The 248,461-nt window shown below is 44.7% G+C and overlaps 4 protein-coding genes across 4 annotated transcripts; 2 read left to right on the top strand and 2 right to left on the bottom strand.

Moving 5' to 3' along the window:
• Positions 1-21,217: 21,217 nt before the first annotated feature.
• Positions 21,218-47,372, top strand: Gpnmb (glycoprotein nmb). The gene is made up of 11 exons (XM_052173690.1): positions 21,218-21,509; positions 28,151-28,303; positions 28,924-29,067; positions 31,254-31,427; positions 33,564-33,722; positions 33,999-34,484; positions 40,230-40,328; positions 40,904-41,006; positions 42,122-42,330; positions 44,429-44,522; positions 44,962-47,372. Exons 1-11 carry the CDS (start codon positions 21,281-21,283, stop codon positions 45,113-45,115), a joined length of 2,004 nt encoding a protein of 667 aa, XP_052029650.1. The 5' UTR covers positions 21,218-21,280; the 3' UTR covers positions 45,116-47,372.
• A 4,762-nt stretch (positions 47,373-52,134) lies between these two features.
• Positions 52,135-61,376, top strand: Malsu1 (mitochondrial assembly of ribosomal large subunit 1). Its single transcript, XM_052173692.1, has 4 exons — positions 52,135-52,422; positions 53,388-53,566; positions 59,700-59,781; positions 61,169-61,376. Exons 1-4 carry the CDS (start codon positions 52,185-52,187, stop codon positions 61,354-61,356), a joined length of 687 nt encoding a protein of 228 aa, XP_052029652.1. The 5' UTR covers positions 52,135-52,184; the 3' UTR covers positions 61,357-61,376.
• A 624-nt stretch (positions 61,377-62,000) lies between these two features.
• Positions 62,001-184,284, bottom strand: Igf2bp3 (insulin like growth factor 2 mRNA binding protein 3). Its single transcript, XM_052173691.1, has 15 exons — positions 183,763-184,284; positions 182,714-182,774; positions 139,796-139,844; positions 111,416-111,467; positions 111,264-111,327; positions 92,070-92,351; positions 86,854-86,988; positions 85,351-85,473; positions 83,421-83,556; positions 81,704-81,829; positions 70,737-70,853; positions 66,394-66,468; positions 65,373-65,504; positions 64,524-64,637; positions 62,001-64,192 (listed from the first exon to the last, which is right to left on the bottom strand). Exons 1-15 carry the CDS (start codon positions 183,935-183,937, stop codon positions 64,094-64,096), a joined length of 1,740 nt encoding a protein of 579 aa, XP_052029651.1. The 5' UTR covers positions 183,938-184,284; the 3' UTR covers positions 62,001-64,093.
• Positions 184,285-207,779: 23,495 nt separating this feature from the next.
• Tra2a (transformer 2 alpha homolog) lies at positions 207,780-226,814 on the bottom strand. The gene is made up of 8 exons (XM_052173693.1): positions 226,604-226,814; positions 215,973-216,106; positions 214,339-214,498; positions 212,581-212,769; positions 210,953-211,068; positions 209,341-209,475; positions 208,727-208,794; positions 207,780-208,577 (listed from the first exon to the last, which is right to left on the bottom strand). The coding sequence occupies exons 1-8, from the start codon at positions 226,637-226,639 to the stop codon at positions 208,567-208,569; spliced, it is 849 nt and encodes a 282-aa protein (XP_052029653.1). The 5' UTR covers positions 226,640-226,814; the 3' UTR covers positions 207,780-208,566.
• Between the last annotated feature and the right edge of the window lie 21,647 nt (positions 226,815-248,461).

A 248,461-nucleotide genomic window follows, 5' to 3' on the forward strand; every position in this document is an offset into this window, starting at 1 on the left:
ACACACTATTCTGGATATGATAGTAAATGGGATAGGACTCAACAGGGACCATGGGACTTCTTAAAGTCAAGGGAGAATTGGAACGAGAGTGTCATTTTGTGTTTGAGATGATTCTTGTACATCTAATGGGGTTCTTCATCCATGTGTGGAAAAGCAGCCATTAGTCAGTTCCTCAGACCTGAGGGGCAAGCTGCCTCGAAATGAACCATAGGCCTGCACAGACCCAAATACAGAGTTAAAATTGCTGTTACAATTCCTAGGACAAAATATAGGTAAAAAATCTTTCTGACTTGATAAAAGGAAATATTTCCAATAGCAATAAATAAATAAATACATAAATAAAATAAAAAATAAAATAAAAAATAAAAAAGCCATGAAGTTTTTGTAGTAAAGTGATAATAAGTTTTACTTCATCAGCATTTAAAACTTCTTTTCTTTGAAAGATATAAAAAATTATAAAAAGTCAAATCAGAAAGTGAAAGAAAATAGTCCCAACACATAAAATACCCTTGCAAGTCAACAATAAGCGAAATAACCTAATTTTTAAAAGATTAAATTTAAGCATGTGTGTGGATGTGCATTGTGTGTGGATGTGCACATGTGTGTATGTGTGTGCATTGTGTGGATGTGCACATGTGTGTTTGTGTGTGCATATGTGTGTGCACATGTGTGTATGCTCTAGCCTTTGCACATGCCACAACACATGTGGAGGCTGGAGACAGCTTTGCAGAGCTGGCTCTCTCCTTCCATGGATGCCAGGATCAAATTCATGTCTCCAGGCTTTTAAGACAAACAAACACCTCACTCTCTGAGCCATCTCAGGAGCCCCCAACTTACCCAGTTTTAAAAATAGGCCAAGGCTGGGGGCGTAAAGTGTTTTAGATGGCCTGCTCAGCATGCACAAGGTTCTGAGTCAGTCCTCAGCACCAAATAAAAGCAGAGTTGGTGGATAGAACTGTGATCCCTGTACTCAGGAAAGGTAAGTCAGACACTCAAAGTCCTCTTCTACTACACAAAGTTCAAGACCAGTCTTGGATACATAAGACCTTCTCTCAAGAGCAAAAGAAAATCAGTGATGCTGATACATCATAACTATAAAGGATGCTAATACCATACATAATTCATTTTCTCCTCACAATTAACTGCATAAGACAAACTGTTCTAAATAGACACAAAAGGATATATAAAAATCTCCAGTAAATACATGAAAATATTCCAATATCACTTGGCTATCAGGAAATGAAACATAAAACCAGTGTGATATCACACCTATATGCGTTTGAATGGTTAAAATTTTAAACCTGACATAACTAAGTGTCCACAAAGATGCGAAATCAATGAAAGTGCTTGCACTGCTTTCAGAAATGCAAATGTTCTGTAAAACAACTTGCTGCTTCCTTAAAACATGGCACTTAACATAAGAACCAACGGTGGTGGCGCACGTCTGTAATCCCAGCACTTGGGAGGCAGAGGCAGGCGGATTTCTGAGTTTGAGGCCAGCCTGGTCTACAGAGTGAGTTCCAGGACAGCCAGGGCTACACAGAGAAACCCTATCTTGTAAAAACCAAATCCAAAAAACAACAACAACAAAAAAAACAAAACAAAACCATAAGAACCAACTCCTGTGTGTTAAGAGAAACAGAAGGCCATGAGTGTCCCTTCAGAGTTATCTGCAAATGTTTACGACAGCTTTGACTTGTATTAGCCAAAGTTGGGAAAACAGCGTATGAATAAAGATTCCATTGGTGCCCTCAACATGGAAGAACAAACTAGTAATGCATACAGCAAGTGTCATTCTGAATGAAAGAAGCCAGACACAGTATGAGTTCATTGCAGATGCCACTGAGTTCATGGACAGTGAGATTGTTTGTACAAATGTGAACTAATATAAAGACACAAAGAGATCGGTGGTCCTGGGGTTCAATGTCAGAGAAGGACATGCTGCCAAGGGACATGGGAATTTTTCTGAGGTCAGAAATATTCTCTGTTATGATTATAGTTTGGTGTGTACACAATGATCAGATGTGTCCACTTGGGTTGCAATATAAATTATAAATGTAATATGATAGAGTATAAGATATATTGGTAAATTGTTGTAAGCCATTTGTGCTTATTCAGAATGGATTCTGGAACCAAGGATCTTGTTGGTTGTCTTGCTGGCTGATGGGTTGCTCTTGTGTCAGACTATAGAACGTATATTTCAAGTGTGCCTCCAGACACCTCATCCTGTGGTAGGCTGGCCCCATCTATAAGAGAGAAGGAAAAACAGTATCAAAAACAGTGCACCTTTGAGAACAGCTGGAAGGCAAAACACTTCCAACAGAGGTCAGTGTTTTTATCCTAGGCTGTGAGAGCCTGTGGTGGGGATGAGAAGGCAGAAGATCTTCATAGAGTCTGCCGTGGGTTCTATTTTTTTGTTTGTTTGTTTTGTTTTTTGGATTTGTTTTTTTCGGAACAGGGTTTCTCTGTATATCCCTGGCTGTTCTGGAACTCACACTGTAGACCAGGCTGGCCTCAAACTCAGAAATCTGCCTGCCTCTGCCTCCCAGAGTGCTGGGATTACAGGCATGTGCCACCACTGCCCGGCTCTGCCATGGGTTCTTTTGATCAATAACTCCAGCGGGACTGTGCCAGCGGGACTGTGCCAGCAGGACTGTGCCAGCGGGACCTCCCTGGTCCTTTCTGCCAGAGATGTGAACTGGCAACCTGCAGTTTCCTGCTTGTTCTTTTGCGTTTGTGTGTTATCTCCACCAGGCTACTCCAGCTGCTCCTACTGGCTGCTGTAAGGGATCTGAGCTCTCTGCTATTGCTATTTCTTTTTGTACTCTTGCTTACATTAAATTCATAATAACTTACCCATTTGAAACCAAAAGTACAGCAATCACAGATCATTCTCAGTACATAACAGGGGTCGTTCATTAGAAGAATATGAAAATTTGGTCTCCAAAAGGAGAGACACCCCAAGACAAAGGCAGGGACTAGAGCCTCCAAGTCAGAAACACTGAAGGTCGCCAGGAGCCTCTGGGAGCTGAAAGAGACAATGAACAGTTATTCCCATAGCCCCGGGACTGAGATAGGGTGAGAGGTTACATGCCTCTATTGTTTAACCTGTTGGGTGAAACAAGGAAAAAGCTGAGAATGGTCTGTAAGTTCAAAACCATGGAGGTCACAGTGGCCTTGACAAGAGCTATCAAATGAAATGGTGAGCCAGGCAGTGGTGGCACATGCCTTTAATCCTAGCACTTAGGAGGCAGAGGCAGGCAGATTTCTGAGTTCGAGGCCAGCCTGGACTACAGTGTGAGTTCCAGGTTACAGCCAGGGTTACACAGAGAGACCCTGTCTCAGAAAACCAAAAAATAAAATAAATAAAAATAAAATGGAATGGCGAAACAGAAACCATCATTAGAATTTCACCTCACACCAGTCAGAATTGCTAACATCAAACATTCAGGCGAAAGCAGGTGCTGTCAAAGATGTGGAGAAAGAGGAACACTCCTCCACTGCTAGTGGGATTGTAAGCTGGTACAACCACTCTGGAAATCAGTTTGGAGGTTCCTCAGAAAATTAGACCTAGTACTACCTGAGGACCCAGCTATCCCACTCCTGGGCATATACCCAGAAGATTCTCCAACATGTAATAAAGACACATGTTCCACTATGTGTTTTTATAGCATAGCAGCTATATTTATAATATATATAAATATATATATATATATTTATATATAGCAGCCTTATTTATAATAATCAGAAGCTGGAAAGAACCCAGATGTCCCTCAACAGAGGAATGGATACAGAAAATGTGATATATTTGCACAATAGAATACTACTCAGCTATTAAAAACAATGAATTCATGAAATTCTTAGGCAAATGGATGGAAGTAGAAAATATCATCCTGAGTGAGGTAACCCAATCACAGAAGAACACACATGGTATGCACTCACTGATAAGTGGATATTGGCCCAGAAGCTAGGAATACCCAAGATACAATTCACAGACCATATGAAGCTCAAGCAGAGGATGGCCTTGTTGGTCATGAAAGGGAGGAGAGGCCCTTGGTCCTGAGAAGGCTGGATGCCCCAGTATAGCAGAATGCCAGGACAGGGTAGAGGGAGTGGGTGGGTTGGAGAATAGGGGGAGGGAGATGGAATAGGGTGGTTTTCGAAGGGAAACCAGGAAAGGGGATAATATTTGAAATGTAAATAAAGAAAATATCTAATAAAAAAAAGAAAAATTCACAAGAAAAAATGCTTTCTGGGAGCTGGAGAGATGGCTCAGTGGTTAAGGGTACTCATTGACTGCTCTTCCAAAAGTCCTGAGTTCAAATCTCAGCAACCACATGGTGGCTCACAACCATCTGTAATAAGATCTGATGCCCTCTTCTGGGGTGTCTGAAGACAGCTACAGTGTACTTACATATAATAATAAATAAATCTGTTTTAAAAAATGCTTTCCCAGGCAAACAGGAACGAGGGTGCAGAGACTAAAAGCTTACATGCCGTGGGCCTGGGGCTGCGGAGAGCAGCAGACCACTGCCTAATGAGGAGTTGCAAACAAAGCAGAGGTTTATTCAACGTGGCCGTGACAGGAAGAAAGACAAAGAGATCCAGTAAACACTCAAGTCCAAATCCGGTCCTCAAGGGAAATCAAAATGGAACTAGAGAGTCCAGGATTTCCACAGCAGAGCTTAGTCCTGGTGCAGTCAGGCCCACCATTAAGGTGGTCTGACAAGTTATTAGAACTATGTGAAATCTTTTTCTGAGAGACAAGCTAGCATACATGTACACACATGTACACACACACACACACACACAAATGCATGTATGCACCCACTGGCTGGTACAGTTTTCTTCTTCCAGTCAAGATTCCTGGAAAAGCTCCCCCTGTCTTTGGGGGTTGGTTCATTGTTTCAATAATCTGATAGGTCCAGAGATGCAAAGGTCTCTTTAGAATATCTCCATTGAGATGTAAGATTCAAGTGGTCATTGATGGCAACAATGTCTACTTTGTCAGAATTGAAAGTATCTTGGGTGACAAATTATCCAGTATGTTCACACCTGCTCCCTCTGACCTTCACAATCAAGGCTCGTCTGGCACTCCATGAGAAAATGCAGTGTCTTAGAATAAAGAGAAGCAGAGAGATGTTAGTAATTATTAAAGTGTGTGTGTGTGTGTGTGTGAGAGAGAGAGAGAGAGAGAGAGAGAGAAAGAAAGAAAGAAAGAGAGAGAGAGAGACTGTGTCTGTGTGTCTGTGTGACTGTACAACTGTATCTGTGTCTGTGTGCCTGTGTGTGTGTGTGTCTGTGTCAGTGTGTGACTGTGTGTGACTATATGTGTGTTTCTGTGTGTGACTGTGTTGATTGTATGTGTGTGTATGTATGTGTGTGTCTCTCTGTGTGTGCCTGTATGTGTATGAGTGTGTATGTGTGTCTGTGACTAATGTGTATTTGTGTGTATCTGTGTGTGAGTGTGTATGCATGTGTATGTCTATGTGTCTTACACACACACACATATATGTGTGTGTGTTTGTGTCTATGTCTGTCTGGCTCTGTGTATGTATCTGTGTGTCTGTGTGTGTGTCTGTGTATTTCTGCGTGTCTGTAACTGTGTATGTCTGTGTGTGTATGTGTGTATGTGTATCTGTGTGTATGTATGTGTGTGTATGTGTGTGTATCTGTGTGTATGTCTGTGTGTGCATGTGTGTGTGTGTGTCTGTGTCTATCTGTCTGTCTGTGTGTAGGGATAGCCAGGAAGAGAGAACTCAAAGTCTTAAAACCTGTCTCCTTTTCACATCCTCTATGTTGCTTCCTGGTTGTCACTTCATCTTCTCTACAAGTGTCTCTTTCGACCAAAGGACATGCTGCTAAAGCATATTTTATAATCTCTTATGAGTTGGAGTAAGCCTTTGAGTGGCAGGTCTGCATGTCAAATAATGGGTGCAACATGACAGAACAGCAGTGTCCTCTCGGGAGGCCCTGCTGAGCCCCCGGGTGAGGGGTGGCATGCTGTGCACAATGGCCCTCATTCGAGCAGGAGTGCCTTTCAGGTGCCTGCTGCGCCCTCCTGGTGCCAGGCCCAGCTGGCACTGTACCACTCCAGCCCTCCCTTGCCACATCGGTCTGCTCTTAATTCCTTCCCGGGAACTCTGCCCCTTTGGCGCACACCACGTGTTCAGCCAGGCCCCATCTGACAGCTGGGGCCCCTGGCCCAACCCCACAGACGCCCAGTGTTCCTTTCACAGGCTCCGGTGAGCCAAGTCTACTTCCTTTACACCCCTTTCAGACCCTCCCATTCTGGGGCCTTGTGTGTCATGCCAATGGCTTACACACTTGATGAAAGGACTCAGGGGCTGAGAACTTGGATCAATGAGGTCTTTATTTTTGAACATCAGTAAACAGCACAAATCAGTTGAATGGGTGCAGCCCTGTTCCTGATTCCAATGCTTGCTGTGGTTCCCAGCCAGCATCAGACACAGTGAGAATGTGCTCGTTACCGCTAGCTAATGAAGAATGTGGCTCTTTTTCCCTAACTTGAACACACTCCAAATCGCTGGCCTGGAAGATCAGTGTGACACTGGAGAGGGTGAATGGGAAAATCTTTAACCTCCCTTTTGAAACAGCCCATTGACGTGGTTCTAACCATTTTCTCTCCTCTTCCTTTCGGTCTGTTCTCTGGCATCGATGGACCAGCTTGATGTAAAATACAATCTTTTTTAAGACTCAGAAAATGGCGCCAGGGTCATTTCCACTAACTGAACTACAAATCGTGTAATTAGAGATGAAAAGTCCCAGGAACCTTTCACTCGTGCCTGGGCCTTTGTGGGAATGGACCCCCGTCACCGTGTTTTGGGGTCGTTCTTGTCACTCTTGCTGTTTGTTTGTGGAGCCACTCACAGCTCATTCAGTGCCACCAGCAAGCGACATGGCCTCCTTGTTTCGTCTAAAAATAGTCACTGGTGTGGTTAAAACCACAGGGAAAATAATCCTTAAAAAGATTTAAGATCTGGAGTTGTAGCTCTAGTCGTAGCTAGCCTTGCCTAGTATGCTTGAGACCACGCTGGAATAAAAGAATTTTAGACCAAAAAAAAAAAAAAAAACCTACATATTTTCCCCAGTAAACTGAATATTTAACAACAACAAAAATTGACCTTTTGTTCCTATTTAAAATACAAAAGTAAAGGAGGCAGCAGAGCTTCACAAACACTGCTCACACCTCCACACAGCCTCTGTATGAGAGGAGAGATCAAGAGCAAATTCTGGAGGCAGACAGCAGGGGTTCAAATCCCTGTCCCAGCACTGAGCACGGCACTGGGCAAATTACTCTCTGTGACTGAGTCTCCTCTTCTGTAAGCTCAGCTGCACAATGTAAGTCAGACCAATACATGCATGTCATTAATAAAGAACCCTTCATCACATGTCCTTTCACATGCTTGCTTCAGCAGAATGTGCTTCCCCTGTGTCTGCTTCAGCTAAATCTTCCTTCACGAGTCTGCCTTAGCCTTTCACCTGTGTCCACTTCAGGAAACACGCCTTCACATGTTTGCCCCAGTAAAACACCATCCAACACAACTTTCCAAAGAACCCTTAGGTTTCCACTTCAGAACGGAGCTGGCTTTCACGGTGTTCTTTGCCTTTTGTCACTGGCACATTACTTTCGTCGGATTCCTCAGTGTCAGGTATGTATTCCCCCTCTCCCCATGAGTCCTCTTCCTTGCACCACATTCTTCTTACCCTTCATTCTCTTGCCGGTCTTCTGCACCCTCCCACCCGCCATTCTGGTTCCGAGTGTCTATGTGAAACAGCTGCTGCGGAATGCAGTAAGTTACCTAAGGGACGTGTGAGCCAGGCGGTGGTGGCGCACGCCTGTAATCCCAGCACTCAGGAGGCAGAGGCAGGCGGATTTCTGAGTTCAAGACCAGCCTGGTCTACAGAGTGAGTTCCAGGACAGCCAGGGCTACACAGAGAAACCCTGTCTCAAAAAACCAAAAGAAAAAAAAGTTACCTAAGGGCTGTGTGGGGCCGTCTGGGCTCTACAGACACTGCTGCAGGGGCATCTATCTTTTTTAAGTATTCATTTTAGATACATTTTTAATAATCCGTCTTGTGTGGACTGTGTTGTGATCACTTCCACCATTGCTCCCTCCCCCTCCCATTCTTTGGTTCCCTTCTTCCCAACTCTCCCCGTTCCTGCCCCCTCCTACCCCTCTCCCGTACCTCCATGGGTTTTGTTGGTGTTGTTCAGGCAGCCACAGCCACTGTGAGCCTGCTTTTGGGAGGGTCGTGCCAGTGTTTCGCAGCACCCTCCCAGCCTCTGGCTCTTACAATCTTCCTGCTCTTCTCTGTAGTGTGGCCTGGGCCTTGCAGGGGGTGCATAGCTGCCCTGCAAACGGCTAAGGACTGAACTTATTCTCAGCACTTTGACCGTTATGAGAGTCTACACTAACTCTCGCCCTCTGCAGAAAGCTGCACTCGTCCACAGATAGAAACAGGGATGTTTAGAAATTAGCATGTTCAATTAGCAAACCATCAGTGGCACCTTCTCCCTTCTCTGTGACCTCCCTAGCCATAGGCTTTTTAGCCAGGTTGACAGCATCGGGATATATTCCCTCAAATTCAATTTGGATGCAATCGGTTAACCCTCAAATGTTCTCAATCGATTGTGCCACTCGGTCCATCTTGCCTGGTTTTCATAGGAAGCCATTGATGACTTTTTCCCCTCCAGGAACCAGCATAGCACCTTCAGCGATCCAATATGGAAGACACATCCACATCAATTTCGGCCTGGTTTTCCCCGCCAGGAGCCGTGTGGTGTGCAGTCTTAGGTTTCATGATGCCTTTATCCCTGTGATGGACACACCCTCACATAAAACAGAACACTCAACCAATGCTACAGACTAAGTGAAGTCTAGGTCAATTGAAGACCAAGCTGAGGGTGGTGCTAATACTGCCTTCCTGGCATCTCAGACTTGGCACGTGGAAGCAGAAGTCAGGGGTTCAAGGGTTCAAGGCCAGCCTCAGCTACTGAGTGACCTGGGGAGAAGTTCTTAAGCAGAACTTGAGAGGCATGGCATTCCCTCCACTCACGTTTCTTCCACTGGAATTGGTTCCCAGGCTGCCCCCACCCCCCTCCACTCAGCCCCTCAGCTGCCACAACAGCTGCTTACAACACCAAGTGAAAGACAAACCTTTCAAACCTGCCTTTTCTCTGCTTCCTTTCCCCTTCCTGAACGTGCCAGAGGGAGTTTGGTTTGGTTTGGTTTGGTTTGGTTTGGTTTGGTTTGGTTTGGTTTGGTTTGGTTTGGTTTGGTTTGGTTTGGTTTGGTTTGGTTTGGTTTGGTTTGGTTTGGTTTTCTAGGCATCTCCTTAGCCCAAAACAAGTCAGCAGCTATGGCCCTGAGCCAGACCCAGACAGCTGCATGTTTAGCAGAGCCTGCAAAGAAAGGCTTTCGCTTAATTAACTGGTTGAGAAATAGTTTATTTAAACAATTAAAAATCCTGTGTGACACAGGGACGTTATATAGAGTACAACTTCAGTGTCTGTACATGCAGTGTCGTCACTGGACCCAGGCACGCCCACTCATTTCCATGCCGACGGTGGCTGCTTGGCCACAGCAGCAGAGCAGTGGAGTAATTATGATGGAGACCACACTGGCCACAAGGCCAAGATATTTACTAAGTGGCTTGTGCAAGAAGAAAAATCTCCACAACCCCTGAGCTAATCTGCATGCCGCTCAATGGCGCAGTTACCTGTACTGTACATAATCAGTGCTGTTCATACTACTCATGCCTACTCTGGGTCTCAAGGACTAGAACATCCATGCAGAGAATTTCAAATTGTCACAAGACAGGCTGTGCACTGATTTTAGCTCAGTAATGTCAGAGAAGGTCCCGCTTACTCACTACCTTTCTTTCCTTTCCTTTCCTGTTCTTTCTTTTTCTTTCCTTTTCTTTCAGTACAGGGGATTGAGCCCAGGGAGTCAAGCATTCTAGGCAAGTGTTCTACCATTGACTGCAAACCCCAGCCCTACGTGTGCCCTCGTGGCGTCAAGATGGGTGCTACAACTCCTTAAATCATTTCCTGATGTGAGCATCTTCAAAGTCAAAAAGCTGTCCGCAACATGGGAAAGACCTTGACATAGTACACAGTCGTGGGCTGTTTAGTGACGTTTGGGCCAATGGCGAACTGCACCTATAAGGTTCCCCCATGGTTGTTGGAGCTGGGACAAGGGTATAGCCAAGTGGATGAACTAGCACATGCAAGGCCCTGACACAGTTTGATCCCCAGAACAATAATAAAAAATGTTTCGATACTGTTGTGACATCACAATGGCGCACACCATCTGACTCTGGTGTGGGCATGCCAACTGTACTGCACACGGTATGCATGCACACGACACATAATAGTTAATAATAGATGGCCATTTACCAGTTCACACATTTATAATACTGTACGGTTTATTGCTTGCCGTGTCCTGCAGGGCTGGGCTCTGGAAACCTGGCTGGACCAATGCAAGATTGAAGAGGAAAACAGACACTAGAGAGTCAATAGACACACAGAAAGTCTGGGGTTGGGTGGTCTGTGCTGGCTCTGGTAGAGGGCACCAAAAAGCCCAGCAACACATTAGGTATAGAACAAGATGCTGGCCAGTCTCAGTAGGAGGCCTCTGGAGGGAAGAGAGGAGGAAGCTGTGGTTGATAGTTTCACGTACACTGGTTTTAGCTAAAGGACCATCCATCCACGTCACATCCACAGACCAGAGGAAGGTGTCCCATCTTCCTGAGCCTCACCCAGGGAAAGCTTTGCCACTCCCTAGGGCTGAGGCATTGAAGTCCTAGACATGGCCCTGCCCGGGTCAGCAGCACAACTTCTCAAGGACTTCATTGGATCCCCACATTTTTGTTGTTGTTTTTGCTGCTGCTGTTGCTGATGTTGCGGAGTCTTACTATTAGCCCTGGCTAACCTGGAACTCACCATTTAGACCAAGATTGATTTTAGAAAACAACCTTTGAGGCAGGTCTCGTGCCTATAGTCCTGACACTTAGGAGTTAAGTCATGTGGCTTGCAGTCTGGGCTACAGTGTAAGACCCTGTCTCAAGAGAGAGAGAGAGAGAGAGAGAGAGAGAGAGAGAGAGAGAGAGAGAGACAGAGACAGAGACAGAGACAGAGACAGAGACAGAGGAGAAGAAAGAGAGAGCGGGGACGGGAAAGGGAAAGGAAAGATAAAAGAGAAAAAGCATCACTGATCTTTGCCCAATGGTGTAATTCCAATTCCAAGAGGCAGGTGGATTGTCACAAGTTCAAGTCCAGCCTGGACCTCATAATTAGTTCCAGACACACAGCAAGATCCTGCCTTTAAAAACACAAAGCAGCCAGGTGGTGGTGGCGCACACCTTTGATCCCAGCACTTGGGAGGCAGAGGCAGGTGGATTTCTGGGTTCGAGGCCAGCCTGGTCTACAGAGTGAATTCCAGGACAGCCGGAGCTACACAGGAAAACCCTGTCTTAAAAAAAAAAAAAAAAAAAAAAAAAAAAAAAAAAGCAATTATAGACAAAATAAATGCAGCAGCTTGAACTGCTTTTGGAATCAATAGATGAATTCCAACTTTTCCTATGTTAAAATAGAATAAAATAATTTTTTCAAATAATTTCAGGTGATTTTCAAACCCTGAGGCATACGAGAAAGCTCGGGGGCTTCTATAACACCTGCTTGGCCTCTGCTGGTGACATCTGGTGTTCCGTGGTCAGAACTCCAGATGGACAGACGTCCATGGCACAAGGTCATAGTCGGACAGCATTGCATGGACCTTGCATGGTCAAAGCTCTTCCAAGCTTAGGCTTGTCAAGATCACCAGAGTTCCACAAGCAATCACAGCGGAGGAGAGCAATGATTTATGGCCAAAGTACACAGAGAGCAATAGAGAAAGCTGGGGTGTGTGCGCACAGGTTCCAGCGAGTCCCAGAGCCAGAGCTGGGCATGTGACCCTAGCCCTCATGAGTCAGAGCCCATGAGATGCACCAACAGACAGCTCCTTTGATTCTCTTCACTCACATGCTCCATGGCCTATTTATGAACCTGTGTAGACCAGCCTCTCTGCAAATACGGACTACCAAGGGAAGCCGTGAGATCGGGAAAACTAAAAATCTTGGAATCCCAGCTTCCTAAGGACAGAGTTTTGATCTAATGTGTTTTATACATGGCTCAAAAGTCTGCTGCTGGGCTGTAGAGAAGTCTATTTCTACCCGTGACTTTGGTAGACGATGTCCCCATGGCACCCCCTCCCCCACTGACACCTTTGAGACCCAGATATGACTACTCAACCCATACAGTCCCCCTGCACAGGAACCTGGATGCATTGGGGACCATCAGGAGAAGTGACAAACATTCAGAGAGCAAAGAAAACATTCGTTTTTGAAAAGGCAGTCATCTTGATCAGTCAAATGTATAGCCTGACTCTGTGCCCTCTGATCAGACGGTCGTGAACAGAATAAGTACAAATGGTTGAAATTTAAGCTTTGGCTCCTGCCATTAACTCTTAGTTTATACAAACTTCTCCCAAAGATTCAAGTGTTGGGATGGGCACACTGTTTCAGTCGGGCGGTGAACTTTCGGCCAGCGGTATAGGCAGCATTGATTCTAGAAAGGTGTGAATAAAGCACACAAAGACAGACACATGATGTGGTGAGTGCGGGGCCAGCCCAGCCCTGTCTGCTGTCACCAGCCAGGGATGGTTGTCCCTGTTAGCCATTCACAAAGGTTTCTCTTCAAAGAAATAAACCAGCACACAGAAGACATGCCTGCTGGCGATGTGCTAAATCTCATATTTGGTAAATGATAACAGAAGGGACCTACAGGAATCTACAGCTGCAGGGTTCATGTGTATCAGACATCTTTCACTTTATCAAGAGCCAGTTTCCAAAATCTGCTACATAGAATGTTAGAGGCAATAGGAATCGCTTTAAAAATAATCACAGGAGCTGCTTTGACAACATGGCCTTTCTGGTCAAAGACTAGCTGGATTTTATTTTATTTTCAGATGAACTCGTTTCGTTAGTGGGATAAAACTGGAACATATTGTATACAGGGATGCGTGCACAGCCCATCTCACAGGTGAGAAAGCTGAGGCACAGAAGTTTCTCCCTTGCCCAAGATCATAGTGTCAGTGAGAAACAGAAGCATGACTCGGGCCAAAGCTGTCCTCTTGCAGAGTAGGAGATCATCTATCACTGTGCACTTGATGGAGATGCTTGCTAAGGGGCATAGCTATGTTCTAAAATGATCAACAAATAGAAAGATAAGGTTCAGCATCCCTGGCTGGTGAGGACGGAGCTGATATAAGTTGATATAAGCTCGGTAAGCAAATCCTATGCTGACTTCCAGACGTATCTGAGTTACCGACATAAGATATGCTCTGGCTCTGAGCATACAAACAGGCTCATAGCATTTTTGGAAGGAATGTCAAGGGTTCAAAACCAAGGGGCTAATAGCCAGGTAGGCAGCATGTGTGGTAGCTCTCGGTGTTGGCCACAGTCTACCCCTGTTCCAGCCGGCTGACCACAGTGTCTTGTCCACAGTCTCAGGCTGACAGCCGAGGCTGTTTGAGGCAGCGCTGTGCAAACTTTAGAGGCGTCTGTACTAACTGGCCTCAGCTCAATCTAGAAGCTCATTGCCAGGGCTTTCAAATTGTTCCCTTTTACTCTTGAGTAATTTGTTTTTTGATTGATAAATCCTTCATTTTGTTGTAAACCATGTTTGCATCATATTAGACCCTGATCAAATCTTAAAACGTTAAAAAGAAATGTATTACCATTTTAAAGAATATACTAAACGTTAAGTATAAGAGCTGTCACAGGAAGCCCTTCTAAAGCTCTGGGATGTTAATAAAAGTTTTCTGTTTGCTTCTTCTCCATGAACCAATGGGTCCACCTTTAAGAACTTAGCTGTGGGTGAGTTGTGATCACTACACAGTTGATAGTTCTCGCAGTGAGTCTGCAGTAGCAGAGAAGAAACAAGAGGCCCTGGAAACCAGGGTTCCTGCTGCTAGCAATCCCTCCTCTCTCCTCCATCAAGAAGTTAGAGGTTGTTCTCAAACCTCACTCCAGAAGGGCATCTCTTAGAATGCTGGTGAACCTGTCAGGGAAAAAGATTACACACAGACACACACACACACACACACACGTACATGTACACATGGACATAAACTCTTACACATGCACATACATTCACACACATAGCCACTCACATGCATGCAAACATATATTCATGTATGCACATACTTACCCTCACATGCAATCACATGTACGTGAACATATGAACACATGCACTCTGTATGTGTGTGTATGCACATACACACACACACACACATGGATCAGACAAGAATTTCCATCTATGGAGAAGGGATGGAAAGGAAAAGAAGTGAGGTATCCTGGATGGTTTCCAGACGAAATCTGACAGGATGCAAGGTGCAGCGGCAATGCAGGGCCCCAGTTCCCACTCTGTTCACAAGATCCGAGGTGCAAGGCAATAACAGGCCCCAGTTCCCGCTCTGCTCAGAAGTCTTTGCTCTGCAGCACAGCCTGGATTCAGTCCACAGCCATGCACACCCCAGCCACGTGGATTTCTTTGCCCTCCATGTCCATATTTAGCCCAAACCTGGAAGCCTTTAGCAAAGCGCAGTCTATTCCCGACCTGTGACGGATCACTGGGAAGACGTCAGGTAGCTCTAGAGATCTGCAGCTTGATGTGCACAAATCATTAAAAAGAAGTGAACACATGTGAAATGTCGTTACTGTCCCAGCCTAGTCAACTAAAGCATGTGGGAAGTGGAGGGCAAGGCAGAAGACACCACAGTGTGGCCTTTGAGAGAAACTGACCTGCTATAAGAAGACAGGGTGTGTCATTCTGTATGGGAACTACAGTATACTCCGTTACCCTTTGTAAGCATCACTTCAGACATTTTTCAGAGCCCTATATATACTGGAATCAGGGCAATCTTGCTAATTTTTTGGTCACAAAAGGTGAATCGATTGTATAGAATGATTTAGAATGGCCCTCCTCCTTGGTGACACAGTCTCCCAGAGGTAATCAGGCAACAGTGATGTCCCAGGTTCTAGGTCGTGCCTTTCATCATATACATATACTTTTATTTTTCAGAGTGCGTGCCTAGCTTACAGGAAGTCCTGGGTATAATCTTCAGCACTGGATGAAGGCTGGCAAAGGTATCGAACACTTCACTACTAGCTACATGGTGAGTTCAAGACCAGCCTAGGATACATGAGACCCTGTGTTAAATGAGTAAATAAATCCTATCAACTCTAATTTATTGAGTTAATAAAAGAATACAACGGCTGTTAAGATATATGATAACAACAAAGGAAGTAAAATCACACGTGCGGTATTCCTGTCCCAAATGTACCTAAATATTAAAATCATGCCATTCGAAGTGAGAAGCACTCTACAAAAGCTAGTCTTTGCCTATGGTAGTGTCATGAAACACAATAGGCTCAGTAATAATATTCCAAATTAATGGGGTAAACATGACATTAAATACAATCATGACCCTGGACAGGATCCTGACTGGGTTAAGGGTAGGGGGAAATTGCTCAATCTGTGATTGAAATGATTGGCAATACCAGATCACTGTATTGATATTACAGTTCCCAGTTTTACCAATTGCACTGTGCTAACTTGAAGAGCATCCATTTCAGAAACAGCAGCTGAAGATAAGGGCAAAAGAGAATACCGTCTGCAACTCATAGTTCATTAAAAAGTGTTGTATGTGTGGGTATGTGCATGCGTGTTTGAGCATGTAAGTTAGATGTGCAAATATGATGAGATATTAAAATTGGTTGCATCTGAGTAAAGGGCACATGAGTTCTTGGACTCTTCTGTGTGTTTGAAGTTATTTCGTAACAAACTATGAAACTGTTGAAGTTGTAGACATGGGCTCGGCACCTACAGAGCCCCTTGCCTGAGAGACTGTTACCAGCTGACATTGAAACATTATCTTGAGCAAGACACTAATGACTAGTTAGGATCAAAAGCTTTAGGACTGAGTTTTGCAAGATTCATTTCCACTTTGAAGAGTGCCGGAGACAGGCAGTCCAGAGTGGGAGTGGCCATTAAACTAATTGTGTGTGATGGGAACTTGGCCCCGGCTGCCTCTTTTTGAATATCCACTCCTGAGAAATCAGAGAGGGAAAGGCACCAGATGTGCCTGAAAGCATCTGTTGGTGACACTCCTTCCAAAATCACCAAGCTGGCTTCTCTTGTGAGTGGGTCACACTCAAGACAGGGCTCTGCTCTCCCCTGTGCTTACCACCTCTCTCCCACAGTCCTTGGCAATCACCAACGTACTTTCTGTTTCTGTGGAGCTGTCTGTCCTGGGCATTTTTATAAATGGAATTCTGAGTTTGTCCCATAATTTTCTCTCACTTACCACAATGCGTTTTGAGATTTGTTACACTGTAACATGTTAGTAATATTCTTTCACATTATTTGTCTTGGGACTGGCATGGAGTTCAGTTGGCACAGTGCTTACCTAGGGTACAGGAAGTCCTAAGTTCAATCCCTCGGCACCAGAGAAAACTGGATATGGCAGCACAAGCCTATAATCCCAGTATTTGGAAAACAGAAAAAGAGGGATCAGAAGTTCACGAATGATCATTCTCAACTACATGTCAGGCCCCAGACCAGCCTCGTCTTCCTGAGACCCTGACTCCGGAGAACAAAGTCTCGCTTCCGTTCAAACAGCTCCTCCAGCCTGGATGCTCTCTTCCCATGTATGTTTGGGCTTTAGCCAGTTCAAGGCAGGATTTGAGAACCAGCTCATCCTTTGTCTAGAAACCCATCTGACTTTCTTCCAGCTTCTCAAACTCCTATCATCTATCTACGTGGATTCATTTAAATCCACACAGTGATGATGGCTAGGACTGACTTAACAAGAATCTAGTAGGGAGCTGTGTGGGGAAAGGGTGTCAATAAAAGAAGAGAGAACATGTCCTCCTCCCATACCTGGTCTCCATGACAACAGTCCTGTCACCTGGGTATGCTGTGCACCTGGAATCTAGGGAATTGGCAGCTAAAGCGAAAAGTCTGGGAGCTTCAGGTCAGCCTAGGCTACATGGAGGAAACCCTATCAAGGAAAGAAGGAATGAAGGGAGAGAAATAGTGCTCTCAAAAAAGGGCACAGGTTCCTAACAGTCCAGCAGGTAAAGATGTGTGCCACCAAGCTGCCAACCTGAATCAGTCCCTGAAACTTACAAGATAGAAGGAAAGAATCAACCACTGCACACACACTGTGACACACACTGACCAACACACATGCACACACACATGCACACTCAATGTACACACGCACACACATGCATACACACACGTGCATGCATGCACACATACACCTTATAAGTAAAATATAATAATGAGCAGACAAGCCAGCAGTGGAGGGAACCTCGTGAAAGGACATGTTTACTGTTAGTTCTTTTTCTCCTTTTCTGAAGATACAGGAGAAGTATGTTTGGAGAGAGAGGGCTCTAAGTTCAATGATCCTTAGAAACCAGGGCTGTAATTATTCATTCATGCAGAGAGCCGCTGGGCAGGAGAAAGCCGAGAACTGGGCATAACCGCCGTCTCTTAGTCATTTGCTAGAGCTTAAATCTGAAAATCCTGACTGCTCATGACACATGCAAAACCCACACTAGGGCCCTGGGGTCATGTGGGCTGCCTCGCTCTTGGAGCTGATCCCCTTACCTAGAGTTTGTTCTTACCTTCCTCCTCTGCCACAAGTCAAAGCTTTGTTTCAGTAAGTCTACTTTGGGAGGAGGATTTTTCAAAATATTCCCATTGTCCATCTTTATGATTTTTTCCAAGCCCTCTGTTGGATAACTGTGGTGCAGGGTAATGGTCCCCAGAGATGTTTGATCTTAACGCACAGGACCGACAAGTCTGTGACACAGCAAACACCCAAAGAGGGGAAGGAAGGTCGCATCAAAAGTGGCTGGTCTCAAGTCCAAGTGGATCAAGGACCTCCACATAAAACCAGATATACTGAGTCTACCAGAAAAGAAAGTGGGGAAGAACCTGGAGCACATGGGCACGGGAAAATTTCCTGAACAGAACACCAATAGCTTATGCGCTAAGATCAAAAATTGACAAATGGGACCTCATAAAATTGCAAAGCTTCTGTAAGAAAAAGGACACTGTCAATAGAACGAAACAGAAACCAAGAGACTGGGAAAAGACCTTTATCAATCCTACATCCAATAGAGAACTAACATCTGATATATACAAAGAACTCAAGAAGATAGACTCCAGAGAACCAAATAACCCTATTAAAAAATGGTGTACAGAGCTAAACAAAGAATTCTCAACTGAGGAATACTGAATGATTGAGAAGCACCTAAAGAAATGTTCAACATCCTTAGTCATTGGGGAAATGCAAATCAAAACAACCCTGAAATTTCACCTCATACCAGTTAGAATAGCTAAGATCAAAAACTCAGGGGACAGCAGATGCTGAAGAGGATGTGGAGGAAGAGGAACACTCCTCCATTGCTGGTAGAATTGCAAGCTGGTAAAACTACTCTGGAAATCAGTTTGGCAGTTCCTCAGAAAATTGGACATAATACTCTCTGAGGACCCAGCTATACCACTCCTGGGCATATACCCAGAAGATGCTCCAACATGTAATAAGGACACATGCTCCACTATGTTCATAGCAGCCTTATTTATAATAGCCAGAAGCTAGAAAGAACCCAGCTGTCCTTCAATGGAGGAATGGATAGAGAAAATGTGGTACAGTTACACAATGGAGTACTACTCAGCTATTAAAAACAATGAATTCATGAAATTAATAGGCAAATGGATGGAACTAGAAAATATCCTGATGAGGTAACCCAATCACAAAAGAACACACACAGTATACACTTGCTGGTAAGTGAATATTAGAAATTTTTATAAAATTTTTATTAGATATTTGCTTTATTTACATTTCAAATGGTATCCCCTTTCCTCATTACCCCCTCCAAAAGCTCAGAATACCCAAGATACAACTCACAGAAAACATGAAGCTCAAGAAGACAGAAGACCAAAGTGTGGATACTTTGATCCTTCTTAGAAGGGAGAACAAAATACCCATGGCTCACAGCCAACCAATGGACTGAGCATAGGGTCCCCAATGGAGGAGGGAGAGAAAGGACCCAAGGAGCTGAAGAGGTTTGCAGCTCCATAGGAGGAACAATAGTGCGTATTAACCAGTATTCCCCTGACCTCCCAGGGACTAAACCACCAACCAAAGAGTACACATGGAGCGACCCATGGCTCCAGCTGCATATGTAGCAGAGGATGGCCTTTTCAGACCTCAGTGAGAGGAGAGGCCATTGGTCCTGGGAAGGCTCGATGCCCCAGTGTAGGGGAATGCCAGGTCAGGAAAGTGGGGGGAGGGTTGGTAAGTAGGGGGATGAGGGATGGGATAGTGAGTTTTTGGAGGGGTATTGAGGAAAGGGGATACCATTTGAAATGTAAATAAAGCAAATATCTAATAAAAATTTTTATAAAAATTTTTAAAGTGGCTGGTCACTGACCTTGCGACAGGAAATGGTTCTGGGCCATCCAGGTGGGCCCCATGAGACAGCAAAGGGCCTGGAGGTCACACGGGGGGGGGGGGGGGGGGACAAGGGCAATCAATGCCAGAGGACTGAGTAATTTCTAAAATTACACATAACATGTTAACTGAGGAATCTCTTGAGACGCAGCTGAGGAGGCAGCTCGTAAAGCCCTCGGTTAGCTCTCCAGCACCACACAGTGTGGCAGCACACTTACTATCTCAGCAGTTAGGATCGGAAGTTGGAAACCATCTTCAGCTGAAGGGTGATGATGATGATGATGATGATGATGACGACGATGATGACGATGTTGCTGTTGATAAGGGCGCACACATGGCGAGCTCTTGTGTGAAGACTGGAGGACGACCTGCAGGAGTTAGTTTCCTCCTTCAACCACACAGGTTCAGAGGCTGAGCTTAGACCGTCCAGTGCTAACCTTCACCTGCTCAGCAATCTCCCACACAAACGCTTGCTTTTTCTGATTTTTCTCTCTTTTGTTTTGATTTTGAGTCAGGGACTCAGTCTGTAACCTTAACTTCCCTAGAACTTGCTATACAGGACCAGGCTGGGCTTGAACTTTGAGAAATCCAGATGCCCTGCCTCCCTTCTACTGGGACTGAAGGAGTTCACCTCCATGTTTATTTATTTTACTTATGAGTACACTGTCGCTGTCTTCGGACACACCAGAAGAGGGCGTCAGATCCCACAGGCGGCCACCAAGTGGTTGCTGGGAGTTGAGCTCAGGACCTCAGGAACCCCTAAGCCATCTTTCCAGCCCTTTAGCCTTCATTTTTAATTGAAAGGTACTATGTGTCTAAAAAGCAGACCAGGCTCTCTATATTATTTAAGTTACACAAAAGCAGTTCTCGCTGTCTTCCACTCTCTCCTCTGCATGGGAGACTTTTCCTTCTCTGTGGTGTACAGAAGCCTCCAGCTCTGCCCCATGTGGTTCCCCCACACACACACCCGAGCTCTAGTCCCTGAATTGCAATGGACTGTGTGCCACTGTGTGCCACAACCAAGACTTCTCCTGCCCAGAAAACAGTCATAGAGGTATGCCCTGACAGTGAGAGGGTTACAGGGCCACATTTCCACAGTCCACAACCAGAAATGACTTAATTGTAGGACATCTATGTTCCAGAGCCGGGTGGTTTTACACCTAATGCTTGCTATTTGGCAAAACGAAGTGTGCTTTCCACAAGTTGCCTGACGTTGCTTTGAGCTTACTCTTAAAGACGTTATCAAAAAATGATGCGGAGCCAAATCAATATGTCATAAACTTTAACTTTGGGATACATTTCTCCTCTGCTTGAAGCCTGTGGGCTGTCCCGAACTTGCGATTTCTGACATAACACGCAAAGTTGGTATGCATGTACGCATGGCACGGTGGCATTGACTGAAATGACACCTCGGATCTGTCCGTTCTGGGGGGAGAGAAGGCTAGCTGAGGTGCCGCTGTCCAGATTCTGGAAAGATGCTGCAGTGGGAGCCCGAAGCGACCTAAAAGAGGAACCACAAAGTCCACCAACGACCAGGTTTCATTTGGTGAAGAACGTCAAAACAGGATGTTAGAAAGTTCCCTTTAAGCTAGGAAAGATGGGGGAGGGGGGAGCAAGCGTGGGATCCCAAAATGAAAACACGGTGCATCCGAAGTCAATAAAGAGATGCCAGAGGCAAGTGAGTCATGAGCACGAGTTTTAAGAGGTGGAATTCGGGAGATCAAGCCACGCTGCTTAAACCGTCACATGATCTTCCTCTGGCCCTGTGCTTCATAAAACAGAGCGGATCGCAGCAGGCCGGCACTGTGACTCCTGGTGGATGGGGCTGGGGAGTCAGGGTCAACATGGAAAGTCTCTGCGGGGTCCTGGGATTTCTGCTGCTGACTGCAGGACTGCCTCTCCAGGCGGCCAAGCGTGAGTCCCGTCCTCTCTGGGCGCTTACACTCGTTAATCCAAATGATGAACCGGGCCCCTCGACTGGAGTTGGGGGGTCCGACTGGAGTTGGGGGTCGGCAGACAGGCTCTGTTCCAAATGCTAGGACTGTGTTCTTTGCTTAGGACTCATGGAGAGCTAAAGCCACGAGGCCACTGGAAACTTTTTCCGCTCTGGCCAGATTGTGGCTGGAAGGGGAAGACAGCCTGTACCCCAAGAATAAAGCAAGTCTCCCAAACAACGCTCACAGGGCGGAGCTCTTAAATGAGGCTCTGGCTGACTCTGCGGAACTCCCCCACCCCACCCTCTGCACACTGCAGGGCGGACTGCCGCTGGTGGAGATACTGAGGACGAGCTGGCTCCACCCTGGGAGGGCTCTGGAGCCGGGTCCCTACTAACAAAGCTTCCTAGTGAGCGGCAGCTGGCGGCGTCTTCCAGAGTTGGGCGCACTAGTCCAGCATCCCTGTGCGCAGCCGGGGTGGAGTCGCGCTCCAGCACGCCCACTTGTCCCTGCCAGGGTGTAACTGTCTTGTACTTAGCAGAGCTAGTGAGCAGGGGCAAGAGAAGAGTTACTCCACCTCACTTCCAGGGGCCGGAGACAGGCTGGGACCAGAACCTTCCCTGACCCCGAATGTGGCCGCCTGGCTGGCTGCCGGGTAGTTCCAGAAGAGAGGAGTGTCTCATCTCTCTGCCTCCTTTTATGCCAGGCAGTTCCTCTCTTAGGTCGTCCTGGCTGGGGTGGTGCCCAGGATTGCCAGGCAAAGGGCACCCAAGCCCTATCACAACCGTGCCCCGAGCCAGGGACGCTCAAAGCCGGTGATGCCCCAGACTTGGGGCGCCCACCAGAGACCCCACCTCTAGGTTTGGACTTTAAACCCAGAGACAGCAGCCAGCGGGGTGACAGCTGGAGTGGCCCACCTTGTGACTAGGTATGGTACCTTCACAGAGCGAAGGGATTCTGACCTTGGAATTGTCCGATTTTCCCAGATGAGAAACCCAGCCACAGAAAGGGCCAGGAATTCGCCCAGGTCACACAGAGAGCAGGCAGAAGGGGAAGCAAGCCTCTCTCCCTGTTCTTCCTGTCAGGGTTTGGGATAGGAAAGAATTGAGTTCGTGCCAGCTGCTAGGCTGGGCCATGAGTGAGTTTGCTTCAATAAATTTCCTTTTCCTCGTTTGCAAAAGTGGGCTACAGAGTCTTGGGAGATCAGCTAGCAAGGGTTTGTGGCCAGAACACACAGCAGATGGCATTTTTTACTGGATGTTTTCTTTATTTACTTTTCAAATGTTATCCCCTTTCCTCGTTTCCCCTCTGAAAACCCCCATCCCAACCTCCCCTCCTCCCCCTGCTCACCCCCACTGCCCTGTCCTGGCTGGCATCCCCTACACAGGGGCAACGAGCTTTCACAGGACCAAGGGCCTCTCCTCTCATTGACGTACCACAAGGCCATCCTCTGCTGCATATGCAGCTGGAGCCGTGGGTCCCTCCATGTGTACTCTTTGGTTGGTGTTTTAGTCCCTGGGAGTTCTGGGGGTACTGGTTGGTTCACAATGGTGTTCCTCCTATGGGGCTGCAAACCCCTTCAGCTCCTTGGGTCCTTTCTCTAGCTCCTCCATTGGGGACCCTGTGCTCAGTCCAGTGGTTGGCTGAGAGCACCCACCTCTGTATTTGTCAGGTACTGACAGAGCCTCTCAGGAGACAGCTCTATCAGGCTCCTGTCAGCAAGAGCTTGTTGGCATCCACAATAGTGTCTGGGTTTGGTAACTGTCGATGGGGGGTGGATCCCAGGTGGGACAGTCTCTGGATGGCCTTTCCTTCAGCCTCTGCTCCAAACTTTGTCTCCGTATCTCCTCCCATGGGTATTTTGTTCCCACTTCTAAGAAGGACCAAAGTATCCACACTTTCCTCTTCCTTCTTGAGCTTCATGTGGTCTGTGAATTGTATCTTGGGTATTCTGAGCTTCAGGGCTAAATATTCACTCATCAGTGAGTGCACACCATGTGTGTTCTTTTGTGATGGGTTTTTAAGGACAGGGCTACACACGTCTGCTCCCCTCGCACCCCATCCCACTCCACACCCCCTGCAAACAAAGTATACTAACCTAGAGGAAGAAGAATGGGGAAAGCCAGCAAAGCTTCTCACCCATGGTCTGAGGCTCCGTAAAACGGTAGCCAGAGCTAGGATACATGGCTCCTCTTCAATCCCAACGCTCTCAGGAGGCAGAGGCAGGTGGATCTCTGTGAGTCCGAGGCCAGCCTCGTCTACATAGTGAGTTCCGGGACAGTTTGAGCTACATAGAGAGACCCTGGCTTGACAAAAACTAACCAACCACCCCCTCCAAAGGGGGGGGGAGAACAACACAACCGGCAGCCAGAAATTGAAGGGGGCGGACTTTTAATCGAAGTCTCAAAGCCCCAGGCATTCTTGAGCTGTTAAACATTCCAGACACAAGGAGCAAGCCCTGAAGGGGGTACAATCCTGACAGGAGTGCAATGGGGAGGCAGGAAAAACACTGGCAGGGCAGGTAGTGAGCAGCCCGGGCGAGCATCAGGGAGGGGTGAAGAGATGGCAACGGGCTGCAGGGTTACCTCCACTCTGCCCCGCGCCCCGTTTTCCTGTTGCCCTTTGCTTGTTACCGGGCTTGTCTGGTGCTAAGTTGAACGTCTGTGTTTTAGGCTAATGGTGCACTCATGTGAAACTGAAAGAAATAATTCAAACAGATTCCAATACAACCTTTACCCACGCCCTTTTATAGCCAAATACTCTCCTCTACCCAACTCCAATCCCTGGCCCCCAGGAGTCTGTCCATTTAAATAATCTTCTTATTTCCAGAATGTCTAACAATGGAATCTTGCAGTATGAACTTTAGACAGTGGCTTGGGTATGATTCCCTGGAGACTCACTGACATTGCTGTACCCAAAAGGCTGTTCCTTTTTCTTTCTGAGTAGTAGTCCATGGTCACAAAGTACCACTTTACCGGGTCACCCACAGAAGGACATCAGAGTTATTCCATGTTAAGATACTATCTATGGCTTCTTGGGTCCATTTCCCTGGGATTCGTTCTAAAGAGTACAATTTGGACAAGTTATATAGTGCTTAGCTGTATGTCGAGTCTTTGTAGAATTTAGCAGAGTGGCTGTGCCTTCTCAGGTTCCTGTTAGCAGTGTGTGGTGGCCCAGTTGGTGGTAGTGGCCAGATAGGTCTGCAGGAGGGTCCGTCAGTGGTCCTCTAGTGTTCAACGTCTATACATCCCCTGAAGTGTTTTCTCGTGTCTTTCCACATTTTAAAATTGGAATTTTAATATCGGTGGAAGTGCGGTGTTCCCCACTCTCTTTTATTTCTTTCTATTGGATGCCTCAGGGCAGAAGTTTACTTGAGTAAGGTCTCACACATCAGTTTTTTTTTCTTTTATGAATTATGCTTTTGATGTTAATCTAAGAAGTTTTGCCTAGTCCTAAATCCTGATTTTTTTTTCATCTCTGCTTGCTGCTTTTTAAAAATGTGTTTTTTCTTTATTGGGTTATTTTTCTTTTTTAAAACCTTTAAAAAGACCTATTTTATTGTGGGGGCGGTACCTGCGGTGGCCGCAAGAGGGCGCGAGATCTCCTGGAGCGGGAGCGTTTGCGAGCTCCCTGCCGTGGCTGCTAAAATTCAAACTAGAGTACTCTGTGAGTGCTTTTGTCACTCTTACCCACTGAGTCATCTCTCCAGCTCCTCTCTTGAGTTTGTATTTCGTGTGAACTCTGCCAGGGCAGACTGAACGGCTCTGCTCTTGGCTTCCCTGTTCGTCTGTCCTCGTCCCTGTCCCTGTTCCGGTCGCCCCACTCCACCCCCTCCCTGGTGCTCCCTGTATTTTTCTTTGACTTCTGAACTTAAGGAGCAGATGAGAAATCTGTGCGGTTTTGTCGCTGTTGTTTCTGGTTTTCTGGTGGTGCTGAAGTTCAAACCCAGGGCCCTTGCTTGCCAGGCAAGCTCTGTACCACTGCGCCACGCCCCAGCCTGATCCTCGCTCTGCATCTGCCTCAGAATCTGTGGGCAAAGACTCTGAAACAGTGAAAAGAGATTGTTCTGGGCATGAAGGGAGCTGAATCCACTTTTGCACTGGATTGAAGGTGATCCTGGCGAATCCCATCTCTCTAGACCTAAATGCGTTCATCTCTAAAGTTAGTTTGAATGGAAGCAGCCAAATTCTTCCCACATGCCTCCAAAGTGAACTTCCAGTTACAAGCATCTGTTGATAAACCTTGTGCCCATTCCACAACTAATGTCTGTTCTAGGCGGGAACAGTCAATCCTGAGACTGATCTGGGGTTTGTCTGATTTGAAGGCCTGAGATCACACAGCCTGTTTGTGGTGGAGACCGTGCACCATGACTCCTAGTTCAATCGTATTTCCTACTTTATCCGCCTCTCTGTTGAGAAAGAACAGGAAGATGAGCGGGTGGTCAATGTGCGCATTGCCTGCCTGGTGGGCATGAGTCTGAGTTCTGTGTGCAGCACCTACAATATATATATATATACACGTGTGTGTGTGTGTGTGTGTGTGTGTGTGTGTGTGTGTGTGTGTGTGTGTCAGGGCATACACAAAAGCAGGACATCCACTGTCTCAGTGCAGAGAAGGTAGAGTAGATGAGATGGATAGGAAATCCATCATCATGGAGAGATGAGGGGCGGGGAAAGGTGAGAAAATCAAGACGGTTGGCTCAAATGCAGAGTGTCTATCATTACATCATACGCACATTACCTCAGTACTTCAATAAAAGTTAGAGATTTTCAGATTTGATTTATAGATACATACCAATTATGAGCTGCCTACAAAAAAAACAAAAACAAAACAAAAAAAAAAAAACACCCCTCACATTAACTAAGAATATTCAGGCTAGAAGTAAGAGGATGGGAGAATAGGGTCAGAGAGATGGTTCAACTCCCCACACCCACACGGCAGCTCACAACTGTCTGAACTCCAGCTCCAGGGGACCCCGTGCCCTCTTCTGGAATCCAGAACACAGCCATGCCATGAACATAGCTCGCTGACACAGATGTAAGCAAGGTACCGACACAGAGAATAAGAGTAAAGAAGTCTGTTTTGAAAAAAGGAAAACCATTGAAGAAGTTTTTATATATACACATATATGCATATGTACATATCATATATAATATATTAAACACTAGCAAAGTATTCTTCAGAACAAGGAACATAAAAGAGAAAAAAAGAACAAGGAATATTATTAAGAACAAAGAGTTAATTACTAATAAAATAGCCAATTAAATCAATAAATCAATAATTCTAAATGCAGTTATACCTAACAGTAGAGCTTCACATGCACTTTTAAAGACTTGGAACTAGAAAAAGAAATAGCTACAACACTACCCCAAATAACATGGGTTTTTTGTTTGGTTGGTTCTTGTTCTCTGAGACAGAAAGCAGCTCTGGCTGTCCTGGGACTCACTCTGTAGACCGGGCTGGTTTCAAGTTCTCAGAGTTCCACCTGCCTCTGCCTCCCAAGTGCTAAGAATAAAGGCACGCCCCACCCTGTCCGGCCTCAAATAACATCTCTCCAAACCTCTCTATTTAACAAATATAGACTATACAAGGGCTTTATTTGAGTCAGGGGTGTTTGGTTTTGAGACAAAGTCTTTCTGTAGCTCAGATGAGCCTCAAAGTCATGGCAATCCTCCTGTGTCCGCTTCCTGGGTACAGGTATGATGCAAACGTATGTGGAGTATTCACCGCAATGTACGCAGAGCTTTCCCATGGACTCTCAGTGCTAGCATGCTTGTCTTTTGGCATCCCTGGAGCATCCCCGGGCTAGCATCCTGTAGACAAGAGGGTAAAGGCCTGGGAGGAAAACGCCGTCCAAGTTTCCCTCTTGAGACTATTACGGAGCCCAAACACTTGGAGACTGTGTTAAGTAAAGTTTAGAAAAGGTGGCTACCAAAATTTTCTCTTTAAGGCTGGGCTTTGGGCTCATGCCTTTAATCCCAGCCACTCGGGAAGCAGAGGAAGGTGTATCTGTGCTGGTTTGCAGCCAGAGTGCTCTACATAGTGAGTCCCAGAACAGCCAGGGCCGTGTGCTGAGATGCTATATGAAAAAATAAATGTTTTGGGTTTTTTTGTAATTCTCTAAAAACACTTTCAGCAGACGTAGTTTATTTGTATATTTACTTATTTGTGCTGGGCAGGGAAGCGGGCACAGACGTGTGGAGGCCAATGGACCCGGCTGTGAATCACTGCTTTCCTTCTGCCATATGGGTTCCAGGGAAGGAACGCAGGTTGTCCGTCTCTGCCGCAAGGAACCTCACCGGCTAGGACTGCTCGCCAGCCTCAGTACTCACTTGGGGTGGGGTCTCCTTACATAGTCTGGCTGGCCTGAAAATCACTACGTAGGCATACCAGGCTAGCCTCCTCCTCACAGCTATCTGCCTGCCCCTGCCACCTATGAGCTGAGACTCACATGAGCTGACACACCCATCCAGACTTATTTTTAAGCACCTTTCTTTACTTGGCCTATTGGCTAGATTAAGCATGTGCTTCCCAGTGATCGAAATGAAAAGCTCCTTCGACCATTCTCACAGAAGTGCTGAGTAGTGGAATTGACAAAATCTGTTTTTCAAACACTAACAGGATTTCGTGATGTGCTGGGCCATGAACAGTATCCCGGTCACATGAGGGAGCGCAACCAATTACGTGGCTGGTCTTCCGATGAAAATGAATGGGATGAAAACCTGTATCCAGTGTGGAGGAGGGGAGAAGGCAAGTGGAAGGACTCCTGGGAAGGTGAGTGGGAAGCCCCGCCCCAGTGGGAAGCCCCGCCCTCATTGAGAAGCCCCTCCCTCAGTGGGAAGCTCCTCCCCCGCAGCCTCAGCCGCACTACACCCTCAAGAAGGCAGCCTTGGATGCCAGGGCTCAGGCGCTGGTGAGAGACCCTGTGCTAGGAGCAAAGTGAGCGGCCCCTGGGCCTAGCGAGCGTCCCTCCTCCCTCAGCATCTTCACTTTCTGAAGGGTCACAAAAGCGCTTGGACTTTAGACATGTCCGAGGTCTTTGAATATTTTAGAGAACGGCCAGATTCGCCCTCCAGCCTATTGACTACGGTAGCCTAGGCACCCTCAGAAAAGCTGGGGCATGACCTGATCATCCAGAGATCCAGAGGTGGGGCTTACCGGAAAGTGACTCAGCCACACCACACGGCCAGAAGCCGAGTCCTCCAGTCATCTGCTTTTAAGACTAAAGTCTACAGACTTCCACCATGCGCCTCTTCAGTCCAAAAGGGTCTTTTTTTAACGTGTGTGTATTGGTGCTTTGTCTGTGTGGATGGTCCTCGCCTATAGATAGAACTCTCTTAAACACTTGGTGGAGAGCCTTCCAGGGACCTGAGCTCAGTTCTTTCCTGCCCTAGGAGGCCGTGTGCAGGCGGTCCTGACCAGTGACTCACCGGCCCTTGTGGGTTCCAATATCACCTTTGCGGTGAACCTGGTGTTCCCCAGGGGCCAGAGGGAAGATGCCAACAGCGGTGTCGTCTATGAGAGGAACTGCAGAAGTGGTAAGGAGGCTCAGCTCTGCTCCCAGAGCTCCGCCTACAATCCTAATGCTCGCAGAGCATCGCAGCCCCTCCCTAGGCAGCCTCCTCTTCAGGGCCACATCCTTTTTAATTCGCCTGTATTCACCATACAAAATACTTCTGCTGCACATCACCGGCTCGGATCACATCCACTTCTAAGCCCCCATCCTGTCTCTCCCCATCCCTGGTTCTAGCTCTTCCCAGGTAACCCCTGGGGGAGGGATGAACGCAGTATTCAAACACTTGCCTGGAGTGTGTCAGGTTCCATCCCCAGCACCACACACTCTCGAAAACCCAACCTATGTCACCTCCATTGCCACACCGAGCTTGGCCTTTGTGCCTGCTGCACAAAGAATGTATGTATGTCCACGCTCAGGGTCTCCTATTACCTGAAACTATTTAGGCCAAAAACAAACAAACTCAAAAAGGAACAAACAAAAACTCACCCAGGGCTCATCGGAAAGAGTACGCTGATTGGTTCAGAGTGTTTTAAGTAACCGGTGTTGTGTTGGCGCTGATACTGCACGTGTAGCTCTGATTCTCCTCTGCTCTTAAAGAGGTACGTTTTAAATCCGTGTTAACAGAGCATGAATTCACCAAGGGACATTGTGTTATGAGAATTGTACACTCTCAAGAACTCACGTGATCACTGAGATTTCTCCGACACTGGCACAGCTACCCCTCCATGGTGAGCCGCCTACACTGTTCAGGCTTTTGTAAAGCTGTTGATATGTTCATTCCTCCATAATTTTTTTTATCTCCCTTTGAGGAAAACACTAAATTCTGTATGGTCTGGGGTTGATAGTAATCTAGTATTTAATATTCTCTCCACCCACCCACCCCCCATCTTCCTGTAGCTTGTTTGAGGATTACCTGGTGTTCAGGCTAGCCCCAAACCCATGCTCCTCCTGCCTCAGTCTCCACACAGAGGTGTGTTACTGTGCCCAACTTCTTACTTAAAAAAAAAAGATTCTGACCAGAGTGGTAACGTGTTGGTAATTCCAATACTTATGAGGTTGACAAAGGAAAATCTCAAGTTTGGTCTACATTGCAAATACCAAATAAATCTGAAACACTTTGGGGGGATGTGGGTGTTGAGAGAGTTTCTCTCTGTTGTCCTGGCTGTTCTGGAACTTACTTTGTTGACCAGTCTGGCCTTGAAATCAGAGATCTGCCAGTCTCTGTCTCCTGGCGCTGGGATTAAAAGTATGTTCCATCACATCTAAAATGTAACAAAAAATGAGAAAGAGCCCAAAGGCCTATGGAGTTGTGTCAAAAGGATACAAGAGTCAGCTCAAAGGTCCCCTGGCCATATTTGGGAAATTTTGAGAATAAAAAGGAATACTGAATAGTAGCTAAATAAAAGAGCTCAGGACCCAGGCCAAGGGAGTGCTGTGGATGACAGACAATGAAGCAGAAAATGCCGCACATCCGGAGAGGTTGGTGCTGCCCCTAGATTCCGAACTATGCGTTTGTCTACGTCTGTTTCTCTTGAGTTTTCACTGTATCTGTCTAGGTCTGATAAACTATGCATAGAAGGAGATCCTCCTTTTAGGATTTATTTTTACTCTTATGTGTAAATGCGTCTGTTTGTGTGTAGGTGCCCTCAGTGGCCAGCAGAGGGCGACAGAGTCCTGGGAGGTGAAGAGCAGCTGTAGGACTGGAGACTCTTTTTATCTGAATCGTTCCTTGGCAGAGACAGATTGCCAGTGTTGGAGAGCCAAACGTGTGGGCAGTCCTTGCTGGGGTGGGCGTGGAGCTGTGGCCACGGGAGGGAATACCCTCCTGAGGGCAGTCCTCTGCTGAAGGAGAACACGACTTAGGACTTGGCTGTGATACCAGTGAGTGAGGGACAGAAGTTGAGGACAGAGTGCCGCACTAGATGTCATGTCCTATAGGTTGGTCTGAATAGCACTGAGATTCAGAGACTCAAAAGAAGGCACATGTGTTAAGTAAAAGCTCCAGATGGACGTTCCTGGAAATTGATATAATATTTTATTGATGTACAGCAAATACACGGGAACCTGTATGCAACGAACAGATCTGAGCATTAAGATGTTAGCCCTGAGGCAGCGTTTAAGGAAGTTCTGGGAAACTGAAGTGTTCGGGCACTGGGCATCGGGCATTTGGAGGCCAGAAAACTAACTTGACCTATCGTTCCTGGTTAGATTTGGGGCTGACTTCTGACCTGAATGTCTACAACTGGACTGCAGGGGCAGATGAAGGTGACTGGGAAGACGGCACCAGTCAAAGCCAGCACCTCAGGTTCCCCGACAGGAAGCCCTTTCCTCGCCCCCACGGATGGAAGAAATGGAGCTTCGTCTACATCTTTCACACACTTGGTTTGGCTTTTACAAACTCTTGGCTTTCACATTTTGACCTCGTCCTTTCTTAGTCCCTAACTGAAATCATAACACCTGTGCTTCTCCTTTCTCAGTGAACAGTGGGGGGAAATGAAATCCTGGCTAACCTCACCATGTCTGCGGGACACCACAGCATAAGATGAGAATGAAAAGGGGAAAGCCGGCCGGTGGTGGCACACGCCTGTAATCCCAGCACTTGGGAGGCAGAGGGAGGTGGATCTCTGAGTTCGAGGCCAGCCTGGTCTACAGAGTGAGCTCCAGGACAGCCAGGACTATACAGAGAAACCCTGTCTTGAAAAACCAAATCCAAAAAAACTTAAAAGAGAGAGAGAGAGAGAGAGAGAGAGAGAGAGAGAGAATGAAAAGGGAGAGAGTTTAGCTCTCTTCAATGACAGACAAAGACTAGTCTAACAGAGTCCTATGAAAAAATTTAGTTGAACGGCACATGGCTGTTTATTCATTAATTTGTTACTGTTCTTAAGTGACTTAGAGTTAAAGAAGCATATTCTCTGGGAAATTTGGAAACATAGAAGAGCTCAAAGAACATCAGACACGATTGCTATTGAATGATGGTGTTTTCAGTATTAATAGTTCTTGTTTATGATAATGGATAGACATTTGTATTTTGTTTGTTTGTTGTTTGTTTGTTGTTTGTTTTTTGAGACAGGGTTTCTCTGTGTATCCCTAGCTGTCCTGGAACTCACTCTGTAGACCAGGCTGACCTTGAACTCAGAAATCTGCCTGCCTCTGCCTCCCAAGTGCTGGGATTAAAGGTGTGCACCACCACTGCATGTGTATTTTGTTATCATAGCATTTGTCTATACTATTTAAAATTCCTTACATTGTCTTAATGAGTGTATAATACAGCAATGTGTGGATCTAGAACAATACAGACACTGTCTTCTCTGCCATGGTCTGCCCTCTATTTTCCAAAAACCACAAAAGGTTTCACTTTGCTGTATTATTAGTGAAGCATTATTTTAAGAGAAACAAAATTAGGTCATTATTTACAAGGCTACTGAATTCTTAGTACATTACCAGAGGGCCACATGTATGGACCAGCAGAATACATGCCCAGCATGTACACAGTCAGAAAAACTTACATACATCCCACATATAAGCACACACACACATAATATACACACACACTAAAGTCATACACGCACCACACATACACACATAACACAAGTATATACATACCACACACACCACAGATACCACACATACCATACCACACATACACCACATACACACATCACACACACATACAAACACACACACACACACACCACTACCACCACCAGGACACCAGGAGCCAACTGAGGCTAAATTTTCAGAATCTGCTCCAATCTACTCCTGGACCTCTAAAGGTTGTGTCCTTTCTTGGAGAGCGTCCGTTTACTTCAGCATTAACAGCGCATGCTCACTGAACAAAGCACAGACGAGGTGGGAATCATGAGTCTGAGGCTGGCTTTCCTGGTGCCACGGTGGCTCTGCTGGTCAGTGCTCCGAGCGTATCACTCACCTGTGGGTTTCAGGGACAGCTGCAGAGGGAAGCAGAATGACTCAGGTGTGCTCCTGTGGGCAGTCCAGTCCCTTCTTACCTATGATCCAGTGATGCTCTCGTGTCTTGCTGGGGTTTGGTACAAATCCTTCTAGGAAGTAGAATTCCAGTCTCCCAGAAAATCCTAACCAGAGCCACGACCATCTACTTACGTCAATTGCTTTTAATCTGTTACAAAACTAAGGCACATTTGTGACTATAGAACCTAGTAAAACTCTTGCAGATACCTTGCCAGGACATTAAATGAGTCCTAAGGGAAGAATATGCATTTCATGTGCAAACTCTTTCAACCTAACAGTGTTCATCGATAAATTAGGAACTGGTTGGATTGTTCCTCTATAGAGCTCTATCACTTTAACCAGCTGTGTGCAGTTGTTACCTGTGTGCAGCCTTAAAGTTGCTTCATCTGGTGTTGTACAGAGGCGGCCACCACCTCTCTTTCCGGAGCTTCCAGCCTATTCTGTGGCAACTGTTAACTAATCTTTCAGAAACAACTTTGCCTGAAGGTCATGTGATATTACCAATAACTTGAAATGTCCATCCTCCTACAGGTCAGTATTTCCAAAAACTGGGTCGGTGTTCAGCACGAGTTTCTATAAACACAGTCAACCTGACAGCTGGCCCTCAGGTCATGGAAGTGGCTGTCTTTCGAAGATATGGCCGGGCATACATTCCCATCTCGAAGGTGAAAGACGTGTATGTGATAACAGGTGCGTGGTGTGAAATGCACAGCAGCGGAGGAGGACAGGGCAGTTAGCAGCGTAGGAAAGAGTCCGCACCCAGCGTTCTGGGTTAGGGTCAGGCTCATCTGGACTCCAGCAGAGCTTAGCTGTTCAATTCTGAGCTGCCCACCTGTTGCCAGCGGGGTGTCTCTAAAGCTTACAAATGAGAAAGTCTAGTTTCTGTCTTCAGGCAGGAAGCATCCCTGCAGCGCTCCCCTCACAGGCAAGCCCTGTGTTTTCTTTGCTTCTTGTGTTGTACCTTAGATCAGATCCCTATATTCGTGACCATGTCCCAGAAGAATGACCGGAACTCGTCTGATGAAACCTTCCTCAGAAACCTCCCCATTGTCTTCGATGTCCTCGTTCATGATCCTAGCCACTTCCTCAACGACTCTGCCATTTTCTACAAGTGGAACTTTGGGGACAACACTGGCCTGATTGTCTCCAACAATCACACTTTGAATCACACGTATGTACTCAATGGAACCTTCAACCTTAACCTCACTGTGCAAACTGCAGTGCCCGGGCCATGCCCTACTCCTTCGCCATCGCCGTCACCGTCACCATCGCCGTCGCCATCACCGTCGCCATCACCTTCGCCCACGCCGGCGCCCACCCCGCTGCCCTCACCATCGTCCTCGCCTTCACCCACACCTTCGCCCATGCCTTCGCCCACACCCTCGCCCTCGCCCTCGCCTTCGCCCTCACCTTCGCCTTCGCCCACATTTTCAACACCTAGCCCCTCTTTAAGTGAGTATTTCTTGAGCAGTGTGATGGTGGTGGTGGCCTTGGTGGTGGTGTGCTGGTCTTCATTAGTTACTTAGTGGTTCAGTAACTTAGTCAATCGGCTTGAGATACTATGTTGCCCCGCTGACTTTGAACGTGATCTGTAAGCTAGGGTAGCCTCAAACCTGTACTGATTTCCTTGCTCCTGTTAGGTTTACATTATCCAAATTTATTCCTTTATAGAATGTTTTAAATTGTAAAGTCATAAATTCACATTTCTTACTAAAACTTGGAACTAGCCACAAAGAATCCTAGCATAGAAGGAAAAGTCCCCATGTGTCCTTTTCTCAGGTCATCCTGACATTGTTGCCTGTTTCTGTCGGGATCATTTTCTATGCTTTCGAACATCCTAGGTGTCTTGTCGTTTTGGATTTTATGTAAATGGGTTCACATCATCCTTTGTTCTTTGCCCCTCTTTGCTAAATAACCAAAGAGAGCTTTCGGTTACTGTGCATGGGAATCTATCACACCGTGCCTGGATCACAAAACTCACTTCTTTTTTTTTTTTTTTTTTTTTTTTTTTTTTTTGTCTTTTTTTTTTATTTGATATAATTTATTTACATTTCAAATGATTTCCCCTTTTCTAGCCCCCCCCCACTCCCCGAAAGTCCCGTAAGCCCCCTTCTCTTCCCCTGTCCTCCCTCCCACCCCTTCCCAGTTCCCCGTTCTGGTTTTGCCAAATACTGTTTCACTGAGTCTTTCCAGAACCAGGGACCACTCCTGCTTTCTTCTTGTATCTCATTTGATGTGTGGATTATGTTTTGGGTATTCCAGTTTTCTAGGTTAATAACCACTTATTAGTGAGTGCATACCATGATTCACCTTTTGAGTCTGGGTTACCTCACTTAGTATGATGTTCTCTAGCTCCATCCATTTGCCTAAGAATTTCATGAATTCATTGTTTCTAATGGCTGAATAGTACTCCATTGTGTAGATATACCACATTTTTTGTATCCACTCTTCTGTTGAGGGATACCTGGGTTCTTTCCAGCATCTGGCAATTATAAATAGGGCTGCTATGAACATAGTAGAGCATGTATCCTTATTACATGGTGGGGAATCCTCTGGGTATATGCCCAGGAGTGGTATAGCAGGATCTTCTGGAAGTGAGGTGCCCAGTTTTCGGAGGAACCGCCAGACTGCTTTCCAGAGTGGTTGTACCAATTTGCAACCCCACCAGCAGTGGAGGAGTGTTCCTCTTTCTCCGCACCCTCTCCAACACCTGCTGTCTCCTGAATTTTTAATCTTAGCCATTCTGACTGGTGTAAAATGAAATCTTAGGGTTGTTTTGATTTGCATTTCCCTAATGACTAATGAAGTGGAGCATTTTTTAAGATGCTTCTCCGCCATCCGAAGTTCTTCAGGTGAGAATTCTTTGTTTAACTCTGTACCCCATTTTTCACTTCTTTACCCACTGATCCATCTCGCTGGCTCAGTTGGTATTATTGAACATTATTGTTTGACAAGGTAGTAGGTGCCCTCTCTTCTGGCAAGTAGCTTCAGGATATGGCTCAGCTAAACTCAGAAGTCAGGGATGCCAGCAAGGCGGCTGAGAAGCGGAGTACGGGCCTGGGGCTGAGAAGCGGAGTGCAGGCCTGGGTTCCATTCTTGGCACCGCAGTAAGTCAGTAAGCAGCAGCTTGAAGCCCGGGCTCAAAAACCAAACAAATAGCCAAGTGTGGCTACAGGCCCGAAAAACCACAGTCAAGATCAAGAGGGCATGGGGCAGCCAACTGAGTCCCGAGACTCGGACGTGTGTCCTGCTTTTCCATTAGAGGTTTTTTCCTTTATCTGGTCACACTCTGACTTTTGTGAACAAACCTGAGAAACAGAACAGCCTTTGTAAGACAGGCACTGACCAGTGTGACATCTTTTGTATGATATTAAACATCATCACAGACACAGACACACACACACACACACACACACACACACGAAGCAGCACACACACCCACATGAACCAACACACACACACACACACATACACACACACACACACACACACACACACACACGAACCAGCACACACCCCCACATGAACCAGCACGCACACACACACACACACACCCTATCATGTCATGTGGTCTCATTCTGTGTAGAACTTCCCTGCATTCATAGTGAACACCCCTCACACCATTCTTTGGGGAACAGGGAATTAAGTGCTGAGTTCATCTCACCTGCACGTTAAGGTCTTTATTTCTGTCTATTGATCCTTTGACAAATCTTGACGTTACAGATTTGACATCCACAAAATCTCATCCGCATCTGTATACTATTCCACCTAAGGCAGGGCGGCTGACTCTCATTATCCTCTTCCTAAAGAAGTGTTACTTTAAAACACAGCAGAGTTGTAGCTCTACACTCAGGCTGACAGCTAAAGTCTGCTCCTCCAGAACTGTAAGTGAAGGAACCCGACAGCTCTCAGGGAAACACTGGGACTCTTAGTGGCTTTGCACAAGCCAGCCTCGTGCTGCAGGAAAGACTGAGTAGATTCTGCAGTCACCTCCACAGGGCCCTGGGAAAGTCAAGGCTGTTCCCAGCATGCCTTGCTGATGAACAACCGCATGAGAATCTAGCACAGCGTTGGGGCCTCTCTGGGCTCCGGGCTTCGGGGAACAGCATTTCCCAGAATGCCCTCATTCTGAGAATCCCACCAGGCATGGGCATGTCACCCTCAGGAAGCTTCAAGAAACCAGAGAGAGCTCCCAGCAGGTTTCATCCTTCCATGTCAGGAACTCAAACACAGATCCTTTCGTTCCCTTCTCCCCCTCCTTCTGTCCCTTCCTCGTGTCTGCCTCCTCCTCTCTCTCTTTCTTCTGTTTTGAGAAAGGATCTTATTATATAGCCCCAGGAACTTACAATCCCTCTGCCTCAGCCTCTGAATTACAAATATGCACCACCGTACCTACTCTTTACTTAGCCTTTAAACTTTTTTTTAACTAATCTACTTACTTTATACCTATGGTTGCTTTGCCTGTATACCACATACATCCCTGATTCCCAAGCAGACTAGAAGAGAGCATCAGATCCTTTGGGACTGGAATTATACACAGTGTGAACCACCATATGGGTGCGGGAAATGAACCCAGGACCTCTGAAAGAGCAGCCAGAACTCTTAGCCACTGACTGCCTCTTCAGCTCTATTTTTTTTAAAGATGAGGATCTTTTTTAAACTTTGACTCCTAAACTGGACCATAGGTGCACCCTCAGTCTCAGCACTCAGGAGGCAGAGGCAGGCAGATCACTATGAGCTCCAGGTCAGCCTGGGCTACAGAGAGAGTTCCAGGACAGCCAGGGCTATGCTCGGAAAAAAATCTTTGACTCCCTCCCTCCGTTTCAGTGCCTGGTGGAATTAAAGAGAAGATAAAGATGAGCATTATCATGTTTTCCTTTAAGACTTCAACTCCTATAGCTACACCAACGTGTTTTAAATTATAACGGATGAGACATTAGATTCTTTGCTCATTATAGTCACTTCCTTGGGCACATCTTTATGTGTGCACAGAGCAGAGCAGCCAGGGCTCAGTGACAGGGGTCTTCCTCAGTTGTCTGCCACCTTAGTAGGAGACAGGGTTTCTCACTGAACCTACGGCTTTCCGATTCAGCTAGACTTGCCAGAGCTCCGTGTTTAATTGATTTGTAATATTTTATGGTTGTTATTTGTTGGTTGGTTGGTGTTATGGTTACTTTTTCCATGACCAAGGCAACTTATAGAAGAGTTTATCTGGGGGTGACAGGTCCAGAGGGGCAGGAGCCGTCACTATTGGGATGAGAAGCGCGGTGGCAGCTGGTGCGCCAGTGAAGGCCAGTTGGGAGCTCACTTCCCAACCACAAACAGGAAGCAGAGAGTACTCTGGGAATAACAGGAAGCCTTGGAAATCTCAAGCCCTCCTTCAACGACTCACCTCCTCCAACCTGGCCACACTTACTAATTCTTCCCAAACAACTAAGAATTTAAAAAAAAAAAAACAAAAAAAAACAAAAACAAGATCTCACATGGTAACCCGATTTACTCTATAGCTCAGGTCAGTCTCAAACTCACAGCAATCCCTCTGCTTCAGCCTCCAGGGTATTGTGATCCCAGGCATGAATACCACACCTGGCAGAGAAGTGGGCTGTGTATGTCTTATCGCACTTTGGTTTAAATGATTCAACCTGGAAGGACAGGGATAGTAATTGTATTTTGTTGATGAGCTAATAGAGGCAAAGAACAGTTTAAGGATGTGTGGGCAAACAGGCGGTGCTAGCGTTAAGGCCAGAACAGCTGCACCCCGACGAAAAGGGATTTCTCTACTGCGGCCTCTTTATATATTCCAATAGGGTTTCCACTTCATTTACATCCTGAGTTTTAAAGCCATCTGGGGTTGTGCTTTGAGGTCGGGTGTGACTCAGCTGTGAAATGTTTGCCTGGTGGACAGTAGGCCTGGTTTCCATCACCAGCTCCACCTGAAAGGGAAAGGTTATTTACTGCTGACTCCTTCTCAGCCTCCAGGGACTTGACCTGACTAGATGTAGAGAGAAGGAAGAAAAGACCAAAAGAGGCAGACTCAGACAGAAAGCTGGGATCTGGGATCTGGGATCTGGGATCTGGGTTCTCGGGTGAAGATGTCTTAGCACCACCACCCCGCAGAAGCACATGTCTAGTACATAGAGATGATGGAGAGGGAGGCAGGGTCTATGGTCTACAGCTGATCAAGGAGGCTGATTTAGCTGATCTCAGGAGGGGCTGTCTCTGCAGGGGAGCGGTCTTCAGGCTGTAAACATCTGTGGGGAGAAAGCCATAGGGACAGTTTCTGCATGAACCATCAGCACTAGAACTTGGTAATCTGAGGAAGGCTTTGACATGTCTCCCAGTCTCTCCCCGGGGATGGCTTTGCATTTGTCATCAACCTGAGGCTTTGAGGTCCTTCATATGACCTAAGCCTGTGTCAACAGCACATATTCTCTCAGGACTTCACTCATTCGAGGCTTTGTCTGCTCCCTACAGTTTATTTATAGAATTAAATGGCCACAGTGACTACATAACGCTCTTACATCTATAAGAATCTACACATTTACATTACACAAATTCTGCCTTAATTGAAAAGCTCTAGAATTCTTGATGTTTAGCTGGGGTTGGGTTGGGTTGGGTTGGGTTGGATTGGGGTTGGGTTTGGGTTGGGTTGGGTTGGGTTGGATTGGGTTTGGGTTGGGTTGGGTTGGGGTTGGGTTGGGTTGGATTGGGTTTGGGTTGGGTTGGGTTGGGTTGGGGTTGGGTTGGGTTAGGTTGGGTTTGGGTTTTGGATTTTTAGTCCTGACTATTCTGGAACTTGGGTTGTACATCAGACTGGCCTCAGACTCACAGGGTCCTCTTACCCCTGGCTCTGGGATCAAAGGCACAAGCCACCACACCTGGCTTCTTGATACTTTCTAAAGAGACACTGGAGCTGGGAACAGACGGTGTCTTGGTACACATCAACAATCTCAGGACTTGGGAACCAGGGGTAATAAGACCCAGAGTTAGGGCCAGCCTGGGCTATATAGTACGTTTAAACCAGCCTGGGCTACATGAGTCCTTGTCTAGGTAAAGATAAAACAAACACCAAAACCTACCAAAACAAAAATAATAAAGAATGATGGATAAGTGTCTTTGTTTTTTGTTGTATTGTGTTAACTCCATTACAGTCTTCATCCCTGATTATTTTAAACTTTTATTACTCAAACTTTCTAGTGTCTACTGGTTACGAATCCATGGAGCTGAGTGGCATTTCCAATGAAAACTGCCGAATAAACAGATATGGCTACTTCAGAGCCACCATCACAATTGTAGGTAAGGTAGAAGACCAGAGGTTGCCAGAATCTGCAAAGCACCCACTTAGCTAATACTAGGAGGGTGGAGACAAAGGAGTGGGGTCCTTTGTCCTGTCCTATCTAAAGTTATGCAAGAAGGTGTGCACGGTTGGCAAGAAGGTGTCTCTATTCTTTTCCCTTCTCCTTTCTTAAGGGATATTCTATAGTTAGTTAAGAAGTTACAGAATTAACAGGGTTTGTAGGCTCAGGGACCTACAACTGGGGTTCATAGTTTGCTGTCCTAAAGCATGAATATCCAATCTGGTGTCTGAAAAGGACATGTCTTCCTGGTTCATGAAAGGCCACCCCCTTGCAGTGTTCTCACATGGCAGAAGAGGCAAGGGGGCTCCCTGAGGTCTCTCCATCAGGGCACTGACCACATCCCCAACAGAGGTTTTTACCCCCTCACACCATAACTTAGTTGGGATTTCAACCCAACAAGCCATCTATGGCAGAATGGTGTCCTTTGGTTTCGGTTGCCTTTGGACATTTCTCTGTAGTGGCTGTCTTGCCAGAGGGGATCCTATAATTTCTCTATGGTGGCTGTCTTGCCAGAGGGGATCCTCGAGGTCAACATCGTCCAGATAGCAGATGTCCCAATGGCCTCACCACAGCCTGACAACTCAGTGATGGACTTTACTGTGACCTGCAAAGGCGCGTAAGTACAGGCTCATACCAGAGGAAGAAGGGCTAACTGAGGACCCCAAGTCTGAATAAAGGGCTTGACCCCTACTCATCCTTTTGAAGGTGATTTAAAAGCCTACATATTAGAAACGTCAGATGAGCTGTGTGTAGGAGACGGGTGCGTGTCTGTAATCCCCGTAGTCACAAGGGGCTAAGTAAGGCAGGAGACCATGGCTGTGTAGTGAGCCTTTCTCTCAAAAAATAAAAAAGTAGAGGGGGGTGGGGCAGGGTGGAGGGCATCTTAGCATAGGAGAGGCCCTGTGTTGGCTCCCCATCACTACCAAAAGCAGGACACAGACTGCATGCCTGCAAGCCCAGCACCTGAAGACAGAGACAGGACATCAGGGACTTAAGGCCATCTTTAACTACATGGTGCGTCTGAAGCCAGCCTGACTACATGAGACCCTGTCTTTAAGAGAGAGAGAGAGAGAGAGAGAGAGAGAGAGAGAGAGAGGGAGGGAGCTGGGCATGGTGGTGCACGCCTGTAATCCCAGCACTTGGGAGGCAGAGGCAGGCGGATTTCTGAGTTCGAGGCCAGCCTGGTCTACAGAGTTAGTTCCAGGACAGCCAGGGCTACACAGAGAAACCCTGTCTCGAAAAAACAGAGAGAGAGAGAGAGAGAGAGAGAGAGAGAGAGAGAGAGAGAGAGAGAGAGAGAAAGGGAAGGGAAGGGAAGGGAAGGGAAGGGAAGGGAAGGGAAGGGAAGGGAAGGGAAGGAAAGGAAAGGAAAGGAAAGGAAAGGAAAGGAAAGGAAAGGAAAGGAAAGGAAAGGAAAGGCAAGGCAAGGCAAGGCAAGGCAAGGCAAGGCAAGGCAAAGCCCTGTTTAAAGCAGTTATTGCATAGGGTCCTGTGCCCCCAGGATGATCACCATAGGTTCCAGGCCAACAGTGTGAAACCCTGTTTCAAAAACAGCACCCTGGCCGGGTGGTAGTGGCACATGCCTATAATCCCAGCACTCTGGGAGGCAGAGGCAGGCGGATTTCTGAGTTCGAGGCCAGCCTGGTCTACAGAGTGAGCACACACACCCCAACTTTGCATGCATTCTTCTCTCATGGTATCCGTGTGCCCTCACCCTCCCTCGCGTCACAGCACTCCCAAGGAAGCCTGCACGATCATCTCTGACCCCACCTGCCAGATCACCCAGAGCCAGGTCTGCAGCCCGGTGGCTGTGGGCGAGCCGTGCCTGCTGTCTGTGAGAAGAGCCTTCAATGGGTCCGGCATGTACTGTGTGAATTTCACTCTGGGAGACGATGCGAGCCAGGCCCTCACCAGCGCCCTGATCTCTGTCCCTGGCAAAGGTGAGGCTTAGTTTGTAACTTTATGAACATTTCCTACGGCAGAAGTATACAGCCAATAGTAAAGCCCTCGTAGGCGTCACTTCAGTGTTCTCTCATGGCCGGGTTCTTTGAACCATTGTGTGTGCACGCACAAAGAGTGGTAAAAGTCAGAAGAAGCAAAAAACAAACAAACAAAAAAAGCAACAACAACAAAACCTGTAATCCAGTGATGAGTCTTCTAACTTAACTCAAATTTCAAAATCAGAATTTCAGAAATAGTGATAGTTCAACCGAAAACTCACCGATGTTTAGTTGAAGTTCTTTTTATTGGTTGATGGTCATTAAGCTGTCCACTTCATGCCCAGCCCAGCCCTCTCCACAGGACAGAAGTCGCTGACTAAGGAACAAAACAAGGAGGACCCCTGCTTCCCTGAGCAGCAACAGATGTTATAGGAAAACCTTCAGACCAATTCAATTTCACAGTTTGTTTGTTCACCAAACTGAGCGGCACTGGAGTTGGAGGAGGCCCAGGCCAGCTCCCACTGACCCCACCCCAAATTGGCTGTCAGGACCTGGGGCAGCCATTGCTGACTGCTTCTGTAATTGAGGCCTGGAGTCAGTCAATTAAGCTGCTTATGATTGACTGAAACTTAATTGTTTTAAAGGATTTGTGGTAGGGTGTGCATGTATGTGTGTGTGCGCACGTGTGCATGCTCTCATGATCGTGTGCACATGTATGTGCATACAGGTGCCCACGGAGGCCAGAGGAGGATGGAGGCCCTGGATCTGCTTTTACAGTTGCTCGTGAACTTCCAGACATGATTGGTCAGAGAACTCAGATGCTCTGCGAAGGCAGCCGTGCCCTCGGCTGCTGAGCCCGCCTCCCACTTCCTCAGCTCTTGGTTTTTGATGTTGCCTGGGGTTTTTGTTTGCTCATCTTTTCAGATATTTTAATTTTTATTTTATATGTGTGTGTATTTTGCCTGCATAGACATCTGTGTGCCACACTGGTACAGTTCCTGCAGAGTCCAGAGAGGGCATCAGGTCCCCTTGAAACCAGGTTATTGTGCTGCCTTGTGGGTGCTGGGAATTGACCCCAAGTCCTCTGGAAGAGCAGGTAGTGCTCTTAAGCACTGAGCCATCTCTCCAGCCCCTTGTTTTTTATTTCGTGTGTGTGTGTGTGTGTGTGTGTTTTATTGTTGTTGTTGTTGTTGCTTAAGTATGAATTTGTCAGTTAGGTCCCAACTCAAAACATCTAATCAGACTTATTTTAATCCAAACAATAAATAAATTGTTTTTTGAGGAGGAAAATAAAACAGGTCAGAGGAAGGAGAAGGTGAGCTTGGAATGGGAGGTGGACAGGGGTGGGGGCAAGTCTTGCTGTTCAATGGTATCATCTTGGTAAATGACCTCCTGGGAACTAAGACCTAAATCTAAACAGTGAAATCACATGGAGGCCACTGTTAGGGTCTTTGACATTTCATTCTGTAAGCAAGGGTGAGGCATTCATGGGGGGAGATCTTGTTGTTGGGGGGAGAAGATCTCACAGGCACAGGATGGAGAGACAATTGTAAGCATAGACTCAATAAAGAGGACCTCCTAGGAGGGGTCTGGAGGACAGGATGGTGACAGCAGCAGAGCAGAGAGAGGCAGCTCAGATGGCCACATCTGCTTTGGGATGGAGACAGAACTGGCTGGTTTGCTGGTTAGAGGAGAAAGAAGACAAAGTCTCTGCCTTCCTGGCCCTTGGCACAGATGAGATGAGGGAAGGAATGTGGACACAGTGGGACCCAGGCCTAGGAAGAGGTAGGCAGGGTCGTGACAGAGAAGAGAGGTGCCCTCCAACATGCTGGGAAGGCACTGGGCAATTGAGGAAACCTGAGATGAGCCAGGGAAGGTTGATGCCAACTGGGGCCATGAACCATCCACAGAATTCCAGGGGGTTAAGCCCAGGGGCAGGCACAGAGCCTGAGAAGAGGCCAGAGGCCACACAGTGGAGTGAGAGCCTTTTAGCCCCTTGGTGCTGAAAGCAGTTGAAAGCATTTATTCAATAGCATCACAAGCAGATGTCCTGCAGTGGAATGGAGGTAACTCATGTGGTTTTCCTTCTGCTTTAAAGACCCCGGCTCCCCTCTGAGAACAGTGAATGGGGTCCTGATCTCCATCAGCTGCCTGGCCACAGTTGTCACCATGGTTACCATCTTACTGTACAAGTAAGTTTCTGATTTTAACACATTACATCTCTATAGCAGACAGCCAAAAGCAAATAGCTTTGGTCTATAGGAATGTGCCATTTTTCTTTCTTCCTTTTAAATATTATGTGTATGAGAAGAAACGCAACCATCAAACCACAAACACCAAACTGGGACCTATTAATTTTACTGTGGTTTGGGATTTGTTTGTTTTAATCCTGAAAGTGCTACCAGATGTCAGTAACTTGACAAAATTGGTTGTTGTAACATTTGACAGAATCTCAAAGTGAGCTCTCCTTGCCTGAAGAGAAAAGAGCTATACTCTCCTAAGTTGCTGGTGTGTTGCAAGCGACAAACTGGGTTGAATGGAATTAGCTCTTTTGCACCTGTCATGAGAAAGGAAAGGAATTTAGTTTGGCTAAACATATTTTTAAAGTCCTGTCCAACACATTGTTTTCAGGAAACACAAGGCGTACAAGCCGATAGGAAACTGCCCCAGGAACATGGTCAAGGGCAAAGCCACAAGTGTTTTCCTCAGCCACGCAAAAGCCCCGTTCTTCCGAAGAGACCCGGAGAAGGATCCACTGCTCCAGGGCAAGCCAGAGACGCTCTAAGCCTTACTTCTGACCAGGAGCCCACTCTTCTGTGCATTTATGTGAGCTGTGCAGAAGTACGGGACTGGGAACTATTGTTTTCTAAGGATTATTGAAAAATGTATATCATGCTTTAGGGATCATAGTTAAATGGCATTTTAGAGAAGGCATGAGAAGTCTTAGTGTGTCTTCCTATCTGTATTGTGGTTTTTATACTGTTAGTAGGGTGGGCACACTGTGTCTGAAGCGGGAGGGGGAGGTCACTGCTACTTAAGGTCCTAGGGTAACTGGGGGAGGGTACCACAGGCTCCTTTCTACGTAACATGTATATGAACCCAGCCAGTCCTAACCTGAAGGCTATTCTTCTCCAACTGTATCACAACTCATTGAACATGCCTGAGCTCCTGACAGAATTATAATGGGCCCAAGCTTTTTATATGGTGTGTGTGTGTGTGTGTGTGTGTGTGTGTGTGTGTGTGTGTGTGTGTATTATACTCATTAAAAAGACAATCTAATAAGCTAGTGTGATTATTATATTGTGGTGAAAACTTTCCCTATGTAGTTGAATGAAGTATTCATCCGTCCACTTATCCATGGACACGTATAAAGCATGTTTGACCTATGAGACCTTAATAGCCACCACGTGAGATCTGAGCGTCCAGACTGTGTCTACCTTGACGAAGGTGGAGAAGGAGCTTAAAAAGGAGAGAATTGGGGGTCAAGGGAGTGTGGCATGGCGGTGTGGGGGAAGGGGGTGCCCAGGCAGGCCCTTGTCTGGGTACCTCTGCCCTGAGGGACCATACACACACAGGCATGGTATAGAATAGAGTTTATTCAGAGTAGGGGATGGGAGTTAGTGGTAGAGAAAGGCAGAGAGAGAGACAGAGAGAGAGAGTAGAGAAGTAGAGTGGAAGCCAGCCATGACCACGTGGGGGTGGGGGGGAGGAGAGCCCAAGGGACAGAGAGGTGAGAATATGTGGGAGAGTGGAGAGAGCAAAAAGGGAGAGGAGGGGCAAGCAGCCCCTTTTATAGTGGGCCGGGTCTATGAAGTGGGGCATAACTGGCTATTGCCAGGTAGGTGTGGGGTGGAGCTTAGACAGAATACCAACGAGTGGGACAACTAGATAAATCTGATTACACCTCCCGAAGACCAGATGGTTTTATAGAATGACTATTCATTCTGAGGCATCGTGGGGGACCAACACTCAGTCTGGTACGTTGACCCCTAGGTGGCCTAGAAGCAAGAAGAAGCGCTTTGTTTGGAAATTGCCTCCAAAGAATGAAAACAATTGCTGGCTACTTAGGGCAGGGACTCTCAGCCTGGAGTGTATGGCAATGTTTGGAGAGATTTGTGGTTGTCAAAACTAAGGTGTGGTGCTACTGGCCTCTAGTGGGGAGAGCTCAGGGCTGCTGGACACCCTGTACCTGCAGGGCAGCCCCACAGCCAAGGAACCCAGAGCAACTGAAGGGATCCTGAGCCTGGGTGTCTGAACAGAAGCCTTGTGTCTGAGCTCAGCCCTGACATTTAAAGCCTTGTTACTTAGTGACGACATGTTAGGAGTCTTTTCTGCCTCTGTCTCAGCTGTCGAAGGGGTATGTGGTCCCTCTCTGACTCACTTCACAGGACTGCTCCAGCTCCAGCTGCAAGAAGGAATGCAGATGTGGCCTAGTGTTGTATTCTGAGCCTGGGGACAGAAGCTCTGTGAAGAAGCTTGCTTGCTTGCTTCCTTGCTTGCTTGCTTGCTTGCTTGATTAATTGATTGATTGATTGAGTTATACTAAGAAACCAGTTCACCGGTACCCGAAACAGGACGTCGATTTCAGGTTGCTGCAGTATCCACAGACTGCTTAGCCACACCCCCATGATTCCCAGCGAAGTCTTGTTGGAGGTGGGACCCCATAATTTGGATTTCAAGAAAATCAACAAGCCGGGCAGTGGTGGCGCATGCCTTTAATCCCAGCACTTGGGAGGCAGAGGCAGGCAGATTTCTGAGTTCAAGGCCAGCCTGGTCCACAGAGTGAGTTCCAGGACAGCCAGGGCTACACAGAGAAACCCTGTCTCAAAAAACCAAAAAAAGAAAAAAAGAAAGAAAGAAAAAAGAACGAAAAAGGAAAAAAGAAAACCAACAGAGAACCCTTCTGCTCCTGCTGGCTCCAGGACATGAATGAACGGGGTTGGGGCTTGGGATCCACTTCCTCGCTCACATCAGCAGGGGGCAGCAGAGAACAGCAGATGGACACCGGTCTCCAGGTGGCAGGTCCATGACTTGTTTATCTAGCTAGCTTCATCTAAACAAATTTTAATCTAGTAGCAGGGAAGAGGTCTGAAATAGTAAATTGTGTCAATTTATATTTTCCAAGTGATCCTGACAAGAAGTCATTCAACTTCTTCTAAGGGAACTGTTTGCAGAATGGAGCAAACAGCCTAAGAGACAGGAATAGCTTGATTGACTGAGAATTAAAACTTCTCACAAAAAGCGTGTGTGTATGTAGCAGATTATTCCAGGAACTGCCCATTCCTAGAGCTTTTATAAATGCCTGCAGCCTACGCATCTCTGAATCAGTCACAAATATTGGTTTCCCTGGGTTGAAATTTCCATAATGTGAAAGTCTGAAGGTGACACATTCAGAGTACCCGTCACACACAGAACACCAAGACTCTTAAGCTCAGTGACACAAAGAGCAGATGAGAAGACAGTCGTCCAGAGGATGGGGAACCTTGTGGGGGGAAGAGTTGTCGTCCAGAGGAGGGGGACCCTTGTGGGGGAGAGTTTTTTGAAGGTGTTTTATCATTATTTGTTTATTTGTTCTTTGTTCTTTGTTCATTTGTTGATGTTAGTTTGTTTTTGTTTGTTGTTTGTTTGTTGTTATTCATTTGTTTGTTGAAGAATGCTTCCAATGCTGCTGGAATAGATACCATAAAAATTCAAAAGTCTGCTTCCAGGGATCAACACTTGCAGACTGATTTTGATCATTTAGACGTCTTTTATTGACTATCAGGGTGGTTCTGGGTCTAGAAGAGAACAGAGAGATAATAAGAGACACAGGACTGAGTTTGTGAAGCTGAGATTCCAGACCAGCACAGTATGTCACTGCTCGTGTGGTCACTGCTGTGACTTCACTGACCTGGCCGCCCACTGGCCTCCTCCTCCTCCTCTTTTTCTTCCTCTCTCCCTCTTCCCCTCCCTCCCTCTTCCTCCCCGCCCCCCTCAGAGGATGATCAGAAGCCAGAGAGCAGCATATCCCCCTAGACCTGTTCCATCTGTCTGAATGACACTAAGCTGTGTTGTGGAGAAAAAGCTAGAGTGCATTGCTGGTGAATTGTTGTGTAGGGGTGTCTTCAAGAAGAAACAGCACCTAAGAATCCTATCAGGAGAAATCTAAAGGAGTCACCACCTTTCAACACTTGATTGAGCTTCCAGGGAACTAAAGAAGAGTCTTTCATGACCCCATCCCCAAAGACAATAGGAGAAAATCAGCAGCAAGCCAGAGTTTTCTCAAGAGGGGCAAATGAACAGACAATCTGGGGGCCCTTAAAATGTGAGTGTCAAGACTCAGTCTTTGGGACTGGAGAAATGGCACAGTGGTTAAGAGCACTGGCTGCTCTTCCAGTTCAAGGAACTGGGTTACACGCACACACATACAGTCAGCCTTTGGGGCAGAAGATCAGCAAATGAGGAAGCAGGGACAGAATGGAAGAAGCCCCAGGTGCCCGGCACTGTCAGGATGACTCTCCTGCATAAAACCAGGATCCTGGGACAGAACAGAGACAACCCACACAGAGGCAGCAGAGAGACACACTTGAAGAGGGACACGTGCTGGGGCCTGGAGTGAACTGAATCCCAGCCAGGAGCATCTGTGCCTGTGAGCTCAAAGCAAGGATTTGCAGGGACTGGAGAGGTGGTTCTGCTGTTCAAGAGCATCAACTGTTCCTCCAGGGACCCAAGTTCAGTTCCCTTATCAGGCAGTTCACAGCTACCCCCTGTAACTCCAGCTCCAAGGGACAGGGCATCCTGCTGTGGACTCTGAGGTCACCCACAGGCATGTGGTGAACATTTATACAAACATGTAAACACAAATAAGTTTTTAAAACGAACATAAGCTAGCACAAAAAAGAAGAGCTAAACATCATGTTTAAAGTAGTTCTGGATGCATCTGTCTGCCTGCCTGGCAGCAGCCATGTGAACTCTCTCTGCAGGAATGCCAAGCCACAGATAAAACCTCAAGAGCATGAGCTCACAATTAAAAGCAACTCAGTGAACACATGTACAACTAATCCTTTATGAGTGGGCCAAGAGAAGCAGCCTGGCAACTCTGGCAGACATTGGGCACCGAGTGTGTCTCATCTGGGCACCGTGGTGCAGACCCAGCCCAAGAGACCAAGGGAGGGGGTTCAAGGCCAGCCTGGGAATTAGATAGAGCAAGTCATAGAATTTGAAAATAAAGTTGAGCCCACATCACACATTTAGGAAGAGGAAGTTGAAAGAAACTGACAGACTGCTAACATAATGAGAGGAGCATCAAGGCATGGGGGCTTACCCCTAAGAAGTTTTAGAGACAAAAATCATAATGCTAAAAGTTAAAAACAGTAACCAGTTGCCTGTTTTGGTTTTATTTTAATTTGTGGGGTTTTTTAGAGTGGAAATTTTCAAATACAAACAAAATCCATAATTAAATTCAAATCATTATTCAATTTATGGCTAACCCTATCTAATTGATCTCTTTAGTCATTTTAATTTATTTTATCAAATCTATTGATTAGCCATGTGTGTGTTTGTGTGTGTATGTGTATATATTTGTATGTGTGTTTGTGTATGTATTTGTGTGTGTGTGTGTGTGTGTGTGTTTGTACATGTGGAGGTCAGAAGATAACATTATGGAATTAATTCTCTCTTCCCACCTTTACTTCCGGGGATCGACCCAGGTCACAGAGCTCTGGTGGCCCTATTCACTTTAATTTCTAAAGAAAATTCCAGAAGTTATATCATTTTATCTGAAAATATTTCAGTTTATTTTTCTATAAAACTAAGATCTTTTAAGAAAATATACAATTATCTCATCATATATAAAGTAATTAGCAGTCATTTTGTTCTAATAAAACATCCAGTTAGTGCTCAGATTTTCTTGTGTAGTAATTATCTTTTGCATAATTTATTTAGTATTTCAAAATATTAGTAAAAATACAGTAGAAACTAGAAATCAGATTTTGAATTTTGATTCCCCCCCCCCAGGGTAGATTTTGTGGTATTTAATATTTTCCCCAATTCTGGGTAGTGGCCAGAATTTCCCAAACAATCATAAGGAAAAACACTAGCTCTCTGAGGTACATGTGTTTAGCTAGGATGTTGGGTAGATAAGGTGTATGAAACCTATCCCATTTTTTATTTACTGTATGTTTAATTTACAATTTGAGAATTTTATTTAAATTTAGTTTATTTGGGCTATGTTCCATCATAAACCAAGGCGCAGCAGACAAAGACAACTGCTGTGATCTGAATTATGTGTCTCAAAACATCCAAAGATTTAAATGTTGAAGTGTTGAGGTTAATTAAGATTATGTGAAGTCTCATAAGGACAGAATCTGCAATGGCTGATGTCCTTCCAAGAAGAGGAAAGCACCCAGTGGGAACATGGTCAAAGGGTAGCCATCTACAAGTGACGGAGAGAGGCACCACCAGAAGTCAACCTGACAACCTGGACCTTAGATTTCTAACCTCAACTGGGAGCACATTAGTTCTGTCCTACAGGCCATCAAGTCTATAGTACTCTATTACAACGACCCTAGAAGGCTAAGATACAGTACACACAGGGAGCAATTCTCAGCCAGTGTTGTGCTCTACACCTGAAACCTCAGCACTTGGGAGACAGAGGCAGGAGGATCAGGATTAGTAGAAGAGAGTCATGCTCTACTACATAGGGAGTTGAAGGTCAGCCTTGATTAGGTGAAACTTTGTCAGAAAGAGAAAGAAGGAGGGGAGGGAAAGAGGGAACAGAAGGAAAGAAGGAAGGAAGGGAGAGAGAGGGAGGAAGGGAAGGAAGGAAGCAAAGGAAGGAAGGAAGGAAGGGAGAAAGAGGGAGTGAGGGAGGGAAGGAAAGAAGGGAGGGAGGAGAAGACTATCATAAATCATGCCTTAGGAATAACAACTGGAAACTGTGGAACAGCTGCTTCCAGATGTTGGACAGTGGGTAGTATGGGCTACACTTGCTAAGAAAAGTGAGCAGGGCAGCCTAGAGAGGAGAGAGGAAGCCTTTACAGAACTAGCTACCTCCTGGGGACAGGGAGATAATTGGCAGCGTGGCCTAGCATAAAAAGGGAATCTCAGTGTTCTAGAGATGGTCACAGCATCTCGTCATTGCTTCAGCTCTTATCTGTACTCTACAGGTGAAAGCCCTTGTCAATAAAAGTTTGCTGACTGTTCCTTCCCTGTGCATAATGAAGGTGTAGTTTTATCCTCAGAACTAGACTGATTCACACACACACACACACCGCCAGGTACCCAGTTGTTTTTGCCCTTGGCATGAAATAGTAAAGTTCTTGCTACCGAGCCTTAATGAACAGCCAGTGTAACTTCTTGAAATATTGCCTGTGGGCAGGTAGAGATCTGACTCAGGGCAAATGACCCTGAAGCTCAGGGAATGCTGTGCCCAAGGCGAGTGTGGGGAATGGGGCTTGCACTTTGGTTTAAGAAATCACCATGTGGTTGCTGGGAATCAATTCTCAGGACCTCTGGAAGATCAAAGATTATTTGAACTCATTTTTTCCCCTCTTTTTTCCTTCCTTTCTTTTCTTTCTTTCTTTTTTTTTTTTTAAAGAGAGACAGGGTTTTTCTGTGTAGTCCCGGGTGGCCTGGAACTCACTTTGTAGACTAGGCTGGCCTCGAATTCAGAGATCTTCTGCCTCTGCCTCCCGAGTGCGGGAAATAAAAGCGGAAGCCTCCACTGTCAACATCTTCCATGTCATTCCTCAATGAACTACTCCCCAGCCAATCTGTCTAAATCTGTTTCCGGTTACAGCCCCATCCACTTCGTGACGTAGAATCCTGGAGCCGCCTGGAAGCTCCGCCCCCCCGGAGAAGTCGCCGCGACAGCTATGGGTCCGGGCTGGTGCCCCGCGCTGCGTTTGTGGCCGCTGCTGTGGCGCAGGGCGGCCTCCCAGAGAGCGGGCCCCTCAGTGGCGTCGGTTCCCTGGCTTCCACGGCTGGCAGAGCGATGGCTTCCCGCGGGGCCCGCGACCTGCCTGACCCCGAGCCTGACGCGCGGCCTGCACCATGGGCCTCAGCCCGAGGAGCGGACCGGTGGCGACGCTCGCCTGCAGCCCGGAGCCGCAGGTACGCGGGCAGGGCAGCTGGTGGCCGGGCTTGACCCAGGCGGCCCTGGCGGGGGCAAGAGAAATAGCCATTCGTGCAGATGCACAACTGGAAGGGATTTGTGAGGCTGGTTGGCACCAACTTTCCTTTGCGTAGCGAAGTATCTGGGAGGCCAGGTGGCTGGCGTGTTGTCTTCAAAATCCCAGTCATATGTAACTGGCCACATCCGGCCCTTGGCATCACAGTCCAGGGTCCACACCCCGCCTCAGGATCTACCTAGGGTCGTAGCAGATTGGTCTTAGTAGCACTAGCTCTAGCAGCCACGTTTCTTCATATCCGTTGAAGGCTGTGGAAACCGCCTACCTCACGATATAGTTAAGTAACCTTTTAAAGCTGTGATTCGATTTAACGTGTCCCATGTCCTAGGATATTGTCGTCTCCCTCAAATCATGCCGCTGATCGTTGTGTAGCATCTCTGCATTTGCCATGTGTTGTTCATTTTAGTACTAATAAATAGAACTGTGCTGCTTCCATATGGTAATCCGCAGTATTCAGTGTCTGTAATCTGAGTAATTCTGCCTAGAGAGGCTGAGCAGTGCTTTAGGAAACTGTTGTCTAGGTCCAATTTTAAGCTGAGTTCTGGTTGGTTGGTTGGTTTGTTTTGTCTTGGGTGGAGATGGTATTAGGGATTGGACTCAGGGCCAACATGCTGTCACTGAAGGACACCTTTCCTCTTTTAGTTTAAAAAAAAAAACAAATAAACAAAAAAACCTCAATCTTTAGACATTGTCTTCCTGAGTTGCTCAACCTAGCATTGAACCTGAGATCCTCCTGCCTGGTGTTCACCAAAGCATTTTGGATATAAATGCACTCTTACAAGAGCAGTTCCTTCGTCTCCAGGAGACTTCGTGTCAGCCTGCTTCTGTCGATAAATGTAGGTCTGTATTTTCCTCAGCCATCTGACACAAGCATTTCTGCATTTTCAGATCACATTGGTGCCAAGTTTGACATCGATATGCTGGTTTCACTTCTGAGGCAAGAAAATGCAAGAGACATTTGTGTGATCAAGGTTCCTCCAGAAATGAGATACACGGACTATTTTGTAATTGGTAGTGGGACATCCACCCGGCACTTACACGCTATGGTCCACTACATTGTGAAGATGGTAGGATGTACGCCTTTGTTTTGAACCTTTATCTAGAGAGTGACTTGGTAACACTCAGAGGCTACAGAGGAAGCCCGCTTGCCAGAATTCCCAAGAGTGATTTTTGTATGGTTTCTTAGAATGAACGGTTTGGGAACAAGTACTTAGCGCTGTTAAGTCTATATAATTTGTGTCTAATTATTTCTAATTCATGTCTTTTGTGACAAGGAAAATTAGTAATCTGAAACAAGCCAGAAGACTGTATGAGTCTGTTTTAGAGTGGCACCTGTCTCATAGCCTTTAGCTATTGAAGATTTTAAAAATTATTTAAAAGACTTAGAGGCTTCTTTTTATTTTATATTTCTTGTGTATGTCTGTGCCCATGAACATCAGAGGAAAGCTCTGTCCTCCCAGAGCTGGAATTAAAGGACGTTGTGAGCTGCCGTGTAGTTGTTGGGAACTGAGCCATGCTGTTAACTGCGGTCTCAGCAGAAAGAAGAAGGGTCATTTTCTAGTTGGATTGAATGTGATTCAGAACAGGAAAAAAAAAGTGTGTGTGTACCCAGCAGCTCCCAGGAGATCGTGGCACTGTTCTACAGCTGAGTAGACGCCCTTGGTTAACAGTTGGTCAAGAACAGCTAGGGATGCCTAGACAAGGCGGGTTGAAAGCAAACCTAGTGCAGAATGGTAGAGTGGAGGAAGTGGGTTGTTTTTTGTTTGTTTGTTTTTACCGAGGCAGAGTTTCTCCGTGTAGCCATGGCTCTTCTGGAACTCACTTCATAGACTAGGCTGGTCTTGAACTCAGAGGTCCTCCAGATTAAAGATATATGCCACTACCATCAGATCAGTCAAGTGAGGACACAGGAAGACCAAGAAGGATGGACAGAGTTGTAAGGCAAAATCTCTCAGTTGCAACTGGGGGTGGATGAAAAGTTACCGTTGCCAAGGTGTAAGGCTTTTGAGTATTTAAAAAAAAAGTTTTTCAGAGAAGTTGCACAAGAGTAAAGAAGTACAAATTACTTTTACAAAATGTTTATATGGGAAGGGCAAGAAAGAATTTGACTTTTAGTATCTTACAAATAGAATCATATAGCATTCAGTCTTTTGTGACTCAAATTGTGTTACCAAGATTTTCCTGTGTTGTAGCATGTGCCGGATTTTGTTTGGTTGTTTTGTTTTTCCTTGTTCAGTGGTGGGGATTGAGCCCAGGGCCTGTGAGTACTAGTGCTGTACCTAGAGCTACACCCCAGCCCAGTACACCCTGCTGGATGCATAGACCTTCTTATTCATCCATTTCCCCATCGATGCACACTTGTGTTGTGCCCAGCTCTCGGTTCTTGTGACCACCATTCTAAATATGGCCGTAGAGCTGTCTGTTGCTTTTAACTTTGGGTACGCTACTAGAGGTGGAATATTTGGATCATATAGTCATTCTGTTTTTAACTTGTTAAATTAAAATTTATTATAAAGAACCTGTGAATAATAATCATCACACTGTGAAATTAACCAGACTAGAAGCCTTTATTTCCAAGTAGCCCCATCTGTTGATCCTTGGGGATAGTTCCTGTAAGTTTCAGTGTTTAATGTTTTTTTAAATTAAAGGCTGTGGATTCATGAGTTGTTTTTTTTTTTTTTTAAATAAGGTGAAAGATATTAATCCAATCTAGTTTTTCTGTGGTAGATGTCCAGTTTTACCAGCACCATTTGCTGAATCTTTCATTTCCCCAATACCTGTTTTTCTCTTGTTTAAAATTAAGTGGGCACAGCATAGTTTTAGTTCTGGGTTTTCTACTATCCCATTGGTCTACATATAATTTAATTATTATTATTTAGATTTTTAAATTGTATGTATATGAGTGTTCTGCTTGCATGTATGTGTATGTGCACCACTTGTGTGCCTGGTGCCTTTGGAAGTCAGAAGGTGGTGTTTGGTGCCCTGGCACTGGAGTTACTGATGGTTGTGGGCCACCACGTGGGTGCAGGGAACGATCCAGGCCCTTCAAAAGGAATACATGCTCTTAAGGACAGGGCCAGCTGGAGAGCCCCTGCTTGGCGATGTTTATAGCCTTATAGCCATCTGTGCCAGGCTGCCTTTGGCGATGTTCACCATACACTCCGCTGGGTAACTCAAGGTCAGCAGCGCTCTTGCTCCTTAGGATTGCTCATCTGTTCACAGTCTTGTTCCACTACATTTTTTTCTAAGCCTGTGAAGTATGAAGTACAGCACTGGATTTTGATAGATATTGCATTAAATCAATAAATTAATTCTGGTAGTAAAGTCACTTTCACACTGTCTGCCGATCCAAGAGCAGAGAAAGTCTGTCCTTTTGATTGTCTTCTGTGATTTTCATTTTCAGTGTCTTGAAGTTTCCATTGTAGAGATCCTTCTCTTCTCCAACTTCATAGATCCGTCTTAGGGTTTTACTGCTGTGAACAGATACCATGGCCAAGGCATCTCTTATAAGGACAACATTTAACTGGGGCTGGCTTACAGGTTCAGAGGTTCAGCCCATTATAAAGGCAGGAGCTTGGCAGCATCCAGGCAGGCATGGTGCAGGAGGAACTGAGAGTTCTACATTTTCATCTGAAAGCTGCTAGCAGAATACTCACTTCCAGGCAGCTAGGAGGAGGGTCTTATAGCCCACACCCACAGTGACACACTTTCTCCAACAGGGCCACACCTTCTAATAGTGCCACTCTCTGGGCCAAGCATATACAAACCACCACAATCCCTAAATATCTAATTTTTTGAAGGTTTTTTTTTTAATATTTTATTTACATTTGAAATGTTATCCCCTTTCCCAGTTCCCTCTCCTGTAACCCTTCTATCCCATCCCCCCCTTTTATGAGGGTGTTCCTCCACCCACCCACCCATCTCTCCACCCTAAATTCCCCTACACTGGGGCGTCTATGTAGCCTTCATAGGAACAAGGACCTCTCCTCCCATTGATACCTGACAAGGCCATCCTTCACTACGTATGCAGCCAGAGCCATGTGTACTCCTTGGTTGGTGGCTTAGACCCTGGAAGCTATGGAGAGTCTGGTTGGTTGGTTTTGTTGTTCTTCCTAAGAGGTTGCAAACCCCTTCAGCTCCTTCACTCCTTTCTCTAACTCCTCCATTGGGGACCCTGTGCTCAGTCCAATGGCTCGCTGTGAGCATCTGCCTCTATATTGGTAAGGCTCTGGCAGGGACTCTCAGAAGACAGCTATCAGGTTCCTTTCAGCAAGCATTTGTTGGCATCTACAATAGTGTCAGGGTTTGGTGACTGTATATGGAATAAATCCCCAAGTGGGACAGTCACTGGATTGTCTTTCCTTCAGTCTCTGCTCTACACTTTGTCTCCATTATTTGCTCCTGTGAGTATTTTGTTCCCCTTTCTAAGAAGGACCGAAGCACCCACACTGTGGTTCTCTTGAGCTTCATGTGGTCTGTGTATCTTGGGTATTCAGAGCTTCTGGGCTAATATCCACTTATCAGTGAGTGCATACCATGTGTGTTCTTTTGTGATTGGGTTACCTCACTCAGGATATTTTCTAGTTCCATCCATTTGCATAAGAATTTCATGAATTCGTCATTTTTAATAGCTGAGTAGTATTCCATTGTGTAAATGTGAAGTTATTTTTAATATGTTTTCCCATTTTTTGTACACACACACACACACATAACTAAAACACAGATTGACTTTGTATTCTGCACCTTAAAGTTTTTATTAGGCTTTAGTAAAAGTTTTTTAGTAGGCTTTTGGGTCTTTATTTCAGGTGGAGGCTGGTTTGCTATTTATTTATTTACTTATTTAATTATAGACAAGGTCTCTGCTGTGCAGCACTGGCTGGCTTGGAGCTCACAGACATCCATCCACTTCTGTCTCTTGAGTGCAGGGATTAAAGGTGCACACCATCATACCCACTTTATTTGCAAATTGAGATAGTTTGACTTTTTGGGTTTTCAAGACAGGGTTTCTATGTGTAGCCCTGGCAGTTCTGGAACTTTGTAGCCTCTCAGACATATCTGCCAGTCTCTGCCCAGCCTCCAGCTGCAGACAAAGGAGTGAGCCACCATGCCTGGCCTAGCTTGACTTCTTTCCTGCTCTATCTCTTCTATATCTTTCTCTTATCTAATCTCTGTAGCTAACACTTACAGTACTGTATTACATAAGTTGTAGAGTCCTGATGTTAGAGGAAAATTTGTTCAACCTAATGTTGGCTACCAGTTTATTGTTATATGTAGCAAACCTTGATTATTTCAGGAATATTCCATCTATTCGTACTCTAGAACTTTTATCACAAAGACATGCTGAACCTTTTGGCATCAATTGAAATGATTATGTGGTTTCTTTCCTTAAGCTTATATATTTATTGATTTTTATATGTTGAACTAATCTTACCATTTAGTCTCAAGGGTATTGTTCTCTTGCATAGCCTTGTCTGATAATGATATCGTGTGTTTTTCATTTGATTAACCATCTCCTTCATTTCAAGTTCCCTTCCTTTATTTCCCTTTTGATGGCTTTTCAATGTTTCAGTCTCCTTGTTAATTTTTTCCTCCACATTTTCGAGTTTCACCTTCACTTTAGTATCTGTTAAACTCACTTTGGAGACTGCCTTATGAAATGCTTGCATAGATTTTCTTATTTTGTTGCAATTCTTTGTTTGAATTTTCAATATCATTCTTAAAAAAAAAAAAAACCACTCAGAATTCTTTCTCGCATTTCAGCTATCTCTAGTTTGGGATTCTCTTATGGGAGTTTAGAGGGTTGGTAGAGGTGGTGACCTTGTGTTTCCTTGTGGGTTTGCTGTGATTTACATATCTGTTGGTATAAGTTTGTCCTGACTTCCCCTTCCTCTGAGCCTGCTGGATACTTTGTTTTCCTTCCGAAACTTCCTAGAGCAGAGGTTTTCTACCTGTGGGTTGTGGCCCCTTTGGGAGTGTCCAATGACCCTTTCACAGGGGTCACCCCAAGGCCATTGGAAATCAGATACTTACATTATGACTCATAACAGTAGCAAAATGTTATGAAGTTTATTGGTAGTTATGAAGTGCCAATGAAAATTATTTTATGGTTGGGGTCACCACAAGAGGAACTGTATTAAAAGGTCACAGCATTAAGAGAAATGTCTGCCTGAAATTTAGCTATGTATTAGTAAAACTTGGTATTGATTGCTGAAATGGAGTTGCTGAAGTAATCCGGTCTTGGGTATGTGTTAGCAGGACCAAGGGTGGCGCTGCCCACGAAGCTATAAGGCACCAGGTGGCGTCTGAACTGCTAAAGGATGCCAAACTTCAAACCCAGGGAAATCTGCCATCTGGGGTGGGAGATAGGATGATAGCCTCAGGCCCAAGGTAACCTCTGGGAGCATAGCAGGATCCTGCAGTGATCCCTGGAATCTTACAAGTCAGAACTCCACACCCACACTGACCTTAGAAACCAGTGGAACCAAAGCCCCAATCTGCCAGGGGACCTGTGGCAGTTGGGAGTCAAGTTCCTGCACTGACCTCTAAGGCTGGTTACTTAGCGATTTCTGGTTCCTCAGAAGCTAGAGGCCTAGACAGCTGGCATTCTCTGGACCACAGGAAGCCAGAAAGGCCTGGTCCCTTGGTGCTGTCTGGTCTGGCTGGAGCCAAAGGCCTGAATCTCCAGGGTGCAGTTTTTAACTTTTTAAGGAACTGCTATGTACAACTGACTACACTACAATTTCTGTTCTCACTAGAAGTGTCCATTTTTTCTACATTCTGAGAACTCCCACTTCGCTTTTCTAATAGTAGGCATCCATATGGATGTGAAATATCATGCCATAGGTTAGACTCGCATTAGTAGTAATCAGTACTAGTTTTTGTTGGCTGTAGTATAAATTCTTTTGGAGAATGTCTGTTCATCTATTCATTGCATGTTTTGTTGTTAAGAGTTGTGTTTTCTGCATATGAATTCCTTGTCTGATTTGTGACCTGTAAACGCTGTCATTCTGTGGGTGGTCATTTGAAATGCAGCCAAGGAGGTTAGGGCAGGAGATTGTTTCCTTTAAATTATGAATCATGTGGCAGTCGATGGATGTGTGAAATGATTTAATCCTTAAGTTCAGTCTAAGGAAACTGTCCCTAGACCCTAAGTAGGAGCAGAGACTCTCCCCTCCTCTAAACGCACGGCCTGTTTTTCAGTATAAACACCTGAAATGTAGAAGCGATCCGTACGTCAAGATCGAGGGGAAAGACACTGACGACTGGCTGTGTGTGGACTTCGGTAAGTTACTAGTGTGCAGGTTACAAATGAATACCCATTATTTAATCTGTTTCCAGCTGCAAAAAGGTAGAAATAAAATTAGTAAGTACATATCAATGTAAACATTTTTGAATTTTGTTTCTTGTAGTAAACGTTTGATTTGATTATATCAGGTTCTCACAAGTGATTATGTCACATGTGAAAGTTGTGCCTACCCAGAGAACTCTGGACAGTACACTCTTGGTAGAACACACACTGTATGCCTTGTATGTAAGGACCACACAGGTGAGTGATGGTGTATTAATAAGTCATAGTTTCAGAACTCTGACCAGACAGATAAACTACTAAGGGAAAATAGTAGCTGCATGCCTACTCTGGGCCAGGTGGCAGTCAGCTGAGATTTAGCCTATTTGCAAGCTTTCATAGTTAGGGTTATGAATGTTGTGGTGAAACACCATGAGCATAAAGTAACTTGGGGAGAGAAGGCTTTGTCTCATTCACACTTCCATATAACAGTTCATCATTGGAAGGAGTTAGGGCAAGAAGGTACCTGAAGGCAAGATCTGATGAAGTGGCCATGGAGGGGTGCTGCTTACCGGCCTGCTCAGCCTGCTATCTTATAACCCAAGACCACTGGGCACTAATTAAGAAAATGCCCTGTTGGCTTGCCTTACAGCCCAGTCTTCTGGAGGCATTTTCTCAGTAGAGGATTTCTCCTTTCAGTTGACACGAAACTTGCCAGGTTACAAGTTGTCACTCCAATTTCATGAAGACGACCATTTTGGAAAAGCACAGTGTTCCTTGCCGCAGTGGCAGTCACCAGTACCATAAACTGCTGGCTCAGAGCTCAGAGCCCGTGAGGTTGCCCGCAGGTCAGATGGCTCACGAGGAGGCCCACTGGTGTGCTCTGCTGTGAGACAGCAAGGCTGTAAGCAGGGCTTCTCAGCTTTGTCAGTCATAGTTCTGCTGTATGCTTGGAGAACAGCTTGTATAGTGCAGAACAGGATGCTTATTAGGAGTATCCACTCTCCTCTCTCCAGTTAAAACAAAGATGTCTGTGGGCATGGAGGCAGTGCTGTGAGCATAGCTGCCTTGGAGGCAAGTCCTATCTGGTAGGACTATTGACTTTGAAAACTTTGTTCACAAGATGTACAGAAAAGTGAAACCTGGGAGACAGCTGTTGCAGGGTAGGACCAGAGGAACTTGACAGACCCAGCTTGCATTCCCATGGATTAATGTTAACAGCCATCATTGCTGCTAAGTGGCAGGTGCTCTAACAAAGCCACAGCATCGCTCTGCAGGAAGGGGTCTACCATTTGCCCCTAAGAAGTTGAAGGTGAGGAATGTGCATTGATAAAAACATAAGCAGTGGATTTTCTTCTTTGTAATTTTTATCTGTTCCTGATAGGCAGTATGGTGATCCACTTGATGCTTCCAGAAACCAGAGAAACCTACGAATTAGAGAAATTATGGACTCTACGTTCTTTTGATGACCAGTTAGCTCAGATAGCAGCTGAGACGTTACCTGAAGACTTCATTCTTGGACTAGAAGATAACACTTCATCCCTGACTCCAGTGGAGTTCAAATGTAAATAAATCAAAGTTAATGCCATTCATTCCTTTGAGCCATCTGTAAATACAGGTCCTAGCCTTGTCTGCTTGGTTCCTACAAGTTCTTATCTACCTCTGGAGCACTCATGCTTGTGGCTGCAGAGACTAGGTAAGTCAGCCCACACACCAAGAGCCAGCAATCCATCCCAGGTTTGCAGCAATCTGTCTTTACTCTTGAGATTCCACCACGATGCTCTGGTAGCACCATGATTGACTCAAGTTCTCTGTTCAGAGTATTCATTTTGTTTAAGCATAAATCTTCTTTGCCATGGAATGGCCAAACTTGGGGGAGGTACAAAACCCCACCCACATCAGCCTTCCTCCCTTCCCCAGTTTCCAGAGATGTCTGGAGGCAGTAGTAAGCAGCAGGGTGCTTGGTACGAGGATAGCATTCCTATAACCCTTCCAGAGTGCTCTCAAGTGGCACAAGTACAATACTTATATTTAGAATATTAGGAAAAGCCATGTAAATCTGTAGATCTTAGTTTCTATTACATAGGACAACCAAGGGTCACACATTCTTGTACCAGGGGCTGAAAAAATAACTTGGTAGGTTACTGCTTACTCTAAGATACCACAGAAAATAACTCAAGAATACTCATCTGAAATCATACTACAGAAGCTGTGGCTTATGATGAAAACTTTATTCTGCATCAGGGTACCTGGAAAATGAAGCTGCATTTGGGGCACACTACAGATGAGAAATGATCTGTATATGGTGAACACAAAACACAATTACAGAATTACTCAGTACCAGGTACTCCAGACCACCAGTGCTCAAGTGAAAGTAAAACATGATTGGCCACTCTAAAAGGTTAGACATGAAATATGGCAGAATTGAAACCAACAGAAATGTAGCACCTGTCAGTTTGTTAAAAAAAAAACAAACACTGGAAAACTCAAATACCGAGGAAGAGCTCTGGCCTGAAGCAGATCTCCCCTGAGATCCAAGCAGGAGAGCAGGTCACAGTTTTTTTTAAGCAGTTTAATTTTTTTTAAGCAGTTATGAAAATGCTAGATGAATTCAGTTGTAAAAAGGGGGGGACTTTTTGGCTAAAACTACAAAATAGACTGGTTTTATGAAAATGTTTAGGAATTCATTTTCACAATGTCTAAATGATATGCTGATGTTCAGAAAAACTTAAAAGCATGTAGAAGTTAATTCTGAAACACGGATGAGGCAGAGTGATTTTCTGAAGGGTTACATAATACCCTCAAGGTCAGTGTAATATGACTGTAACCACCTTATGAACAAAGCAACAAGACAAGTTCAGAGAGCAGCGCGGCCTCGAGGACTACCCACACCCACGTGTATCCACACAGGGCTTTACCACTAAGTTGAGGAAGGGCAAAGGGAAGTCAGATATTTCTACAGTCTGAATTCCCAAAACCGTCTGCTGGATCCTCTACCTTGACTCCCTGTCAGGTAACTGCAGGGTAGACAGAAACTCTGCTACATTTCATGGAAGATTTCTGGTGGACTTAATTCTTCCACTGTTTAAAAAATCTTCAGAATAGGTTAGGCTAGTGACAGTGCCAGGCCCAAGGAGACAGCTTTTTTGCTTTTCGGCCCTGTCCTATCACCTGACTCCCCTGGTCTTCACAGCAGTCCTATCTGTGTCTGCTCAGAGTGTGGTCTGAGCTCCAGTGTGGTGGCAAGCTGAGCATCCTGTCAAACAAACTCAGGCTGATTTTGTTTAAGTTCTGCATTTCTTCACTGACATGCTTCCTTTTCGTGGCGACAGTCAAAGCACAAAGTATTTGCGAATCCCCGCACATAGCTAAACACAACGCCCAGGTCTTCCGGAGCCCTTTCCACCAGTCATCCCCGACCCAGCCACCACTCTGCTCTGTCAGAGCCATCAACAACCATTGCAGACGTGAACAAAGGAATACATGGTCTCGCTGCTCTCAGAGTCAGCACTGCTCCTTATCTTTGAACATTTAGTGGACTTTCAACTACTGTCAAAAGGCTCAAAAGATGGAAAATTATTTTTCCAACTTTACTGTCACCGGCCAGACGTAAAATTACTTTTTCAATTACTTGCCTATCAGCTGATAACTGTTAAATTTTATTTTTTTTTAAAAAAACGGTTGGAGATTTTATAAAGTATATAAAATTTTCAAAAAAAGGAATTAATTTTGCTTTTAACTGTATTACTGAATACCTGAGGTAGTTGAGTAAAAATGCACGTTTGATACCCCGCCAACAGCGAGTGGTTGGCACTTCCCTTAGGTTATCCACGTTAGTGTTAGAGAAACAGGAAACAACAGCTCTTCTATTCTAATGGCTTACTGTTGTGTTCCTCTGACAATTCTACTTTGATCCAATTTCAACAATTGGACTTATGAACAATCTAGTTTTAAATTTATTTGATAAATTTAGTGAATGTACCATTTATGCCAATTTCTGGCATTATGGAGGAATATTAAGAAAAATTAGCACGTTTGTTATACTTTGATATCACAAGGGAAGTGCAGAGTTCTCTTTCCCTACCCCCACTTTTTTTTTTCTTTTTTTAAAGCTGGGTGTCATATGTTTCAGAGAGCATAAAGTATACATTCTCACAGAGACAGGAGTTCGAGCTGCCTGGTCCTCAGAAACAACCAGCTAGGTAAAAACTCGTGCACGTGATTCTGGATGGGTCAGCACCCGTCTGTTGGTTAAGCAAATCTGTCTTTGGTTTGGCATCTGCCTCTGTGGTGGCTGTCTCCTGAGCCTTTACTTTCGCCTTGACTGAGGTGGTCCACTCTGCAGAGCTTTCTGCTGTTGGTGCTGCTTTACCTGAGTCAGAATTTCCTGAATTTTCCTCTGGGCAACCTATAAAAGGACAGAACTTCATAGAATCTGCACAGTTCAAAGTTACTAAGTTACTCTACTGCAACAGCATCAAGTTGAAATCCTTGTGCCCGGTACTTAACAGTGTGCTGGCTGAAAGGAAAACTAGACACAGCCAGGCACAGTGGTGCATAAGGACAGAAGCTGAACTCCTGGAGCCTAGGAGTTCAAATATAGCCCGGGGGAACCGCAGACAGAGGTTCAGTGCCCCACCCAACATTATGACCCATGAGCTTCTAAAGGTTCAGTTATACATATGGAATGGTAGCACTATGATAGAGCTTAAGAGCTTGTCATTTTAGAAGCCACTTACCTGGCAAGCATAGAAGTGGCCAGTTATTTTGACAACTACTTGATCATTCTCATCAGGTGTCTGGTCACGGGGGACAACAACTTCAGCACTTGATAAATTCTGGAGTTCATTAACCTGAAATAGATAAAATCATATCACTAAGCATTAAAAAGTTTATCTCCCAAGCACTTCCTGTAAGCCAGACTCAGCTCTGGCTTTACAGAGCTCATTTTATCCACTAACAGTTCGCTGAGCTGTTCCCATTTTAACATGACTAAAACAAAGGTCTGGACAAAGAAACCCATTACAGAAGTAAACAGCAAAACCAGACTCAGGACTTCAAGTTCTGCTCAGGGTGGGCTCTGTGTGAATCTAAAGTTAAAAGAACTGGAAATGACTTAGTTGAAAAAGATTGCGAACTGCTGGGCGGTGGTGGCGCATGCCTTTAATCCCAGCACTTGGGAGGCAGAGACAGGTGGATTTCTGAGTTCAAGGCCAGCCTGGTCTACAGAGTGAGTTCCAGGACAGCCAGGGCTACACAGAGAAACCCTGTCTCAAAAAAAAGAAAGAAAAAGAAAGAAAGACTGCGAACTATTTTTTGCAATTTGAAGGTATTTTAAAACTTCACTTCCTGTCCTTTAAGAAGTGAAGTTTATAGAATAAAAAGTTCAAGTTATACGTGTGAAGGAATGTGGCATGCCCCTTTCAAGTTCCAGGTCAGTACCCTGGTCTGAAATATGCAGCAGTCTTACTGGCAGGTTACAGAAAGAAGGAAACCTCCAAACCTTGGTCGAGATGATCCCATTTTTCCCGGGGGAGCCGGCTCCCTGCAGTGCCCCTCCAGCAGGGCAGGGCTGCTAGGGTACTTGCCGTTTTGCCTCCTTTCCCAATAACTCTGCCAGCAGCAAAGGACGGCACTCTGATGTGAGCTTCAAGTTTCACCTCTTCTTTAGGACTAACAAAGTTTTCTTCTTTAATTTTTCCATAAATTCTTCCCTGAGCCTACAGATGACAATATATCCTATCAGTATCATTCATCCTTGAAACAAAAGGTCAGTTAACTTTGAAGACAGCTTGGATCAGCCTGGAATATCCATTGTAGTAGCACATCAACATCTGAATGAAGACTGTCGACCTAAGAGGCAGTAGTCAGGAGCCTCTGAGAGGGTTGAGGATAACTTTCTAGGCAAGACAACTAAATTACTGATAAGAGAGAGTATGGGCCAAATGCAGCAATGCATCTGTAACACCTGAAGAGTAAGCAGTATGCTGGAAATAAAGGCATTAGGGAGGAGGTCTAATTAAGAATGATTTTAGGGGCTAGTGACCATTCACGCTCTAGTCTTGAATAAAGCCTCTCCTACTCTCAAAATAAGAAAGAGATTGCATTGGTCTTGAGCAAAAGAAACTAGGGAAGAACTTCGTAGTCAGGGACACCAGGCTCACAAGGAGCTGAGCCCATGTCAAAATAGGACAGACACCGGCCAACAGGACCACAGATAGCCATCAGTGTTGAGTGGTTAAAGCCAGGTCCCATGCCATCACAGCGCTCTCTCGCCTTCTAACTACGATCCAAGGACATGCTAGTGAAGGTAAGAAGAAGGGGCCACTGTACTCAAGAGTAGACCACCTCCAAGACAGAATGGGACGCTGAAAAACAGATTTACAAGGTTCATTACCAGGCAGGTGTGCCTGTGCCAGTGTTAAGGTCCCAACTATCTCGATGGTGACAGTAAACCAACATTACAGAAGTCAAAACTAAAGGCTCATGGGTGTGAAATAATTCTGGTGTGGCTCCACTCTGATCTTTGGAATTTCCACTGATACAGGGGCTGGAAAAGGCAACATCATCTTGCTCCCTCTTGTTACCTGTGCCCTCCACAATACATACCTTGAACTGAGCCTCTGGCGGTCCAGTGATAATCACCATCCTCACCTTAGCATCTGGTGCTTCTGCTGGAGCGATCTGTAATAGACCCATCACCAACCAGTTATGATACTTTCGGGTGTCACTGACAAACTTTAGGCAAACCAGCGTGACATCTGCATATGATTGACTGAGCTGAAGAATTAAATGCCTTCTAGAAAGCAATTATGGAGAGGCTATGATTAATAAGGGCCAGTCAGGTATAGCCCACTATTTACTGAGTATTAAAATGGTGCCTGACTCTTGTGTAAAACTGCATGTACAGCCACTGAGCCAACCCGTACTACACCTAGCTAAAGAACAATCACTTTACAATGGGAGCACAGAAGGCTGGGGACATTAAAGGACCCTATCCACGATTACGTAGTTAAAAGACTTGAGAGCTTGGTGTCCCCTGCCTGTGCTCTCAGTTGTAACTCCAGTGGTCCATGATGTGTGGTAACACATTAGAAGTTCTGGGCTCCTCAGTTGTGAAGCTAACACACCCATGTCGAGGCAGCTGTGCTTCTTACAGTTAAATGAAGGGAAATTTTTCTCTGGATTGCTTAAACTATTTTTATATTTTTTGTTGCTAAGACTACTGGGTAAATTGCTCCCAAATCTACTCATTAGAAGGACATAGGCCATTAAACAATATTAACTGAGCAGGAGACAGGTAAACTGAGACAGTTTTCATGGAGTATATGAAATCAAAAGTTCTGGCTGGGGAAACAGTGCAGAAATGTAGAGAGAGGAGCTAGCATGCCCAGAGTCACAAGAAAGGGTTTTGTAACCCAATTCGGGAATGATTTTAAGGGCATTTGGGCAAAGGGGATGGCTCAGAAAGAAGTCTGCTGTGAATGGCAAGGACTAGAGTGTAGCTGCTCACTTGTACAATCCCAGCATAAAGAGATAAAATGGGTTCCTCAGATCAATCAGGCAGCCAAACAGTCTTATTGATGAGCTCTCGGTTCAACTGAGAGACACTGACACTTGCTATGCAAATAAAACCTAATCATTACATTACATTATAAAACCGTGTAAGAACAACAACAAAAATACAAGTCACTCTGATCACTGAAGATCATCACTGCTAATTACTTGATGTTTTCTAGAAGAAGACTTCAGGATAAATCAAGTCTAGCTTTCAGCTCTCTTCAAAATAAAGCTGCCATTCTGTCACTTAGAGTCAGTCTGAAACCTAGAACCTACTCTGTGCAGGGCACTGACTTGTTTTGAGTCTGAAAAACAAGCAAACAGTTCCTTGCATTTAGTCCAGATTCCTGGGGTTGTGTTGACAGGTAATAGCATTCCAGCTGGTTTTTGGTTTTTTTTTTTTTTTATGTTCTTTGTTTTGTTTTAAATCCTTTCAATGACAAAACCGAGGCTAAAGAAATGCACACATTGACAGTATATATGGCTTCTACAGCCTTCATTTTTTTCAAGATAGGTTTTTTTGTTTTTCCCTGTGTAGCCTTGGCTGTTCTGAAACTCGATCTGTAGAACAAGCTAACCTCAAAGAAACCTGCCTGCCTCTGCCTCCTAAATGCTGGGATTAAAGGTAGGTATGTGCACCCACCACCAGCCTGGCTACCATTTCTTTTTTTTCTTTTTTTTAATATTTATTTATTTATTATATGTAAGTACACTGTAGTTGTCTTCAGACGCCAGAAGAGGGTGTCAGATCTCTTTACGGATGGTTGTGAGCCACCATGTGGATGCTGGGATTTGAACTCATGACCTTTGGAAGAGCAGTCGGTGCTCTTACCAGCTGAGCCATCTCTCTAGCCCCTGGCTACCATTTCTTAAAGGATGGAAAAGGGTTCCTCCTATCCTTTGACAACCAAGTCTATTCATATAAGCTTCTGTTAAAGAAACAAGGTTGTGTTATTTTATTTACTGTGGATACATTAAGAGTAACTTCAATGTCAAAAAATAAGTGAGCACATTAAATGGTGATTTGGTAGTACAGGATATCTGCCTCAGGGTGCAGGAGATGGTAGGTGAGCACAAGGGCTAGAGTGTGACTCCCCAGCACCCAAAGAGGAAGCCAGGCCCAGATGCCAGTGTCTGGCCCCTCAGTGTTAGAGGCAGAGACAGGGAGATCACCAAAACACAGTGGCTGGCCGGGCACCCTGCCCGTTCAGTGAGAGACCCTGTCCCAAGGCAACAAATACGGCAGGCAGAGAGCAATGGAGGGAGACCATGAGGTCCACAGGGGTACCTATGTAATAAAAATGCACAAAAAGATAACCATATCTAATCCTGTATCACATACAAAAGAGGCAGCCAATCGGGATCACTTTCCGGCCTTCTGAGCACACACTTCCCCAGTCCAGTTAGAGGACCTAAGAAAGGCAGGAAGAAGGGAGCACACTTCATTGTGTATGTGAGCATGTGCTACATTAATTTTGTAAAATATTTTAATAAGAAGTGTACGTAAGTGTGTTGGCGATGGAGTATATACCTCAGTACAGGTGCCCACAGAGGCCAGAGAGTGGGCTGGATCCTGACACTTAAGTTAAAGACACTGAACTGAGGTCCTCAACAACAGCAGTATGTGTTCCTAACTGCTGAGCCATCTCACCACCTGTCAAACACTGGTTTTCAAAAATTTAAGAATAAGGCAGTAAAGACTTCACATTTCACTGTTCCCATGCCCGTTCCTTAACCACTTGCTGATAGTAACTGGATTTCCTGTCCCTCGATTTTGCTGTCTCTTCTACAAGAAAGTAATGTAAGGGCTGTTTCTGTGTTTTGAATTTTAATTTGATTTACATAAAGCAAATTTTACCTTTAGTTGTTCAGTTCTATGGGGTGACAAGTATGTACTCAGGTTAGCCACCCCCACAGTGAAGTCACACAACAGTCCTCTCCCCAGCCCCACGAAGCAATCACACAACTGTCCTCACTCTCCCAGCCCCTCAAGCAGTGTCTCTGTGCCTCTCCCATGTCAGTGTCTAGCCACCAGATGCCCTTGCTGTCCCTGTAGCTTGCCTTTTCCAGAATTATTCCATAAATGGACCATATAGTGTGAGGGCTTCCTTTCCAACTTCTATCACCACAATACATGAAATTTCCCCCACACTGTTAACCTCCAGTGGATACCTCAGTGACTCAGTGGCATCTACTGGGCAGACTCACTGCATGGAGGATTACAGTTTATCAGCACATGAAGGGCACTTGGGATAGTCACCAAAAAAATGCTATTAACATTCTAGTGTTCGTTGGGGGAGGGGAGCCGGTGCTAAGCTTCATCTCTCATGGATAGATTTCCAGAAGTGGAATGTATATGTTGTACAGAAATTGTATTACATCAATCTCAATCTCTCTCTCTCTCTCTCTCTCTCTCTCTCTCTCTCTCTCTCTCTCTCTCACACACACACACACACACACACAAAAGGAGCTTTAAAAGCTCCCACTTATGGTTTCCAGGAGAAAGCTGTGAACTTATCAAACCTGGATTGTTTTAAAGCAAGATCCAAGAATGGGAGTGTGGTTCGGTTGATAGCCCGTTTAGATCCCAGCATCTATATAAACAGACCAGAGCTGGAAAGGGCAGACACACGAGTCCTGAAACTCAGTGGCTAGGCAGCCCACTGAGTCAGTAAGCTGGTCAGTAACACACTATCTCAGAATACAAGTGCATGTGACTGAGGAAACAGCAGACATTAACCTCCATATGTACACATAATGCTCAGGCACCCTCTCATAGGTGCGCATGCACACAAACACCTTTAATAATGAATTGCATCAACACATCAAAATACAGATCCTGCAGAGAGACAACAATCTCTTTTGACAAATACTAGTGGTTCCACATTTACACAATAAATGTTTAGCTGACAACATAAAACTTCATTTCCCTACTGCCTCTCATATCCCATAGCAGTGAACTTATGGGAAAGACTTCACTACATCCCCATCCTCATCGGCTGGGTAACAACAGACGTGGCTCTTTTTGTTGTTGTTTGTTTGTTTGTTTGGGCTTTTTGATTTTTGTTTTATTTTCAAGACAAGGTTTTTCTGTGTAGACTAGACTGGCCTCAAACTCAGAGATCCGCCTGCCTGCTGAGTGGTAGGATTAACAGAGTGCACACCGTTGCCAGGCTCAGACAGTACTCTTAAGAGCATGCATGGAAAGTGGAGGTGAGCTAGAAGGAAGTTGTAAGTCAGGATCTCAGAGGCACCAAGATGGTGTCCAGTTGGCTTTTCCACTGACCAATTTTCCTGAGAGAGATGTTAATTGAGGACAATTAAGCCACAGCTGTAAGGTTCCTGTCATACTCCTAATTCAGCCCACCAAGCCGCGGTATGCAGAACAGTACCTTAATCGAAGCTCCTGCAAAACGAGAGAGCTGTTTGATGTGTTGGCCCTGCTTGCCAATGATGGCGCCAACAGACAAGGCGGGGATAAACAGGTGCACGGTCTCCGTTTCTGATTGCTGTAAGAAAAGAAAGCCAGACAAGAATGCTTATTTGCTGCAGATAAATCCCTGGCACCTTCACCTTTGGCATAGGCACATTCTCTTACAGTAGGAGTACTAGGAGGGTCATGGGAAAGCGTAATGAATTAACCAGAGCTTACCTATTCAGCCAAAGTTGGTCCTGAAAAGACCAGTCATTAAAATCTCACCTTTGTCTACACAGTTTTCCTAAACTTCAAAATCTCATTGAATTGTAGAGACTTTGCCTCCTTTTTATTAATATTTAAAACATATAGACGATATCCAAGGTGGCTTTCAGATTACATCACAAACGACACAGAAGTGAAGGATACGGAAGTCCAGAGTTTAGCCGCCCCCTTCGCTTTCTCTCTCTCTCCTCTTCCTTCTTCTCCCCGCTCCCCCCCAGAGCCAAGGAAACACTCGCAAGCACTCTTCTACTGATCTAAATCCTCAGCCTAGGCTTTTAATTCTTAAACACAAAGAGTAAACGGCTCCTATATCATGGCAGAACACATCATTCTACACTTAGCACACATAAGACAGAATTAAAAGAAAAACCATTTACTTTAGTAACAACCCTAGAAGACACTTCCCTCCCGTGCACTCCCTTGGCATCTTCTTTTTTTTTTTTGGTTTTTCGAGACAGGGTTCCTCTGTGTAGCCCTGGCTGTCCTGGAACTCACTCTGTAGACCAGGCTGGCCTCGAACTCAGAAATCCGCCTGCCTCTGCCTCCCAAGTGCTGGGATTACAGGCGTGCGCCACCACCGCCCGGCTCCTTGGCATCTTATATACAAATAGAAACCATTTTGAAAGCTAAGTCCTGAAAGGTTATACACAGATGGACTCACGCATCCCTGCTTCACACTGGTCACACGTGCCCTCTCCAGGCTCCTGTCACATAGCCTTTACAGCAGGGCTAAAGGACACAGTCACTAATGGACAGAGACAGCTCAGTGACCAAATTCCTTGCAAGCCGTCCCAAGGTGCAGTGCCAGCAGTGGGGTGAGCATTCTCACGGAGAACTCGCTGCTCACACAGCTGTTCTCACCTCTAACAACTGGAGGCCTGCCGCTCCGGAAGCTTTAACATTAGCAGTGGTAGGGTTGGAATGAAAATGGTTCCCACAGGCTCTGGGGTGGGCACTGCTGGGAGCTGTGGCCTTGTTGGAGGAAGTGTGTTATGGGAAGGATGACTTTCAGGTTTCAGAAGCTCAAGCGCAGTGGCGCTCTTTTCCTGACGCCTGCCAATCCAGGTGCAGAACTCTCAGCTCCCTGTCCAGCACTATGCCTGCTTCCCACCATAATAATGGACTAATCCTCTGAAACTGTAATCCAGCCCCAATTAAATGTTGTCCTTTATAAGTGTTGCAGAGGTCATGATGTCTCTTCACAGCAATAAAACCCTAAGACAGCCACCAAAGGGTCTGGGGGAGGGTCCACAGGCGTCATGTTGGGCCACGAAGATGTCAGAAAAGAGTTGAAGAAGCTGAGATGGGGAAGGAAGATAGGACCTCAGGGAGCTACCCCTTGTGGCTGAGATAACCCGACCTGTTTCTATTCCTATTTAAACATTTTTGTCAACTATGGTTAGGATAAATTACTTTTCTGGAGCTTGTTGCACATAAGTTTGTTTGTGAAAAACATATATACTGTAGGATAGAGCCACATCTCAGCTGTTAAGAGCACTGGCTGCTCTTCCAGAGAACTCAGATTCAACTCCCAGCACCACATGGCTAACAGTCATCTGTAATTCCAGTTCCAAGAGACCTACCCTCTCCTTCGACCTCTGTGCACTGCATATGTGCTGCAGACATGCATGCAAGCAAACCACCCATACACATAAACACCACCAACTGAAATAAAAATACAGTGGTGGGAAAAAGGAAAGTCACATTTGTGCTTTAAAGAAAATGTTCCCATGTTTACATCTCTAGAAATGGAAGATGCTATTTGCAGTAAGAAATGTAAAGATCAGGGCCGTGGACCTCTGAGTTCAAGGACAACTTAGTGTACAGAGCCAGTTCCAGCACAGCTAGGGCTTCATAGAGAATCCCTGTTTCAAAGAAGAAAGGGGTATGTGGGTGGCTGAATTTTAAAAATGAATGACCTGGTGAGGATTTTAGAACTGTCTTATGAAGTATCCCCACCCCACCTCTGGAAAAGGAACAGCTGAAATGACCATAATACAATGTCACAACAGCAGCAGAGTGCAGTGTGAGGAGTCTGCTTCCTGAACGTGCTGTGATGTGCAGTCTGAGGAGTCTGCAGCCTGAACGTGCTGTGATGTGCAGTGTGAGGAGTCTGCTTCCTGAATGTGCTGTGATGTGCAGTGTGAGGAGTCTGCAGCCTGAACGTGCTGTGATGTGCAGTGTGAGGAGTCTGCAGCCTGAACGTGCTGTGATGTGCAGTGTGAGGAGTCTGCAGCCTGAACGTGTTGCGATGTGCAGTGTGAGGAGTCTGCAGCCTGAACGTGCTGTGATGTGCAGTGTGAGGAGTCTGCAGCCTGAACGTGCTGCGATGTGCAGTGTGAGGAGTCTGCAGCCTGAACGTGCTGTGATGTGCAGTGTGAGGAGTCTGCAGCCTGAACGTGCTGTGATGTGCAGTGTGAGGAGTCTGCAGCCTGAACGTGCTGTGATGTGCAGTGTGAGGAGTCTGCAGCCTGAACGTGCTGTGATGTGCAGTGTGAGGAGTCTGCAGCCTGAACGTGCTGTGATGTGCAGTGTGAGGAGTCTGCAGCCTGAACGTGCTGTGATGTGCAGTGTGAGGAGTCTGCAGCCTGAACGTGCTGTGATGTGCAGTGTGAGGAGTCTGCAGCCTGAACGTGCTGTGATGTGCTGCTGGAAGCTGCTGCTTTGAAAGCATGAGAACCTGCCCAACAGAACAGCCACGTCTGCAGCAACTGTGCTGTCCATACCGGCAACGGTGCCCCAGACCAACAGGAGGGAAGCCGTGTGCACTGTTGGCAACACATCTCAAGTGACTCATTGGCCGTCTGAAGCTAGAAGATAGCGTTTCTGAACATCACCCATCTCCCCGGCTCTAGTTCCATTCCCCAGCCATCTCGCCGAACATAAATTATTTCACAAGGGAATTTTCCTCTGAGGCACGGGCAGCTTGTGGAAACATCCATCCACTTGACTGTCTGTACAGTGTGTTCTCACATGGAATCCAGCATGAGAAGCCATGTTTTCAGGCTCTACCCCAGATAAGCACAGCATTTCATTTTGACTGGCAAACCTAAGGGGGCAGATGAAAAGCCTCTCAGCACCATCATCCCCCTGACACACTCCTTGGGTACAGGTTCACTGCCCTGAGCAAGCACACAGGAGAGCTGTTCCTGCATATACTCTTTGAGGTGACAGTCACAGGACGCAACCTGCTTCGCAGTGGATTGCTGCCAGATGCCTGTGGCAAAGCTTCCTTCGGACTCTTGGCAAGCACTGTGCTGTGTCTTGAAATAACGCGAATAGAGCTGTGTGGCTGAACGTTTGAGTAACTGGTGAAGTCTGCCAGTGAATAATTCCTAATCACCCACTATCGAGAAGATACAAGCAATAGCAAACAGTGAGGTTAAGTGTATTTACTTTGCAGGGAACAAAATCACAGGCATCACAAAAGCATGGAGACGTGCCTGGCAGCCAAGAGATCAGCCTCCAGGAACCTGGCAGGGTGCCAGTGTTTTCCTTTGGACTGTAAGATAGGTACTTGGGGGAGGAGTTGTTTTTAACTAGATTTGGGTCTGGAACTAAAACGAAGTTTACTCAACTCTATGACCCGAACAAAATACTAAAGCTTAGAAAATGAAAAAAAGAAAAGAAAGAAAAAGGAAGTTTTCCCCATAACCAAGTAAATCAAGGCTTCATATGATGCAGTGATTTACTTGCTTAGAAATGTATTACTGCACCCACAATGAAAAAATCTTAAGGACTACAAGATACTACCTGGCCGTAGACGGAGACAGCAACTCCTTGTAAGGAGTTTGTTCTTAGAGTGCCTCTGGTGCCCTACAGAGGATGCGTGCTCATGTTTCTTGCCCCTGTCAGAGCAGAATACTTGCCACTTCAAGGTCAAACTACTATCTTGGAGCCTTCAGAGAAGGGTGCAAAGAAGCTATCAGAGTTGTGGAGACAAGCACACAGGTTTCTTCCTGCCAACCCAACTGCAAGCTGCCCACACGGCCAGCTATGCACTGCCAGCTCCAGCTCTCGCTCCCTACTGTTTGGGCATTTCTGAAAGGAGCAGTTCCTGTCATTTATAAACGAGGGTCTTGCCAGTTAAGTACTGACTGAACCAGCTTCCAGGCAGGAACTAGAGAATTTCCAAAATCTTGTGAAAGATGTATCACTTTGGCTGTTTAGGGAAACCAACCTCAGAAGTTGTGGGAGAGAGAATAGTCTGGAAGGATGAGAGGTTAGAGACCTGGAATGGAGCAGGGCAATAGGTTTACCCACAGGCAGTAGACTCCTCCTCCTCTCACAGGGCAGACATGAAATCTACATAAAGAAGACAGACAATTCTAAAAGTCCACACAAGTGTTGGTACTGGGGGGTGGTTTACACACCAAAATCTACTTCTCAGGGACAGGGAGATGTGTTAGTAAATTAAAACCCAGCACTCAGGAGAAGCCAGGCACGGTGGGATGCAACTGTACACCTGAGTGTAACCCCACAGGTAACTCTGGAGCGTACTGGCTGGCAGCAGAGCAGATCAGTGAGCACCAGACACAATGAAAGAACTTGACTCCAAAAAATAAGATGGAGGGCCACAGCGATGCCTCAGTGGTTCAAAGTATTTGTCACAAGCATGAGGATCTGAGGCAGGCAGTTGCCTCACACAAAGTGGAAGTATAAGACTGCCCCCCTCTTCTGACTTCCACACCTGAGCTGCAGTGCATGTATATCCATACACATGTGCATGCCTACATGTATACATACACCATATAAAGAAACACAAAACACATACCATACAGACTCACGAACACACAGAAACACACAATATAAAAAATAAAGCAGAAAGCAAGATGATGCACAAAGCCAGTGCCTGACCTCTACATTCACACTGATGCATGCGCACCTTACAAATACACACATGCACACTCACATATATGTGCACAATGCATACTCACACATAGGTGCACACATAGTCAAACTCCTTTTTTTCGTTAACGATTTATTTATTTATTACATGTAAGTATACTGTAGCTGCCTTCAGACACTCCAGAAGAGGGCGTCAGATCTTGTTACTGATGGTTATGAGCCACCATGTCATTGCTGGAATTTGAACTCAGGACCTTTGTAAGAGCAATCAGTGCTCTTAACTGCTGAGCCATCTCTCTAGCCCCAAACTCCTCTTAATAAGCAATATGCATTTATAATAAAAGCAGAGATTCACTTTTACCCCCACACAACATCAAAGATGAAAATGGTTTTAATAAGTATTCTAAACTCTCTGAGATAAGTACCAATAGCAAGGTCTTTCTTTTGGGACTGAGTATCAATCAAACCCAGAGCTTTGCACAGTAAAGAGCTCTACCACTGAGCTACCTTCCTAACCACAAACAAGGAAAGAACGGGAAGAAAGAAAGCTTCTTATCACAAGAACGGTCACCTCAGGTACCCAGGGTACTCAGCGTACCAGGGTAAGCTCCTGGGAGCCCTTAGCTCATACCCAGGGCCCACAATACTACATTCTTCAATGAGATAATAACAAAAGGAGCAGACAAGAGATGCTGAGGGTTGGAGATATAGCTCAGCAGTTGTGCATAGCCCCAAGTCCCGAGCCCAATCCCCACTCAATAGAAAACTAAGAAGGGTAGTGCACACCTATAATCCTAGCACTTCAGAGAAAGAAAGACCAGAAATTCAGGATCATTCTTGGCTACACAGTGAATATGAGGCCAACCTAGATTATATGAGACTTCATCTAAAAACAGAACAAAACAAAACTGGTAAATTTAACCGTTGCTCTTAAAAAAAAATTATAGTTTCTAGGTTGGAGAGATGGCTTAGCAGTTGAGAGAGTACTTGCTGCTTCTCTAGAAGACCTGGGTTCAATTCCCAGAATTCACATGTTGTCTTACAATCTTTCGAAACTACAGTTCCAGGGGATCCAAAACCCTCCTCTGGTCTTCTCAGGTGTGTTACACAGACATACACAGGCCAATTATTTTATATACATATAAAATAATTTTTAAAATGTATTTCCCGGGCCGGGCAATGGTGGCACACTTTAATCCCAGAACTTGGGAGGCAGAGGCAGGTGGATTTCTGAGTTTGAGGCCAGCCTGGTCTACAGAGTGAGTTCCAGGACAGCCAAGGCTATACAGAGAAACCCGGTCTTGAAAAAACAAAAAACAAACAAACAAACAAATGCAGTTCCCAAAGTGGTTCCACTTACAAATAGGTAAGTACAGTTATATATACTACTTTGTGCCTTCAAGACCCCTAGTGGATTCCTTCAAAGCCCTACACACACTGTTTTTTCTATAGCCCGTTCTGAGATAAGCTAGAGAGGAATATGCTAGAACAATAACAAAACAGAAAAAAAAAGCTGTACAAATGAGCTCTCTCTGTCTCCTCAATGAATATTTAGCAATGGTCAACTGTGGGTTAACTCAAACTGGGGGACTAACAACTAACATATCAGTGATTTGAATTTACAAACAAAGCTGAGAGTCACAGACATCTGTATGGAAGAGGAATGTGTATCAGTTGGTATCCACAAACACAAGGTAATTCTCAGAACAGCTGTTTATGCTCTGCATGTCTTAGAGTCTTCCTTCCTTTGTCTCTGAAAGAACCCACAGGCTCTGGAGTTCCCTTTAAGAGGTGAAAAGGCCAAGTCCACTAGACTGACGGGAATGGCTGCTCTAACATTGATTTTCCTACCCAAGTGTAACAGACACACTGCTCCACCTAGAGCAACTGCTTCCCAGTTTTCTTGCAGCTAGGCAAAGCTGGGTGTCTACCAAGGGTTAAATATCAATGCAGGCTTCAGACACCGCCCTTACAGGCATTGACATTATTTTTTGTTTCTTTGCTGGACTGAAAACCACTGGCTAGAGTCTGAGTCATCACTTTGGGCTGAAGAATGGTGTTAAATGGTCCTGGGAGGAGCAGTAGGCTCACCACAAGCCTTGGGCCATCTACCGTTGGCCCTAGGACAACTTTTAAGCTAGCCCTCTGCTCCCATACCACACAGACAAGCACATTCTCCCTCTACACAGCATACCACAGTAGATTCAGAAGACTGAGAACAGACGCATGGCGGCATCCCACAGACATGTTTTGGCTTGATGGATGCCTAGAGTTTGAATGACAGGTGCTCTCAAGATAAACCGGTGAAGGGATTTGGTGTGTGTGTGTGTGTTGGGGGGTGTTAAACTAGTCTCTGAAATAAAACAGAACAGGATAAAAAGAGGAACACATTAGCGGGATGTTTATGCTCTCCTCAAATCTTTTCTTACATGCACAGATGTGAGAAGAAAATATGCTTTCCTCCAGCCACCATGGCTCCTCTCCAGCCTAGCACAGTCTGTGGAGCAGTTCTTGACAGCAGGAAACCTCCTCAACAGTTACAAGGCCACACTCGAGCTCTGCCCTATCCCACTGAGATCAGATTCAGGAAAGTGGGCTGAGGGGGTGGCTGCTGCTGCCGGTCTTACTACAAATGAAATTACCTGGGAGCTTTCAAAGGAAGCTGGGCAGGGCCCTTCCCAGGGGATTCTAATCAGCCGGCCTGGGCCTGGGGGAAATCGGCCCTGAAGTGCTAGCTCCCCCAGGCAGGGAGATAGGAATGCTGAGCTGCACAAAGACTGCAGGGGTGGATGACAACTGCACCAGGGAGGGAAGAGGCAAGCAGAGAAAAGGAAGGGTGGGAAAACAAGGGATCGTAAGGCAAGAGAGCCCTCACCCTAAGACCCAGTTTAAATTTCCTGCTAACTTCCACAGGACTGATAAAAACCAATGTTTGCTTGCTTCTTCTTCTTCTTCTTATTATTATTATTATTATTATTATTGTGTGTGTGTGTGTGTGTGTGTGTGCACGTGCCTGGTACCTGTGGAGGCCAGATGTTATGTTTCCTAAGACTGAAGTTTCAGGCAGTCATGACCTGGGAATTGAACCTGAATCCTTTGGAAGAGCAGCCAGTGCCCTTATCCACTGAACCATCTCTCCAGTCCCCTAAAACCACTGTTTCTTAAAGACCTCACCATCAGAATATAAAAGCAAAATCTAAGCTATACTTCTTTCCTATAGTGTTTGTGGCCTTCATTTTGCCTGTTTTAACATTCTCCGCTACCTCTCAACCTAAATATACCTCATGAAAATACCTTATTGTCAATTCTAAGGGAAATTCTTTAAGAAAATAAGTAAATTACACATGTTTTTATGTAGTTTTAAACTCTGCTTTCTGGGGGAACATAGAGATTGAATCTGTACTTGGCTCTGACTCTCCTAGAACTCACTACATAGACCTGACTGGCCTTGAACTCAGAGGTCCACCTGCCTTTGTTTCCTAAGAAACACAGGTCTCTATCCCCTTTACTTGCTTTCAAGTTGAGATCTTACTCTGTAGCCCAGGCTTGCCTAGTCCCACCAAGTAGCCCAACCTGACCTAGAACTCACAGCAATATTCATGCCCCAGCCACTAGAGGCTGAGATTATAGGTTTTCATTGTGAAAACAAACCCAGGGCAACGAGGAGCCTGCCCATCAGCAGCACAAGTTCACAGCACAGCTAGGTCACACTGTTGCCACTCCAATCTTCTTTCCCCAAGACTATCAGGCACAAACCTGCCAGCTACTTCACAGTCCCCAGATCTGAGCTGAAGGCTTCACATGATGTATGTATACTCAATCTATTCATACTTGATATTCAGTTGACAATCTGTGTGCACTATACTAGTGACACAGGCTCTCCAGGTTGCCCAGGGTGATGTGAACTTGTCAGCTCAAGCAGTTCTCCCTTCTTTAGTCTGCTCCACCCCACCAAGTAGCTGAAGATACAGGTGCATAAGTACTATCACTTCCAGGTGCTTATTGAGTTACCATTGTGAAAGCCAACCTCAGTTTGTTACATAGTTTCCAAGCTTAGACAACTAGATGTGGCAGGTGAGTGGCAGAGAAAGATACAAGATTCAAGGCAGAAACCTAGAGGCAGGGACCGAAGCAGAGACCATGGAGGAACACTGTTGACTGGCTTGCTCCCCATGGCTTTGCTCATGTAAAAGCACAAACGTAACACCAGGTTCAGGAACAGAAAAGGAAATTCTTACTTTTGAAATGGTACAGTGCTGACGGGCTAGTAACCTAGTGCTCCTAAGGAATACCAACATCAACTTACTTTACTCTAGGTAGTGGCACAGTTAAATTCTCAAATTGTAGCACTTGAACATCTCTTAGGGTGCATGGTAGCTGTATTAACAGAGTCAAACAAATGGAGGAAGAAACCCATCACGGATGACCCAAGAATGCTGAAGACCAATGATGCAAACTCAATGAGGCTGTACTTTCCCGGATAAGTGTCTTTTCCATTACAGACCTATTCTCAAAAACTGGATATCAAAATAAGATTTTCAAAAAGCATGATGGCTCACAACACAGAAAAGCCAGGTAGAAAGACGAGTATGAGGTCAGCCTGAGCTACATAGAAAGACTGTCTAGGGCTGGAGAGATGGCTCAGTGGGTAAGAGCACTGACTGCTCTTCCAGAGGTCCTGAGTTCAAATCCCAGCAACCACATGGTGGCTCACAACCATCTGTAACGAGATCTGACGCCCTCTTCTGGAGTGTCTGAAGACAGCTACAGTGTACTCACATATAATAAATAAATACATCTAGAAAGGAAGGAAGGAGGAAGGAAGGAAGGAAGGAAAGAAAAAAAGAAAAAGAAGAAAGAAAGAAAGAAAGAAAGAAAGAAAGAAAGAAGGAAAGAAAGAAAGAAGGAAAGAAAGAAAGAAAGAAAGAAAGAAAGAAAGAAAGAAAGAAAGAAAGAAAGAAAGAAAGAAAGAAAGAAAGAAAGAAAGACTGTCTAAACTTCCTGTGCCAGTGTTAAAAGCAATTGTTCCTACTATGGACCTGGGTTCAATTCCCGGCACCCACATGGCCATTCATAACTACAGCTCCAGTACCCCTTCTTCTGACATCGGTCAGTACCAGGCACATGTGGTACAGATATACATACATGCGAGCAAATACTCATGCACATAAAAAATTTTTTACAAAAAGTCCTGTCTCAATAATAAATGCATTTATTATATAATCTCTACAGAATACAAGCTATTCCATGGTCTATACACGAACACAGGAGAACTGTGAGATACACTCCCTTGGTTCACTGACCAGGAACATACGACACTCAATGGAAATCAAGCCCAGTCTATCCAGGCCTTCTAAAGCAGTTAACCTCTAGGTGGTAAAAATGAAAGAAAAAATTTTCTTTGAGACAAAGTCTTGCTGTGGAAGCCAGATTACCTCAACCTGGCAATCCTATCTCAGCAGGAGTGCTAAACTTACAAGTGTGCACACTGGGTCTAGCATGGAAATCTAAAAACCTCTTTGCTTCAACACTAAAACTATCAGCCTTGACTCTGGAGTACTGAACCAAAAGACAAACCAACAAAACAAATCAATCAAAACTATTCTTTATTGAAATGACATATTTGCATAATTCTACCACCCCAAATACTTCAAAACAACTCACGCTTATTACTTGGGGATCTAATTAAAAGTTTCCATTGACAAGTTACAGATCACATGACACAGAGTTGGCGTGGACATTTTACCACTTAGCTCAGACTGTAGCGTTACTGTGGCACTTAAGTGTGGCAGCAAAGGCCAAAGAACTTACCTCAAACTGTGGGTAGGGAGGAGTCATGGTTGAAGGGGGCCCTGAGGTGGGAGGCGGCATCCCTGAAGTGGGCGGGAACAGACCCAAGGCATTCAGATTTAATCCAGGAATTAAATGTGCTTGAAGCTGCAATGGTAAAGAGGACCTTAAATTTTCTACCAAGACTCAAGGGAGTGAGTATTTGTAAATGTCAGAATTCAGATTGTGACCTTTTATACAATAAAGGAAAAAAAATACTACACTAAGACTTGATTTTTAACATAGTAGGTATTCATATAGGATTATTGGAGTGTTGCACCTCTCAGTACTGTTAAATTTGAGGGCTGGTTTGCACTGCACTGAGGCGTCTCCAAGGCAGGCACGGGAAGTATGGTCCCTCCCTTCTTCTCTAGCTCAGAGCACAGAAGGGTGCTCTGCACACTGCTGGTCTTCCATCAACAGCCTCGGTCTGCAGTACCGAAGGGGAACTGAGTGAGCTGCACCTTCTGAAAGCTCACCAGGTTCTCAGAACAAGTGCTGGGGAGAGATGTTCAGTCCTTGCCTCTAGCCGAATTCTTAAAAAATCAGGTCCAGCCAGGCGGTGGTGGCGCACACCTGTAATTCCAGCACTCTGGGAGGCAGAGGCAGGCAGATTTCTGAGTTCGAGGCCAGCCTGGTCTACAGAGTGAGTTCCAGGACAGCCAGGGCTACACAGAGAAACCCTGTCTCAAAAAAAAAACAAAACCAAAAAAAAAAAGAAGCCCAGTCTTCACACTAAGCACACCTTTGGGAGGACACAGGAACCATGGAGGGAATACTAAGTTGGCGTGTTTATTTTTTAAATATTTGTGTATAGGTACTGTGGCTGCTTGTATAGCGGCACCCTTTTCAGGAAGCATGTTAAATCAAGCACCTCCTTCTCCTCACCTCCCCGTTAAGGAGTGAGGTCCTTTTAGACAGCAGGGAGAGGGCTTTTGAGCTGTTCCACTGCCTGCACCATTCCGCCCTTTAAATAGTGGCAGGAGTTTGCTTTCAAAGCCTCAGTTACATTGGCCATATGAAATTCTCAGTCTCCCATGTTTCTATGGGTAACACAGTAATATTCAAACCTGTGTTTCTGCTTTGTTACTCTGCAGGGTAGGGGCTGAGGCATGCAAGGCAAACACGCTCGCCCAGAAGCTACACTAGCCCCTAAATCTACATACCTACTATGTTCAAGACATGGACCTTCTGAAGTCTCAGGATGGACCTGACCTTGCAATCCGCCCACCGCAGCCTGCCAGGTGGCTGCCTCTCTGCACACCGGTGGCCTTGGCACTTAAGCCTGCCTGTGCTTTTCTCTGAGTAAGTTCACATGCGTGGTACGGATGTACTCTTAAAAAGCACATAAAACAGGAGACACCAGCTATCCCGCACAGAGAAGAAAGCTGTGGCTCACAAACCTAATTCACCTGCCCCTAATGCTCACATCCTCAAATTAACACAGGAAAGGAGGTAAACAGCCTTTGGTAGGCAGGTATTAATCATTCCTTGTGTACCAAGGAGCCAAGGCTCGAAAGCTACCGATTTGTTAGTGATCACCAACAGCTATATAAGCTTGTATGCCATCTCAGGGACTTGGACGGTCCTGACAACTCACTCAGGACACTTGAAGCACTGGAGCCACTGAAAGAGTTCCTAGCAAAAGACAGTTTTTAACCCGCCATCAGAACAATGACATGCCCACACTAGAACTAACATTCATGGAAGCAATATCGTTCTCGTACGACTCCCTGATCTTCTTCATTATTTCCTCCTCGGCCTTGGCACACGTCTCGACGCTGCCTTTCACTGTAATGGTGCGCTCCGGATTGTATAGAGTCAGTTCCTGCAATCTGTGGGCAGGACAGGAAGAACAAGGATGTCGGCAGGAGACGGGTGACAATCAGCCCCACGTGGCAACTGAAACCCAAAGGCTGGTCCAGCATCATGAGAAAGAGTGGGATCAAGACCCAAAGACCCGAACCCCATCTTGTAATGACATCCCTCCCGCCCCACCCCCCGCAGCGGCGGCCTCGCACATGGTTTCCTTATGTCCATGTTTTGAACACAGGATACTTCTGAGCCTCTCATTCCACCCTGACCGCGAACTGAGGAGGAAGCACCCAGGCTTTACTGGTCAATCCGAGTCAGAATAGAGTCAGGTGACAAGAGTGTTTTCTGAAACAAGCAGGTGAATGCACTAAAGCGCTCGCTCCCCAAGGGCAGATCAGCATCTCAATTTTCTCCAATATTTTCAGAATATAAAGTTAGCTAAAGGAAGTAACATAAATCAAGCCATCTTGACTAAATTTTTAAATAGTCTATATTGACCCTACTTAAACCCCTAAATAGACATCAACATTAAGAAATTCTTTGCTTAGCTCAGGTCCTACTGAAGCTTCAAAAGCCATGAAAAGTTAGATCTGTGCACACCTAAGCCTACAGTAGTCAACTTTTAACCACGGGTAGGGGACTTTACCTAGACTCAAAGGATGGGGGCACAGGTGACTGTCTTTTATGTTCTCAGAGTTAAACACCCATTTTCACTGCTAGGAACGTGGTGGAGGAGAATACCCTTGCATCAGATGGATGGGCTACTATTCCTTTTCTTCATATGTGTTTAATATGTAAATCATATAATGAGAGCATGAGTTCAATGTAACGGAGTCTAAGTGTCCGTAGGCTGAGTAAGCACGTAGCTCAAGCCTGCACTCTCAAGCCATCCTGTCAAGCATTGTATTGTAACTTCGCCATCCATTTACAGATGATATGCCATTTCCTACCTTCTGGGGTCCTATGATAGAAAACATGGATTATTACCCCAGAAAAAGAGAAACTTTTCCTTATTATCACAGTAGGCATGTACCCAGGTGTGATAGCACACCTTGAAAATTATGCCCCCCAGAAAGAAATCTGCAGTCCCTTCATACATGGAAAAGGGCTGACTTGTGTAGACTGTACGATGAGTTCTGAGCTTTCATCGTAGGATGTTGCAGCTTCCAGGACCTTCTCTCCCTTGGCTCGCTCCCTCTGCTGCTCAAGAGCAGCCCTGTGGGCAGGCCCCATGCTGAGGTCCTGAGTCGCCGGCCTACGGAAATGAGCCATGCAATACAAGTTGACTGGGCCTGGAGAGATGGCTCAGTGGTTAGGAGCACTGACTGCTCCTCCAGAGGTCCTGAGTTCAAATCCCAGCAACCACATGGTGGCTCACAGCCATCTGTAATGGGCATCTGATGCCCTCTTCTGGTGTGTCTAAGACAGCGACAGTGTACTGGCATACATAAAATAATTCTTTTAAAAAAAAGGTTGATTATTGTCTTAAATTGTCAAATGGTGGAATAATTTGTAATACAGCAAAAAAAAATAAATTAGGTTAAAATTCCAACTTGGGAAATAAATACCAACAATACCATGAAGACTCTGGCTGGAAAATATGAATGTTGACTATTCAGATGCCTGCCGCCCCTGTGAGAACACACGATACTTCCACGATGGTTAGAAACAGGGCAGGCAGCAGGCTGAGAAGCGGGCTCTCAGCAGAGCAGCAGAGCAGAAACAGCTGTGAGCAGGGAGCTGTGAACCAAACACGAGGCTTCAAAACAGGATATGAATGAAAGTCTCTGATTCACAAACAAGACGGCACTTACGGAGATATGGTGATTTTAGTGTCCGTGTCTTGCTCAATTTTTTTAAGGTTTCTTCCTTCTTTACCAATGAGACGGCCTACAAAGTTATTGTGCGCTAAGATCTTCAAGGGGATCTCCTCTGTGCTGTAAATAGAAAAACGGTCATAAAGTCAGGGAAAGTAAACCACTGGACCAAAAGACCAACATTCCCTCCCTGCCTGCAGAACAGACCCTCACACAGGCTCCAGTGCAAAGTGGGCAGGCAGTTAACCTGCCCTCCAGAACTCGCATGTCGGAGGGGGGAGGGCAGGTAACAGCAGGCTGTTTACATAGGAATTCATCTTTAAGACAGTCTTTCTTTTAGTCACATCAGGTAATACTACACTGAGTGATAGATTCTCTTAGTCAAAGTAGAACACAATGTATAAATCAAAACACTGTACAAAATATAACACATTGCTCAAAAGTGCAATGGCAGGCTAGCCCTGCAACCATACACCCAGAGATGAGCAAGCACTTGACATGCAGTAGTGGTCCCAGCGGGGAGACCGGGGAGAAATGGAGCCAGCTCTCCGTGCTCTGGGCCTCTGGGGAGCCCTGCTCTCCTTCTCTCTCCCATTTAGGTGGTGTGAGTGTGGTTACACATGCACGCAGGTGTCCGCATCCATGAGTGCGTATGTGTTGGCCAGAAGTGTCATGTATCTGCCTCTACAGCTCACCACCTTGTGACTGGCTAGACATGCTGGCCAGAGAACGCCCAGGACCTGCTGTCTCTGCTTCCCCAGAGCTAGAGACACACAAATGCCACAGCACAGCCAGCGCTGCTGGGCCCAGGACCCGGTTCAGGTCCTCAGGCTCACTCAGCAGACACCTTACCCACCGGACTTCTTCCCCAACGCACCTGTCAAAATGTCCACATTACATATGCTGCTCTTAAACTGCCAGAGGGGACTCCATGACAGTGGGCTTTGTCTTTGTTTTCTCTACACTGAAAGCACTATTGTGCCCACACAAACACCTGCCACTAAAGCATACACACAGTGGGCCTACAAAGTGAATAAGGCGAAGGCCCCAGGCTACCTCCCTGAGCCTTCCTTGCTCTGTTCAGTGCATCAAAGTGGCACAGAACCCAACCTAATTTTCTGATGGCAAAGACACTCAGCTCTAGACTGATCCCCCAGACCAGTCGCCAGCAATCTCCAGGCCCTGCCACACCTCTATGCCCTACTAAGCATGGTGGGGCGGGGCCGTCTGGGGTGAAGCCCTTGATTGGCCATATGCCCCAGCTGCCTTTTAGGTGCATGTCTCCGCCCCGTTAAGGTTGCTTGTTCTATATCCAAGTATGAATGAAGATGGAGTATTTCAGTTTCTAAAGACTTCATGTTTCACACTAAGTCAATAGTAGCAAACACTATCTCATCAGGATAGCATCCCCTCTGCTGCTTAGCAATTCCCAAGAACCGGGTCAGAGAAATCTGCAACAAAGCAAAGAAGCCTCCTTGCAGGCTAGACCTCGTTACTCACAATTTTATATCTTGCGCTTCCTTATGCATAATCTCCAGAATAGACTTACAAGCTGCAGAGGTGCCTTCAGGGGTAGAGAGGATAGTAATGGACTTCTCCGCGGCCCCTGTATTCTCCTTACGATGGACATCGATTCTGAGAGCAGGCATGAGGAGAGGAAAATGAGAACAGTCAGTGTGTGTTCACCAAGAGGAGTCTTCAGTTACAAACTGCAAGTCCCAGGAATAGGGGAGCAAAGGACGGCCGTGATCAGCTGTCAGCACCAGTACATTACAGATGGGTGGGGGTGTTTTAAGACAAGGTCCAATGTATCCAGGCTAGTCTTAAACTCCCTACCAAGTGGGAAAGGACTTTGACTTCCAGTTCTCCTGCCTCTGCCAGCAGAGTGCTAAGACCACAGGCACTCACCACCACGCCCAGTTCGTGCAAACCTGGTAAGTTTCATGCATTCTTGTTATGACGGGTAATACTGTCATCTTGATGGGGCTTACAGTCACCATGGTAACAAATTTCCAGGCATGTTTGAGTTTATAGATTGGAGAAAGCACACTATAAATGGAAGCAACGCCATTTCACAGTCTGGGATCCTGGACTGTATTAAAAGGAGGTAGCAATAGGAACAGGAGTCTTCCTTCCTGCCTGCTACCTGTGCTACAATGTGACAAAATGCATCCTGCTCTACCCCATCACTACACGATGGCTGTCTTCCCTAGAACCTGAGTCAATGACAGCCTTTCCTGCCTTAAGCTGGTTTTATCCAGCAGCTAGACACGTAACTGAGACACTCAACTTCAGCCTCGGCCCACAGACAAGTTTCACTGATGAAAGGTCCCTCTTGTTTCTGCCGTGTTTTGTTCTCCAAGCTGGCCTGCAGTTTTCTGGAGTCCTCTGTCCCCACTCCCCATCTCCCAGCAGGAGTGCTGGGGACCTGCCTGTGCCACCTGCATGGATTCATAGGTCACACTCTGGTTAGGCTCCCTCTGCAAACCTGTTCCTCTGCTGAGCCACCTCGTGTCCTCACCATTTCTGACCTAACAGTCCAAAGAGTGGATTGACTGAGAGCGGAGTTCTCGCCCTCAGCACTCATACATTTTATGCCAAGTTCATTCTTTCTGTGGGTCTAGCAGCAGCTGTTGCCTCTGCCTATTAGATAGATGGCAGTAGTACCCTCCACTCAGATGTGACAATCAAAAACTTCTCTAGAAAGTGCCAAATGTTCATGCAGATAACCACCTCTAGTCAGAAAGCGCTGGTGTGGTGAAGTTACCACTATGGTGTGGTGATATAATACTATTTCCACTAAGAAAAAAAAAAAAAGAAACCTTGGTATTACTACTCTGCTAGCTGGAACGAGATGGTTAAGTCGCTGTCTGTCTGTATAACTCATACAGCTGGTTTCCTGTGTGATACAGAGATGGTGCCCAGGACATTGGGAGCAGGGAACAAGAACCACTAAGCTACATCTGCAGCTACTTGTTACAGACCATGGTAATATAGTAAGAACTCCTTGATCTTAAGTGACAACACCATGTATCATCTTTAAAGTTACAAGTTGACAGATGCACCTAAGTGATACTACATAAAGATACAAAGCCCAAAATTTAACGACTGGGGTGACAAGGATCTAATTCATTAATTCATTCTTTTTAAAAATTTGTGCATTTGTTCAATTTTAATTAGCCATGAATTAAGCTTGCTTGTTGTAAGAACATTAACTACCTCTAAGCGTGTGTTTTAGGGACATCTACGCAGCTGCTGGCTGGTCCTTTGAGTTTCTTCCTCTCTTAAGGACTCACCACCATGAGAACAGTCATTTCAACAAGCCAATAAAACTAAGTTTGCCTTTCATTTTATTGGAATTTGCCTCAGAATTAAAATCTGTAACTTAATATAGAAATTAAGTAAGTACTCTGAACATATAATAAAGTATGTCAAGATAGCAGCTCCAATCCCATCTTCCTAACCAGTTCTACAAGCTAGTCACTACCAGCCATGTGGTTGTCCTCTAACATGCTCACACCCTGCCTGTGCTGTAGATTTCCACCCTTTTATTGGGCCGAGGGCTACCAAACTCTGTCCTGAGAAGGCAATGTTGCTCTGGTGATCAGCACCCTCCCTTGGAACTATTCCAGAAACATGGGTTCTGGTAATGATTAGTTACAACGGCGAGAATTAATTAAATCCACCAGCACAGCTCAGCGACCGATCATCAGATATGACAAAACCCACTCCCTTCTGCTTTGCCCATCTGCCTGCCTCACGTCCAACTTAGGCTCCTTCACAGGCAGAGCTCATCAGCAGTCTGCGAAGGAGCGAGAGCTGCTGCACCGAGAAGCACCTGTCCTAGGTCCCCAAAGGTACGCAAGGAAGGCAGCACGGCAGTCTGCACGGTAGATGAAAGCCAGGTAACCCATCGATCTGGGCCTGGCTTCTTAAACTGCGGTCACAGCTTCACTCGGGCCCCATTACTAAATGTGAGGCTATGAACATGTCTGTAATAGAAAAGATGTCTGAACAGGAGGTAACCAACATTCATTTCCCACTCTCAGGTGGGCTGAGCCCGATGTGTTTCTGGAAGCACTCGGACATGGCTCATGTAGCTTTGCTGCAGCCTTGTCCTGCAGACAACACGCCTGCTTTGAACTGCACACCGGAGTGTTTCCTGTACACCAGGAGCACGGCCTTCAGCCACTCAGAGGCAGGGTCAGGTGCAGAACCAGTTCTTACTGCACACCTAAAGCATTCTGCTCTTAAAGAAACATAAGGCTTAACTGAGAAAACAAAGGCTTCGGACACTTTCCTACCATCATTCCTCAACATACATCAAACTGGCATTTCTGGATTGCACTGTGTGAGAATATTTGATTTTAGAAATTGGTGTTTGAGTTGCTGATTTGAGTTTCATTAAAAGAATCATTAAATGATTTTGGATTTGGATTGGGACAGAATTTCCAGCAACTTTTAGAAGGGCCTAAATATACTTGTACCATTTTGTGCTACACACTTCTTTGAAGTAGGATGTGCAACCCTGAGTGCAGAATCAATGCCTCGACCCCGTGCACTGTGAAAACGTGAAAACGTGAGGCTGCCCCAGGGCCGACAGTGCCAACTTCTCTGCCAAGAGCTAATTCTTCGTGTGGCAACAAACAAGGCTTCTATCTCATTACTGTGCAAAATCAGTTTCCATCTTTAACTGGCAAATCACATGAATAGCAAAGAATTATTTTCAAATATATTTTTTTAGGATTTATTATCAGTAAATGATTGATTTGAACCTTACAGACCAGTTTCTCAAGGATATGTAAAATTTTCCTAGGTAAATAGGATCACATGGAAAATTTAAGAGGCCTTGACCTAGATCATGGTTCAATTGTTCTCCCCATGGACTGCTTATGGATTTGCAATCATTAATTTTGTACATGGGTATTCAGTAATCAGTGTCTCCTGCTTCAAAGTGGGGTGTGCAGGATAGGATGTCCCATCACTAGATATAATCCTTTTAGATTGTTCTGCATGACAATCAATCTCCCCTCTGGCTTCAAGCAGCCACCTGTGATGACTATAAACGTCCTCCTAAGGCTCCTGGGACACTCAGGCACAGGCAGGCAAAGTGCATCACGAGGCTAATTTCAGAAAAAGACCATGTTTAATTTCTCTAATCACAGGAAACCCTTATTCTTACTAAATCTAAAAAGTAAAGTCATCGAGTCATTTCTGTAGCCAGGTCACGGTGCGGAAAGACGTGGTTTGCACACAACCCTTCCCCTAGTAACTTCCTCCCTAGGGAAGGCTTCAGTTCTTCAGGAGCACAGCTCAGCAGGGCCAGCAATGCGTCTGCCATGTGGCAGCACCCACAGAGGCCGCAGTGGAGGCAGAGTTCATCAGCAAGCTTCTTTGAATCAAAATATCTACAGACTGCACAAAGCAAGGTTTGCACGGTAGATGCAAACCTGTAAAGTAACCTGTAACTTGCAGTCTGAGACAGGGTCTTCGGTTTGGGTGATAGGTTTCAAACATAATTCATGCACAGCCATTTTGATCATTTGAAAATGCAGTGGCAGCCAGGCAGTGGTGACGCACACCTTTAATCCCAGCATTTGGGAGGCAGAGGCAGGCAGATTTCTAGTTCAAGGCCAGCCTGGTCTACAGAGTGAGTTCCAGGACAGCCAGGGCTACATAGAGAAAGCCTATCTCGAAAAATCCAAAACCAAAGTTCAGCTTAATCACAGGACAAATTTAGACTGGAGGATGGAACCTTTTTTTCCCCCGTGTGTGTGTGTGTGTGTGTGTGTGTGTGTGTGTGTGTGTGTGCGCGCGCATGCGTGAGAGAGAGAGAGAGAGAGAGAGAAAGAGAGAGAGAGAGAATGGGAGTAGGCATGCCTGGATGCACCTGGATAAAGGTCTGAAGGGCTAGAAAACTTGCTCATGCAGAGGAACTAAGTTCAGTCTCCAGGACTCACACCAGGAAGCTCACACAACCTATAATTCTGGTTCTAAGGGACCTAATGCTCTCTTCTGGCTACTATAGGCAGGCGTGAGAGAATGAATGAATGAATGAATGAATGAATGAATGAATGAATGAATGAATGAATGAGTGAGTGAAGAACTTTTTCTGAAAAGTCAGAGGACAACTTTCAGGAGCCTGCTCTCTCCTTCCATCCCAGGATGCAGGATGGAATGCAGGAGGCGGCTGGTCCCCTGGTCCCCTCGATTAAATGCTTTGATGTGCTGAGCTAACTTGCCAGCCCTCTTTGGTTTTGTTTGTTTGATGTAGCCCCAGCTATCTCCAAATTCATTACACAGCTAAAAATGTTCAGGAACTCCTGATCCTGAGGCAGGTGCACCACCATACCCAGTGGATGTCATCTGTACACTGATGCCGAGATAAGACAGGTGGAGCAGTGCAGGCAGCAGGGGGACAAGTGGCAGAGTGGAGGGGGACAAATGACCCATGCGCAGCCCTGTAGCCTGTGGGGCTTTTCCCATCACCGTGGCATCGAGTACCATTCGTTTTCCGTTCATGTGAGAAAATGAATTTTCCTTTGAGGTTTTATACCAACAAGGCATGATCAGGTGACAAGGCTTCCCCTGCCACAGTCTCGGGTCTTGTAGAAGGGAACTCCTAGCTCTGTCCAGAAAGACATCGGGTTCCTGCATCAAACCCTGATACTGAACCCAAGAGGAAGACAGATGCCCACTCACTCCCACATACTCACTTAGACTGGGTCTGCTTCGTGATGTTGCGAATGGTGGCACCTTCTTTTCCTATAATGGCTCCAACAAACTGGGTGGGAACCAGCAGCCGCAGGGGCAGGTCGCAGGGTCTCTGCTTGGACACTGACCCTGGAGACGCCTGCCTGGATGAGCCCCGCTGCCCTGGCCCCCGGCGCCCTCGGAGCTGTGGCGAGGGATTCTGCTGGGCAGCGGTTTCATCTGGGATGTAGGCGACCTTCAAGGTGAAGCTCTCTAACTGGAATCCATTCAGTTTGTCTAAGGCTCTGAAAAGGTACAAGAAGCAGAGGTTGGGAAGGAGAGCCAAGACATGGTAACCTGCACACAGCAGAATCCAGCTCCTCAACTAGGAGTTCTCAGTCCCAAAGCTGACTAATACAGTCACTGCACAGGACAAGTCCTACCAGTACCACACTCTTCTCTGAAGTCTTCACTAGGAAAGACTCGCAGGTTCCAAAGGCACACGATTTCCATTAACCAGTGAGAAATAGAAACAAAAAGTCACAGTAGATTCTTAATTTGGTTAAATCAAGAACTAAGTAATAGCTTGGAAATACTCCCAAGAAAAGGAGTCCACAGCTCCAGAGTTATTTATCCCCTGTCCCACGCAGAGGCCTTAAATCCCGAGGACCCTGCTATACCTCTCCTGGGCATATACCCAAAGGATTCCCCGGCATGCAATAAAGACACATGCTCCATTATGTTCATAGCAGCCTTATTTATAATAGCCAGAAGCTGGAAAGAACCCAGATGCCCCTCAAAGGAGGAATGGATACAGAAAATGTGGTATATTTACACAATGGAATACTACTCAGCAATTAGAAACAATGAATTCACAAAATTTTTAGGCAAATGGTTTGATCTGGAAAATATCATCCTAAGTGAGGTAACCCAATCACAAAAGAATACAATCTCTGATAAGTGGATATTAATTAGCCCAGAAGCCCTGAATACCCAAGGCACAAATCGCATAACAAATGACTCCCATGAAGAAGTATGGAGAGGGTCCTGATCCTGGAAAGGATTGATCTAGCATTGGAGGGGAATATAAGGACAGAGAAAAAGGAGGGAGGTGATTGGAGAATGGATGGAGAGAAGGTTTATGGGACATATGAGGAGGGGGGATCCGGGAAAGGGGAAATCATTTGGAATGTAAACAAAGAATATAGAAAATAAAAATATTAAAAAAAAAAAAAAAAAAAGAGTCGCCAAGCACACGTTCCCACCCCTGCAGCAACAGGACACAGGCCTTGTACTCAGTAAGAGCTCTTGATACGCCTCACCCAGGAAACACCAGCAGTTCCCTCATCTTGGGCGGGGTTCTGATCTGATCTCAGGGAGGGAACAAGCAAGAGGGAGGAAAGGTGGATGGAAGAAAAGGAAGGAGGGAAGCTACTCTTCTATTCATCCACCTATTACACTTTGTATCTGCTTGATGAGAACTTGAGGCTTGGCCCACATTTTCAGCTTTTTTGTGACATTTATACACACAATTCCAGCACACATTCCAATGTGTTTTAAAATCGAATGCTTGCTGATGGGGGTGTATGGGTGTCTGTGACGGTCAGAGAAGAGCTCTGGAGTTAGTTCGGCCTCTCCCTCCCGCTCTGTGGGTTCTGAGGACCAAACAAAGTTAGACTGTCAGGCTGCATTGTCAGGACGCAAGGACCCTTACCTGTCAAGTCATCCCATAGTCCCTTCAAACCAAGAATTAGGACATGCCATGCCAGTACCACAGGAAAATTGTCAGGGTCCTGCTTCAGTAATTTCTCATCTCCTACCACGAATACAGATTAATTTTGCCTTTTAAAAAAGTCTACGTAAGTACATACACCAAATATCCTGTGCAGTCTGTTTTTGTTTGAATGTACTATTCCCATTGCAGTCTACCTTACATACTTCAGACAAGGAATTGATAAACTGGTGCAGTATATGGAGCCAAGATTTCAAGTGTTCAAATACTCAAGCTCTTAAGGCACACCCTTAAGAGTGTGTCCCAACTCCCTGGGGCACAGCAAAATGTAATGGGGGGTGGAGGAGGGGTTCTCCCACTTTCCTGGTCAGATTTTGTTTGCTCTGCCACTCAGCTTGTGCAGGTAAAGATAAAAGCATCAAATACTCTCTCTAGCAGCTCCACACGGCCACTTCTGGCTTCTTCCTTTTCTTAATGGGCATCTACACCTCAATTCTTCGGTGGGAAGAGGAGGCTATAAGGTGGTCCTGGCACTACAAGGGTCTGAGAACGGGTCGGGAAGCCCAGGCAGCCGCCACAGAAGTGCAGGCTGTCTTCAGACACAGGATTCTGTTTCCCCCTCCGTGCTGCCTTGCCCTGCTTCCCCTGGCACACAAATGAACCCTTGTCAAGATCTGGAGTTCCCAAATACAGCAGGAGCAAGGTGCTCTGTCCCTCTTCCCGTGCTGCTAAGTGCAGGACCTCTGCAGATGGCTCAGCCCTTGCCTGTTTCACACACATGTGGGGCCGAGTGACCGCCAGAGTCTGCTGAAGGCCGCTGTGGCTCTGACGGGCAGCCCTCTGGGGCCAACTTCTCTGGGTGGGGGGAAGCTTCCACATGATTTTATGTCGGAGAGCATGCTTTACACAAACATCAGAGGCCAACTCATCACCAATGAAAGCCTCAGGAACAGGACCGCACACAGTCTGTTTTCTCCTTCAGTGAGTGTAGGTTAAGGGCTGTAAGATACATTGCCTCGCCGGGCCGTGGTGGCGCACGCCTGTAATCGCAGCACTCGGGAGGCAGAGGCAGGCGGATTTCTGAGTTTGAGGCCAGCTTGGTCTACAGAGTGAGTTCCAGGACAGCCAGGGCAACACAGAGAAACCCTGTCTTGAAAAAAACCAAAAAACCAAAAAAAAAAAAAAGGGGGGGGGGTACATTGCCTAGATCTGAAGGGAGAAAATGGAGACGTTTTATTAATAGATGCCTATTTACTCCACAAAATTGGAGTTTCAACAATTTTAAAGATTTAAAGTAAGTTAAAGCCATTCTGAAGGCCAGAAGAAATCATGAAAGATTCTTCCAAAAATCTCAACTAAATGAAGGAATCACAAATGCTTCTATAAACATAAAAAGGAGACCATTCACGTCTGCCCTTCATCATGAAACTGGGCACTGCTGTCATTAGCAGTTAGCAGAATCTTACCATGGAATGAAGCCAGGAACGTTACAAAAAGGGCCAGAGAGAGACACGCACACATCCTCCTCATGGGGATAAACAGAGGAAAGTGTATGCTGCCAGATGCCTCTGAGTATTCCAGAACACTCTAAACAAAGACACACGCGTCCTGAGAAACAGGTTTCTCCCAACTTGGCAGAAACCACAGTGTGTACCTTCTACAGCACTGCTTTAAATAATGTTCCTCTGAGGGGAGAGATCCTCCTGGAAAAGTGAGGAAACATCAAAGTGTGGTGCCCAGTCCAGTCAGGGCCCGCAGTCTCGGCACAGGCGACTCTGGGGAGCAAGAAGACAACAGCTATACCAGGGGCACCCAGCTGTGCGTGTGACTGACACAGCTGTATGGGGCACTCAGCTGTGCGTGTGACTGACACAGCTGAGCTCTCCCTCAAATCACAACACTGCAAACAAGGTCAGAACGTAAGAGAGTTCAGGAGTCACCTTGCTGAGAGCAGTGGCTAAAGCTCCGTAGGTTACAGATTGTAAACCAACTGCTGAAACTGAGAAAAAGTTGTAGTATTTTCACTAAGACCTGAGAGAATAAGAGATATCTCAGGCACTTTATCCAATGTATACGCTGCTTATATGCTGCTGTCCAATCCCGGAGCTGTGTTGCTATTCTAAATCATTCAGATGCTGAATGGGCCAGTTAGGTGACTTAACGGGTAAAGATCTTTGTGATTTGTAGACACAAAACAGAAGAATGGGGTTTTATCGCAGTGGAAGACAGCATCAACCCTGGATGTTTTTTTCTGACTTCCACACATGAGCAGACTTATATGTACCCTCAGACATCTGTACACAAACACAGACACAACCTGTGGTGGTTTGAATATGTTTGGCCCAGGGAGTAGCACTATTAGGAGGTGTGGCCTTGTTGGAGTAGATGTGTCACTGTGGGCGTGAGGTTTAAGACCCTTGTCTTAGCTGCCTGGAAGCCAGTCTTCTCCTAGCAGCCCTCAGATGAAGAAGTAGAACTCTCAGCAACTCCTGCACCATGTCTGTTTGAATGCTGCCATGCTCCCAGCTTGATGATGTAATCCAGTCCCAATTAAATGTTGTCTTTATAAGAGTTGCCTTGGCCATGGTGTCTGTTCATAGCAGTAAAACTCTAAGACACAGCCCATACTCAAGGGCAATTATAAATAGATGTAACTTTTAAAATTATGAAATGTGTTTTTCTGGTTTATAATAATTAACTGTATTAAGTTTATTGGAACAACACAAAAAAGGTCGTACTAGAACAGGAGTGCAACCTGAGAAGCAAGAGGAGGGAGGAAGTCTAAAGAAACGATGGCTGGTGCTATTCTTACCCACAGTGATATGGATGAGAAAGAATACGGATGGCTGACTCCCGCTCTCACCCAGCTTTGTAAGTACCCATGCTACCCTAGAAAGACCATGTTTCTGTTTGGTATTTGTTACCCCACATAGAAAACTAAAGATTAAGCTGATGGGCTGCTTCAGTGTCTCGGTAACAGTTGTACCCAGTGTCTTGTGCCTACTAAGTACATGTTCTTCCATAGAAAGATGCCACAGAACAATCCCACAGGTCTCCTCTTACTTCCATACTACTGCTGAGATACATGCTAACACAATGACCTAACCACCTTTCAAAGTCACAAATGGCCGGGCATGGTGGTGCACGCCTGTAATCCCAGCACCTGGGAGGCAGAGGCAGGCAGATTTCTGAGTTCAAGGCCAACCTGGTCTAGAGTGAGTTCCAGGACAGCCAGGGCTAAACAGAGAAACCCTGTCTTGGGGGGGGGCGGGGGGCGACCAACAACAACAACAACAAAATACATAAAAATTAAAAGTCACAAATGCGCTTCTCTCTTTGTACCACGATACAGTTTTAATGTAGCCATCAAAACTTATGGTATTTGCAGTTGAAATCTTTGGGGGCAGTGGATACAAATAAATAAGGGACCAGGTGGGGCCCTAATCCAACAGAACTATGGGTTCATTAAAAGATGAAATACCTAAGCTAATGTCTTAGTTAGAGTTTTACTGCTGTGGAAAGAGACACCATGACCCGAACAACTCTTATATAAGTAGACATTTAATTGTAGCTGGTTTACAGTTTCAAAGGTTAGTCCATTATCATCATGACATGAAACATGGCAGCATCTAGGAAGACATGATGCTAGAGAAGAATCTAAGAGTACTGCATCTTTTTTTCCTTTTTCCTTTCCTTTTTCCTTTCCTTTTTCTTTTCCTTTCCTTTCCTTTCCTTTCCTTTCCTTTCCTTTCCTTTTCTTTTCTTTTCTTTTCTTTTCTTTTCCGAGACAGGATTTCTCTGTATAGCCCTGGCTGTCCTGGAACTCACTCTGTAGACCAGGCTGGCCTCGAACTCAAAAATCCACCTGCCTCTGCCTCCCAAGTGCTGGCATTAAAGGCGTGCGCCACCACAGCCCAGCTGAATACTGCATCTTGATCTGACTGCAGCCAGGAGAGATAGACTCTTCCCCCACTGGGTGGAGCTTCCAAGGCCACCCCAACAGTGATGCACTTCTGCACCAAGGCCATACCTTCTAACAGTGCCATTTCTCATGGGCCAAGCATATTCAAACCACCATATTTCACTCCCTGGCCCATAAAGGCTTATTCAAACACATAACTCTATGGAAGTCATACCTAGCCATAACATAATGCAGAATATATGTAACCCAACTTCAAAAGTTCCCATCTCCTAGGTTTCATGCAATTTCTTAATTGCAATTGCCTATAAAATAAATATAAAATATTTATAAAATAAAATTGTAATTGCCTATCAAATAAAAAAGTAGATCACATACTTCCAACATCAAAAGATATACATTACTATTCTGAAACATCATATTGAGGAAATATTGGACCAAAGCATGACCAGAAGCCAGCTAGGCAAACTCCAAATCCTGCATCTCCATGTCTGATGTCAAAGCACTCTGTGGATCTCCAACTCCTTTCAGCTTTGATGACTCCAAAAACTTTATTCTCTTGGGTTGGTTCTACTGTTAGTAGCTTTCCTCAGCCAAGTATCCTATGACTCTGACATCTCTAAAACTCAGGGTATCCAAGGAACATCAACTTTATACCTTCTTCTAATTTGTGGGACTCACACATGATTTTCTGGACTCCTCCAAAGGGCTTGGGTCATTTCTCCAGGTCTGCGCTCTGTAGCACTCTGGGCTCTGGCTGGCTCCACCCCACTGCTGCTGCTGTTCTTGGTGATCATCCCCTGGTACTGCCATCTCCAATAGCTGAGCTCTCCCACTACAGCTAGGCTTCACCAGTAGCCTCTCACAGGCTCCCTCCATGGGGCCAAGCCTCAGCTTCTTTGCCTGACCCCCAGACCTGGGCCATCAGCTGCAACTGGGGCTGCACCTTTACCAATGGCCTTCCATGGCCTCTCACAGTGCCAAACCTCAGCTGCTCTCCATGACCCCTTCATGCCTTCAAAACCAGTACCACTTGGGTGACTGTCACACATTACGAAGTCTAGCTGTAGCATGAGGTACAACCTCGGCTATCTCTGGAACACAGCTTCTTTGCACTCTCAGAAAACACTTCCCAGAAGATTTGACCTAGGTGATGCTGGTCTCCCCCTAATCATTGCTAATTTCTTAGCTCCAGCTAACCAGCATCAATTGTCCCAGTAATCCCTTCTATTCTTGACTAAAGCCAGAGCTACGCGGCCAAAGCTGCTTGCTGGAACGTCCACCCCTCAGCCCCCCACTCCCCACCTCCAACCCCCAACTGTATTACATTATCATCAGCTTTCTACTTTCCAACTCCCTCTCGGCCTAAGCTTGGCTGACCTGGAACTTTCTCTGTAGATTGACCTTGAACTCAATCTGCACAGCTCTATCTTCTGAATACAGGGATTAAAGGTATGTTTCACCACCCCTAAACTTAAACTTTAGTTTACCTGGAACTTGCTCTGTACCAGGCTGGCCTTGAACTCAGAGATCTGCTTGCCTCTGTGTCCTGAAATTAAAAGCATGTACCACCACACCAGGATCTAAGCTCTTTCAAAAGCTTGTATCATTCCATGTCAATTTGACACACAATCATATGTGAATAAAATACAAGCAATTACCAGATTATAGCAGTGTAAGTATCCGTTGTTCAACTGCAAACATTTAAACAATAAGCTTAGTTAGGTGGGATCTTGCCACAGCGTTACCACTTACTCTGTGTATCTCTCTCCTTGAGCACAGGACTGCGTCCCACTGGACTCCCTGGCGCCCCTTTATTCCCTGAAACATGCATTTTGTATTCTTCCTTTCTCAGCTTGCTATGCTTGATCAAAATGCTCTTCATGAGAGTAAACCAGGGGGAAGTCTCTGCTGGGCTTTTCTGAGACTTACTTTGTCAATGCAATTAGTTGAAATCTCTTTACCTTAGCCTCAGGTAGACTCTTCAGACAAGGGCAAAAAGCAGCCACAATCTTCACCAAAACATCATAAAAATTATCTCCAGAGTTCAATTCAACCTCAACACCAATGTCTTCCAAATTTCGACAAGGGTGGCTCATTAAGTCCCACTTAAAGCATTCCTTGGATTTCCAAATACAAAATCTCAAAATCTACATTCCTCCAAACAAACAAACAAACAAACAAACAAACAAAGTCAGGACTGTCACAGCAATACCCCAGTCCATGGAGAAGAGACACTATGACCCAAGCAACTCCTACAAATGCAGACATTTAATTGTAGTTGGATTACAGTTTTAGAGGTTTAATCCATTATTATTATGACCAGGAAGCATGGCAACATGAGGCAGGCATGGTGCTAGAGAAGGAGCTTAAGGGTTCAGCATCTTGATCTGACTGCAGCCAGGACAGAACGTCTCTTCCACACTGAGCAGAGTTTCAAAGCCTACCACCACAAGGCTGTGCTTCCTTCAACAAAGCCACACATACTGCAGCAAAGTCACACCTCCCTCCTAACAGGGCCAGACATACGCAAACCACCACAGCTAGGATGGTCAGCTTTGCCTCACACAGTCCTGCACAGCCATGGTTCTCTACAAAAGCCCCCACTGGCAAGATAAACCTCATCAGCCATAGCCCTGAATATTGGCCTTCTAAGTCTTATACTCACAAATCATACAAGCCTGTATTCCTGTCTGTGGCACTCAGTGGTAGTTTCAGGAAACAGGGTGGCATACCAAGAATTAGAGGTTGATAATAAATTAAGCACAAATTACCAAAGTCCTAGGAACACCATTGTATGAATGCATCTTAATTACAGACCAAGCACAATCACTTACCTACAGAGGGCTTCATGACTAAAGTGTTTGTGAGTAAAGTGCTACTACAAGAAAAACAAAATCCAATACCAGGGGCTCAGTCCAGTCAGTAAAGTGCTTGCTATGGAAGCAAGAACACCTGAACTTGATTCCCAGCACCCACAAAAGAACACAGTAGCACACACTTGCAATCCTAGCCCAGGGGAAGCAGAAACAGGTAGATTCCTAGCACTCAGTGAGTTCCAGGTCCCAGCAAGAGACTGTGTTTCCAAACACAAGGTGGGGTCACTGAGATGGCTCAGTCTGTAAAGGTCGCTGCCAAGGCTAATGATCCAGCCCTAGAGGATGAAAAGATGGAACTGAGTCCTGGAAGCTGTCATCTGACCTCCCCACATACACTAAAGCATGTGCATACATGCACATGTGCAAATAAACTCATAGTTTAAAAAGAAAAATACACAAAGCAATGCAGTAAAACTAATTCTGAAAGCTATAATGTACAGGAGTAAAATTAAAAGGTGGAAAATGTAACAGTGTTCATTTCTGAATGACATGAAATTTGTCCTGTTGTTTGCTCTACTTCTTTTTTTTTTTATGTTTTTGTTTTGTTTTGTTTTTTATTGAGACAGGGTCTTGCTACATAGCTCAGGCTAGCCCAGACCAACAATCCTCTTTCATCAGTCTTCTGAACTTCTTTCCCATAATACATTTATTCACATAATTTTTAAGTCTACATGGGATTTTCCCCCTCATTGCTATTGGCCAAGTTATTCTGAACACTTGTTTTACTGTTTGTTTTTATATTTCGAGAAGGGGTTTTCTCTGTGTAGCTCTCTTGATCCATAGGTCAGGCTGACCTTTAATTCAGAGATCCGCCTGGCTCTGTCTCCTGAGTGCTGGGATTAAAGGTGTCACTGCTGGCACCCAGCCACTTTGAACACTTCCTTATGAGCCCCAAAACAATCTGCAAGGATGGATTCAACGCACTGATAGTTTGGTTTTTTGTTTTGGTCTGAGACAGACTCTCACGTAGAGTGGCTTCCCACTTTCTCGGCACCAAGGCCTGCTGGGACGGCAGACATGCACAGCACACCAACGTATGCAGAGCTGCAACCCATCCTCAAGCACTCCTCCCCTGGGCTGCAGCCCTTGTCCGAGTTGAGCCTTCTAATAAAAATAGGAATAAGGATGTATAAGCAAAGGAGTGTGTGAAATCAAACTGCACACCACTCTAGTAAGTCCTTTTTCATATACACAAACCCTCCAGGAAGCAGCTTGTGAAAGCTTTGTCTGGCTTCCCTGAGAGAGAGGACGGAGGAGAAGAGCAAGAGCTTCAAGCGGATCTGTACCGAGCAGTTTTTAAAACTTCGTTCCAACTTTTATTTCAATTATTTAGTAATGTAAGAGTTAAGCTTAAAATAGGTATTGTATTTTTGATACCTGTGCTACAATCTCTGACGTTTCTTAGCTACAAGGTGGCAGGAATTTCCAAGGTAGATTCTGTCTTAGACAAAGGTGTCTCAGAGGACTCCTCTCAGATACAACCTAGATCTAGAACTGACTGAGGGTGAACCGTGCCCTACAGGCGAGCACAGTGAGGAGCAGCTGGGCGGGGCAGGGCCCAGCACCTAGGAACATGCTGCAGGAACAGGATGGCTGCTCACCTGAGCTCACAGCGCATCCCAGCTTTTAAGTTACGTGTTGGAAGAGACAGCTGTTACAGCAGCTTGGCGAGCCGAGCCACGAGTGCCAGTGATTCCCCGTTAGAGACGAGGGTGGGCCGGAGATGGAGCTCAGGTGGTAGAATGCTTTGTTGTTTTGAGACATGGTTTCTCTGTGTAACAGCCCTGGCTGTCCTGGAACTTGCTTTGTAAACCACGCTGACCTCAAACTCAAGAGTCCTGCCTGCCTCTACCTCCAGTGCTGGGACTTAAAAGTGTGCACCACCATCAGATGGTAGAAAAGGAAAGAGTTTTTTAAAGGGATAAAAAAAATGCAGAGATACTTTATACTGTTTGTGGCTATTGTGAAGGGGGTCATTTCCCTAATTTCTTTCTCAGCCTGCTTATCCTTTGAGTATAGGAAGGCCACTGATTTGCTTGAGTTGATTTTATAACCTGCCACTTTGCTGAAGTTGTTTATCAGCTGTAGGAGCTCTCTAGTGGAGTTCTTTGGGTCACTTAGGTAGACGATCATGTCGTCTGCAAATAATGATAGTTTGACTTCTTCCTTTCCAATTTGTATCCCTTTGACCTCCTTATGTTGTCGAATTGCCCGAGCTAGTACCTCAAGTACAATACTGAAAAGATAAGGAGAAAGGGGGCAGCCTTGTCTGGTCCCTGATTTCAGTGGGATTGCTTCAAGTTTCTCTCCATTTAGTTTGATGCTGGCTACCAGTTTGCTGTATATTGCTTTTACTATGTTTAGGTATGGGCCTTGAATTCCTGTTCTCTCCAAGACTTTAAGCATGAAAGGATGCTGAATTTTGTCAAATGCTTTTTCAGCATCCAATGAAATGACCATGTGGTTTTGTTCTTTGAGTTTGTTTATGTAGTGGATTGTATTGATGGATTTCCGTATATTGAACCAACCCTGCATTCCCGGGATAAAGCATACTTGATCATGGTGGATAATCATTTTGATGTGTTCTTGGATTCAGTTGGCAAGAATTTTATTGAGTATTTTTGCATCGATGTTCATAAGGGAAATTGGTCTGAAGTTCTCTTTCTTTGTTGGATCTTTTTGTGGCTTTGGTATCAGCGTAATTGTGGCTTCGTAGAAGGAATTGGGTAGTGTTCCTTCTGTTTCTATTTTGTGGAATAATTTGAAGAGTATTGGTGTTAACTCTTCTTTGAAGGTCTGGTAGAATTCTGCACTGAAGCCATCTGGTCCTGTGCTTTTTTTGGTTGGAAGACTTTCTATGACTCCTTCTATTTCTTTAGGCATTATGGGACTGTTTAGATGGTCTAGTTGGTCCTGATTTAATTTTGGTATTTGGTATCTGTCAAGGAAATTGTCCATTTCCTCCAGATTCTCCAGTTGTGTTGAGTACAGGTTCTTGTAGTAGGATCTGATGATTTTTTGGATTTCCTCAGTTTCCGTTGTTATATCTCCCTTTTCATTTCTAAGTTTGTTAATTTGGATACTTTCTCTGTGCCCTTTGGTCAGTCTGGCTAAGGGTTTATCTATCTTGTTGATTTTCTCAAAGAACCAGCTCCAGGTTTTGTTGATTTTTTGTATGGTTCTCTTTGTTTCTACTTGATTGATTTCGGCCCTGAGTTTGATGATTTCCTGCCTTCTACTCCTCCTGGGCGAAATAGCTTCTTTTTGTTCTAGGGCTTTCAGGTGTGTCATTAAGCTGGTAATGTATGCTCTCTCCATTTTCTTTTTGGAGGCACTCAGGGCTATGAGTTTTCCTCTTAGCACTGCTTTCATTGTGTCCCATAGATTTGGGTATGTTGTGTTTTCATTTTCATTGTGTTCTAAAAAGTCTTTAATTTCTTTCTTTATTTCTTCCTTGACCAAGGTATCATTGAGTAGAATATTGTTCAGTTTCCACGTGTATGTGGATTTTCTGTTGTTTCTGTTGCTACTGAAGACCACTTTTACTCCATAGTGATCAGATAGGAGGCATGGGATTAGTTCTATCTTCTTATATTTGTTGAGGTCTGTCTTGTGACCAATTATATGGTCGATTTTGGAGAAGGTACCATGAGGTGCTGAGAAAAAGGTATATTCTTTTGTTTTAGGATAGAATGTTCTATATATATCTGTTAAATCTAATTGGTCCAAAGCTTCAATTAGTTTCATTGTGTCCCTATTTAGTTTCTGTTTTCCTGATCGGTCCATTGAGGAAAGTGCAGTGTTGAAGTCACCCACAATTATTGTGTTAGGTGCAATGTGTGCTTTTAGTTTTAATAATGTTTCTTTTACGAAAGAGGGTGCCCTTGCATTTGGGGCATAGATGTTCAGGATTGACAGTTCTTCTTTTTGTATTTTTCCTTTGACCAGCAAGAAGTGTCCCTCAGGGTCTCTTTTGATGACTTTGGGTTGAAAGTCAATTTTATCTGATATTAAAATGGCTACTCCAGCTTGTTTCCTGAGACCATTTGCTTGTAAAATTGTCTTCCAGCCTTTTACTCTAAGGTAGTGTTTGTCTTTGACCCTGAGGTGTGTTTCCTGTAAGCAGCAAAATGTAGGGTCCTGTTTACGTATCCATTCAGTTAGTCTGTGTCTTTTTATTGGGGCATTAAGTCCATTGATGTTAAGAGATATTAAGGAATAGTGATTGTTACTTCCTATCATTTTGACGTCTTGGGGTGACTCTTACCAAACATGTGAAAGATCTGTATGACAAGAACTTCAAGACTCTGAAGAAGGAAATGGAAGAAGACCTCAAAAAATGGAAAAACCTCCCATGCTCATGGATCGGTAGAATCAATATAGTTAAAATGGCCATTTTGCCTAAAGCACTATACAGATTCAATGCAATACCCATCAAAATCCCAACTCAATTCTTCACAGAGTTAGAAAGAGCAATTATCAAATTCATCTGGAACAACAAAAAACCCAGGATAGCTAAAACTATTCTCAGCAACAAAAGAAAATCTGGGGGAATCAGTATCCCTGACCTCAAGCAATACTACAGAGCAATAGTGTTAAAAACTGCATGGTATTGGTACAGTGACAGGCAGGAGGATCAATGGAACAGGATTGAAGATCCAGAAATGAACCCACACACCTATGGCCACTTGATCCTCGACAAAGAGGCTGAAAACATCCAATGGAAAAAAGATAGCCTTTTCAACAAATGGTGCTGGTTCAACTGGAGGTCAGCATGCAGAAGAATGCGAATTGATCCATCCTTGTCTCCTTGTACTAAGCTCAAATCCAAATGGATCAAGGACCTCCACATAAAGCCAGACACTCTGAAGCTAATAGAAAAGAAACTGGGGAAGACCCTTGAGGACATCGGTACAGGGAGAAAGTTTCTGAACAGAACACCAATAGCATATGCTCTAAGAGCAAGAATTGACAAATGGGACCTCATAAAATTACAAAGTTTCTGTAAGGCAAAGGACACCATCAAGAGGACAAATCGGCAACCAACAAATTGGGAAAAGATCTTCACCAATCCTACATCAGATAGAGGGCTAATATCCAATATATATAAAGAACTCAAGAAGTTAGACTCCAGAAAACCAAACAACCCTATTAAAAAATGGGGTACAGAGTTAAACAAAGAATTCTCACCTGAAGAACTTCAGATGGCGGAGAAGCATCTTAAAAAATGCTCAACTTCATTAGTCATTAGGGAAATGCAAATCAAAACAACCCTAAGATTTCATCTTACACCAGTCAGAATGGCTAAGATTAAAAATTCAGGAGACAGCAGGTGTTAGAGAGGGTGTGGAGAAAGAGGAACACTCCTTCACTGCTGGTGGGGTTGCAAATTGGTACAACCACTCTGGAAAGCAGTCTGGCGGTTCCTCCGAAAACTGGGCACCTCACTTCCAGAAGATCCTGCTATACCACTCCTAGGCATATACCCAGAAGACTCCCCACCATGTAATAAGGATACATGTTCTACTATGTTCATAGCAGCCCTATTTATAATTGCCAGATGCTGGAAAGAACCCAAGTATCCCTCAACAGAAGAGTGGATGCAAAAAATGTGGTATATCTACACAATGAAGTACTATTCAGCCATTAGAAACAATGAATTCATGAAATTCTTAGGCAAATGGATGGAGCTAGAGAATATCATACTAAGTGAGGTAACCCAGACTCAAAAGGTGAATCATGGTATGCACTCACTAATAAGTGGATATTAACCTAGAAAACTGGAATACCCAAAACATAATCCACACATCAAATGAGGTACAAGAAGAAAGGAGGAGTGGCCCCTGGTTCTGGAAAGACTCAGTGAAACAGTATTCGGCAAAACCAGAACGGGGAAGTGGGAAGGGGTGGGTGGGAGGACAGGGGAAGAGAAGGGGGCTTACGGGACTTTCGGGGAGTGGGGGGGGGGGCTAGAAAAGGGAAATCATTTGAAATGTAAATAAATTATATCGAATAAAAAAAAAATGCAGAGGCATAAGCACAGGACAGGCATCCAGCCATCTCCAAAACCCAGGCTTATCTCGAATGTTCCATCCAACAGGAACTTGGCTCAAGGTGAACCTGAGACCCTCCCCTGGCCTCCGGCCGATGGCGGGGAAGCCTGCTGCTCCCAGGCTTCTCTCCCCACGGCTGTAAACGGCTGCACAGCACAGCCCACGAGGGGAGGGGTGTTTTCTTCTTCTTCTTCCATGGCAGTTAAAGAGCAAGACTGTAAAACACTGACGTTACAATCCTGCAATAGCATAATGCCCAAGGTCTCATAAAAGAGACTGTACTTTAAATAAATAAGTAAATAAATAAAGATGCAGATAAGGAAAACTTACAAGTTAAGCATGTTAAAAGCTTCAGTCTCACTTATGAAAATAAATAAAATTATCAAAACCATTTTCTCCTGCAAACCTGGTAAGGTGTCTGAAAGCCCTGGGAGAATACAGAGAAGCAGCTACACAATTCACAATTCACAAGTTTAAGCTCTACAAGATCACACAGTCAAAACCATAACTCTGGAGCTGTAGGATGCGCAGTGGGTAAAGGCGTTTTCTAGACATGTCTGATGACCTAAGTGCAACCCACAGAAGACACATAAAGGTCTTCACTGACAAAAACAAAACAAAAACAAAAAACCTGAACAAACAAAAAATTCCCTGTGTATACACACACCCCACTCCTTCCTTGTGCATCCCTGTTTCTGGATACCTCTGCCTGCTCCGATCCTAGCTATGGGAATAACACTGGAATAAACGTTAGATACGGAGACATGCTGCTCACCTGGAGTGCTATGGGAGGATAGCCCGGGAGCAGCAGATCTGGTCAGACCTCCATGCATGGATTACCATGCTGGCTGAGCCCAGCAACAAGGCAGGCTTGCCTTTGGCTCACATCCTCCCAACATTGGTTTGTTGGTTTGTTTGTTTAATAGTTGATCTTCTGACTAGGAGAGATAGCATTCCAATATAGTGGGGTTTTATATCACATCACTAGTAAGGCTGAACTTTTTATTGGCTATCTGTATTTCTTTGGAGAGTGGTCCATTTATTTCACTGGATCATTTATTGACAGCATTGTTTTGTTTCTTGTTCAGTTTTTTTTATTTCATTGTATTAGATATTATCCAATCTAGATATATATCTAGCTATTAATCCTCTGTCAAATGAATGCCCAGCAAAGACTTTGAACTTCTGTAAGCTGCCTCTTCTCTTGAGTAACATTCCCTTTTTGTTATAAAGCCTTTACGTCAGAAGAGGGTCCCACTGTTAACCGCGAGCCCTGTTTCCCTGTTCAGAGCACCCTGCCTCTGTCCCTCAGGTGTGGTGACAGCCACAGCACTGTGCTTCATGTCCAGGATTCCTCTTTACATCCAGGGCCCTTTATGGTTCCATACATGATGACACAGACTGAGTGAAACACACACATTTCTTTCAGTAGCACAGCCAGTTCGTTTCACAGTACCAACCACCCAGTCCAAGAATGCAGAAAGTCTTTCCATCTTCTAGTGTCGTCAATTTCTTTTGAGTGTTTTAAATTTTTTGAAGGTCTTTTTTGTTTTTGTTTTTGTTTTCAGAAAAGCTCAATACTTTTTATTGTTTTATTTTGATTTTTTTCTATCTGCCTGTGTTTCCTTTTTTTATTGATTTATTTATTTGCTTTACATCCCAATCACAGCCCCGCTCCCTCCTCTCCTCCCATTCCCACCCTCCTACCCTTCTCTCCCTACCCCTCACTTCTCAGAGAACCAGAGCCCCTCCCTGCCCACCCCCAAGCTAAGCATATCCTTTCCCACTGAAGCCAGAAAAAGCAGCCCAGCTAGGGGAAAGGGATCCAAAGGCACTTGACAGAGTCTGTGTCTGTGAGGGACAGACCCTAGAGGCCTAGCTCCAGCCCATGTGAGCTCTTTGGTTGGTAGTTCAGTCTCTGTAAGCCCCCTACCCCCAGCCCAGATTAACTGACTCTGTAGGTCTTCTTATAGTGTCCTCAGCCCCTCCCGCTAGCTCAATCCTGTCAGGACTCTTCCACAAGGTTCCCTGAGCTCTGCCTAACATTTGGCTGAGGGTCTCTGCATCCATTTACATCCGCTGCTGGATGAAGCCTCTCAGGAGACAGTTGTGCTAGGCTCCTGTGTGCAAGCATGGCAGAGCATCATGGATAGCGCCAGGGGTTGGCTCTCCCCATAGAGTGGGTCTCAAGTTGGGCAGTCATTGGTTAACTTGCTTTGTTTGGTTTGGGTTTGCTTCCTTGGTTAGGTTTATTCAAAGATATTTTAGTCAGTTGTTGATAGGATTATTTCCCTGGTTTTTCCTCAGTATGTCTGTCACTGGTATACAGGAAGGCTCCTGGCTTTTTTTATGCTATATTTTGTGTCCTGCTACTTTGCTCAAGGGGGTTATTCAGCTTTAAGGGCTTTCTGCTCGAGTCTTTAGTTTTACATGCATAAGAGCTACCAGTGAGGACAGTCAGACTTCCTTTTGGATTTGTAAAACCTATTTTCCTCTCTTGTTTGAGTGCTCTAATAAAGACTTCAAGCTCTGTACTGAATAAGAGCAGAGAACCCAGCTCTTGTACTTGGCTTTAATGGAAACAGTTTGAGGTTTTCTCCATCTGGTGTGACAGGCTGACATGATATTAGCCTGTATTAGGCTGAGATGCACTCCTTCCAGTTCTAGTGTATTCAGAGCTTTCTCATGAAGAGATGTTGGATTTTTATTAAAAGGCTTTCTCACACATATGGAAATTAATGATTTCTGTCCTTGAGGCCATTTATATATAAAATTATTGATTTGCATATGTTGAAACATCAATACATATCTGGAGTGGAGCCAAGGTAATCACCATGAAACATCTTTATGGTGTATTACTTAATTATTGTCCAGATATTTTATTGAGAAATTTTGCATCTAAATTCATCAGGAAAAATTGCCTATAACTTTCTCTTTTTGTTTTCTCTTTACCTAGTTTGGGTATGCAGTTAGTACTAGCTTGATAGAGTTTGGTAGTTTTCCTACATTTTCTAATTTATGGACTAGTTTGAGGAGCACTGGTCTTTCTCAAAGAGATGGCAGAATTCAGCAGTGGATTCGTCTCAGCCTAAATGCTTTTAGCCAGGGTACTTTTCTTATTAGTGTTTCAGTCTCATCAACTGTTACAGATCTACTTAAAATCTTCATGTCGTCTTAGTTTAATTTTGTTTGGTGATAAGCATATAGACTAATGTCTGTTTGTACTAAATTTTCCAACTCAGTAGAATAGATGGGATTTTGTTTAAGGTAACTTCTAATGATTTTCTTAATTTCAATGATGTCTGTTATAATGTCTTTTTTTCAATTAAGTCTTTTTTTAAAACGACTTCTTTATTTTTATGTTCTACACACTGGTGTTTTCCTGCATCTATGTGTAAAGGTATTGAATCTCCTGGAGCTGGAGTTACACAGACAGTTGTAAGCGGCCATGTGAATGCTGGGAGTTGAACCTGGGTCCTCTAGAAGACCAGCTAGTGCTCTTAACTGTGGAGCCATCTCGTCAGCTCCTTGATTAAGTCCTAACTTGGATTTTCCTGCAGGGCCTGTCTCCTGCAGTCCTTTCTGACATCTGGTAGGTAGATGTCTTGGAACCTGAGGCTGTGGCTCTACAGACTGTGGCTGTGCTCAGACTCCCCTGGCTGAACAATGCTTGTTCTGATTGAAGTTCATCCCCCCAAGAGACAAGCTGCTGCTAAGTTTCCGTACGTAGTCAGTGCCTGAACACTTGCTCTGGGACCGCCCACTGGTAGGGGTCTTTCTAGAAATCTTTCTCCAGATGAGGAACAACTGGCCAGACTGCCAGCGCCAGGGCTCCAATGGGCTGCTGACTGCCTCCTAAAGTGAGCAGCACCCACAGCAGATCCTCTCCGAGTGGGTGGGACTCCCCCTTCGCATGGAGGCTCCCTCAAGCTCTACCTGGATTCACACTGCTAAATGCCATTTCCCATTTCTCCTTCAGGGCTTAGGGATGGCCAGGGGGTCCTTCCAACTCTCCCACACAAGAGACCAGTCTGTTCCATCCCTCTACAGGAGGCAAGTGAGACTTCCAGTCACAGTCCTGGCTGCCCCGGGCTCTGTCCCACACCTGCTTTCAGCATCCAGGCCGAGCTGCAAAGGCAGCTTCTGTGGACACCTTATTTTCTCTCCCACTGCTGGGAAATTATCATGGGTTGATTCAAAAGCTGCCAGTTGCAAGTTGCATTGGTTCCGTGTGTGCTCAGCTAGTGAACTGTGTAATCACAACCAACTTCAGGGAGGAAAACAACATTTAACTCTTGTTAGTTTAACACAGTGCTAAAGCACCAAAGAATAAGGAGGCAGGTTACAGAACATGGAAAAATATTCAGACCCTTTGTGCAAATAGGTTGTAGTTCAGCTTCATACATCACTCTGAAAATGGTATTAAAGAAAAGTTAAAAACGGAACAAACCTTAAAACTTAGATTTTCAATAGTAATACAGATTTAAAAGGCATTAATTATAGAGTCAAACATACAAAATATAGTTTCCTTTTGTGAGCCACTAGCCCATCTTCAATTTAGAAACTACACAATATAAGTGACTGTTACAACTTAACCTAGTTATTACAGATAGACAAGGTTCCAGGCTGCTTACTGTCTAGCTTGGTCCTTACTGGAATAGGTTACATTTACAACCGCCGTTTCCGAGTCCGTGTTCACTGCGGGGAAGAGAGAAACAGAGAATTGGTTAGTTTCTTTCCACTTCCTTCCTTTTATAAATTTAAAAGCAAATCAGAAGACAGGTACCTTGCTCACAGCTCTCCACCACTCCATACTGGACTAGTAAACTATCCAGCACCTAGCAGGAGGGGAGAGAAAATGGTTAAGTTTTGAGTTTCCCAAGATATTAACAGGGCAGGACTATGCTGTCAAATCATCATGACGGAAAGAGTCAAAGAATTAACTGGGGCTTTGAATTACAGAACCGCAAGGAACACACTCACTGCTCCCCTCTGCTAACAGGCCTGCCCTTTCCCATACCAGCCTTCACCTCTTTTTTGGTGGGTACCTGCTGACCTCAGCAAATGTGAGAGCAGCTACAGGGCTTCGCAGACACAGGGCAGGTGCATGCTAGTTCTCACACACAGATCTCACTTCCTCTGTGAATTCACAGTGGTAAGATGGGGCCTATGTTAAAGAGTCTATCTGTAAGATGGCCCTTTCATGGCTCCACTGACTCTAGCAGGTCAGGGTAAGCACGGGGCACACAGCGAATTAAGCACCCTTGCAGCGGCTGTCAGCATGCATGCAGATGCTTACAGAGGTGCTGTGAGCTCTCTCGAGCTGAGCAAGAGTGAAAAACAGACACGAAGGTGTCTCCTCTCTCCGAGCTATGCCCTGTTCTGAGAGAAGCTATTAAGTAGTAATTACAGGGTCATTATAACAAGCACCGGGCTCTGCCTCACCACACAAGGCAACTGCACTTGCTCTTAGCTTCCAGCTCCCCCCAAATGTTTAGCAAAATTAGTTTCTATGTATCTACAGCAAATTACTTATTAATTTAATTGCCAAAATATGAAAAGCAGAAGTCCCTGAAGTTGTCCTCTGGCCTCAGGACAGACTGTTACTGTTAAGTAAACTGTTAAGAGGCATGCTACATTTTAAAGGTAATTTCCTACTTCATTGGGGTTCGTTCCTTCTCAAGCACTTTTCAAAGGATACTTCACCTTCTGGGGTATATTTTGTGCTTCTGCCTACTAGCTGTCTGGGAATGACCTTTCTTCTTCAAGGAAGGTTGACTTCTTAACTTCTAAGAATGCCTTCTCTTTGTCCTTTGAGACAGGGTCTCACATGACTCAGGCTGGCCTCTAACGCGCTGTGTAGCTGTAACGTGGCACACTGAAAGTCACAGCAGCATAAGGGTGGTCGTGGAGGACAGGAGCAGGCAGAAAGGGATAATTACCTATTTAATGTTTACTTAATCACTCCTAGTTCTTTCTGAAAGCAATTTGCTCAGTAATTAAATATATTAGCTCTTAGTTTTGCTTCTGCCACCTCGACTTTACTACTCCAGAGACAAAGCTAAGCTCTGTGGCCCACAGACAACATGGCTAAAATTCACAAAACCAGTGGAGCCAATATTCTCCAAAATGGCAAAGGGGCCAAGAGGGGCCAAGACTTCCATTTGCAGAGGATGTATGATATGCATTTACACATGTGTGCATGCAGAATGAATATACACAATTAGTACATACAAATGCACATACATGTGCATGTACAAGTAAAATTTGGAGTTTAGGAAATATGTATCTCACATTTTTACTATGTATTATTTTATTAGGTTTCACATATTCAAAACAAAACATCTTAGGCAGTAGTGGCACACGAGTTCCAGAATAGCCAGGGCTGCACAGAGAAACAGTGACTTAAAAAAACAAAAGACAAAACCAAAAAAAAAAAAAAATTCTTGTACATTTAATCATCTCATTCCTACGAATAAGTAAATGCTTCTGGTTTCTGAGTTCACTGTACAGAATTTGCCAACTACTGCACTAATAATGGCAAGCAAACACAAATGTGATTTTAAAATAAAACCAAAATGGACAAAATTGTAATCCTTTAAAAAAAAAAAAAAGAAAAAAGAAAGGGGGGAAAAGGTGCAGCATCAACCCTGGTATTTGGTTGTGAGCAGATTAACAGCATAACTGGGTGCCATGTGGGAAGTTTACACACAGGCTACAGAGGGATTCGGTGGGTCCTTGGTGCCTTAAAAATTTTATGGGCAAATCTGGGGATAATCATGACTCTGAGGATGGGAGAGGTACCAATGACCTAATTATCCTTCACACTGGGTGAGTTCAATGGTGTCTTTACTCCCAGCACCCAGGAGGCAGAAACAAGTGAGTTTGAGGCCAGTCTAGTCTACATAAGGCAACCGCCCCTCGCTAAGAGTACAAGCCTGCGCAGTCGGCTCGCCCTGCGTGTTAGGTAGGAAGGTGTGCCGTGGGCCTGTGCTGTCTTCTTTGCTGGACTCTCTTCACTCAATATTGTTGTGCTTTCCCTCCCTTTCCCCCCAGGTCCCTTACCTACTTCTATAACATCTCCACAAATCTCTCACAAACCAGAATCCATACTTAAGTGAATTTACTTTACTCAACCTGGATTGGAAATATTTCTTCATGCCTAGTGAAGTTTAAAACCCAACTGAAGGGAAAAGAATGTATTGAGGCAAGCTAAGTCTCGGAAGGAATGTCTTGTTAGATGTTTTTCCTTTTAGGACTTAGGGTTTAAAATCACTCAAAAATATAGGACCTTTGTCTTACATTGCTCACCCAAAAGCACAAATAGTAAAGAAAGTTACATGATACATGCAAAGGTTATTGCTTTCTTGAACATGGTGGTGAAGAATCAAGGTCTGCTGGGCAGTTGTGGTGCATGCCTTTAACCTCAGCACTCACAAGGCAGAGGCAGAGACCCTCAGGGAGTTTGAGGCCAGCCGGGTGTACAGAGCAAGTTCCATGACAACCAACTATTACAGAGAAGAAACCCTGTCTCAAAAAAACAAAACAATCAAACAAAACAACAAAAGTGCATCAAAATCATTTACAACAGCCTAGATTAGAAACTACCTCAACATCTATCAGCTGATGAGTGAAGCAGAAAACAAGGCACTCTCTGATACAGAACCATCATTTGGTCACAAAAGGAAGCATTTGCATACATTACAGGATAGGCACACCTTAAAAATAGTACACCAAATGCCAGAAGCCAGGCACACTGTCTGATTCCACCTGTATGAATGTCTAGAATACCAAATCCTATAGAGGCACTGTAAGACCCCAAAAACCGAGGGTGCCCCAGCACCCCACGCCCCGGAAGGCGACGCCCTCGAAATGCGAGCCAATTGTACCACTCCATAGTTTTTAGGATAATCAGTTTAAATTATCGGAGCCTGCGTAGAGTGGACCAATTAGTTTCCTATTTTCGTGAATGTCTATAGCTGCGTGAACTCCTGCATAGGGGTAATGGCATAAGCAGTTTACAGAAGCAAGATAAGCTTAGCCCATTTCCAGTTACCTTGTGGGGCTAGGTCTAAACAAAGGGCAGGCTGTGGAATGTGACCTTTTACCTAGTTTCTAACAAAGCAAGATAGCATTTTAAACTTCTGGCTTCTTGGGGTCATTAGAGTTAGGCTGTATTATTTTCTATCCTTTCAGCACAAGTGAGGCAGCTGGTTGCTAAAAGAAGGAGCAGAGGGAAAGTGACCGGAAACACCTGGAGGTTCTTTTTGTGATCATAAAACTTTCTAGTTGGGCAGTGGTGGTGCACACCTTTAATCCCAGCACTTGGGAGGCAGAGGTAGGCAGATTTCCGAGTTCAAGGCCAGCCTGGTCTACAGAGTGAGAAATCCTGTCTCAAAAAACCAAAAGAAGCCCCCTCCCAAAAAAAAAAAAAAAAAAAAAAAAAACACAACACACACACACACACACACAACCTTTCTAGTCACAATGATGGTTGGAAATAAACAGTGAAGTAATAAAAACCATTGCATTGTGCATGCCAAAAGGGGGACTGCAGAGTACCTAAACTCCATCTCAGCAAACTGCTGAGTATTACTGAAGAACAACAAATGACACAACACTTGGTATATTGTGATAGTGTAATTGATGTATAACAGTTTCCTTGAGATCAAAAGGATTTTTCCATCATGGAGGAAGCTCCTTAAAAGTATAGGAAGGTAAAGAATTCAAAAGCATCAGGAAGTCCCTGAAACTGACTAGACTGACTAGGCCCCTCCCTGCCAGAGTAAACAATAAAAGCCTCAAATTCAGTAGAGCTGAGCTGCAAACCCGGCAGAGACCAGAGCAGCTGCCACGAAGGAGCAGAAAACAGCTAGGCTGCCTCAGAGGGGTCTTCACCGCCTGAGACACCTGTGCAGGGCACTCTCCAACACTGTCCAAGCCAGTGTGCTGCCTGCAGTCCGTGCTGTGCGCTCCTGGGCCCCAGCTTTGTGAGCTGCCGCCCATGCAACTGTCTTTGAGTCACGTCTGCTCCTGCGACTACCCCTCACTCATATCCCTATATGTAACCCCCATAAGACCAACTGGTTCACCAAGTCAGACTTTAGAGGTATCTGTTCTTTGGTCTGTTGTGGATTCCCTTATCTGAGGTAAGCAGATGTGTCTGAATTATGTCTCCCCTAGAAAAGTTTTGTCACACAAATGAAACCATCACAATCATCAGAGAAGCAATTTCCTCATGTGTCTCTTCAGCCCAGGAGTGCCATTCACTCTTCTCTCTGTGATTATCTCAAGAGACAGCTGAAAACATGCACGCAGCTCTAGCTCTAATGTAGTCAGTCTTCCTCTGCGGCCTCAGCCTCAGCTCTACCTCCACAAAGCTGAGCTGCAGCTGACCCACGAGACACAGGAAGTACACGCGCCCGGCCGAACCCTTCTCCTGTATTGCTCTTGCTTTCATACCAGCTCCTCGTGCTGTCTGAACCACACAGGGCCAGCACGCCTGCCTCCAGTCCAACCGGCTTCCTGCCACAAGTTATGTAACAGCCATATTCTCAAGATTGAGTGGTAAAGTGTCTGTCTCTCATCCCCAACATCTGATCGTGGAAAGGAAAAAGTATCGTTTTATCATGTCTTTCCTTACCCACCATCTAGCAGTTATTACACTTGGTGATGTTGTTACCAGGTGTGTGTTGCAGAACCCTTCTCTTTGCCATCACACCAGGTGTTAAAGCTGGCAGGTGACACCTAACACACACACATATGGCCTCACTCCCTGTATGTTGTCCATGCTACAGCTCTTTACTTCTCCCATGGCGATGGGACCAATGGGAGAACCCTGGCACGGCAGCAATCTCTGCCAATCCACACAGCAGTAGCCCACCATTTCTTCTCCAAGCAAAGATGAACTGACCTCTAGGGCTGAGAGACAAGTGTAGGGCTAACATCTGCTACTCCATGCCTACCTAGTAAAGCCTGAAACAGATTAAAAGACACAAAATAGCATCTGTGTCTACTGTAGCGACATAGCAATAACCCAGTGCACAGGAGGCTGAGGCAAGAGAGCGGTCAAGAGTTTGAGGCCAAACTGCACCATGTAAGAAGATCCTGTCTTTAAAGGCAGCTTCTGTAATCATCCTGAGTGAGGTAACCCTGACCCAGAAAGACAAACATGGGAGTACGCTGTCCATGACTTGTCTACTTGTGGGACTCTTTTGCACCTACTGGGTTCCCTTGTCCAGCCTTGATGTGATGGCACGTGCCTGGTCTCATTGTAGCTTGTTATGACCTGTTCGGTTGATGTCCCTGGGAGACCTGCTGTTTTCTGAGGGGGAAGGGGAGAAAGACTTGGAGAGGGGGAGGAAGAAGAAACTTTGGTCTGTATGTAATATATGAAAAAAAGATAATAATAGGCTTTTGTCCTGAGTGCAAAGAAAGCTAATCCTCAGCTCCACTCAAAGTCCATGGTAAGTTAAGCCAACAGGTTCACCTGTCACACACTCATGAAAAAGGTGCGCACGCAGTCTCAGCCCTCACACCGCAGTGACACTGAAGTCCAGGTCAAAGGCGGGGCTCCCAAACATCCTCAGCCACCTGACAGCCTGCTGATCTAAAATTAGTTTTAGATACTAGTGAAGGCTCACCACAGACACAGGTTACTCCTCCTGCCAAGAGGTAGAGACCATGTCCACAGAAGCTGCTCTTCAGAGATGGAGTGAGCAAAGCAACTTCCTTCAGATGCACCCACGATTCCTCAGGAACAGGCCCAGGACCTCTGTTCTCCCATCTCTGAAAAGACTGCATATATAACAAAAAGCACTCGGCCATTGCAGGTGTCAGGAAGCATTTCTAGTAAATACTAACCGAAATAAACAAAATAAAGGTTCACCTAATTGTTTCTCTAAAATATCACCAACACCGTACTTTGGATAAGCCCTTCCTTACAGTAAGTCTGGGGATGGCTTTTAGGTTGAGAAGACTTGCCCTCAGAGATCACTGGCAGCACAGCACGCTGATCACCAAGAAAGCCCTCCTGGGCCCACACAGATGGCCCAGTGTGCAGTCTTTAGAGCAAAGACATGAACTTTCACCAGTTGATCCTCTAAGAAGGTGAGGAGGTGGCATGTTAACACCCAGTCCTGTGATCAGAAGCAGGAGAGTCACCTTCCCTGAAGGCCCGCCCACCATCATCTCTGAGGTCCTAAGAAAGGGCATCCTGCACTCCGTGTTTCCTCTGAGCCATGATGGCTTTAAAAGGATGAGTGAGCAAGTCACACCCTTGTCTCAATTCCTTGCATGTGCTGGGAAGTCCCGGTGACCCGCTCACGCGACCTGCTCATCCTGTTTTGCATATACTTCCCTCGGCAATGCACCAGCTGTCCCAGGTTTTTTTTTTTCCTTCTCCTCCCTCCCCCCCCCCCCCCACAGAGTTTCTCTGTGTAGCCCTGGAACTCACTCTGTAGACACTCTGTTCGAGGCGGGATTAAAGCCTCGAACTCAGAAATCCGCCTGCCTCTGCCTCTGCCTCTGCCTCCCAAGTGCTGGGATTACAGGCGTGCGCCACCACCGCCCGGCTTGTCCCTGGTTTTGAACTGTGCTGTCTGGAAGCAGCCCTGTCCATCACTCACTCCACACATTCCCACGAGCATCTCATTCTGCAGCTAGATAAACTATGGCAGCAAGGCTTAACGGTGTTAGTCAGCCCCAGCTGTCAGGGTTCTGCTTGCCTGAATAACTGAGCCCACAGAAAAGGTGGTAGTCAGGGGCAGAGAGGAGGCAAGTGGGAGTGACCACTGAGAGAGAGGTCATGGTGAGACGGTTCTAGAATTAGTGGTGGCCACACCATGCACTAACACCTAACTGTACATGGTGGTTAGTTTTATAAGGTGTGAATTTTACCCAACTTTTTAAAGACACATTTGTGTTTCTGTTTATCTATGCACACTCAGAGGAGCAGTGCGTTTTCACGTTTGTATATACAGTTCTGCTTTATCCCCTTAAATGTACTCTTATTTGTTCCTCCAATGTGGCTGATGTCTTCACTACAGATGAGCTGAGGCGGGATTAAAGCAGGCAGCTGAAGCACGGTCTTTCTCGCCTGACCATCTGAGTAATCCACATTGATGAATTACTCTTTCAAGTGCCTCAAAACGTCTCCAGAACCAATTGTCACTGTCACCTTTTCCTTCACTCGTCTTGAATCACTGTCCACCCCAACAGGAGAATCTGAGAGGCAGGACAGTGGTGACAGCCTGGCCCTTTCCAGGCCTCAGTCCCTAAACCCAGCAATGATTGACTGGAGAATTCTACAGTTAGCCAGGGTGGTGGATAACTGTAAACCTCTAATTCTTGAATTTGGCAAGCTCTGACATGAGGACTGTGATTCAGGAACTAACTGGACTACATAGTAAGACCTTATCTCAAAACCAAAACCCTAAAAAAAAAAAAAAAATCAAACAATTCAGACCCCGCTAACTTAGTCCTCAACAACCAGCAAAGCAAAACCATTATCCCAGGAAAAGGGGATGGAAGGAGGCAGAGGCACTGATCGTGGGGTGGGTGTCTCAGTGGCAGGGAACTTGCCCGGCATGTGTGAGGCCCTGAGCTCACCCCTAGATTGGCCAAGGGAAAAGAAAGAAATCCAGTCATAGTCCTTACATAACTGGGTAAAATCACTGCTCTGTATATCCAGTGAGACTCTGTTGGAGAAAACTAATTTTTCACTTGCAAGTGGTTATGAGTGTGGATAGCTTGAGGTTAGGGATGGGGACTTATGTCCACTTCCACTCTCGGCACTGGGGCCCATCAGTCCAGACTCTGTGAGGCAGGTTCTCTCACTGGCCTGGACTGGCAGGAGAGCAAACCCACTGACCTTCTTGTCTCTGTCTTTCCAGTGCTGGCAATACACACATACACCACCGTGTAGGCATTTTACACAGGACAGAGCAAACTCAGATCCACACTGCAGAGGCAAGCAGCAAACTGCCTTCTCCAGACCTGCTTTAAGGCTGTAACCAAACAGCAGCAAACACAGAAAGATGATGAGGTGACCTCCAAGTCAGCGCTGTTAAGAATGTTGCCCGCATATGAGCACTTTGTGATCATACACACAGGAATACGACGAGAAGAAAAAAAGATGATGCGGTGCCCTTCCTGCTAGGACTGAACTTAGCATAAAGAGGTCTCAGTGTTGCATCTCTAACAAGTTTAGTTAAAAGACCACCAAAGTACACAACGGGGTACAATTAAAATGCACAGTAGTCAGGAAAATCACAGCAGCTCCACTTATGAAAGGGTAAGGAAGGCTACCAGGCCTAGATGATCCTGGCTAATATCTTAGAGCCAAAGCACAGAAGGGCCTGGGAAGAAGCTACAGAAACACTTCAAGCTGGGTGTAGAGGCTCATGACAGCTGTTCTAGGATGCAGAAGCAGGAGGATTGCTGTGAGTTCACAGTTAGCCTGAGCTTCAGAACGAGACTGTTTCAAACATTCACAGGGATGCATGCACCCACAGCAATTTAACAATTAAAACAAAACAAAGCCAGTTATGTGAAGTGTGGTGATGAACTTCTGGGATTCCAGCCTTCAAAGAGCTGAGGTAGGAGAACAGAGGTTGGAAGCCAGCCTGGACAAAATGTCAGAAGCTACTCCGTATTGTTGACGCACTAACTTCATTTCTGTTTAGTCAACATTAAAGAACTCATCCAGAATGTACGTGAAAAACCCATGCACAGACATGTACACTGATAGGTCAATTGCTGGGATAAGAGTGAAAACCACTTGCATAGGCAGCGATTTGGGATGCTTTAGATAATTACAAGCCACGCAGAAAACACAGTAATTAAGAATCATCATAAGCACTGAAAGAGGCCAAGTGCATATTTGACTGTTTAGAATTTGGTGCTGTAGCTGGGCCTGCTGCACACATGTGGCTAGCCTAGAACTCCAGAGATCCTATCACAGACTAAATGAGCAACTGGGAGGCCCTTAGTCAGTCCCAAGAACCGACCCCAAAGCTTCACAGAATGCTTGGAGAACATGAAGATGGCCGGGGGATCTTTTGCAGACAATGAATGCGATGAGGGATGTGCATATAGGGTGTTTAAAGAACTTGGACACCCCAAATAATCCTCTATCATCCAAACACTGCTGGTAGGAATATGAAAATGATACAACCATTTTAGAAATCAGCCTGACAGTTCCTTGCAAAGCTACCCCACACCTCGCCAATCCTACTCTTAGGTGTGAACCCTCAAAACTCTGAAAATCTCCTCACCACAAACGAGCACACAACGTTCCCAGTGCACACACACTAGTGTGCAGCCGCATGGCCAATGGAAAGACTGCTTTGGTACACTCACACAGCAGCAGTCTTTCGGGCGTGAGAAACAGTGATATACATGTTAAGGCGTGGTACTTGAAAAGGCTGCTGGCACTGAAAGGTGCCGGCATGCGCATGCTGGTGGGGGGACGCTGAGGCCAGAGCTCCAGGGGCTGCAAACACTAAGCTTTAAAACAGCAAACCAGACAACAAGTGCAGCCACACACGGAATAACTCCATTTACATTAAATATCAGAGTAGGCAATCGATAAAGACAGAAAGTCCATCAGTGTCTCTGTGATCTAGGAAGCAAGGAGACAATGATAAGAACCACAATGATTGTAGGAGACAAACATTCTGAAATTAAGTGATGTTTCCAACACTGTGGATACTCTTTCAAAGTCATTGTGTTGTGTACAAGGTAAAATTTATACTCTATAAATTATGGCTCAATTTTAAAAACCTAACAAGGCATAAAATACAACATGCTTGGCCATGCTAAGAAACTAAGCCCCTTAACAGTATTATTCTAGAAAAAAAGTGAAAACATAAATTATATAGGTTATACTGACTTTCAGAAATTGTTTAGGGAACAAGGAACATCAAGAAAAGAGGTCTGGGGCCTGAAGAGATGGCTCAGTGGTTAAGAGCGCTGACTGCTCTTCCGAAGGTCCTGAGTTCGATTCTCTGCAACCTCATGGTGGCTCACAACCATCTGTAATGGGATCCAATGCCCTCTTCTGGTGTGTCTGAAAACAGCTGCAGTGTACTCATATAAATAAATCTTTAAACAAAAAAAAAAAGAAAATGGGTGTGTCTTTTCTTATTTTTAAGGCTCTCCCTGAAGAAGTGAAGCAGGCGAGCGAGCACAGGAAGCCTTTAGAACTCTAGGCCTGCTTGGCTCGGACAGCACACACCCTCTCCTAAGGGTCTACCGTATGCAATACTCTGCAAAGTCGAGTTAGTTTTCCATACACACCACTGAAACACACACTGTGCCCCTTTTTTGTGTAAAGTTTTATCCAAATGTATTTCTGAAGATTCTGATACAGACAATGGGGTACTGAATGCAGTAAGCAAAATGTTTGTCTAAACCTTAAGTGGCCCGCAGTCACCCCTGATAGTGTGTTTTCATTTGTACTATTGCTTCACTTTTGAATATGAGCTTTTAGTTCATTCCCTTGAATAAGGAGCAGAAACCTGGAAGTACCCAGTTCAGATTCCTGAGCACACAGGTAAAAACACTACAATGAACCAGGCAGAGCAACACACAGAAATGACTTGGAAGTTGGTAGAAAAGAGAAATCTGTTAAGCACAGCAGCCGCTGAGCACTGCACACACTGAGACAAGGCCTGGTTTGGCACAAGGTCCCGTGGACTGCCTCCCCTTCACAGCATCTGTCTCCCACATTTCCTAAGAAGTCGAGCTCCTTTTTAACTTCTGGACACGAGTGCTGGGAATTAAACCGGGGTCCTCTGGAAGAGCAGCCAGCGCCCCCAACTGCAGAGTCACCTCTCCAGCCTCTTGTTTCTTTTTTCTGCTAGGTTTTTGTTTTTGTTTTTTGTTTTGTTTTTAGAGTCTCACATTTATGGCTCAGATTAGCCAGGGACTGATGATTCTCCTGCCTCCCAAATGCTGAGATTAGCCCAGTGCCACCACACCTGGCTTTACCATCATGCTCACAACCTGAAATTTACCTAGTGTAGTCAATGAGCATGTATATGAATATGTATGGGAGCGCACGCAAACACACACACACTACGCAAACAAAACAAACAAGCATTTTGGTAAGACAGCTCCATAGATACTTAGGTCAAAATACTTATGAGGACTCTGGGACTACATGTTAATTTCTGAGGTCCGTTCTCCAGAAAATAAGAAACTCATTTTTCCACAAACTGGAAATCTCTGAGATTCTAAGTCTGAAATCAGGGCACAAGGAGGCCTGGCTGCTGGCCGGTGCTGCCAAGCTTAGGCATTCATTCACCTGGCTCGGCTTTAAAACCTTTAGCGTCTTTCTGGCTTGTTGGGAAGGGAAGAGATATCCACAAACGTTAATGAGGCCCAGCATACAGCCTCGCCTCTCACCCACGCCCAGAGTCCCCACTAACTCCCCTTTACCTAGAGCACACTTTAGGGCTCCTGGACTCTGCACTGCAGACCATCACCTCATTCCAGCTAAACATTCCACTGTGTTCAGGACTGACGTCACCAGGACTGACGTCACCAGCACCTGCACACATGATTGGTACTGTATAAAGAGAGGGACGTTTGGACAAAGGCACAGCACAACTGCACAGCCTGTAGTGGGTGCAGCAATGGCTAAGAAATACTGAGACTGCTGGCAGCTCCAGACGCACGCGCGCCATCTTTTGGGGTTGCTCTCTCCAGAATCCCAAGAGAAAGACTGCATTGCTTAAAGCCTCTTGCCTTGTGGGTACAACCCTAACCCCCCAATCTGCACAGCATCTGCCTTGAGCTTGGCCTGGGACTTGTCTGAGCACAGTCCAACAGCCAGTCACGGGTCCACGTCCTGGTAAGAGTCCTTGCTTCCATGGATTGGGTAGTTTTGTTTTCTTTTTCAATTCTTTATTTGCTTTTTGGTTTTTTGAGACAAGGTTTCTCTGTATAGCCCCAGATGTCCTGGAACTCACTCTGTAGACCAGGCTGGCCTCGAACTCATAAATCCGCCTGCCTCTGCCTCGCAAGTGCTGGGATTAAAGTCGTGCGCCACCGGCCCTTGCTTCCATGTTATGTCTAGAACAAGCTGCTCAGATGTTCATGCTTGAAGGTTCTAAAGGCAGGAGAGACTCTCCACTCTCCTCTACATAATTAGTCAAACACACATTATCCCATTTAGGTATCCAACTCTCTGCCAGTGTAGACACTAACCATGTCCTCAAGATGTATGATGTGATTCAAAGAGAAAAGGCCTCTTGCCCAGTCAGACAACAGGGAGGCCCTGGGTTCCAGTTTCAGCACCCACATGGTGCTATGTCTAACTTCAGTACTAAGTGCTCTAACACTCTCAGGCCTCCTGGCATGGCACACACACATACATGGATCACAGATATACCTGAAGACAACACACCCACACGCATAAAATAAAAAGGAATAATCAATCAAAGGAGGTTGCGGGGGGAGGGAGAAAGATTGGGATTATTCCCTAAAATACAAACTAAATGGTCAAGTCCCAATGACTATAGAGAGCAGACACTTCTTCACGGACGAGCGGCTCTCTCCATGTCCTGGGCTCGGTTCAACAGTGAGGGAGGAGGACAGAGCAGGTAATCTTAACTGCTAGCCACCACTCCAGACCCGCACTGACATTCTTCCCGTGCTCTGTGGGAAGGTAAAGAGGGCAGCTTTACACCAAACAGGCCCCCCACTTCAACCCCGCTCCCCGGCTCCCCACGCCCTTCCACCCCCTCTCCCAGGAGACTAGGATTGCTATGAAGTGGCAGTTGTGCTGACAGCAGTGTCCACTCGACAGACTGACAGTGGTGTTTCCTCTCAAATTCTGGTTAGCGCAGACTAACCAGAAGAGAAACCTCAGTCAACCCCAACTAAGACCGTCTACACACCGTTCAATGCTGCTAAAACCGTCAAGGTCATCGCAGACAGTAAGTCAACAACTGCCACAGCAGCAGGAGGCGGACGACAAATCACAGCCATGCATAGGACAGGGTCCTGCCCAGGATCCGGGAGCAAGTACAGTAAGAAAGGAGGACATACTCTTTACCAAGCATCAACTTTAGTTTTGTATACAGATGCATAACACGGGTTCATCGTGTGCCAGATACACCCACTAAAGCATCCTCCTAGTAAGAGCACTGGCTGGGCCTGGAGTGCAGGTAAAGCCCCTCCACTTGTCTTGCTTTTCTGTAACTATGCAACTATTCTGAAATGCACAGTTCACTTCAAAAGAGGGATAAGGCGCCAGTACATGTTGCAATGTGCAAGAACCCTGAAGAAAAACTAAAGGAAAAGACTCAGCTGCAAAAAGCACATGTTACATGTGTAGCTATAAAATGTCTAGAATACAGAACCCTAGCGAAATAGAAAGTGAACTTCCCAGGGTGAGGAAGAGAAGGAACCAGGAAGTGATCACCTACTGGTAAGGGTGACTCTTCGGGGAAATGAAACAACGTTCTAAAGCTAGACAACGGTGCTCTGCCACAACTCAGCGGGCACACTAAGTCACTGAGTTGTGTGCACTTCTAAGAGGACTGGGGGCCGCAGGACGGCTCAGAGAGAACGTGCCCTGAGGCCTACTGTCCTGTGTTCAAACATGTATGCTCTGATCTCCATGTGTATCACACACACACACACACACACACACACACACTCACACATTATACACAATGATAATAAAAAATTTAGGTGATTTGAATGGCATATGAATTTCTTAATAAAGCTGTCATCTACACAAAACACATACTAGAAAAGTTAATGTTAAACTACCAAATATGTGTGTGGGATGGATCTCCTGGTGAGCGTAGGTAGCAGTGCTCTGGAAGACAGTTTTCACTGTTTCCTTCCTTAAATAAATGACAAGAGAAAGGAAAAAGGAAAAACAAAATTACATCAGTTTTGTCATTTTCCCTAAGACATCATCCCATTTTGCTCAACTTGGTTATGTACCAGGTCTGCTGAAAGATGACAAACTGTGGGTGGCTTTTCACTATTGTTCGAGCTAAACAACTTGATCTCTGCGCGCACACACACACACACACACAGAGAGAGAGAGAGAGAGAGACAGAGAGAGAGAGAGAGAGAGTGTTACCCAGAGCTCGCCAGTAGTCCAGCAGGCTGAGCAGTAAGCCCAGGGCTCGCCGTTTCTGCCTTCCCAGTGCTGAGACTCTCGAAGTATGCACCACGTGGAAGGCACACCCTGCTTTGTGATATGGATTGAGGAATCAAACATGAGTCCCCACGCTCCAGCGGGAAGCACTTTCCCACCAAAGTTCTCCCCAGTCCCTTTCAGATCTTTGAATGAAACGTCCTCGTTGCACCCGTGGTGTGACTCTAAGGAGGGCACCTTCCACCCTTTGGCCACTGTCATAAAGCTCTATGTGGGTTTTATTGAGGGCGCATGTCTGAAGAAGTTAACCGTGACACTGTCCTGAGAGCCTTTCCAAAAGCCTTCTGCTTTGTATGAGGTGGTGGTGATGGTTGTCACTGTTGTCGTCATCATCTCCATCAGAGACAGGACCTATATATAGTCTAGGGTCCTAACCTCATTACGTATCCCAGATTACCTACAAATTAGCAACCCTCTAAATACTCTTCCTACTTTGAGATGTCAGTATTTATCCATTCCCCCAGTGCTGCTTCTGCTGGGGGTGCCACTACCTGCATGTGTACAGATTTCTGGTTTCCTTTGTGATTGATGTCTCTTTGTTCCCCTAGAAGCCCTGTACTATTCCTACTGTCTCTCCTCAGTCAGGGTATATAAAAAACTCTCCCTAGTTGTTCAGGGGCCCACATCTTTTTCATAGACATAAGTTCTTATCTATCATTAGTTCAATCGCCAAACCCTCAAACACTACACTTACACTGATAAGGGAGAGAAAGATCTTTCTCTGACTCCCAAGTGCTGGGATTAAAACATGTTCCCTTGAACATGACACTGTCATTGATTACAGCTAGCTGTCAGGTACTAAGACTGTCTGACTAAGAAGGGTGTGCTTGCCTGGCGCCTGTCGAGTGCTTGCCATACATGTGTGAGGATGCCTAGAACCCATCTAAAGTACAGTGGAGGGGAGGAAGGAGACAGAAGAATATCCACAAGTTCTCAGGCCAGCAGAGTGCCCCATCTACAGGGAGTCTCGACAAGGGGGAAGGCAGGGACCAACCCCAGAGGTGCTCTGACCCACACACACAGGAACGCCACGATACGGCACGGCCTGCACATGCTGGGACACAAGTACACGGCATGAACACACACACACATATACACACATACACACACTCACACATGACTTACAGCTGTAAGACTCTAGGGGTGGGGCCATGGATCTAACTCACATGCCAAGGTATTTTAGATGTTTTTAATTTGTAAAAATTAAATTTGTAAAAAACCAAAACCACAGATGCAAAACAACTACTCCTCAAAAAAATGAAGCAACTTAGAACCACCATAATTGTTTAATATGCATGGTGTGCGGGCAAAGCTAGGGAAACCAAAAGTTAAAGATTTATGAGAAGTCAGTGGTAATACTCTAAACTGTGCAGTAAGGGAGAGGTGACTCTAAGCTTGGTAGCATTCACTCCCAGACTAAACCTGCTTGGCAAGGGCCTCAGACTCGACTCGTCATGCCCTGCAAAGCTCTGTCTCTAGTAGCAAAGGGGTGGTCCAAGCAAAGGTTCTCTTTCTAAACAAACACGGCTTAAACACCAAGTCAGATAAAATTCCTATGATAGAGAAACAAAGCTGTGACTGATCAAAGATTTGCCCGTGTTGTCAAGTCAGGAAGAACCCAACACAATGAAGTCACGTCATCCACAGGAAAGAAATAGCGAAGATTATTACAAATCACAACTCTTTGCTCAGCTGGTGCTCAATCTCACTGAAATCCTGAAGTGCCCAGAGTGTGTCTGCAGTCACTGGCAACAGATCTGCTCAGAAGAGCGGTGCCTGGCGTAGGTGGGAAGGGCTCAAAGGATGGGCCTGAAGAAGGGTGCATGTGGGTGTGGCCTCCTTAATCACAGGGCTGTAAGGAGTTTCACTTGGGGATGCCGCTGACTCTTTGGACTCACTTCAACACTGGAGTCAGAAGTTTCGAAAAGCAAAGCAAAGAAAAGAAAAGAAAGAGAAAGAGAAAGAGAAAGAGAAAGAGAAAGAGAAAGAGAAAGAGAAAGAGAAAGAAAAAGAAAAAGAAAAAGAGAAAGAGAAAAAGAAGTTGAGCTGCCTTCAAAGATCAAGTTTAGCATCAGGATTATTACAAAGTTTAACTGGGCAGCCTGGTGCTCAGTGGGTAAAAGCACTTGCCACACGGGCCTGATGACCAAAGTTCAGTCCCGGGGACTTACAGTAAAAAGAAAATGGACTGAGAAAAGTTGCCTTCTGACCTTCACAAAGAAGAAAAAGACTAACCAAAACTGAACTACATAAAACACTAAAAGTAATAACCAAATTGAGATGAAAAATGTATAGGATAGCATGTCCCATGACAGTAAAGGTTCACATAGCTTACACTATGAATCAAGTCTATCCCACCAAACCCAAACAAAAATTACCTAAAAGAGTTTTATTTCTATACCAATAAAACTTGAGACAAATTTACATTCTACTTTCTTATACTTACCTTCTCCATCATCTCTGCATACAAAAATCTAGGGATTACAGGTGTGTGTGTATATGTGTGTATATGTGCATGCGTGCATGCGTGCACGCGCACTGGGCTGAGGGGATTGTCCATGCAGGTGAGGACCCAATTTCCATCCCTAGCCCTCGTGAAGTAAGCTGCACATGGTAGTGTTCACAGTGGTGTGCCTGTACTGTCTCGGGCCTCACAGCCGCGTGCCTGTACTCTCAGCACTGAGGAGATAGGGGCAGGAGGATCACTAGGGCTCGATGGCCACAGCCTGTCCTAACTAGCGAACCTCAAACCAGCGAGAGACCCTGTATTAAAACACAGAAGACAGCTATTGAGGTAGGGCGCCCACATACCTCTGGCCTCTACTTATACGCCCACAGACTCACACCCACAAATATGAACATACAAATTCGTACATATGTGCACATACAAAAGCAATAAATAAAAGCAGCCTGTGATAGGGCTGACAGAGTTTCTGAGCACGATGTGTTCTGTGAGCACCTCTGGCCTGCATCTGGCAACCTTCCAGGTCTTTGGCAACAACATGGGGGAACTACAACCCTGTCCCCAAAGCCTGGAGTCTGTGAGGGAGAGACAAAGGTCAGAAGGCAATACAAATATAAAAGGCAGCGACTGCTCCCACAGTGCTGTGGGGGAGAAATACTGGAGACACCTGACCTGGGAGCGGCCAGAAGATAAATGAAGGCTTTGTGGAAGAAATGGCAGCTAGCGTGGGAACAAAACAGTTAATGGGAACCGAGAGAGGCAGAGAGAAGCAGAGGATCCCTGATAGAATGCGCTAAGAGCTCTGGAACCAACAGTGAGGTGGGGTTAGGGGAAAAGTTCCTCTTCACAGCAGGACACATGGACACTGGCCAAAAGTAAGTAGCCTTGTAGCCGCTGATTAGCTCACACAGCTGAGCCTGTGTCACATGCTTGTACTCATAATGGCCTTGCTGAGACTGTCTTGCTGAATCCCCTATGCACAGACAGGAAAAGGGTTCTGCAAAGCTCTCTGTCCCTTTGCCCAAAATGCCACAGTTAGTACAGGGCTGTCGTCAAAGTGCAAAGACCCCACTGTACACCCTGGGGCTTGCTAGCATATGACACTGAACCCCGTCAGCTCTGGCTTCCATACTGTTGAGACTATGGTCAGATTTCTATGGAAAAACATATGAGGCCTTGGAACAGTGATTATGTGAGTAAAGATCGGGGTGGGTGCTTGGGTAAGGCAGCAAAGTATCTGCCCCAGGCCTGAGTCCGGGAGTCCTAGTCAGACCCACACCGTGGAAGGAGAGAGCCAACCAAGCGTACAAGCTCTTCTCTGACGTCACATTCCCAGTGTGGCACGCACGCACGCACGCACACATGAACACAAATAGTTAAATAATATTTCTTGAAGAGGCAGAACTCTGAGTAGTGCTGCATTCCTATAACCCCAGCAATTTTAGAAGCTGTAGCAGAAGATTTGAAGCTGGTCTCTGAAGACAGGATAGACTACACAGGGTGTTTGTTGATGCTGGGTCTTGCTGTGTTACCTTGGCTGGCCTGAAATGGTGTTATAGACTAGGCAGGACTCCCAGCTCACAGAGACCAGTCTACCACTGCCTCCAGACTGCTGGTATTAAAGGCATGCACCACACCCGACTGAGAGGGGGTGGGGGTGAGGAGAACACTGACAAGAGACAGGTGCTCTTCTCTCTGGGTGGAGAGACAAGAGAGCAAGGCTCTCAGCTGGCTCCAGTCCAACTCCAGATCAAAGGCCCCAGTACCATTTTAGCAGTAATGATTGCAATTGTCTCCCAATTTTCAAGAAGGCAGGCCCTGGTCATCTCCACAGACCTGACTATCTGCTGGAATGCATACCCTCTAAGTAATGTGACACATGTGATATTTATCCTGCATAGAGAGCCCTCTAAGTTCTGGGGGGAAAAAAGCCATCTTCATGCCTTTCTCTGACTACATTTCCCACTCTTGGGGTTTAAGTGCTAACTACACTATGGTCCTGCAGTGTTCCCAGAGTGACAGGTCTCATACAATTACCTACTATTCCCCAAAATCAGCAATACCTCTCCTACAACAAAGGGCTCTGTGGGTGTAATCAAGGACCTAGCTTTCAGGGAACCAAAAGCTCATCCAGGAGGGCCTGACGTGACCACAGGAGTTCTTGTCCAGGACAAATAGTGTTGGTAAAAATCAGAAGCCTCATGCTAGAGAGGTGGCTCAGCAGTTAAGAGCACGCACTGTCTGCTCTTTCAGAGGTCCTGAGTTCAATTCCCAGCAATCACATGATGGTTCACAACCATCTGTAATGACATTTGATGCCCTCCTTCTGGTGTGTCTGAATACAGCTACAGTGTGCTCATATACATAAAATTCAAAAATAAAAAATAAAGAAATAAAAAAGAAGGTTCTAATAGCAGAAACAGATAGGGACAGGGACACTGTGCTCTGAAGACGAGGAAGACACCATGAGCAAAGGAAGACAGGCAGCCACGAGAACCTATAAAAGTAACTCTCCTCCACTCACCCCGCCCGACTGACATCTACTCAGCCTCAAGCCTTTGGCTGCCACAACTGCCCAAGAACTGATTTCTGTTGCTTTAAGCTATAGGAGACACTATCTCTAGTATTCTTTTATATCAGCACATGACATAAAACATTTTAAACCTCCAGTTACCAAAAACTGCAATAATCTGAAGGTTCAAATGTGTTAGACTTCTTGTGCCATCATCCTGTTGAAACATAACGGTAAGTTACAGTGATGGGACCTTTGCGAGGTGACTAGGTCACAAGGGCAAAGCTTTAGGATAGGGGCCCCAGAAAGTTCCTTTACCCACTGCCCATGGGCCAGGGACCAGCAGTCCTGGCTAGACTTGATCTGCTGGTACCTTCATCATAACACTCCCCAGTCTCTAGACTGAACAACAGTGTGTGTGTTGTTTATGTGCACTGGTCCATTATAATTTATAATTTATACAGCAACTCAGACGGACCCAGCCAGATACCTGAACATACAAGCACTTCAATCCACACAAAAGTCAGCAGACTAGCCCTGGGTCTAACCATAACCACCTAGAACCAGTCATCCAACCCCATGAGGAATGACTCAGTATGAACCAAGTCAGCCGCGAGAGCAAAGGTGTTAACAAAGCTATCCAAGTTCCCATGGTTTTGGGTCTGGGCAGATGGCTCTGCAGGCAAAGTGCTTAACTCACAAGCATGAGAACAGAAATTCTGATCCCTATAACTATTTAAAGTACAGGGTAGGACCTGTGATCCCAGGGCACAAGAAGGAAGGCAAGAAGCTCCAGGACCAGCAGGACCAGCAGGACCAGCGGGGTCAGCAGTTCTCAACCTGTTGATTGTGACCCCCATGGGATCACATATCAGATATCCTGCATACCAGATATTTACAAGTCATAACAGTAACAAATCACAGCTATGGAGAGCAATGAGATAATTCTATGGTCGGGGTCACCACGATATGAGGAACTGCATTAAAGGGTCAAAGTTGAGAATCACCAAGCTATACCAACTGAAATGGTGAGTTCTGGGTTCAATATATAAGGAAGACACCCAATGTAAGCCTTCAACTTGAACCCCCCCTCTCTCTCCCTCCCTCTCTCTCTCTCTGTATGTATGTATGTTTGTATGTATGTATGTATGTATGTGTGTGTGTGTGTGTATGAGATAGATATATCTCATACACAACACACACACATATATCACACACACACACACAAACAAACAAACACCTAAGGCTGGAGAGATGGTTAAAGAGCATCCAGAGGATCTAGATGCTTCCAGTGGATCCAAGTTCAATTCCCAGCACCCATATGGCAATCCCAAGGGATCCAATGTCCTCATCTGGCCTCCACAGGCACCAGGCACAAATGTGCTACATATATATACATGTGGGCAAAATACTCATATAAAACAAAATAAATAGTCTTAACCAGGAGGCAGCAAAGGTCTCTAATCCCAGAATTCAGGAAGCAGAGGCAGGTGGATTTCTTGAATTTGCTTCCAGCCTGGTCTACAGAGCCAGTTCAAGCCAGCCAAAGCTACATAGTGATACTCTCCTTATCTTACACGGAGGAAAGGACAGTTTGCTGCTACTAATGAAAAGTACTTGTCCCACATTCACAGAACCCTGGGCTTGATCTCCAGCCCCTACAAAACCGCAGAACAACAAAAAGTTCCCTCATTGTTCAACTGGTACAGTTACCGAGGCTAGGCAACGAGAGCAGATCCGTCCAAGGTCCTGTCCACCTGGGTGACCTGCCACAGCTCACTATCAGCACAGAACAGCACAGCCCAGGACTCTGTCCTGGCATGAAGGAACACAGACTTTAAATATGCAGATCTAAGAAGAAATAAAAGCCAATGATGTGGGCATATAAAGTATGCTGCAAATCCAATAATGAATCAAAAGAGACCCCAGAAGGCAAATTAAGTTCATGCCCATCATCAGATGTTTTCTCTCAAAATTGACTGGAAACAAGAAAGTAAGCTAGGTATATCATGACCCACACAAGTAATCCCAAATACTCAGAATTTTGAGGCAGAATTACTTGAGCCTGATAGTCTGGGGTCAGTCTGAACAGATGGAGAAAACATAGAGACTCAAAGAAGACAGGAACTGAAATCAGGAACAAGTGTTGTGAAACAGTCATTTGCAAATGTGAGGTCCTGAGTTCAAGTCCCAGCATGGGCCCCTAGTACCGTGGGAGACTGAGACAGGAGGATCACTGGATCCTGCTGGCTGCCAGCTTAGGTTGAGGTTCTATGAGATGCCCCTCAAAAGAGCAATAGAGCATGAACTGACACAGACACACACACACACACACACACCCCACCTCAAACAGGGATTCTCCACTGCCGTAATTTTCCTCTTCTAATAACTCATTCTCATTGTTTGGAAATCACTAATATAAACAACTGTCCCAACTGTCCTTCACCACTGCTGGGTAAGAAGCATCTAGAGCTGGGGTGGCATAAAAACAACGCTGGTTTCCAGAAGCCATCACATTCATCTCAGGATATAAGCACTGAAAAAAGGACTCCAATCTGAAACCCAAAGAGTCTTAAACCGACAAGCATATAGTTATACATGCAAACTGGCTCTGATAAAAGGCACACAATGGGGGTGTAAGCATTAGTCTTGTGCTTTTTATATAAACTATCTCAAATAACTCAATGATCAAATAACCAACAAGACAAGCTCATCTTTATCAAGCTGCAATCAGGGAATGAGACTCGGAAGAACCAGAGGAGAACCCGAGGACCACCACCCCAGAACCACAGCTAAGGAATGTGGTTGGCAAAGACCAGAGACCGACACCACACACCTGTTCATGGAAGAAGCACACATACCATGCCTTGTTCAAACTGACAAAAAGCAAACCTGTGTGTAACCCACATTCCACAACGGTCACAGGAACATGTTAAGACCACACATGGATATATTCAGCAAAGAAAGAAGGTGGAATACTACAGTATAAACCAACTTCCACAAATATACCAGAAAAGAAAATGTAGCCACAAAGGGAATGAATTAACTAAAATAATCAACTTTTTAAGAAACAATCTAGGAAACATGGATACTTCTAATTCTTAGCAGAATCAAATAAAACATGAATTTTTTAGCTTTTTAATTATATATTTTTCATGTATTTGTGTGTGTGTGTGTGTGTGTGTGTGTGTGTGTGTGTGTGTTTGGGCGTGTGTATATGCATGAAGACCAGAGGGCAACTTTAAATGTAGTTAGCTCTCTCCTTTTACAGTGTGGGAACTAGGGTTGAACTTAGGTCGTCAGGCTTGGCAGAAAGTGCCTTTGCCTGCCGAGCCATATTGCTAGAGATCTTAAGATCATGAGATCTTAAATTTAAAAATACTTTTTTGGATTCAATGATAGTGTCTCCCCATCAAAAGTTTTCGTGAATGCATCCTAATTCCAATTTTCAGAATGTTGCCCTACTGAAGAGCTTTCCGGGCTACATGTGGCTTGTGCAGGCCCGGTCTAGGACATTATGAGGAAGGGAGTTTTGTAGCCACAAGCTAAGAACTAGCACAGACTGCTCCTTCTCTCACAAGGCCAGGAAATGACATACCTTCAGGCACCTTGGTCCCAGGGCTTCCTGATTCCGTAAGGAGGAGGATGGGGGCAGGAAGGTCCTGTTTGGATTTATACATAGAAGCCCCCCCTCCCCCCCGGCGATCCAAGACAGAGACCGTATCTTTTGGAGACACAAACTGAAATACCTAACAATGTCGTAATATAAAAAATTTATTTCAAGATAACCTAGAGAGGGGAAAAGTGCACGCCTGTACACAGAACAAAACCAGCCAACCACATGTTAGCAATGCAAGTTTCACTGTATCATTCTCCTTTTACATTTGATATTTTTCATAATAAGTTATAAAATTGTAAAGTGACATCTCAAAGTAGCAGCCGCCACCACAGAACAAGCAGTCAGGCATGACAGGGCAATGGGAAAATGGCATCGTAAATTCCTGCAGATAACCTACCAGCCGTAGAGACTGGAATCTACCCTACATAGACACACCAATGGCCAAATCAGTTCTAATGATGTTAAGAGATTGGCCATCCCGGAGCAGCCACTCAGAGACAACACAACTCGCACAGTTCTCTAAATAAGGATTTCCCAGGAACAGCACCGGTTACTTGATTTCTATACCAAACAGCAAGGCCGGCCCACTGGCATGTCAGATTTATGAGGAGCCTCACTTCTCCCCACTGCTCAGGCCAGGGAATTTTCCACGTCCAAAGCCACACCAGACAGCAAACAGGAAAAGATAGCTTCTTCAGAACGTCTTCCTAAGATAACGTCTTCCCAGATCAACTAAGTACCAGGATCAGATGTTCAGGTTTTAAGGTAAAGCTAAAAAGACACAGTGGGCTGCATTTCTGTTTTGTTTTATAAGCAAGATTACAAGTTTAAAGTATGCATTCCATGTCAGCCAGACAGGTCAGCAGTAAAGGCATTTGCTGCCAAGCCCAGCACAATGAGAAAGCAGGCTCTCTTCAAGCTGCCTCCAACACCCAACCATCAAATAAGCACACACTCCACATACACACGAATAAAAAGTACATCACTTAGGTAGAGAAATGTAATAAATGTCCTTTGTCGTCTCAGCCATGGGCCCATCAGCAGGGGGGCCTTAAGGCAGTGAGGGCCGACCATGGCTCGGACCTGTTCCCAGCTCACTCGGGAACACCACCCCCTGCTTCCCACGGAGGACCTGAGCTTGCTCTTTATTCCAAGGCCACCATTTCCACGTGGCTTATGTACAGATGGGTCTTCCTCGGGGTTTTTCTTCTGCACGCCACAAATGCTACTAGGTCATCAGAGAGCAACAGTCAGGCAATCAGAAAGTTCCCTCATAGAATTTCTTCCCTAAGACACTGGCATCAATCTCACACGTGCCTTCCTTAAATCTAACAGCGGCGTCACCTTGAGAAAGCACACAGTGAAGGGAACGGATGGTGCGTCAGTGCCCGCCTGGCCCCCAAGAGGTGTGTGCCCAGTCCTCAAGTCACTTAGGGGGTGAAGGACAGACAAGAGGAGTCTACTTCCTGTGCGTACCCTACATATGGAGGGAAAGAAGCTTTCCTAGCTCTAGAAAGTTAAGTTTCCTCTTAACTTTTATTTGCCACAGACACAACTGCTGTGGAACATTCTCTTTACCCTGGAGTTCATAATGCTTTATCGTTGTTAAAAGCTAAATCACTAGAAGTCAAACAGCTTGAAAGGATGTACCCAAAGACCTGGAGGAACGGGCTTCTCATCTCTTTTAAGTGTAGAGGAATAAAGATGCCAAGAGTTAAGAAGGATGGCGGGTAAATCTAGCAACACAGTAGACCACCTACAGACCAGCACACCGCACTCAGCAGAGTTGTTTCTGTCATGCTCCGACTCTGTGGAGAAGTCAGACCTCACAGAAAATGGCTCACAAGGTAAGCGGTAGAATGAAACTGTTACTTTCTGTTTCCATGTCAGATAATCAGCAGAAAAAGCTCTCAAACCCAAATCGACTTTCTTTGAGACTCTGGGAATTCAAATCATCCCTTTTCCCATCTGTTCCCTGCATGCTTCTGCCACAGCAGAAACAGGGGCCGTGGGGGGCAGGGGACGGGGCAGACAGAGACTGTAGGAGGAGCTCTTTCTGGTCCTGCGCCCATCCCCATTCCAGCAGTTGGCTCCAGCCTTTTATGGCTGTAGGCTCCAGGAACAAGACTCGGAGCACGAGCTTGCACAGCTCAGAGAACCGAGGCTCAGCCGCCCTGGCTCTTACTCCAATTCCCTGGGTTCTGAACGTCTTCCCTTATGCTCTTTCACCTTCTGCGATCTCCTGTGATTCTCCATGTTCAGATCCCTGGTGAAGGCCTACTGTGTGTGCTGGGAGAGCTGCTGGCCCTGACAGCCTCATGCAGAATTTAATCAAGGTTGGGAAGTGAGGAGTTTGTTCTATCACACTCACAATGTACTGGATGTTCACACAGACCAAGCATTGTTTTATGGCCACAGTAAATGTGACTCTTTATTTGTTTTTGTTTTTGTTTTCAGACAGGCTTTCTCTAGGTAGCTGACCTCAAACTCACAGAGACACATCTGCCTCTACCCGAGTGCTGAGATTAAAGGCATATTAGTAAGTGGGGGGCTACTATCCACATCTCTGGGTCAGAAATGAGGAAAATGCATCACTTTAAAGTGTGTTCAGGGCTTGTGAGATGGCGCAGTGGGTTAACGGTGATTGCCGCCAAGCTGTCAACCTGAATCAAGTCCCTGGAACTAAATGGTAGAAGGCAAGAACTGGCTCCAGCTGTCATGTGCATGTCACGTGTGTGTGCACGCGCGCGCACGCATGTATATATGTATGTATGTGTGTGTTTGCATACAATGTAAAAACTCTGCTCAGAGATAAAGTCACGGTGCTAGGCTACAATCTAAGTCTCCCTACAGGCTGCCATGCCTCAGGCACGCTGTCCCACTGAGCCTGCACTGCTCACAGCTCACTCCAGGCACATGCACAAGTCACGTCCTCACCACAGGCACACGTGCAAGTCATGCCCGAGACGCTGCCTACCTCTTGCCAGGCTACTGACTGTTTCACAAAACAGTATTGCCTATGCTGTGAGACGCCTCATTCCACAGGCTTGGCTAGTATTTAATTTGTATTCCGTCATCCATATTTCTTGCAAAATCTACTTAAAACAGAATGTAGACAAACTTCTTTTTAAGGAAGGAACATGTTGTCTGTGCAATGCATTTCCTTCATCGAATCATGGGTCACATGTCTGGCTATGTCACTCTCTGTAACCCTAACATTAATCTGTGAAATCAAACTCTAACCCTTCCATTAGAATAGACTCTGGACTGTAAGAGCAAAGTACCACTGTCTACAGCAAGAGTTTGGCAGGAGGCAGCCAGCATACCCAGGGTGCAGATAAAGGAGATACAAAATGATCTTTCAGACTGAAAGGTGCTGAGCAAGTCTTCAGGGAAAAGAACCTTCCAACCAACTACGCCTAACAAGCCCTGGCTCAATCTGGCTTCAGTCAGACATGTTCACACATGACTATAATTCTAGAACTCAAGGGTTTGAGGAAGAAGGTTTGTTGTTAAGTTTGAAGTCAGTCTAGGTTATACAGCAAGATCCTATCAACCCCTACTTAAGTCATAAAAAAAATTTTTTTGTTAATGTCAATAAATAAATAAATAATCAAAAGCTTAAGAGGAAATCACAGCTGAAAAAATCTCCAAATTCAAGTTCTAATCTTCTTCCACATTCTCATGTAATTAATCTCACTTGCCCCTTTAAATACTATTGGACCAGGAGTGGTGGCACATGCCTGTAATCCCAGCACTCAAAAGGCTAAGGCTGAACTACGGCCAGTCTAAACTATACAGCAAGATCTTGTCAAAAAAGGAAAAAGGAGAGGGAGGAATGGAGGAGGAAGGGAGGGAGGGGAGAGAAAATAACTTATGAAAAAATAGGGCAAATAAAGGCTTGTTTACTCATAACAAGGGGAAAACTCTAAAAAAGGAAAGTGTCACGACAAGCCATACCATCTCAATGAAAACTCCGCCAGTAGCTCCAGCAGACACCACTCGACCGCAGCTGTTCACCATCCCTGCTGCTGTAACTATCTCACTAACAGCAGCATCACACTACACGTCATTCCTGAACAGAGTATCTGCTTAAACCATAGTTAATATGGCCCATTTTAAAACTGGGGTGCAAATTTATGATCTTGATGTTCTCACACTCAGTTTGAGGCCTACCCCCTCAAGCTAATGAATTTCCTAAGCAAATATTACACTAAAACAGGGATAATAATAAAAAAAAATTATAAAAAAAAAACAGAGAAATGTATATAGTTTAATCTCTGAAGTCGCCACTTAACCTATAGTATGTGATTCTGTATATAACAAAAACATTCAGAACATACTAAGGAACTAACCAGCCTTTCCAGGATCAAATGCAGCAGTTATGAAACGAGACAGCACTGGGTAAGGCATTCTACACACAAGTGATTTGATTCTAAGCAGGGATCTTGGGGAATCAAAATTCACAACTTAACTCAGCTCACTGCCAAGGAAACCTTGAAATCACGCTTCGCATTTTAATAAGGAGTCCAGTTTAATGACGCAGCAAATTCGTTTGAAAGCCTAATCTAAAAACCACAAAAGAAGTCACTCTTGATGTTTATGTTCTAATGATAAAAACACTAAGCAGTTCCCTAGCAAGGCTTCAAGGCAAGTTTTAAAACCTTTCAGGGGAGCCAGCAAGATGGCTCAACTGGTAAGGATGCTACTGCAGTCAAGCCTGAAGATCTGAGTTCAAGCCCTTAGTGGGAAGACAGAGCCAGCTCCTTAAAGTGGACCTCTGACCTCCTTAAGTAAGGACACCGACACACACAGTAAACACAATAGTGACTTTTTTTTTTTTTAAATTTTCAGAGTTCATGGTCTAAAAGGGTTAACAATCATAAACTGTGACCTCTTCAAGTTCTCAAGTTCTTAACATGACACTGTTATGATGCTGTGGAAACTGCTGACACAGACTAGTGAACTGTGCTACCCAGCTTTGTTGATACACAATTACTGAAGGGCCAACATCTAAGCAAAAAAAGCAGAATCACGTTTTAAAATAAAGTGTTAAGAAGCAGGTATTTGTCTTTTAAACTTTCTGCCAAGGAAGGAATGTCATATTTAATTCTACCGGGCAACTCAGATCAACAAGACGCTGCTGGCGGGGGGCTGAGTCAGAAAGGTGCCATGACTACAACTGTCAGGCATTTTAAAAAAGACTTCAAAGAACAGATTTTCAAGGGATTTAATCCTACAAAGAAAAGCCCACACCGCAGCCATCAGGGAGAAGAACTAGGTTCTAGCATACCTGAAAGCTGAAGGAATGAGAAACCTCCCTAGAAAAACAAAAACAGTAAGCTCTGACCAGAGCGGAGATCTTAACACAGAAGAAGCTCTTACCTCCCATTGTAAGTGGGGCGGGATATTTCGTATCTGAAGTTTCCGAATCCTGCAGAATAATTAAAACATTTTAAGAAACAAAACATGCAAAAGCAACACACACCAATACAACACAGAAGCTTAGAAAATACATAAAATATTTTAATTTAACTGCACACCAAAATGAAATGAGAAAATGTATCCCACAGAAAAGGCAAAATAACCCCAAGGTCTGCCCTGCTGAGACACTTGGACCCAGAATTGTTAGGTGACTAGTATTTTATAAAGCATTAAAACAGACACAGAAAATACATTAATTCTTTTTTTTTCTTTTTTTGTTTTGTTTTGCTTTGTTTTGTTTTGTTTTGTTTTTCAAGACAGGGTTTCTCTGTGTAGCCCTGACTGTCCTGGAACTCACTCTGTAGACCAGGCTGGCCTCGAACTCAGAAATCCACCTGCCTCTGCCTCCCAAGTGCCAGGATTAAAGGCGTGTGCCACCACCGCCAGGCTAACATACATTAATTCTTTGACTAAATTTAACATTCAAGCCTCCTTTCTTCAGCTCAAGCCTTCCCGGAGCACAAAGCTTTCCCCAGATGCCTTTGCGCTGAGAGCCCAGCCAGAGGCTGTAACGCGTAGGGAACGTGGGCCGGACAAAGGAGAAAGACTCTCATTTCTTCCCAACCTCCTGACTAACAAATTCAACACAATCTTTAATCATGAGTGTGGGTAATAAGCCACAGTACCCATAATTCTCAAATCAATGAAAATTATGTATTTCCATGCCACAAAAGATGCAATATATCATCAAATACCATCTGTACTTAGTGCCAAAACTTATACATATACATGCATACATATGGGCACACACATACACACATGCAGACCAGCCCAGAATGACCTTGAGCACTGGGCTTCCAGGTGTGCACCACCATCACACTCACTCATGCAGTGCTGGTAACGGACTCGGGGCCCACCCCACCATCACACTCACTCATGCAGTGCTGGGAACAGACTCGGGGCCCACCCCACCATCACACTCACTCATGCAGTGCTGGGAACGGACCCGGGACCTACCCCACCATCACACTCACTCATGCAGTGCTGGGAAAGGACTCAGGGCCTTATGCATACGAGGAAAGTACCATCTCCTGAGATGCATCCCCAACTCCTCATAATTATACTGAAAAGCACATATGACTATATCCTATGTCAACACTTTGCTAACTAACTGCATGGGTTTGGTTTTCTTTTCTGGAGACCGGGCCTCTTGCTGGCCTGGAGCTTGTAGCAATTCTGTTGCCTGAGCAGGCTTGAACTAGCACACCAGGATTGCTAACTGTATTTTGAGATTGTTTCTTTAGCAATCCTACCCATTTTGTGCATTTGAAGGCATTCTAGTACTGGGGAGACGGCTTAGTCAGTAAAGTACTTGTGTACCAACATGAAGGCTTGTCCTCCATCTGCACCACCCATTTAAGAAGCAAGGCATACTGGTGCACCCCTTTAATGTCAACATTCAAGAAGCAAAGCAGGCTCTCTGAGTTCAAAGCCAGCCTGCATAGTGAGTTTTAGATTAGCTAGACCTATATAGTGAGACCTTGTCACAAACAAAAAAGATAGGAAAAAATTGAGAAAAACTAATTAGCTTTGACCTCTAGTCCTCACATTCATTCATGAACACACTAATGATGATGATGATGATGATACCAGGACTTGGGAGGACGAGGCAGGAGAATTATTGTAATTAAGGTCAGACTAGCAACAATGTAAAACTTTGAATCAAAATGAAGAAGATAAGTTTCAGAATAAGAAATCCACAGCACAGAATACATAAGGGATCTTCTTCACCTTCGTTCAAAAGTTCCCCACCCTTTACCATCTGTGTGGTATATAAAGGTGAAGAAAGAGAGAAGACACATGGACTGTGTGAGACTACTCTACAGGCACCACATGAAATCAGCCTTCAGCTGCTCAAAACCAAACAGCTGGTGGAGTGATGTGTCTCTGTAACACGCACGCCACAGGGAGACTAAAACCAGGAAGATTCAGAGTTTGGGCCAACCTTGGTAACACAGTGGCCTGTACCTCGATAAAGCCAAACAACAGGGACAATGTCCTAGGCACCTGAGTTTGAAAAATCAAGAAAGTAATTCAGGGGCTGGAGAGATGGCTCTGCAGTTTAAGATCATACACTGCTTCTCCGGACAACCTGAGTTCAATTCCCAGCAAGTGAACCAGGATGCGCAAAACTACCAGGCCACAGCCTCTGTGGGCACCTGTACTAAGACACATACTTACACATAATTAAAAATAATAAGAGCTAGGTGGTGATGGCGCATGCCTTTAATCCCAGCATTCGGGAGGCAGAGGCAGGCAGATCTCTGAATGATTAGAAAGATGTTGGTAGGTAGGGAAGGAGAGAGAGAAGGAGGGTGGGATTGAGAGAGGGAGGGAGGGGTAAGGGAGGGAGGGAGGAAGATAGATAATAGACAGATAGATGATTGATAGCTAGATAAGATAGATAATAGATGATAGGTAGATAGATAGATAGATAGATAGATGGATGATAGGTAGTTAGGTAGACAGACAGGTAGATGATTGATAGATAAATAGAATAATGGTGATGATAATGATGATGAACATAATTCAACTGTTTAACTCACAAAAATCAGAACCTCAGTGGACTTCCCTTTCCCCACCAAACAGCCTAGGATTTTGAAGTTTTAAAGTCTATGATATTTGGTGTAGCTTCTAATGAGTTATTATCTCTTTCCTCTCCACAGAGTAATAGATTTAATGCCATAGCTACTCCCTAGTCAAAGACACCAAAGGAAACATGAACTCAAATCAGAGACCTCCTGCTCATAATCCACACGGAGCAGACAGGAGGTGCTCTCAAAATTTTTTATGATGTAGTAAAACAGCAAATGATCAGGGAGAACAGACCCCCCCCCCAAAAAAAAGGTAGATATTCTATCAGTTCAGAAAAAGAAAAATCTGAGCACCATCTAATTATAATATATAGAGGAAATGATGCTTTGTTAGAAAGTAACTTCTGTGAATTAGGCATGCAGTCCCAGCACTCAGGAGGCTAAGCCAGCAAGATTGGAAGCCCAAGGCTAAACTGGGCTACAAACCAAAAGATCATCATCACCACCACAACCATCACCCGCCGCCACCACCATAACAACAACTTGGGATCATATTTTGTTTTGTGTTGTTTTGTTTTTCAAGAAAAGGTTTTTCTGCGTAGTTCTGGCTGTCCTGGAACTTGCTCTATAGACCAGGCTGGCTTTGTACAGAGATCCACCTGCCTCTGCCTCCCAAGTGCTGGAGTTAACGGTGTGCATCATCGTTACCTGACATCAGGCTCATAGTGATTCTGCTTTTTTATAAAAGATTAAAACTATCTGAGAGCTAGGAGACAGGCCCGTGGGCAAAGCGCTTGCCTCACAAGCACGGAGACCTGGATTTCAAATTCCTAGAACACGTAAAACCGGGCACAGTAGCTCATATTAGAAATCCAGTGTTCCTATGAATAGTCAGGAAACTCCCCATTTGCTGTGATTCAGCTAGTCTGGTTTTGGCAGCAGAAAACAGCAGAGACACTTAGTCTCAAACAAGATGAAAGGCAGAGCAAACATCTAAAGTTGTCCTCTGACCCCATGTACACACTGAATTCACACAAGTGAACACAGTTGCATGTGTGCACATGCACACTCACACACAGATACAACCTATCAAGTTTTCTACTATATGTTTTGGATCTGCTATATATTGCTTCATTCACACTGTAAATATTTACCCTGGGTAACTAAGGAGATGAGAGAAATTTGCTTTACATATGCAGATGTGAACCTATTTTACTCAGGCATCTGCAGGCCTGGAAGCACAGTGAAGAAGCTGAGTGCCCACCCACCCTGTGGACAGTGGATCTCTCCATTAAAAAAAAAATCCCTAAAGTCAACGTGTAAATGTACATATACTCAGATTACAAAAACAGATATCAAGAAACTCTGTAGGGCACTATCTCTTGAGAAACAGCCATGTTCCCAAGGATATTTTAAAATGCACAGAAATCTCCTTATTGATTCAAAGCTCCTCTGGAATAATCATTTCTTAAATACTGTCCAGTTGACAGCTTCTGATTCCTTCAAACTTCATCTTATGTGAACTGTGGCCAGAGTTGCTTCTAACCCTGAGAAGGGTTCTTCCCATTATCAGTCACTAATCTCAAAGTTACCTTTGCCCTACCTACCAGACTGGAGACAGATGCTTCAACATGAAAACTTAACCAAAGGCACAAGTGTCCCCAGGCAGCAGAACAGTGCCATCTGGGCCAAGAAAGCTCGTGAGAAAGGCAAAGCAACCTGCACTGCTCTTTTTTTTTTTAAAGCATTTATTTGTTTTTATGTATTTGAGTACATTGCAGCTGTCTTCAGACACATCAGAAGAGGGCTTCAGGTTTCATTACAGATGGTTGTGAGCCACCATGTGGTTGCTGGGAACTGAACTCAGGACCTCTGGAAGAGCAGTCAGTGCTCTTAACCACTGAACCATCTCTCCAGCCCCCTGCCCTGCTCTTCATATGCTAACAAGTCAGTGTCTCTGGACATCTCCAGCCCAGCTACAATTATGTTACATCTAGCTTGACTCTAAATGCTTAAGAGCCAAGAAAGAGAATATTCATGTTTATAGATGGCTTCTATGAGAAAGACCATTCACAATCATTGTGGTCTGTGGCAAGCATAGTGATACACAACTGTGATCCAAGCACTCTGGAGTGCAGACGTTTAAAGTCAGCCTTAGCCACATGCGGAATTGGAAGCCAGGGAGGAACTTGCATTTACAATACATGCATATATGCAATATTTCAGTTCAAATATCAGCCAAATAAAGTAGTGTTTCATTTCCTCTGACACTATATACATCAGATATATAAGATATGAGATAACAGGGTTATCTCGGGAGTATAGAACAGTGACTGGCCCCAGGTAAGTACTCAACAGCGTTAAACTCCTATGTGTTATTTTAATTTAATAGAAAAGAAAGAAAAGCCAATGTGACTATAATCCCAACAAAAGCAGGAGGTATAGAAAGTTTGAGGCCAGCCTGGGCTACACATAGAGCATGGTTCAGGCCAATCTGGGCTACTTATTTCAAAACACTAACTGGGCCTGGCGGTGGTGGCACATGCCTGTAATCCCACCACTCTGGGAGGCAGAGGCAGGCAGATATCTGAATTTGAGGCCAGCCTGGTCTACAGAGTAAGTTCCAGGACAGTCAGGGCTACACAGAGAAACCCTGTCTCAGAAAAACAACAAACAAACAAACAAAAAGTAACAAACGGGGCTGGAGAGATGGCTAAGTGGTTAAGAACATTGACTGCTTTTTCAGAGGTCCTGAGTTCAATTCCCAGCAACCACATGGTGGCTCACAGCCATCTGTAATGAGATCTGATGCCCTCTTCTGGCATGCAGGTTTACATGCAGATAGAGCACTATTACATATACATAAAGAGTAACAAACAAATAATCAGACCTTGAATCTCAAAAACAAAGCAAAACAAAACAGAAAAGGCAAAGGACACTGAAGTAGAAACACTGGGAAAACGAGTCTCCATGTATCCCTTCCCGGCATCCCTGATCAAGTTTGGTTCAGATCATGTTGTGTCTGCACCTAGCCTCTCCCAACAAACCCCACTCAGGCACATCAGGCTGAAACAGTGTAAAGAATTCTCAGAGTCACCGTAGTCATGACTCCAGAACACCCCAAGACTGACCCCCGGTTAGTACATATCTGCTCTGTGCTTACTCGCAGCTGCTCCTTATTCTCACCTCCTCTTGCTTTGTTCATACCAAGGTTTAATACCATGGTTTACATTTTCTTGGCATAGTGCCAACTCATAAATCCTATCTGATTCTAGATTTTGCCTATGGCTTCCTCTATGAACCACCTCAATAACCTTTCATTAAACTGAATATAAAATACAGGATAGCATGAAACACATAAATGCCCCCAAAACACCCAGAAACAATTCAAATGTGTGGAAGAACCCTCCTAGAATGCCCCAGGACTTGGAAGACGGGGGTTTGGAACAGTGCAGTCTACAGCACGAGACCACCGAGGCTCCCCCATGCCTCCTCCCAGTCCCCTTCCTTCAGTGTGAGCATCAGCTTTAAATTGTTATCAGTCTCATGACTTATAAATACATGTGTCTCTTTTAAAAACAGTGTCCGGCTGGGTGTGGCGGACTTGTCCCAGCTCTCCAAGACTCGAAGCAGTTCAAAGCCAGTCTGATCTAGTACATTCTGGGTAAGCCAGAGCAATAGAGAGACCCAGTCTCAAAAAACCTAAATAAATAAATAAAGCAAGCAAGCAAGCATTAGACGGTGAGCAGTACATCTAGCTTGCAATCTCAGCTGAGGAAGGAGGCTCAGCCTTCAAGGTTCAAGGTGAGTGTAGTCACGTTAGAGTGAGTTCCAGGTCCACCAAGACTACAGAGTAAGATCCTGTCTCAAAACCTCATGGGGATGGGGTCGAAGGAAGGAAAAAAAGAAAACAAGGCAATAAAGAAAGACTATAAACAGCTGAATGTAGTGGCTCAGGCCTGTAATTGTAACACCCAAGAAACAAAGCAGGACATGGAGAGTTCAAAGCCAGCCTGGGCTATGAGACTCACTCATAAACCTGCCCACCCAACCTCCCTTCCCAGCCTCTCTTCCTAGAAGACTTTAGAGAAAAAACGCTGTTATCAAAAGTGAGTAGAACTTGACCCGGCTGGATGATTCATGGATAAATGCAGCTGCTGTCTAGGACTGAGTCCCTTAGGATGGGGGAGAGGACAGACTCTCACAGGATGTCCTCTGACCGTCACGAGAACTCCATGGACGTTCATGCGCACATACACTGAACAAATATAATAAAGATGCTGTTAAGTTAATAGTCGTCAACAACACTAAGCATCTACCTAGTGCTCAAGGTTTCCTAACAAAAACAACCCAGAGCAAGCGTCCACTCCCTGCTTCACGCATGCACGCCCTCCCTGGCATGCCTTCCCTCGCACGCCTCTGCTCCTCTGAATCTGAACCACACCTCCTATCCCCACTCAGTTTCCCAATGCCTAGACTTTGCTAATTTTCTGTCTCGTATAAAATGTCAGACCCCAGGGTTTGACAGTGTTTTCAACTATTCCTTGTGTCCGGGGAGGAAGAAGAGTGCTCCCTGGGAGTGCTCCATATTGGTTTTTTGTGTGTGGAAATTTGTATACAAGTAAGATCTACCTCTGATCTACAAGATCTACAAGTAAGATCTTGCTCGGAAGCCCAGGTTGACCGAAAGTCAGTCTCTCTCTCTCTCTCTCTCTCTCTCTCTCTCACACACACACACACACACACACACACACTTTTCTTTTTCTTTTTGAACAAGAGCTCTCTAAGTAGTCCTGGCTGTCCTGGAACGTGCTCCGTAGACCAGGCTAGCCTCAAGCTCACACAGATCCTACTTCTGCCCCCCAGTGCCTCAATTAAAGGAGTATGCTATTATCACCGAGCTCAACGTTTTTTTAAAAAAGAGATTATTCGGGGCTGGAGACATGGCTCAGTGGTTAAGAGCACTGACTGCTCTTCCAGGGGTCCTGAGTTCAAATCCCAGCAACCACATGGTGGCTCACAACCATCTGTAATGAGATCTGATGCCCTCTTAGGGTGTGTCTGAAGATAGTTCATAAATGAAATAAATAATTCTAAAAAAAAAAGAGAGAGATTATTCTGCAGTTTTAATAGGCAAGGAATGGAGAGGACACATGAAGAATGCCTGGAGTGAGACCCTGCCCACCCGGCCAGTCTCTCAGACAGGAGAAGCTGGACAATCTCCCTAGACTCCCATTTCCTGACAATAAACGCAGGAACTGCCTACCTGACTCACCTTCCTCTCTAGGCCGCTCAATCCTGGCTTCTTGAAATCACCTCAAACAAACTCGCCTCTACCCCACCCCACCACACCCCACCACACCCTCACCACAACTCCATCCCACCCCCATCCCCACCTCATCCCACCCCCACCACTACCACACCACCACACCACACCCCCACCACACCACACCTCCATCCCACCACCACCCCCCACACACCATCCCACTACCACCCCCACCACACCCACACCATACCCACACCACACACACATCACACCCACACCCCCAGGAGGTCAGGATAACCTCTTCACCTTTCAGAATGAGTCCTGCTGGATTCTAAAGAGACCCAAAGTTTTCAGCACTGTTCCAAGGTTAGATGCAAGTATTCTCTGTGTTATTTAATCTATTCCATGCTTTCTGACACCCAATTTGTCCACATTTGGCCTCTTCCTGCTGATTCCTAACAATTTTTAGATAAAATTCCATTTTGAGAGCAGTTTAGGTTTCTGTTTCTGTTGGGGTGGAGGCGGCAAGCACTGGGGTCGCTAATCAGCACCCTATACCCCTTGCTTTCAGTTACAGAATTTCCAGAACTATAATTGTATTTTTGCAGTCTACATGAGCCACTGACTTCCTTTGGTCATTAGCAGTGCAGAGTCTACAATCTCATCACTAAAGTGGCTAATCTTACTGGATTTACCCCAGCTGAGAGAGGGAGAAAGGGGGGATGTACAGAAATAGCTTGTAGTCATACTGATAATTTCTAACTTTAGATTTTAGATTTGTGTAGTCTTTGGTATATCTATGGATAAGGCTGATATTAGGTATAAAAATATAAAGACAGAAAAATGAATGATCTCATTTAACCCTCACAGTCAATATCTTCTAAGTTAGGAAAGCACGGCAGAGGTAGTTTCATCTTAGATATATGCAGCACATGTGTAGCAGGGTCAGGGACCAGCTCTGGACATTCGGGAGTCGATTTGTTTGCCCAGTAACCACAGCCCAATGACAACATGTGGGCAAGTTAGACATGCCAAGGATCTTGAGTCCCAAGTCCCAAATGGTTCAAGATAGGGACTTCTATTAGCAGTGACACAATACCTCAAGAGGACATTCTCACATCTGACTCATGTGCAGAGCTAATATCACATGCAGTGACTGTTAACCTGTCAAGACCTAAAATCATCTATGAATCAAAAAATAAAAAATAAAAAATCACACACAGAGTCACACCTTCTGAGGGTTTTTTGCTTTTAGGTTAACTGAAGTGGAAAGACGCACTTAAGTGTAGGCTTGAACTTTTAGGAAGGGCCTAAAAGTTGAAATAAAAGAGATTCACTAAACAATTCCCATCACATAAGCCAGGCAAGGGGCACACACAACCCAGCGCCTGTGACCCCAGCACTCACAGGCTGAGGCAGAAGAAATTCAACTTGGAAGGTAGCCTGGGCTATGAGGTGAGTTCCAGGACCACTGGGGCCATGTAGAAAAAACATCTCAAAACAAAACACAACAAAGTACACACTTAACAATAAAAATGTTAAGAAGTTAAACACATGGCACACGAACATTACTAGAGATGAGGAGGAGCTTTAACTAGAGCAGTGACACAGAAGTCCTGGCCACTGTCATCACGGGAAACTGTCAACTTACTTACAATTTATAATAAACTCTTCTCATTGTTAAGAGGGAAATACACTACTTTCCCAGTCTGTAACAGAACATTAGAATGAAGCTACAGAAAGACCAGTTAAGAATCCAACAGTTCTAACGAGCATTATAACATCAGCCCACGATTGTAAACCTTAGAACAAGTCAGTCGAGGGGAGCGACCCACCAGGAACTCTGAGGAGACAGACACGTGAGACGGAGACGAGGTGACCAGCCACGTGGCCCTCACATGGTGGAAACAAACAAACAAACAAAAATGAGTCAATTAAGATATAAACAAGTCAGGGAACAAGCCCAAGCTATGGCCTACATATTTATTCATATATAATTAAGTCTTAGAGTAGTTATTTCAGTAACTGGAACACAGGTGGAGAAGCCTATGGTTACAAGTAGGCACACTTGGTGAAGACCCAAATTCAAATCCCAGCACCCATGTAAAAAGCAAAGTGTAGCTTTAGTCCATCAAAATCCCAGAGTAGGGAGCTGAATGGGGGTGATACTAGGGCTTGGGGCCACCAGTGCGGGTATAGGCTTGGTGACAGGGTCTGTCTCAAAGGAACTGACCAGGACACCTGTCATTCTCTGCTAGCCTCAGTGCACAGTGACACTCCCTCACACTGTGAGATAATTACAGAGATTCATCCAGTAAGTGATTATAGTTGGCATCTGACAGACAGCCACAATCCTACCACTTGGGAGGCTAAAACTGAAGGACTGCACATCCAGGCTAATCAAAGCTCAAAGCCAGCTCCTGGCCAGCCAGCCACAGTGGGACCTGTCTCAAAAATGAAACCAAGCAACCAAAAGATAAGGACAATCACTGAATATGGTACAAGCTGACCCTGTATACCTTAGCAACCAAAAACTCTGTAGCCATCTACAGACAGATGTAAGAATGTGCCTTTAAACAAGAGAAACACCACAAAAACGCCAACACTATTTACAGCGTTGCTGCCTGTGTGAACAAGGCCTTCAAAAGTCCAGCACAACACACCGCTTCCCTGCAGAGCAGAGATGCAGCCATAAAACAGAAGGGCTCAGCTACAAAGCCCTCCTAAACCTTCATGCTGTGACTGAAACCCAGGGGCTCGTGCACGCTAAACAAATACTCTTACAACACCGCTAAATATTCAACCCCTGATGTTAAGCCTTTAAACACGCTTAAACATCATACATATTTCTCACTTAATGTTTTAAAATCAACCATTCCTATGTTTTCTGTAGTAAATGTTCACCTTACAAATAAAATATTACAGGGGCTAGTGAGATGGCTAAATGGATAAAGGTGCTTGCAGCCAAATCTGAGCCTGAATTCAATCCCTAGAACCTATCTATGGTGGCAGGAGAGGAGTCCTGCAAGCTGGACTCTCATGAGCATGTCCACACACACAATAAAAATAAACAGCATAACATTTTTTCAATTAACACACAGAGTATTTTTTAAAGTTATTCCAAAGGCCATCTCTTCTGTGTAGGTATTAACAATAAAATACAGCCGGTTATAAACAGGTACAGAAGTATAAAATACACAGTGAACTTGAAGAGTTAAAAATGAATGCAGTGCTGGCTCACCCCAGCACTTGGGAAACAGAGGCAGGTAGACCTCTGAATTGGAGGCCAGCCTGGTCTACAGGGCCAGTTCCAAGACAGCCAAGGCTACACAGAGAAACCTGTCTTAAAAAAACCAAAGAAGAGGTAGCTGGAGAAATGGTTAAGTGGTTAAGAGCACTGGCTGCTCTTCCAGAGGTCCTGAGTTCAAATCCCAGCAACCAAATGATGGCTCATAACCATCTGTAATGGGATCTGATGCCCTCTTCTGGTGTGTCTGAGGAGAGCAATGGTGTATTCATATACATAAAATAATCTTTTAAAAAAAGAAAAATCAAAGAAAGATAGAAGAAGACAGAGGAGGAGGAAGAGGAGGAAGATAATAACACTTCTTTTAAAGATTTATTATTTATATGAGTACACTGTCTTCAGATCTTTCTTCAGTCAGATCTCATTACAGATGGTTGTGAGCCACCATGTGGTTGCTGGGAGTTGAACTCAGGACCTTCAGAAGAGCAGTCAGTGCTCTTAACCACTAAGCCATCTCTCCAGCACCCAATAACACTTTTATTAGACTATGTTGAAATATTTTAGATACATTAAGTTATATAAAATCTTATTTTCATTTATTTATTTATGTGGGTACTAAAAAGACTGCATATGTATTTCATGTGTTTTCAGCCGGTTAGCTGACATCAAACTTAGGTACTAAAAGATAAAACTTACTAATTTTATAAAAGGCATCGCACAATACCTTTTATAGGTGTGGTGGAGCCCTTCATGCCCGCGGGGATGCAGGATGGAGATGACAGTTACACATCAGGAACACCAGGGGCCAGGGCAGGAGCACTGCCTTGGTGACTCAGGACACTTCTGCTCTTGGAGTTCCTGGCACCCACAAGAGGCTCACAGTCATCAGAAATTCCAGCCCAGGAAGATTGGACGCCCTCCTGAACTCTGCAGACATCAGGTATGCATGTGGTGCACATACATGCATACATACATGCATGCGTGCAAAATGCTCATGCACGCAAAATGCTCATACACATAAATAAGCCTAAAAACAAACTCGGGCTAGGGATGTGGCTCAGTGCAGCGCTTGCCAGGGGCCTAGAGTCAATCCCTAGGGATGCATTTCCTTGTGGGGTACATGCCTGTGATCCCCAGTACGTGGGAGGTGGGGTACATGGCCATCTGAGAGGGAAGAAGGGAAATACACGTTTCAAGCCGTAGACTGCCACATAAATGTGAGCATACAGTCGACACAGTCCAGGTCTGCACAGCGACAGTGACGCAGGACACCAAGAAGGTCCAAGGTCTATGTCTGGGTTGTTTTGTTTTTGTTTTTATTTATGAATTTATTTATTTATTTTGTTTTATGTATGTGAAGACACCGTTGCTCCCTTCAGACACACCAGAAGAGGGCATCAGATCCCATTACAGATGGTTGTGAGCCACCACGTGGTTGCTGGGATTTAAACTCAGGACCTCTGGAAGAGCAGCCAGTGCTCTTAACCGCTGAGCCATCTCTCCAGCCAACTACCTTCTTATTAACTTTAAATATTTGTTTTTATTTTTGGGGGGATTTTTTGGATTTTTGGTTTTTTCGAGACAGGGTTTCTCTGTATAGCCCTGGCTGTCCTGGAACTCACTCTGTAGACCAGGCTGAGCTCGAACTCAGAAATCCACCTACCTCTGCCTCCCATAGTGCTGGGATTACAGGCGTGCGCCACCACTGCCCGGCTGTTTTTATTTCTTATGCGTATGAGCATTTGGTCTGCATTTATGTGTGTACACGGCGTGTGTAATGGTGTCCTTCAGGGGTGAGCAGAGGACATGAGAGCCTCTGGCCTGGGGTTGAGGATAGTTGTGAGCCATAATGTAGTTCTGGGAACTGCACCAGTCCTCTGCAAGGACAGCCAGTGCTCCTGACGGCTGAGCCAGCTCTCCAGCCCTCATTAAGTTTAAAAGCTTCAATATAGGACTAGAGAGATGGCTCCGTGGTTTTCCAAGTCCCAGGTTCAATTTCCTGACCCCTCATGGCAGCTCACGCCTGCCTGTAACTCCTGTCCCAAGGGATCTGACACCCTTATACAATCATATATACAGGCAAAACACCAGTGCACATAAAATAAAAAGACAAAAAAATTTAAAGAAAAAGTATTCCTATAAAATCCAGCTGTAAGGCCTTTAAAAAAAACTCACAATAATCTGACTACCAGAACTTAGAATGTTTCCAGAAAGTACAGCCCACATGGTTCACACGCCAGGCTCAGTCTTTTGTATAATCAGACAAGTAATTATTCATGCTTACACACAAAAACAAAAACTAAGAAATTTTCAGTCTCACTGGGCTAAAGAGCTCTTATGTACAAATAAAACGAGCCAGCATGGTGGTTCACATTTTTAATCCCAGCACTCAGGAAGCAGAATCAGGCAGAGCTCTGTGAGTCTGAGGCCAGCCTGGGCTACAAAGTGAAGCCAGCTTGGGCTATAGAGTGAGTAGCAAGGTGGCCAGGGCTACACAGAGAAACTATGTTTTGAAGAAAAAAAAAATACAATCCCCGGCAGAGCACCCAGGCCCTGGCAGAGCACCCAGGCTCCATGAAATAAATGTTTAAAAGGAATACATTTTAACCGCAGCATTTGGAGACACCCAGGCAGGAGGACCACAAGTCCACAGCCAACTTAGGCCAGAGGACACTCAAAAACAGCCTGAGTTCTAAGAAAACATCTCAAACTCCAGAATGTTATCAATACTCGTAATGAAAATCCCTGTAATAAATTACCATTTACTCAAGGACTTTTTTTTAAAGATTTATTTATTTATCTGGGCTGGAGAGATGGCTCAGCGGTTAAAAGCATTGACTGCTCTTCCACAGGTCCTCAGTTCAATCCCCAGCAACCACAAGGTGGCTCACAACCATGTGATGGGATCTGATGCCCTCTGCTGGTGTGTCTGAAGAGAGCAACAGTGTACTCATATACATAAAATAAATAAATCAAGATTTATTCATTCATTTATTACGTATACAGGTACCAGATTTTATTATCTTCCTGCTACTTGAGATCCTATGTTGTATCCAAAACCAGTTGTTCCAGTGAACTTACTGTTATTTTGAGATCTGTTCTCACTGGTAGCCCAGTGTGTCCCTAAGTCGGCACTCCCTCTGCCTCAGCTTCTGCTGCTGGGATTAAAGGCATGCATCATGGCTGGAACATACTACTCAATGTCAAAGGTAGCTACGTGGTGTGCTATGTGCAGCCAAGGGGCTAAGCCAGGCAAAGAATCCAGTTCCAGGCCAACCTGGCATAGACAGTAAAAGTCTTATCTAAAATCTAAAAAGTAACAACAACAACATCATGATCATGATCATCATCATCATCTTAAAATGGAGGCCTAGGGCGCCTATAATGCCATCCCCTTGGAAGGCTGAGGCAAGAGAAGTACAAATTCACCACGCCTAACTACTTAACATGAACTTTTCTAAAGGGCTGTGGTAGCGCACGCCTTTAATCCCAGCACTTGGGAGGCAGAGGCAGGAGGATTTCTGAGTTCGAGGCCAGCCTGGTCTACAGCTGAGTTCCAGAACAGCCAGGGCTACACAGAGAAACCCTGTCTCGGAAAAAACAAAAAACAAAAACAAAACAAAAAAAGTAAAACCTCAGAAGTTGAACACTTGCCCAGCATGCTCAGTGCTCTACACACACACACACACACACACAAATGCACACACACAAACATGCACATGCACACACACACAAACATGCACATGCACACACACGCACGTGTACACACATGCACTCATGATGTTAAAACTATGGGCCCTGGCAATGGCACTGTCTCACTAGCCCGCCGGCCTGTGAGAGCCCAGAAGCACCTGGAACCCTGACCTTAGCGCAGCATGGACATCAATGTGGTTACAAGTGACGCTCGCTATCTTGGCTTACTTTCTAATGCCGTGACAAAACACTGATGAAACACAACTGGGGAAGGAGTCTTTCTCATCCAAATCACAAGCCACCAAGAAAGGAAGCCAAGACAAGAACTTAAGGACAGGGACCTAGAAGCAGAAACTGAGCAGAGGCAATAAAGGAATACTACGCGCTGGTGTCTTGTGGCCACTCTAACCATAGCCCTAACCTACCTCTACCCCTACCCCTACCCCTACCCCTACCCCTATCCCTATCCTAATCCTAGCCCTAGTCTTACCCCTACCCCTACCCCTAACCCAACCATAACCCTACCCCTACCCCTAACCCAACCCTAATTCTAGGCCTAACCCTAACCCTATTAATACAACTCAGGACCACCTGCAGAACGGCCCCCTGCCACTACAGTGGCCTGGGACCTCCCACATCATCAGTAATCAAGGAAATCACCCACAGGCCAATCTGAGGGAGGCATTTTCTCAGTTGAGAATCCCTCTTCTCAGAAACCTACAGTGTTTCAAGTGGAAATCAAACAAAAAAAATTAAGTGGCACACCCCACAGTTCTTGAAAAGAAAGGCTTTACAGTACTGACACTTTACAGTACTGACACAATTGGGAGAGGGCTCCGAGCACGACCGAGCTGTCTGTCTGTCCTCTGACGCCACCACTGCACAGCAACCACCACACATCTGCCTGCCCTCAGGCTGCTTCTCCAGCAGCCCAGGCATTTAGAGTGGCCATTTCCTCACTGCTACGTGCCCTTTGCCCTTTCTTTTTAAAGCTTTACAATTAGAAAAAGGGTCATAAACTAAATCTGTAATTAACAATCTGTACAGGGCATTAAACTTTAGTAGGCTGAGCTTTAGACCTTAACACCTTGTAAAAATGCTAAAGTAAGTGTTTTGGAAAGGGATACGACTTAGAACGTGTTAAATGGCCATTTGGTAAAATGACAGCCTCCTCAAGACATGCTAGAAAGAAATGAGGCCAAAAGGAAAGCTATCAGCACAGGCTGTCCATAGGGGGTAGGGCGGCACAGCAGGACGCCAGTGCTCCTAACCAGCCAGGGGCCACAGGGCATTTGTATTGTCACTAACACTGTTCTGGAGCTGAAATCATGCCTAAGTAGCAGTTTACAATCATTTTCCCAAGAAGCCTTGCATCATATGCACCTGCTTAAAATTGAGTCTACTGCTAAATAAAACTCAAAACACATATTAAATTTAAGAATACAATCTCAGAGAAAGCTGGAGAAATGCTCGGTGCATGAGAGCACTGCTGCTTGTAGAGGACTCTGGTTCAATTCCCAGCACCCGCATGACAGTTCACAACCATCTATAACTCCAGCTCCAGGCGATGTGACGCCCTCTGCTGGTTTCTCTAAGCAATACATACACATAGCTATGCATAGACATAAATGCATGTGAAGACACACATCCCATTAAAATAAAAATTAAAAAAATCTGAGACAAACTTTCTATTCTAAATGTCCTCTGTAGTGACTAACATCATTTGAGTTGTCATTTAACCTATGTTTTTAGGTACAGAACCTTGAGTCGTTTTTAAATATAAAGAAACTTTCCTTTAAATCATTGCTGAATTTTTCAAGGAAAAAATGTGTCAGTATATATTCCAAGAGCATATGAATTCAAATATTGTTACAATACTGAACAAAACAATGCGGAAATTTTGATTTACTTACAATCAACACATCTTCAAATTCTAATGATTGTAATCAGTCTGTGGAACCTGGGAAGCTCCCTTCTCCTCCATCAACTGCAAATTATCTAAGCAGCGTGAAAAGCCCAGGACACTATTTAAGGTTACCACCAGTTAGGACAATGCTTACAGAAATGTTGGTATTCTTCCCTGACATAAATCTGCCTTCCTAATTGGATAAAATTACTAAGTAAAATGTTCTCTATCAAAGTTTTCAGTTCATGTTTTTTCTCTCTCCCTAGTATCTGGACATAATCGTCAGCGGCTAGACTCAACAGATAATCTAAAAGAAAATGAGCCGGGCATGGTAGTGTACAGCTGTAATGCCAGGCAAGCAGATATCTGTGAGGGCAAGGCCAACCTGGTCTACATAGTGAGTTCTAAGACAACTAGGACTACATACTGAGGCTATGTCTCAAAAATAGAAAGCCATGGGGATGGGGTTGGGGGAGAGCATGAAAAAGCAAATAAGTATCAGGGTCATACTGCAAATATCAGTCACTTTAAAATTCAATCCCTTTGAAGCAGGAGAGATAGGTCAGTGGTTAAGAGCACTGGTGCTCTTCCAGAGAACCCTGGTTCACTTCCCAGCACCCACATGGCAGCTCACAACCATCTGTGATTCTAGTTCCACAGGATCCAGTACTCTCACACAGACAGAAGTGCAGGCAACCAATTATAATTAACACCAATATATATAAAATGAAAATAAATTATTTTTTAAAAAAATTCAACCCTTCAAGCCACTACTTACTTACCAGGTGGCTTTGTATTGATGACTTTGCTGAAAACACTCCTTATTTTAAGAAGTTGTTAGCGTGTCAAATTTAACTGAAGAGTTCAGGGTTCAAGTATTAAGTTTAGATAATGTGATGTTATTTTACCAAAATTTCCATAATAATCTTTTGATGAATCCAGAGTGAGAATGTGTAAGTGTGGTGGTTGGAATGAGAATGGCCCCATAGGCTTATGTATTTGCATACTTGGTGCCCAGTTAGTGGAACTGTTTGAGAAGGATTAGGAGGTGTGGCCTTGATGGAAGATGTGTCACTGGCTTTTGAGGTTTCAAAAGACTCAAGTCTGCCTCCTGCTGGTGGATCAAGGCGTGAGCTCTCAGCCATTCCTGCCACCATCCCCCTTGTTCCGTCATCATGGACTCTGACGCTCTGAAACTAAGCCTCAAATTAAACACTTTCTTTTATAGGTTGACTAGATCATAATGTTTTATCACAGTAATAGAAAAGTAGCTAAGACAAGTAGGTAAACCAAATTAAAATTCATAAAACTAGGCAACAAGAACTTTGTGTTTAAATCATTTGTGAAAACTCAACCTGTATTTGTTACTTAGGTGATCATAAAATTAAACTTAGAGCTGGGCATGGTGGCACACATGGGCGTTTAGTCCCAGCAGAGGCAGGCAGATCTCTGGGAGGTCAGGGTCAGCCTGGTCTTCATAATGAGCTCCAGGACAGACAGGGCTATGTAGAGAGACCCTGGCTCAAAAACAAAACAAAACAAAAACAACAAAAACAAAAAACAAAACTAAAAAACTGGGGCTGGACGATGGCTCAGCTGATAAGAGAACTGGCTGCACTTCCGAGGACCGTCATGGTGGCCACAAGCTGGCTGTAACTCCAGTCCCTCCGTGGGCACTTGATGCATATTGTACAGAGACCAACCCACAGACAAAACTCTCATACACCTTAAGTATATTGTTTTAAAAATAGACTGATACAAATACAGAAAATACAAATACAAAAAAGTTATCCTAGTCAATACAAAGTCTACCAGCTGAATCTGTATTTCACTCCCTTTTGTTTTGTTTTGGGCTCTGTATATTTAAATAGTTTATAGCCACCAGTGATTTGACTCATGGTAAAAACATTTGCTACCCAACCCTGGCCACCTGGGAAGCTGCCTTCTGAACACACGTGCACCATGGCACACATACCCAATATGTAACAATGAATAATTAAAGAACAGCTTGTAAAGTGTTAAGAGTTTAAAATGAATTCAATGTTTAATATTAAAGACATACAACTAATCTTGGACAGACTACAACACTAAATTACTACCTATGATACCATCATAAGGTTTCTAATTACATTTAATTACATATTTTATTTTAAAACTGCTAGACAAGTCTATAAATTCAGAAACAGTCAGACTGATGTGCACTGAGCAAACATTTTGGTCTTCCATCTAGAACTAAGCACGTTACTTTCACTGGTTAAAGTTGTTATTTACATTATTTTGAAAATGGGGGGGGGGGGGCTATCAAAATGGACCAGCAGGAAAAGGCCCTCATCATGTAAGCCTGGTGACCTGAGTTGACTTCTACCCTCAGAACCCATGCTGGTAGAGAGACCCAGCGTCACAAAGCTGTCCCCAGCCTCTCCATGAACAGCTGGGCATTCGCATCACACACACACACACACACACACACACACACACACACACGGAAGTAGACTGCTAATACTTTAAGACTTCACATGTTTCCTTTAAAATCATGACTGTATTTAGGCTTACAATCAAATTTTAGTATTTTCAGTTTATAGTTCTTTCTGGGAGAAAAAAAGCATGAGGTTTGACTTTAAAACCACTAACTTAAGCATTAATTAACAGTTCAGCATCCAAAAAATACGTTTAAAAATACCATTAAGGCTGGAGAGATGCTCAGCAGTGAAAACCACTGCCTGCTCTTCCTGAGGTCCTGAGCTCAATTCCCAGCAACCACGTGGTGGCTCACAACCATCTGTAATGAGATCTGACGCCCTCTTCTGGGGTGTCTGAAGACAGCTACAGTGTACTCATATAAATAAAAAATAAATAAATAAGTATTTTTAAAAGTTAGATCTGTTTAAAAAATAAAAATACCATTAAAAAAAAAAAAGTCAGGCATGGTGCACACTTTAATCCCAGCACTTGGGAGGCAGTGGCAGGCGGATCTCTCAGTTCAAGACCAGCCTGTTCTGCAGAGTGAGTTCCAGGACAGCCAGGGCTACACAGAGAAACCCTGTCTCCAGATAGATAGATAGATAGATAGATAGATAGATAGATAGATAGATAGACAGACAGTCCAGGACAGCCAGGGCCACATAACAGAGAAACCCTGTCAAGAGGCAAAGGAAGAACCTTGAGCTGCAGTGAAGCTCGGTGGGAACAGCACACCAGAGTTCAGTTCCCCAGCACCCGTCAGGGGCTCACAATCACCTGTAACTCCTGTTCCAGGACATCCAGTGCAGGCAGCAGCACCCACGCATGTATACACAGACATACAGTAACAAGTAAAATAAACATGGGGGGGCTGGGGAGATCGCTCACTGGAGAAAGCATCCACCATGAAAACGCGACGACCTCAGTTCAGACGGGGCGCCTCTGGGTAAAGCCAGACACAGTAGTCCATGTGGATAAGCCCAGCACTCCTACAATGTGAACCCTGAGAAGCTCGCAGGCCAGCTAGTGTATGGTACAGTGCCATACAACACAGACATACAATGGAAGGCAGGGACCGACACTCAGGCCTATCCTCTGATTCCCACATATGGACACACACACACACACACACACACACGCACACGCACACGCACACACACACGCACACACACACACACACACACACACACACCTATGCACGGACTCAGGGGTGGGGGGAGGGGGAGGATCAGGGCTGCAGGGATGGCTCAGGACCCAGGCCGACCGACTCTTTGGCAGTGAGTGACTGTAACTCGGTTCCAGAGGACCTGACGCCTCTGGCTTCCTCAGCCATTTCACTCACACACGTGCTCACAGCCATACACGATGGCAGAACACTCAGACTCAGAGTAAAAATAAATTAATCTTTTTTAAAAAGGAAAAGCATCTGGAGTGGAGGTCCACATCTTTAATCCCAATACTGGGAGGTTGTCTCAATTAAAAAAAAAAAAAAAAAAAAAAAAAAAAAAAAACCTGGAAGTGGTAATGAAATGAAAATAAAAGTATTTTTAAAATGGGGCTGGGATTCCTTTTTAAGGGTTTGGGGAGATGACTGAGTGGATATATCTGAGCTCGGTCCCCAGCACCCATGTGAAAGCTAGCTGGGCAGTGGCTTTAGCCCAGTCTCTCAGGCCATGCCAGTCCTGGTGGGAGCAGGTGGGAACACACTGTCTGCCTGGGGCCTAGTCGACTGTGGCCTCCAGGTTCACAGGGCACGCCTGTCTTAACCATAGGTGGAGGCCTTAGGTGAAGGCGTCCAGCACAATAGTATTGAACGTCCTAGAGTAAAACAAACTTCCCTCCCAAGTCCTAAAGTGCCTTTAAAATGGCCTCTCAAAACTTCAAAACCAGTAAGGTACAGAGAGCTGGTGTTTATTCTAAGTATCCAACAGATGCTCATACGTGCATATAAAGCTTCCCCAAAGAAAATGACCATGCTTGCATCTGTGATAGCTGAGAGGGTAGTGTTACTTATTGTACGGGTTAAACGTCTGCATTTATATATATTATGTACTTTTAAGTTTTTGAAACTTTCTTTAAAAAAAAAACAATTCTTTTAAATTTTGTTTTGAGCCGGGCAGTGGTGGCGCATGCCTGTAATCCCAGCACTCTGGGAGGCAGAGGTAGGCGGATCTCTGAGTTCGAGGCCAGCCTGGTCTACAGAGTGAGTTCCAGGACAGCCAGGGCTACACAGAAAAACCCTGTCTCAAAAAAAACAAATCCAAAAAAAAAAAGTTTTTGTTTGTTTTGTTTTGTTTTGAACTATGTGGGAAAGAAAGCTTAGGGCCAAGCAGGACGGCCACAGCTACCTAGAGAAGCCAAGGACGGAGAGGAAGGGGGAGGGGAGGGTGAGAGGGAGAGAAAGAGGGAGGGGGTGTTCAATGCGCAGCTACCTAGCACCCCATGACCGTAAAGACACTCAGCACAAAGAACTTGAAGAAATACAAGAATAGTACTGCTGATTCCTGACAGGAACAGCACTGGCCATTTTCCAGTTCGGTGGACAGTTATGCAGGACCCCCAGGAGGAGAGCAGACAGCCCACAGTGGCTGAGCCGAGCGGATGTGATCCCGCCCCAGGGATACACCTCCTCCAGCAAGGCCACGCCTCCATCCTTCCCCAACAGCCCCACTCCCGGTGACTGAGTGGTTACTCAGTAGATGAGCTTCCGGAGGCCGTTCTCCTTCAACCCACCACAGTGTGCTGGGGTTGGATTTTTCTTTGGTTTTGGTTATTGTTTGGCTTTGCCACGTATGTACACCGTGTGTGAGCTTGTGACCAAGGGGGTGAGAGAAAGGCTTGCGATCTCCTAGAGCTGGCACTACAGACGGCTGTGCGCTGCCGCACGGGTGAGAGGAATTCAGACCCGGGCCTCTGCAAAGGCAGCGAGCTCTTCCCTGAGCCAGGGCCGTGGCTCCAGCCCGCACACTTGTTTCAGGTTCTTTTTAATTAATCTAAATACTTTTATGACTTTAGGTATTTTCCTCTTTAGTGTTTCACATTTCTGTCCTTCACAACTGTTTTTGTATGACATCCCCTAGCAGGCAGTTGTATAAAATCCCTGCTTGCTCTTGCCATCTGCTGCGCTGGTGTAAATGCACATCCACAAAGAACACCTGACCCAAGTCCTGGCAAAGCACACATTAGCGCGGCGCTGCCATTCCCAAAATGCAGGCTGTGCCTCCCTGAGGGACTTGGCTCGGATGTCACTCCGCCCCTTTCACTCAGTGTCGTCAGTGTCGCTGTGCTGCTGGCCAGAGTGGGAAGCAGAGCAGAGGCTTGTTGTCTAGTCCTTGCCTCAAGGTACCTGTAGTAAAACCTTAGGTGCTTTTTTGTCTCATAATGTCCTTAACCTCAAAGTTGTGAAAATAATTGTTTTAGTCTGCCTCAGCTCTTGAGCACACAATGTAGACAACTGAAAAACCAACACAGGAAGCACCTCAGCTCCCTGCTGAGGCTTTCTAGACCGCACAGAAGCTGTGGGGGTGGGGTGGGGGGATGGGGGTGGGGGGAGGGACGCCTGAGGCACCAGGTGAACTTTTCTTTGTGAGGTAGGGCTTCACTGTATGGCCCAGGGCTGGCCTAGCACTCCCATTCTGAGTGCTGGGATCACAGTGACGCGCCTTCAAGCCTGGGTCAGGCTCTCCTCAGGGAGCACTATGTTTACCTGAAGGCGCTTCAGGAACACTGGTTATTTAGGCTTGAATTTGTGGCAGACTCAAAAACAGAATCAAGTGAACATATCACTTATAAAATGGTTTTTCCTCTAATATTCATTTCCAAATGACTAAATTTCAGCTTTGAGTAAAATTAGAATTTTGAATAACTTTTACCCATTAGAGTGACCTCAAATAGCTCCTCAATATTCACAGATTAAAATCCTCTCAAAACACCAGGAGGACCAGAGAACTTGGTATCACAGGGCCCAGAATTCCCCGGCACTATGGATTTCAGTCAGCAGCCTTTCCGGATCATCTAGACAATGCCTGATAAGCTGAGGTAAGGGGGCTCAAGGAATGGCCCCGTGGTTCAGAGCACGCACTGCTCTTGAAGACCCGGGTTTGGTTCCCACACAGTGGTTCACAGGCATCTGTACTCCAATGCTAAGGGATCTGACACCTCTCCTGAACTCAGCACCATGCAGGCAAAACATTTATGCACATAAAGGTTTTTTTTTTTTTCTTTTTTTCTTTTTGGTTTTTCGAGACAGGGTTTCTCTGTGTAGCCCTGGCTGTCCTGGAACTCACTCTGTAGACCAGGCTGGCCTCGAACTCAGAAATCTGCCTGCCTCTGCCTCCCAAGTGCTGGGATTAAAGATGTGTGCCACCACTGCCTGGCACATAAAGTATTTTTAATAAAAAATAAAATAAATAAAATGTGATAAGTATTGTGGTTTGAGTATGCTTGGCCCAGAGAGTGGCACTATTAGGTGTGGCCTTGTGGAAGAAAGTGTGTCCCTGGGGGCTGCAGGCCTTGAGACCCTCCTCCTGGCTGCCTGAAGACAGTCTCTTCCTGGTTACCTCTGGATCAGGATGTGAACTCTCAGCTCCTTCTCCAGCACCATGTCTGTCCAGGCACTGCCATGCTTCCTGCCAAGAACCTCTAACCCTGTGAGCCAGCCCCAATTAAATGCTGTCCTTTATAAGGGCTGCCTTGGTCATGGTGTCTGTTCACAGCAATGGAAACCCTAAGTAAGACACTGAGCATGGTGGTTTGAGAATGGCTCTCCCAGAGGCTTATGTTCAAATGCTTGTGGAACTGTCTGGGAAGGCCTGGGAGGTGTGGAGGATGTGTGCCATCGTCCAGGCCCAGTGCATGCGCTTGTGTGCACTCTCTCCTCTCAGCTGCTTCTCCAGCGCCACGTCTGCCACCACACTCTCTGCCATGACACGGACTAACCCGAGACTGTAACCCCCCACGTAAATGCTTTCTTCTGTAAGGTGCCTTGGTTATAGTGTCTCTTCATAGCAACAGAACAGTAATTAAGACTATTACTATTAAGTAAGTGCTAGGTGGTGGCAGCAGTACACACCTTTAATCCCAGCACTCAGGAAGCAGAGGGAGGGGGATTTCTGTAAATTCAAGGACTGCTTGGTGGTCTACAGGGGAAGCTCCAGGGGCACTGCTGTAACAGGACTGACGCTGCTGCTTGTTGGCAGAATAGTAAAACCTCTGGGACTTAAGCAGGCCTTAATGGGCCATCCTGGGAGGAGCCTGAAAGACAGCAGTGCTAAAATCAAGTGGGCCAAGCTCAGGAGGTTTCAGAAGGGAATATTAGCAGCTGTCCACTCTTAGAATATTTTCACACAAAAATGTAGCTGCTTTCTGCTCTTGTCCAAACATCTTTAAAATTCTGAAATCTAAAGCTTTTTAACTATTGAGATCACAGCTCACAAAAAGTTAAGTTTTGGAGTTTTCAGATCAAGAAAACTGAAAAAGTTCACATAGATATTCCCAAATCAAAAAAAAAAAAAAAAAAAATCTGATTATCTTCTGGTCCCAAGTATTTTAGGTATCAGATATAACCTGTCCTGCCAAATGGAGCCCACGCCACCCGTCTGCCAGCCACACTCCTGCCAGCACCAGATTCTTAATCTTATTCACTCTTCTCCAAGCTGGTAAGACAGAAAATGCCACGCTACCTGGCATTCCCTAACTAATAAGGTGTGTGTCTGCTCTACAGACAGCTTCCAGAGATGCTCCTCTGAACCCCACGCTTCTCTTTTGCCTAGATTCCTTTATGATCTCTCAGGATAATTTCACAACTAGATACATTTTGAGGATTCAAAAATCTATATATCTGGATATATAAAGTACAGTTTCTTACATTTCCCTGTGCATAACCAATATTCTACAAAGAACTGTGAGACACTCCAGTCTCTGTACGTCTCTCCAAGACATGAACAATGGGTCTGCCTTTCTGTCTCACAGCTGGGATGTCAGAAGCCGCTGATGGGAACTGGCACACTGCCAGAAAGTCGCTCAGGGAAGGCAAAACACCGTCTAGGAAAGGAACACCCTTCTGGGTGAGGAACACTGATGTGGTTCTCAAACTCCCGTGTATCCAAATGCCACTGGGTACTGCGAGGAGTTGAGAATAGGACTCTGTGGTTGTGATGAGCTGAGCCCGGCATGAGGTGAAATCTGTTTTAGCTCCGAGTGAGTGCCAAAGTACAGTGGGCCTGGAAGAGAGTCTTCTAAGGGAGACCTGGGCACGGCCCTCTATGACAAAGGCCTCCGCCTTCAGCAGTCCTTGATGAAGAAGACAGGCCTTGCTCGTCCAAACTGCTTATTCATGGCAGGTGAGAATGCATGTCTCACTCAGGACGAACCAGAGACTGAACGCCTTTTGCAGGAAGGGATGCCCAGGAAAGGAAACTCATTGGATAAATACTCAGGACCTATCTAGATAACTCATTAGCATGGGGAAGTCTAGGGTTTTATGCTACATAACCAACTGTCATGGTCCTCTTAGTGGGGTGTAATGTTACATATTCCAAGACAGGTGGTCTGGTCAGGAGCTGATCCTAATGCCTATCATTCTCCATTATGAGATTTACCAGCGGTTTTTTTTTTTTTTTTGAATCAACCTTGCTAGTTCTTCTGCCTGGTGGCTCGGTTCAACCTGCCCCACAAATGGGATCGTGAAGAACTGATAGACACGTCCCTCCTTCTCTCTTGCCATGTGGTAAATCCACAAACACTATTGTACCAACTCCATGTAGATGTCCGTTAACCCAAGAAATCCTCCATAGACATCAATGTTACCACCCTCTTCACAGATACCAAAACCATTAACAACTGGGCAGAAAATTCCGCCACTCTGCTGAGCATCACAGCTAGCCAGGACTCACACAGCAGTTTGTAGGACTCCAACCAACACGGCCCTGGCTCTCCTCCCTGCACTGAGCTGTGGTCCTAACTTCACTGTTAGTAAAACAAGCAGATAAAAGGACCAGTCATGTTTTTCTTTTAAAGCTCATTACATCATTTGGAGTGTCTTCAATAAAAATTAAACAATACCAGGAGCTTTAATCATCACCATTGACAATTGTCTTGCCATAACCAACGTTAATAACATGAGAGCAGTCATCTTTATTACAGGCTTGGTAGCCCTAATCATACCTTACCCCGATTACCCCATCAGAGGTTACCCTAGAAGGCTATGAAAGCCATGGCGTGTTATAGGGTCCAGCCACTCCCACAGAGAGTAAAGAGGCAAAACCAACTCAGCAGACTGTCAGGGGAACAGATCCCAAACTAACCCAGACACCACATTTTCCATAATAATCCAAAATCACCACGAGCCAAACAGCATGTCCTGGTTAGTTTCTATCGCTGTGATGAAACATGGCGGCCAAAAGCAAGCTGAAGGGGAAAGGGTTTATTTGGCTTACACTTTCACCTTGGAGTCTATCATTAAAGGAATCCAAGACAAGAACTTAAACAGGCTCAGAACCTGAAGGCAGAAGCCGATGCAGAGGCCATGGGGGGGGGGGGGGGGGGGGGAACGCTGCTTACTGGCTTGCTCAGTCTTTCTTATACAGCCCAGGACACCAGCCCAGGGCTGGCACCACACTCAATGAGCTGAGCCCGTCCCCGTCAACCATTACCTAAGAAAATGCCCTACAGTCGGATCTTATGGAGGCATTTTCTCAACTGAAGTTCTCTCCTTTCAGATAACTCTAGTTTGTGTGTCAAGTTCACATAAAACTGGTCAGCACACTGCATCAACCAAACAGAGAGCTCCTGAAATTACTCATGTAATCAAGTCCCTCCCAGAGCACACCACAGCTCCAGCCACAGAACCAAGCCTGAATCAAGATCATCCTGCCTCACACCTGAGCCCCTTTAATCCTGAAGAGCCTGTAGTCTATTTACCTCTAACACACACACACACACACACACACACACACCAGAATATTGCACACTTACGTATCTTAGCTTTTGCTGTCCCCTCTTCCTCTTCCATGCCTGGATGGGCGGTGTCTGCTGTTCTTCACACCCCTCTCTATAAATCTATTCCTAGGTCTCTGCATCTACAGCCTGGCCAGGCCCCTCCGCTGGGTGCTAGGGCACCTCACACTTTCAAGGTCACTGTTACAGTATACCACGAAAGCTACTAAATACTAACTAGGGCCTGGAGAGACAGAGCTCAGTAGTTGGGAGCACTTAGTTGCCAGCACCAGTCAGCAAGTTCACAGCTGTGTCTAACTCCAGGTCCAGGGGATCTGACGCCGCCAGCCTCCGCAGGCACTCACACTCACATGTACCCATACACAGACACACACACCTATACATAACTGCAAAAAAATAAACCTTGAGCCAGGCAGGGGTGGCACACACCTCTAACCCCAGAGACAGAGGCAGGTGGATCTCCAGGTTCAAAGTCACCCTGGTCTACAGAGTGAGTTCCTGGGCAGCCAGGGCTACACACAGAAACACTGTCTCAAAAAACAAAAACAACAAAATTTTTGAAAAATATTATAAACAAGCATCACCCAGCAATTTAGCTGAACAAAATGAATGTGCCTATACGGCAGGTATTTCTCTTCAGGACAAGGGTGTATTCTTTTTCTTTTTTTTTAAAGATTTAATTTAGATTTATTTATTGATTATTTCTAAGTACACTGTAGCTGTCTTCAGACACCCGAGAAGAGGGCATCAGATCCCATTACGGATGGTTGTGAGCCACCATGTGGTTGCTGGGATTTGAACTCAGGACCTTCAGAAAAACAGTCAGTGCTCTTGACCGCTGAGCCATCTCTCCAGCCCCAGGGTGTATTCTTTTTAACCCACGAAACTACCACAGAGACGACTGTGAGTGTAGTTGTTCCATTTGTACATGGCCTTAATTCATTTCTCAAATCAAAAAATGCAGACACAGGCTGGAGGGATGGCTCAGCGGTTAAGACACTCTTCCAGACGTCAAGAGTTCAAAGCCCAGCACCCACATGGTGGCTCACAACCATGTCTAATGGGATCCAATGCCCTCTTCTGGTGTGTAGGTGCACATGTAAGCAGAATACTGTATGCATAGTAAATAAATCTAAAAACAAAACACACAGACATGGCATGGTGGCAGCACACTGAGTGTCAAAGTCAGCTTGGGATACACAGAGAGACTCTATCTCAAAAAAAGGAAGGAAGGAAGGAGGACGAACAGGAGGAAAGAGAAAAAAAGAGATGCTAGAGAGATGGCTCAGTGGTTATTAACAGCACTGGCTGCTCTTCCAGAGGTCCTGAGTTCAATTCCCAGCACTTACATGGAATTCATAACTGTATATAAGGGGTTTGATGCCCTCTTCTGGTATTCAAACAAAACACCCAAATACATAAAATACATAAATACATAAATCAAACTTTAAAAACACCCCAGGGCTAGCAAGATGCCACAGGAGAAAGGGGGAAGGGGTGCTTCAGGCTTGGTGAGCTCAGTCTGAGCTCTGGAAGAGAGCTGACTCTACGAGGCTGTCCTCTTACCGCCACACACGTGCTGTGCTATGCACGCACCCACACATTTATCAAACACGCAATCATAAATAAAACATTTTTTAAACTGCCACATTTTATTTGCAAAAAAGCAAGTACATACATTTGTATAAAACATGCTGATTTTAAAAAGGGGGATACCTCAAAAAAAAAAAAGGCTCAGTAGATAAGAGCACTTGCTGCTCTTCCGTAGGAAGAGTGTTACCCCTAACTCCCATATTGGGTGGCTCACAACCACCTGTAACTGCAATAATTGCAATTACCTCTAACACCCTTTTCTGGCCTTTGTGGGTACCTGCACACAGCTGGCATACATACATATACATAAAATAATAAATTTTAACAAATAAAAATAGGCACAATAGAGGTGACTCAGTGGTTACAGCCCTTGCTGCTCTCCCAGAGGACTCAGGTTCAACTCCCAGTACCCACATGATGTTCATAACCATCTGTAACTCCAGCTCCAAGAATCTGATGCCCTCTCTGGCCCTCTTAGATACCAGGCATGCACCCAGGCAAAACATCCATACATGGATTCATAGAAAATAATTATTATAAATAAATAAAAATTTGATTTTAAGAACTGCAGTTAAACACAGTGGTACAAACCTATATAGCCCCAGCTACTCAGGAGGCCAAGCTCTGAATCTGGAGCCTGACAGTCTGAAGCCATCAGGGGCAACATAGCAAGATCTTGCATCTCAAAAGTAAACTAAGTTAATTAAATTACGTACCTGGGAGTTTGACTTGGTTTGGTTTGGTTTGGTGTTAGTGGCAGTGGTGGTTTGGTTTGGTTTGGTGACAGGGTTTCTGTGTAGCCCTAGCTGTTCTGGAACTCACTTTGTAGACCAGGCTGGCCTCAAAAATCACAGAAATATACCTGCCTCTTGAATGCTGGGCTTAACGCCTATTTTTTATTTATTTTTATGTTTTGGTTTTTTTACTTCCCAGTTATCTGCAGCTACAAGCTAGACACTACCTTATTTCTTCTTGTTCCAAGAAATCCCCTGGCTTTACTTTAACTTAACATTGAAATTTCAGCCAGGGGGTGGTGGCGCACGCCTGTAATCCCAGCACTTGGGAGGCAGAGGCAGGCAGATTTCTGAGTTCGAGGCCAGCCTGGTCTACAGAGTGAGTTCCAGGACAGCCAGGGCTATACAGAGAAACCCTGTCTCGAAAAAATCAAATCCAAAAACATTGAAACATTGAAATTTCATTTTAAAATGAGACAAATATAATTACAAATAGAAACATGCAAACTAAATATCCAGCAAAAAAGACACATTGAGAAGTCCAAGGTCAGGTAAGCTGATGTGGCTAGTGAGGTAATTGCCTCAGGGGCAACAGGGAAGTCAGTAGTGTAGAAGCAGCCGCATCTGTCCTGAGATGGTGTAATACAGCTCCAGCTCCTACTATAGGAAGCTACTGATTGTTTCTGAGGCAAGATAAAAAGTTCAGGGTGCTAGTTATAAAAAACACAAACCAAACACAAGAGGGATAACTTACCAGGCTTCATTTTATAGGATTTCTCTCTCTCTCTCTCTCTCTCACACACACACACACACACACACACACACACACAAAAGGACAAGAATGAAATGGGATGCAGACTTACCAGAGTGAGCACATCATCTCTGGTAGACAAGGCAAGCATTTCTATGGTGACAGTCTTCAAGGACAGGTTTGGGTTTTGTTTGTACTGGTGTGTGTTTTGTTTGAGGCAGGATCTCACTATGTGACCTAGGTGGAGGAGACAATCTCAGTCTTTCCTGCACCTGCCTCCAGCACGTGGGAATTACAAGGTGCACCATCACATCACAGAAGGTCCTGACCCACCCTGCACACCATCAACAGAGGTTTTATTGTCAACCTGTGATTAATCCTGTCAAGAATAGAAATTTTATAGCTCCCCACCCCCCTGCACACATTGCACTTACAATGTTTTGTTTGGGGGTTTTGCTTTGCTTTGCTTGAGATAGGTCTCTCACAAGTTGGCCTGAAATTTGTTTTCTAGACTAGGCTGGCCTCAAACTCACAAAAATGTGCATGCTTCTGGCTCCCAAGTGCTGGGTTTCAGGCCTACACCACCACACCCAGCTAAATGTATATTTCTGATATAACAATACTTGTTCTAAGAATTTGTGTTATAAAATTTTCCAGACTAAAAACAGGCATGATGGTGCAATCCCATAGGATCTGACGAAAGCCGTGGAAGAAACCCTCTCAGACCTGAACCTCCTCATCTTTAACCTCTTGCATGCTTGGGCTAGAGTTAGCTCAGTAGTTAAGATCATTCACTGCACTTTCAGAAGCCCAGGACTCAGATCCCAGTACCCACACAGTAGCTTCACAACCGGCTGTAGCTCTAGCACCAGGAAGTCCAGGGTACTTTTCTGACCTCCAAGAGCACAAGACACACACATATATATGCAAGCAAAACATTCACACACATTAAAAAAAAATTATGAAAGAAAAAAAAGAAAGAGGAAGGAAACATTGTTATGTCTTTCATTACTAAGAATTACCATTCAAGCCAGGCGGTGGTGGCTTTAGGCCTTTAATCCCAGCACTTGGGAGTCAGAGGCAGGCAAATTTCTGAGTTCAAGGCCAGACTGGTCTACAGAGTGAGTTCCAGGACAGCCAGGGGTACAGAGAAACCCTGTCTCGAAAAAAAACAAAAAAAAAAACAAAAACAAACAAACAACCCCCCCCCCAAAAAAAGATTTACTATTTGAACCCAAAGCAAAGATCTCATATCCCACACCCTTTAAGATATAGGCTCTTCAGTTCTCCAAGGACACACAAGGTAAAGACTCCCCTCCAAGTCTCCTAACCCTCAACAATAATATGAACCAAAGAAATTTCCCCTCAGCAAGGCAGGGCCCTACCAAACAACAAAAAGGAACCATTTAATAAGCTAGGAATGGTCGGGCAGCGGTGGCACATGCCTTCAACCCCAGCCCTTGGGGGGCAGAGGCAGGTGGATTTCTGAGTTCGAGGCCAGCCTGGTCTACAGTGAGTTCCAGGACAGCCAGGGCTACAAAGAGAAACCCTGTCTCAAAAAAACAAAACAAAACAAAAAAAACAAAACAAAACAAAAAAGATTAAGCTAAGAATATATTCCTGAGTTACAGTCACTCTGGGGAGAAAGCCTTCTTTCTGTAGCCTCTGCCCTACTCTCTCGTGTCTCTCAGCTGCCAGCACCCCCACCCCACTCCGAAACTCATTCACAGTAAGATGATGCTGCTAAAAAAAATGTATCAAAGACAAAGGTTTTGGTTTTGGTGGTGGTGGTTTTGGGAGAAAGCGTTTCTCTGTGTAGCCCACGTTGTCCTGGAACTCAGGGATCCACCTTCCTCTGCTGAAATTAAAGGCATGCACCACTATAGCAGGCTTTGATTTCTTTCTTAAATGTCTGACCTAGGTGTGGTATCACTCAACACTCGCAGCAGGGGGGTGGGGGGTGTAGGAGTTAAGGGTGGGGGGGTGGGGGGGTGTAGGAGTTGAGGGTGGGGGGGTGTAGGAGTTGAGGGTGGGGGGGTGTAGGAGTTGCGGGTGGGGTGAATGTCGGGGAGCCAGGCAGTCAAGACCAGCCTTGGTTCCTAAGACTGTCTCCAAAAACAAAACAAAATTAGGACCCCTGAATGTTTACACTCTGTAATAAACTGTGATTCGTATAATCCACATAAGGATTTGCACAACTTGACTCGGAGAGTGAAGTCAGGCTGGGCAGTGGGAGGAGCCAGCAGTGGGAGGAGCCAGCAGTGGCCTTTCGATGCAGGGTTGCAGGCCAGTCTCCTCTCCCAGGGGCTCTGTGAAGAATCCTTCAGTAAAGCAATACCACAGAATTTACAGTTTGTCTGTTTAACTTTCCTTCCTGGAAAACAGTAAGTATTTTGAGAAAGTAGCACTTTTTTAAAAAAGATTTATTTTATTTATGTAAGTACACTGTCGCTGTCTTCAGACACACCAGAAGAGGACATGGAATCCCATTACAGATGGTTGTGAACCATGCTGAGAATTGAACTCAGGATCTCTAGAAGTGCTCTTAACCGCTGAGACATCTCTCCAGCCTGAAAGTAGCACTTTTTAAAGAAAGATATTAATTTTGTGTGCATGTGTTGTGTTGTGTAAGTCATTTTGTATAAGTGCCTGTGGAGGCAGGAGTTAGATCGCCTGCAACTGGAGTTACAGGTGGTTGTGAGTTGGCGTTGAGACTTGAACTTTGGTCCTTGGAAGAGCAATGCCTACTTTTAACCTGTTCTTAACTGCTGAACCAGCTCTTCAGCCCCAAACATCATTTTACTAATACTAATCAAAGAACTTAGACAAACCCAAGTCTTGACAGCAAGCCAAGACCCTCAAGATCAGCTGAGCTAAGAAAGCACTTCATTCCTGCAGCTAAGGTAGTCATTAAAAGTAGAATTTACAACTGAGGAAGAAGCCTGCTCTCATCTAGGATGAGATTTTCAAAATTAAGGAAGAATCTAGGCACCTTCAAAAGATCATTATTTCTCGTAGCACACGTTTTATGAGTAAAAGGAAAACTATATTTAACTTCTCCCAGCATCCAAACAACCAAATGATTAAAGTGCTTCAAAAGAGCTAGATGCTGCCAGGCAGTGGTGGCGCACGCCTGTAATCCCAGCACTTAGGAGGCAGAGGCAGGTGGATTTCTGGTTCGAGGCCAGCCTGGTCTACAGAGTGAGTTCCAGAACAGTCAGGGCTACACAGAGAAACCCTGTCTTGAAAACACACACACACACACACACACACACACAAGAGCTAGATAATTTAGAGTTTGAGGCCAGCCTGAGCTACAGAGTAAGACTCAACTAAACTAATTAAAACTAGCTTTCCATAACGACTTGACCACCAGTTCCAACCTCTGTTGGTTAAGTTATCATGTTCTACAGAAGATCTAAACTTCATCTCATTCTTTTGCTGAGATAGCTCTGGAGGATTTCCCAAATGTTTGTCAGTAAAAAGCAGTATGATTTGTTTAAGAAACTGAGCTCACCACCACCAGAAATAGTGAAACACACGAGGCGTGGTCAGATGTCAGGAACAGGGTTTGTCTGTTGAACAAGACAATTTACTAAAGTTAGGGGAATCTTCCAGCTCTATCAGATTAGAAATAAAAAATTTATAATTGTTTCTAGAAGTTAAGACAACCCAAGGGCCTAATAAATGAAACCTGGAAGAAATATTATATCCCAGGACATTGAAACATCATAAATCCATTCTCTCACAGCAACAGAACCAGAAGGTCAAGTCAGTTGCTTATTTTTCTTGATTTATTTTGGTTAACTAGGTGTGGTCTCGATGTCTTTAATCCCAGCACTCAGGGGCAAAGGGAGGCAGATCATTTAAGTTCTTGTTTCTGGTTTTATTTTATGTGTATAAGTATTTTGCCTACATATGTCTATGCATCATGTACTCAACTGGTGACTATAGATCAGAACAAGGTGTTAGAGTAACAGATGGCTGTGAGCTACTGTATGAGTCCCCCGGGTCTTCTGCAATAGCAACAAATGGGCTTAAGTGTCGGGCTATCTCCTCTGCACCAGACTGAGATTTAACACCACCTGCACTCACAGATTCATCTACAGCGTGGAGCTCCTGAGCAGAACCCAACCCAGGGGGCCACCCATCCTTTTCCAGCCTATTTAACTTTTCCTCAAAACACTCCCTCTATCTGACCATTGTGAAGAATGCTGTTTCTTCCCTATCATGGCAAAGGGAGACCAAAAAGGGCTCCTCTTCCCGGAACCTTCTTCCCCTTCTCCTTCCTGCTGAAGAGCCAATCACATGGGACTGTGAGGTCATCAATGAGATGATACACAGTCACCACCTATGTTAGGCATAAAACACAAATGCCGTCCTATTCCTACTTGCTAGTCATATACAGGCATCTTTCCCCCCACTCGTTTAGAGATTTATTTACTTTTATTTTCTGTGTATGAGTCTTTTTACCTTTCTATGTGTATGTGCACCACATGGGCACCTGGTACCTGTAGAGGTCAGCTCTGCATCTATGTGATGAGATAGATGGTGGGAAGGAATCTGAAGCCTGTGCGAGAGGAGTCAGTGCTCTAACCACTGCTCTATCTCTCCAGCCCCTCTGGCGAATCCTTTTTACAAAAAGAACTTTCCTTGCCACATTATTTTCACTTTGTTGGTGAGTTTCCTTGTGTGGCGCCAAGCTAGTTCCCATCCCACACATGGTGATCACCTGTTTTGGTGGTTTCTCCTTTCTCCTTGACCAGAGCCTTAGGCTCAGCGCCTTGATGATCTGGAACAATTTAATGGTTTCAAGCACATATAATAGGTCTTCCTTCCTTTGAGCTCCAGACTGAAGAATAAAAATGCCTTCTCCATTTCTTTTATATTTCTACTAGAAACTTGCCAAAAGTAAAGTTCCTACCTCACCCCGGAGTCTGCCCTTCTCAGTAATGCCCTGCTGGTGAATGAAGGCACCATCTTCCATGCTGTTGTTCTAACCAACACATCTCGTCATCCTCATTCTCAACATTCTGATCTCACTCAACAGCAGTCACTGTGACTGCTTCTTAGAAACATACAGAGCCTTGGCTAATACAAACACATCTCTTCCAAGAAAATAAATGCAGAGATTCACTCTCCATTTCTATTGATTAAAAACAATTTTAAGCCGGGTGGTGGTGGTGGTGGAGGTGGTGGGGGGGGGGGCGCCCCCCCCCACACCTTTAATCCCAGCACTTGGGAGGCAGAGGCAGGCGGATTTCTGAGTTCAAGGCCAGCCTGGTCTACAGAGTGAGTTCCAGAACAGCCAGGGCTACACAGAGAAACCCTGTGTCAAACAAAAATTAAAAAAATAAAAGAAACAAACAAACAAAAAAAAACAATTTTAAAATGTTTTCAGTACCGAAAATTGAGGCCTGGACTTGTTTTTGGTAGATAAACACTCTACCACTAGGGTTCACCTTTGGTCCAATTTTCATATATTTTATGTTCCAAGCATCTGAAGCCAGTAGCCCCTTTAGCAGAAATAACAATTAATGTCAAATATTTTCCCAAATATATGTTAAGACTAAAGATAATTCTGGGCTACACGGTAATCCCAAGGCAGCCTTGTGCTACGTAGGAAAAACCTGTCCCAAAAAATAAAGACCTAGGAAATAATGCTGCGGCAGAGAGCCTCCTTCTGACTGTAATCCCCAGCATCTGTGTAATAAGGTAAAGATGGCCGCCTCCCACCCACTCCTCCCTTGAGGATCATGTACACCATCTGCAGACAGACTATTTCCTTATCTTTCTTGCAACCAGTCTGGCCTGATGAATTTAATTAATGGAATGAGACAGAAATAACAATGTGCCAATCTCAGGGCAGACAAGTGGAGGGGAGGGCCTTTTTTGGCTACTAACTGAATGATTAGACACCACCAAGATTTTACAAGGAAAAGCACCAAGGGACCAGTTATGACTCCTCTAGGACTCTTTATTCTGGCTTCAGTAAATCACCCAAAATGAAATAATGTGAACCAACCACCTAACAGACTCATAGAAACATAGAAAGAGCCAGGCCGGTGGTGGTGGCCGCCCACGGCGCACGCCTGTAATCCCAGCACCGCCTGTAATCCCAGCACTGGGGAGGCAGAGGCAGGCGGATCGATGAGCTCGAGGCCAGCCTGGTCTACAGCCTGAGGTCCAGGACAGCCAGGGCTACACAGAATAATAACCCTGTGTGTTGACGACAGGAGAGTGGAGGTAGGGGGAGCAGGAAGAAAGAGCAAGTGATGTTAAGTGTAAGAGCACACATCTATGAACACAGACCTCAGGAGGCTGAGGCAGAAGGCTCTCCAAGTCAATCCGTCTATGTTACATGGCGAGACCCTGTCTCCAAAGAAATAAAATGAAAAAGGCTGCGTCTGTAACTCCATGAGGGGTACCTGCCTGGAATGCACAAAGCCCTGACTGAGTTCAGCCCCTAGCACACAGACATGGTGGCAGATGTCTGGAACTAGCACTCAGGAAGGAGAGGCTGGAGGATCAGAACTCCATGATCATCCTCTGCTATGCAGCAAGTTTGAGGCCCAGCCTGAGAAACAGGAGACCCTGTCACGAGGAAAAAAAAAACCAACTTATTTAAACCAGTAAGTTTTGTTATAGTTTTCTAGGCAGAACAGATACACGCAATACTATTAAGGACAACAAACTTTACTCCCTAGACAAGTATTAAGTGATAATAAAACCAGATAGTTGAAGAACTTGGGAATCTGGTACATGGCAATACGCACCAATAAGCATGGCCCAGGAGCCCAAAGCAGGAGAATTAAGAATCTGCAATGAGGGGCTGGAGAGATGGCTCAGCGGTTAAGAGCACTGACTGCTCTTCCAGAGGTCCTGAGTTCAATTCCCAGCAACCACATGGTGGCTCACAACCATCCATAATGAGATCTGACGCCCTCTTCTGGTGTGTCTAAAGACAGCTACAGTGTGCTTCTTTACAATAATAATAATCTTTTAAAAAAAAAAAAAAAGGCCGGGCTGGAGAGATGGCTCAGTGGTTAAGAGCACTGGCCACTGACTGTACTTCCAGAGGTCCTGAGTTCAATTCCCAGCAACCACATGGTGGCTCACAACCATCTGTAATAAGATCGGATACCCTCTTCTGGTGTGTCTGAAGACAGCTACAGTGTACTCACATACATAAAAAATAAATAAATAAATAAATCTTAAAAAAAAAAAAAGGCCAGGCGGTGGGGGCGCACGCCTGTAATCTCAGCACTCTGGGAGGCAGAGGCAGGTGGATTTCTGAGTTCGAGGCCAGCCTGGTCTACAGAGTAAGTTCCAGGACAGCCAGGGCTATACAGAGAAACCCTGTCTCGAAAAAACCAAATCCAAAAGACCGAAAAAAGAAAAAAAAAAAAAAAAAGAATCTGCAGTAAGCCTAGGTTAAAGGAAAACAACTAAATTTGGTCATTTCCTCTTATAACTCTACTACAGCTTTGTTAAGTTCAAACTATTTCCTAATCAAACTAAATGGTCTCAGGGTGATTCTCTGAAACATGTACAACTGGTATGAGGCCAGCTTCAGACAACAGAACTCACACACCATCTTAATATCTGATACTAGTTATTCACCAATGCTGAAAACTTGCCAGACAGAACTTCAGGTCACAATAAATTACACCTTCCACTTTAATAAAGCACTGCAAAGTATGCCTGCCCACCAGCAGCCCTCGAGCAAAGCCCTGGCAGTAGAAGCCAATTCATAAACATCGGACATATGGGCAGAAATCCTAACTAAGAATGCAATCCTTTGGTCACTGTTACCACAGTGCCACCTCCTGTCTTGTGACTCTGGAAGCTTGAATCAGAGGCAACAGTTGATAGAGGAAACAGAGCTAAGAATAGCACAGCCAAACCATCTTTCTGCCTCTCCTTCCTCCAGCCCAAACCAACTGTCCGAGTGAGCGAGTGGGTGACTCCCTTTCAGGACTCAGTTCCTGCCAGCAACGCTGCTGTCTGGACGCTGCGGATGCACAACTGCCAGAGAGTGCCTCACAAAACAGGAGGTGGTTCAACAGGCTCGCTGTAATTCAAGGCCCCAGGCCTAGGACAACACAACAGGGCAGCAGGGCTCACAAAGGGCTTCAAGGCACAGCAAAGACAACATTCCATTCGCTGACAGCTGAAGGTGGTACACAGGAACAAGGTGGAGGAAGCAACAGGCCTGCTGTGCTACATACAGAAAATTTCAAGCAAAGCCCCACCTAGGGAAAACACTGCACCTCTGTAATTCCATCTGAGAACCCATTTGCTTCCAGGAAAGAGGCCAAACCTTGGAACAAATGATGTCCCTTGGAGATTGTCACAAAAGGTGTCTGGTCCTGAACAGTCTCAGTAGCCACACAGGTAAAAAGCCAGGGCCCAGGTCAGAGGGCAGGCTCCCTCTTCCCACTGGCTCCAGACACATGTGATATTCAGTAACATCCTTCTCAGGGCAGCTATGAACAAAGCATGGTAGAAGCTACTTAGACACATCCATTTGCTTCCTAAAAAAAGTTCTTTTAAGGCCAAAATAAGAAATCTCACAAATTCTAACTGTACTGAGCAAGTAAGAAGTTAAAAAAATATTAAAAAATAAACAATCCCCCCAGCCCCAACCACTGAGTCACATACTGCAGTGCTTACATCATGCACTGAAAAGATAATTCTGCTTGAAATTCGTTCCCAGCCAAGTTCCCTAACAGTAAGCCACAATTCAAAAGTGAGACTATCTGTCCCACTCCACTAAGGAATAGCTTGTGTTTAAATGTTCAGCACTGAAAACAGCGTTGGCCAGCTGCCCTCACTCTGAGGCTGACCCCCCAGGCAGCAGTCAGTGCCCTGGGCTGGTGGGCACAGTGCAGCCTACTCTACACTTGGCCCCACTGAAGCAATACGCTAGTTTTTAAATAGCCGCTTACAGAGCGATGAAATTAAAGTCCCAGTAACTTCTACTCAACCGACACTATAAGCACAAGATTCCAGTATCAAAGTAGGTTGTTCCCTTTATCTTCTTATTAAGAGTATGAAGTACTTGAGTGTTAGTACCACAAACTATGTAAGAATCTTTCTTAGTACACATTAAGTATAATATCTTGGGGGCTGATGAGATGGCTCAGCGGTTAAGAACACTGACTGCTCTCCCGAAGGTCCTGAGTTCAAATCCCAGCAACCACATGGTGGCTCACAACCATCCGTAATGAAATCTGACCCCTCTTCTGGTGTCTGAAGACAGCTACGGTGTACTTACATATAATAAATAAATAAATCTTTAAAAAAAAAGTATAATATCTTACAATTTCTCTCCTCTACTCAAATATTTATTTATAACCAAGGATAAGAGCTAAATAAATCACAAGTCTGATCAAATATGAGTAGGCTGTGAAAACTGAAAATAGGAAAAAGAATCACGAATCTGAAAGTCATGGAAATTTAGCTAAAACCACCATGTCTTAGTTCTGCGGTGTCAGCAGCTCTGCCATTCCCTCTCTGCGCCCAGCAGCCCACAGCATACCAACACCAGGGCAGCGGGGCCTTGTACAGAAGCAAACAGCAGAGGCCGGAAGCCCTGCGGCCACCACTGGCTCTCCCAAACAAGCCTTCCTAGGGTTGCTAAAAACCTTCCTAGGCAAAACTTCTTCCTCACTCACCTTAAGTCCGAGAGGTAAAATAATTAAAATAATCAGGCCCGCCTCTGGAAGCTACCAAGCATCCCCATGCTCTATCTTTTGAATGTGGAACTGAGGGTGTATCACCATCTCAGAGTCCAAAGCATGCTTCTTCTCTGCAGGCAGGGATCCTCGGGCCCTGTGCACTCTGCTGTAATCTACAACAGAGGGGCATCTGAATGCAGAAAAGCCACATTCCTTCCACATTCCCTTGAGACTTCAGTAATGGGGAACTAAGCTTGGTTTGAACCAAACTCAACAATACCCTTTCCTGAAGGGCCCGCCCAGCTCAGCTCGCAGCCTGCAAAGCATCCAATCACCTCTGTGCTGCTCCCCTGTTCATCCTCTGAGTGCTGCCAGAAGCATTCCCCAGCACCCAGCTCCCGACATGCCTTGCAAACAGGTACAAAGGTCACTGCCCGACAAGTAGGCGTGCCTGCCTCGGCTGCCCACACGATGGTGGAAAGTGACTGTGAAACACAACGGAACTCCATCCCAAAGTGCAGAGCAGTCTATCCTGGCCACCAGTCCATCTGACAGTGCTGGGCAATCAAGTCACTATCAAAGTAATCCACACCTTGCTGTGGTATGGAAGTGAGCATGTCGGTGCCAGGTCACTTCCTGGCCCTCTTCCAGAGCCTGTGAAATGACAGAAGAGCCCAGAGAGGGAAAGTGCGCAGCTTCAGTCAGAACTGAACTGTAATGTAGATGATCGGTAAATTTCCCAGGGAGATAAAGAAGACTTTTTTTTTTCGTTTTTTGGATTTGGTTTTTTTGAGACAGGGTTTCTCTGTCTAGCCCTGGCTGTCCTGGAACTCACTCTGTAGACCAGGCTGGCCTTGAACTCAGAATCCGCCTGCCTCTGCCTCCCGCAGTGCTGGGATTACAGGCTAAAGAAGACTTTATGCAAAATGTTTCAGTAAAGGATTTCAGGCACTTAATTGCTCCCAAGACAGAAAAAAGAAGGTCAGGTTTACTCCACCCTACCTGTGAGGTTCACTTCACTGGGCTAGTAATACCGCATTTAAAATCCTAAGCATTTTGGTAGCAGGGGTGGGACAGGAAAAGCTTCTGTTGTTATTAATAAACTGAAAAAGCTTCCAGTAAACATAAGCCCCACTTGTTACAGTCTCCTAGCTTTCCAAAAGAGGAACCCTGTTCCTGCAATTCGAACAGTAACAAGTAACTTTTCAAACTAAGCAACGCTTTAGGAGTAAGACTAGCAGTTGTTACCAAAGTTCCTAAATTAATTCTCCACACATGGGGAGACAGTAACTCCAAAAATAAAAAGCAGAGGTTACAACAAATAGAGGTCAACACATTAGCTGTAGCTGAAAAACTCATTTAATGTGTTTAAATTTAAAAAGACATTTAATGTTTTAAATTCAGAACAGTTCCTTTGTTAATTATAATCATTTGCCCTGCCCCAGGATTCTGGAGTGGAAGGGGCTGGCATGCTAAGCAATCATCCGACTAATAAGGGACACCACTGCTTCTTGTTTTGTTGCATTGCTTACTTTTAATTCTACAGTTGATTAAAAACCAAGAGCTGGGCATGTGGCTGAGGTGGTAAAGTTCTCACCTGCATAAAGGAGGCCTGGGAATGGTGGGGGAGGGGAGGGGAGGGGAGAGGAGGGTAGGGAAGCCGGATCTACCAGCACTAAGATACACTGGATAAACACGAAACCAACTAGCAAGTGTACATTAAGTTTCGCTTTTCCAAAATGGCTGATTCACAGGCTGGGTCTCTAAATTTCTTAAGGGCAAATGAGTTGTCCCTCAATTGTTCCTATGAAACCAAGTTCAACTTGATACTTTTTATCCACATCTACTTTAGAAGATTAAAAAATAATGATGATGAGAGACTACATTTTACTATATGAAATAACTTGACCCTTATCAAAATGGACCTAAATCAGGTTACACAAATATCTTTCCAATTATCTTAGGGGGAATCAAGCAAGTACTTAAAAAGAAATCTACAAGTATCCAACACCAGTTTATTCCTAAAACCAGGAATGTGAAATGATTCATGCAGAAGAGAGCTTCATTCAAAACAGTCACAGAGCATTCTTCTTGCCCTCTGTCCCCCAGAGCACAGGCTCAGACGCACTTAACCAGACACAGCCCTGGTATGAATTAACTTCAAGCTTATTGCTTGCTCCAGGTTGGGAACAGGGGAAGATTGAAAAGCCAGCCAGAAACCCTAACCCAGCTTGCAGAAACCCAGCAGGGTAACCTCAGTCCTTCCAGTTAAGAATTACAGAGTAGGGGGTTGGGGGGAGCAGTAGGGGAGAAAGGGCCATTTCTCCAAAATGCTTCAGTAGCTAAAATAGCCTACAAATATTTTCTAAAGTGACAGCTACAGATGCTCTCAGAGAAGCGAAATCTCACTGAAGCAGCATAGATTCCTCTAGTCTTCCCCGTCTCTTAGTGATTATTTGTAAGCAAAACACACCCAGGGGCAGGAGCGGGAACAAAGGCACTGTTAAAAAAAAAAAAAAACTTTGGAGTGTTTGAAAGGCCCCAGGACCCCAGCATTCACTGTGTCCCAATGGCTGCTGGCTGGCCAGTGAACCAGGGCAAAGGCGACTGTGCCCCTCCTCTCTTGGAAGAGCCCACCACTGCGGACCAGTTTCTCCACATCTGTCCTGGACCTGCCTTCTAAATCCCGTAGGTTCCCAAAGACTTTTGGCTTTTGAAACTCAGGACTAAACCTGCTCTGCCAAGAACACCTCGTAGCTGTGAGAGCTTCCCTGACAGGCTTTTATAACATCAACAATAACCCAGAAGCTGGGGCCCGCATACAAGCCCTCGTTTAAGACCCAGAATGATTAACGCGCGCGCGCACACACACCTGCCATCAACTTAAACGCAAGCAGAAAAAAAGCAAACTGAACAGCGGCCCCAGCGTCCTAGTTCTCATCGGTGTTCAGAGCTTCCTCCCTAAAAAGCGGCCAGAAAAGGGTAAATCGGCTCACCTCTGACGTTTAGGGACTGAGTGCTCAACTTCCATCGGTTTCCCATGTAGTTCCATTTTACCTGTGAACACACAAGAGGCAAGACGACTGGCTAGATTCAGCGGCTCTCCCCACCTTGAAATCTACAGTCTTTAAGAGAGAAAAAAAAACCAAAAAACAAAAAACACAAAACCACACACACTGCCTGCTTCGGTGACCTCAGCAGGGCCCTAAGATTCCCACCGGACTCAAGGACAAGGGAGGAGCAGGACCAGGCCAGGGTGCAGAACTGACCCTTGGGGTGGGTGTGGCATTTAACTTGCAGAAAGCTGGTGAGGGAGAGCAACAGTCAGGCTCACCACTTGGGTTGCAATTTTCGCCTCCTGGCCCCCTCCAAGGGCCACCCAACACCCCAAGGTCTGCAAGAAGTACACCCCCAACAAACAGCCTGCCACGGGGGCGCGAGGCCTTCTTTTCTGGTCCACGTCCAGGTTGGCCTGGAGCAATGGGCGGTGGGATTAAAGAGCCAGGCTGCCCGGAGAGGACTGGGCGGCCGGTCCACACGCGCTGACCCAGCAAGGCGCCGGCCTCGAGTCCAGCTGCGGACGGTGGAAACCGAAAGGCACGGACAGCTGCTCTCCCCTCGGGCATCCGGGCAGAGCGCACCCAGACACCCGGGCCGCGGCTGCGCGCACGGGCCGGGACTGCGGCGCCGCGCGTGGCAGGGCTGCCGTTCTGGCAACAGCCGGCCGCCGCCGCCCACCTGCCCCTTTCACTCCAACGACCCCGCGAGGTGGACGCGGCGGGGTGGAGCGGGGCCGCCTGGACGCGGCCTCCCTCGGGCGCGAGGCTCAGGCCACTTTCTGTTCTCTTACGGCCGGGGGACGGCGAACAGACAGAGGGCCCGGCGGGCGTCCGCGCTGGGCCCCGAGGCCCGGCCGGCCCGGCCTGCAGCACGCGCCGCGCCCCGCGCCTGACAGCGCGTCCCCCTCCCCACGCCCGCCCCGCGAGCGGGGACCGGATGGCAGCTGCGGAGACGGGGACGCCCCGACCACGCGCGCGGGCCCCACCTGAAAGCGCCTCGATGGCCTTGAGGGCCCAGCCCTCGTCCGGGCAGTCCACGAACGCGTAGCCCGTCTTCACCAGGAAGGGGCCAGCCACCGGGATCTTAGCGTCCTTGAAGACACTTTCCAGGTCCGCCGGGCCGGCGTGGTCGCTGAGGTTCCCGATGTACAATTTGTTCATTGTGAAGAGGGGTTGTTTTAAAAACCCGAGGAAAATGCTAAATTAAAAAGCACCCACGGCGGAGGATGGGGCCGGTGGATTTTGTTCCTCTCCTCTTGCCTTTCAAACCCACACACGGTGACCCAAGCACGGGAGCGGCGGGCGAAAACCAGATCCCAGGGTCCTTTTTCCTCTTCTGGGTATTAAAAAAAGAGAGAAAGAAAAAGCCTAGCGACAGCCCAGCGTCGAGTCTTCCTAACTCTGGGGAGGAGGCGGGATTAGCGAGAGAAAGGAGGAGGCGCGGGGGGAAACTACTTTTTGTCTCTTCCTCCCCAACCCCTTTGGCAGCGGCCAGCGGGCTGTGAAAATATCACACTACGTGGGGCAGGCGCCGCCTCCCCGTAAAAAAACCCCGAGGGGTGACTGGCAGCGGCGAGGGGAGCGGGGCGGGGGCGGCCGCTCCGAGTGTCCGGCTTTTTGAATGAGCCACGTGTTCAAACTACAAATCAACGTCTCACGTGAGGAATCCCAGCGCCTCAATTAGAGTGGGTTTCGGAGGAAAGAGGAGAAAAAAAAAAAAAAAACGAGAGAGGGGGAGGGGAAGCGAGATTGGGCGAGGGACCCGGAGCCGGGAGCGGGTGGAGAACGCCCAGCCGCTGCAGCCGGCGCCAGGCGCGATTGGCACGGCGAGTTTCCGAAGGGTCCGACCGAGCCTCGGGAGGGTCAGACGAACGATCCTTTTTTCTAAAGAGGAGGAAGCGGTTAGGGGTCCTGCCGTTGCAGTTACCGTAGTTTTAACCATTCGATTTTTTTTTTTTTTTTTTTTGAAAAATGGGTCACTTAACAGCGAAATCTGAATGACAGTCCCGAACTCGCACGGTGGCTCAGATGACGGGGGGGAAAGTAGAACCCGGGGTTGGGGGAGCCGAGCGCCGCTCCCCTCGAGGGCCCCGGGGACCGAGCGAGCGGGGCGGCCCGGGCCGGCGTGGGGGAGGGGAGCCGGCGTCCTGGGCGGGTGTCTACGCGACACCTCCTCCGCCTGCGCTCCGGGTGGCTCTCCGCCTCGCCGTTCATTGGCTGCTCGGCTGCGAGAAGACTCTGGATAAATGAGGCCGGGGGTGGGCTGGTCGCGTGGGGGAGGGGCGCGGGGCGGAGGCTGTGGGGCTGGGGGTGGCCGAGTGGGAAAAGTCGGTACTTAAAGGGAAACCCTCGCTTCCTGTGGTTTCTCGAAGGGGGAGGGGGAGGACTGATACTTTTATTTAAATAATTTTTGTTAAAGAACTTGGGACTCTCAGGGAACCCTGTTTAGCGTCAGCCTTAGGTGGCGGCCGCGCTGGGGAACGGTTCCTCGGCTCTTTCTGCCTTCCTTTGACTGTGACAGCCATTCATAATTTTCCCTGTAGGTAACGAGCACAATGGTGGTTGGGGGGTTGGGTCTGGGCCCGGTGGAGCCTTCCTGAGCCTACTAAACGTGCGCTGGAGAACAGGAATGCAGAAAGAAGCCAGTTCCCTTGTCCTTGTGAGCACCTTCAACTGTGGCTTAATGGTTGTGTGCTCTACTCAAAAGCTTCAAAGATAACTTATGGTATATTTTTAACAGGCATTTTAAGGAAAAGAGAAATTCCCGGGTTTTGATGACTGAAATTAAGTTCTACATAGCAGAAAATACAGGCAAAAATCTAATGTTTTGCAACTCTCTCACAAGTTGAAAAATGTGAAGAGAAAATATGTGCTTCATAATACAAACACCTTCAGCAATTGATAATTTGATATGGTGTGCTCTTTCAAAAAAATTTAATAAAGTATCTCTTAAAGATAAAACAAGTAGCAGCTTGTTTTTAAAATGTGAAATTATTGAACGACCTAGAGTATTTGCATTTTGTCTTTTAAAAGGAATTTACTATTTGGTATTAAGTAACCGGAAGGTCTCAGATCATCCATTTTAAATGCAACTATACTAACAGGTTTTTCTTTCCTGCTAAGCAAACCCAACTGTATAAATGTAAACACACTTTAACAGTATTTTCATCTAAGCTTAATTTAGTAAAATGGTCTTTATGAAATTATGACACAGTATTCAGAACTATTGGAAATCTGTGAAGAACAACTTTGGAAGTAAATTTCTAAAGCTGTTAGCTATTTTAAAAAGCTATCCTTTGCCCTCATGCATTTGGAAAGAGAAACAGCTCTCAAGAAAATATGTATTCCTTTAGGCTTCTGTGGCATTCAAAAAAAATATCAGTATAAACTTTACGAAGTTATTTTTGTAGTACTTCATTCATGTGAACCAAGCCTAGTCGAAGAAACGTTTTTGTTCGTAATGTTTGCTTTTCTGTATATCACTTTAAGAGTCTGATCATGTAGCTTATTTTTTTTAATAACTGATCAGCTTGCTACCAAATTGTATTGATCCCCCCTGATTAACCATATTTTGTTTTTTTTTAAATGATACCTAACGAAAACTACTTTTAAAACATGGGATAAATTATTATCTGTTACTGTCAAACAAATCCTAACAGCTGGAATTTAAAGCAAGTGTGTGGCAATGAATATATTCCTGGGCAGCATGTATCCTGTGAATTTAATCTGTATTATTGTAACAAGCTGGATACTTTGTCTAGGACCTTGACACTCCACTAATAAAGTTGAAACATCAAAGAAGTGGACATAGCCACTTCCAATTTTCCAAACATTTGAGAGGTTGTGATTATATACTCCGTGGCAAAATTAAGAACAAAAACAAAAAAACCCTGGGTAATTATTTAGCTTTACGAGCGAAAAATACTTGATTAATTTTCCGGAACATATATGAAGTCAGTGTAACTCTTCAAATTCGTAAACTAATATTTGTATGGATGCCTTAAAGAATTTTCTCACATTATTTGTATAAGGACCAGTACAGATTCTTAAGCAATTGTAGCTCCCTAATTAATATTAATTCCACGGAGGAAGGATTCCCACCCATCTGTTTACACATCCGACAGCTTCAGAAAATGTCTGAGGTTCTGTGTAACGTGAAAGTACGCCTAGAAGGTCCGTTACCGCTGCTGTAGCCACAGGTTGTGGGCAGAGCAGAGGGCGGCCCTAAGGCTCCCCGGCCCGGGCCTGACACCCTCACGCTGGTGGGCGCGCTTCACTCTTCTCGAGAACCGCTCCCCTGAACTCTGTTCAAACCAGAGGCGAGATCCGAGACCTGGGTCTGCTCTCACTCCGGAATCTGTCACTTCTTTCTGTAATAAACATGGTGCCCGGGAACCGAGAAGATGGGGTGGTTTGTTTCCCTTCTCCAGCTCCGCGCAGAGAAGACGAACCGGTCGAAACGCACACAAGGGAAAGTGTTCATGGGCCGCTGGAGCCCTGACCATCCATGCGTGGAAACTGCGTGGAAACTCGCGAGGCGGGCGCACGCTCGAGGATGCTCGGTCCCCACGGAGAAATAACGAAGGCTGATTCTGCTCTGTCGGGGCGGGGCGGCCGCCGATGGCGCGGAAAAACGACTTAGGGCGGGGCTCCGACGCGGACGGGCTGCCCCGCTCGATTCGGACCCTCACCCTGCGCCGGGAGAGGCACCGCCCTCGCCGGAGCCGCTCGCCGATTGGTGGGGACAGCGAGCCTATCATCGACAGTTGCCGCCTCTGGAGTCTTAGCTGGTCTCCACCCATTGGCCCTCGGGCCGCCCCTGTATTTGCATATTTTGTGGCGCGAAAATAACCCTTTGCTCCCTTGTTGGCTGTTCTGTGGGTGAGGGGTGGGCTTCCGCTCGCAGCGCTCTTCCCTTTAACTGTTTGCCCCAAGTCCGGCAGCGCGTGGTACCCTGGACCAGCCTGGAGTCGGGGTTTCGGACGCGCACTGCCCCAACTCAAGTTTTATTTTAGGTCTTCGAATGTATCCGTTTATTTTCCTTTTACCCTTTTTTTTTTTTTTTTGTCATTTCAAAGAAGCACAACCAAGTATGTTCCCAGGTGCCTGAATTTAACTCAACTTCTAGAGAACTCGTTCAACCCCCTCCCACCCCAGCTCCCTTTGTGGTCCGCGGGGTTGTTTTAACCAAAGCCGAACAACTTCTGGGGAGGTGCGGGGGAGTGGGGGAGAGCAAACAAAAAATTCCGGGTAAAATCAGCTATGCTAAGAGCACGTTTTCGTTGAAGCTGCCCTAAATCCGGTGAAGTTGAAACCGACCTTGAAGGATTAACGATTTCTGTAGCTGAAATGTACTAATTTTCCTGACGTTTGGTGGAGACGGTGAGAAAAAATAAATACGAAATTGGTTCGGAAACATACGAAACAAACGAAATAAATAGTAGCCGAGAAGGTAAACAACCACAATGTGTGTTAGGTGCTGGTGGGTTTCTGTTTATAAATACATGTCTATTGTTTTTTTTTTCTTTCTCTCAAAAATATAACGATCAGAACTCTGGTCGTGACAGAAAAGAAGGAAGTATAAAATTGTTTGATTTGTCTTCATTCATAAAAGATTTTACCAATCTTTATCTGGAGAAAAAGAAATAAGCCAGCCAGAAATATGTCACATTTATCCACAGATAATTTTAATTTTTTTAAAGTCTTGGCAAGGAGGAAAAAAAACTCAGTTTAGTTGAAACCCGGTAAAAGATTATTCTTCAGCAAATATTTAAGACTGAGGAAATTGGCTTAAATCAGTAAGTTCAAAGATCTTTCTGTATATTGTTAACTTTCAGATGTAGTAAATGATATCTTCAAGTTCTTTTGAGAAAACTGTCCAGTGTACTGTTTAGATCAAGTCTCTAAAATTGAATGAATGTAACAAATTACCGTGTACCAGTTAGTGAAGCAGTTATTTAAGCAGCTTTTAAAAACAAATTGTAAATAACTAATGAGTTGGTCAAGAACTTAAAACAGGTAATCATGTGTTCAACACATTATTTTCATTCAACTACATCTCACAAATGTGGTTAATAAATGGTGTTTTTTAAGCTTCTATGTAAAATCACTCCCCAGAAAGAGACACAAATGGTTTGAGTTGAACAAACTGATTAAAACTTACAGACTGAATTTATAGTACAACACTAAAATTCTAGGACTTAAATAAGCTGAAACTTAAGAAACTTTAAATGTGAAGGTATTGTTACTTGGAAATTTTAGCTTGGGATTTATTTTTGTAGTTTATAACTGTGCAGTACAAAAATAAAATAAAGAACTTTAAAGAGAAAGTTGCATTTTAAAAATAACTTTCAAAATTAATCTAAACAAGCCAAAACTCCAACGCCTGGTATATTTTGAAATATCTTCTCAAAAACAAAGGTTTATACAAACAGTACTTTTCTTTAATCAGGCTAACAAACTGATTTTTTTTTTTTAAGTTAAGTCAGAAGTTTGAATTTCATCTGTCTGTAGACATTGTGTAGGACTGGTAAGTAGTAGCCAGCAGGGTTGCAACTGTGTCTTGTTTTATACTGCTTGCCATGGAGGAAAACTGTAGAGTGCCAATTCTTCTAGGGATAGGGACCGGGAGAATGCGAGCTTTCATGAAAAGACTCGGTGGGGATTGGCGAGTTCATAGTAATTCCAGACTGACTGAAGAAAACAAAAGAGCTAGGCATTTGTTTGGAAGGGGGGAGGGGCCTGAAGAGGCTGGAGAGAGTTGGGTATTTAATTTTGTTTATGGGTTGCAACTCATTTATTGTGTATCTTCCCTTGCAACAACCGTGCAAGGGCGGGTTGAGAGAGAATGTTCTAACTTAAAGGGGTCAAATGAGACCGGAGGCCAAGCATGAAAAGCCTCGTGCGGAGAAGACTCCAAGCCTCTGCCTCCTCACTAGGAGGATGGGAGAGCCCAGGGCATGCTGGGACGCTCACCTCAGCTCAGCATTTTCCAACTTGTGTAGTTCAAAGACACATCTTGGGCTACTATTCCCACAGTTGGAGTGTTCCATCCCAGAATTCTGTTTCCCAAGCCTTAGGAATTAAAGTTCTCTTGGTAAAACCACATCTGAGGCCAGATGAATTCCTCATGTTGTCAATACATGAAGAGCTCATTTTTAGATGTAATAAAGCAGTTTTTTTTCCTAATTCCTTGCTTGCAAAAATAACGATGGCTCACTACCATGTCCATTTTACTCACTGAAGTTCGTTCCTTCTTGAGTTCAGTTATGTTTTGATGCTGAGCCTCTCCAGTCTGGTGATCCCAGCTTTAAAAGAGAGCCCAACCAAACCACTGTGGGTGCAAAGTTTGAGGATTTGATTTTACTTTAAAATATTTTAGCTGAAGTTCATAAAGAATATGGTACCATTAGATATAGTTGGGGGAAAAAAACTAATCTGAGATCTTTATCAAAACTAACCTAGCATACGTCTAAAATATGTACTTCCCTTTTTAGTATTGTTTACATTAAAATAACTATATTAATTAAATTAACAAGTATATACTATCATAGTTAATATAAAAGTAGCAGTTTTTTGTTTTGCTTTGTTTGTATCAACTAAGATATTGTGATTTTTGTTTTTGTTTTGTTTTGTAGCCCAGGCTAACTTTGAACTGGTAATTCTCCTGCCTCAGCCTTCTGAGTGCTGCTGAGTTTACAGGCATAGCCCAATGAACAGGTAGAGTGTACTATAGACTTCCTAAAGAGAACATTTTGTTTGGATGGAGGTTTAATTTAATATCAATACCAGAACTGTTTTATACAAATTTTGTTTAGTTTTGATTTTTGGAGGTCTAGTGTTATTCATTACCTTTTCTTTCTTTCTTTTTAATATTTTTCCATGGTGAAGTAAACTGTTCCTATCTTTTTTTCCTTTTTCAAAGACTTGAGGCATATCTTTTTCCATAAATTTTGAATACATGAGGACTTCTAAAGATAGTTGTTCGATATAAACGAGAATCAAACATATCACTGTTTGAAATTCCCCACTTAGCTAGAATAACTATATGATTCTTCCCTCATGAACAGTTATATCCTTGTCCAGCTCCTAAAACCTTACTCACAGGAAGGACAGGAACAAAAGAACAGCATCAAAGTCAGTTTAAAATGTCAGAAGGGGAAGGGCTCCTGTCGGCTCTCACAGTTCTCCTGGGGCTTTAAATCCAGAGAGATGTCACAGCTTTCTTTGGTCTTTGTTGGAAGATACTTAGAATTTTGTTCCCTAGATCAGTTTCTTTGCTTTTATAACTCTACATTACCACAATTCAAATCACATCTTTGTTTTTTACTGAAATACATGGCCATGTATTAAAAAGCCAAACAGAAAATTAAAAAACAAGCAAACAAAAAACCAAAATATTAATAAGAAGTCTAGACGTGTTTATCTCAGGCAACCACAGAAATACATTCAAAGTTTATTTTAACCAGAGCCAATATTGTAACTTTTCAATTGAATTGAATTTTGTTTTAAATACCAATAGAACATAAAAAAGCAAGCTGACTTTCTGGTGACAGGTCTATCCAAGCTAAATGCTTATCTCTGTTCCCTGGATAAACAAATCTTTCTGCTGAGGGCAGTTTTGCCTGGGGCTGGACTGTAATCGGGGCTTGCTACTGAGCACTTGGGGAGAAAGCCCTTCACATCTTCCCGCTGAGAAGTCCTTGGTAGAAGTTTGTGAAGGAGTCAGGCAAGCTGGAACTTGAGTTCAGAATCTGAGATTGCAGGTTGAAACAACTGACTAAGCACCGTTTTCAAAGGATTTTTCCCTCAACCATCAGAATTCAGGATGTTTTGAAAGCTGAGGGGGTAAGGCTACCATTGCAGACCTAGGTGGAATTAGTGACTGAATGTATAATAACTAAAATAACGCAGAAATCTTTTCAAGTTTGTAGCTTCCTAGATCTGTCTTTCTTAAACTATATTCCATTAGCATTATATTTGTAAAATATCCAACATTATTAAATCATAAATATAATCAGATGTAAGACCAATAAAAGTAATCCTGAGTACATATTTCAGTAAGTGTTATGTTTATCCATAAATGTGGAGTCATCATAATTCCTTTCTCTTCGCTGTGTGCACATACTTAATCTTCATCTGAACTGTTTAATAAAAGTAAATAGAATTATAGCCAGCACCCTTATGAAAGAAGTGCCAGAAATATTGGTCTACTTTTGTGAAAACGATTTTTGAAATTAATATATAGAGAAAACATTTTTAAGTAAAAATCTAAGTCCTGTAATTTATTTTTGTCTCGATTTGTTAGATTTTGTTAAGGGAGCTGGGAATAAACCTTAATGTTGCTGCCAGGCAGGTCCCTAATACAGTTCCAAGTGCTTAGAAATGAAGAAAGACTTTGCAGCCCAGTGACAGCTCCTCCCTGGATTGCAGTAGCAGCTGCTTTTCCTTGGTTATCAAGTATTCCTGCATTGTTTCAATACAAAGTGGGCGAGAAGCATTCATTGTCGTGAGCATAAGGAACATTTTAACACGGAGCCTTTAAACAGATAAATGACCACTGCTTTTTCAGCAAATTAAAATATTTTTGTTACACTAAGTAAATTTGTTTCTTATTTTCTTTCTTTCTTTTTGTTTTGGTTTGTTTTGGTTTTTGTTTTGTTTTTAAGACAGGATTTCACTGTGTAGCTGGGGCTGTCCTGAAACTGAATCAGTAACAGGCTGACCTTGAACTCAGAGATCAGAGCGCTGGTATTAAAAGTGTATCCCACCATGCATGTTTTCTTAGTATATGACTTTGATTTAGTCTGCGAATAGGGTATGAAGCTGACTCACTGTCCTGGGTGTGGCAATCAACAGAAATAACTGCACTGCAAACAAACAAACAAAAAACAAGGATAACAAGGGGAAAAGATCAAAGTCAGATTTATGGAACTATTACCTCTCAGAAATCCACTAGTCAACTTTTGTGTGATATTTAAAAATATGTAAGAATAAAAATTCAGGTGTGAAGTTAATTATAGGAAGAATCATCTCATAGTTTGCAATTTCAGGTTCTTGTTTTGGTTTGGATTTCCAGTTTATGTTAACTTTACATGTAAAAACAAAAAACATTGCCTTCTTAACCAAGGCTATCTAACTGAAAACTCTTAGAGTTATTATAAAAATCTGTTATGTGTGCATTACTTCTGGTGTATTACCTTCTACAAGCCAGAGTTAATAATACTAACTTATCAACTTACAAAACAGGTTTTGTTGATTTTTTTTTTATTTTAACTGATGTACAAAAACATAAAACTGATGCATATATCTGGGATACTATGTAATATTTCAATACATAACATACTTCATATCTGTTTAAGTCAGATTAAATTTACTTAGTTCCTAAAGCATGTATCATTCTTTATGATGAAAACACCTAAAGTTCTTCCTTCTAGATTTTTGAGGCACACAGTTGTCCCCTATAGTCACACAGCAGAAACACTATCATCAAATGCCTTGTCCTTTTTTGTTTTATAAAAGAATCATTTATAAAACATATGTGAGTACACTGTAGCTGTCTTTAGACACACCAGAAGAGGGAATCCGATCTCATTACAGATAGTTGTGAGCCACCATGTGGTTGCTGGGGTTTGAACTCAGTACCTCTGGAAGAGGACTCAGTGCTCTTACCCACTGAGCCACCTCTCTGGTCCAAATGCCTTATTCTCATGTAACTATAACTCAATACCCAGTGAGCAAGTGATTGTGCTGGCTTCTGTTTTAATATTACAGATAATTTGAGAATTTGGGGTTTTTTTTTTTGAGATTTTTGTTTTATGTATGTATACTTGTTTAGGCATTTGAACATTTTTAAAACAATTTCAAACAAATTGGATTATGTGCTGGCTGCAGAGGCGCACACCTGTAATCCTGGCACTCTGGAGGCAGAGGCAGGCTCAGCTGAGTCCAGTCCAGCCTGGTCTACAGAGTTAGTTCCAGGACTGCAGAACTACATAGAGATACCCTGTCCCGAAAAAAACATTTTTTTAAATAAATTAAAAATGTTCTGCAGTGTAATATGGAATTGAAAATTCCACACTTTAAATCCTGGTATGTATAACAACATACTCTTTTTATAACTTTGTATTCAAAAGTCCAGGCTAGAATAGATAAAAAGTCAAGAAATGAGACTCCTATAAGGGGAAGTGAAGAGTTTAAAGCTCTTATAACAGGAGCAGACACATGAAACTAAGGAGGTCTAAACTGCACGCAGTATAACCTGTAACATTGTCTTTAACAGGAAGAATGAAGTTGTATGTCTTCTGAGTGGGAAAATGTCTACATGTCTGTGCCAAAGGTTCTATTTAAAGAGACTGTTTAGTACCATAAATTACACAGAGCTTATCTCTTCTATGACTTGAGATTGAACCCATTTCATAAGATAATTTCAGGGCAGCAAGGTTACTAAACTGAATGATGTCACCTGACAATGCTAACTCAGACGATGATAATACCGTCCCCTCCCTCACTCCCCCTATGCCCCCATTCCCCCAGTTTTTGTTCTCAGGGAAAGAGACTCAAAGGTAAGATTTGCCCAAACCCAGCATCATTAACTTTTTTTCCCCCTGAGACAGGATTCCTCTGTGTGATCCTGGCTGTCCTGGAACTCACTCTGTAGACCAGGCTGGCCTCCAACTCAGAAAGCCACCACGCCCCGCTCATCATTAACTTTTTAAAGATGCCTTCCTATGTCTTGGCCAGAGGTTCTGGGTGTCATTGTCAGCTACTGTTAGAAACCCAAGGGTGGAGGAGTTCTTGAAGACAGAAATCTTTTTGCAGGGCGGTGGTGGTGCACACCTGTAATCCCAGCACTTGGGAGGCAGAGGCAGGTGGATTTCTGAGTTTGATGCCAGCCTGGTCTACAGAGTGAGTTCTAGGACAGCCAGGGCTAAACAGAGAAAACAAGAAAAAAGAAAAAACAAAAACAAACAACAACAACAACAACAAAAAAAAAAAAAAACAGAAATCATCTGCTTCACCTCGGTAACTTCAGTGTCTGATTTAAGTCCCGCCCAGATCTGAAGGTGTAGCCCAGACAGGGAAGGTGTGCCTAATAGGGAAGCCCTGATGGACCCCACACTCTGCCCACCTTGGAACGCCAGACGGGAAAAGCTAGGGTAGGGTAGGGTCCCGTGCTCTGAACGCATGTCTCTACAACTTGCTTCTGTGCACGGCTGTCTCAGAGTCTGAGAGGCGGGAATGAGCTTTGCAAGCAGCTGCCTGGCACACTCCTGGTGACGAGCAAAGCCCATCCCTACCACATCAGATGGCAAGAAATGGAATGTTAGATTTAGCCCCATTGTGGCCTTGAGTTTTAATTTACTCTTGCTTTCCTCTCCTTGAAATGTTTGGGAGGAGTAGAGGGGATGTGGATTATTATTTATGTGTAGACGTGTGTATGTGTGTCTGTGTCTGTGTGTGCATCAGTATGTGTGTGTGTGTGTGTGTGTGTGTGTGTGGTCAGTGTGCCAGTGTGCCAAAGTGTGTCAAGGGATATGTCAGTGTGTGTCAGTGTGTGTGTGTGTGTGCCAAAGTGTGCCAAGGGGTGTGTCAGTGTGTGTATGTGTGTGTGTGTGTCAGTGTATGTGTGTCTGGGTGTGTCTCTCTGTGTGTGTATATGTGTGGGTGTGCCTGTGGGTGTTTTTCTGTGGACATGTGTCTGTGCCTGTGGGTGTTTGTCTATGGACATGTGTGTGTGTCTGTCTGTGGGGGGTGTGTCTGTGGACATGTGTCTGTGTCTGTCTGTCTGTGGGGGGGTGTCAGTGTGTGTCTGTGGACATGTGTCTGTGGGTGTGTCTGGGTGTCAGTGTGTGTGTCTGTGGACATGTGTCTGTAGGTGTTTATCTGTGGACATGTGTGTGAGTTTGGGTGTGTCTGTGGGTGTGTCTATGGGTGTTTGTGGGTATGTGTGTGTTTGTCAGTGGGTGTGAGTGTGGGGGTGTCTGTGGGTGTGTCCAGAGCATGGTTCAGACTCTTCCCTTTAGTCCCTTCTCCTAGAGACTAGTCGGACGACGCTTGGCAGATACACTGGGAGATGGTGGCGGACACTGGCCATGAGTACTCCTGGCTTCTCACCTGGTCCAGGAACTGAAGTGATCCAGGCTGATGACTCCAGGCCTCGGCTGTGCCTTTGTTGGAAGTGTTCTTCCATAACTTCATTTCCCTGTAAATCATCTGGTCGTCCTCAGCTGTCAGCGCAGGCTGGGTGCCTGTGCTCTGTCTGTGGCTGGCCCCGCTGTGACCCTAGGTGTGTCTTTTTCCCCACCTCCTAGGCCTTTGTTTACAGGCTGTAAAAAGAGTTCAATGATTTATACAGCCCTCCTTCTATCTTTATAACAGCACAAGGACCCTGAGGAGCCTTCAGCAAATATTTGTGGAATTCGTTTTTTTTTTTTTTTTCCAGCAAGGAAACTAAATGGGGGGCGATCAGTGATGCTATTGGCCACTGCACTTTGAGGAGGGTTTATGGACACTGCATGGAGCCTTGCCTGGAAATACTTGTCCCTGTAAAACCTTAAAACATTTACAGGTGGAAACAACGGCCACATCTCTTCTGTAAATCCCAGCACCCAGGACTGTGGACGTCCCCACAGGCAGAGGGCGTTGCCTGCCTGGCCATACAGCAGGGCCATCAAGATATTTCATAGGATGTCCTAAAAAATGCAAGAGAGGAAGGAATTCCTGTGGGCTGACCCTGGGAAGCAGTGCGCAGTGAGGAGAGCAAAGGACGGAAGTGCCCTTCCTGGGGCTGCCTCTCACAGACCACTGTCCAAGACAACAACTTGTCCAAGACCACAGAGATCTATAAGGACGTCTTCACTGTCCAAGAAAAACAACATAGAAGAGTTTCCTTTGAGCCTCCTTTGTATTTCAAAAGTAAATTATTACCATAAAACAATTTATAGAGTGAAGATAAAAGCACTCAATGAATCAAAAATCAAATGATGGTCAGTCATGCAGATGTTTACTACCTACTATGTTTAAAATTGCTTTTCTGCTTCCATTATGTGTTTTTTGTTTTCTTTTGTTTTTCACGACAGGGTTTCTCTGTGTAACCCTGACTGTCCTGGAACTTGCTCTGTAGACCAGGCTGGCCCCAAGAACTCAGAGATCCACCTGCCTCTGCCTGCTAGCACTGGGGTTAAAGGCCTGTGCCACCACGGCATGGGTTTCCATTCAGTTCCTAAAGCCATCTCTACATGTGTATGGTGATTCTGTAGAAAATAAACAATAGATCATTGCAAAAACAAAAAAGCCATAAACAAAACCCTGTAACCTGTTGAAACCAGTTAGAAGATATTCTAGCCAAAACAAAAGTCTCACTACACAATTTACTTAGTTTTTGGTTTTGTTTTGTTATATTTAGACCGTGGGCATTAAACTTAAAACATGACAACGCTCAACACAGGTGCCTCTGTTCTCGTCTTGCTGTTTTCTTAAGTATGATGTAAGAATTGATAAGAAAAACAGATACAGAAAATTTATCTGTGAATTAGTGAGTAGCTCTGTCTTACCCCTACACACACACACACACACACACACACACCCCGGAAACATCCATTTGAGCTGCATTTAAGAGTCAAGACATAGCCGGGCGGTGGTGGCGCACACCTGTGATCCCAGCACTCTGAGAGGCAGAGGCAGGCGGATTTCTGGTTCGAGGCCAGCCTGGTCTATAGAGTGAGTTCCAGGACAGCCAGGGCTACACAGAGAAACCCTGTCTCGAAAATCCCAAATCCAAAAAAAAAAAAAAAAAGAGTCAAGACATTTTACATAGAATAGAATTTCGACGTAGTGAAACCTGTAATCAGTTTCACGAATGGAGATTTTGAGAAGTGCCAACGGAAGGGGGCTGGCCGGGTGCTGTGAGGGCGGAGATCCTGCAGGGGGCCTCGGAACAGGCACGAGTGCAGTCGGAAAGCGCCCAGGGCACGGAACCCAGGGGATTCGTTCTCAAGACGGCAGCGAGCTTGATGGAGCAAAGCAAGCAGCTTAGGAGCCATTTCTTCTTTCTCACTTAAAACTAAACGGGAAAAAAAGCAAATATTGGAATTTATTAAAAATGCTTTAACTGCAGGTTCCACCTATGATGTTTAACATGTTTAGAGGGACTTAAATTTTCAGAGTTCAAGCAGACTGAGAGGAGATTTCGTTAGCACGGATTTTATTATGCAAATTACAACAAACCGGTAAATTAGTAGAAAAGCTTAATTAGTTTATAGTTCCAAATACCAAGAAAAAAGAAGACACTTGGCTCTGCTACCTTGGAGTTATCAGCAACACAAACAGAAAAAGACCTATAAACCTTTTATTCCACTTCGGAAAGTTAAATACTTTGCTATTTATTTTTTGCTAGTTTGTTTTGAGACTGGATCTTGCTATGTAGCCTTTTATGTGTAAATTGTAAGAGAAGAGGTATTATCATCTAAAATTAGAACTAATAATTTAAAAACACAACCACCAAACTTATATTCACTTCTCCTTAATTTTTAGAGCTGTTAATTTTCCAGTGGCTAGACATTTTAAACCTTTCATTCAAAAACCTTTCAAATTCATGACACAGTCAAGGGCAGGCAGACGGTGCACCTGTAAAGCAGGCTCCTTGGACCCTTTGTTCTTTTTATTTTGTAGCACGAAGGACTGTAAAGCCAGTTACAGCATCAGCACTGCACAGCCTATGCTTGTAGCAGTGCTTTGGTGAGCCGTGTCAGAGCCTTGGCTGTGTTCAGGGAACACAGGGAAGTAAACTCCAGGAGAGATTTTTTTTTTTCATCTATGTCCATAACTCCTAATCTCCCGACACTTTAAATGCTGCTTCATACGAAGTATATGCCTAACAAATGTTTGCTGGATGAACGTATGGTGCTATTTAGCAGCCAGCCTGCAGTGTTTAAACTTTTATTAAAAATGGTTGATCATCTAATTGTTGGTGTTCAAGTCTGACAAGTGCGTACTCCCCTGCCCTCTAAAAGGTACTGGTGCCTTTTAAAGTGCTAGCCACATGGTGGCGCACATCTGTAGCCCCAGGTCCTCAGGAGACTGAAAGAGGGGGATCTCCCATGCATTAGAGTTTGAACCAAATAAAAAAACTATAACTGCCATATTTATGTGGGGGAGTATTCTTCCCTTGAATTTCCTTTGAATATCCCACCTTGAAAGGGTGGGATTGGGAATACAGACCAACATTTTTCCAACTCAAAATATACTTATTTCCCACAGTGCCTTTCAAGGCTTGATTCAGACCTAAACTGAAGGGGAAGGCTCAGTGTGGCAGAACTCAGCACACTTGGATGAATGCAAAGCACTTGTTGCATATAATTCAGACTGCATTTCAAGTCTACAGTTCTATCTCTGCTGTCTTCAAAAACATTTATGATGTATAGTTAGTTACTTATTCAACAAATATTTGTGTTCCCAAGTGCAGTACCATGCCAGGGGAAGAAATGGATACATAAGGTGTGGTCACACCCTAAGGCTTACAAGGAAGTGCTGGGCCTTGTATATTATCCTTAAAAACATCAGTGATGTGCCTAAGACACACAAAGTTATAGGGGGATGTGTAGACTGTGGGGGTGCACACCAGCGTGTTCATGGAGGCCAGTAGAAGGGACTGTGTCCCTTGGAGATACAGGCTTTGGGGGAGACGCCTGGCCTATTACATGGATCTTGGTCCTCATGATTGTGCTGTCCTAAAGGAACTGGTAGTGAGGAGCCACAGGAAACTCAGTTACCACCTAAAGGAACACACACACAGACAGACACACACACGCTGCATCTGGGTTGGTAGCCTACTTTCTTGGTTTTTTTGTTTTGGGGTGGGTTTTTTGTTTTGTTTTGTTTTTTTGAGACAGGGTTTCTCTGTAGCCCTGGCTGTCCTGGAGCTCACTCTGTAGACCAGGCTGGCCTCGAACTCAGAAATCCGCCTGCCTCTGCCTCCCAAGTGCTGGGATTACAGGCGTGCGCCCCCACCGCCCGGTGGTAGCCTACTTTCTAACTTTTTTTAAAGATTTATGTACTTTATGTATATGGGTGCACTGTCTTCAGACACACCCGAAGAGCACAGCGGATCCCGTTACAGGTGATTGTGAGCCACCATGTGATTGAACTCAGGACCTTTAGGAAGAGCAGCCCAGTGCTCTCAACAGCTGAGCCTTCTCTCCAGCCCCTTACTTCCTAAGTTAAATGCAGGATTTGGTGAACAAGTTGACACACTTCCTGATTCCTGCCAGCAGTTTTGAGCCTTAATCTTTGACCATTTGACTTCAGCTCTCCAGACTGCCCATTGTTAAAGGGTGCATTTGAGCAAATCACCTTTCCCCAGAGTTTTGTTTTCTTTATGTTATGCTGAGTAATAGTCCACAGTCAGGCCTTACAGAACACAAGTGGAACACTGGAGGGAAGCTCAGCTTCCTGCCTGGTGGTGGTGATTTGATAGCATCTCCCAGGGTCACAGATGGCATCCTGGGGAGCTCTTTCCAGCTGCTGATTGAATGCCATACTACAGTACTTTGTCTCTTTTCAGGGGTGTGGTGATAGCTCAGAGCAGAGCCTTCCCCTCTTTCCCTCTTTCCCTCTTCCCCTCTCCTTCCCCTCCTCCCCTCTCCTTCTTCTCTTCCCCTCTCCCTTCCCACCCCCTACCCCTGCTAAATCAAAGCTTGTTTTGATCTGTTGTTTCCCTGGGAACACAAGTGGAGTAGATGCACCTTGTCAGTCAGTATATTAAAGCAATGCAGAGACATTATTATGTCAGCCACTGTTACTTTACTTGCTCTGTTTTTTAGGTTTTGGTTTGTTTTGTTTTTTAGACAGGATTTAACTATGCAGCTAACCCTGAATTTTCAGAGAATCCTCCTGCTGCTACCTTCAAGTCCTGACAATATAAGTAGGTGCCACTGTGCCCAGTTAACCCAGTCCTGTTTCCACCAATATAATTCTTTTCCTTTCTGCAGGGCTAGAGAGAAAACCCGAGCCATTTGTCCATACTAGACAAGTGTTCTACCACTGAGCACCTCTCCAGCTGCTAGAGGAGTCGTCTTGTTATCTGCTATGGAGAAAACACTTTAGACTGGATGAAATGGCACACACAAATGCAGTAGTGGACATTTTTCTGTATGATTTACTGGACTGTGTTAGACCAAAGATTCTTTGAGAATCTTACTTGGTCATTATCTTACTCACTGAAGCAGAGTCTCTTGGTTGACTCACAGATTACCAATATAACTAGTGTAGCTGGCCAGCTGCTCCAGAAACTCCTACGGCTACCTTCTTCTGAAAGCAGAGATTGCAAGTAGGCTGCTACATCCTGGCATTTACAAGGTGCTAGGGATCTGAAGTCCAGTCCCTTGGACTCTAATGCCCAGTTCTGATCTCCATGGGTACCAGGCACATATGTGATGCACACACACACACACACACACACACACACACACACACACACACACAATAAATCAGGGAAAATTACCTCACAGTGAGACAAGGACAGGATCTTTGGTCCCAAGGCTCCCTTAAACAAACAAACAAACAAACACAAATTTCTTGAAGAATCCTGGAGTTAGATAGGTAGAGAGGAGGAGAGCTTTAAGATCACATTTTTTTCTGAGACAAGGTTTCTCTGTGTAGCCCTACCTGTCTCTGTAGACCAAGCTGTCCTTGAACTCAGTGCTGGGATTAAAGGTGTGCGCCACCACACCCAGCTAGAACTTTTTTTAATTGCCATATATTTGTATATATTTTTAGGTAAACATAAGTGTCTTGGTCCGTGTGTACATTGTGGGACTCTGAGGATTAGCATGTACTGTTTACTGTCTTGAGACAGGGTCTGGCCATTCCAGAGAATGACTCCAATATGCACACGGAAACACAAGTAAATCTATATATCTAAATCTATACATACATGTATTTCACACACACGTGTGACAGGAAAGCCAAAGGGGCTCTAGTTGGGGCAAAGAAAGGAATTGAGGGGCTGGGAAAGGGCAGTGGGTGAGGCACCACTGAGAGCAAGTTACAGTGATATATGCATAGCAACATCATAATGAAATTACCTTTATTATAATTTTAATGTTTAAGTAAATTATAAATATTTCAATAACTCTATATACATACCTTAAAATAGCCTAGTTGAATTTTAGTTTGAAAATTGCTGAACCTTTGGTAAATTTCTACAGATTAAGGGCCAAAGAATAAAACTTCCCTGGATAATGTTCTGCCAGGGCTGGAGAGATGATGGCTGGGGTTACGGGCGCTGAGTGCTGTTGGTCCTGAGGTCAATTCCCAGCAATCACATGGTGGCTCACAAACATCTGAAATGGGATCTGATGCCCTCTTCTGATATACTCACATACATAAAAATAAATCTTTAAAAAATGCCCTGCTAATTACCTTACTCACTAATTCTTTTAACTTTTTCTTTTTCTTTCTTTTTTTTCTTTCTTTAGGTTTTTGGAGACAGGGTTTCTCTGTGTAGCCCTGGTTGTCCTGGAACTCACTCTATAGAACTCACTCTGTAGACAAACTCAGAGATCTGCCTGCCTCTGCCTCCTAAATGTTGGGATTAAAGTTGCACCACCACTACTAGTCCTTAGGTTTCTTTCTTTCTTTCTTTCTTTCTTTCTTTCTTTCTTTCTTTCTTTCTTTCTTTCTTTCTTTCTTTCTTTCTTTCTTTCTTTCTTTCTTTCTTTCTTTCTTTCCTTCCTTCCTTCCTTCCTTCCTTCTTTCCTTTCTTTTTCATTCTTTTTTTGGGGGGGGGGTTGTTTTGTTTGTTTGTTTTTGAGACAGGGTTTCTCTGTGTAGCCCTGGCTGTCCCTAGAACTCACTCTGTAGACCAGGCTGGCCTCGAACTCAGAAATCCACCTGCCTCTGCTTCCCAAGTACTGGGATTAAAGGCGTGTGCCACCACTGCCCGGGCTTTTTTCTTTTCTTTTGTTTTCTTTTCTTATCTTCTTTATTCTTTTTCTGGTTTTAAAATAGGATCTCACTAGACAACTCAGGTTGCCCAGAAACTCTCTGGCTTAGTTCAACCTCTGAGTGCTGAGATTAAAACCCATCCCCCTTTGCATCAGTATACATTCATGGCTAGCTCGGTGTACACAGCCAGTCCCAGGTCAGAGCTACATACAGAGACCCGTCTCAATAAACAAACCAAACAACAGCAAAGCACACCTGGCCAGATCCATCTTCTCCCCTTCCTAAAAATGTAAAAGCCATGTATTTATGTGTGTGAATGCCTATAAAGACGTGCACCAGCTGCCTGCCCATGAATTCTGAGCTTCAGAGGAGGGCTTCAGACAGGTTTGTTTTTTTGTTAGTAGTGGTGGCAGATTTTGTAGGTTTTTTTTTCCTTGGGGGGGGGGGTGTCTTTGTTGTTATCTGAGACAGAGTTTCTCTGTGTTTCCCTGGCGGTACTGGAATGCTCTCTGTAGCCTCAAACTCACAGATCCCGCTCTGCTGGGATTAAAGGTCTGTGACACCACTTGAGACAGTTTTGAAGCACCATGTGGGGCTGGGAATTGAAGCCCTGTCCTCGGTGCCCCTAGACAAGATCTCACTCTGAGGCTCAGGCTGGCTTGGAAACCTCACTCATCCTTCCTGCACTCTGCCTCTCGAGTGGAGTGCAGGAGTTAGTGAGGTGAGCTCAGCACTGAGGTAGTTCATCTCCTCGTGGCTTGTCTATCACCTGCTCACACATCTCTACCAACTAGCCGCAGAAGAACTTACTTGACCGAAGGCATAGGTAACCTTTACTTAAAATAAAATTTAATATTCTTTTCCTCACCAATTCAGTTGCTCTTAAAAAAATATTCATAGAATTAATTCTTATGTGCTAGGTATTACAGAAGTTCTACGAATAATCGATGTGAAATGATTTCTGCCAATGTAACCTTCAGAGTAGATTAAGATAAATGTAAATCTCAGCTATAAATATTTCATCAAAATTCATAGAGATATTTAAAAGAAGGTCAGGGTGTGATGGCACACATCTGTATTGCCAGCACTCCTGCAGGGAAGCAGCATCTCCTGTGCTACAGACCAAGACCCTAATGCAAAGAAAATTTCAGCAAAAAACTTCACAAGCTGTCCGTCTCCCGAGTGTGTCTTTGCATGCATGTGTCAGTGTGCATGCATGTCTGTGTGCATGCATGTGTCTGTGTAGCAGCACACGTGGGTCCCAGGGCTTGCACTCAGGTCATGGCTGCCCAGCCCTGCTGTCGCTTTTTATTTTTATTTATTTTATTTAATTTTATTTATTTATTGTTTTTTGGAGACAGAGTACCTGTGTAGCCCTGGCTGTCCTGGAACTCACACTGTAGACCAGGCTGGCCTCGAACTCAGAAATCCGCCTGCCTCTGCCTCCCAGAGTGCTGGGATTAAAGGCGTGCACCACCACTGCCCAGCCCTACTGAGCTATCTTGTTAGCTCTAAATACTGACATTTGTATTAATAAACTGTACTTCAACACAGATGGCTTTTCAAGATCAGAGCTCAGCTCTTGAGCCTTGGCTGACTGAAAAGATTTTTTTTTTAAGATTTATTATTATATATATGTGAGTACATTGTTGCTGTCTTCAGACACACAGAAGAGGCTTCAGATCCCATTACAGATGGTTGTGAGCCACCATGTGGGTGCTGGGATCCAAACCTGGGTCCTCTGCAGGAACAGCAAGAGTTCTGAACCACCGTGCCTTCTCTAATGGGCCCATGAGAGGTGATTTTAAAGAGACAATAAAAGAATATTAGTAAATAATGGTATTATTTCCTAGAATAAAAATCATTGAAGCCTGGACTGTGACACAAGCCCTAATTACTAACTTGTTGGAAGGCTGATACAGGAGAATTTATAATTTAACAAGATTCTGTCTCAAATAGAAAACAGTGTGGGATGTTGTTTAGTTGTAGAACCTTTGTCCAGCATTTGCAAACCCTAGATTCAATTCCTGAAAGCATTTAATTTTAATTAAATTTTGGGTGTTCAAGACAGGGTTTCTGTATAGCCCTGGCTGTCCTGGAACTCACTCTGTAGACCAGGCTGCCCTTGAATGCAAAATTCCACCTGTCTCTGCCTCCCCAGTGCTGAGAATAAAGGTGAGTGCTGCTACCGTCAGCTCTATTTTTTAATCATTTAAATAATTTTTATAACTTGTTTGAAATTGTATTATTTCCCCTTTCCCTTATCCAAAACCTAAGGATCCCCTATTCTCTCTTGAATTTGTTACTCTTTATATATATAAATAATCTAACTTGCTTTGTCTGTATGTTACCTGTGTGTATGGTCTCAGGACTGAGCACTTGGTATTGGATAACCCACTGGGGGCTGCTCCCTGGGAAAGACTGTCTCCCCAGTTGCCCATAGTGATTTGTCTAGGGTTGCAGTTCTGTTAAGCTTCCCCCTTTCTGTGAATCTATTAGAATCATCCAGGTTCAGGACTGTGTCGGCAGCCACGTTGGTGAGACTTCAGGAGTGTGATGTCTCTGGTGCTTCTAGATGACACAATCTCTCCGAAAACCTTCTCTTCCTCTGGCTTGTAGAATCTTCCCACCACCTGCTCCACAATGACTGAGTCAATGCTTCCTGATAGGTGTAGAAACTGTGCTGTGGATGTCTCAGCTGACTTGGCATCCCATGAGCTCTAGTTCTCTGCATCTTGATCAGTTGTGGCTGGTTCTTTGTACTGGTCTCCATCTGTATCTTTTAGAACTATAATTATCTGTATACTTAACCTGCCCACGTATTAAATCAACTGGCTTTAAAAAAAAGTATCTGATTTGATTTCTAGCTTTTTTTTTTTCCAAGACTGTATAGCCCTGGCTGTCCTGGAACTCACTCTGTAGACCAGGCTGGCCTCAAACTCAGAAATCCACCTGCCTCTACCTCCCAAGTGCTGGGATTAAAGGCGTGCACCACAACCACCCGGGCCCTTGTTTATTCAGACAGTTTGTGTAGTCCTAGCTATTTTGGAACAGGTCCCTATGGGCCCAGGGTGGTTGACTGGTCGCCACTCCCCACATGGGATGCCTAACTTCCTTGTCTGGGTCCCTGCAGCAGTTGAAGCTCCCCGATGAGCTATACGAGGTTCCTGTATGCAAGCAGAGCATCAGTATAGTGTCAGGGATGGGCTCCCTCTCACGACATGGGTCTCAAGCTGGGCCGGCCACTCACTGCTTGGCCCTTCCCTCAGATTCTGTTCCATGTTTACCCCTGTACCTAAGAGGCAGGACAAACTCTGGGTCTAAGGTTCTGTGGCTGGGTCACTGTTGTCACAATCCCACTGGAAGTCTTGCCTGGTTAGAGATGGCTGGTTCAAGCAAGCCCCACACCTCTACTGCTCAGTCTTGGCTTGGGGTCATCCTAGAGATGCAAGTCAGTTCTCACTCCATCCCACCCCACCTCATCCCTCATGTACCCTCCTCCCCCCTCCATCCACCCCCATGCTTGGGTCTGTTTTTTGTAGCATGCTTATCCTATACTTTGTAACTAATATCCACTTATAAGGGCCGAGAGATGCCTCAGCTGTTAAAGGCTAGGTTCACAGAAACTGAGTTTGGTTCCTACCACCTCCCTACAGCGGGAACCCTCCCGCATCAACCAATAACTGGTCAAAAAAATGCCCAAGGTTGTTCAGCCACAAACAATTTCAGTGCTACATAAAGGACACACCAATATGTGGGGAGGAGCTTGCAAAGCAAGTTTTGTAAAAGGATGCACCAGAACTCAAACTGAGCTAGCAAACCAACTTTACAAGGACGCTCATTGGCTTCTATTCTAATGCGTCTTTACCTCACTGGGTGGCTCTGACCCATAGTCCTTCAAGATGGACACAAACTTGTGCTCAAGGTGCTTTCTGCCTCTCAGTCTGTCTGTCCCACTGTGCACACACAGGATCCTTCCAAAGCAGGCTTATTTATTTTTGAGGCAGGGTCTATGCTGTGCTAGAACTAGTAGACCAGGCCAGTTTCAAAACTGCACCAATCTCTGCCGCCACTCGCTGTAGTAAAAGGTGGACATTTGATAAACTTAAATTCCACAGGCTTACAAAATTCTGATCCTGTGATAGTCCTTTCTTCTACTTCATACTGTTGGCTCACATTCCACACAGGTTTTAAAGATTAAAGAAAAAAGGATTGGCACATGCACAGTATTAGGAAAAGGTGGGGAAATTAGTAAGTTAACTCAAGACGGGCAAAATTTTCTTTTTATTACTTTTTTTCGAGACAGGGTTTCTCTGTGTAGCCCTGGCTGTCCTGGAACTCAGAAATCTGCCTGCCTCTGCCTCCCAGAGTGCTGGGATTACAGGCGTGCACCACCACCACCCGGCAAAATTTTATATAAATATATTGCAGGAATGTGAGGAAAATTGTAAACTGGTTTCTACTGGGCTGAAGAGACAGACAGCTCTTGCTCTTCCAGAGACCCCATGGTGGCTCACAATTTAACAGGTCACGTGATAAGACACCTTCTTCTAGGGGGCTGGAGAGATGGCTCAGAGGTTAAGAGTCACTGACTGCGCTTCCAAAGGTTCTAAGTTCAAATCCCAGCAACCACATTGTGGCTCACAACCATCAGTAATGGGATCTGATGCCCTCTTCTGGAGTGTCTGAAGACAGCTACAGTGTACTTATATACATAAAATAAATAAATCTTAAAAAAAAAAAAAGCCGGGCGGTGGTGGCACTCTGGGAGGCAGAGGCAGGCGGATTTCTGAGTTCGAGGCCAGCCTGGTCTACAGAGTGAGTTCCAGGACAGCCAGGGCTACACAGAGAAACCCTGTCTCTGTTTGTCAAAAAACAAAACAAAACAAAAACAAACAACAACAACAACAACAAAAGGTACCCTTTTCTAGCCCCCAAGGCAGGCACTGCATATGTACATGCTACAGATACTTGCAGGCAAAACATTCTTATGCATAAATCAAAAATGGCTTTTAATCTAGTTAATATTTCCCACTGTTATCAAATAGAGACAATCCCATTTTTGAGTTAACTTTTATTTGAAATCACTCTTCCCCACATGTATTTTAGGATCCTATACAATAATAACCCATGTAACCAATGTCCCAATACCAAAATTTCTAACAGCAAGTTAGACAATTGTTCTAAGTAATAAATAAAGGTTGTCCTTCAGTGATTAAGGGAATACTTAATTTCCGTAAATTTAACATAAAAATCACACTTTAAGTTTATAAGGTTTAACATGTAAATTCAAACACAACATGTCTTATAGGAATTACAAGCTTTTAATTTCTAAAAGGTGACGTAATTTTTAGGTTCAAAGTTATACTCTTCAAAAGAAATGTCCCACATTTTCTCCTAGAGCTTCAAACTTTCTACAGTCAACTATTCAACTGCTCCACGCCACTCCAGACAAACCTGACATGACTGACCTACTTAAAGTGTTATTTATCTTCCCTCAAAGAAGATTAATAAGCAGTTTGTCATAACCACAGATTTCTAATTTCTACTACAATATCCACCGGAAGAAGCTTTCAAAAGATGGTTTCTGTCCCCACAGCAAGGAAGCTACTCCTCTGGAAAGGCAGAGAAGAACCACAAAGCATCGATGGGCTTCAGCTACTGAAAGGACAAATACACCTCAGGGAACAGGGTCAGACTGCGACACAACTGGCCACGCAGAGTTAAATAAACCAGTTTTTTTTTGTTTGTTTGTTTTTTAAAGGACTAGGAAGCATGGAAGCTTAGAAATCCAAAATCAAAAAGAAGAAAAAGCAAAGTCCTTGGGCACAATCACTTCAGTATCAATAGCGTCCTGAAATAGAACAAAAACAATTAGTTATAGTCTGACCACATATATACATCTTTCCAACTATTAACAGCAACCACATATATCGTAAGTATCCCAAAATAAACCATGCTTAGAAAGATGGTTTCAAACATACAAATGTAACATTTACGTACTTGGGCTATAGGAACGGGATCTTGATCGAGACCTGTAGCGACTATAGTACGGAGAGGGAGACCGTCTTCTGCAAGAAATGAGAGCTGAATTAGCATATCACACAACCAGAGAGTCAGGTGAAAAACAAAACAAAAAAAACCCTAATCATTACAGTTAGTACAGACTTTTAATCTCAATACTTGGAAGACATTATCTGTTAATGGAGGCCAGGTTGGTTTGCACAGCCAGTCGGCTACATAATTGAGACCCTGTCTTCAAACACCAACCAACCAACCAACCAACCAAACCAACCACTCAACATTTTAAAGCAGTATTACAGATTGGGTTCAGGACCTAATACTTACTGGAGAATCATAGTCCACTGAGTGACACTCTAAGCCCTAAAATATACTCCAGCTCCTGCCCACCCACCCACCCACCCAAAAATATATAAAATTACCAACCATGTTGACAGGTCAGGCTTAACCGACCCTATCTTTGTCTTTCAAATAACTGGCATTCCCTAGCTACCATACCCAGCTCAAACACCCAGCTTTTATTCATACACATTCAACATTAAAGCGCTAAATAATGCTATTTTGCAAAATATAGATAAACCAAATTAAAATATTACCTGTACCGGTAATCATAATCTTCGTATCTATCATAGCCTCGATCATATCCTCTATCATAGTAGGAATCTCGTCGTCTACCACCGCCACCACCGCCACCGCCACCACCTCCTCCTCCGCCACCTCCACCACCGCTACTACAGAAAGATGAAGGGGGAAAGGTTATTATTATCCAGGTCATTTAATACAAACTTCTGGGACATGAGATAAGCCGGGACCTCCCTCGCAATGCAAACGCCCTCACTTGGCCAGTGCCCATGGTGTTGGCTTTGGTTCCTAATAACTCTCTGGGATCACAGACGTGCGCCATCACCTGGCGGGCCTGCTACTTTTAACTGTTCTGTTTTCAGCACTCACTCCGGCAGGCTCACAACAGTCTGCCACTCCAGCTCCAGGGGAGCTGACACCATTTTTCAGCCTCCAAGGGCATGCAATGGGCTCATGTATACCCTCCTCAACATATACTTAAAAAAAAAAAAAAAAAAAACACTTGAAGTGCAGCACTTTAGTTACAGCACTTGGAAGGCAGGAGGAGGATCTCTGTGAATTTGAGACCAGCCAGTCTATAAAGTGAGTTCTAAGATAACCAAGGCTCTGTAGAGATGCTGTCTGAAAGACTGAAAGACAGTAACAGCATGGAAAGTAGAAACTAAGTACTAAAACTGCCTAAGCAGCCCTGAACAGGGGGAAGAAGCAGCAAGCATAGGGGCTGGACACACGCCGAGGAAAAGGCACTTGCTGCCAAGGCTGACATGTCTGTGCTCTCCCTATGGAACCTGCATGGATGAATGGACAGAAACAGATTCTACAAGCCATATGCCCCCTCCTTAACATAGTTAAAGAAAAGAGTGAAATATATAGAGAAGTTTAACTAAACAAACCCCGAGCACCAGAGAGAATGGCTCCACTAAAACTACGTCAAGATCTAATGTGCCATAGCCTTGGGGGGTGAATTTAAATTAAGCTTTCTTTTCTTCACGTGTTCACATAAGGGATACTGTTTAAGTCTGGTTTTCTGCAGGTCTTTTATTCCATGCCTCTGCCTCCTTTGTATTCTTTGCTAGCATTGGAGCAAAACACTGTGCCCAGCAAAGAACATACACAGATTTCGTTCACTTGAAGTATATGCATAAAATAAATGTAATTAAGTATGTTCTAATTTGGGTCCTTGGTGGGACAGCAAATGTTTTTAACTTTCCAGTCCCTGAAAATGAATATATACTGATAAAAATAAAATGATTGGCCCAGGCAGTGGTGGCAAATGCCTTTAATCCCAGCACTCTGGGAGGCATAGGCAGGCGGATTTCTGAGTCCGAGGCCAGCCTGGTCTACAGAGTGAGTTCCAGGACAGCCAGGGCTACATAGAGAAACCCTGTCTTGAAAAACCAAAACCAAAACAAACAAACAAAACCAAAACAAACAAACAAAACCAAAACAAAACAGAAGGGAGAGGGGCTATAGATTATGTTTTCAACTTCCCAGTCAGATTTTGACATGCATTATCACATTTCTAGAGTGTAGCTTAATCTATTTGCTTTGCAGTATGGGACCTACACCCATGCCCTGAACATGCTAGACAAATACTCTACTCCTATATAAAACCCCAAATCTTACTGAGTTGGCCTGCCCATGTAGATGCCCGGTGTAGGCGTGTGCGCTCTCTTGGTGATAGAATAATCCACACGAATTCTTCTACCATCCAGCTCCATCCCATTTGCTCTTTCCATAGCCTTCAAGGGGAAAAGAAAGCAACTCAGAATTCACTAATCTTGAAACCACTTTTAGACAGAATTAAACAGGAAGTATTTATCCAAATAAATCTACGTTTGAAAATAGCGTAGTAATGCAGCTTGTATAGGGACAGTATTTCCAGAGCTCAGTACTGTTCGGAACCTACTTTAAGTTGCCCAGACATAAGCCACTAGTTCTGCTTCACTTACACACATCTTAGATATTCAGAAGAGTGAACTAAGCTTTAATCTTTAAACTTTTGTTTATAACCTCCGTTGCCCACCCTAAGACTATGTATCAATGACTTGGGAATTATAGCAGTCCTTCTGCCCTGTACAGGAATTACAGGTATGCACTGCCAAGCCCATCTTAACGTACCTTTCTCTATTCCTGCTGTTCAGTTTGTAGTTCAATACTTGTTGGTAAAACTAAGTAGCCAAAAAATGATGATTTAAAGAGATGCACACATTGTAATAGTTTGTATCCCTTTGTTTAAAATTAATAAGTCTAAGCCAATACTGCCCCCTAGTGATTGCCACATATAAAGGGACATGGGGGAACACAATGACAGTAATTCTTTCCTTCCATTTTTGTCCCTCTTCTGCCTGCCTGGATGAATGGCTGTACCTGTCCTCTACCTACCTACCTACTCACCTAGATCTATTTCTGTTGATCTATCTCCCAAGTGTATATAGTATGACTATATACTTGGTCATATACTATATACCAAGCCTGGCTCATATCCTAACTGAAGTAAGGTAAAAACCTTTAATCTCAGCACTCAAGAGGAAGATGCAGGCAGATCTCTGAGTTTGTGACTTACAGAAATAAGCCCCACATACACACTAATAAAAAATAGATGTTCTGATAACTTGGGCACATTAAGATCTGGTCTTAAGGATTCTATGGTCGGGGTCATCCGCTACACTATAGGAGTCATCCAAATGGTCTCCAACCTCAGCTCTCAGCATCACATATATGACATGTGCCATCACATTACTGTCCTCTCACCCCCAAATGTCATCATCAGCTACTATTTTTGAAATAGGCACCAATTTTTATTATGATTTGTATCAATTCCTATTTGAATTACAGAACAGAATAACTAATATATTAAAAAATTAGAAAAGCTACTTCTGCATTTATACATGGGGAATCTGACTAAAATTAGATTAATTTAAACACGAATATGGGCTTATTAAAAAAAGAACACTTATACACTGTAGTTTTTAATGTTAACTTATATAATTCACTTCATAAGGTCAGATTTCAAATTCAGCATGTAATTATACCAGAAAGCAAAAGCTAAAAAACAGAAGTAACTTTTTAACTGCAACACTGTGAGAGAGTTCCAATCAGGTCACAGGATCAGAAGGCATGTTTACAGAAATGTATATTAATAGACCTGATAGTAATGCTATTATTAATTAGAAATTACATAGCAGTAGTAATACTGTATCATTATGCATACCAAAAATTCTTGTAAATGAAAATTGTATAACCAGATTTACCTCCTTAGAGTCATCTATCCTCTCAAAATACACAAAAGCAAATCCACGTGACCTCCCAGTTCGCTGATCATAAACTACATTAACACCACTCAGAGGTCCATATCGAGAAAACACTTCACGAAGATCTCTCTCTGTTGTATACAAACTGAGGCCAAATACTCCCAGGCAAGTGTTAGGATCTGGGTTTGCCTGTTGAATAAAGAAGGAATTAAATTTTAATTATGACTCAATATATAAGAAGAAAACACATGAAGATCTTTTCTGGAACACACTTTACAGCTGTCTATACAGCCTGTAGGAAACATCCCTGCTTCTAGTCTATCCCAGCAGAACGGACCCAAGGAATCCACCTTTTGACTGCGTATCCTTCACTACTTACCTGACTGGTTTTCACTTCACCAGTGGCCTCAGTGCTGGGATCAGCCATGCACTACATACCCAATGTTATGTACTGCTGGCAGTCGAACCCAGGCAAGCACCCTACCAATTCAGTTACATTCCCAGCCCTACACTTTCATTCTTCCGAAGATTTTAGGAGCTGGAGAGATGGTTCAGTGGTTAAGGGTGCTTGCTGCTTTTGCAGGGGATCCCATCTCAGTCCCTCATACCCAGATGGGAACCACTTTCAGGGGATCCAACACCTTCTGATCTCCCCAGGCAAACATGGTACACATATATAAAGGCAGGCACTCACAAACACATACAACAACAATAACAACAACAACAACAACAACAACAACAACAACCACCACCACCACCCTTTCCCATGCCATCTGTCCATGTGCACGTCCAGAGGCCACATGAACAAAGGATCTCAACTCTGCTCCTATGGCCAAGCAGTTTAGTACTTTTAGTCACTGAGCACTTCCTCCAATCACTATTTTCATTCTGCAGCAGGATATCCTTTGAATGTTTCCAGGATTATCAAATACTGACACACAGTCTATCGTGGCTATTACTTAGCATCACTGGTTTCATGTAGAATCGCAGCAGATAAAGAGCTTCAGAGTAAAGCAACTGAAACTTGGACTCTCTCACCTATTTTCTAAAACCCAGATTTATGTACTGTGTGCATATATGGACACACTTGTGCTATGGAACACATGCAGAGGTCAGGACAACTCTTTAAACACTGTAGACTCCAGTTTATAGTTTAAACTCAGATCGTCAGGCCTGGCAGCCAAGCGCCCTGATCCACTTGCTGGGCTTTCTTGCCGGCCCCTCGGCCAACTATTAAACCAAACAGACCACTCCAGTGTCTCACATCCAATCTGTCACACAGAGACGTTAAGAATACACATGTTAAAAGAGAGCAGAAAGGAAAACTACTTAAGAGAGATCATTACAGAGAGGGCCAGAGAGTTTTACTGGGACAATTGTATAGAGATAGGTTGCAGAGAGAGATCAAGCCAGACACAGGGGAAGACAGAACAAGCCAGAGAATGAGGAGTCAGAAGATCAGAACAGATTGCCAAAGTTAGAAAGAAGCCAAGCAGAGCAATTCAGTCAGAGTTTTAAGAAGGCAGTTTGAATTAGTGCGCAGGTTTTTTTTAGCCAGTAGAGACCAGCCAGCCAGAAGCCAGAAAGAACTAGGAAGGGGTGAGCTTATTCAACAGCAAGTCTCAGAGGAGGAAAACATTCTAGGCTTAAATAAGATTGTATAAAGACCAGAAGCTTTTCATAAAACCAAGGTATTATGCCATGACTACACATTTAGGAAAGAGAAAACCCAATTTCCATGAACTCTTATACACATACCCTGCTGCCAGTATGCCTTCTGCGATTAGACATGGGAGAGTGACTCCGGCTCCTCCGCCGCCTATACTCGGGTGTATAGGACCTACTACGAGATCGTCTCCTGTGAGAGTGCGACCTGGATCGAGTGTAGCGTCTATGAGAATGCCTCCTTGATCTTGACCTTCAAAAGAAAGAAACTTGGGTAAAACACTGGATCACAGGACTGGAGAGAGCTCAGCAGTAAGAGTATCTTTTTGTCTCTAAAGACTTGGGTTTGGTTTAGGATGGCTTATAATAACCTATAACTCTAGTTGCAGGGAGATGATTCTTCCGGTCTCTGAAGGCACTGTATGCTTGTGGTACATATAGACATAAAACATAAAAGCAAACAAAACACTCTCAGTAATCTTTCAAAAGTACTAAATCAGAGGTTGGTGAGAATCCTCAGCAGTTAAGAGCACAATGCCTGCTCTTCCAGAGGTCCTGAGTTCAATTCCCAACAACCATATTGGTGACTCACAGTCATCTGTAATGGGATCTGATGCCCTCTTCTGGGGTGTCTGAAGACAGTGACAGTGCATAGTGTACTACGTAAAATAAACAATTCTTTTTGTTGTTGTTGTTTTTTGAGACATGGTTTCTCTGTGTAGCCCTGGCTGTCCTCGAACTCAGAAATCCACCTGCCTCTGCCTCCCAAGTGCTGAGATTAAAGGCGTGCGCCACCACTGCCTGGCTAAACAATTCTTAAAAAGTACCAGACCAAATTCCCTCTGCATTCTAGATTGCATACAAATATTTGTTTTTAGTTCTGTCTTACATTTTTGTTATGCTGCCTGCCACAACTGAGATATGTTTCAATACCTCCTATGGCCTGGGAAAATATTTTAAAAAGATTTTCGGGGGGTTGGAGAGATAGCTTGCTTGTTGAGAATGCATACTGCACTTGCAGAAGACCTGACTTTGGTTTCAAACACAACTTTCTGGAAGGGATTGGATCCCCTCTTTAGACTCCTTGGGCACCTGCTTGCGTGCACACATAGGCACTTTATTTTTACTTATGTAGTCCATTTCTTCACTCTCATTTCACCTTCCATTAAAACATATTTGAAAGACACACAGAGTAGAGCATGGTAGCACATGCCTTTATCAGGGCCCAGGAGAACCCATCTGAAAACAGAAATGAACAGTAGCAGCGCAACAGGGCACAGTGCTGCATGCCTTTGCTACAAGTCCCAGGCTGGCCCAGGCTACATAAAGCCAGGAAAGAGAAGACGAAAAGAAGAAATGAATGGAAATGTACTTAGAGAAGAACAATACAGTAAAATATACTAGACCTGCTCTAGCCCGACAGGGTGAGATGGGTTACAGATGTGTTTATTTATTTTGATTGTATGTGCATGTATAATGTACTTGTGTGGCGCATGGGTAGAGGTCAGCTCCACCTTTCTGCTTCTAAGAACTAAACCCAGAGAATCAGGTATGGTGGCAGGTGTTTTTAATCAATGGGTAACAGCTAATAGATATGCTAAGAAAGGTTTCTAAATGCTGCAGTCTGAGCCTGTGAACTTTCGATGTGAAATGCAGCTAGAAGGAGACCCGGCCAAACCCACCTTACAGTGAAAAAAAAAAAAACAGTTTTCAAATTTTAAGCTTACCTGGATTTTGATCTTGATCGAGAATGGGATTCAGAATGTTTGGAAACCCTTGATGGACTACGAGATCCTGACCTGCTCTCTGATTTTACACGAGCAGGAGTTCCCGTTGGAGATTTTGACTGAGAGCGAGACTCCTAACAAAGAAGACAGTATTACAAATGGCACTGGTCACGCAGATGCCTAACACCTAACATTTAAAGTACCGTAATTATTTATATTGATTGCTCCTGAAAAACAAATGGTTAGGCAACACCCTCCAGAAAAAAATTTCAGCTCATTAATATCCCAATGTTAATACTGCTAACTGTCCTCAATAATTCCCTACTTGAACCAGATCACCAATTTTCTATTAACTAAGTAATCATGCAAATTCATCTACAACTTGATCATACAGACACTGGAACATAAACCATACATTTACTTAACCTAGGACCCATTCATTCTTCCAGATTCTTTTAATTCTACTTCACTCTTGCTTTCTACTTCTCTTCATTCTTCATTGAGTTTTTCATTTTTCATACTTCGTGTATTCTTCCCCAATTCAAACAATTCAAAATAGCCTTAAAAAATATTCAAGTGCTTCTATCTGACCAATCTTCTGTTCAATTTTTTCCCCCATTCAATTTTAATTTTCTGATCTTTAATACTTTTCATTAGCCTTCTTTTATCTTGATTTATCTTCCACATTCTTGGAAAAAACTCTTCAATTTCTTCACGAACATTAACCTTAATGGAAAAAGAACATTTAGTATATTTAAGCACGTGGGGATTATAAAACTCTGCTGGAGTTCAGAATGTTATCTACCAAATGGGAAGGCCAGCAGGTAAAGTGCAAATAACTAGTTTATTTAAAAATAAATTAAAAAAACAAAAACAAAAAACAAAAAACAAATTTTATAGTATTTAAAAATGCTCAAAAGTGTAGTCTAACAGAATTAACTGAATTTCTCAAGTTTTTAACCATACTCTTTTCCCTCCTCCCCTTGCATGTTCCATTCTAGTCCCTAATTTTAATATAAATATGTAATTCAAACATAAACTGTAATACCCGCACCTAAATATTCATTTTCCACTATTTTATAGGCTGAAGGCTCTTACTGATCTTAGAATTAACTTTCAATAAGCCACACTAAGAAATTCTGGCCCTGCTGAAGCAAAGCATCCATCCCAGGCCAAATAGATGTACACACCATCTGAACTTGTATGACAGCACACATGCCAGAAATCAAAGACACAACAAACAGTAAAATTACGCCTTCTCCCAATTTTGACTACCCCTTCACTTCTTCTGATTAACCAGAAAGATGTGTTTTGAAGCAAGTATAGAAAAACTAAAGGGAATGAAAAAGGTTTCTAACAGTCCTTACTTTGGCTTATAAATTCCTGAAATACATGCTATTCCTGTTTTATGAGGCACATTTGATTTAATAACCCGGATGGGCTAGACTATAGTTCACAGAAATCCTCCTGCCTCTTGTACCACTTAAATTCCACAGGGTAGAAACAAGCAACTGTGCATCAGGACATATGCCCTTTGGTCCACTGCTTTTGTACTTATGCACATTTGCACTCCTTGCAGGGGCATCTCTTCTCTTGACAAGAAACATACATCTTTCCATCATGACAATTTGGTTTCTGAAAAATTTCTATGTAAAAAATTACCAAATAACTTATGACTACAGAGCATGGTAACTTGACTGATCTGAGACCCACACAACCAAAACAGAAACCAAGATTTGGGTTCTCCATCCATGTAAGACTTATTAATGCAATCTTACAAAAGCATATATTCGTACCAGTTTCCATCATTTATGCAGTAAGATATCCCACATCTCCTGCCTTTATCTCCCAAGTATATATCGGCACGCACAACCAAACTTGGCTTTATGCAGTGCTGGAGTTGAACCAGGGCCTAGTGCTAGGTAAGCACCCTATCAACTGAGCTATATCCCTGGCCACCTTTCTTAGTTTAATATCAAAAGATTTATCTAACAAGAACTCCACCCATTACTTTCCTGGTCAATGACATTTCCATTTAGTTACCTAGTGTTAAGTCTTCCACATCTTAGACTCTTAACTGCCTAGACAATAGCCTGGAGCAATATATTACTTATAGAAAAAGAAAATTATTAATTTTGCTTGTCTCAGGGGCTGGTTCAAAATCTGAACCAAGACAATGTTTTTCTGTTACCTTTCCTTTCTATAAAACAGACCCTCTGGGCTGGAGAGATAGCTCAGGTTAAGAGCACTGAATGAATGAATGAATGAATGAATGAATGCCCTTCCAGAGAACCAGGGTTCAATTCCCAGCACCCACATGGCAGCTCACAACTGTCTCTAACTCCAGAATCTGACATCCTCACAGACATAAGTACAGGCAAAACACCAATGTACATTAAAAACAACAAAAAGGCCCTCAGGCATAACATTTATGTAGTGGTCACAATAGCATTTATGTAAGCACCACAGTCTTGGTTATACAATTAGGCATCAGGAAGTCTTGCTCTGAGGTACTATAAACCTTTAGCTTTATTATGATTTAAAACAAAACAAAACAAAAACCCCAGAGCATAAATTTACTCTTAAGTGATTAGTGAACCCTCTAACATGACAAGAATTTAAGGGCCCAGATACCTTTTTTAATCTCTAAGCTTCTCCTCAATAAGTATTGTTATTGAAAAATTACTTCTCTCAAAAAGTGCACATCCTTGTCCATATTTTGTGCACACATGGACATAAAGCAACTTGTTAAGAGTCCATTGGTACTCAAAATTCAGGCTGTAAAGTACATAGCAGCAAATGCCTTTTTACCCCCCGAGCTAGCAAGAGCTGGCCTCCAAAATGTTTTCTGGAGACTTAAATAACAAGAGTAAATTTTTTTTTAATTTTAAACTTAAGTCTCAGATCTTGAGTTGTAACAAAATATCACTACATAGAAGAATGTCTTTTAAAATAAAACATTTTGAAGGTGTTCTCTTGTTTCTGGCAGTGCTAGGGATTGAACCCACAACTCTCCATGGATGCTAGGTAAGCACTTTAACACTGACTTAAACACCCAGTTCAAAAGCATTATTTTGAGAAGCATGTATGACCACAGCTGGCTAATTTTAAATTAAAACAACAACAACAACAAAAACACTTGTTAAGACTATTTAGGATTTCGGAACTTAAATTACAATGAAGAAAAAAATTAAATGTTGGGAAAAGGTGGACTTATCCCACTAGACTAATCAGCTCTTAAAAGCTATCTTATTGAAGGTATATTAACAGTTCCTTAGTATCCTGGCTACAATATTTGACACCCCTTTACAATATGCTGCCCAGCTGAATGAAACATGTAAGAGGACTCATACTGGCCCATACCACATATTATAAAGGAAACACTAAATAGGCTTCAAGCTACCTTAGGTCCTACAAACCAGGAAGAGGCCAGCAGAAGGCTAGCAGTTCAAACAGGTTTTGGCATTTGCCTTATGGCCACACTGTTGCAGAACACCCACAAGCAATAGGATGCTCAGTAAACTGTAGATGTAAAACACAGTGTTTAATATTACATAAAGCAAAGCAAACTTATGCACATCACGTGAAACAAACTTCCTGTTACTTCCCTAATACTTCATAAAGCTGGAATTTACATAAAAATAAACTAGCAAATTTAAATCATATGCAAAAAAAATGAGAAGAAAATGCACTGTGGCTGCCCAAATACTGTACTTACTCATCATCAGTCTACAATTGGGGACACTTTTATTAGAAGAAGTTAGGCTAATAAAGCAAACATTTCCAGTCTCAAACCAAGTTGCTACTAGAAGCACCTCTAGAAAACAATATATTGCTCAAAATTTCAAATTATAACTTCATTTAAGGTCATACTTGTCATATGCACTAGGATGTCAATGTGCTTTCCATAAAGGTTTGTAGATAACTCTAACATCTGTCTATATATTCTCTAAAGCTGGGAATAATTTTGAAAACTTTTATCATAACTGCCTTAATAACTGTCAATCAACCTCATAACCATGGCAAGAGTTTATATCTGTAAAATTTATAATCCTCTGGTAAAAATTTTAAATGTTGCCTGTACCCTGGCAGCTTACATGTTTTGATAAAATCATAGCTGGTATAAAAAGTTTAGGGCTGGGGATTTAGCTCCGTTGTTTGAGAGGCTTCTTAACACGCATGAAGCTGAGTTGATGCCCACAATTACTTTTCTTCCTGTCAGAGCAGCTTACCAATGCCTCCCATGAAAGCCACAGACCACAGAAGTTCACGCGCGGCTCCCATTTCCTCCTGGCCTTCCACCTCCCTAGTATTTAACAACAACCTTTTCTTCAACCTGTTACTATTTTCTCACTTGTACTTCAGTCCTACTCACTTGTCTTCACTCAGCATAGAAACATACTTTTTTTTTTATTAAAGAGTGATCGTGATTCCTGAGCACCAACTTAAAATAGCAAACATTTTTACTCAGCCAGGTTCAAAGAAACTACTTTGCTGATTACTCATGCCGTGTTAATCTTGACAAACTAAGTTAACAAGCAGTTTGCCTGACTTAGTTATGTAGCACCGTGCCTAGCACTTCTCACGTAAATCTATAGTTACAGACATGCACTGTGGATAGTTACAGGCACTGCTTTTTTCCCCCAAAGCCTACCTTTTTCATTTAGAAAATTAGAAGAACCCTTCAGTGAAGAAAATCTTAAATGTAAAAAATCCAAGCTTTAAGTTTTCTTTTTAAGTTTGCAAATTTGTACAATTAAAAGTAGGAATTCCTGTTGGTTCAGGCTACCTGGAACTCGACTGAGCCAGACTTACAGCAATTCTACCACAGTGCAGATAATAGGTCTGAGTCAGCGCAGCCATTAGCCTAACTTGGTCCTCAATTCCTGTTCCTCTTGTCCCTTTCAAGAGGGACTGACTGATTAGGCAGGTTGATTAATTACAGGCCACAATGTCTGGCTAGCTTTACCCCTTTTATGTAATCTATTTACTTATTTACTGGAGTGGTAGTATGAGTCTCAGTAAGCAGGCGGAGGAAGGAGCCTGTTCTCCTTTTCCACCCTGGAGGTTGGAAGTACTGAACTCAGGCTGTCAGGGTTAGTGGCAAGCACCTTTAAGCACTAAATATTCCAGAGACTTAAAGACTGACTCCCTTCTTCCATTTAGGGAACCCCTGTGTTACTCCACTATGTGACCAGGCCTACCTTTTCCTCCAGAATGCCAGAATTAAAGGCATGTGCTTCCACGCCCAGCTTCAAAATCCTATGTCCACATGTGTGTAGTGTGTATTAGTGTATGTGTTGCCTGCAGAAGGAGAAATGGGTGATGGATTTCTTGGAGCTGCAGTTGCAGACAGCTGTGAGCTAGCAGACATGGCTGCTGGGAGCCCAATTCAGGGCCTCTGGAGAACCAGCAACCCTCTTAAAACTCAGCCATCTCTTTTGTTTCCACTCTACCCATGCCCTTAAGCATACATGCATATATATATGATTTTGGTTTTTTCGGGACAGGGTTTCCCTGTATAGCCCTGACTGTCCTCGAACTCAGAAAATCCTCCTGCCTCTGCCTCCCAGAGTGCTGGGATTACAGGTGGCCTTTAAGTATATTAATCTAAGTGTTTAAAAATTAAGTGCTGAGGTTTAACTAAAGCACTATGACAAATCTATTTCTAAATTTCACACAAACTTTCAATAACATTTTGTGTTATATGCATTTATGCACACCACTTACATTCCGATGACACTGAACCTACAAGAGAGCATTGGTTACATTGGAAACTGGAGCTAAAGTCCTCGTGGGCTACATGTGCCAGTGCAAGAAAATATCTGGGTACTTTCAGTTGTGCCAACTCTCCAGTCCTCATAAAAATCTTAAACCCCAAATAAACTGTTTTAAAAACAAGCCAGTAAATCAATTCTCCAGGAGTGAAGGAGAGTGAAGGAAACACCTCCCATTCTCTACTTTTTTTTTAAGACAAAGTCTTCCCTCTTAATTTGTTTAGGTTTTCTGAACAGGGTTTCTCTGTGTAGTCCTTGAACTAACTTTGCAGACCAGGCTGGCCTAGAACTCAGAGATCTGCCTGCCTCTTCATCTCAATGCTGGGATTAAAAGTGTGCACCACCACCTGGCACATAAATTATGTGTGTGTGTGTGTTTTGCCTGCATGTTTCTGAGTACTCCATGCATGCCACACCCAGAGGCCAGAAGACCTGAACCCTTGGGACTTGAGGTGCCAAGTGAGTGCTGGCTATTGAACCTGGGTTCTCTGCAAAAGCAATTACATGATCTTAATCTCTGAGCTATTCCTCCAGCACCGGAGTCTTGCTGTGTCTCTGGCTGATTTCAAACTGATGGTTATCCTCTGGACATCACTTCCAGAGTGGTGGGTTGCAAGCACAGCCCTTTGTCTTCCATTTGTTGAGATATGAATATATACAACATTGTGTATATTTACATGTTCACATACCCATGAAAGGTTAGATATCTTGCTCTATTACTTGCATTCGGATTATTAGAGGCATGCTCTGCCACGCTTGGCTTCTTACATAGGTGTCAGGCTTCAGAATTTAGTTTCACATGGTCTATAGCAAGTACTTTCCTCACTGAGCCACCTTCCAGAGCACACAAACACAACTTTTAATTCCAATTAATGCAGGTAAACTTGTTTAATTTGTCACTTTTATTGACAAATCATTCCATAGCAGGGAGACTTCATACTAGGATTGCTTTTTTAAAAATTGGGTTTTTAAGAGGCCAGAATAAGAACTACATTCTTCTCAATTTCTACAAAGGACATTAAGACCAAAACTCTTAACTTTGTGTAAGTTTTATAAAGCAGACAATTCATCATTTTTACTAAGATGCCAGCACTCAGGAGGCAGAGGCAGATAGATAGGTCTCTGAGTTTGAGGTCAGCCAGGAGTAAACAGTGAGATACTGAAAGAGAGAAAAGTCAAACAGAGCCACCCTTCCCTCTTTCCCAGTTTCAAAAGAACACTGGGCGTGGTAGCCTCTAGCTGTAAATTCCAGTATCTAGGAGAAGCTGAAACAAAAGGATCTAGAGTTAAGGTAAGCAGAGCTTGATTAGCAGAGAAACCCTGTCACAAAACATCTTCCACACATCTTGCTAAACTGACATGTGCATGCACCAAATAAATTGTTTACAGACCTGTCCGGATTTGTATTGTTTTGGGGGCAGGACCTTACCTACACCCAGGCAGACTTGGAAATCAGAGATCTGCCTGCCTCTGGCTTCCATGTGCTGGGAATTAATGATGTGCCACAGCACACCTAGCACTGGGTCTATTTTTTTGTAACGGCACAATCATTCTCCTGTAGTCCTTGAAAGGGGTTTCTGCCATAAATAATTCAAGTTGCATTCTACTGCTCCTAAGCCAGTCCTTTGATCATAGCTTCCACACTGAGGAGCTCATAGGTGGCCCTCAGTGCATGCTGGATTTAAGTCTGAATCCTTAAGCCTAGAATTCGAAACCCTTTGTTATCTTGGCTGCATATATAACTGTTACTATTTCAGTACTAATACACTAGATGACAGTATTTTTGTTTTTAAACCCAGGTTTAAAGCAGCAGTCACCTGAAATTAAGACTGCAAGTTCTTGGTAGCTCACAACCATCTGCAACCCTAGTCCAGATGTGATTTCCTCTTCTGGCTTCCTTAGGCATTGCACATGTGTGGCGCACAGACATACATGCAGGCAAAACATCCAAGTATACAATCTAATATGGCTTGAATAATACTTTTAGCAAACTATTAGTGGGTCAACACAGATAAGTACAATGTGCTCTTCACAAAGAAACCCTAAACATATACAGGATCATGTATGTACAATGAACAGTAAAGTGGGGCTTATGTGGTCTTCCAGGTCCTGGTTCATTCTTGTTCTCTCTCTTCCCTTCTTTCCTTTTATATATTTTTTTTAACTTTTATTTTATGCACACTGATGTTTTGCCTGCACATATGTTGGTGTGAATGATGGATCCTGGAGTTACAGATAGCTGTGGGCTGCCACGTGGGTGCTGAGTCCTCTGGAGGACCTGATCAGTGTTCTTAACCACTAAACTATCTTTCCAGCACCTTCTTCTTTTGTTTTGTTTTTTCCCTATGTAGCCCTGGCTCTCCTGGAACTTGTTCAGCAGACCAGAGTAGCCTCAAACTCATAGATCTACCTGCCTCCGACTTCCAAGTGCTTAGGTGTGCAACAGCAGCACCTCCTGGGTGGTTCTTTCTAAAATGCTGACAGCACTCCAGTCCTTGCTATATTATCACAAGCAATAAATAAAAATGCACCCAAAAAAGCTGAACTCTAAAATGTTGTAAGCACAGATATATTTATATATTTTAGCTTCAGTGTTTGGCCCATTCTAGGACGACTCCACCTAATTCTAACCACTTTACTGAGACGGGATTAACATGCTGTCACACCTGAAGATAAAGTGCAATCATTCATTTTATGTATCAGATGGAATCTTCTCAATAAATTCCTACACATGGGAAAAGAATAAAAGTAATTACAAGTCTGTTCAATCACAATTTAATACAACAAAACAAAACAAAACAAAAAACGCCAGGCAGTGGTGGCACATGCCTTTAATCCCAGCACTTTGGGAGGCCAGCCCAGTATACAGAGTTCCAAAACAGCCAGGGCTATACAGAGAAACCCTGTCTGGAAAAACCAATCAACCAACCAACCAAACCCCAAAACCAATTCTGGTGCATCTTAAAGAGCTGTGACTGACCCTGAAGGTGCTGATGTACACTGAACCACAGGTATTGCTGTAAAAGGTCAAAAGAAAAAAATTTTGTACTTCAAATGGCAGAAGAAAGGGAGCTAGAAAAGTCCCTATCTGTTAACTAGGTTGTTAATACCTGAATAAATCTTAACTGAAATGTGGCTAGGAATCTTAAATATTTTGGGGTGAGTAAGGTGGTAATTATCCACCACTCCTTCTAAAGGGCAAGTTAGAGAACCAGAGCAGCAATCAGAGATATCAGAGCAATACTGGTGCAAATCCCACAGACCAAACCAGGAACAACCCAAAACCCCCAAGCCCAAGCGTCTTTTCCTAATTACTTAAGTAGTTTTACAAGTAATACAACTACCTGCAAATATTTACTTTGTGATCTTAAAAGTTGTTAGTATGACAAAACAATCCTAAAAACAGTAAGCGGGTACAACTACATTGTCTGCAAAATTCATTCAAATAATCCAATCAAAGTTAATCGTAGTTATGATCTTGCCCTAGTGTAAAATATAAAAATAAAAAACAAACAAATCACACCCTCTTTTCTCAAGAGTAAAACCCTAACTGACTGTATGACTTGACTGACAGAGTACAGGTGTCTAAATCCCTAGCTTCCAAAAGGGACAAATTCTTTCCTTCAGCAAACCCCTCGAGCGTTTTTTCTCCACCCGCCCCCTCCTCCACTAGAATACCAATATAACAGCCAGACCTCGAGCCCCAAGGGACTTTTGTTTCCCTTTTTTTTCCTTCCAAGGTTTTACCAGGACTCACCTCCATTAAATTTACAATACTAGGGTAACTTCGGAATAAAACTCAAAACCCGGTAGCGTTCTAACATACTTAGGCTGAGTATACTGTTTATATTCACAGGACCTCAAATAACGAAAAGCCTTGAGCTTTCCTGGGGAATGGGTAAGAAACACGAGGGAGGGTCTGTAAATTTCAGATAATCTTTTGAATTAACTCTGATTAGCCCTCTTCTTTGAAAACTGAGGCAAAAAAATTAGTTCAGTTACATAAGGTTTAAAATGAGATGTCTTGGCAGTTTAGTCATAAAAACCTGCAAAGGAGTTTTCAGATGAATGGTCACAGGAAGGAAAGCTTTAGAAGTTGAGACATAAAGAACCCAACATCTAGCAAGTAGAAAAAACAAGGCGTTACTGCATTTCCAGTCATTTAGAAGCAAAAGGGAAGAGGACATTAAGGGAAAAGGCTCTTGCGTAGTTCTCCCTTCCCAGCTCTCGTCTTAAGGACTCTTAAGGGTCGCTGCGGTCGTTGACCAACCACTTCACTGGGCTCGTCCCACCTTCAACCTCAAGGCTTTCGCCTTTACAGACGCAACGCCGCCGGTTCCGACGGAGACGCGGCCGCTCACTGCAACAGAGAGCCAAGGAGACACAGGCCCCAGCTAGTCCGCGCCAGCGATTCCCCGCCCGGACAACAGCCCCGCGCACTTCCGACCCCGAGACCCCGCTGCGATGGCCGGAGGGAGGGGTGGTGGCCCGAGATGCCACCGCAGGAAGCACCTACCACTATCCGGCCGGAGGGAGCGCCCCGCCGCCTCCTGCCCCACCGCGCCGGGGACCCGCACCTCGAAGCAGAGATGGGAAGCTGGGAGGAAAGGGAGCGACAGGAGAGGATAGGACCAGGCCAGGTACCAGTCGAGACGCCAGAAAGGAGCGCTGCGGGCTAGTGGGGCATCTGGGCAGGCAGGGGGACCCCGAAGCCATCTTGGTACGTGACGCGCTCGCGGTGGCCCTCAAGGCTGCTCCTGCGGCCCCACAACCTCGCCCGACCGACCGCGCTCGTCCCCGAGCCCCGGAGCATCGGGCCGCCGCCGAAGACGGCTCCCGCGGCTTTGTACTCACTCTGCCCTCGAAGTTGTTCTCCTCTACATCACTCATGTCGGCCAGGCGCTCCCGACAACTAAATAAGAAATATGTCTCGGCTCGAGGGCCGACGGCCTAGTCACCGCGCTGTTTGGACTGTGGGGAGGAAGAAGGCGACGGCTACAACGGCCGATGCGTTCCACTCCCACCAGCTCGCACGCTCAGGCAAAATGGCGCCGGGGCCGCCAGAAACCTCCTGGTGTCCCCGGCGCCTGACGTCAAGGGGCGGATCTGTGATGACGTCACGAGCCCCGCCTCTGCCCTGGGAGGCTTTGTGTCTGCTTGGCGCTGGCGATTGGCGGGTTTCTAGAGCCTGCTGTTCGGTCTGTTTGACCTCCCGGTGCTGGAATTAAAGGCCAGTGTCATCGCCTGGCTTTGCCTGTGGGCTTTTGTTATTGAGTTTTTTGTTTTTTTGTTCTTTCTGGGTATGGAACTCAGGTCTTGCTTGCCCAGCAAAACAAACAAAAACAAAACAACCAAACAAAAAACAACCAAACAAACCCACTTTTCCAGCTGAGCTTTCCTCATCCCCAATATTTGCCCTTTTCAAAGTTGACATAATATATACACGGATGGGGTTACTGAAAAGTTTCTTGCTCTTCTCTGCTTCCAACCTCAAGACAGTGTCTCTGTGTAGCCGTGGCTGTCCTGGAACTCCCTCTGTGGTCTAGGCTGGCCTGGAACTCACAGAAATTTGCCTGCCTCTGCCTTCTGAACTTTTCTGGGAATAAAAATTCAAGCTCCCACCACAGCTGGAGGCATTTTAATTGAAGTTCTCTGGGGATGGGGGTGGGGCTGGAGGTTGAGAACACTGACTGCTCTTCCAGAGGTCCTGAGTTCAATTCTCTCTTATGAGATCTGGCAGCCTCTTCTGACATGCAGATATATATGCAGAACACGGTGTATATAATAAATTAATCTTAAAAAAAAAAAAGAAGTTCCCTCCTCTCAGATGACTTTATCTGTGCCAAGTTGACAGAAAATTATCTAGCACCTCTTGCTGTATTAGACCTTTGGTTTAGTCCTCAACACTGTAAAACATGTAAATAAATAAAAATAAATTGGGGAAATACATTGTTTGGCAACATTAGTATCCATACTTCTTGGCTTAAAAAGATAGGGAACACCTGCACAAATAATGAATTCACAAAGACCTAAAATAGGTCTAATTTGTTGGGTGTGGTGATCTGTGCCTGTGATCCCACCATTTAGAAGTCTAGAAGGAAGGATTATTGGGAGTTCCAGGTCTACCTAGGATACAAAAAGAGAAGCTATCAGAAATGTCAGAGACCTAGTTATTAACTCTTAATGGTTTGGACTCAGCCACAACAGGAAGATTTATGTTGTGAATATCAGCAAATGTTACAAATCAATTTTCTTCCTTTTTCTTTCAGAGAGCTCATTGCTAAATACTTACCCTGCTATTCATGTACTATCTGTTAAGAAATAGTGTTAAAGCCAGACGGTGGTGGCGCACACCTTTAATCCTGGCACTTGGGAGGCAGAGGCAGGAGGATTTCTGAGTTCGAGGTCAGCCTGGTCTACAGAGTGAGTTCCAGGACAGCCAGGGCTACACAGAGAAACCCAGTCTCGGGAGGAAAAAAAAGTGGCCCTATTGTATGCATTAAAAATAACCACTAGCCGGGCAGTGGTGGCACATGCCTGTAATCCCAGCACTCTGGGAGACAGAAGCAGGAGGATTTCTGAGTTTGAGGCCAGCCTGGTCTGCAGAGTGAGTTCCAGGACAGCCAGGGCTATACAGAGAAACCCTGTCTTGAAAAAAACCAAAAAAACCCCAAAAAAACCAAAAACCAAAACAAAAAACCCAAAACAACCACTGGGCTAATTTCACTTAAAAAAAAAAATCCTTACTTTAGCAGGGCGGTGGTGGTGCATGCCTGTAATCCCAGCACTCTGGGAAGCAGAGGCAGGCAGATTTCTGAGTTCAAGGCCAGCCTGGTCTACAGAGTGAGTTCCAGGACAGCCAGATCAGGCTGTCAGCAATGTAGGAGGGTGGTTTATTTTTGTTAGCAGGAAGGTCACTTTGACATTAGTTAACTGCATCCAAAGGACAGGAGACAGGAGACTCCAGTCCAGATGGTGTATGACCCATAGGAGATTGCCCAGGCATGCCCCATATCTTTTATGGCCGGTCTGTTTGTGGAATGGCTCAACCACAACCTTGCTTCAAGCTTGTCCGGCATGCCCGGGCTCTAAGTCTGCTTGCTGCTTCAACTATGGATTCTGAAAAGTCCCAACTCCCTTCACCTGTACACACACACACACACACACACACACATATGTGCGCTATGCTCGCGCCAGTCTGTTCCATATGTATATGGGGGAAGGGGTGAATCTGTGACCACTGAGACCAGCAGAGTATTGATCCACTTGAGGCCAGAAGGAAATCTGGTTCAACATGATTCAGTAGCTGGAGTTGGTTCAGAAAAAAAACAACTCCTTGAGTCTGACTTCAGGCAATTTATTTTAGGCATATTTAAACGCAGCACAATTTTAGAAAACTACTTCCTGATAATTAACTCAGTCCCTCCTGTATCACAAAGCCTAAGGCAGTTCTACAATGAAATCTTTGTAAAGTGTGTGACCTCTTCCATGAAAATGGGTTCTGTAGATTGACTACTGTTGCATAAATTATTTAACTTCAATCCAGGGTTTCTACCTCACCTTAGATTATTTAGTTCCCAGATACAAGTGTACAACCTTTCTATTTTTCATAAGCTTTAATCAGTACAAGAGCTGGACAGATGTCTATCCTCTGTGCAGTTATGTCTATTTCCCAGCCAGTAATCCCATTATACAAATTGTCATGTTTCTTCAGGGCTGCTCTTAACTCCAATTAACCAATCTACATGGCCATTATTTTAAGATTCTTTTATTGTTTGTTTGTTTGTTTGTTTGGCTTTTTTTGAGACAGGGGTTCTCTGTGTAGCTGAGATTAAAGGTGTGTGCCACCACCCCATGGTAGCTTCTCTATTTTCTCTCTTCACCTCATTCTCCTCTGACCCTAAACTCTGGAGTACTAAACCCCGAGGCAAAGTCACTTAGCATCACCTGGATCTACACCTGGTCTCCAGAGCAACCAGTATTTAGCATAGCAAAAGACCAAACCTCAATAGACTATGGAAACTATTTTAAAGCTCTGGGGGAGGCGTGGTTTCAGTCACAGTGCAGAGGTCACCAGGCTATAAATCACTTCTGCTCCCTTTCTTAAAGTACAAGCTCACATCTCCAAGAACAGATGCTACAGAGTGATTGAGAAACAGGGCTCAAGATAACAGTCTGGGAGGATACCGGAGATAAACATAACTGTCTGGGGGAGCCAGGCTAGTCTTGTCCTAAGGATAGCACAGAGGTCACCAGGCAATTAAACCACATCTGAAATGGGAACTTCTAGTTCTTTGGGAAGTTAGTTGTGGCAAATGATGGTTTACTGGGGCACACTGGTGAAAGGATGTCTTGTTAAAGCAAACACATGAAAGATTGTTTTCTGGGCCAGGCAGTGGTGGCGCACGCCTTTAATCCCAGCACTTGGGAGGCAGAGGCAGGTGGATTTCTGAATTAGAGGCCAGCCTGCTCTACAAAGTGAATTCCAGGACAGCCAGGGCTATACCGAGAAACCCTGTCTCAGAAAAAAAAGAGAGAGAGAGCGCGAGAAAGAAAGATTGTAAGATTGTTTTCCTGAAGCAGATACAGGGGAAAGAATGTTTAGATATAGCTGATATGTGAAAGGACTTTAAAAAAAAAGATTTATTTATTATTATATGTAAGTACACTGTAGCTATCTTAAGACGCACCAAAAGAGGGAGTCTTCATTATGGATGGTTGTGAGCCACCATGTGGTTGCTGAGATTTGAACTCAGGACCTCCAGAAGAACAATCAGTGCTCTTAACCTCGGAGCGCCTCTCCAGCCCCGTGAAAGGACTCTAGGTGGAGGAGCATAAATACGACCCCACAGACAGTGGGAGACGGGCACTGAGCCTTGCCTGCCTCGATATTCTTTGCTAATAGCAAGGATATACTGGTTCCCCTTACATAGCATTGTTGAGCTCAACTTGTGATGCCTAGGATGGCCGCTGAGAGGAGCTCGCCCAAGAGCTGCCCCTGAGGTTCCTGCAGCAGCTCTCTGCTTCAGCGGCCTTGCCTCAGGCAGGCTGGCAAGCCTAGTGGTTTCTTCAGGATTGAATTACAGCTGCCTGGTGTCTGCTTGCTGAAAGGACTGGACTCTAGTGGCCGGTTTGTACCTGGTATACGCCTGCCTAGAGGCCTGGTCTGCAGCTGCTGAGTCATAGTTGGTGTCTGCTATGGGACTGAACTGCTGCCCAAGAAGATCAAGCTCACCTCCAAAGAACTATTACTGAACAGGTCCACTTCCACATATCCTAATAACTTTCCCTTCCACTCCTTCTGCTGGGTGGTGGGCTGGAGGAGAGGTTGAACCCTTATTAAAAGTAGGTTGCAAAAATGTATGCCTACACACATTCCCAGTCTTCTGGATGGGAATCAGGCTGTACATCTCCTGCTTTGAAGAGACAGCCCCGGGTGGTTAACATTCTGGTCTCTCTAGTGCTTGTCTGTGATAACAAGGATCTCTATGTCCCCAACATACACAAGGAAGAAAATGTGCTGTGCTGCCCCCCCACTCTCTTTTAGTTTTTTCTTTTCTTTTCTTTCTTTCTTTCTTCTTCTTCTTCTTCTTCTTCTTCTTCTTCTTCTTCTTCTTCTTCTTCTTCTTCTTCTTCTTCTTCTTCTTCTTCTTCTTCTTCTTCTTCTTCTTCTTCTTCTTCTTCTTCTTCTTCTTCTTTTCCTGAGACAGGGTTTCTCTGTGTAGCCCTGGCTGTCCTGGAACTCACTTTGTAGACCAGGCTGGCCTTGAACTCAGAAATCTGCCTGCCTCTGCCTCCCAAGTGCTGGGTCTAAAGGTGTGTGCCACCACGCCCGGCTCCTCATCTTCTCTCTTGTCCTCCTTCCCTTCTGTCTAGACTCTCTCTCCACCCACTGTAGCTCACTCCCATCTGCACATGCTATTTGTCTTTCTGTCCAGGCTATTTTTCTTAATGGTGTGATCTGTTGTGCCGTACACTTCCATGCAAATGACGTGAGTTCATCGTTCTTTATGGTGGGATAGAACTCCATCATTCTGTGTACCCAGCACATGTCCTTTCTCCACTCAGCTGTTGAGCATCTTGGCTACTTCCATATTTTGGCCGATGTGAGAAGCGCTGAAATAAACACCAGTGTGAAGACACAGACTTCTAGTTTTAATCTCCACTACGTTGCTGGAGCTTGGGGCAGTGTCTAGCACAAGGCAAATTCCAAATGAATGTACTGGTGGAATGAGTGGGGATGTCTGAAATTTGATGTCTACCTCTTCTCTGAGTTAAGACCTCCCGGGTTACTAACCTGTTGGCTTGTCAAACCCTGCTGAGAATATCATTTTACTTCCCTTCCAACTAGATCAAGCTTGGAGATATGAATAGACAGGCAATGGAAATGCCCTTAGTGTAGACGCTACCAAGTTTGCAGACCCAACGCCGCCACCAGGTGGCAGTAGAAACACGCTGGAAATGTAGGCTGCTTTGCTAGCCAACAATGGTCTCCAATGCACATCCCTGTGTCTTTTCTGCTTGGACATTGCTGAGACTGCATTTCCTTTTCATTCTGATCAATTTGTCTTTTATTAGTATTGCCCTTCTACAGAGTCATGCAAATGTTTTCCATTCCCCCCTCCTCTGTGATTTTTAAGACAGATTTCATTAGCCCTGGAACTCACTGTATGGATATGATTATGTGAACTCACAGAGATCTGCCTGCCTCTGTCTCCCAAGTGCTGAGACTGAAGGTGTGTGCCACTATGCCCGGCTTCAAATGTATGATTTATGTTTACTTTTATGTCTGATAATACTAAACTTAAAATGCTAGAGCAAAACAGAGGGCCCTGCTCTCCACCTCATTGTGGGCATTTTGTATGAATGGATTTAGTATGTCAGCCAGAGACTTTCCTATGACATTAGTGATAAAGTTCTTTTTGTTCATTTGTTTTGAGTTTTGTCTAGAACATTAAAAAGTAATGTACAGGGCTAGAGAGATGACTTAGCGGTTAAGAGCACTGACTGCTCTTCCAGAGGTCCTGAGTTCAAATCCCAGAAACACATGGTGGCTCACAACCATCTATAATGGGATCTGATGCCCTCTTCTGGTGTGTCTGAAGACAGCTACAGTGTACTTTAAATAAACAAACAAACAAATCTTTTTAAAAAAAGTAATGTACAAATAGAAAAAAGACTTTGGAATTATCAGTAACCTTAATTTGACAAAATAATACTTATACAAAATAAATAGCTGGGCAGTGGTGGTGCACGCCTTTAATCCCAGCACTTGGGAGGCAGCTGCAGGTGGATTTCTGAGTTCGAGGCCAGCCTGGTCTACAGAGTGAGTTCCAGGACAACCAGGGCTACACAGAGAAACCCTGTCTCAAAAAAACAAAAAAACAAAAAAATAAAAAATAAATAATAAAAAAATAAATAAAACTCTTTTTTTTTGCATTTACCACTGGACTTATCTGCTTTCTTGGATAGGAACACTGTTTTTGTTGTTGTTTTTGCTTGTTTAATCTCTTTTTAAAATTTATTTTTCGTTTCGTCACTTTACATCTAGATTGCTGTCTCTCCCCCTCCTCTCCCACAGTCCCTTCACCCTTCTCCCCTCCCCTTCTCCTCTGAGAGAACAGAGTCCCTCCCCTGGTCCCCTCCCCAGCACATCAAGTCTCTTCAGGGCTAGGTGCTTCTTCTCCCACTTACGCCAGGCAAGGAAGGAGTTAGGGGAGCAGATTCCACAGGCAACAGCTTTAGGGATAGCTTCTGCTCCAATTGTTCAGGACCCACCTGAGATGGAGCTGCACATCTGCTGCATTGGTGGGGGCCTAGGTCCAGCCCGTGCATGCTCTCTGGGTGGTGGCTCAGTCTCTGAGAGCCCACATTGGTTTTTGCTTTTAGATTATGATAAGTTAGGGGCAGAAGAAAGCAGGTGACTGAGGAAGGTTTGGAGGGTTCTGGAACTTAAAAAGCCAAATAAGAGGCAGATATCACCCACAGTTCTCTCTGGCTTCTCCTGAAGGCGGCTTTCTCTCATGGTTTTGTTGGTTCTGGGCCCAGAGCTGGCCACAAGTGTTTCTGGTGAGTTTTGCCACAGCTCATAGCTTAGGCGTTTCTGGGACAGCTGGGCTGTTGAGCAAATGCTGGGGAAAGGGGGTTGTCTCTGCCTTGTGGCTTTCCTAGAGGCAACAGTGATGAATTCATAGCAGCCTCATGCATCTTATGGGGACGGACAGGAAATAAATGTTTCCTCATCATACTGGCATAGGTGACCCTGTCTAGAACAAGAGTAAGCAGAAGTTCTCGCACAAGATACAAGCAGGGGGTAGGGTTGGATCCCTTTCAAATTATCTCCTAACACAGAAGATCTACTTCATATTTTAGAACACAAAATATCCCTTCAAAATGTTTGTCTCTGGTTGTTAATTCTGATGCTCTCCATGACCAAGAAAACAATCCAGTATGCAGGTGTGAGAGGCATCAGGCTCTATGGGCTTCGAGGAGTGCACAGGCTACGAGGAGTATCAACAGGAGCACAGGGTGGAGATGGAATCTAAAGTTAGGATTGTCATAATTTTTATGACAATAGGTGTTACAAAATGTAAAGTGATGGCGGTGCCGGTGGCAGGAATAAGGGAGTACCCAGGGTATCTGGAGTACCTGGCAGGCTCCTGTCAAGGTGTCCCTCTGAGAAATCACAGATCTGGTATTTTATTTTTATTTTTATTTTTTTAAAGATTTACTTATTTATTATATGTAAGTACACTGTAGTTGTCTTCAGACACTCCAGAAGAGGGAGTCAGATCTCATTATGGATGGTTGTGAGCCACCATGTGGTTGCTGGGATTTGAACTCAGGACCTTTGGAAGAGCAGTCGGTGCTCTTAACCACTGAGCCATTTCTCTAGCCCAATCTGGTATTTTATTGTGGGGGAAGGGAAGAGGGGGGACAGAGGAGGACAGGAAGAGAGACCAGCTGTGAACATGTGCGAACACACTAGAGGAGAAGGGGGTGGGAGGAAAGAGAAGGAGGGGGAAAGAGGGAGAAATGGAGGAGGAGGAGGAAGAGGAGGAGGAGGAGTCTAGTAGAATTGTCTGTAAGCCAACAATAGGAGTAGCCAGGTTTGTCTTGAAAGTTATTTTAAAAGAAATGTAGCTGGCACAGTAGTACAAGTTGTGACCAAGCACTGGGGAGCACTGGGGAGTAGAAAATGCAGTAGGATAAGGAGTTCAAGGCTAGCCTGGGCTACATGAGATCCTGTCTTTAAAAAGAACCTCCCTGCCGGGCGGTGGTGTCAGATGCCTGTAATCCCCAGGAGGCAGAGGCAGGTGGATTTCTGAGTTTGAGGCCAGAGTGGTCTACATAGTGAGTTCCAGGACAGCCAGGGCTACACAGAGAAACCCTGTCTTGAAAAACCAACCAACCAACCAACCAACCAAACAACCAAACAAAAAAATCAAAAAAGAACCCCCCAACCCCCCCCAAAACAAAACAAAAACAAAAACAAAAAAAAGAAAGAAAAAAGAAAAGAAAAGAAAAAAAAAGAACCTCCCCTGGGGCTGAAGAGATGGCTCAGCGGTTAAGAGCACTGACTGCTCATGCAGAGATCCTGAGTTCAATTCCCAGCACCCACAAGGAGGCTCACAACCATCTGTAAGAAGAGGGTCTGGTGCCCTCTTCTGGTGTATCTGAAGACAGCGACAGTGTACTCATAAATTAAAAAAAAGAAAAAAAAAAAGAGTGCTTAAAAAAAAAAAAAACCTCCCCTCCAAAATAAAAGGATTTCTTAGAAAAGATAGGCATCAAATGAGAATTCTACTCATATATTATCCCTCATTAAATATTTACCAAGTGCCTATTCTTGCTTTGTACTGTACATTCCGTGACCAAGAGAAGTGAACTGTCCTCAACAATTCAATTCTGGCTACATAATTTTAAAAATGACAGAATAGAAGACAGATGGTGCCTGAAGCAGTCGATGTGATAGAATGGGTGTGTTCTGACCGCTTCTGGTCCTAAGAGACAAGGTAGACAAGATAGAGAGAAGGAAACAGGACAAGGGTGCACAGAGGATGCCGCTCGGGCACGCCCGAGTGAGCAGAGAAGGCTGTGGAGGCAAAGGAATTTTATGCCACATTTAGAGCAGGAGGACAGGAGGTCTGATGCTTGGGGCCAACTGTGTCACATGGTAAAGTGACAGGGAAGCTGGATTCTAGCTGTTTTCTTCTGTGTAAAAAGAATGGCCTTCAGATTGAAAATGGTCAAAGGTGCATGGGAAGGCTCTGGAGCCCCTGAAAGGAAGACTTTCTAACACTACTCACGGATCTAAGGGATTTTCCATTTTGTCATAATGGCCCCAGACCTTAGTAGTCCCCCCTCCCCATACCCCACCCCCCACCCCCCACCCCCGCCTTAGCATACAAACTCCACGATGGAAGGACTATTAAAGGCCATAAGACTCAGCATGTAGACAGTACTGTCTGACAAAATTGATACGTTATCTCTGCGCCGGTGAAATGAGCCAATGCAAGCCCCATTACAGTGTATATAAGCAGGTTTATTGGGAAACTGCTCTCGGGCAGGGAAGGAGGCCAGGGAAGTCACGGAGGAAAGGGAGACAGAAGGGAGGGGCAAAGACAGAGAGAAAGCGCTTGCCGGTGTGTGGGGAGAGGGAGAGGGAGAGAAGTTGGACAGAGAGACTAAGTGTCTGGGTTATATAGGGAAGAGCCCTGGAAGAATTCCAGCCGAGCCCCTGGGCTGGGAAGTCCAGTGTAGAGGGCGTGGTTTGCCAGGTGGGGACTGAGGGATCCTGGGAGAACCTGGAGGCCAGGGTTAGGATTAGGGTTGCCTTTTGGTCAGACTGAGGACCACTCCACCTTTGTGGCAGCTTGCCTTTTCTTATTTTGGTCAGGCAGGAAAGGACAAACACTTACATATCCTGCTGGCCTGGCCCACGGGCACAGCAATTAATGATTGAGAATACAGGGGCAGACCTTCACAGAGGCTGATACCCAACAAAGCCCGAGAGAATAGTTGAACCGATAATTTGCACTTCTAAAGACCAAACAAACAAAAAGAATCAAATCAGAAATGGATATTGACAACCACACACACACACACAAAAAAACAAAAAACAAAAAACAAAAAAACAAAAGAAAACAGTCTTCTAGGAAGGGGAACACTTGAATTACATACTTGTAACATTAATTTTCTCTCATTTCAAGAAAAATTATTTAAATTATAATGTATGAGTTCCGACAAAGAAGTAAGTTTGCTGGGGGCCAGCAAGATGGCTTAGCAGGCAGTAGACTCATTGGCAGGCCTATTGATCTGAGTTCAATTGCTATGACCAACATGGTAGGAGAGAAATGACTCCAGAAGGTTTGCTTTGGCCTGTTGATGTGTGCCATGGCACACACATACACTGCCACCACCAAAATTAAATAAATAAATAGACTGTAATTATAAAATGTGAATTTTCACCAGGTGTGTGTGTGGGGGGGGCACATACCTTTAATCCTAGCTCTGGGGTGGGGCTGGGGTGGAGTGGGGAGAGGCAAACAGACCTCTGAGTTTGAGGACAGCTTTGTCTACAGAGTTCCAGGACAGCCAAGGCTACACAGAGAACTCCTGTCTCAGAAGCAGGAGGGGGTTAATTTGCTAAGAATATGTAAATTCTGATTAACTTTCTTTCTTCCAGTTAATGAATTTGTAAAGGTGTAGATGTGGCAGTGAGTTCCGCAGGAAATGCTCGCAGGCCTTGAGTGTGGAGAAGGTGCTCACTTGTCTGTGTCCTCCCTCCCGGTGCCTGGCACAGTTCTTCATATTGCACTGAGGTCTGTGCTCTGGGCAAATAAATAAAGCAGAAACCAAGGGAAGGACAAGCAAACGCTGAGCAAGATCAACTGGACAAGTGGGGGTTCACATCAGGGGATAAGAAACTCGACACTCTTATTTTGAATTTTGAATGAATGATCCATTTTCATACACAATTGGGAAAATATCTATGTATTCTTGAAGAAACATGAAGTAATGGAACTGTTATGGAGAACATTACTCCTGGAATTGAAGAATGTGTGCACTCTATGAACTAATAGCTTTACTCTGAAGTAGAGTCTAGAGAAAGTCTGCACAGGTCAAAGAAAATGGCATTTTTGCTCATCAGGATGTCTGTCAGTAGGGTCAGATAGGCCTTTGCTCCAAAGTTGTCCCAATATTATAACACAAAATTATATGTATAGTATAACAATATAATATATATATAATACGATAAGTAACATAACAGACAACATAATTTAAAACAGTGTTTCTATAACAATTACTTTCATATACATGAAATATTATGCATTAACTCATCATTAAAAGTGTATGTATGATGTGTGATGGCAGCTCTGTGCATGTCGTAGCACATGTGTGTCAGAGGACCGCTTTCAGGAGTTGATTCTTCTACCCTTAGTCAGGTAGTCGAGCTTGCATGGCAAATGCCTTTTACCTTTTGAGTCTTATTACTGGCTCCAGGATTATTTTATTTCATGACAATGAGGCAGGTAAGTAAAAGCAAGTTTGCCTGGCATGGTGGCACACACACATTTAATCCCAGCACTTGGGAGGCAGAGCGGGCAGATCTCTGTGAGTTGAGGCCACTCTGGTCTACAGAGTTCTAAGACAGGCAACCTATGTAGTGAGACCTTGTCTAAACCCCCCCCCCCCCAAACAAACAACAAGGTCATCTATAATCAAATAAAATTAAAATGAATGAAAAGAACACAAAGTGGCTATGATGGCTAATACTTGTGATCCACTCATTCAGCCAGCTGAGACAGGCAGATCGTCATGAATTCCAGGTCAGCCTGAGCTACATAGAAAATTTCAGGCCAGACTAGCTTATAAACAAATGAAGTCCCAAATAACACAAACAAACAAACAAACATATAGATACAACAGTAATAAAATGGCACAAAGATTTATTTCATACTAGAACTCCTTATTTGATTGTTTGTTGTTGTTGTTGTTGTTGTCATCGTTGTTTGAGACAGGGTTTCTCTTTTTAGCCCTGGCTGTCCTATAGAACTCCTTTTATTTATTATTTTTTTAAAAAGATTTATTTGTTTTTTACTTATATGAGTACACTGCAGCTGTCTTCAGACACACCAGAAGAGGGCATCAGATCCTATTACAGATGGTTGTGAGCACCATGTAGTTGCTGGGAATTGAACTCAGGACCTCTGGAAGAGCAGTCAGTGTCCTGGTTGTCTTAGAACTCAATCTGTAGACCAGACTGGCCTTGAATTTATAGAGATCTACCTGCCTCTGCCTCCCAAGTGCTGGGATTAAAGACATGTGCCACCATGCCTGGCTATATTAGTAAATCTTATTTATTTTTTTTTTTTATCTTACTTTTGTTAAGGCCTAGGTAGAATGCTAAGACCTAGGTAACTATTACCTGTCTAGTCTGCCATTTTGTGCTGTTACTAATGTCATACGTGCTGAAGCCAGGATGTTGTAGATCAATATTGAAGTGTGACATTGTATATAAAATGATAGCCACACATTTTTCCCCTCATAGAATGTATTGCCATTGCACTGTGACTCTGGTCCTCTTCCCAGAAGACCGTCAGTTTCTCTCCATGCTTTAATCTGGGCTTCTCTGGTGATGGTTTGGCCAACAGACTTGTACAGCACTATTATTGTTTCAGTTCTTAGTTGAGGATCTTAAGAGTTCTGAAGGGGATATTAAATTCTCATCAGCTGCCTATTTTAACCCATACATTGTGTGTATACACCTTAGCACGAAAGGACACTTTTAAAAAAAAAAAAAAAAGAAGTGATTTTTTTTCCTATTAAATATGTTTTGCTTAGTGAAAAATAAAAGAGTTCTGAAGGGTTTCTACTCTTTATTTCTATCTGGTCACTATCAGAAAAGAAACCAAGACTCATTGCTGAATGGTCATTACGTGGGGAGAGGAAAGACAAACTGACAAAAGGGACAGCCACCAGACACAAAGTTGAGGCCATCTTATGTGATTCCCAGGAGGCCAACTGGGTGACTTCAGCAGTAAGAGTCAGTCCATGGACAACCCACAAAAGAGCCACACACAACTGGACTCTGCTTCGAAGCTCAGAACTGAAAAACAGCAGACATAGAGGTCAAGGAGGGGAACTTCCTGATGACTTCCTGGTGACTTCCTGATGACTTCCTAGTGACTTCCTGGTGACTCCCAGCCTAAAGGATGGAACTGGCGCCAAGATGTGGATGGTGCAGGAAGTCAGACTTCTTTGGCAAGGATGGGAAATTTTAAAGTGAATTTTCCTAAAGGTGAAATAAACTTTGCTTAAAAATGTTTATTATCAACAGAGGAGGTTCTGGTTTGTTTGTTTGAGTTGACAGGATGAAACTCAGAGGTAAGGAATGATGAAGAAAGGTTGGATTCAGTCTTGTTTGCATCCTTCCTGCCCTTATAGGTGTGGACTTTTGAAAGTGTGTGCATAGCTTTGGCTGGAAGTTCTGAACATGATTTCTTTTTAGTAGTCACAAATAGTGACAACTTTAACATTTGTCTTCAAAATTTACAGCAATATCTGTTCATTGCAAACATCCTGTGTCAGCTGCTTGTTTGAGAACATTTGGTTAATAAAAAGAAAAAAGCAGAGTTTAGACTTAATAAACTTGTCTTCTGAGTTTATTAGAATCTCACAAATTCTTGCCCAGGGTAGTGGTGTTCCATTTAACCCTAGCACCCAGGTGGCAGTGGCAGAGGCAGGAGGATCTCTACGAGTTCAATGCCTGTCAGATCTACACAGCAAGATCTTGTCATAGAACAAACTCTTCTTTCTTGGAGAAACAGTAATGGGGGATGGAGTTGGTGCAGCTGGTGGCCAGGAGGACCTGAGGACCCAGGCACCAGAGCCACAGAGGCCATGGTTATGGCCCCCGGCGAGAACTGTGGAGTGGATGAAGGCACCGCTGCAGACAGGGAGTGGATCTCTCAGCTGGGCCACCTGGTCAACTCTCTGGAGGAAATTGATCTGTACTTCTCGCCAGTCAAAGGAGTTTGAGATCATTGGTTTTTTTTCCCCCCTGGAGCAACCCTAAAAGATAAGGTTCTAAAGATCTCGCTAGCACACAGACTTGGACTGGTCAGTGGACCAGGTTCAGGCCTTTTGTTCCCTAGGACTACATCAGGTTGCTCCTGGTGTTAAGCACTGTGAGGAAGTAGCCTCTGCCATCCAAGGAGCCACCATCTTGGTCCAGCTCTTCATTATCCTTGTGTAGAGAGTCACTGGGGAAGAAGATTGTTAGGCCATGAAAGGTGATGGGCTTTGCTGGTGTGCTTCATCTTTGCTGCCAGAGGCCCTGGAAGCTGCTGCTGAGACCATTGACTGTTACACATCAGCAAGAGGTGGCGTGCTGTGCTGGACAACTTTGCCAAGGCCACCTTTGATGTCACATGTCAAACCTACAACTCCCTGATCTCATCCACCACCCAATCCTATTCCCCCACCTCTGGAAAGAGTCCATGTTCACCATGTCTTCCTTTTAAGGATTAATCTGCCATCTTAAGAAAACCCACATCAGAGTGTCCCTTCAGAGGACCCATGTGGTTGCTCAGGACCTCTGGAAAAGCAGTCAGTGCTCTTAACCCCTGAGCCATTTCCAGCCCCCACATAAGATTTTTTTTTTTTTTACCAGAAAAACAAAACAAAGTAAAACAAAACAAAGCAAAGTGAATTAGTCTTTAAAAAAAAATCTAAGACTAATTGTTTTCATCATTCACTTTGCCATCTCTTAAATCAGGATATGTTTACAATTATTGTCAGCCAGGCGGCAGTTATACATTAAAGAAAAACGCAGATGTCTGCCGGCATGGTCATTAGCTGTTCAGATTTTCATCACTACAACTGAATCAATTACATTGTTGGTATCACATGTTGAGTTGGGTTGCCGTTCTGCTTGCAAAACAGATGCCAGGAGTTTAGTTGTGAATCCTAGAAACAATTGAGATGACTTTTTAATAAATGCTGCACCACTGGGACTGGGGATGTGGCTCAGTTGGCACACTGCTTGTTTAGTGTGTATAAACAGGGTGCATCTTAGGGTTATCACTGCTGTGATAAAACATGGTGACCAAAGCAGCTTGGGAAGTAAAGGGTTTATTTATTTGTCTTACTTTTCTATGAGGCTGTGAAGTGGATGAAGGCAACTTTTCTGTATTATAATTCATCATCAAAAGAAGTCAGGACAGGAATTCAAACAGGGCAGGAACCTGGAGGCAGGAGCTGATGCAAAAGCTGTGGAGGGTGCTGCTTACTGGCTTGTTCCCCAAGAAAGCTCAGCTTGCTTTCTTACACAACCCAGGACCACTAACCCAGGGATGGCTCCACCTACAATGGGCTGGGCCTCCCTCATTGATCTTTGATTCAGAATATGCATTACAGGGGGAGCTTGTGGAGGCATCTTCTCATTTGAGTTTCCCTCCTTTCAAATAACTCTCCCTTGTAACAAGTTGACATAAGACTAGCCAGCACAGGGTGTGATGGAATACACCTGTTATTCTATCTCTCAATGGGGGAGACAAGAATGTGACCTCCCTCAGCCCTTGAGGATCTGACCCATTGTTCTCAAAGAATAGCAGCCCAGCCAACTGACTCCAGCCTCCTGCAGAACAAGCAGAACCAGTTTCCAGCCTTCGGGGGAGGGTCTTGCCCTGCCTATTTATCTTTGGAGAGATTCATTAAAGGTCAAGCCTTAAGCAAGAAATCATGCCTTGTCTCCACTTGTTTCTCTCCACGTGGAATACATGAGAAGGTTTATTTTTAATTTAGCCTATGGTCGGATGGACCTACAGATTTGAGGCCTCCAGTTGGGATGTTGGGTGGCAACGGTGGAGGACATATGGTAGAGCAGACCACTTTCTATTTTTCATAATCAGGAAGCGAAAGAGCAAGAAGAGCACATCTCACGGAACTACAATTTAGCAGGTCGACCAAAGACCCATGATCTTCTTATAGGTATATGACCTAAGGACCTCCTCCAAGTCCCAATCTGTCAAAGATTTCACAACCTCCCAGTATACCACACTGAGAACAAAGCCTCTGCCATGAGTCTTTGGGGTATGTTCAAGATCCAAACTGACAAAAACATTGTTTATTGTTTAATTGGGAGTGAGTTCCTTTCATTGTCATTCATGAAATAGGGGTGTATGTTGTAATTGTTGACATAGGTGGATACTGAAAAAACAGGATAACTGTTAATGAGCTAACCTGCACTAGGGTTTACTATATGTTGGTCACACTCAGTATAGAAGTGAACTCACCAGAACGTCACCAGAACTCTTAAGTACTTGGGGTAGTTTGAATATGCTTGGCCCATGGGAAATGACATTGTCAGGAGGTGTGGCCTTGCTGGAGGAAGTGCATCATTGTGTACTCAGGCTTTGAGGCCTCCTGTGCTCAAGCTCTGCCCAGTGCAGAAGAGAGACTTTTCCTGGCAGCCTTAGGATCCATATGTAGAACTCTCAGCTCCTCCAGCCTGCATGACGCCATGTTTCCCACCATGATGATAATGGACTGAGCCTCTGGAACTGTAGCCCAGCCCCAAAGAAATGTTTGCCTTTGTCAGAGTTGCTTTGGTCATGGTGTCCCTTTACAGTGATTAAACTCTAAGTATTCATTTTTAATTTGTAAAATTATTTTATGTTTTTATGTGTGTAGGTGTTTTGAGCGCATGCATGTTTGTGCATCATGTGTATTCCTGGTGTCCATCGAGGCTAGAAAAGGGCATCAAATCTCATGGAACTACAATTTAGCAGGTCTCCATCAACCCTGTAGGTGCTGAAATTGAACTTGAATCCTCTAGAAGAGCAGTCAGTGCTCTAAACCAACAAACCATCTCCCCAGGCCCTCCAGGAGAGGTTAAGATTTTTTTTTTAACAAAAAGATTTATTTTATTTTGTGTATGAATGTTTTCTCCTGTGTGTATGTCTGCATGTCACTCCACGCTGAGAACTTGGTCCTCTGCAGTTCGTGTGCTTAACCACTGAACCATCTCAACAGTCCCCATTGACTGATTTTTTTCAACTCTGGGTCAGGGTATGGAAAGGTACAGAATTTGAGAACACATCTATGTTGTAGTTTAGGCTGTAAAAGTCAGTTACATGGGAATCCAAAGCAAGTAAGATAGGTTATCACGTTGTTTTCATAGGGACAGGTTGTAGGATAACAGTCTTAAGTGACCTCAAAGTGTGTTATTAACTTTGGCTGTGAGGTCCAGCAAAAGTTTCAGTCTCTCTCTCTCTCTCTCTCTCTCTCTCTCTCTCTCTCTCTCTCTCTCTCTCTCTCTTTGGTTTTTCGAGACAGGGTTTCTCTGTATAGCCCTGGCTGTCCTGGAACTCACTCTGTAGACCAGGCTGACCTCGAACTCAGAAATCTGCCTGCCTCTGCCTCCCAAGTGCTGGGATTAAAGGCGTGCACCACCACGGCCTGGCTAAAGTTTCAGTCTCTTAAAATGTAAGAGATATTTCAGAACACTGCAAATACAAAAAAAAAAAAAAAAAAATTATACAAATGAGACCATTGTTAATGGCTTAAGAATCTCCATTTTAGGCCGGTTGGTGGTGGCTCGCGCCTGTAATCCCAGCACTCTGGGAGGCAGAGGCAGGCGGATTTCTGAGTTTGAGGCAGAGGCAGGCGGATTTCTGAGTTTGAGGCAGAGGCAGGCAGATTTCTGAGTTTGAGGCAGAGGCAGGCGGATTTCTGAGTTTGAGGCCAGCCTGGTCTACAGAGTGAGTTCCAGGACAGCTAGGGATATACAGAGAAACCCTGTCTGGGGGGGGGGGGGAGACAAATCCAACTCTGCCCCACCCCAAACAACAACAACAACAACAACAACAACAAAAAAGAATCTCCATTTTATGCTAGGCATCCATCTTGGTACCTACCAGTTGTCTGTTTCTGACTCCAGTCCTTGAAGGATAAACAGAGAGGACTGAGATAGGCTGACGCCAAGGCAGGCTTCAAACTGGCAGTTCAGGAGACGAGGCCTGTTTCCCCGCTTTCCGGTATTGGACAATTCCAGGGTGGAAAAAGACCACAGACTAAGGGCAGCCAATCAGAAGCTGCCCTGTCACCTGGCCTAAGGCAAGGGCAACGAGTCAGCCAACAGTTTCCAGGCTTCCCTAGCAACAGTTTCCAGCCCCATCCCCACAACCATTCTGGAATGTCCTCAGAGCCCTAGCCAATCCCAAAGAGCCCTATGCACCTTGAGATTGAGCCAACCAATCAAAATAAAGATCACCTACCCCCTCCCTGGAATTCCCCTAAAGGGCTTCAAAACTGGCCTTCCAGCTCCGGGGCATTTCCATCTTGGTAAATAGCAGACCCTAACATGCTGGACTTCTGCAGAATAAAACACTCTTTGCTTTTGCATATTATTTAAGTCTGGGGTATTGTTCTTCAGTGAATCAGAGACCATTACATTTGGTAGCTTGTACAGAATTCACTGGCATTCTCCCTTCCCTCCAGCCTAAATAGTAGAGTGTTTTTCTGATTGTAAGTTTGGGTGCCTGGTTGTCTCTTCCCTTGTCTGTCTTTGTGTTTTTGGTTTCTATTTCAGGTTTAATATGGAAACTGAAGGGGACAAAGCAGACTCCTATTTTGTTACTCAGTCAGGGCAAAGGAGGACATTCTGGACACCTGTACTGGCTAGTTTCGTGTGTCAACTTGACACAGGCTGGAGTTATCACAGAGAAAGCAGTTTCAGTTGGGGAAGTGTCTCCATGAGATCCAGCTGTGGAGCATTTTCTCAATTAGTGATCAAGTGTGGAGGGCCCCTTGTGGGTGGTTCCACCTTTGGGCTGGTGCTCTTGGGTTCTATAAGACAGCAGGCTGAGCAAGCCAGGGGAAGCAAGCCAGTAAGAGACATCCCTCCATGGCCTCTGCATCAGCTCCTGCTTCCTGACCTGCTTGAGTTCCAGTCCTGACTTCCTTTAGTGATGAACTGCAATGTGGAAGTGTAAGCTCAATAAATCCTTTCCTCCCCAATTTGCTTCTTGGTCATGATGTTTGTGCAGGAATAGAAACTCTGACTAAGACAAATTGGTACCAGAGTAGTGGGGTATTCCTGTGACAACCTGACCATGTTTTGGGGGGGGGAGGATTGTGGAAGAACTTTGGAACTTTGAGCTAGAAAAGAAAAGCTGTGGAAAGTTCTGTAGGAGCTTGGAAGACAATGTTATGAACAGTGCAGAAGATGGAGGCCTGGCTTGTGAAATTTCAGAGGGAAGATTAAAGACTCTTAAAGTGGCCATGTTTTGATTGTGAAGATTCTGTGGTTTTGGTTAGCTGGGGCTAAAGAATCAGCTGTAAGTAACAAGATACCAGAACCACTAAAGCAAACCTTTGTGTTACTGGGACTATTGATGCTGGTTAGCTGGAGCTAAGAAATTAGCGATGATTAAGAAGAGACCAGCATCATTGAGATGAAGAGCAGTTGAGCTCTGAGTTGAGAGCACAGAGAGTGTGTTCCAGAGATAGGCACAGTTGTATTTTGTGCTGTGGCTGGACTTGGTACTGTGTAAGAGTCACTCAGATGGTACTGGTTTTGAAGGCATGAGGGGTCATGAAGAGCAGCTGAGGCTCTTGGCACAGTGAGAGGCCACGGAAGGCCATTGGTAAAGGTGCAGCCTCAGTTGCAATTGATGGCCCAGGACTTGAAGGGGTCATGCATAGGAGCAGAGGCTTGTCACCATGAAGAGAGCCTATGAGAGGCTATGGTGAAGCCTAACTACAGTGGAAGATAGCAGCATTTTGGAGATGCCATTACCATGCCATGACCACCAAGAACAGCAGCAGCAGTGGAGTACAGGCAGCTGGAGTCTAGAAGACAAGCTGTGTGCTACAAAGGGCAGAGCTGAAGAAGTGACCCAAGCCCTTGGAGGAGCCCAGAAGATCGTGAGTTGGATCCCAGACATTGAACTATTGGAGTTTGAGTTTTGCTTTTGGTTGTGACTGTGCCCTGATATGTTTCCCTTTTTGAAGGAAGAAAGTATTTTAGTGGAGCCCACAGTTGAGAGACTTTGAATTTTTAAAAGACTTTGAATTTTAAAGATATTGGGACATTTTAAAGTGATTGAACTTTTAATATGCAAAGACTGTGGGACATTTAAAGTAATTTAGATCTTGGGGATGAATAAGAAAGTAAGGGTTGAGGTTTAATAGTGATGTGTTTGTGTGTCAAGTTGACAAGGGGTCAATTGTACTGGTTGGTTTTGTGTGTCAACTTGACACAGGCTGGAGTTATCACAGAGAAAGGAGTTTCAGTTGGGGAAGTGCCTCCATGAGATCCAGCTGTGGGGCATTTTCTCAATTAGTGATCAAGGGGGGAGGGCCCCTTGTGGGTGGTACCATCCCTGGGCTGGTATTCTTGGGTTCTATAAGAGAGCAGGCTGAGCAAGCCAGGGGAAGCAAGCCAGTAAGAATCATCTCTCCATGGCCTCTGCATCAGATCCTGCTTCCAACCCTGCTTGAGTTCCAGTCCTGACTTCCTTTTGTGATGAACAGCAATGCAGAAGTGTAAGCTGAATAAACCCTTTCCTCCCCAACTTGCTTCTTGGTCATGATGTTTGTGCAGGAATAGAGACCCTGACTAAGACACAAGCACTCTGTCTCTGACTCTCTGTCTCCTTGTCTCTCTGTCTGTGTCTCTGTGTCTCTGTCTCTCTGTCTCTGTCTGTGTGTGTGTGTGTGTGTGTGTGTGTGTGTGTGTAAATGTCTAGCTGTAAGTCTTTGCTTTCTTCCTGTCTCTTGCAAGAGGAAGCTTCTCTGATGTTGACTGTATAAGACACAGATCTATGAATATAGCAGAATATCATTAGCAGTTATTTTATTGTAACTATTTTTTCTTAGCTCAGTAGAATTGGGTTTTAGTCTATGAATCTGGGATATGTGGTCTCTTGTTTTTGGCCACCCAAGCAGTCTCCAGCATGGGTTCCACCGTGTGGTGTTGCCCTTAAGTTAAATCAGACATTGGTTGGCTGTTCCCATAAGTCCTTCAGCAACATTGTCTTAGCATATATTGCAGACAGGCTGGATTGTAGGTCAAAAGTTTTGGGGCTGGGTTGATATTTACATTTCTTTTTTGGTAGACTGCAGAATACATTCATCTTCTACCAATGTGACTAAAATATAGAGGTGAAGCTCAATCTAGGCACCCAATTATTTTCTCATATTCAGTGAGTTGTTTGGCTGTTATCCTCAGGAACGTGGCTCTTCTGTCAGTTTTGGATAGCAACTCATTGCCTTGTCAACAGTCTATGTTTGCAAATTTCCCTGGGATCCCTTAGGCAACATCTCCCCAAACAGTGTATTGCTTAGAAAGGAAAGAAAACAAATTATCAATTTTAAAATTGCAATCAATCCCATCTCAGAATTTTATTGAAGGACCTGATTAGCCAGTGGAAATATTAAGTGGAAAAATGTTTTTGGGAAAAGGGAATGATCTACATATTATGAAGAAATATATATGCATATAGATCTGCATCATCTATTATGCAGCTATTAATCTGGGAAGATACTACATCACTGGAATGAGTAATAGATTCACTTTTTCAAATAATAACGGCATCACGGGTTCATATGTGAACTGCCCTATTCCCAGAAGATACAGTTTCCTTTCAGTCACCCACAGCCTCTGGCTTTTCCAGTCTTTTTGACCTCTCTACTGCAATG

This window comes from Apodemus sylvaticus, chromosome 2 (genome assembly GCF_947179515.1).
Source record: "Apodemus sylvaticus chromosome 2, mApoSyl1.1, whole genome shotgun sequence".
Taxonomy (NCBI): Eukaryota; Metazoa; Chordata; class Mammalia; order Rodentia; family Muridae; genus Apodemus; species Apodemus sylvaticus.

Bases quoted from the DNA above. Each gene is read 5' to 3' on its own strand.
- Gpnmb (XM_052173690.1), top strand. From the start codon at position 21,281: ATGAGCACGAGTTTTAAGAGGTGGAATTCGGGAGATCAAGCCACGCTG. The intron at 21,510-28,150 runs GTGAGTCCCGTC...AAACACTAACAG, and splicing joins GCCTCTCCAGGCGGCCAAGC to GATTTCGTGATGTGCTGGGC. The intron at 40,329-40,903 runs GTAAGGTAGAAG...CTGTCTTGCCAG, and splicing joins AGCCACCATCACAATTGTAG to AGGGGATCCTCGAGGTCAAC.
- Malsu1 (XM_052173692.1), top strand. From the start codon at position 52,185: ATGGGTCCGGGCTGGTGCCCCGCGCTGCGTTTGTGGCCGCTGCTGTGG. The intron at 52,423-53,387 runs GTACGCGGGCAG...CTGCATTTTCAG, and splicing joins CCTGCAGCCCGGAGCCGCAG to ATCACATTGGTGCCAAGTTT. The intron at 59,782-61,168 runs GTAAGTTACTAG...TGTTCCTGATAG, and splicing joins CTGGCTGTGTGTGGACTTCG to GCAGTATGGTGATCCACTTG.
- Igf2bp3 (XM_052173691.1), bottom strand. From the start codon at position 183,937: ATGAACAAATTGTACATCGGGAACCTCAGCGACCACGCCGGCCCGGCG. The intron at 92,352-111,263 runs GTAAGCAGCCTG...GTACCTTTTCAG, and splicing joins AGTAAGGACCAAGCTAGACA to AGCCTTAGACAAACTGAATG. The intron at 83,557-85,350 runs GTAAGTGCCGTC...TCCTGCCCACAG, and splicing joins ACTAAAATCACCATATCTCC to ATTGCAGGAACTGACTCTAT.
- Tra2a (XM_052173693.1), bottom strand. From the start codon at position 226,639: ATGAGTGATGTAGAGGAGAACAACTTCGAGGGCAGA. The intron at 216,107-226,603 runs GTGAGTACAAAG...CTTCTTTGTTAG, and splicing joins AGAACAACTTCGAGGGCAGA to GAGTCTCGCTCTCAGTCAAA. The intron at 209,476-210,952 runs GTAAGATTTGGG...ATCTTTCTGTAG, and splicing joins TACATGGGCAGGCCAACTCA to TAGCGGTGGTGGAGGTGGCG.